This window comes from Onychostoma macrolepis, chromosome 14 (assembly GCF_012432095.1).
Source record: "Onychostoma macrolepis isolate SWU-2019 chromosome 14, ASM1243209v1, whole genome shotgun sequence".
Classification (NCBI taxonomy): domain Eukaryota; kingdom Metazoa; phylum Chordata; class Actinopteri; order Cypriniformes; family Cyprinidae; genus Onychostoma; species Onychostoma macrolepis.
Genome location: NC_081168.1, coordinates 3,997,576 through 4,285,547, shown reverse-complemented (window position 1 = coordinate 4,285,547; position 287,972 = coordinate 3,997,576). Strand labels below are relative to the sequence as shown.

Here is a 287,972-nt window from a genome sequence, read left to right as displayed (position 1 = left end):
AGACCAAAGTGTAAAGAGCATGTGTGCCAATAAAGACTGTTTACATCGCCTTTTACTAGTCAAGCTTTGTGATGTCCCAGATATCTGCAAGAAAACAAGGGAAAGCAAAAATAAGAATCAAAGGAACAGAAGCTCACACAAAAAGTCAACTGTCTGTGCATGCCGTCATTCTTCTTCACTTTTGTGTTTTTCCATGTAAGTTGCTGTATGCATATTTATTTCAGGCACTGAACAACAAATGCAAATGCAGCTAATGTGATTTATTTTACTCTCAAATACTACAGGTTTAGATGCAGAAACAGAAAAGCATCCTGATTTATATTGCTAAGCTAATGGCAATACTCTAAGCATAAAAAATATAGCAAAAGAAAATATTTGGTAAAACAGAAGATTTTTAACTTAGTGTTGTTTTTATTGATGCTTTTCTTTTGAATGAGTATTGATATTACTGTACATACAGTATAGTTAGCAAAATCAACTTTTTTTTTTTTTTAAATATAAATGTAATTTTTTTTCACATTGCATTCTGGAACTGCCTTTTCCACAAGGAATATGTGCAATACTTAATAATTACCAAGAAAGCATCTTGGAACAGCCTCTATTGTCAATCTATTGTGTGCATAATTCAAATCATTTTACTGTATGTATTATATGATCTACAATTGAAGTGTACCTTTCTCCTTGTCTCTTTTTCCTCTTTCCCTTTTTTTTTGTTATTTGAATTAATACTAGGGTGACTGGCGTGGCATCGTCATTTATTTATTATTCCTCTGAGGGGATCCAAGGACAGCGTTCATTCGGCCAAGTCCTGTGATATTGAAGACTGCCAAGTTCTCCACACCATGCAACCTCGGTGACTTGGAATGTTTGCATTCATTATCTATCTTATCTATCCTGACTAAATCAACCTAGTGATAAGTGTTGAGGCATTGAGGAAACGCTGCATAAATCACAAAGAGAAAAAAAAAAGAGTCATAAAACCCTGTTGGTTATTGTCTACAAAAGAAAGTGGAGCGCATGAAATGATTCCAAGATGCTGCTCTAATTCCTTTTATCTGCAGATCATTATTCACTAATGCTTTACTGCTTTATGGATGAATACCTCAGAGAGTATCTGATTAAGAAATCATTTCACATAGAAGTCTGGAGCTTACGGACACCTGTGAAGGTACTGACAGGAAATGTGCATTGTTTGAAACTCTGTTGACCTCTGAGCTCTGTTCCAGATGAGGGATTGGTCTCACAGTAACTGCACTCGCATTTTTTACGGCAGCTCCAAATCACAACTGTCAGATTCTCTCAGTTCAAATTGAGATTTAAGAAAGCGCTTGTTGGTTTTTGTTCATTTAGTAATCCGCCCTGGCTGAGGTAGGTCAAAGGTCAGCCTGCTTGGTCCTACGGCACATGAAAAAAGCATCTGTCAGCAACCCAAGCTCAAAACACTTTCATTACTCAAGGACAACTGCCACAAGTAGAAGGTTAGTTCCGCACGAATGGCCCAACATTCCTGAGGTGTCGCTCCATGTCTCAGAGTCAGCTGCTCGGAAAGGGTGACCTCCAAGCATCATTTACATTAGAGTGCTGCCTGCTTCCTGGGTCACATGTGGCTGTCCCATTTCAGCAGCGTCTTGAATCAGGATTTCTGTTCGGAACAGCCCTCTCCTTTCCTGAAGTGGCTCCTCTGTTCCTCCTCAGGGAAAGCACTGAGAGAGACTCTCGTTTAGGTCAATGGAGCAGCAGCCCACAGATCAATGGCTGTGCGCAGTCACGTGGCAAGTGGTATACCGGTGGAGATGATAAGCTTCCATCTAATTACATGGCAAGGCCGTTTCAAGGCCGCTCAGACCCTTATTCGGCGCACCTCTGAAGCAATCATTATGCATTCCAATGCACTAAAGCAGGTGATTTATAAAAGCAGTACTTTAAGCAGTGTAAACATTGGAGAATCAAAACTAAGAGCACAGAACATGAGAACTAGACTTTTTAATTATGAAACATGTTGCTCGGCCATTTTCGAAAGTGCATACCCATAAAGTTTCAGCGACATAATTGTGAAACTACGCATTTTTTGGTAAGGTTTGTTAACATTATTTAATGCATTATCATAAGCAACAGAAAAAACAATGAACAATACATTCACATCTTTTATTAATCTAGGTTACGTATTACATGCTCATACATTTTTATTTATCATATAAATATAAATTAAGGGTAACACTGTCATTGTTACACATGTTACATGTACTTACTATTATAATAACAATAAATTATGCATAATTACATGCAAGTAACCCTAAACCAAACCCTAATCCTAAAACTCACCATATAGCAAGTACATAGTTGATTAATATTACTCAGTATTTAAATGTATAATTACACTGTAACAAGGACACCTTAAAATTAAGTGTAACCAAATTAAGTTTTGTGTTATTTTTAACATTAGGCCACACTTTATTCTAAATATATACTATTAACTAACGATTATCTATGCCTTTTGCCTCAATAATCACCTTATTTGTTTGTTATTAATAGTAAGGTATTTGTTAAGTTTAGGTATGGGGCAGGATTAAGGAATCTAAAACATGGTCATGCAGAATAAGGCATTAATATTGTGCTTTATTCATACTAATAAACAGCCAATATGTTAGTAATATGCATGCTAGTTAATAGTGAGAATTGGACCTTAAAATATAATGTTACCGTTATATATTATTGTCTGGATTATTGGTAGCACCTTATTTCAATATGTCCTTGTTATGCATTACATGTATTTACGTACAAATTAATTGCAAGCAACCAAACTCTATCCCTATACTAGTAGGTTATTTATATTAATCATTACTAATTTGTGTAATTACACTGTAAAAAGGGAATATTAAAGGAAATGTGACAGAATTATGGTTCATTTGACCTTTCTTCTTATATTTCTGAATTTGTTCAAATAGTTTATTTGTTTTTCTGAATTCTGCAGCGTTTTAGTTCTGTTTCTGTGTGTTATACAAATTAATTTTGACTTGACCAATGAAAAATAATATATTTATAAATGTAACATGCAAATAATATTTAACATTAGCCTAGATTAGTAAATGCTGTTTAAAAATATGTGTGACCCTGGACCATAAAATGATCTATTTTTCTTTTATGTCAAAAATCATTAGGATATTAAGTAAAGATCATGTTCCATGAAGATATTTTGTAAATTTCCTACCGTAAATATATAAAAACTTTATTTTTGATTAGTAATATGCATTGCTAAGAACTTAATTTGGACAAATTTAAAGGCGATTTTCTCAATATTTGTTTATTTTTTTGCACCCTCAGATTCCAGATTTTCAAATAGTTGTATCTTGGCCAAATATTGTCCGATCCTAACAAACATGCATCGATGGAAAGCTTATTTATCCAGCTTTATTTAAAGAAATTGACCCTTGTGACTGGTTTTGTGGTCCAGGGTCACATATCTTTGTTGTTAGTTCATGATACCTAATGCATTAACAAATGTTAACAAACCTTACTCGTAAAGTGTCACCAGTTTTTTTAAACAGTTAGATCTTTATGAAATCTGAAATTCTATATTTCCACTGCCCCACAGCGGTACATTTCCTACCAATCACGTGACTAACCAGAACCATTCGCCAACTTCCCGGGATATTTGGACAGTTGGATCAGAGGAATTCAAAACAAGAGCGTAGTGTCCTCACGCTGAGGCTCTGTGGCCACACCCCCCAGCCACTCCCCCTCCACTCTCGCTTGTTATCACAACGGCATTTAAAGGTTAAATCCAGTATTGTTTGTTTAAAATATACACATGGATGATGGAGCGGAAAACAGACCTCACATGATCTTTAACCCTTTGCAGGTGTAACAAACCCATGCTGGTGTGCGGGCAAAGCCTGTCTGAAGCAGCTGTGCTTGTGTTGGGTTGACACAAGGACCTCATCTTGGTGCAAAGATGAAGCAGTGCATCACATGATCCGACACGGACAGTTCAACTCACGCCGAGCATGCCAGAGATTTCAGTTGTTTACTTTCACCCGTCTCTCTCGCCTGTGAACCGAGAAGAACAAAAAACAGAGAACATGGAAAACACATGGAGTTGCACACACATGCACACAGCAGGTGTAACCAACAGATGCAGCTCTATTATATTAGCTCATAAATCTACATGCTGCTGGTAATGTGAGGAGCTCCGAGAGTTAATGCGACTCATGCATCTCTCTCTTGATCACACGCATGTGGAGGGTGGAAAACACTCTGTGCATTTAACACATCAAGAATAGAGTGGTCCGAGCAGCAGGGTGTTTTGGTGAGTGTGCACGTCTTGTGCTTCAGGTTCTGTTTAAAGTTTAAACACTCAAGTGCATGCAATTTGGCTCCAGTCTGGCTGTTAGTACACAGAGAGCAAAATGGGGGTGGTGTCAGCAGGGATGTGCATGCGTGCCTATTGTCATGTCATGTGATCTGCTCTGGAAATAGCTGCCTGTCACAAAGGAGGAATGGATCCGTGTGCCCTCTCCGGTATGGCAGAAATACAACTCTCAAAGGTGAACCTCAGTTCCAGAAATAACCCATGTAATATCAATGTCCCACAAACAGTGCAACAGAGAAAGGGAAAGGAGCGAGTGAGTGATGTGCCGGGAATAAGAGCAGGAGAGCTGATTGTGTGAGAGCGAGAGAGATGAGAGCGGGGGACGACGGCGGATTCAGGCCTTGAATCATTCAGTACTGCAGATCAGGGTTCGCTGCATCTCTACTGCATGTATGTTTGCAGTACAGCCCTGTAAACGTGTGTGCAGCCGTGAATGTTTAGTGATGAGAGCAAAACACAAGAGACAGCCAGAGCATAACACGGGCTACATTCACACCGCAAACCAGTGTGCAATTCCAATTTGATCCCTTAGTAGTTGTTCACATTGCCTTTTAAATGAGGTTGATATCACATACTGGTTGGAAAGTAGAAATATAACATTTGATGAGTCTTTGACATGATCTATTCCTGCTTTCTGTTGACACTGTTAAAAGGCCCAAATGTGCACCAAAATATAAAACAAACATATTTTTGCACCTTTCTGTGTAATACTTTGTTGTGCAATTCATGATTTACTTTACAATTATTACTAAAGGTGAATCAAGTGTCCTAAGACAAAATCTCAAATTCAGTCTCAAACCTTTGCTCTTCCTTCCATGTATTTTTATGTGAATTATTTTAGCAATATTTATATACTATTATAGTATTATATATTCATTATATATATATATATATATATATATATATATATATATTAGTTTATGTTTTAGTAATTTCACTTGCTTTTGTCATTTTTATTGTTTTTTAGATTTATTTTTTATCTGTTTTAGTAATTTAGGTAATTTACCTTAAACTTGTTTTATTTTAATTAGTTGCCAAGGCAACATTTCTCATTTTTATTTATGTTTAACTTTGTGTTTTTTATCCAATATATTTTATTTCATTTGTTTTTCAAATAAAAAAAAAACTTTAATAGTTTTATGATATATTGCATAAAAATACTGGATGAAAAAAACTAAGAAATGAATTTTCATGCCATAAACAAACAAGCAAACAAAAACTTGCTTGCTTAAGATCCAAATTCACAGATTAAAAAAAATCATGACTGAAATCGCCCAGAGATCATCGCACAATTGCACTTCTGACATCTAAAAAACATAGCAAATGAACCCAAAGTCTATAGATATTTCTCACAAGTGATAAATTCATTCAGGTATGGCTCACTGCAAGAGTCTAGCTGCTGAAAAAAACTCAAAGGCAGCATCTTGTTAACACTCCTCCAGGTTTTCAACCTGCTAGATTCAATACTTTGACTTTGCTGGCGAACAGCAGGAGCGATGATGAGCCAGACAGACTGTGGGTGAAATGTATATTTTAGAAGACTGAGTGAGAGAGGGAGGCAGCGTCTCCATCTTTTCCCTTGGCCTCCCTGTGGAACTGTTCCTGTCGGAACACAGTGTCCCTGCATTAGCTCAGCGCTCGACGCTTCCAGCTAGCTCAGCGAGATGCACAGCGTAGCCCAGGCAACCCCAGTCACCTCAACACCTGGCTGAAGGCTTCTCATTAGACACAGCGCACGCCATGCACCTGTAAATCAGGAGGGAACGCTTGCTGAAGGGCCATTCTGATTGCATACACACAGAAACCCACTTCGACAGAGGTTTGATTAACACTTCAACCGTGTCACAAGAATCACTGAAGCAAAGAAATGAACTAAGGCACATGTTCTTTTAGCCTATTTATATATATGCTGTTCAGATGTTTGAGGTCAGTAAGATTTTTTCTTTTTGAAAACTTCAGCAAGGATGCATTAAATTAGTCAAAAAGAGACAGTAAAGACAATGTTACAAACTATTTCTGTTTCAAATAAATGATTTTCTGTTTAACTTTATATGTTCAACAAAGAATCTTTCATCTTTTTTTTTTTAAATCACAGGTTTCCACAAAAATATTATGCAGCACAGCTGTCTTTAACATTGATAATAAAAATAAATATTACTTGATCATTTTTTTTTTTAATGTAATAAAAAAATCAAAAAGGTAATTGAATTGTATCTCACAATTCTGTTTTTTCCTCACAATTCTGAGAGAAAAAAAAAGAAAATATATAAACTTCAAATATATATAAACTGAATTGTGAGATAAAAAGTCACAATTGCTTACTTATTTTTTTATTTAGTGGTGGAAAAACATCAGTGGAAGATGTAAAGGTGTAAGAAACAAAAAAACCCCCCCAAAAAATACAAAAGATTTGCTCAGAATTGTGAGATAAAAAGTAGCAATTGCTTTTATTATTTTATTCCAAGGAGGATACAGGCTTCCATACTGAAGACTGGAATAATGGCTGAAAAATTCAGCTTTGCATCACAGAAATAATATATATTGTTTAAAAAGAGTTATTTTAAATTGTAATAATATTTCACAGTGTTGCTATTTTTACTGCTTTGTTTTGAACAAATAAATGCAGCATTGCTGAGTATAACATACTTATTTCAAAAACATTTAAAATGTTTCCAACCACAAACTTTTTATTATCAGTACTGATATTAACTGTATTAATCTGACTGCAAGTTGTCCTTGGACGTTTCTCTCTCTCTCTCTCTCTCTCTCTCTCTCTATCTCTTTCTATAATAAAAAAAAAACAGCTTATATACAGTATGGCACTCAGACACGTCATATCTCAGTAGTAACGTACGTTTTTACACATTTACACACACATTGCTTCCTTCTAAGTGAGTGACGCAAAATCCAACATAACTGGAAAATCTGTTATGTTAGTTTGTTAGTTTGTAGTATGAATGATTTGTATGAAGACAAACATTTCAGGTGTATCTAATGGTTTTTATGGTGAATTATGCAACTATATCAAATAAAGGAGCGACTATTTCTTTGCCTTTATCCTCTGTAGTGATTAAACGCGGATATGTACGTGAATGTGTGTGTGTTTTTGCGGCATGTGGGTGGTACGGCTAGTACTGACTCACTTTAGCTGAGACCAAAACGCTGATGACTAATGGAGGGAGAAGCTTGAGGGCCTTAAAAAAAGCAGCAAAGAAACAGAAGAAGAGGTGGGCTTTGAAAAATGCATGCACCCCAAACCCAACACTACCGGGTTTACCTCAACTGCTGCATTTCTCATAAGAACATGCTGATGTATTATTGAGCAGCACAGTTCCGGTCCAGGACACAGAGGTCACTGCATCAATGCAGTCAGCTGAAATAGCCAGCAGTCAGAGCGCACAAACATGCACATGTGCAGCAAACACTTCATTAGCACAGCCCTAAAGAGCAGTAAAACCTGTCCTCTAAATAAAACCAGCATTATGCCATTACATATGTCCTGTCTGGGATTTTTTAAGAATGTGAAATTGAAATGTAAACAGGAACAGCGTCGTGTTCACACACTGATCAGGCGTATGGGTGGGGCACGCTAGTGCTATCAAAGCTGTGTAGACATCGTTTATGACAGGGGCGTTTCCTATTACAGTCAAAGAGGGATTTTTATTTTACGTAAGCTCATTGTAGTAAAAGGGTTTGGCTGTGTTTGTCAATCTTCTGCAGAACTTTGGAACAACGTTACAGTATGGATAAAGGACACTAGGACTAGTTGTCACACACATTTTACTCGAGCGAATGTTTTTCGGTGGGTTTATTTTTCATTTCTGTGCAGGTACTTACCTTTAAGTCTAAAAGGAAAAGCAGCTGAATATTGTCACCACTGTTAAAAAAAAAATAAAATAAAAAAAGAGAGAGAGAAAGATGTCTGTGACCTTTTTCTTCAGTAAAACAGTAAAGATGTTGTTTAACGGTGACTCATTAGTCAATGTTGTATCACCACAATCATTAAAACATTTCCTTTTTAACTACTAGATAATTTACACAACACAAAACATCATATTCACTAGTAGGCCTACATCACACTACACATCCGTGACTAAGGCAATAATTATCTAGGATTATTCATTTATCACTATTATACAGTTTAAATAAACAATCAGCAACTCCATCAATTGACTTTAAATAGTATAACAGTGGAAAATACAATAATTAGAAACATCAGAAATACATCGTCATAAGCAATTATGGTTTTTACACTGTAAATACTCAAGATTTATTATATAACATCTTAAAGATGAATTCGACCAATTATAGTACATTAAAGAAAAACAGAAAGTTCTAGTTCTTCATTCATGCCATTTGGCGTCAGTGATTTAAGTTTATGAATCCAAAATGCTTCCCGTTTCAATAGTTCTTTATTTATATTACCTCCTCGACGCGACCCAAAAACCTCTTCTGTTAGAGGTGATTCATGAAATGCAAGTCAGCGGCTGCCCATATTTGAAAATTTAAAAAAAACATATCAAGGAACACAAAATTAATACCCGTGGCTCTTGACAGTATATTGAGGTCTTATGAAGCAAAATGATCAGTCTGTGCAAGAACCTGAACATTATTCAGAGCCGCAGGTAAACGGGAAAATCGGATCTTCTGGTTCTTTCAGACAGTTCGTTTCACTAGTTATTTTACGCAATCACACAGTAACACTATTATATTATTAATAATACACGTCTAAAGCATATAAAGTAAATAAACTTGTCTTCATCATCTGACATTTTACATAATGAGAAACCAATTAAAACCTTAGTGTCACTCTTTCATTCTAGTGTTCGTTTCAGTTCGTTTTTCATTAGTTTGCTGCAAACTGTTTCAGACGCTTCAGTCCGGTTTGGTGAACTGGTTCAACTATTTCCCCAAAAAGGACCAGTTCAAAAGAAAGATCACTGTTGCCTGAGTCTATGGATTACAGGTCATAATGTTGTAAATAATGTTCAGTTTCTTTTTAAATCCATTACAGCGTAAAACAATTGTTCTGGCAGCAGGACGAACACTTCAACAGTATTACCACAGACCTACTATTAAACTATATGAATGAAACTATAAACTGGCCTCAATTACCCGGATGAGTGTGTTTTGATGGTTGTTATTGGGGAATAACACACCTCAAAAAAAAACCACTGACCAGTCAGAAGTATCCACTGAACTGTGTAATAGATTTAGTTTAGGCTTGTATTCACGTACAAACACTGATCAACACACATACAAGTTAATAGAAGCTCAATGCGAGAACAAATCTCACTGGTTCTTACACATCTGAGTTTATGCTTATCATATTTGATGTGCTCTATGTCTGTGCATTGATCAGTGTTTATAACATTTTGGAGAAATCACTCAGTTTTTATTAAAATACATTTATTTTTGTTTTGAAAATCAACAGCCAGATTGGAAAGACACGAGGGTGTGTAAATGATGACAGAATATTCATTTTTGGATGAACTATCCATTTAAACCAATAGCAGTGCACAATGACACACTATTTGGGGTAAGTTGTCACAATATAACTTGTCTACACCCTATATGCTTTTCAGCAAATTTCAGCATATGTATAAAATTACATGCGACAACTTTAATTTATAGGACAGAATTTATTCTAATTTAAGACCCAGGTGTTTGAAACCAGCATCATTTGAATTTGTGAAATTGGACTTTTGACACCAAATCTTACAGTTTCTGTTATACATGCCCTAATCTCCCCTATACTTCTACAAGAAGTGAAAAATAGCATATTTACATGTTAATGCTTGTGATTTTGATTTTAATATGCAGAGGTCACATCATTCTTATCTGGGAGATAATCATTTACAGATTGCGCTGGCAGCTATACGAGCTCACCTTTATCCTGATAACAGCATTCACTGTTTTGTTAATAGTTTGCTTTGAATTAACTACGTGATCCGCTGGTTGACTTTAGCATGAAGGGCAAGAGGGTGATAAACAGGTCGTGGAAGTGAAAGAGGCCGAAAAAACAGGACCTGTACACATTAACTCCGGCCCTTCCTGGAATTGCAAGCGACCAAGCAAACGCTCTGTTGCTGGAGGCTGTGCTGTCATAACAACGTTACGAGCTACGCTAGCTCACGGGACGGGAAAAAAAATCATCCTTGCTTTATCCTTGCACACAGCACATGACGTGAGCCGGTATCTGATGTCACGGCGGGATACGCTCTGTGGGATTACACCGTGCATCAGCTGGGAGGATGAATTAGGCAGGATAAACATCTGCCTGCTTGCTTATCAGATTAGGGGACAGAGATGGAGGTTTGGAAATATGGAAAAGGAGTATTGCATTTTGATTACAGTCAACTTACTACATTTAAAAAGCATTCAGCTGATTTGAATTCAACCATAACACATCATGCAAAGCACAGGACATCGGTGCACCAAGGAGCTGATTTGCACAGTCAGGGTTTTCCCTAGCTGTGACCTGTGAGCTTGGAAAGCACAGGAAGACAGTCCTGTCCTGCCTTTGCTGAGCTGTGGATTGCTGGTCCGCTGAAGCGGGCATCCATTATTCAGCTCGTGGGGATGGGCAGCTCCATCTCCTGGGATTAAGAACTCGGCTCTGATGAGCACATCACGCTCTCCACTGACACACACACACACACAGCACGCCAGGGAAACGGAAAACACACCTCCTCCGCACGAGTGCATCAGTTCTGGAGTGAAAGCCTGGATATCTGGATCGGGGCATCTAAACCATGACTGTATCTTGAAGGCTGCTCTCTATGCAGTATTGAATGCATGTAATTCACAACACGTACATGCAAAGCAGACATGAAAGCATGAGCAACGTGTAGTGCAAAGTCCCAAGGTACATACTTAAAGTCCGCACGAAATGGATATATTCTATACCCGTTTTCTAAATGCATATTATAGATCTTATTGTAGACAGTTCATCTGTGCATGCATTTCATTTTCTAAATGTTCAGACCACGTAATGTTTAATCACAATGTCATGACTGGACCTTCCAGTGAAATGACAGACTTCTCTCTGGTGATGTATGCAGGATTTATTTAATTTGAAGTGATTTATTTAATCACTTTAACTTTAACATCTTAATTCAGATTTGAGCGCAACGCCCACATCACAAAAATCAAATCAACAACTGATGCATAGAACCAAGTCCCACCCAACTTTTTCTTTTCTGATTAACCATTTCACTGGGATGCATGTCACAATATGGAAGAAAATATCAATTTTAAAGGGATAGTTCACCCAAAAATTCAGTCATTCCAAACTTGTACAACTTTACTCTGTGAAACATGAAGGACAAATTTGAAAGGGTTAGTTCACCCAAAAATGAAAATTAGTAAAATGCAATTTTCATTCTTAAAAAGGTATTTTTAAAGATATTTTCTTAAATCATGACAGAATTTACATTACAGAATTTACAGTACATCACTTGCTCACCAATGGATGCTCTGCAGTGAATGGGTGCCGTCAGAATGAGTCCAAACAGCTGATAAAAACATCACAGTAATCCTCAAGTAATCCACACCGCTCCACTCCATCAATTAACATATGGTGAAGTGAAAAGTTGTTTGTTCGGAATATAAAATCCATAATTTCCATCGTTTTAACTTTAAATCGTCACTTCTGGACAAAATTTTCATTTCTGAGTTAACTATTGCTTTAACATGCATTCTTGTATTACTGGACACTTGTATTGAGGATTGAGAACCTTCGAAGATAGATGCCATTCATTAGCACTTTCAAATTAACACGCTAATTAAGGTTAATTAAAAAAAAATTAATACAATCATGTCCCCTTTAATTACTAGCTGATTTTCCTATCAGAAGAATTCAAGCTTGACATATACCACCTTCTTTGTGAGCCTGCAGTCAGAACAAAAGCTAGACAAAATGCTCAAAAGAGATGAACAATTGTGCAGATGAACAAGGATGAGTCCAATGTGAACGGCCTCTAATTGTACCTCAGACAGACTTACAGTGGGAAAAAAATTCTTTGATCCCCCGCTGTTTTTGTACGTTTGCCCACTGACAAAGAAATGATCAGTCTATAATTTTAATGGTAGGTTTATTTGAACAGTGAGAGACAGAACAACAACAACAACAAAAAAAATCCAGAAAAACGCATTTCAAAAGAGTTATAAATTGATTTTGAGCATTGAGCATTTTGATGAGTCACATAAGTGTTTGACCCCTTCGCAAAACATGACTTAGTACTTGGTGGCAAAACCCTAGCTGGCAATCACAGAGGTCAGAAGTTTCTTGCAGTTGGCCACCAGGTTTGCACACATCTCTGAAGGGATTTTGTTCCACTCCTCTTTGCAGATCCTCTCCAAATCATTAAGGTTTTAAGGCTGACGTTTGGCAACTCAAACCTTCAGCTCTCTCCACAGATGTTCTATGGGATTAAGCTCTGGAGACTGGCTAGGTCACTCCAGGGTTTTAATGTGCTTCTTCTTGAACCACTCCTTTGTTTCCTTGGCCGTGTGTTTTGGGTCATTGTCATGCTGGAATATCCACAACCCATTTTCAATGCCCTGGCCCTGACGGTACATGGCCCCGTCCATTGTCCCTTTGATGCGGTGCAGCTGTTCCGTCCCCTCAGCAGAAAAACACCCCCAAAGCATAATGTTTCCACCTCCATGTTTGACGGTGGGGATGGTGTTCTTGGGGTCATAGGCAGCATTCCTACTCCTCTAAACACTGCGAGTTGAGTTGATGCCAAAGAGCTGGATTTTGGTCTCATCTGACCACAACACTTTCACGCAGTTCTCCTCTGAATCACTGGCAAGCTTCAGACGGGCTGTACATGTGCTGCAGGATTTCAGTTCTTCACGGCGTAGTGTGTTACCGATTGTTTTCTTAGTGACTACGGTCCCAGCTGCCTTAAGATCATTGACAAGATCCTCCCGTGTAGTTCTGGGCTGATTCCTCACCGTTCTCATGATCATTGAATCTCCACGAGGTGAGATCTTGCATGGAGCCCCAGACCGAGGGAGACTGACAGCTATTTTGTGTTTCTTCCATTTGCGAATAATGTACCAACTGTTGTCACCTTCCCACCAAGCTGCTTGGCGATGGTCTTGTAGCCCATTCCAGCCTTGTGTAGGTCTACAATCTTGTCCCTGACATCCTTGGACAGCTCTTTAGTCTTGGTCATGGTGGAGAGTTTACTTTTTTTTTAACTTTACTTTTCTGCCACAACTATGTAATGTCAAATAAACTAATTTTTTACACTTTTGTGTATAATGATGGATATAACTGAGCATTGTGCCTGACTCTCCAAATCAGTATGTCGTGTCCATTAATTTTCTTTAAGTAACTGTGTCATAAGAAAGAATGTGGCCGTTGTCATCCAAAAATAAACCTGAAAGAAAAGTCCTGCCCGCGTGTCTAGATAGATTTTTTTGATGATGACAGCTGACTCTGTATTATGCTTAACTTTCTTGACTCCTCCTGTGTGAGGGGGAGGTTTTGAGCATCATGTTACCACCAGGAAGAGTTTCAGGAAGCAGTACAAATACTTTTTTTTTTGCATCAGCATATCAACATTGTTCCACCTTAAATATAGTTTAATGACGGCTGGGAGTGTGAGCAATCGATTGACGTTAACAAACAATCTCGAACAGATAGTGTTGCACGATCAATAGTAAAAGCACGAATCGCAAATGCCAAAACATCTTTGGGAAAACATCCAGCAGTTGCTTTAACCTAAAGAAGCGTTAAATCTGTAGTGTATTCAACAGCAGTGCTGATCAGAAGAGCCATCTGTTAGATTAGAGCCCAGCCTACAGGTGTTCCAGGAAGGTATGCTATTCATGGCGTCTCCTCATCACTCATCACATACACAGATGTGGAGAGGGCTTTTAGAGATCCCAGACAGCAGCTTATGTTAAATTACGTCTATATTAAATTTAGATTGTTAGTTCGTCATTGAGGTTTTGGAATGACGAAAAGCTTTGGTTTGCACCAAATGGATATCATCTTTGGCTATGTTCGGAAAGAATGTTAACATACTGTTCACTGCATATCACACTTTATAAAGTACATACAGCAAACAATCTTATTTTAAAAGCAATATGTGTAACAGTATATGCTGAATAAATATTTCAAAACATTGTATACTAGGCCTAGGCCTGTATATTGTTGTTACATGACCCTCTGCTTGTTTAATTCATCTAGAGAGTACTCTAGTTCTTTTACAGTCCTTTTGTATTTGTACTGTTATTTTGTGTAAATAAAGTACTTTTGGCAGTTTCAATAAATAATGAACTAACAAGATTAAAATAGCTTATGGATACTTTGTGACACTGGTCAGATGCATGGCATTGTGGTACGTGGTCTGCATATTTGGGCAAATTCAAATATTAGGGTAATTCATCATTCAGTGTAATTTACGCACAAGAAAATTTGCATTAATATTTGTATGCATACTGCAAAAATAGGACAGTCACAGTAAAAACACACACACACAAACAAGCAACTGTATTCAACATTAAAAATAATAAGAAATGCTTCTTGAGCAGCAAATCAGCATATTAGATTGATAGACCTATCTGAAGGATCACGTGACACTGAAGACTGGAGTAATGATGCTGAAAATTCAGCTTTGATCACAGGAAGAAATTACATTTTAAAATTTATTCAATTAGTAAATAGTTATTTTAAATTATAATACTATTTCTCACAATATTTCAGCTTTTACTGTATTTTGATTAAATAAATGCAGCCTTGGTGAGCATAAGAGACTGACATTTAAATAAAAAATCTCATCAACTCAGGCTTTTGAATGGTAGTGTGTATTTTATAAATTAATTCCTTCATTATTATTATTGATTATTTTATTTTGCATTTTTTTCTCCAACATTGTCTGAAAAAAGGTCTTAATGTTTTAAGTAAATAATGAATCCACAAGATTTCATTTGTCACACTAGAATTAAAGAGTAAAGTCCATTGCATTGCATCACGGGACACAGCACGTCATATCCAGTTCTGGGTGTACGGAACATTTTGGAAAAGTGTAAAAAAAAAAAAAAAATTAAAAAGTAATAAAGATAGTAAATATAAAATTATTTAAAAAAAAATAAAAATCAATAAATGTATAAAAATAGAAGAGTATGGGCAAATACATGGCCAAGAGAAAGTAATGCTACATGGGAAGCTGCTAAAATATTTGTGTGACATTTGGACAGGTGATGTATACAGTCACAGGATCTTAGTGTTGACAAATCTACATTTCATCATCCTTTTTCCACTGTGTCAATGTTTCACTGGACTGGTTAAAGCTGAGGATGGAAAAATCTCATCCGGTACTCTGTCGGACATGACTGCTGTCGATCATGATGTAATCAAATCAGGCTTAAGACTCTTACCGGAGGCTTTATAAGAGGGCTGGGTTTGCCACTGACAGAGCAAACCTGGGCAGCTGCATGCATCTGCTGCAGCACAGCGCAAACAGAGAGGGAGAAATGGAAAGCGGTTTCCTTGCAAGCCATAATCTGACGCAAATCCCAGCAGGCCAGCAGGGAACAGAGGTCAAGCGACTGCGGGCACCGAAATGACCCTGTCTCAGTTTATGAAAAATCGCCAGCTGACCTGCCCCTCTGTTTCCATATTGACAGCAATAACAGTAAACCGAAGCCGAGTGCCGCTTGATGTCATTTCACGCTGATAAAATGACTTCTTTCCTGAAGTTCTTGGGTTTTAGTGACACTGTGCTCCACAAAACGGAATTCTGCTCACGGATATCAACTCTGATTTTTCATTTCTTTGCCTCGTCATTTTTTCCCATTTAATATCAAAGAGCTGTTGGGAAAATGACTGGTTAATTTAAATCTCTATTCGCCACAGGCAGGAAGTCGAGGACACCTTAACCTTCAGATATGGCGCGCTGCCTCAGCAAGTGTGCGGAGCGTTTTATTACTGCCGCGATGGAAAAGCATTATCTGCTTGTTGTGATTTGCAGGCAGATTAATACAGATGAGACGCATAAAAAGCGGTTTATTTATTTGTTTTGCTGCATGGCAAAGAGAACGGCACAAAACTCCCCCTAGTGGTTGCATTTCACAATAGTAGTACATAAATATAGCTCCAGACAGCAATAGCAATCATTCACATGATGGAGGATGAGAACGTCACCTGAGGGGATCCACAATTCCTGCTTTAGCTCAAAGGCCAGGCAGTTATTACAGAAACGGCACATTTTAATATACTACTATTTTATATTCAAGCACGATAGGATTTACACCTTTGCTCTGCTTGATTAGGTTTATGAAAATTCATAAAGTTAAAACGAGAACAAGGACTTGGGAGTATTTTAGAGAGAAAGTCGATTTTCCTTCTTGGCTTCTGGGGTTAGTTTATGTTTTAATCAACAGCGGTTTAGACGGTGTTTTCATTTCCAGTTGTCTCCTGCAGATTATTTACACTGTAAACAGGGTTTTGTTGCGGGCTGTGTTTACACATAAAGCATATTGCAGTAGGGGCAAAACAATAAGTCCTGTGTTTGCAGAACGCTGTGCATTTGTCCAGAGGGGCCGGTTTCAAAAACGGCAGTAAATGCCGAGATTAGACTCTGAAATCCCTTCATCTGCATTGAAGACTATGTTGGCGTTATTGAAACAGGTGTTTCCAGCAACTGCGATTACTAGATGACGAGCCAAAGGTGACCCCATAGGCGCATAAACAGAGATGAGAGCTGCATGGGTAGATTACTTACAAATTGTAATCCTTTACTGAGTCCAAATTACATGACAAAAATTTATGTAAATTACACTACACATTTATGGTAGACTACTTTTTGATTACTTTTAGATTACTACTAACTCGCTTATCACATTGATTTAAATAGGTTAATCTTGTACCACACTGATATAAAAATGCAAAGAAAAAGACGTTATATTCTCTTTGTTGTTATTGACAACATGAGGTGCATTAAACATTACATTATGTCAAGGTTTCCCGAACTGGGGTTCGTAAAGGAACTGTAGGGTGTTTGTGAGTTTAATGAAAAGTAAATAATTAATTCAATCATAAAAATGTAAAATTAAAATAACATCAATCAAAATAAAACCCTAACAAATTTGTTTACCTGCATTTAATGTGACCATTAACCAACGTCAGAGAACCACGAACATGCAAATGTGATACTTATTAAAATATTTATTTTAAAATCTCAGGGTACTTCAAGTAAATATATTAGGTGAAAAAGGTTTGGCTGACAACAACAACAACAAAAAAAATTGGCATTACATGCAAATAAGAAATAATGCGAATTTGTGCATTTTGTTTGAAAGACAAAAGCCTTCTTCCAAAAGACAAATGAATACATGATTAAATAACCTTCTGCGTGTTCATCAGTAGTTGATGTAATATTGAAATGCTCTTTAAACTGAAATTATTTTTGTAAATCCAGTGGTCAAATGCTGTGTGACCTCTCAATTTTCTCTGTAATTATATCCACCTGACTTTTTGTGAATGTCTGCAACACTAGAAAACTTTCTGACTGTATATAAGTGGTAGGCTATTTTAGGAAAATTTAATAGAGGAAAAGAAGAATTAGGGAAAAATCAAGAAATTATGAATATTTATTGCTACTGAGAGAATAATATGTAATCATGTAATCAATAAAAAAAGTGACTGTGTCTGATTCGGAGTATTTTAAAATGGATTTAATTTTTGTAATCTGATTACATAATCCAGATTACATGTAATCAATCACTACCCCTGCTCTGACAGAGAGGGCTAAAAGAGCTCCATTGCAGGGGTTTGCGTTTATCGCATGAGGAGCCGTAATTTCTCTGGGTTGCAGTCTGCACAGAGCTCTGCCCTCACGCCTGTGACCAACGACATTTTTAAAGCAGTAGCATTCCCGGACTGTCAGCGCTATTGCGAATCTGACCTTGAGCTCCTGAGCAACCTTGACCGAGAGTCAGCGGGGCAGCTGGTACAGCGGGCGTAAAAATGAAAGGTTACTTAAAGAGATGAACAGATAAGAGTAACGGAAGACAGAAACCAGACCTACAGGGGGAAATGAGATGATTAAATGGTTTAACAAATGTGTGAAATGAGGAAACTGCTCTTGAAATGAAGAATGATTGGAGGTGCTTGCTAAGACATGCTTTACTATTATTACTTGCTCATGCTTAAGGATTTAATCTTCACTGTGTAACTCGTCCCGCTCCATTTATGCCACGAATGTGAATGATACCTCAAATCGTGTAGCTGGTTAGGAGGAAGTATTTGCGGTATTCAGCAAGTGGAGAGAAAAAAAACCCCTCAGACTTGCACTGATGAAGAAGCCAAGGCACATATAGAGGACTCTTTTGACTTGGACTAGCAAGCAACCACCTAAGGACTAGCAACATCCCAGCATCCACCAGAACACACTAGCAATCACCTAAACACGTTAGCATCCACCTATCAAAGGATTAACAACCTTGAATACAGCAGCAGTAACCAGAACACCATAGCAACCAGATATCAATGCACTAGCAAGGACCTAAAAGTGCCGTAGCAACCTCATAGCAAAACATAAACAACCACCAGAATGTGTTAACCACAAGCACACATTTAGAAACCACCAATCAACCGGCCATCAGTGCCAGTTCAGAGCATTTTAACAAAATCACATTGCAGTGCATTTGCATCCCCCCCCCAAACACTGCAGTAGTAAACATCATTTATGCTTTCCTCACAAAACGTAAAAACCTAGTTTACATTTATAATGCATCATGTATATCAATAATGCTAAACAAGACAGTGCTGTTAATCTGGATTACGTAATCAGATTCCAAAAATGTTGAATTTGTAATTAGATTACATTGCATTTTAAAATGCTCAATCAGATTACAGTTACTTTTTATGGATTACATTATTACAAATTATTCACACCAAAGCTGTAAATGATAATTCACTGATTTCTCCCTAGTACCTCCTTTTTCTTTTAAAATTTCCTTGCTAAAAATTCTACTGTGTCATTGTTTAGCTTTGAATATTCATATAAAACGGCCATGTAAATGTAATATAAATTCATTTGCGATCCATGCTTCGGAACTTGAGAACAAAAGCACCTCTCAGTCAGTTATACCATGTTAATATTTTAATAATTTAACAACACATTCACATGTTCACTGCAGTTCTCTGATGTCGGTTAATGGTCACACTGACATGCAGGTAAACAAATAAAATCTTTAAAATGTAAAAAATTTAACCGTTTAAATTTTACATTTTATTTTACAAACCCTCTGCAGTTCTTTCATTTACTTGGGGAAACCCTGGCGAAATGTAATGTTTAATGCATTTCATGAGGTTGATAATGAAGAATGGAATATATTTTATTCTCTTTGTTTTTTATAACAGTAATCCCATTCAAAGTTAGTTCAAAAGTAATAATACATTACATAAAATGAGTAATCTAGATTACATTACTGACTACAATATTTATCATGTAATCTGTAATCATTAACAGACCACAATGTGTAAACAGAGCTGATCCTCCCTATACGCAAAATACGCACACTGCGTAGGGCCCCTGAAACACCAGGGGGCCCCCTTGCTCTCAAAGATGATGAAACATTTTAGTTTCGTTTTTGAATTTGGCCAGCAGTTATGAAAACATGAATGATCTTTTTTTTTTAAATGCGGTGCGCTGTTGCCCTTTCTACGTAAAAATCAGTCAAATAATGTAACGTGAATGAACGAGTTGAAAGCGTACCGAGCCACTGAGACTGTTTCTCAAGCGTTTTCCGCGAGCGTGATTCGAGACGGAGTGAAACACGGACAAATACTTTCTATTCATTCGTTCATAACCACTCATACCCCACTCAACACCCCCCTCCCCCACCCCCCCCGGACACAGTTTTGCATAGGGCCCCCAAAAGTCTAGGATCGGCACTGTGTGCAAGTAATCTATGCAGCACTGTAAACGGATGCTTGAGGACGGACAGGTTTACTGATGCTCGAGAGCTGTTTAATGAAAGCGTGTTAGCAGCAGCTCTGTGCAGATCCATGGCAGACAGTTAAGTGTTTACACTCTGCTCTTTGTTAATCTCCTCTGCCGCTCCGCAGAACATTCTCAAAGTTCTTCCACGCAAGTTCTCAAAACATCGCTATGTGTGTCTCTAAACAAAACACACCGTCTACCATCAACAGCTGAGCTCAAACAATGTCTAGTCGTTTTCCCAGCAGGCCTATTAAGGTGAGGATGGGAAAAGCTGCTAACTCAAGAACAAGGAGATGATGGATTTGGGAAGACAGGAGTTGGTCACATGATCACCGTGTCTCAAAACAAACACACCGTGAGACCGGACTAGGGCTGGGTAAAGATATGGGATCCGCAGCAGCAGCATTCCCTCCCCTCTCGCATCTCCCGCCTGGATGCTTTCCCAGCCAGCTGCCTTTGGGAAGGTGAACGACAGGGCTATTTTCCTCACACTTGTATGAAAAGATTGCGCGTGTCAGTTTTCAAAGAATGATGGGCTGCTGGTATTCAAACTGCCAGCAATAACAGCTCTCCACCAGCACTGAGGGGAACAGTCATTAAAACAACAGAAATAAGCAGCATGCAACCAATATTATGAGCGTTCCTAATTAATATGCAGTGTAAATACCTCGGAATTAATTAGAGGATTCTAGTTGAGTAAGTAATGAATTGACAAATATATAGAACTATAAAAGGAATATTCTGGGTTCAGTTTAGCTTGGTTGATATCATTTGTGGTGTAATGATGACCACAAAAATAAATAAATAATAAAAATCCACTTGTCCCTCCTTTTCTTAAAAAAGCAAAAATCTGGGTTACAGTGAAGCACAGTGAAGCGTGAACATGGCCAGTGATTTTTAGTATGGATAAATAAATAAGGTTTAAAAGTTTGGGGGTCAGTTAGATTTTTTGCAATAAATTAATACTTACTTCAATTATATTTAAATCAAAATCAAACATGACCATAAAAGACATTTATATAATGTTGCAAAGGCTTTCTATTAAAAAAATAATATATATATATATATATATATATATATATATATATATATATATATATATATATATATATATATATATATATATATATAGAAATTCATCAAAGTATGCTATAATATAAGTATCAGGGTTTCCAGAAATAAATAAGTGAATTAATTAAATTAATAAAAAATTAAATAAATGAATAAATAAATAATATAAAAGACAAATTAAAATCAATAAAAATCTATGAACAATACACCTGTTAAATATGCAAGCTTTAACAGATTAATTTATGAAAGTGCTTTTATAAACTTACAAGCTTCACATTTCTATTTTTCTATTTCTGCAAACATTTTCCCCATTCACTTCCATTATAAATGCCTCATCATTATCTCCACAGGCATCTAAAACACATCGACCCAATGAATGGGATGTATAAGAGCACTTTCTTCCCAAGGGTACATCATAAGTCCTTATGACGATCAGAGGAAGGACAGGTTTCCATATAACATGACAACCGCAGGAACATTGGATACGAGGGCGTGAAATGGACTCTGAAAGGTCAGCAGATCTTACCTGCGTGGGCGAGCGGATGGGTCACTTCATTCCCACCGCCATTAAGATCTCCATTTGTGGCTATGGCTTCCTTTATGGCTATAATCTGCCTGGTGTGTTATCAAATAGTTAGGACAGGGTCTCTATCCAAACTGCATTATCATGCAGGACAGATAGCATCTGCAAAGCTGAGTGGCTCCTTCAATCAATGCTATTGGCCGCTAAGATCCGTCGAGCCTTGCCAAGTGTTCTCACAGCTTGACAGCGCAAAAATATGACACACTATAAAAGTTTTAAGAATATTGCAATCAGAAAACAACCTTGAGTGGGATCTAATGCAGATTTTTCTAATAAAAATTGCGGTTTTCACTTAAAATGTATCACTACAAAAAGCAGCTACAGGTTTGCCGTGCTTGCTGTGTGCCTGAACCTATTTTGATTATATAGCTATAAAATTCTATTTATATGTCTATATTTATGCTCATATAATCATAACATTTTTCTGAAATATAAACGTGTGTGTGTATTTATATATAAACAATAAATATAAACTTTTATCTTGGATGCGATTAATCGTGATTAATCGTTTGACAGCACTAATTATTCTTATTATAATTATGTTACGGCAATTACTACTAATTATTACATTACTTAATAAAAATATGAAAAATTAAGACATTACTGTTGTCATATTTATATACTACATATTTAAGTATAATAAAGTATAATATTTATTTTATTTTACAGCACAAGGGGAAGATAGTTCGATAGTTTGGAAGATATGTTGCATTGCCAAATGTATGTTAAAAGCAACCCAAACTAACAGCACATGCACATGCACATGCACATGCACGTGGAGCTGCATTTACTATGAACCAAGCTGCTCTGACAGACTGAAAACACCAGATCATGAGATTAATCATGCAGCCCAATCTGACATAGAGTAAAACCAAAAACAGCAACACTGGCTGAGGTCAGTTTAAGTGTGAGAGCTTCTCAGATCAAAGCATTCAGATGCAATACAGTTGAACTTCACAGTTAAAAATAAGTAACAGCCTGTAAATTGAGTATCGGACAAGAAAGATAAAGTATCCTATCAAATTTCCAAAGGAGACACGCGCTGCAAACTAGAGCACTCATCAACATGACCCTAAACATACATGACACACTTTACTCCAAAGCTCAAAGTCCTCCACCGGCCCTTTGACGCCTGACATCATTGACATTCAGGGCCAGCACCGTTTACAAGAGCCTGAAAGAAAAGAGCGAGGGGAGGTGGAGAGATCTGAGAGAGACACAGGAGCCTATAGAGGAGGGTTACGTATGCATGCTTTCAAAACAAGTCTCGAGCCGCACGCCGTTCCTCTCCAGAACTCACACCATCAAGGGAAACCACACTCATGTGCTACATTTCGCAGTGTGTTTTTCGGTATCTAGAGAAAACATCACGCAACCTCTCGGGGAAAATCAGCCAAGATGTTTGGATCTCCATCGCAGCCTCATTGAGCTGATTTATTGAATCTGCTTGTGCTGGACGGGATTCACGACTACCTAGTCACACACTCAAAGGCCAACAGGATTTATGAAAGCGAAAGTTCAACAGCCCAGCGTTTATGAAGGTCAACGTGTAAACAGTCCACGATGACCCAGAAAATACACGATTTGTAATTCATCTCCATGTAAAAATGCCAAGACTTTCACGTTGTATGCTCTATAAATACACGAGCCTCTAATGTCAGATAGGCATGTTCGTCTGGACAAGAAATCCTAAACGCTGACCTATGAACTTCATAAGCTTATAATTCAGTCCTATAAACAGCTGCGTGATCTGTTGAGTCTACATTCTCTCACACACAGAGGTCACTCAAGGAGTACTGCTGTATTTCTCATGGGAAAAACAGCTCACGTGCATCTTCGCACCATTAACTGTGCGCTATCTTTATTCGTTTGTGATGAGGAGCTTCAGCCAGGCCTGAGGTCCAGCCAAGATGAGCTTCGGTTAAGGTTAAAGTTGGTTGTGCCACAGATCAGCTGACAGCCCTAACACAATCATGACTCCAGTGCCAAAAAAGTTACTAAATACAGTCCCTTCACTAAGCCAGACAAGGCCACGGTGTCTATTTCTACACAACAGCTTTTGACAGGCCAACTTACACGAGCTGTTCTATGATGACCTTCCGTAGCAAGAGCATTCCTGATTGTGCCGAAAAATAATATCCTTCCTGGATATTGAATAAGGATCTGTTTCCAATCATTCACCCCCATTCAAAAAAAATAAATTAATTAAAAAATTTAAAATAAATCAAACAAAATTAAATAAAAAAAAATAGTAATTATATATTTATTTTTGTCTTGCCTTACAGTAAACCATTTTTAAAAACATTATCTTTCAAAAAATATTATTTTTGAGAAATTAATCAAATTGCCTCAATTCCTAATATTTACATTAATATATTAATATCTTAAATCAACATTATTTGATGAGGATATTCAGCCTATTTTTAGTGAATATAAATCTATCATTTCATTCTCTTAAACCACAGGCATTTTTGTTTGTGTTTTAACCATAAATCCCTCAACATTTTGTTAAGTTTTATGCTTAAAACAACCAACCACCCAAAAATAAATAATTGTAAAAATGAATGAATGAATATTCCAGTGAGGTAAGAAGAATAAACTCTAAAAACATCTTAATGTCAAATAATTTAATCTTGTTTAAAGCATGTTCAGATATTACTGAAAAAAAAAAAAAAAGACATTTTTTTTTGCAGTGCCACCAAAATAGACAATAAATTAAATTGTGGAAATTAGGTTTACTGCAGACTTCTAAAACCCCTACTGCATGGCTCATCCTCTCTTCTCTCTCTAATATGAACACAAACAGACATCTAATGCAGGGTGCTGGAACAGAGGTGTTGGGTTTGCTTGCTCTCCCACAAGGAAATGCTTCATAGTATGTAATGCTGTGAGGGATACATAATATATCTAATTACCGTAGCATTTCCCCACGGCTCTTCAGCTGAGACGGAGAGTAAGGCCAGGGCACGATTCGATGTAATGTGAGAGACGCACCTCCCATAGGAGAAAGAGAAAGAGAGAGAGAGAGAGAGAGAGAGAGAGAGAGAGAGAGACCGAGACCGAGACAGAGAGGAACGGCAGCCGAGGTCCCCAGCTGCTCCAACAGGGGGAGCCATAGAGGGATCCTGCCGACAAGCAGGCTATTTTTAGACTATTGAATAGAGAAATTTATTTATAGAGCTTTGAGTTCTGTCGCATAGAGGAAGTGGTAGCTGTGGGGGTTCAGTGCATCAAAGCTCTGCTGACAAGCAGCTCTTAACGGAAGCAGGAGCGATTGACAGGCGGCGCTCTCTCGGACGTCGAGCCGCAGCATCTCTGCTCTGCCTGCAGCGTGACAAAACACAGTCATCATCAGCCCTGCTGTGACATTTGCACATTCTCAGAGGAATAGCTGCACTCGGGCTAAAAGCGGCCTCAAACCCAATGCACATCTCCAAAATAAAGCTCTGCAGCAGACGGAGGCGGAAATGCGTCAGTGTTTTAATCTGCTGGGCATAAATAGAGCACTCAGAGGTCAGGCAGAAACCTTCAGCCGAAGCTGCCTGCTTGCTGCTTTTGATGAATAATTTCTGGTCACGCGTCTCAGAATAACAGAAGTGTGAAAATATGAGATGGACTGCAGTGGGTCTGATGGGTTAATTCAAGACGGAGTCGATTTAATGACATTTGGAATAAATAAAATCAAAATCTCTTCAAAGCGACATGTACAGATGATGCCATATTCAGGGGCTGGCTGAACTGCCTCTCACTGGATCCCTGTTAAGGCGATTGTGAGGATCAGATGAATAATATATGACTGTTTGGAGGATTAGCCCAGCACTGAGTAAGGCAGCAATGCCAGTCTTCACAGAGGATGCTCTGGCGCCTCTGGTGGACAGCAGATGCAACTGCAGGCAGATTCATGACGGACACTGCAGCAAATCATCTGCACTCTTGAATCTTTCGACATGGCTTGAGTTCTTCATCGCAGAGGTTATTATGAGGTCACAATACAAGCACAGTGCAGCAGCCATAACTGAATCTGCATGCAATCAATAAGAATAGCTTAATAATTCAGCATCGTTACAGTGTGTTCGACATCCACCCACACAGCGGCTCCAAAGAGTACCTGGACACTTAAGACACCATTAAATATGTATGAATGCCATTGCATAAATAAGTAAATATCAATCCAAAAAGCATCTGCAAACAAATCATAACCATAGGTGTATTTCATCACATTAACTATGAACTACTAACGTTTGACAACCAGAAAGTATTAAAGATTTTTATTTATTTTTTTTAGTGTTCAACTGATATTGATTTTCTCAAAGCTGATATCTTTGAGAGCAATTAAATATATATTTATTTTAGGTAATAATAACAAAATTAGAAAAAAAGGAATCAATATGAAAAATTCAACATGATTAATCCTAAAAAAAATATCTGTAAAATAACAGATTTTTACTTCATATATTCTGTAACTGAATTACAGTACTTAATTTGTTTAAAAAAACAACAACAGTGCACTCGGTAATCTTGTAAGTGTGTGAACACTGGGAAACATATTTTCTCAAATAAAGACCAGCTAATACTAATTTCAAATATAGTACACAATAATTATAACATGAATATGACATAGCAGCCAACTGGATATAAATCAATCAGTTTATATACAAATCAAGAATTTAAAAGTTTATGCGTTTCCAATTTGAAGAATAGGAGCTTTTATGTGTTGCATTTTCATCACTGTCAAAATAAAAGTATTTTAACACTTATTAAATCAACATAAAAATTGCCAAATATCAGGTGATATTGGCATTATATTGCATCAAACTACATTTTATTTGCTTTAATTTTAAGCAGTACATCTATTGCTTAATCATTTTTAATTTAACAAGCTTTTTATTGTGAGAAGTTCTGCTTAAAAAGATTTATTGGATAAGTTTTTTAAATAAACATCACTTGGATTGATATTTCGTCATCTACGCATTAATGGCATACATTAAGCATACCCCAAGTGTCCAAATATTTTTTTGATCCACAGTGCAAATTTAAATAACTAAAAACTGTCTATCAAGTATTATTAAAACAGTGCACAAACAAGCATTTTGTAAAAATGTTTTGTAAGATCTTGTCTTCAAGTCTGCATGTTAGTCATCTCCAGTGGGCTGGAAACCAATGCAACAGAGGTCTGACTCATAAAATGAGATCAATTCTCAGCAGTAAAAACCTAAATATTCTCCATTTCAATAGCAAAGTAGTACCAGGTCCGCCAAACGCGTCATTCCAATGGACAGTTGAGGTGTAGATCCAAGTGGTAACTATAGGAAACAGCACACTCCACCAGCAGCCATGTGCTACAACAGCATGTCTGCTGCACCCGCAGCTCATCTCTCATTGGATAAAACGATCTCCACCGGTAACAGCCCCGGGGCAAAGCGGAGATCAAGTATATGGACGAGCAGGGCCCAAGCGGCACTCCAGTACATACACCAGTCAAATGATGCACCAAACAGCAGCCATCCGCCCCCTCACGCATGAAGGGCCCTTCAGGGAAAGTGTTTCTCATGGTCTGTGTGTGTTTGGACACTGGCTAGATGAGTTGTATCAGCAGCAGATGACGAGGATATTCTAGCGATAAGGGAAGGTGGGTGAGGAGATCACAGAGGGGAGGATGGCGAGGTAGTTGGAGGGGACGTAGCCTCTCTGGCCACGCGCCTCCACCAGACTCCATTCCTTGTTTCCACGCTTATCGTGAGGCTCCACCACCCGCACCGGCTCGCCGGCCCTCAGAGAAAGCTCGTGGGCACTCCTCGCAGTGAAGTCATAGCCCGCGTACACCTGCAGATGGAGAACGGAGAGTTTCAGTGTGGTTGGTAATGGGAAAAGTTGACTTCTGTTAGATTTTGCCTCTTATAAAAGCTAGAAGAAAACATCGACAATTAGTCAATGCCAAAACCCACACAAACAGTGAAACTGAGACGTTAAAATCTGTCTAGACGAGGACGAACGTGCTTTTTGAGTGCTCTGTTGAGTATGTACTTTTTAGATTTGAAAGGTAAATGGTATTCAGTGTGCTTGAGACATTTTCAAGCGTTAGGAGTGGGCTGTTAGTTATAGCTCATAAGGAAATTAAAGTTGTCAATGGGTGTTTGAGACCAAAAAAAAAAGAGCTGTGAAGAAAATCTGAAATGATAAATTAGTTGAAGTTCTCCCCCTTGTGGTTAATATCAGTAATGTGTCGTGAATCATGTTCATTAGTGGCATTTTTTAAGGCAAACATCACTTATTGATCATATTTGCTCATAGGGTTTTAAACAAACCCCTAACCCAAAATGTTAGTCATGGAAAAATAAAAATTGCAATGAAACAGAAGTAGCACCAGATATTTTCTTCTGTATTGTGGCATGCATTTGAGTGTAATGTATTCTCAAAAAAAAAAAAAAAAAGTATGATGGAATTGGTTGTGAAACAGTTGAATGGAAGAATAATTGGTAACACTTTAACTAATGTTAACAAATGACACCTTATTGTAATGTATTAACTAACATGAACAAACAATGAACAAAGCATTTATTACACCATTTCTTAATCTTTGTTAATGTTAGTTAATGAAAATACAGTTGTTCATTGTTAGTTCACAGTGCATTAACTAATGTTAACAAACACAACTTGTGATTTTAATAATGCATTAGATTAGTAAATGCTGAAATTAACATAGACTAAGAAAAATTATATAGGGTGAACTTCCATTTCATGCTGATTTTATACATCAGTGCAGTGATATAATTGTTGACCAAAAAAAAAAAACAGACTAAAATACATTCTCTAAAATTTGAATTTTTTTTTTTTTTTTTTTTAAAGTTGATGCCTAGTAAACAAAAATGATGAAATTACAACAAAAAAAATCTCTTCAAAAGGGACCTGAATCATATTTATTAAGATTATTATTTTTTTGGACTTGAGCCAGTATGCAGCCACTTAGCAATATGCTGAAAGCGACACCTTGCAATCACTCACATCGTGCTAGCATCATGGTGGCGAGTTTTGCATGGGCAAACACCAGTCACATCTTCTTAAGAAAATATTGGTTTTGAAAAACAATGCCTTGCAAACGCAAAGTTATATAATTTCCACTCGAGGCAACAAAACCGGGATATCTAATTCATCTAGGAGTCATAATGCTAGCCAGTCTGTTTATCATTTGCACTCTCACAATGATAAACAACCCGTGAAGATTGTTTACAAAGAATGTGTCATATTTTTAGCCACAACAGCCATGTATCTCCCACTCTCACAGTCAAAAGCTACCTCTGACATTTCTTTCTTAAACATAAAGTCACGATGATAGGGAAGCATTTGACAGGCAGATCATGCAGATGAATGAGTCAGTGTGTGTGTGTGTGGGTGCCGTGTGCTTGTGTAGGTGGCCGCGATAGAGTATGTCACTTCTACTGACAAGGAGCGGCAGTTCATTTCTGTTCCTCCGATACTGAATTTACAAATGCTGAAGTGTGTGTGATTGATGATTATGAGATACTGCAGACCTGCCATCAATCTCCAGAGGTCTCGTTCTATTTGACACACGAATTAGGCCGAGTAATGCAGCGGTCTTATGAGCCGTCAGTCAAACACATGTCTGTGGTTATGTGTGTCAGTCACCTGAAAACAGGGAGTGGTCATGGTGGTCAGCAGCGGCTGGGCTCCGGGGGTGTAGGAGTGTCTTCTCGGTCCTGGACCACTGGGTGTGACGTTCAGATGAGGAGACTGCGGCGGGTCAACGGTTAGCTGGTGGTAGCGTGTCAGTTTTGAGGCAGGCACATATCCCCTCGGGCCTGAAGAAAATAGAAATAGAAAAAAAAAAAAATTAATAGAAAACCTACAAAGATACTCAAATCTGCACATTTCAGAGTTTCTGTTCTGCATATTGGTAAGAGCAGATTTGATGTGCTTCAACTGTATTTGACCAGCAGATGTCACTCACAGCACTATCAAAAGACTTTCAACAGCAGTGAATGCGCGCGCACACACACACGCACGCACGCACACACACGCACACACACACACACATACACAAACCTAATGAATAAACATAAAAAAAGAATTTAAAAAACTTTGTCCAGTCAGTCTTTGAATGTTTGCTTGATTAAGCATTAAGCTTTGCCTATAAATTTAAAACTGTTTTTGAAGGTTAGATTGAAGATTAACAGATTATCAATAATTAGAGAGAGAAACAGATGAAAAAATTACCTCTAAAAAAAAAAAAAAAAAACCTTAATTCAGCTGCAATAAAATAAAAAAAAATAAAATAAACTAATTAAATTAAATTAATAAAATATTATATTTGTTTCTGAAACTGCATGGCTGCTAAAAGATCTGGTATTTGAGTCTCTGAGTACAAGGAACATATAACAGTCAAAACAGTAGCTACCAAGCTACCAAAAGAAGTGATATGAAAGTTGTAGATAAAATGTGATTGTTTAAAATACATTTACACTATATGCACTCTATTCCAACAGATGCACTATTATTACAAATATCACTGAAATATAATAAATGTCATTTGTATTATCAAACGGTTTATATTTTTCTTTAAAGGGGTCATGAATTTAGAAACCAAAATTCCCTTGATCTTTTGACATAGGCGGTTATTGTGCTATAAAATCATCCTGTAAGTTTTAGACCTCAAAACTTTCTTGTTAATCTAAAAACAGCTTATACTGAGGCCAATCTGCCAAAACGACAGCTTGTGGAATCTACCACTCTGTGATGTAATAGTGTGGCTAAACACTGTTTCGGCAGAAGAAGATCAACACCTGCTTCTTGATGAGATTATGAATGGACCTCAGAGAACAGTACAAAATAGTTCAGTTCATGACCCCTTTAAAGCAAGTGAAATCAGTTTGATCAGATGGATTTTGTTGCATTAGAGCAAGTGTTATCTGTATTTTCTGATGAGTTTTATTGAGCATTAATGTGAGTGTAAACTATTATCAAATGGTTTGCTTTTTGAAATGCAGAATGTGAATGAGTTCTTTACATTTTAAAGATCAATTTTTACCAGTATATTCTTCGTGCAAACAGGAATTTAGGTCCATTTGTGACCCAGGACCACAAAACCAGTCTTAAGTCGCTGGGGTATATTTGTAGCAATAGCCAAAAATACATTGTATGGGTCAAAATTATCCATTTTTATTTTATGCCAAAAATCATTAGGATATTAAGTAAAGATGATGTTCCATGAAGATATTTTGTTAATTTCTTACCGTAAATATATAAAAACTTAATTTTTGATTAGTAATATGCATTGCTAAGAACTTCATTTGGACAACTTTAAAGACTTTTTGCACCCTCAGATTCCAGATTTTCAAATAGTTGTATCTCGGCCAAATATTGTCCAATCCTAACAAACCATACCTCAATTTCGAAAAATTGACACTTAAGACACTTGTTGTCCAGGGTCACATTTGTATGCATTATATGAGACAATTTTATGGATCAGTCTTGATCATACAATAAAACCAGCTTAGTTGTTTTTAACTGGATTATGACTTATTTCTCCACTGTTTTCCACATGCCTGTTTTACCTCCTGCATCAACCAACCAGCGGCGACGGTCTCCTCGCGTGTCCATCTCACTGACGACAGCTACCAGCTCTCCCTTGTTAAGGGTCAGGTCAAGGTCACGGGTGCCCACCACAGGGCCTGTCAGCTGGTAGATCTTCTCCGAGCCGTGCTTGGCAGTCAGAGCCTTGAGACGCCGTTCACAAATGGGATTGAGCACCTGAGACGACACAGACATGAAAAAAACATGATTTCCTACCCACTCATACTTAATGTGAAATTACATACAGCAGCATAAATTCCATTTAGAATGCAAATGTACATGCAATGAGTAGAAGTGCAGTAATTACAGTGCTGGATCGCTTTGAACTAAAAAACTGAGATGGGAAGTGAACATGAGAGCAAGACACTAAGGATTTACATCCGTGATCTACATTCTGATCCCTGTCAGCAAACACGCAGCACTTCTGAAGATTACAGAGCAGATTTGATCCTTCAGGACTGATGTCTTTATGATGGCAGACATGATATTGATTAGACTCTGGATAAAGAAATCTGGCTGTCATTAGCTGTAGTGATGGCCTAATGCCCATGACATGACATCAAGACAAAGTAGTAATACCAACACAAAATATTGATATTGCTTTGAAATATAAAACATGACAATGGTGCCGTCTCTGCTTATGCTGTCAAAAGAAGAATAGATTAAAATATCTACATCATAACTGACACCATTTTACCTACTAAATGCTCCTGGATTTAATATGCATTATTCATCATCAGTGCAAATTACTGTAAGGTTGCTTTCATAATCTGTTTTCACAATCTCCTCTCAAACAGCTTTTATTTTCTGATAATTAATTTTAAACCATTTAATTTGTCCAATGCCTGATATTACTTTTTTCTCCAAATCTTAGAATAGGCCAATATTTTCACTTTGTCCAGTTGGTTGCATGAATGAATGAATGAATGAATGAAAATGAAAAATAACATCACAAACCAATCAATTCCTGATGCATAAAATCATGCCCTGTGCCAAATAATTTTTGGTAACATATATTACACTACCATTGAAAAGTTTGGGGTTTTGAGGATCAAATCAGCATATTAGACTGATTTCTGAAGGATCATGTGACACTGAAGACTGGAGTAAAGATGCTGAAAATTCAGCTTTGCATCAGAGAAATAAATGACAAATAAACAGTTATTTCGAGTTGTAATAATATTTCATAATATTAACATTTTTACTGTATATTTGATCAAACAAATGCAGGCTTTGTGACTTATTTCAAAATCAATACAAAATCTCTAAAGACCTCTAGCGTTTGAACGGTAGTGTATTTCCCGTAATTACATTTTTAATAATATTGGACAGTTTAATTACTTTGCTATTATTCTAAAATGTAGGTAATATTAATAATAAAGAATGAGCAGATGTGTCTTTTTGACCGGTAGTATATTTACACTGTAATTTGCATTTGAATTTCACCAAATGAGAGGCAGCTGTTTAGGGCCACCCATAACACAGTAACCTCAGGACATAACATATTTTACTAAGGTATGTTTATAATTAATGGATAGACTGATGCAAAACACATGAGGGCTAAACTATATCAAGATGAATGAATGGCTGTGGTTTTATTCTAGCACTGTCCACAGGCAGCATTAAACTGCAGTAAGGGGAAACAAACTGTCCCGTAGGAAGACGTCTCCACCCAACGACAGACAATAGTGTGTCTCTGTGTTGGAACTGACCTGCACAATGGGAGCATTGAGCTCATGCTGAACACTCTGACACAGGCTCTCCATCCTCCTCGAACCCTCCAGCACCGAAGTCTCTGCCCACTTCCAGAACTCACCATCTTCCAAATAACTGTGTGGGAGCTGCCGGGAGACAGAGAGCAATTCATAAACACTGCCAGCCTGCAAAGAGCTAAATTTAATAACACTTTTCCAACCACATGCTTGCGGTGTCGTTCAATGGTGGATTATTGCACAGAATGTCCAACAGTTTCTGAAATTGATGGGTATTCAAGTGTAACTAAAATCACGAGGATGAGAACTACATGACTGTGAAGGTGAATCTCACAAAGAACAAAAATAAATAAATATACAATAATAATATTTTGCATGAAAAGGAATATAATGAAAATTGTTTTGTACTATTGTTTGTAAATATTTATTAAATTGCAAATTTATATTTTTATTGTGATTAATTTGTGACAATATATATATATATATATATATATATATATATATATATATATATATATATATATATATATATATATATATATATATATATATATATATATATATATATATATATATATATATATATATATATATATATATACACACACACACACACACATATATATATATATAATCAAAAGAATAAAAACAGGATATGATTGAAAGTAGTATGATCATTTATGCATTGCCTGGCCAAAAAAAAAAAAAAAAAAATCACAATTTGGATTAAAATAAGCAAATACTTGAGAGTTTAGGATTGGGTCATTATTGCAGTGATTAATACGTTTCTGGCATGTTATGTCATATGATTGGCAAAAATTATTTTAACCCTAACTGGGAGTGTAGCTTACCATTTCTTAAACAACCATGTAGATATTGTTATGTCCATATTCCAGGATAACAATGTCAAGATTCGTTGGACCCAAACTGTGAAATAGTGGTTCAGTGAGCACGAGGAATCATTTTCATGTTTGAATTGGTCACCACAGAATCCTGAGCTTAACTTATGCTGGAGTGGAGTTTACAGAGTGGTTTGACTCTCCCATTGTCAATAAAAGATCTCAGCCAAAAATTAATGCAGCTCTTGATTTGTTGTGACACTGCATGACATTGTGGAAACAATGCCACAAGGAATGCATAATGTTATCAATACTAAAGGGCCTCCAATAAAATATTAAAGTGTGCGACCTTTTTTGGCAGGCAGTCGTCTCCAGCACGTCCCAAAGACTTTTAATAGGGCCAGTACTTTGTGGTGGCCAATCTTTCACAATTTGAGCCTGATTAATCTTGACATTGTCATCCTGGAATATGGACATGGGTACGTCTTCTGACGTGGTTGTTTGAGAAATAAAAAGCTATGCACTGCATCAGTTAGGGTTAAAAGTATTGTTGCCAAGCATATACTGTAACATGCAAAAATGATTAAATTCTAAAACTTAAGTATTTGCTTATTTAAATCCAGATGGCGACATTTTTGGCTAGGCAGCGTACAGTGCAGGCCAAAATAATTAGAACACTAGTATTTTCAGCAGCTAAAAATGGTTGTAAGTCAGTTATTTTTTGCTGTAGTGTGTCAGTAGGAAATATCAGTTTACATTTCCAAACGTTCATTTTGCCATTAATTGTAATAATCCAGTGAGGTTTTTGACTGACAACAGCCAGTGCTACACACAGAGATCTGATCTGATCATCATCAGTCTGTCTGGAGTGACATGAAGAAACATCCAGAAGAACTGTGACAACGTCTCCAAGACACTTCGAGAAACCTACCTGCAAAGCTCCCTGAAAAACTATGCGCAAGTGCACGCAGGGCAAAAGCTGCTTTAAACGCAGAGGATGCTCACACCAAATGTTGATTTAATTTAGTTATTAGAAGTTAATTGATAAAGCAAATTTTACAGCATTTTTACACAAGTGCCTAAAACTTTGAACAGTACTGTAGCTTTGCAGGAAGGTCTCTTGAAGTGTCTTGGAGACGTCACAGTTCTTCTGGATTGAGTCTGGCTCAGTTTGTTCTGTTTCTTCATGTCACTCCAGACAGACTGATGATGATCAGATCAGATCTCTGTGTGGAGCACTGGCTGTTGGCAGACAAAAACCTCACTGAATTATTACAATTAATGGCAAAATGAATGTTTGGAAATGTAAACTGATATTTCCTACCGACACACTACAGCAAAAGATAGAAATAACTGATTTTAGCTGCTGAAAATACTAGTGTTCTGATCATTTTGACAACCACTGTATATTCTGATTCTTTATAGAACTAGGCACTACAGAAATTAAATATTCACCTGGTTATCTCTAAACCTCAATATTTCTGTTTCTTCTGTAAAAAGTACCTGATGGGTGAAGCTGGTGGCCAGCTGCTCCATATCAGCAGCCAGGTCTCTCTGCAGGCAGCTGAAGGCCTCTAGCGTGGCCCACAGGAGCTGCAGGGCTTTGCTGTTGAACTGCGGCAGCTCGGTCAGCAGGAGAGTGTTCATGGTCTTGTAGGTGTTCGCTATGGCTTGCTCCTCAAAGCTCAGGTTACTCTTCTCCTCGATCAGCTCATAGTCCAGAAGCTTGTCCTGGCGTTTGCGGATGAGGTTACGTGGTCCTGCCATCAGTTCCCGCAAGGAGCTCAAGGGCTTAAAGACTAAAGTCTTCAAACGCTCCTCCTATAAGTGGCAGCAAAGGAGATTTACAAAGCAAGTTCAGAAAATAAGATGTAGATGGTTAATAATTTAATCAACTACTGATAATTCATTGACAATATAAAAAAACAAGTCACATATGGCGCGCTATAATGCATAAACCACTGCTGTCTTTTCCAATATGAAGCATATCACTAAAATGGGTCCTATGTGCAACCATTTCAACCATAATTTCAATGGCTTGTAAACAGTTAAAAGATCTTGGCAAAATTTGCACCCTTACATGATATTTGCAGCAGTATTGGTTCTAGCAGGATTAGACACTGATGAATGGAGAAATACTAACGTGGTGAATAGAAGGACCACAGTGAAGAAATACTGTGGCAAAGGTTGCTGTTCCAGACTTCAGTCAGAGATGCCATATTTAATCTGACATGTACAAAAATGAGGCTACAGAGTGCTGCAGGAATGAGTACTACAGCCTGGAAATGAGTTTTGCACTTCCAGTTCCATGGCCCTTAAGTGGTTAAATGTCTTGAATAAGGTCTGTAACACAGGCTCAAAATAATTTCACACCGTATTCTACAAGAAAATAAATCAATATGACCCAAGTCATGATTTTTTGAGGTTTTGTGTGTCTTGAAAAGGTGGCTGCTAACAAGAGGCTTAATTGGACTACGGAGGTTGTTGGGGACATTAAATGTCATCACAGCAAACATGTAAACTCAGCTACTCAGTCTGTTTTTACATCCTCATGGTGATCACACAAAACATGTACGTATCACAAATGTTTGTTGGTCACAGAGCTTATTTTCTGCAATAATACAAAAACCATAGGGAAAATCCTATTGCCTTTTTGTTGAGGGAACCAGGTTTCATTCTAATTCACAAAAAGACGATCTGACCAATCATAATGCCAAATCTGGCATTTTGTCCAACAAACAGGAGAGCAGATTAACATCAGTGGACTTGAACTTGAAAAATGGTGTGTACAGACATCTTTCCGCGTTAAAACAAGATACCTTCTGATGCTCATTCATGTTTATTTAATGCTATAACTAGTAAAGAGGAAGAGATAATCGGTTCACATGCCGCTTGAAATTAAGAACTACAGCATTCTGCTGCAAAATGGTACTTATTGTTTGAATTTCTTAAGAAAAAAAATGACAAAACTTGACAGCTGAGACTTTGTTTCATACCAAAAGTAACCTGGTCTGTCTTGTCTGTCGGCATATTGTCAGTGTCCTCTTTGCTCTTCACTGCCTGAGAACACGTAAGGCGTGAGAGCATCTTAGCTTAACTAAGGGGGCAGGTCTTCACGAAGGGTTGGCTGTAATTCTGTCACTCACAGCCTTGTTTCATTCACACCAAATAAAATGGCTAAAGTCTTATTCTCATTTTTGTTGCAAAAGCTGTGAAGCCTGGAGCTGAAGATTTTAAGTTTTTCCCAAGAAAACACAAAAATGCAGTAATTGATTTTTGAGAAATGGTGCTGTTATTTGAAATCAACAAACCAAACACGGCCTTACCCAAAAGGATAACACCCCTACCTTGATAGCCCCCAAATTCACAAACATGCTATGCAACACAGGCACTGCCCCCATCACGACTGGACATGGCCGTTATTGGTGATTGGCTACAAGTGTGTTTTGGTGCTCGTCCAATCCACTTTCAGTGGCATTTCTCAGAAATCACATACTGCACCTTTAACTGGCCAAAAGAACTGTATCTTTATCAGTACCAATAGTGAATGGGAACTGCAATCTGCTTAAGGTCTTACATATGAGGGGTAGATCCACTGTCTGAGTGCCACTGTGATTTCTTTAGAGAACAAGGCGGTTTTCTCTCCTTCCAGATCAACATCTGCTTCCTCTGGTCTGCAGCGGAGGAACCTCTGTACACAGAAACACAGCTCAGATGGTTAAATAAATCTTTACAAACACTTCAAGTGCACAGCCATCCTCTGAACCTCACAATCTTGAGTAACCCCATCCATCTGCCCTGGGATCAACCCTCCTACAGATTTTCCTTTCATTCAGCAGCTGGAATAACAATGGAAAATGTTTAAGAGGTTGATCCATGGGCGTACTGGCTTCACAATGGGGGAACACCAAAACAAATGAGAGGATCAGCTCTTTTTGAGTTTTTAACTACACTCGTTAAGATTAAGGATGTTAAATCCAAACCTGCAGATGGTGGAGATAGGCCTCCAGGTTATCATGAAGCTCTGATACGCCCCTCTCCAGGACAAAGAAGAAGCCAGCAAGGGCATCAAATTCTTCATCTTTCAACTACAATATAAAAGTATAAATTAAGAAATGATCGTAAAAATAACTCATGTGGTAATAGGCTTTATGGAAACAATGTGGTTCTTTCAACATGCCAAACATTTCTGTTCCTTTGTTTACACTAAGCATTGTTCTTAGGCAGTTACCTTTGGTACCATTCCAGTCTCGTGCTTTATGTACTGGCTGAACCGGGCTGTCTTCTTGGCAATGCTGTGGCCACTCAGCCGATTGATTTTGTCCTTGATGGTCAAGTTCTCTGTCTTCTTGTATTTGTCAGCTGTGGCATTCAGAGAATGATAACAATGAAGCAAACCTCAAGCACTTTGTGCATGTTTCTGAGCGGATGCGGAAAATGCGGACGGAATGTTACTGTTTAACACGGAATGTCATGGAATAAAAAAAAAATAGGTCAGTACATTTAAATCAAATGGCAATTTGGACTAGTGTCTGAGTATTAAACAGCAAAAATACTATTTAAATATAAATCATGCGTGTTCTGAAAAAAACTAGCAAAAATCTTTTTTTTTTTTTATAAATGTGTTTAAACTTTTAACAAATTGCTGTAACTTGTATAAGTTTCATGATTTCAATTAATTAGACATGCTTTTTGATGAACAAAATTTAATTTAACCAATAAAACAGTAAAAAATAATAATAATAAAAACAGATTTCATAGGGCTCTACTGATGTTCCCAATGGACTGGCATACTTTGGTTCAGTAAACTTAGCTTTCTAAATTGTAAGCATGTTCTCACCGACTTCACGGAAGCGTTTGTATTCATTGATCCTGCAGTTGATCTGGACCGCAGTGTGAGCAGCGTGCTCCAGTATGGGGTAGGCAGGGTGCCCGGGGTCTGTGTGTTTCTGGATGGTCTGGAGCAGCAGCGGGTAACGGGCGATTCTCTGAACCGGCATCACCAGGAAGAAGCTCAGAGTGGATGCATTCACATCAGGACTGAAGACGGACAAGACCAGGGGTCAAAAATGACTGGAATGTTGGGTAATACACTGGCGTATTTGTCTAGGAAGTCATTCTGCTCTCAACAGTGTTCAATTTATACACAACCTCAGTAGGTTGTTGTTTACGAACTTACGCAGATGACTTGATGATTCGGACCATTTCCATCCACAGCGCCTCTTTCTGTTTGTAGCTGTTCTCTAGAGCTGTTATGTTGTTGTAGTTGGCAAGATACTCTTTATAAGCCATCTCTATGTCTTGAGACAGACTCAGGAAAGAATCACCTGAGAGAAAGAATAAGATCATTTATAATATACAACATATTTTCCATACAAAATACGCTGCAGTTTGAGGTCAGAATAAAAATAAAATAAAATAAAATAAAATAAATAAAATAAAATAAAATAAAACACTTTATGCTTTAATCAGCAAAGACACATTAAATTGATCAAAAGTAACAGTAAAGACATTTATAATGTTACAATTTATTTCAAATAAACTTTGCAGCATAGGAATGAGTTCTTGTAATAATATTTCAAAATATTACTGTTTTTACTGTATATTTATCACATAAATGCAGCCTTGTTAAACATAAGAGACTTCTTTCAAAAACATTTTTTAAACCAATCCCAAACTTTTAAACAGTAGTGTAAGTGTATGGTTATTTAGATGTAATGCTCCAAAAAGGATGTAAAGAAATGTAAACATTCCATACATCATACACCCTCATTCCAATCTTGAAACTCAAGTTCTGAATTCTTGACTCATGATCTCAAGGGTAAAAATATTTTAATCTGTGGGTGGGCATGACACACAGAGAGTGCGACAGTAAACCAAAAGTGAACTGGAAATTCCAGTCGGTCCGGCTGTACTCACAGAGTGTTTCCAGGTATTTCGAGTCGCTGTGATGTATCTGTGCCTGGTCGAGGAGGCTCAGGAGTCTGCTGGAAACATCCATCACTTCATCTATGTGCAGAAACATGTTCTCCAGGTTTGGAGGAGGAGTCTGCAAGAGACCCAATAATATACGATATTATCAGCGGTTTGTCTCCTTTATGAGGTATACACTTGGTAATAATAATATTATTATTTATATTATTATTTTATGTCACATTCCTCTCAGCTGGATTGAAAAAAATTATATAAATTTTTTTTTTATTATTCTTGTTATATGTTATAATTTTTTATTTACATTTTTTCCCTTAAATATTGCTTTTTTGTATAATGTCTGATATACATGTTTGCTTGGTTTTTGATGATGTCTATTAATAGTTGTGGCCTGTAAATAATGCAAGAACAAAATGATTTGACGTTCATGTTTCTAAAAAGAAAATAAACACTGAATTTGAATGAACACACACACACACACACACACACACACACACACACACACACACACACACACACACACCTTCTGAAAATTAATATAAGTTATATATTATTAATATAAGAGTGATAGCAGAGTGCTTTGATGATATTTCAGTGGTGTTGGAAGCAACATAAAACACAGAAGGTTGTTGGTCTTATGAATAACAGATGCGTCCGGATAAGTTAAATTAGGACTTTTACTGCAATTTAATGGATGTGATGTGTGAAACGGCTGCTAGGGAGCTTGTCTACCTGAAGTTTCTGCAGGTTGCTGTGGATGGTGACCGTACAGAGCTGCAGATGTTTCAGGTAGTTCCTCTCAGTCTGCACCATCTCCTCTATCGTCATAAGCTGTCTCTGAGTGGCTCTCTCTCTGGCTGATGCCTCCTCTGCTGCGGCCCGTGCCTTCCTCTCCTCATCCTCATCCTCCTCCTCCTCCTCTGCAGGCTCATCCAAGGTATCATCCATTTCTTTAGCTCCCTCTTTCTCCTCTCTGATCTCCCCCTCTGCCATCAGTGCTACATTTACCTTCAGGGAATTCGCCATAGCAGGGCTGTTTAAAAAGAAAATAGAGGAGGTTAAACAGTTTTTACTTTTCTAATGAAATGTATTTAAAAGTGTGATGGTGATGCACAACGTATTTAACCCTTCAAATATGCAATTATGAGTCATATATACTTTGACAAAATTCTGTAGCTTGATTCAGCATTAAAATTAATATCATTTGTATACTATTATGGAATTAATATTATGTATTTTTTAAATATTTATTTTAATTTTAGATTTTAGTAATTATGATATGTGCTTTTGTCATTTTGTGAGTTTTTATTTCAGTTTTAGTAATTTTAATACTTCCAATTCAAATTTGAAAAAACAAAAATTATACATTTTGAATTTAAACCTAACTGGAAATATATATAGAGCAAGAGCTTTGTCAATTACTGAACACTTTTAAACAAATTAAAAATCTTAAATAATTTAAATAGATTTCATCAACAATAAAAATAATAGCTCAATTAGGCAAAAGCCCAAAAAAGCTCCATAACATACTAAAGAGTTTTCCCACTGAAAGTCAAAGAGAATTTGAAAAATGTGAACTCAAATAGCCAGGACTATGAACTCACCTTTTAAGCTCACTCATCACAAAGAAGTAAAAACTGATCATCAATCAAGCCTATTACACACATAAACCAGACTCTGTCCATCACACATTATAAGGACCACCCATAAAGGGCTGAGTGCTCTATTGTCACCTATCCAGAGGGGGTGAAACACCATGTGTCTAAAGGCTTAAAAAAAAAAAAAACATGCTACCAAAGACAGCTTTCGATTCCAATTCAGTTCAGTGATAAAATCCATTAAAATGTGCATGAAGACCCACAAAGAAGCAAACTCAATACAAGTGAGGTCAAAGTCTGGCTAAGCAAACTTTATGATATTTGTGCAGCCAGTGATAATTACAGGTCTAAATATTATCAACACCTTCGTTACAATTTCAGCTACATCCACATGCACACAAAACTGCAAGCACTTCTACACATAAACAAACACTCTTAAGCACAAACTTCACCACATCCGTAGCCATTAATAAGGAAACAACATACTTGTAGCAAGTGCTCAAGGCCAGCATGCTCAAAGCGAAAACCACAAACTCAGCATGTAGCACAGGAGCGTATGCTCACTCACTGAGAGCGCTCACAGTGCTGCACTGCAGTATGACAAACCCCTACTTAAGAAGGAGTAAAGAAATGACAGGCTTACTGCAAGAACAATCCCAAGAAAGCAACCAAATGCATCATTACCTTTACAGAATGGGAAAGCCTGACCCTGGGTGTCTCTTGCGCTGGCAAATTGAGGTGTGTGGACTGGGAAAGCCTGGCCCAGACTCTCAGACTGGTGTTAAGTTTGTCCACTGAGTCACACTGCAGGGCCTCATGTGGCACGGGTGTGTGGGAAGGGGGATGGGAGGGTCAGCTGGGAGGAGGTGGGATTTTAGCAGTGGGGATCCGGATAGGACCACTGCAGACAAACACGCTTTGATGAATACACAGATTGACTGCAGTAGCCATTGGGAAGGAAGTGATGCCTGTGCAGGATAAAGCTGATTGGACAGCAGGAGTTCAAGAGCTGGTGCACAACACACACTCACAGACACACCAGCAGTAAACAAAAGCCCCATGTGGCCAGGAAATTCTCCCCAACTTGATGGTCAGAGTCGTTAAAGCACAAAACCCATTAAACCAACCATTTCAGACACATCCTAACAACACTCTTAAAAAGAAGAGTGTCAATGGCATCAGTAAAAGTGGCATCAATGGTTCCAAAAAGAACCTTTACCACTTTTCATTCCACAAAAGGTTCTTTAGATTATTTATTTATTTATGATATAACGCCATGTCAGCAACAGTGGCTATATTCATGGCAAGAGGATATAACAATTTTGGTTCTTTAGATTATAAAACTGTTCTTCAAACTAAGAAAAAATTGTTGTTTTAAGAACTCTTCACTGAAAGGTTCTTTGGGGAACCAAAACTGGTTCTTCTATGGCATCGCTGTGAAAAAAACCCATGGTGTAAATGGACATGACGTGTTTTTAACATCGAGATTATAGGAGAAAATCGATATAAAGTGAGACCATAAACTTTGAAGCTTACACTCTTACATAAGTTTGAGACCAGTGCTGGTTAGTAACTTATTACATGTAATTTGGATTACGCAATCCTATTCCAAAAATTAAGTACTTGTGACCAGATTATATTATATTTTAAAACACTCGTAATCAGACTACAGTAACTTTTTTTTATTGATTACATATTATTCACACAATCCTTTATCTTTGGAAGGCTTTTGTATTTTAAACACATTAAAATGCACAAAATCATTCATATAATCAGTAGTCTGATTATATTACAAAAAATGTGTAATGTAATGGATTACGTTACTAATTATTATTTTTGTCATGTAATTTGGAATTAATAACAGACTACAATTTGTAAGTAATCTACCCATCACTGTTTGAGACCACACTGAAAACATTTAGACAAACAAAAATAAACAGGATTTCACAGAAATTTAAACAAAGAAAAAAAAAACTTTCTAGACATTAATCAAAACATTAGAGTGTGGAAAAAGTGGGTTAAAGCAAATACTGACAGGTCTTTTTAGCTACAATCACAACACTGTGTTAGTATCTCGTACCTCAAAAACCTAATTAAATCACTATTATGTCACATATCCTGATAAGAGCTGCATAGGTTTCTGGATGGCTAAATGCATGGAAATCATAAAGAATTAAATGATTCTGATTCAGAATTCTCCTCACGACTCAGTTCCATTAATGATTCGTTTGGTACTTCAAAGGAACAAAACTGGGTTAAAGTTCTTAATAACATCCCCCAGCAAAATGTTGGCAAATCTTTAGATTAGTTATTATTATACCAGTTAAAAAAGCAGGAATAATTGAATTCTTACAAATATGTTTACACAATCACGGTCTAATAATTTGTCCTACAACTGGAACTGTATATACAATAAAAAAATTATTGTGGTAAATAGACAGGGTGAATTTCCATTTTATGCCAACTTTAAACTAGTTTTTCAGAAGATGTATAGCACATTACACTAGAAGACGCTGCTGTCACTCCTTGAGGTTTCATATCAACCGCACAAATCCCCTCAGACTGCAGCTGTATAACGTGGAGGGGTTTTTTTCAGTTTATTTATTAATATAACACCAAGAAAAATACACACAACACTACACACTATGAGTATGGTTTTAACACATCCTAAGCGATAACACGCCTTCAGTGATAACACAAAACGTATAAGAAAAACTTCACTGCAAATCTATATTAGCCATGGATTTCTGCAGTGAGTTTTCATATGAGAATCTAACACAGAATGAACTGAATATGAAAAATAAACCTCTACATCAATCCATTTGCATTTATAACATGATACATAATTAGCCCTATAATAAAAATATATTAAGAAACTCCTATATTTACTTGCCATGAATATGAAAACAACACTGTTTAAATAAATAAATAAAATAAAAACAGCCTTTTTACTATTTCCTCACCCTCGTGTTGTTTCAAACCCTCAAGTTTCTTTCTAGGAACACAAATGATGAGATGATGCTATAGCCTTTCGTTTTTAATACATCTTTTTCCAGACAATAAAAGTAGTCTAAATGATGACTGAGACTGTCTAACACCTCGTATTCCACGTAAAAAAGAAAGCCAAGCAGGTTTGACAGAAAACGAGGGTGAGTAAATAATGACAGGACTTTCGTTTTGAGTGAATGTTATGTTTCAGCTACACGCTTGCATCTCACCTGCGTTCTTACCTGTGCGTGTTTACAGCGTTGTTTCCTTGGACGCAGAACGGTGAAACACCGCAACCACAAACATTTCAGCGCTCTGTGGAGTTTAACAACTGAACTCGAAAGCGACACTGACAGATGTTGCTTTCAAATCCTTCAATATCACCTGTTCTTACGGTCCTGGCGCGCGGAACAGGTTCACGCACAGGCCGCGTCACGCATTCCGATCATGCCGCGCAGGCGAGGTGCGCTTAGTCATGCGAAGTATGACATAATTGTTTTTGTTATTCGCATATTAACCCGAAATCATGCGGCAGAGTGGCATCTGAGAGATGTGGCGTTGATTTCCTAGATATATTATGAGCTATATCGATTAAGCGCACGCAGTAGGGCAATAATGCAGACTCAAAGGACAAATCGTTGCCAAGGTAAAAGAGCGCGCTTCACTCCGGTTATTTGGGAAACAGAGACATCGCGTGGTCGCCTGGGGTACAGCAGAGTGCTTATGAAATCTGCGTAGGCCACAGCTCAAATTAGGCTAGACCCTCATTTTATATACTGTTTTTGTAAAACCATACATGCATGGCAGTCAAAATTTGGGGCAAACGTTATTGTCTTATATGCCTAATATTGTAAATCTGGATTTTTTTTCCCCTATACAGTTAGATTCATAGACAAATACAGATTACTCAAGTGTTGTTGTTACCACATACCACACAGCATTGGCTGCCCACTGCTCCGGGTGTGTGTTCACAGTGTGTGTGTGTGCACTTGGCTGGGTTAAATGCAGAGCACAAATTCCAAGTAAGGGACACCATACTTGGCCACACGCCACGTCCTTTCCTTTCCTAATAGGAAACATGGACTTTTTTTTTTGAATGTCATTTTTGTCAAACAAGACTCTTGTTTAAATTTAGCCACTTTAATTCTTAGGGAGAAAAAATATATGTAATGATTCACCAACAAACAGATTTAAATCGAAACAGCGCATAAAATTGAAGACATACAAATATTGTACACATACATGAGGGCTAGCAATTAAAAAACTATAACACATTGTGATATTGTGTGTTAGTCATTTCTTAGTAGGTCACAATATTTATCATTTTTTTAAACATGCAAATGAAAGGCATGCGTGGATTAATTACATCCATTAACATGATCAAACATCAAATTATAAACGAGCTTTTTCTTTCCTCAATCATTATTTATTCATTCATTAATTCATTCTATGAGTCTTATCCTTCTAATTAGTTAAATGTGTGGTGTTTTTACCGACTCCCCAATACAGCCTTGTCTTGTCATTTACAGTAGGCTTACATACATACTTTTATATTAAAGCACAAAAAGCAATAAATAAATAAAGAGATAAATATATTGTACAAAATATATTGTACATATATATTGTGAAAAAACTACTACTATAGATTTAACAGTTTCAGAGCTACTTTTCTAATAACAGCATCACAAATCTTCTTAAATTGTTCTTAGAAAGGTCTATTTTTTGTCAGAGTAGCAAGGATATTTAATGTAATTTTTGCACAAACAATTGAGAAAGTAAAAAATATGGTAAAGTTGAGACTGTGCACACATTTTATTTTGTGGCATTTAGTGTATTTAACACATAAATCTTCCATGAATGCATGCTTGATTCCAACTCCCTGCTGTGGTTTCCAGGTTATTGATGTTGGTGAGGTAAATAGCAGCTCCTTCCGAGAAAAAAAAAAAAAGCCATTCAATTCGACACAAGAGAACGGAGGCTGCACACGCATTATAGGTGAACTATACATTGCTATGGCAACAGATAACAGCCCAACCTTATAAAACAAACTACGGCACACAGAAACAGCAACCTGTTATTCTCTCCTCTAACCACAACTACACTAAACAGGAGTAGGGTGTTAAGAAATTGCATTTTTAAATGAACATAATGTTTTCATCCTGACAGAAAAACAGTAATCAAAAGGCTTATGGTATATAATCATAATAATTAATATGTTCCAGGCCCAAACAACAGGCCTGTGAGAAATTACTGTTTTCTTTCAGTAATGAAATCACTACTCTCCACCTACATACTGTATATATTTAGTGGAAACATCTGTCTTTGGACAAAGTTGAGCAGAAATCCCTTCAGAGTGGATATTTTCTTTCATTTAGAATCATTCATTTAAAATGAGTGCAGCTGAATCACTCACTAGGAGGCCAGAAAAGGCTAATTTAGTCCCTTGTCTCCTGATCCCCATCATTTGCAGTGTGATAGTCAACAGCATGAGTCACCTTTGTCATTTAAGTTGAGTGCTGACCATTATGTCCTTTGAGGACTGGGAAATTAGTTTCTCATCAGGGGGTCAATTTAGGTAAGAAGTGACTCTCACAGCCAATGAATGACAATAAACATTCTGTGTTCCTGTATTGGCCAGGAGGGGGCAGTATGAGCAAAGAAAAGCGTTTGGAAATGACAACAAGCCTAATTGACTGAACTTTTTTTTTTTTTTTTTTTTTGATCAGTTAGCTGTTTTTGTTCATGAAAACGTTTCAGGAATATGATTGTCCTTTGCTTTTCATATGCTCCATTGATTTTCATACTGTGCAGCAGCAAATAGACAGGAATGTACTTCTTTTTTTCATGTATTTCTCTTTCTGTTTGAGGATACGCCAGGTCCAGTGAGTCAAGAAAAAGACTCAGCTACCTTTGAAGTTCAACTTAGAAAAACGAGAGAACCTGGAGTAATGCGCTTCAGGGCATGTTCCAGCTCTCCCACATGTTTTGCCCTGTATTTCACTATAGATTGTATAAACACACAGACACACTCATACATATGCATTTGCGATACATAAAGTCCCACCAAAAACCATCCATAGAGCGAGACCATCATATTGAGCGGGTCTCAGGGGCATGAAATGCAATGGGGTTGACGTATACCAAACTAAGAGTCATTTTCTCTGATAATATTTCAGCCAAGGGTGTAGGTTTGATTTTGGCATTGGTGGGGATATAACAGCAGACAGCCCCATAGCATCCCTACTAAATTTTATGTGTAAATCTTTATGTTATGAAATCACACAGCCAAGAATCTGAGATCGGCTTGATTTGAGAAAGGGGTTTCGGATTTATCAAGATAAAAAAAAAAAAAAATACACTGGGTGGATTTTTGTCATTATAGGGTGGTTGTGTACACACACTGCCAACACACATTTCAGTTCAAACAACATGTAAAAGTGAATTTTGCATCCGATGACCCCTTTAAACACTTCAGCTACCTTATATGTTATTACTCCGCACATGTATTAAATATGTGTCGTTGAAAGTGCATTTATAGCGTTTTCTAGCATATTTACTTGAACATCTCAGGTAGGCTATCGATGGAATGATGAACTGTTTTTGCGGTAGCTCTGTATTTCTGTTATTAAGAGTAATTAGCTGGTGAAGTGGATTTACTTACTGCAGAGTTAACAAAAGTTGTCATGAGCATTGTAATGTTTGTAATGCACTGGAAAGCGGTGGGGATTCATAAGGTCTATACAACAATTTGTTTTGGTCCTCAAATCTGATTGGCTGAGAGACCTTCCAGGATGGTTGCTGCGTGTCTGCTCGTGTGATATTGGCCAAACCACCATAGGAAATAAGACTTGCAAATGTCTTATTGTTTGTCAAAGATGAAGCAGCTATTTATTGCGTGTGTAGCTTGTAAATGATTCTGTACCGCAAGTAAAGGCGATTTATATCCACTTATATGTCCAAAATAGTATAAAAAAAATTGCCACAGGCTGGAAAACTCCCCTGGTTGTTGTTAATATGAATATTTCCACTTTCTATTTGCTTCTGTCAGTTTTTGTCATATTATGTGCCCAAATACATAAATAGTGTACGAGAAGCAACCAGCACTAAGTGAGTAAACAGTGAGCTCATTCCTCCAAAGGCTGGGCGTTCAGATTGATTGGCACTGCAGTATCGGAACATACATCACGGCGGGCTTTTATTCGCCTGCCAGACAGAGGCACGGTCCACAACCTCCTCCTGGCTGTTTCGATTCCTGTGCAGATGTGCTTGAAGATTGGTAGAATGTCCCTGGCTCACAGTTTCCTTACCTGAGTGATTTCTCTGTGAGTAAGACTCGGTCAGATTGGAAATAGGTCATAAGTGAAAGAGAGAATTGGAGCAGGAAGAGTTAGGGGTTGTTGGGTTTGAGAGTAAGGCTCCATTTCATTTTACCACAAGCAAAAATAATCTCTTGGCTGGCAGAGACGTGCAGGGCTTCACCCAGAGCCCATTAAAACATGTCAACTGTGTCATTGATTTTAGTTCAGTCCACCATTGATTGGCATCTAAGCCCAGTCAGGCCGCATTTGCATAGCTGCGTCCCATAAGCTGCTAATTGGTAGTTTGCCAGCAATCATGGCTGAACGATGAGAACGAACAGTCTGGGTTGATGTGAGGCAATTGTGGTTTGTTTGCAGCAAAGGGGTATCCATGTCAAATAAAATATTGCTGGTGTGCTGCCCATGGTTTTTGCTTATATAAGTCACACGTTTATTGCCTTGTCTAATTGTATAATCGAGATTCAGCACAACACTCTGTCTCTAAGTCCAAATTTAGGTTTGTAGGGAAACGCGGTCGTGCATATCGTGGCTCACATTGGTTTGGCAGCGCTAACAAACATGTTCTCTCTAATAAAATCAGGGAACGCAAGATAGAGGAGAGAAAAGAATGAACAAATAAATAAAGTGGAGTTCAACAGTCTGAGTACTGGTGTTATTTATTATGATTATGCATCTTAAATATGCAAAGGATAATATGCAGTCAGTCGGTAATTGTAACAAAATAAACTCTGAGACGATCAGGACCTAATTGATATATTTTCGTTTAATAATACTTGTCTTCAGCAAAGATGCATTGAATCGAAAGGGACAATAGAGATATTTATTGCAGAAGACAAATAAATCCTGTTCTTTTGAACTTTCTATTCATCAGAAACCACAAAAATATTAAGAAGCACAGCCATTTTCATCATTGATAATAATATGAAATGTTTCTTAAGCAGCAAATCAGCAAACTAGAATGATTACAGACACTGAAGACTTTAGTAATGATGATGAATACTCAGCTTTTCATCACAAGAATGAATTACATTTCACAATATGTTCAAAAAGAAAACAATTTTAAATTATAACATATTTCGCAATATTTACTGTAGATTCCACTAAGAAATAATATTCCATGTACAAAACAATTGGCCTAGTAATAAGACGAACATAGCAACAATATAATATCTGATCGCTGGATGCCAGGATTGACCGATCAGAATCACATATTTATATTAGAAAAAGTTTCTTTGTTTTCTTTAACATTGTTATTGCTTTAAAGGTTTCAAGATTAGAGTGACATATTGAATCCCAGATTTGAATGTGGCCTCAGTCTTTTGAATCCCACTGCATGATAAAATGATTTTTTCAGAAGAACGGTTAAATCAAAAATGTTTAAACCAATCCTACTAATGGGCTTCAGTTTTGAATTTCAATGTAAATCTGAGCTATTCTAATTGTGTTTAAAGACACGGTGGTCAGTTGCTATGCAATATATTCATTTAAAGGTGGAAATGGATGTCCTGCAGTGTAAGAAACAAGGCATGCACAAGCCAAGCCACTATTGCGTAATGGTGCAGGCAAGAACGAATGTAGGCATTTATGAAAGAATTCAGTAATTTCTGCTGTGGTTTGAGCTTTTTCCTTTTACAGGATTTTTAGGGCACAAATAACCGAAAGCGGCTGGCAATACAATTTCCAGGTCCCTTTTAAGGAGTTTCTTAGCGAGTACATTTGACCTCAGCCTCTCAGAGAAGCAGTACAGAGAATGCAGAATGAGAATAGATAAAGAAGACTCGTTCTCAGTCAGCCATAGTGCTCTTCTTCCTGCACATCTGGATCTGAGCTGGATAAAACCAGGTACCTAGAGAACCGGCCCTGCCAGGTAAGGGGGGCTTGTTGAGGAAAGGGGAGAGATTTACCATGAGCTGGGGAAATAAACCTGTATCAAAATGTAATGGGCCAGGTTGTAAAAGCATTAAATTTTGCTCAACATAGCTGGAGGGTACCTTGGCCGACCCAGAAATGACTACATGCAGCCACGCCGAGTTAACAAACTCAATGAGCATTCATACACACCGTAATCACAACCGTGTGGGTTTCTTAGTCACCGCTCAAACACCGTGCCACATGTATCTCTCACTTTGACCATGCTCCAGTTTTACACAATGGTCAACTGTTGGACACTCCATGTATCCACGTGTCATTGTTTAGCTCATTAAAATGTTGCTTGCTCGTGCATTTGTGCGTGTCTCCATTTGTAGGTGTGATTGAACTCGCTTAGAAAAGACTTGTAGTCAGATTTTCCAGATTATGACATCTTACCAAACACCCCCCATGGTGACAGTTGCTGATGCTTGTCTACTGATTTTATAGTTTCTGCCTCAGAAAGAGCATTGCACTCCATTTATTGGGTACTGTGATTATTGAGTCTGATTCCTACATGATTTATGGTTTTCTTTCTGCTGCGTATTAAAACAAAATGAGTTTTGTAATTACATACTTGAGGTGCCATGGGTAAAAAATCTATGCACCCTGCAATGTACAAAGTTGGCACTACATGATTTTTTTAAAATGTGGAAATAAGAGGGAGAAAATGTGCAGAAAGTTTTCAAAATCATTTGTATTCCCTTCATTTTTAAACACATAAAATGAATGTTTTTGAGAAACAACACCCATTGTACTCTCTCAGAATAAAAGGTACCCTATAAGGTATTTGAGAAAAAAAGGTCTAAAAATGTTTTGAATACAAAGAAAAACTGATAAATTCTCTATTTGTGATGCAGCAGCAACTATAATTCCAGAGTTCTCACCTCAAGTCTTTGTTAGAGGTTGAATTCAAATCAAATACTGCCATACTGTCCATAATACTTCTGAATATGATATCTACTTCATATTTTGGAAAAGTATGTAAAAGATGCGTTTCAAATTACTCAAACCAAATATGGAAATTAAGTTTTGTGGTCATCTAGCGGAAAAGTTTTGTGCTGCACCCAAATAAAATCTTTCTGAAAGCTAATTTTTTAACATATCAACCTCAAATTTGGAACGTTTTTTTTTATTTTAGCTTTGATTTTCTAGCAGTTTTAGAGACCAACATGTTTTGAAAAATAGATATTTTATATAAAATATTAACATTTAAATTTTTAATTTTATGTTTTCACAAATGTAAACTTCTATAACTTTTTTGTAATTTAATTTTTAATTTGGAAATGTCATTTTCAGGTCTATGCTCAAAAAGTGGAACTGACCGTAAACAGTGTAAAGGTACATGTTAGTAGTTTAATAGTGCATAATAATACTTTAAAAAGTACATAAATTGAAACCAGTGACAATTTACTTGACCTGTTTTTATGAAAATGTTTGTATTTCTGAGAAACAGCTCTCACTGTATTTACCAAAATTTGTTGAGGTTAGTGGCATCAATCCTGAAAACATATTTAGAGATGTGTAGAAGTAGCAAGTAAACAGATAGAGAATTGTTCTGTTTCTATTTAGTTTCTGAAATGTACTTATGGTTTCCCAGAAAGGCTATTTATACTATATTCTATTTATGGTATTTTTAATTGGTGTATTCCCCCTCGCCACCTGCTGACTGACACTGCTGTGCAATTATTTGAATGATTTTTTACCTTGGCCTATTTCTGTGGTATCAGCTAGATAACCCACCCCTAAATAGCATGTAAAAACACAAAAAAGTAACGTTATGTGTCAGTCGGCCTCACAGTATAATTGGGTGGTTCTTGGCCATTATAAGCAGCAATGTGGAACAGATTTTATGCTACAGTTCAAAACTCTGCTTATTTGAGACTACTGATCTTACATTAAAGACATCTTTTTTTGTTACTTTGACGTCCTATCCTTTATGTTTCCTACGAGAATAATACTCACAAACGTGTATCATAGGCAATGAGATGCTTCATTACTTTGATTTGAGAGATTCCCTCTAGTTGTCTCCAAACAAAACCATTATGCCAGCCTACACCAAGCGCTGAGGTCACTCAAACTGACCGGCCTGTTTTATGAGTGCTGAAAGATACTCTAACGTCAAGGTTATGACTTCATACTCTACACTTTTCCAGTTCAATCCTTCTTCACTGGGCCTGCCAGGATGTGTCAGAACATTTCTGCCACCGCACTCGTAAAGATCATGTTTACCGCAACACTCCACACAAGTGAGCGTACAGTTCATTAATTATACGAACACACATACCCGCCGCTTAAGCATTTGCAGTAAAAATGGAAAATACAAAAATAACAAACCAGTGAAATATTTCGAGTCAAACTGCAAAGGGCTGGCAGTGTTTGGTGAGCAGCGGTCGCAAGATCATTGCCGAGAGGTCGGATTGAAGATTTATAGCCGCTCTGTTCCTCAGTCACACCCATTAAGCTGGTACAATGCATGCTGCAGCATTTATGGAGGAAATGAAAGCTTAACACAAACACTATTCCTGCCACAAGGTGACAAACACCATGCAGCATTATCAGAATTATTATAACTACTATTTCTCATTTTCTCCAGCCTGATGGTCCGTCTTAGAGGAGAAAAACTGAATTGAATGTCAGAGAGAGAAAAAACAGCGACTCTTTTCTCCATATGCGTTCCATGTTGCGTTAGGTTTGCCTACCTGTAAATCATCTGTCACGATCCATACTTATCAACAGTGTTTCCAGCATGAAAAATGTATTAGGTTTGCACACAGCAAAAGCATTCCACACCGATGTCGTTTCTATGAATTATAAAGCGCACAAATTTAAAGTGCTTTATTTTCCTATATGTCTAGTGTGCTGATTTAAAGCGCTCGTTTTTTTGCGCCCCTTTATGTGAGATTACTTTCCTCGTCTTTTAATCTTTTATAGGCTCATTTCTGCAAAGAGCTCTCGCTCTCAGTATATAATATCCACTCTCTCACCTGGAATTACCAATGATTAAACCTTTGGCCAGGCGGTTACCTCAGCCAGTGTTGTTGCACATAAACTTGGATGGAGTGTGTGTTTTGTGTTTGTTTTACTATATCTCTAACACCCTGGGTTTTCCTGAAAACAGATAGGAGACAAAAGTGCTTTTTGTAAGGGAGCACTAAAGACTGCAGCGAGGCACGTTTCCTCTATCACCAAAGATAATCGGGGAGGGAAGGTGACTATCACCGCCAGCGTTCCGGCTCTTTCCTCTTCCTTTCCCTTTTCAGGATATCAGCCCAGTTCCTCCTGGCTGAACTACACAGGACTCTGCGTGACGGGGCCCGATGTCGATCCCGCCGCTGGATAACGCGCTCGCTTGTGGTCAGATCTCCAGCGTTGACAGGAGTCAGCAAAAGGGCATTTCTTTGCACAACACCTCCCACAATTATCGCTTTTTTCAATGACGACTGTTGCTAAAGAACAAGCAGAGAAAACGCACCTTTGAAGTGCTCGCAGGTGACGAGTATAATCTACCTGCTGATGGAAGAGATTCAGGAGAGGGGAAGATAAGTTCTGGGAGAGCCCCCAGACCAGCTGATAACACACTCGACTGTATGTTTTCTGGTGTTGCCATGCGCCTCCGTCTTTGATCCGCTGTGGTCTGTGTCTCTGCTCGAAGGCCATTCATCTATGTTGTCACACAGTCGCTGCTGTTTACCCTGTTGCTATTGCTGCCAATGTTGTTGTTGTGGCCCTGCATTTTAAGAGCTCTGTAATGAGAAGGAGGGAATGCTATGTGAGATTTTTCAGAGATTACCAGTCCTGGCATGAATCACTGCAGCATTTCACACTGATTCATAGAATCCAGGCCCTATTATTATTACAGCTTTGGACTCACCGTGGGCTCTCTGTGAGCAGCCTACACTATGGGACTGCCCACATTAATCCAATGATGAGCAACTTTTGTACCTTTGGGCCCATGCAGGTTTTGTGTAGGCAGCCCTGTAATGCAACTAGGAGAATACTCACATAGACTGGCCATTCTTTAGTCACTCAACTGAACTGGAATGGTTCAAACCAAAAGACACATTATCACAGCGGTTCCCAATCCCAGTCCTCATTAGAAGAGAGCTACGTGCATAAACTGTGTTCCGATTGCTCCCTACTCCCTGAGCAGGGGAAATCCATTGAAGTTTACTTCACTTCGGAACATTCATTCACGGATTTGGGCTGCGCCGCTGCCTGCAGCATCTTCACACACAGACGAGTGGACATCATATACCTCTGTAAATAAATACAATCGAAATTCATGTCTCACACACTTTAATGCTCTTTGAATGGAACATATACACTGGAACTGGAAACATGGCGGAATATCCTGTGATGTCCACTTCATAGGGCACTTACGGTCGAATAGAACAAACATCATACGTAGGGGCACAAGGACTGGGATTGGGAACCACTGCCTTATCAGAACCTGTTGTTTTATATAGGTCCACTTGTTATCACAAGATCCACTTTTCTGCAGAGTTTAGCTCTAACCCTAATCAAACACACCTGAGCATGCTAATCAGTGTCTCCAGGATCATTAGAAAATCACAGCTGGTGAGTTTGATCAAAGTTGGAGCTAAACTCTGCAGGAAAGTTTCATGAGCCAGATTTGAGGAGCCCTGATATAGGCTGATTTGCTTTTCAGAGGCTGACTGAAAATGCACCTTTCAGCCAAGTCCTCCTGATTCTGAAGTTGAGAGTGAGACCAGGCCTGGTTCTACGGGGGGTGCTTGAGGCTAAGCACCCTTGAACGAAATCAAAAGCACCCTCAGTTAAAGCTGTAATAATGGCATTTTATTGCAGATTTGGCAAACTATCCAGCGTGTTATGGTTTGCACTCTGGAGATCGGTTTCTATTTCAACGTGTTTTTGCAGCGTTGAGCATTGTATCCAATCACAGACATATCTGTTGATTTCTTGAGCCTCACGGCAAATCAGAGGCGTTTAAGATAGAATCCACTTAGGAGTTTTTGTTCAGGTGTTATGTTCTGTACAAATAATCTTATTAAGTGTAGACGCGATGTAAATAAGAGATTCACTGTGCAGCGTAGAAAACTTCATTAATTATAACGTAAGTTTGTGAGATCACGATGAATTAAGATGAATGACAACCTTTTAGTGATTAGAAAGGCAGCCTATATATATATATATGTGTGTGTGTGTGTGTGTGTGTGTGTGTGTGTGTGTGACCCGTGCTGGCAAATGAGTCGGTAATGAGCAATTTTGACTGCAAAAATGACTGAAGTCGATAGTGTGGGACCATTTTGGGTACACCAAGAATGACCAGGGCGTGATTTAAATATTACCGTAAAAATTGCTGTTAAAGAGTAGGCTATACATAAGGGATAATGCACGGCTAGCCAACCAGTTCTCCCTGTGCAATAAACGATTTTAATGCACAACGTGAAGGCAAGGGCAACCTGACGCAAAGTTCGTTAGCTCTAGCATTCTGCCCGCTTCAGACAGAGATGAAATAGTGCTGTGAGAGAGACAGAGGTGACATTTGCGTGTGTGAAGAATTAGCCTACCTGCACCTGCTGCACCACAAACAATGAAGATTTGAGTTTAGTTATTTAAACAGACATTTTACCCCCTCTTTGCTGATTAATATAATGTAGCGATCCAGTATATAAGCTATTTTATTAATGAAAGACGCTGGGCAGCGTTGACAAGTTTCTGTCCTCCTAAATGTTTGTGTGGGCATCTCGATCTCACAAACCAAAATAATAGACATGATTTTTTTCAGGCCATATGTAAAATCAGATGAATTAAGATTATTAAAATGAATAGGTATGGATGACAGTTGATTACAATAATAGTTTAGTTTATTCCCCTAATTACTAACAGTGTCCTCTGTGGCATAAATAAAGTTAATATTAGTCTTATATTAATAATACTTAATTAACATTGTGATTTATCATCCCTGTTATAGTATTATTCATAAGTCAATTTTTTTTCACCATCTTTTCAAGTTCTGTAGCCTACCTCAGGTCCAAAAGAAATGTAGAAAGAATATACAAAATGAAAACACCAAATACATTTGTGATCTATTCCCATTTGTTATTTTCAAAAGGGAAATACTGACATGGATGTTTACAGAGCAGAGGTCACCTTTTTTAATTTCCGATAGGAGAGATGGACTTTTTTTCTTTAGTATTATTATTTTGTGCTGTATTATTGGTTACTGTGTTATTTCTGTTTCAAAAGGCAGCAATAAATAACACTTTAATATCTAAAGAATGTTTATGTGATTTTATGTTGTGAAATGAATAAATGCATGATAATCGTAATAATCGTGAAACCGTGATTATTCCTCAGACTATAATCGTACCAACAAAATCTATAATCGTTGCATCCCTAGTTAGCATCCGATAATTTCAACTGTTGGAGAAAACTGGTTTATTTCAAGTTTTTTTGCGCTATTTTCATCTTCGGGGTTTAAAATCTACATCGTGGTGACGTCACAGCGGCAATGGAGTGTTACATCCATCTGTGTCTGTTAAATTATTCATGAGACTCTGTGTTCTTATCCAATGAGAAGACACTTCGCTTAATTATTCATGACAGCATCTGTTGATTTGCTGTGACAGATGCTTCAGACTGTGAGATCGCCTGCATTAACTGAGAGAAACGTTCATGGATGGAAGGAGAGCGTTTGTTTGTTTTGTAATAAGAGTTCGGCACAAACACAATTCATTCACTTAGTGAGTGTAACCGTTTTTACAACTCCTTGACACAACCCATCAAAAGGCTTATATGAACGCAGCAGAATAAGCCTTAAAAGTTATCAGAGGTGCAACAGCACGTCCATATGTGTTCGATGCAGAGTGCAAATGGCTGTGCATTTATTTGTGTTTTTAACTCGATGGGAGCAAAATGAAACGGTCTGAACCCGAAACTGTGTGTGTTGTCTGTCTCCCTTCTTCCCCCTCAGCTCCGCAGCTCACCACGCCCACTTTCTTAGCATTTTTTAAAACTGTGGTGAGAACTAACCAGTGCTGAAATGGGGGTTTCATGATCCTTTAAACCAAATCAGTCTCACTAGGCCTGCCGTTTTAACTCTCACCGCAGTGTGACGTCACATTTCGGAGGGCCGGGCCACTGGGGTTGATTGACAGCCCTGCATTGCTATGGTTTCCGCCCTCAGCTAGCGGTTACCTGTCCTTCATTTTCTCTGAGCTGGAGCAGATGTAACGTCAACAATGTCTCCTAGCAATCCCGGTGCTCTGTGCTTGCATGTAAGAATTAACATAAGAGCCTTCATTTTCTCCTAACATCTGAGCTGCTGAGGACGCTGTGGATTACTTTCATTTTTCAAGGTAATGCGCCTCAAAATCTACCTAAATACGTGTATCAGTCCAGACTCCTTTGTGAATGTCATATGATTAGTACTTGGCGTTTTAACCGTATTTGTGAGCGTACATTAAGTATTTTTTAACTGATCAGCACTGTGCTTGTGAGATTACTTCGTGCCATTACTAGCGCGAGATTCGGTCGGTAGCGCGGCTCGGTCCATTGATCCGCGCGCGAGCTCTGTAACATTGCGCTGTTTCGTCCCACTTTCAGTGCATTTGACTTCACATATGTACAGCTGAACACCGGTTCGCTCGCTCTCAGTTACGTTGCTTCTACCGGCTGTTTTTATTGCTGCAGATATTCAATCAATGCATGGAGAGACGTATACGCGACGCCCTCTTCTGCAGCTCATTTGCATTAAAGCTATACACTCCAAATCAGCTCGTTTTTAGACACACCCCAAAAATGACATTCTCCAGGGGTTATAATAAATGATCTGTGGGGAATTTTGGGCTGAAACTTCACAGACACATTCTGGGGACACCCAAGGCCAGTATTACATCTTGTAAAAAGGGGCATAATAGTAGCTGAAAGTACTGAAATAGGCTTTCTGGGGGCTAAGTGAGGGCTGCAATGGTGAAATGGTGGTTTCAGAGCTGCATACTACTCTATAGGCTATAAATAGATATATTGAAGAGATGCAACAATACAGTTAGCCCACGGTTAAGTTCCTCACATCAGAGTGTATTTTGCGATTTACGATTCAAAATGCGATTTCTAAAACAATAAAACAAAACAAAAAGATATGTCTACTTTAAATTTCGATCCTAATTTTACGAAAACAGGATCTGTTGGCCATTATTAATGAAGCTATAAACGCATTGTAATGTAATGTGTTTCATTCATAATAAATAAATTCACAAGCGCCTACTGAACCATAAATGTTATACCGAATGGTTCAGTATTATATTGAAAATTGTGGCATGCTGAATTGCTATTATATATATATATATATATATATATATATATATACTGTAGAATATAAAGCTATTCTGTTCTGAAATCGGCCCGGTTTTTAAACAGGTTTTCTGAACAATCTGATTGCATCCCAAATTAATAAAATGAATAAGTAATTACTTGCAGTCATTAAAAATGTATGATCTATCCACCTTATTTTTAACAAGTATAACTTGACTGTGCAACTTGTTTGTTGCACAAATTATTTGACCATTTACTACACTTTGTTATTTTCTAATTATTTAACTGAAGCAGAGGTCTTGCACATTCACAGAAAATAACTTGGGCTACTTCCACGTTGCAAAATAAGGTATACAGTAGTGTGAATGTGTGTAGTATGAATGTAATCCAGATGCATTACATTCGTCATATTGTCATTGTAATGTGACCTACCAGTGAGATTCACAACTCCTCTCCTGTGGCCTCATGGGATAGTAAAGTGTCCACTGGATGCGCACTTCAGAATCTTGCCAGAAGTAGTAGGTTGTCTGGTATGTTTCATTATGAATATTATGAATTTGAACATACTCTTTTCACCCTTATTTTTGCGCCTACTCTTTGTGCATACTGTTATCACCTGTTTTGTGCCTACTGTATAATAGGAAATTATGTATATTTGGATACAGCTGCCTTCTTTCCACCACTGATTTAACAAACAATGTTTTCATAATGTTTTGAAAGCATAGCCTGACAATATTTACACTCTTTGGCGAAATCAACTTACAAATGACTTATTTATAATCTCTGCATATTAAATTGCAAGGAAAAAGTATTTTAACATCCCAAAAATTACACATTTCAGCTTTAATAAAAAGAGCCTAGTATCTTTATTAGCCTGTTCTTTCAGATGTGCTTCTGAGGATCATAATGTTCAGCAGATGTTCATTTCTCCATTATATGGTCCAACCCTCTGTTTTGTCTGATTTCTTATCAGTCTGAACCACCATCAGTCCTCTCAAGAAAAACACAACTCCTTTTCTCCCTAATTTAGATGTTTTCCAGACAACCTCGTAATGCTGTAGCACTAAATGCCTCTACCTCACCCAAAACCTCAATTTATTTAGACCAGCCGGTGACAGAGCAGCGCAATCAAGCTGTTCAGCATGATTTAAACCATGAGATAATGAAAAATAATGCATTTGTTAACCAGAAACCCCAATAAATGTATCGATCCCATTCACCAGTTTGTGAATTCATGTGTCTGTATGCAGTGTTTCTGGTATATAAGAGGCTATTCACACAAATCTAACCTGTGCAAAGCGAAATAAAAAATGATTGTAATACAGAAGCTATATCTGCTGTTGATGTTACATACCATCATCTCTGTCATAAATATTATATTCATTTAAGGTTTTTGCAGTTTTAATAACACAAACATATTAAGTCACTATGTAAAGTTATTACTTTAAGATCTGGCTTTTAAAAATGATGATCAGAATGATTTTAAATCCATTTTATTTTGCCTACATAAACATATGATAGAGAATAGTCTTGTTCTAAACTAGTGTCGGCCCCTTTAATCAACAGGCCATATGAAGTGTAATTTCTCAACCTGGTTTCCTTTGCAGTCAACTGAAAACTATAGCAAATGGAATCATTTTTTCGACACAGTTTGCAAATATTATGACAAGCGTGTAATTTTCCACGTTTAATTCCTAAAATATTCAGTAATCGGCTTTCGCAGAGATAAAAATTGGTTTGAGTTTCGTGTTTGATTACGTGCCAAATGTACATTTCACTCTGGCATCCGCAGAAATAATACGCCAATTATTTTTCCCAGGAATCTCGGTAGTTATTCCAGCCATGGAATAGGAATCTTTGAGAAATGTAGCCACACAGGAAGAAATGTTTCACGTCATATAAACTTCAGAAACATGTTATATTTTAACTTGATCAATCTCAGGAAAAGACTAAATGTTTGGAGGGGCCGCATTCCATAAAGTACTCGAAAAACCATTGAGGAACGATTATAGCCATAACAGCTTTCCGGTTTTTCTAGCTGAGAAATGTTTCTGGTAATAAGCAATTCCTTAATAGCCGAGACTATTGCAGCCAGCAAAATAGCTTGCATTCTTTGAGTTATGCCAATCAATTATGCTTTATGTTTCAAGTAGTTAATTAAATCCAGTCTGTGTCCTCATTTAATCTGACAGATGTAATGATATCATAGAATGTAATTCTCTTTATGAAGATCCAACAAAAATCTCTCAAACCATGCTCTTACGGGAATTCCTGATGAGTTTTTATTGCTTGATTAATTCTGATTGATTTATATATGTGTGTGACAAGCAATAACACATGCAATAAATCAAAACCAAAATTTATACAGGAGTGGTGGAATTACGCAAAACCAAAATAGCTTTGTCGAGCTCCTTAACAAACCGAGGCTCCATTCCAGAGTGGTGTGAGAGATTGATGACCAGGCTTCGCATGGGGGGTGTATGGTTGGGGGCTTCAGAATGCTCAGAATTATTGGGCTGCTGGGAAGGTGCTGAGGAAACAGATTGTGGCCTAATGGCAAACTCCATGAGTCCGTGGCCTATAAAAGGGCTGACATGTCACTTTTTTTTCCACAGTGAGCAGTGTGAGTAGGAGTAGGGGGTTGGGAGAGGTGACATCCTGGTCCCCATGTGTCCCTCCTGCAGTCTAGATTACCGTTTCCACAGTCTTTATCTTTATTTCACTTCTGCCCATTGTGATTTAAGGGAAGCACTTTCAGCAGAACTGAGCTGCCTTAACAAAACAACTATGTGGTAAATGGCAAGTGTCTGGGCATGACAGCGAAAGCGTTCTAGACTGTGGCGCCCCATGAGGTCGTGATTTATCCCTGAGCAAACAATGTTAACGTCTGCCTGCGTGCCTCAAAAATATCTGCTTGCTTGCCAAATTAAATGCCATGACCTAGGCGAAGATCATTATTATAGTCCACAAGGGGGCAGTGTGTGCAAAAAAAGGCAACACAGATGCCACGCATGGGGCAAACAAGATTTTTTTTTTTTTTGTCATGCTTTGGCTCGAATTGGGTTATGTAAAGAGCCTTCCTAATTGCCTTTATAATTACAGTTTAAAAAGAGTATCACCCGGCTGAGCACAGAAGAGTTTCAGTACTGTTTTGAGAATTCATTATAAATTTTAAATCAATTCCTAAATTTGAATTAAGATAGCAAACAGGATTGAAGAAAAGAAAAAACGGCAAGTTTAATTTGTAGCTATAGGACAGACATAGATAGATAGATAGATAGATAGATTCCTTTGAAATAAAGCTCCCAACAACATGGCTCTTTTGTTTATAACAAATCCATCCACATATTATGTCCATATTATGAGACTGGGATGAATAAAATTACAAGCAGTAGTGAAGTTAAAATATGCTTTAATCACAGAGTTAGATTGGATTTCTACAGTCTAAGCGTTCTTCTGAAATTCAAGCCTCGAATCACCAACATGGGCAAACAAATCACGGCCAGAGGATCACACACTAAGACAAATAAACGCTGTTTACAAAATAGCAATTTGATCCAAAGATATTTGGAGGATCCAAAAATGACAAAATCATGTCAGCTACTCTTTAAGTGAATTTATAGCGATGGCTTTCATTGCAAGTCATGCTGTATCATTATGTGGTTAGTGGTTACATTTATGCCTCCGAGCAACTGCGCCAACCCCATTTTGTTTAAACAAAAGCCTAATTTTCTCAGAATCTGCAGCTCTAGACCTGCTGCTTCCCTGAGATGAGCAACGGGAGAGGCCGGAGTTTAGGGGAGCAAAGCCTGAACAATGAAAGCGTGTCCTACTGAAGGCCCTTAACATAAGCCACATTTCTTTATCCATTCATCTCCGCTATGGCCAGTTCAGCACCTCCTGATTTTGGGATGAGGATCTTGGCAGAGCTGTGCAAAACAACAGCCTTAGGGTAAACCTGAATGACATGTTTTTCATATAACTATTGAAACCTTTTTGGTCTCTCTCTGGCTATTTTTTTTCTCTTACACTACACTAATCTCTCATCCTTGACAAGGTCCAGATGTTGCCTTGAGAGGTGCTAGAGTGAGATTCACTTTCCCTCTGCCTAATAAAATGTCTGATATCTTTTGACCAGGTTAGTGTGTCTCCATTGATCATTTATTGCTAAAGGTTTTCTACACCATGTTGAAAGAAAACTAGCCATGCGGGAGTGCTGTGTTATATATTGCAGCACATATAGTTCTATAAGAGTAAGACTGTACTGGTCAGTGCACGTACACATAAGAACACTGCTGCTTAAATTAAGGTGTACAGTATTTGAAATGACACGCAGGATCACAACTGAATAGAGATAAATAGGTGTAGTCTTTCTTCCCATTTGCACTGCTGACCTGTATTTCTTCTCTCCACAGTCAGTTGTGTTTTGGCCATGTGATCCATCACTCAAGTTATGTTATCTGCAGTGTTATTTTAAAGAGACAACAGCTGTCTCAGTCTGTACCAGAATGGGATAATTCTCAAAATGCCAAACCAAATATTACAGTCATTATGTCTTTGTCATTCTACCTCACTCACTCACTAGCTCACAAATAAATAAATAAATAAATAGGTTGCATTTTTAGCGAGTTTAGTAACTTCAATAACATGCATTTTTACAGTTCTAAGATTATTATTTTACGTGAAATACATTTTAATAAAAAATTATTCACCTTAATTTATTTGTTCAATTGCGTTTCTGGGACAGTTTAGGAGCCGCCGTCGCTTCACAGTTTACCACTTCATATGAGCGCACTTTTTATATCTCACCAAATCAAAGCAATGTGGGTTTTTAAACACTTTGCATGGTTGTTGTGTAGAAACGGACAGTGCGACGCATGTGCTCAAAAGTTAAGGGAATATCCCCGCCTTTAGTTTGACGGAAACCAGAGGAGGTTTCATGACAGGGGCCTGTACCAGAAGCCAGATTAGCTGGCTAGCCAGGTAAGTTTCAGTTTATTTTGCACCAATCCTGGGTTTTAGGTACCATGAAAGTTTCTTGGCTTTTAGCTGCGTTCATTGCCATAGTAACTTACACTCCACGGCTAACCTGCAGGTTATGTTCTGAGTTAGAGATCGCAAACTGAAATTGGATCAGTCAGATGTGAGTAAAGTGACATGTCTGACACAAAAAAGTCACTCCACCAGACAGTTTATCTTGCTCCACAAAGGTCACTGGTACTAAAAAAAAATTGTCTGGCTTTAATGATAATTAGTTATTTTATATGATTTATATAATTGTATGATTTATATTATTATTAATCCATTACAGACAAGCAATTTTAGTTTAACAGTTATTATAAATCATTTATTTTAAATGAATGTTAGATCGTATGTAATATAAACAAGTTGTAGAATCAATAGATAATGCTTTAAAAATGACTAGATGTGGCCTTACATGTTTGAGTCTCTATCGCTGTATATTTCCAACTGCACTGAACAAAATTATAAACGCAACACTTTTGTGTTTGCCCCCATTTTTCATGAGTTGAACTCAAAGATCTAAGACTTTTTTCTATGTACACAAAAAGCCTATTTCTCTCAAATATTGTTCACAAATCTGTCTAAATCTGTGTTAGTGAGCACATATCAAGATGCTGATTAGACAGCATGATTATTGCACAGGTGTGCCTTAAGCTGGCCACAATAAAAGGCCACTCTAAAGTGTGCAGTTTTATCACACAGCACAATGCCACAGATGTCGCAAGTTTTGAGGGAGCGTGCAATTGGCATGCTGACTGCAGGAATGTCCACCAGAGCTGTTGCCCGTGAATTGAATGTTCATTTCTCTACCATAAGCCGTCTCCAAAGGCGTTTCAGAGAATTTGGCAGTACATCCAACCACAGACTCACAACCGCAGACCACGTGTAACCACACCAGCCCAGGACCTCCACATCCAGCATCTTCACCTCCAAGATCGTCCGAGACCAGCCACCCGGACAGCTGCTGCAACAATCGGTTTGCATAACCAAAGAATTTCTGTACAAACTCTCAGAAAGCGTCTCAGGGAAGCTCATCTGCATGCTCGTCGTCCTCATCGGGGTCTTGACCTGACTGCAGTTCGTCATCGTAACCGACTTGAGTGGGCAAATGCTCACATTCGATGGCGTCTGGCACTTTGGAGAGGTGTTCTCTTCATGGATGAATCCCGGTTTTCACTGTACGGGGCAGATGGCAGACAGCGTGTATGGCGTCGTGTGGGTGAGCGGTTTGCTGATGTCAACGTTGTGGATCGAGTGGCCCATGGTGGCGGTGGGGTTATGGTATGGACAGGCGTATGTTATGGACAACGAACACAGATTTTAGATACCGTGACGAGATCCTGAGGCCCATTGTTGTGCCATTCATCCACGACCATCACCTCATGTTGCAGCATGATAATGCACGGCCCCATGTTACAAGGATCTGTACACAATTCCTTGAAGCTGAAAATATCCCAGTTCTTGCACTGGATCGGCGTATACGACAGCGTGTTCCAGTTCCTACCAATATCCAGCAACTTCGCACAGCCATTGAAGAGGAGTGGACCAACATTTCACAGGCCACAATCAACAACCTGATCAACTCTATGCAAAAGAGATGTGTTGCACTGTGTGAGGCAAATGGTGGTCACACCATACTGACTGGTTTTCTGACCCCCCGGACCCCTCCAATACAGTAAAACTGCACATTTTAGAGTGGCCTTTTATTGTGGCCAGCCTAAGGCACACCTGTGCAATAATCATGCTGTCTAATCAGCATCTTGATATGCCACACCTGTGAGGTGGATGGAGTATCTCGGCAAAGGAGAAGTGCTCACTTACACAGATTTAGACAAATTTGTGAACAATATTTGAGAGAAATAGGCCTTTTGTGTACATAGAAAAAGTCTTAGATCTTTGAGTTCAGCTCATGAAAAATGGCGGCAAAAACAAAAGTGTTGTGTTTATAATTTTGTTCAGTGTATATAAACTAATTTAACAAGTTTCATTTGTGACTGCACTGATAAAGCAAGATCATTTCTTTTATTTGTCCTCTTTCATGAACAAGTACTTTTTTCATTGTGAATGCATTTAAAATAATTATATTCTTCAATCTCTTAACATTTAGCAAAATCTTTAACCTTTAACCTTTAACCAAGGCTCGTGATTGGTTGACAAAGAAAGTTGATGATCAGCATCATGGTACCAACAAAGCTGGATTGGAGTGGTTTGGTTTTGTCAACTCGAAACTAATCCGGTAACTCTGAATTTGTTCATCTACCATCATGGTACAGGCTCCAGGTACCTCACACGCATGCACATAGAGACTCTAATGTCAAACAGACAAACAAACAGATTTTACTGTCGAAGCTACTTGAACTGTCACTTGCCCTTTTGGGCTAGTGCTACATTTTCAAATGAATATTTTACATTCATTCGTCTTGTACGCCCCTTTTTATGGCTTGCAACTTAAGCATTTGGTTTTCTGTTGTTTTCTATGTTGTTGTTGCCAATTCTTCTGATTTGTTTCCATGGAAGAATTATCTGGTTAATGTGGGTGATTTTTTTGCAAGGATGGTGATCATTTTGAAATCATCATGTGTTAAACTACATACCAGTCAGTAATGTTTTGCATTGTATGTCATAATTTGTTCAGCAAAATTGTGTTTATGATTTTATGGAAATACATTACAGTCAAAATAAAGCTGAAAAGGAGAAACTGATGAGTCCTCAGGTGACCCCTTAGTATAGTTTTGTACTTTGTAGGGGTATTAGAAAATATTGTGAAAGTAACACTGTGATTTAATTTTTTTAATATAAATAATCAGATACTATTACTGTACCATGGTGCATAGTAGTACTTTTTGTTCCTTACCCTATGTGTACCTGTGTAGTTTTCAGATTGTGTTGAATTATCTTGTTTTGTCGTACTCTAAAAAATGAATAGAGAAATTCAGTGTGAAATTTGGTTTGAGGCATGCAGCTATTTGCTGACTAGAGGATCTCATAAGGTAGTGCATTCATTTAAAATGAACATTAGCAGAAGGCCACTGAGGAAGGGAACCATTGCTCTGTTCTGCCTTACAGGCCATAAGCATTGTGGCATCCACGCCTGTTTAATTGCGTGAGGAAGCAGCATGCGTTTGTTTTTCATGCTACTTTTTCCCTAACTTTAACCAGTCAATATCTGTTGCCAAAAAGCCTTTTTGTGGGGCTGCTTATTGCCCTTTGGACCCAAAGAGCTGGCACTTGTGGATACTAGAGGAAAGGAAGTCAAAAATGGTCCTCAGGAGCATCTTAAAAAAATTTTATTGTCATTTTAGAGTGTGTGTTTTGCACTGCCAAATGTGTTTTGGCAAACTGTGTTTCTGCAACACTGTTTGGCAGTAAAATGTGTAAAAGAATCATCTTTGGGCTGTTGTGCTAGGCAGGAGTTGTAGAGGAGAGAATTTCGACTGCTTGAATTCCTACTTAACAACAGTAAACAAATAAAGCAGCACCCCAAGCAGCTTCTATTCTTAGCTCTTTTTAATTGTGAACAATTTCTTCAAAGAGCTCGGCAGATTAAAAGCCTGTTTCTAAATGCATGCTTGTTAAATATGAAGCCAAATATGCATCCAATACGAACGCTTGGATTTATCAGAAGCTGAAATTGCATCCAGTCTCACTTGAAAACTTGCTATTAGATGGATTTAATGCTGGCCGCATGCAGAGGGGCTTCTGGGAAAGCTCAGCAGGTGTGGTGCTGATTATAATCTGACACCCCAGTTTTGGATAACAAGAATACCATACACCTATAGCCATTTCAACTAACATGCTGTTAGTACTCCTTTTCTTTCCATATACTTTGACTTTCTGCAGTTGTTCTTGACAGGTGGTACTGTATGAAGGTATTTATCGTAGTTTTAGTCACAGATGTCAGGCCTCTTATTTGTGGTTCTTTTGTTGTTGTTTTTTTGCCAATATGAAGTTTCACATTCGCAAGTGTAATAAGCTTTATCAAAAGTTAAAAAAGAAAAAGAGATAAGTCACATTTAACTGTTAAACCGAGATTAACCTCCCCTACCGCACCGGCTCTTGATTATCTTCCAGTTGTTAATCTTTGGATAAGGTGGTGCAGTAAAACCCACTCTATGGTAACATGGTAGGAGCCTTTCATCCACAATGTAGTTTTCCCCACTTTGAAATCTTGAAAAGGGTAAAGCAAGATGGATATCTCATCATGCCTCTATGGGCATGCAGTGAGCTTTCTGTAGTTTGATGTCCTGGTGTTTCAGACCCCCACGTCAGTTGTATTTCCACTGAAATACTGTTTACAAATATCAACAAACGAGATGTTATCCGCCTCCCCACCCCCATTGGATCCATCAATAATAAAGTGGGTAGAATGGCCCTAAAATTGGCTTTATCTTTAACGCAGACCAGATGAATGAGGTAAAGCGCTGCGAGTGGTTCAGTCTGATGGTTTTGGGACTCGTGATAAAGCCTGCTGTTTGAAGAAAAGCTCAAATCAAATCCGTACGTCTTATCTGCAGTTTTCATTGCCTCTTTGATCAGACTAAAGCAGCAGTGGGACAATGCAAAGGTCTTCTCCCCAGAACCGATATGTTGAACCCAGATGCACTGAAGAGCACTGGCCCAGTCCTAAACCACGCTAGGTACACTGGCATCCCCCTCTCTCGAACCCGATCTTCACATCTGAAAGCAATTCTAGGTCTGTGTGTGGGGGCTGCCGGATTCCAGCAGGACCCCCTCACCGGCAGAAAGGAGGGAGGTAAAGCGTTGGGAAAAACAGGGATGGCAATTAAACAATCGCTGGCCTTTTGATGGAATTCCCGGCGGAGTTAGTCAAAGCAGGATTAATCACGAGACTGATCCTGGTTATCCCACCACATATCTTTTTTACAAGCTTGTGCCATTTCCTCATTATTATTATCCTGGGAAAGGAAATCTATGACAGGTCATGAAAACTGAAACATTATGAAAGTATAAATGGGTTTTTAACATCCCCTTGTGTTAAAACTGAAGGCATATGATACCACTTGGATTATGATTCAATAAACTGACCTGAAATTACTGTGCAAAGCATCTTAATTAAAATCTTGAAATGAAATTAAGTGCAAAATCTAGTATTAAGAACCACAACAGGAAAACTTGCAGCTTAGCCTCCCCAGTTATCAGCTCATGTCAAGCATTGTATTACAACTAGCAATTTAGTTTACATTCAACCCAGGCAACTGGATAATTACATGGATTTATATTCAAAATGACTACTTTCTCTTTGTAAAATCAAGATAAATGCATTTTCTCTCTCCATGTCACACAAATTTTGCTAACTGTTCATTTGAACATATAATTTTACCCTAACAGTTCCCTACTTAATGTAACTTCAGCGCAATCTTATAAACTTGGTCAAAGTTTCCTGCTCTTCAAATGCAGCATCGTTTATCAACCCGTTAAGATGGCGTGTGCATAATTGTCAGATGTGTTTTCGGTAACACACAGACAGACACATATGGCTGTGATCACGTGTGTGTGTGTTTCCTCCATGGCCTTATGCGGCTATGAGTCAGACAACAGCATTGATGTTTTATGGTACAGCTCACCCAGCCTTGGCAGGAGTAGATACATAGCGATACGCAGGATGAATGTTTTACATCATGTGCTTTACGGCCTCATTTGGAGACAACAGCTTGTACCGTGACCTCAAGACAAACACCACTCCAGAGGCACCCCATCTTTAGAGGAAGGGAGGGAGAGAACATTTGAGAGAGAAGAAAAGGAGGAGGCCCCAATAACAGAACGTCACACCTGGAGCTGAGACACCCGACACTAGCCTCTGCTTCCCCTGTCGGCAAGTTCGAAGTTCTCTCAGTGGCCAGACGTCTGCTGTAACTTGAAGCAGGTGGTGAGATGCAGTAGCCCAGTGCTGGGACTTTTTGCTGTCATGGAAAGGGACGGTTTCATTTGATAAAAGGGGTTGGAGATTAAAGCGACCTGAATGGAGATCCTCCAATGGCAGGCCATGATTTATGATGCTAGCAGGCGGAGGTGGCAGCATGACAAATAACCTGCGGAGGAATTGGAATGTCATTTCTCTTCTCGAGTTTGGATGCATTCGAAATAAGATGCTATGCTCTCAGATGTAGGACTGCAGTGATAAGGTCTGGCGGACACCATTGCTGTAAAGTTGACCTCTTCGACTCGTATTCTGAGCTTCATTAACAAGGAACCTGTGTGCGTGCATGTGTGGATTTGCAAGGGTGTTAAAGATGGAACAAAGCTTGATCGAGATCCAGCAAGTCTTTCCAGATAACCCTCGCTTCCAGGGTTGCAGTGCTGCTGGGGCCAGGACTATTGCAGGTGCTCCATACTCGATCCCACCCAACATCACATGTTCAATATCAGTCCAGTCAGTCAAGTGTTTATCTTAAAGCCCACTTGACACGGTGCATTAGAGTCAGCTGAACGGTCCACATGCATTTCTCATCATTCCCTACAGCCCTAGAATTTGGTGCAAGGTCCCATTTGACGGTTTGATTTACTTGAGTTTCTGTATCATTCAAAAAGTTTGTCTCCAACGTTTGCATCGGCTCCTTGAGAGTGTGTATTAGGGGCCCCTAACTCCAGGGAGTGGGTTACAGCGAGACATCTGGCAGGTTGTGCCAGTTACATTCTTTCCAATCTGATAGAGGCTCTTATCGGTCTGAGATGGAGGTGCTGAGTAGGAGATGCGTGTTGGGCTTTACAGTAACATCAACACATTCCTGCTCACATTCCTCACGGCCAGTGAAAACACTGCCGGTGCGATAACAGAAAGGGCAATCAAAACAGCGATAAATCGTGCCGGATATAAAGAGCAGCTAACCAAAACGTAAAGGCTTCAAACAAATACTTTCCCTGGCAGCGCTAAATGCCTGTAATACCCTCGACTGGGGCCATTTCAGCTTCACTGACTGTGTTTTCTCGCGTCTTTGTCTCTGTTCCCTAGATCAACCCGGTGTTGTTTCCAAAACCCGGATGTAAATGAGAAGACAAGGGAGTACCTTACAACTAAATGACTGATAAAGGAACCGTTAATGTGAGCATGCTTTACAGGACCACATTGCGCTAGACCAAGCAGTTGGCTTCCTAGAGCACCAGTACCGAACACAACCTCATGAACTCTTTTTGAGATCGTCCACATGGCCTCCATAACGGATGCTTTATTCAAAATTGATAAAGAAATGATTTGTCATTGTTCAACAGATGCATTTTCATTCTGCACAGACTTTTTTTCCTGGATACAAAGTTCTATCCATCAGCATGGAGGGGTCTTAATGGCAAGCAGCAGGCCCATGCTGGGCCCGGGGCACGGCAGTAATGGGAATCATTGGGAATAGGTCCATGGCAGGAGAACGGAGGCTTATCATTGATCCACCATCTCCCCTCCCGCGCCACTCCCACTTCAAAGCCACATAATGAGAATCACCTGTGCCAGCCAGCCAGGGAAGTCTTTAGTAAGGAGTGCAGATTGAGATAAAGGAGAGGAAATGCAGAGAAGCAGGAGCTTTAAATGAGCTCAGCGGTGATCAAGAAGCTTGGAAGATGCACTGTGAAAGACCAGGAAGACGTGTTGGCTTGGCAGCGGCTCAGTGGAGGTCTGGCAGAGACCTTGCTCAAAGCCCTTCCCTTACATTTATATTAGCCTAGTTCAGACACCCACTGAGCCCCTCTCGTAGACCCCCTGCTCAACCCCCAGTAAGGGGTGTTTGTTATTAGCCACAGACCTTCATCCATTCACTCTTCCTGAGTCTCTGCTCCTGCCTTGAGATCTGTCACACTAATCAAAAGCAACTCGGCCTCTCAATCCTGACGTTTTCTTTTCTTCAGACAGGTATTATGAGGTGGACCCTAAATAATGTGGGGGGTTTCAGAAGGATATTGATAATAATTTCATAATAGCACAAGCATTAAATAGGATAAACATCATTCCTGACCTCAATTCAAAATGTCAATGCGCACCTAAAATGATGGGATTGAGGATTTACATATGAAGATTACTGTATATGGACTTCAATTTGTTATTTGCTATTCTAGAGGAAAATGAGTACATGTGAAATAGAAAGAGAATGATTAAATGATTTTTTTTTTCTTTTTCCTAATTATTATATAGATGTGTTTTGAATCAACTTGTACTATTCAAAGCTGTTTTTTGGGGAGTAGGTTGCCTTAGATAACCCAGCTAACATGTTATTTGTCCTTTAACACCTATAATTTAGACATATGCACTTTCTCTTCTTTTTTTCAACTTTTTTTGTAATTTGTAGTTTATTTGTTACTTTGCAATAAATGTTATGTTACCTTTTTACATTATTATGCACACACACAGTATATGATGCAACAAAACAACAACTGAACAAAGTTTTCCACATTTTTCAAATTTTGAACAAAATGCTTGCAAGTCAAACATGCTACCGTTCTGGAAGACACTTCTAAAAAACGTAGCAACTTGATGAATTTACATTTTAGTTAAGTAAAAATCGGTAACACTTTACGGTAAGGGTACATGAATTACCATGAATTCATGCATAAATTAATGTGTGAATTATGCATTACTTCATGCATTAATATGTCATGAATTATCAGATACTAACATGAGTTCAAAGTCTTTAATTCATGACTTCATGGATGAACAACACCTTAATTAAGACATTAACTAAGGTGAGTACATCATCATGATTTATGATTTATTACGCATTATCATGATGTTTTCTTTGTTTACAAAAAAAACAAAAACAAGGTCTTTACTATCCATTGTGAATAAAGCTATGCTTATGGTACATGATTCAAAAATACATTATTTTGTGCGTGTAAGACTACTTGAATTATTAAAGGAATATACAAAAATCCACATTACCTCATGCATGTATACAGGCTAGAACAGTATATCAATTAATGTGAGAACTAATTTTCATTAAATATGATATGATATATCAAGCATGTTCATATCTTCTTCATAGTAGCCTGCAGGTAAATGTACAGACCCCAACATTGGCCAATCAGAGCACATAGTATGTTTCACAAACAGCTTGGTCTTTTTTTAAAGTAAGAAGACACCTTTTAGAGACTCCTCATTAAATATTTAATGTTGAATAAAAATAAAAATAAACTGATCAAATAAATGGCACAAACATGGCAGTACATATACAAACTTGTCCTTTATATGGTATAGAGTGCAGAAAATGGAATTATATGTTAGCTGCAGGGGTTTTTGTGAGCAGGAGCCTGCAGCTTCAGCTATCGTAAAGAAAAAAGAAAAACATGTATGGTTTTGTAAAGTTTTCAGATATAAAGGCACTTAAAGTTCATGGTATATGAAGTCACCACTTTAGTTGAGGGGAAGTCATGAGAAGTTAATGCTTAGCTGGTGATGACTTCCAGCCCGATCTCACAGCAATTCGTACATATTTTACGAGGTGGCTAATTCGTACGACCTCACTCGTACAAATTCATACGATTTTTGCCAAATTATACATATTTTATGAGTTGCCAATTCGTATGAATTAGTACGAATGACCTACACTCAACCCCGCCCCTAAACCTACCCATCACTGGGGTTTAGACAAATCGTACAAAATTGTACGAGTGAGGTTGTACGAATTTGCCACCTCGTAAAATACGTACGAATTGGTCGAGAGATAGCGTTGTGACTACTGTATTTGGATGTCAACAGAATTCACATACTATGTGCTGTGATTGGCCAATGTACATTTACCTGCAGGCTACTATGAAGAAGATATGAACATGCTTGATAATTCATATCATATTTAATGAAAAACATTAGTTCTCACATTAATTGATATACTGTTCTAGCCTGTATGCATGCATGAGGTAATGTGGATTTTTGTATATTCCTTTAATAATTCAAGTAGTCTTACATGCACAAAATAATGTATTTTTGAATCATGTACCATAAGCATAGCTTTATCCACAACGGATAGTAAAGACCTTGTTTTTTTGCGAACAAAGAAAACATCATGATCATGCGTAATAAATCATAAATCATGATTAATGTCTTAATTAAGGTGTTGTTCATCCATGAAGTCATGAATGAAAGACTTTGAACTCATGTTAGTTCCTGATAATTCATGATATATTAATGCATGAAGTAATGCATAATTCACATATTAATTTATGCATGAATTCATGGTAATTCATGTACCCTTACCATAAAGTGTTACCTAAAAATCTAACATTTAATTATGTTATCAAGGATGCAATAATGTAACACATTTTAAGTAATGTTTCCTAACACTGGTCCTGAATCTTTTTAAATCTATAGAAATCTGACATCTTGCCACACCTTTTACAGCACCTCACAAAACTATATCTAAATCTATATATCTATATCTATATCTATCTGCATCGTTGAGAAACTAAATAAGTTGTTCACAGTTAACCTCAGTCATTAGATCATTATTCATCATGCCATTCTGCAGCAAATAAAGTTTTTTTATTTATTTATTTATTTTTTCAAAATTTGTAAGCACACTGTCTTGCTGTGCAGCTGTCTCTGGATTTGTCACTGATTTATCCTTTACAGGATTTGGAGTGATGGTGGACCCCAGAAACAGTCATTGCCTCTGACTCTATTTTATGATTTTATGGGCAGTATCCCATTTACAGACCACACTCGCAGTGGTTGGGCCAAGTGCAATTAACATGACTGTAACCTTGACCAGACTGCAACTCTAAATCACTGATGTCATCATGTGGGGGATCCGGTATTTATTAAAAATCTGAGATGCGATGGCCAAGAGCTCCTGAGCAGTTAAAGAGTCATATTGTTGTAGTTCTCTACAATGTAAAAAAATAATAAAATTCAGTGGTTTAATAAAATTCATCTTACCATATATGTTCGAAAAACTATAAATGGTGTAATGTTGCTTTATACATAATTCTATCAGGATTTGTTTTTGTACAGTGTAGGTTTAGTGTCGCATATCACTAACATTTGAATTGTGGATTTTGGGTATTGCTCAGTGGATTGCAAACGGGAAATTCCACTTGAATATGTTGGATGATTCCCTGAGGTGAATTTAGTTTGACTGTACAAGTTACTGAAGGAGTTTGCATTAATTCAGTCAGACCACTGTCTTGAAATTAACATCTCTTTATTAACTGAAGCAATTATGGTAATGTTAGTCATATAATTATCCTCTGAGCAAACTTTCTGCCAGTCATGCATGCGGAATACAGTGAATCAAATCTCTAGAGGTAACAGAACAGGTCCAGTATACTTAAAGAAACATTAACAATACAATAATTAATGTGTTGAAAGTCAAAAACAAGGTGCAAAAAACATAGTAGATGGATTAAACAGATGTCCAGACTGCAATCCCTGAGTGCAAGTTAAACAACAGGGAACAGAGCTAGAGGCTAAGACGTGTCAGACAATAGGTGGAGTTGAGGATGGTGGAAGGTGATAAAGTATGTTGCAGCCATGTGAAGGAAAGGCAGTTAACTGAATGGAGGACATAAAACGACAGCTTTTATGTGTGTATGTTATATTGATAGGTGTCATGGACAACTATGTTTCACATGGTTGTATTGCTAGAATATCAGCCTCTAGATGTCAGATTACTTTTAATTTAATATAAGGAATTGCATAATTGAATTCCATTTCCATGCTGGTTTTGGTTTGTTAAGCTGGGCACACTGGAGTACCATTACAACGGTGTAGTTCAGCAGATAGCCAGTTTTGCTTAAGAAGCCAGGTAGGGTTACTAGGCCAGTATTTGTGGCATGGGTATTCGTGGCCTCCTTGGTAAGTGTAGGAGGCTAATTGCAGTGGTTTGACAGCAGTTAGTTCATTTGAGAGTAGGTGGGCTAGTTTCACTCCTTGGTATGTGTGTTATAGCTATAGTCCTACACTGCATCATTGCCCCACTACACAGGCTAGCATTGCGGGTTTAGTGGAGAGTGCTCGGTAACATGGAGCCATGCAACAGCAACTCCTGGAATAGTTTTCCATCCTGCACTTGGGGTCAAGATACAGCTGTGACTCTTTAGTATTAAATGACCGTGGACTTGATACACTGTCCTTGTCCAGTCAACGCTTTGACCGGGACAGTGAACCACGTCACCTCGAGTCTGTCATAGATTTAACTCATTTTTCGTTGGAGCTTTTACGCAAGTTCTGAGAAATGTTTGTAATTGTTTTTGTACATGACTGATATCTAGACTAATATTTTAATTTGCATGGAAGTGAAAGCATTTCTTCTTCTGGCCAGTCACATCCATCACTCAAAGCAATGCATTTGGGGATATCACACTTATTAGGGCCACTCTGCAGAAAAGATAGGATACTCTTACTTCAGGAACTAGTAAATGACAGCTGGGTTTTACACAAGGGGCTCTCGTCTCTGGAAGCTCCATATTCCTCTGTGGTTCTGCGATCAGTCTACAGAGAACCTGAGTGGAACTGGCAGTTCAAACAAGGAAAGAGCAATTTTGTGCTGGCCCCTCTTTCGACTTAGACAAAGTGACATGTGGAAATGTGTTTGTAAGGCCTCTGTTTTTACTGTGGCTATTTCCCTCTACATTGAAAAAGGGATCAAAGATCACTGGAAGTTAGTGCCCATGCTCTGACACATTGAAGTGTGGTGCTGATAGTGCAAGTTCAGACCTGGCCTGCAACATTTCCTGATCTTATTCCTCCTCTTTCCCTAGCATTCCCTGTCATCACTTTACTCGAGGCTAAATAGAAATGGCAGAAAGCTAGATACAGAGACCCAATGTAGGACATGCAGTTCATGGTTGTCATGTTTAAGATTGGCCCTTCAAACCTGAGCCTGTTTCCTAGCATCACTTGCCAATCCAAGTTAAACAAAACCAGTCCAAGAACTTTAAGATTATTTATTTTTATTATGAATCATCTTGATGGTTGACAGCGGTTATTTATACTCTCTTTGGACTAGCTGAAGCCTGGGATGGGCATGGCAAGGCAGGGAGGGCGTCCCCTCTCAAAGTGATGATACAAAGTGGTGATATAGTTTAAATCCAGCTATAACACATTCTGACAAGTTGAGTCTGCCATTGATAATCACTTCCTTCACCTCAGCGCCACATCCAGAATCCACACAAGCCCTCATTCGAGAAAGAAAAAGACGAGGAGAGAGAGTAGGAGAGAAAGGCAAAGGCATTGCATCGGACCCAAGCAGTAGCAGCACACAGCTTACTGCATATATTTAGTCAGGTGGAATAAATTAATGAAATCAGTCCTGTAGATCACACCAACAATAATCAAAAGCACATAACCCATTCAGACCAATGGGGTTCCTTTTATAAGCCACACTTAAAGCACCCACCGTGAATTGGCACATTTAACTTCCTATGGAATCCTGTCAAATTCCTGTTTCCACATATGCCTTGCAACACTAGTGCCATTGTTAAAGTGCCTCATTCGGTGGTAATCGCTGTCGAAGTTTCCAAAGAAAGTTGCAAAAGCACTGCGATCCCCACACTGTGTCCCGAAGTAGGCCAACTGATCTAGTTCAATCAGCCTCAAGTCTATTGCTTCAATGGCACACAATTGCGGTTTTATGGACTGGAGTCCTTCCCTACTCATTTTAGTCACCACACAGTGTTGCGTTTGCTCAGCTCAGCCTTTTTCTCTCATCTGTTTTCTCCTCCTTTGTACAGTGGAGCCGCTGTAAACATAATATCAGGCTGATAGAGCCAGAGCCTCGGTGCCCATGTCAGACTGCGGCCCGCTTGCTTGCTGAGGGATTGAGTTCCCACTGCCAGTTCAGCACTGAACATTGTTTTCTTTGGGCCCAGGCCACTCGAGGCATTTCCAGCCCATTCAAAGTAAACAGCAACACAGCTGCTAAACTCTCCTGTCAATGAAAAAGGGGTTGGCATTCGACCTCCACCTTCCAGGGTTCTCCTAATAATGCGTAGCATTTCTAATTTTCTCATGTTGACAAAAGTCTGAGTGAGAAAAGGAGGTCATTGTTTAGCCTTGTTGAGTCTTTGTGTGACTTCACCCTCTCTGAACCGTGAGGCTTTCTTAACCAACCTCTCGCTGTTACCAACAGAGACCCCTTAGCCCTCAGTCCTGTTACCATTCTCTCATGGACAAAATTCGCTTTTTCAAGTCGGGTTAATTAAAATGCCTTGCTGGGGATTTCAAACCTTGCTGTTTTTCAATAGCTTGTCCTGCACACCCCCGTTCCGCTCCCCCAAAACTTTGTTTCTTTGATTTAAATCCGTGAAACCCTCAAAAGGTCTACTTGTGTTGCATTTGGCTTCATTTCGGTTCCCTGAAAAACAAAACAAAACAAAACAAAACAAAACAAAAAAAGCCAATGGGGGGAAACTGTGTGGCCAGCCAAGCCAGAAAGTGATAGACTTAGCAAAGTTTTGATAATTAATAACAATTTCTGGTCAGACAGAATTTCAGGAGAGAATCAAAAACAGACCGTCAGGCAATCACAGTGCTGTGAGAGATGGATGCTGGCCAGCACAGGGTCAGCTCTGTCAACCGCAGTCCCGTGAAGACCGAAGGCTGCAGTGTCTACAGGCCTGGCTGTGATGTCTACAAATAGCTCTCCGATGGCCAATCGCTAACGGTTGCTCCTGGCTAAAAAGTACAAGTTCAGCCCAAAATTTCTTAAAGCCTCCCAAAAGAGAGTCTGATGAATTCTAGTAGGACGTCACTATGTAAACAGCTCTTGAGCAGCAGACTGAAAGAGGCAGAGGTCAGTGCATGTGGCCTGCATATGCTGGACTCAATCAGGATGCTGATCTCAGAGGTTGGTGTTAATTACAGATTATTACTGAACCACAAATGTAGTCCGGGCAGGACCGTTTGGTCGGGGAGAATCTTAATAATGAGTGACGGCTTTGCTGTATGTTTGAGACTGCCTATGAGGTCACAGTTGGAGATGTCAATGCGAAAATTTGATTTGTGTTTTTGTGGGGTGTTGTTTTTGGTTTCTTGTTTGATTAGATTAAAGCACGCTGAGATGAGCAAGAACATTAGACTCTTGCTAAGACCTCTACGCAAGCAACCTATAATCATCCAGTCACAAAAAACCTTATTCCCTTGGATGGAGATTGGTCTAGCCCCTGAGTGAGTCTCTGGGAACAGTCAGGGGAGGAGTGTAAAGTTTATCAACTGCACTGAGAGACTTGCATCTGACCACACGAACATTACTTCTCCATTTCCCTGTATGCAGATTAAATTCCGGTCGAAGGAAAAATTGAGGCAGAAGAGCCAACAGCTGGCCGCTCCTCTTAGTTCTTTTGAGCATTCGGGTCCATGATAACTCCCTAGTAAATTGGATCATCAATCTTCCAGTCATACCGGTGGAAAAAGTCTTACATTGTAGCGTCAGGGTTAGCCCCACATATGGAACTGTTTATAGGCTAATCCTGATAGAGGCACGAGGAGCGGAAGGGCACCAGATAGATCCCACCTCCCACCCATCCAGTCCTCATCCCATTCTCTGAAAAAGATCAACCATATTAACCACTTCCACATTACAAAACCTTTCTGATTGTAGCAATGAGCCCATCTAATTGTGCACTTCCTACAACTGGAAAGAAAAGGCTTGGATGTTGTTGTTGTTTTTGTTGGAGTTTCTCCGTTCAGTTTCATTCCCATTGTTCCTATTACGTAGGACGCACATCGTTTTAAACATTCTTTTGCCTGCCAGCCGTGAGTAATTGAACAGGCGCGAGTGGGAAATTCTGCAGGAATGCTTGCGTCCCAGGGTTCAACATCAAATGTTGCAAATTCTGACATCAGAGCCAGGTCAAAGGTCAACTTCGTTTAAAAAAACACCTCAGGTTTGGCATAACCAATGATGTCTGCAGGGCTCGAGCAGTTCTCAAGGAATGTGAGCTTGTAGAATTACAAACAAATCATTCTGCAAGGCAACATCTGGCCATAGTTTCCCCATGTGTTTGTTTGCTAAAACTGAAGGACAAGAATCAAAAAGAGCGTATGCCATTCTGTGGATTAGCACACAACTTGAGCCGAGCCTTTCTGGCTGTCTGAAACTCACGAGGCCCAGGCCCCGACAGCGTGTGTGTCCGAGGGACCCCAGGATGTTGTTCCTGGCAGGCCCCTGTCACAACTCTCCACCTCCCGATACTCTCCCCTCTCCGCCTCCTGCCCGCCCCTGTTCGTACAAGCTAGGACAATGTGCATGTAATTAGCAGTTCTATGTGGCAGCAGCAGCAGCTGAGGTCTTGCTGCCTCATGGGCACACGCAGAGTTGGCTCTGGAGACTCGCACACAGGAAGCTTGGGCCTCTGGTTGAAGTGGCCACTGTGCAGACAGCAGGATGCTACAGAGGGAGGCTGTCTTTCCAATTATCACCCAGCAGCAGTTCGCAGAGGTGCCAGACAACAATGCAAACTGATGCCTGAGAGAAATAAGCAACTTCCCATTCGTGCTCCGTTTGCTTGTGGGAAAGAATTAAGATCCATAATGTGGGTTAACAGCCGTTGGCTGGGATACAAACGGGACAAAAGTGGAAATCTATGAGCCATAAAGTAAATTTTGCTGTGGAATTAAATGTTTGACTGTTTTTCTCAGTTCTGTGTTAGCTAAAGGGAGGAAATTTCCACCCAGGAAGATGAGAAATCCTTCCCTGCTCTTCTCAGTTACAAAGCTACAGAGCAGAACGACAATGTAAAATGCATACAAACTGACAAAGAAAGGGAATATATGGAGTGAGGGAAAATCTATATGAGGCAAACCAACCCCCTTCCCCCTCACGGCAAACGGATAGGCTGAGAGATTTACGTAATTGCTGAAAAGTTTGGATTTCTTTTTATGTTCAAGTGTTCCATTTAAAAGCAGTCTCATGTCTCATGGTATGCTAATGGCTTTTTTCCTCAGACAGGTCTTTGGCTAGCCCTTTCCTTTTCCTTCCCTGCCAGAAGTGCTGGTCTACACCATCCATGCCAAGATTTTCCATAATCTGGCCACTCGCTTTCCATTGGGTGCAATACATAAAATGGAAAGGTCAGTTTAATGTCAACTGTCCGGCCTTAACTCACAAAACTTGTATCACTTTACAAATAAGATCCTTTGTTTTGACATTTATAGTGCATATTTCATTGCTATGTGTAGTTCAATGAAACCGTAGGTCAATTCAATTTGATGACTAACCTTTTAACTTATTTCAGCTTTTTTCAGAACAGCCAAGTTATGATTAAAAGATAAGTCACAATTTATTTTCTTGTTCAATTTGTCTTATTTGTAATGTCATGTGCTCGGTTTTTAAACACATTATGACTGTGTATGTTTTTCTGAAAATGTTCTGCCTGAGGGCAGCTGTTATTTTTCTCAGCCTCTCAACGCGCACAAGCATCCTGTCTGCAGTCCAGCTCCTTGAGAATTACAAAGAAAATGACACTCTTCCTTAATAAAGACATATATTTGAGTGCGTAAGACAGAAATGCTTCTGCTGCTGTACAGCCCGATCGTGCTTAAGTGTGCAACATGGCTGTTTGAGGGTCACTCCGTGGGTAAGAGTTTTTCACATGAAAGTCTGACCTTTGAGAAGCTGATAGACAGCTCAGACACATGTAGAGTATTGCTCTCCCTATCACGCTCATTCTCCACAGCGTTCCACAGGTGGAAGCTCTCTGGACATTCCTCACTCCTGACGTGAACAAGTGAATAGAATAAAGCAGTCTGTAAATCTGGCACATCACACTTATTGACACAAATCACAGATTTATGGACTCGCGGCCATGTGTGTGTGCATTAAAGGAAGTGTAAAGCACATGTTTTGCAGCTTAACTTCACGCACATACCTGCAGTCTTCAGCAGACGCTTAATGCACCTCACTTTGCTTTCGGAAGGAATAATGGAAGTAAATGAATCTGGCATATGGGCGTTGATTCAATTGATTCAGTGTGTTGAACTAAGATTCTATGCTACTCGTTTAGGGTCTGAACACAGCATTAAAATGTTTAAATTATTGAGTGATTCTTTAACCTATCTAGACATCTGTAGTCTTTTACTGACTGGAGTGAACACTTTCTGTGAAGCACTTACTTTTAATCTATTATTAAAAGTAAATTGCTCTGACAAACTTTTTAATGTCGTTAACTTAACTTTTTTTTCATGCATATAAGGCCTGCAACCTGCATATTTCAGGTGAATATGCAAAGACAGTGTCTGGAATGAATAACAAAATTAAAAAATCTCCATAACCATTGTAAACTTCTCAATATGGTGAAACCGGTGGTTTCTCAAAGTGAGGAAGGAATTTGAGTTTAGATGTAGTTTCTCACCAGACGGGGGCACTACGACAGCAAAATGTGGACCAAAAATCATGAGAAAAGAAAGAATCATGTGAAACTATTTCAAGAGTGATGGGACTCAAATTATCTGCACAAAAATATTTTGAATATATCTGAATCACTGCATGATATAGTTAAATAGAATTGCCTTCATAAGTCTCCATATATAGTGCATAATACAACTAAACTTTTAGTAATAACTGTACTTTCTCAGTTAAAACAGTCATTTATTGGTTGTGTATTTATTAATTTAATTTATTATATATTTATTTAGCATATATATTCTAAATAAATATATAATAAAATAAATATATATATTCTTAAATAATCCCTTCTGTAATCTCTGTAATCATATCAGTCTTGTTTTATTGCGATTTTTATCTTTGTGATTTATAAAAACGTAGATGACACAAGTGCCTTTTCTTTTCGCACGGCGCTTTCTAATTCATAACTTCGTGTTCGTCCCTCAAAGTTACCGAGCGTTTAGAGCGGGCTGAGTTATTTGAAGCTGTCCCAACAACTTCTCGAGTCGAGACCCCAAATATCCCTGAATGACATCACGCAGATTAGCCAGTAGGAGTGTGGAGCGCAGAGTTTGGGGGCTGGAAATCCAATAGGTACGAGCTCCGCTGAAGTTTCTCAATCACTATCAATGAGGATTTGCATGCTGGACCCAAAAAAAGCGCAATTGGTGAAGAATGAGAACAAATCGTTTTGGACATTTTGAATGATTTTGCAGACTTTTCAAAGGGCTTTTTTCCCCCCTAGTTCGCGATGTGCTTTTCTAACTTTTGTTGCGCATCTGTATGTTTCAGTGGTGTGGAGAGACAGATGCAACTTCGCGTTTGAATGAGCAAAGCTTTTTCTGATGCATTTCGAGAAGTTTTCAAAGTTGGAAGTATTTTATGCTGGTATTATAGCTCATCTTTAAGTTTTTTTTCACCCCTTGTGCTACCTGTATTTTTTTTTTTTTTTTTGCGCGCGCGGGATTTAATTGGCTGTGGACAAGACGCGGATACATTTTTGTTTTTCATATAGGCTACGCATTAATTTATTTAGTTGTTTTTGCATATTTTTTTCTTTCTTTTGTTATTGGGCTGCTATCAGCCTCAGAGGATTTATGATGCGGTGGGTGAAGTATTGGGGGACAGTGGCTGTGCTGTGCGGGCTGCTGTGCTCTGCTGTGAATGGATGCCCGCATAAGTGCAGTTGTTCGGGCTCACATGTGGATTGTCAGGGTCAAGGCTTCAGGACGGTGCCCAGGGGAATCCCGAGGAATGCCGAGAGACTGTAAGTACGCCTATTATCGCGTTATTTGAATACCGATAATGTAATGACAGCAGCGCGTATCTCTGTTCAGACTGGCATCGTCGCGATTTCATGCATTGTGAGCGGGAGATGCAATGAAAGTTTTTTTTTCTTCGTTTTACAGCTGTTGTTGGCTTGTAACATATACAGTAGTGTCCATGTTGCAAGTATTGAATGGTATTAAACACTGAAATATTTAAATAAAAAGAAAAAAAAAAGTTGATTTGAAGATAAACCTATTTTGGATACCAGTGAAGCTGCATGCCTTTTACTAAAAGGAATAAAAAATAAGTAAAAAAGCGCAGTTGCAAGGATAAAGGTTTCAATATGTATTTATCTACCTAATAAACAAGCAACTGTGCTGAAAATAGAATGCTAATTTATTTTACTTGCAATTATGCTTTAATATCTACAATTTTATAATAAGAATGAATCCATCACAGTGGTGCTCTGGGTTTCCCATTGGTCAATAATATGATTACATATACTGTAAATATTTGAGAGAGAGCAGATTTAATAATGCAGCAATAATACGCTCTTTAAAAGACATCATCTCTCAGATCTCTCTCAAATTGGAATGAATCAGCTTTGGTCTTGTAGCATGTAAAAAATGTTCAGATGAAATCAAGACAGTCTGAATCCCATTTATAGTTGCACAACTCGCTTCACATCAGTAACTCAACAGATCATTAAGTGAATGCAGGTCACAAATGTTACCACTGGGATTAAATGGGCTTTAATACAGTAATAGTATTTTGTGTAATATGGACTATTGTGAAACATTACTAATAAGATGTGTTAAGTTGATAGAAGAAAATTGCATGTTACCGTGGCTCAGTTGATCAGGTTTCCTCTTTAAACAGTGTTATTGCAGTTGTTAAAGCAGGTCAGTTTTCGTCTTGAGGTGAAATACAGATTTAAAGCATAGGTTCAGTTTTTAACAAAATATTTATGTTAATATCAGTATGGGATATACTCAGTGTCATGTTTTTCTGTAGAGGATATAAATCAATTTAAGTACAGCAAGTTTTAAGTTTTTTTTTGTTTAAACTTACATCAATTCTATGTAGCCTGTTATAAACTGTCTAATGCACGAGGAGTTTCAGTGCAGAGTTTTGTATTGAGAGTTTGAAAAGTTTGGACTTGAGTAAAATCACATTTCATTGATTATATCCAGAATGTTGTAAATGAGGCTTGAGATATTACCTTCTTTTCATATGTGTCCACATCTGAATGCTGAACAGTGTTGCAGCTGATTCTTTCATCCAGTATAATGAGTTTACACAAACATTAACATGATTAATGGACATATGGTGTGAGTGTGTGTATGTACCTTGGCTGTATTCGTTGGGGAAGTTGGGGAACCACAAGTCCGTTGAGGGGCGCAGTGCAGCTGAAGACCGACTCTCTTATGTGTTTAGATTACTTCTAACCACTGGTGAATTTCACTGTGAAAATATCCTTAATTTCCTTGTTTCCACCTGCGGCACTTCTGTCGTGATAAGCCATGACAGTTCATTAAGCATCACAACCATCTGGTATAATATAATATTTTTTTTAGGGGATCTGATAGGAAAGGCTTCCAGTCTGTTCAGTGGCCAGAGGTCTGGTTGAACTGTCCAACCTTTAACCCCTAAAGGGCTTTTCAGTGGAATTTTTCATGTGGAGAGTAAAATAAATAAGGGTCATGACCCTCGGTATATTGGATTTGTTTTCAAATATACCGTCTGGTTGAGTCTTGCTTAAACTAGAGACAGCTGCAAGTCTTTCATTTTGTTAATGACTTTGCATATTCTTATACCCAATTTTATTCATCGAAAACCAAGCAATTCATCCAATGTTTTGCACCGAGCTTCTGCATCTGCAAAGTAGCAGCTTCAAGACCGCTCAGAGGTCCAGAGGCACCCGTCTCCACGTCTCCTGGGTACGATTAACACGCCACCAGGTTTCCCAGAGCACCCTGGAGTGTTGATTTAACTGTAATGACTGCACCTCTGCCCTAAGCAAGGCCTAGTTACCCACAATTCCAGAGTTCAGGCACATTTCCCTCTAATAAATGTGCATTTATTTGAAAGGCTTTTCTTTCTTTGACAGCTCATATGATTTTGCGCTCATTAGTAGCTCCTGTCGCAACTGTAATATCCCCTTTCAGTCACTCACACACGCTCTTTCATCTCCCTCGCTCTAATTTGCACCAGTTACGCACACACTTTGTAGCATTTAATAGCAAATTCTCTCCGCCGGAGTCTTAGGCCCTCTCGCAGTTAACACTTCAGGAACAATGTGGCACTTTGTGGCTGGCGTAGCGTGTTTGGTCTGCCGGATCAGCAGAGAGAATGGCAGCATTCCCTTCCTCTCATCACACTCTGGGTGTCTTAATGAAGTTTCGGTGTGAAACCGCCAACTCCTGCTTTCCCAACTGGAAGCTCCACCCTCGATTGCATATCCGTTTGTCAGCGTTTGCTCACGCCTCATGTCAGTTTTTTATTATCGCAAAGAGTCAGTCAGCGGGATAGTGTGTGTGTTTGTTGTGTTGGTGTTGGAGCGAATCAGGAGGTGGGTTTGTGGTCTCCGGTGCCCTGCTGACCTCAGTGGGCATATGAGGAGCATATGTGAAGTCTCTCGCTCGGTGAGCGTCCGCACACTGCAGTCTGCCAGACAGCTGCTGGCACTGCTTGTGGGCAAAGACTTCGGGGAAAGCTTCACCACCCAACTTTAGAAAAAAAAAAAGTTTTCGTGCACGGAAAATATTTAATGTGCCTCATTTTAGGCAGTACATCAAAGCTTAGCGCTGTCTTTGGTGAGTCTGGGAGCCAGCAGGTCTCTCGTCACAAAAGTTTCGAAGAGGTCACTCCGAATGTCAGGGACCCAGAAGTCTGTGAATCTTCCAAGCTTGTGTCGTACTTTAATGGAAGGCTGGATTCGATAATGCGCACGCCTCTGGGCCGTTTCAGGTTTACGAGGGCTCTTGTTTTGCGGGCTTTGTCACCAGAGCAACACATCAAGGGCTTCGTTATTCTCATCAGTACGTCTTATTAGTTGTGGCTGTGTGTAGCTAGAAGTGACAGTGTTTATCCTAAGCTAACAAATATGAATAGAACCGTGTGTGGTTTTATGATTTCGTTACTGTGATGTAAGGATCACGGACTCAAACACTCGGTTGCAGCTAGCAACCAGTAAACAAAAGAATCAAACCAGAGTTTATGAATGATTAGATGAGGGTTTTTCTAGGCTTTCAGTAGGCAGAAAGAAAGAGGGCTCTAATGAAGTGTTGGGGAGTATAGAAGTAGTTCATTTTTTTCAGACGTCACACTTAGTGATGTAGTGTGACAAAACACTTCAGTACATCAGCCATGAGAAAATGTGCTCTCTGACTGTTCTTTTTTGTGATGTTTGATTCGTTCAGTGAATCATTTTGCTTAGATGGTTCATGTAAGTGTTTAAAAATGATTCACTGATTCATTTGAGTCACTACACAACATTTTACGCCCCATTTAGTTAAATGCTGACGTTTGTTGTGTACCCATGTATATAATTTATGATTCTTCGAGTTCACTGCTTTTATTCAGGTTAAATGTACGTTTAACTGAAATATTTGAAAAAGATAGCATCTTCTCACATATTCAGAGTTGTTTGCTACATAATGTAGCTAACTAACTTTTCAAATAGTAGCTTGACGACAAGTTTAGCCTAGGAGGTAATGACTTCAAAGTAATCGCTCCCCTGCTTAACATCAGTTACTTACGATACAAGAAAAAACAATCTTTTTTGGAGAAGTTTATACAGGAAACTTAGTGGAATCAGAGAGCCACAAAGCCAAATAAATAAACCCATGGTGGCCTGGTACAGAGGCTGTTGTTCGATATGGTCAGCCGGGACACTCATTTTTGACCGTTCTTCCCGGTAATGACATCTGCTGGAAGTTGGTGGGAGGGTATCCTTGGTTACCCCTGGAGTCCAAGATGAGACTTGTGTTATTGATGAGCCTTTTGTAGCCTGCCTGTCATATTGACTTTCACACAGACGTGTTGAAGATGCCCTTGTCACCTCTCAGCCAAGCGTTACTCTAGTAATTTAAGAAGTCATATACTGTGCAAGAACACCAGGCCGTCTGCGCTATTAGCTGTCAGGGTTTGAAAATAAACCATCCAGGGGGTAAACGCTCAAAAAAGTAAATATGAAATAATTCATTTTTGTCTGCTCTGCTTAGTGTGAAGTGAGAGTCCTTCGCATCCAGACATGGCCGTAATGAAAATATTTACTAAATGAAACTCTCCCTGAGATGGAAACTGCCAACATTGCTCATAAACAATGAAGAGGAACTCAATGGCTGCGTCATTTTCACTGCCTTCATTGTGAAACTCCCAGTGATGAGTTGGCCTTTATCCCTATGCAAACTCCAATCCAATCTGTTCTAACAGTAAAACCAGATGATTTTATGTTTTTATCACAAATGGCATTTACCAAAGAAAATAAACAATCATCACCAGCCATGCCAGGTAATCAGAAATAGAAGATTGCATTTTTGTGGTTTTGGCTATTAACATGACGGCAAAACAAAGTTTTGTATGGAACCCTGTGACGATTTCAAGGAATATGGTATTGTTAAGAGCTTTTGAGGTGGTGGTAATATGTTGGGAGGTACACCTCAGGAATTCTGGGACAGGACTGCTTGTGTCCAGAGATGTGTGGTAGCCACATGGCTGCTGGCTGCATGGCTCATGGGAGATGAAAGAGCGGTAATAAACCCCACTATTTGATCTCGCACAAGTGCAAATGAACAAGCGTTCCGGCAGCGAACTTCCAGAAAACAGAAAAGGAAAGAGCTCTGTTATGGGAGAGCGAGGAGGACGCAATGAGGCATCTATCCGTGTGTAATGCACAAAATAATTGCACCTTGTTCGCATTAAAGTTATTAAAATATCCCTATCTGTGTCTTGCGTTTAGCATCTGCCTTATTATTTTCAGTGGCATACGGATGCCTCTGTGAATTACCTCAGTGAAGGAGAAATGATAATTAATGCAGACATTTAATGAAGAGATAATAGGTGGCAGAAATGACATTGACAGTTATGACAGCGAACTTGTTCATTTAAATGCACAGGACAAGCATAATCTCATGTATCTGCGCTTATCTCAAAGGCGTTTAGTTGTGATTAATCAGTTGACATGAGAACAAAATTAGTTCTTATTGCTGTATGTTCTGATAATAACCTGCACATCTTATAAGGAGAATATTAATGTGTTGGTATTGTTGGACACACGTAATAAAAAACAGCCTTCTAAGGCGTCCAAACCCAAGGAAGAACTCATTTAAGATTCCAAACAGCGATGAGAAGCTTTCAAGAGGAAATGGAGCATACCTATCAGCTTTTGAGGACTAGACTAGCGTGGCTTTGAGGAAAATAACAGAAGATTATGACAGGAAGCGCACTGAGAGGCAGGGTATCGTATGGGAACAGAAAAAGCAGCTCTTTTGTTTTCATGCACATTTTTCTCGAGGTCTTAGGGCACTTCAGTCGCCTGCCGTGTTGCAATTGCGGCACGACACAGTCAAAATAACCTCCAGCCAAAATCGCAGAGATTCTTCTCTTTGTCCGGTGCCATCCTGAGAATTTTACCAGAGTGTTCTGCCGGCTTATGACCTGGATGAGTCGGGCTGAGCGGTCTAACGGCGTGCATGGGTGGGGTGGACCCCAGAGGTGGTGCATTGTTAGTGTGGAACACCTGCCGTTTGAATGGGCACCTTATCCCCTCAACAAATTAAAACAAACAATAGCCAGTAGGGGGCTGCCATATCTGTGAACTCCACCTTGTCAGTGTGACCGGAGGTTTGATTGAGTTTCTAGAGGAAGCAGGACTTAGTTAGCTCCCTGGGCTGTTAACACATACTGTAAAAAACTGACACGGTGAGGATTGAAGTGAAGGATAGTGAGAGAGAGGGGAGGAAATGTGTGGTGTTATTAGTGGGATTACATTGCAAGCAGGTGAGAGGATACGAGACGAGAAAACTACAGAAGAGGGAACTACTGGGAGATTAGGGCATGTAAAAACGGAAAGAGAGTGACGTGGAGAGACTGGGAGAGTGAGAATTTGTGGGAACGCTGTGTGTATATATAGAATTGTGGAGAAGTTAAAAGATCAAGGGAACATGATGCATTAAGATTTTTGAGTTCAATGCAGGAGAAACTTTGTACTGGTTATTTTTTAATGCAATTACAAGTAATGGGAACTGAAACTTTGAAGCTTCATAAAGGCTGTTGACTGCTTTAATTAAACCAGTGAGACTTCATCAGAACCAACCAGTACTAATAGCTGTATATGCAATTAAATCTCAACTCTTAAAACACACTGCCATAGTCTCTTATGCTCACCAAAGCTGCATTTATTGATTACAAAACACAGAAAAACTAATATTATGAAATATTTTTACAATTTAAAATACATTTTTATTTAAATATGTTTTAAAATGTAATTTATTCATGTGATGCAAAGCTGAATTTTCTTCAGTCTTCAGTGTCACATGATCCTTCAGAAATCATTCTAATATGCTGATTTGCTGCTTGAGAAATTTTTTAATTTGACTGAGAACAGTTGAAAACAGTTGTTCTACTTAATATGTTTGTGGAAACCATACATCCTTTTCAGGATTTTATGAATAAAAAATTCAAACAAACAGTTTTTATTTGAAATATGAATCTTTTTATAACATTTAAAATTGTGTTTACTGTGACTTTTGATCAATTTAATGCATCCTTGCCTAAAAACAAAAAAAAAACCCCCCCAAAAAACTGAACTATGGAACAATAGTGTACCTCAATAAAGATGATGATCAACAAACCCTTTTAAGTGAAATAAGCTCTTTACATTACCACACAACCAATAAGTGACAATAAAAACAATAACAAAAACAACACCGTAAATGAAGTCAGCAAAAAGTAAAGCAATTATAACAGTAATCTCTTAATTTATTCATGCTGCAGTGCATGGTGGGAGCTCTTAAACTCTTAACATGCTTCATCAGCAGTTGTTCAGACAACTCTAGGCCAGTTGGGACAACATTTTTGGGAATATTTTTGTTTAACATTTTTGTCGATTCAGGTAATTCACATTTTCTTTATCTGTATGCCAAAAGGTGGGTGTGAGAGATACTGGCATGGTTGGTTTTCATAGCAGGTAATAGCTGCGTCTCAAAACCAAGTGGGCTACCTACATAGACATCATCATCTTTCTACATGCAAAAATGCTGCCTAGGTTTTGAAACACAGCCGACGTCTGGGAGAGGATCATGTTATGGGATCCAGGGTCTGTAAATGGCCTGTCCCCTGTAATATGTTTCCTATATGGCTCATATTAGTCTGCTTGATGTGCGTTTTGTGGTTCTGGGGAAATCTTTTGAAATCCAATATGCCTTTAAATCAGATTTATAAATGTTTATGTATATTATGAGAAACACACTGAGACGGCCTGATGTTAGTGCGTAAGTGTATGCGTGTGTCATTATATGTCACTGTATATTTCTCAACGTTAATCTTTTCAGTGTGGCGGAGCTCCAGTAAACAGCGCCCACAGAGGAAGTCCATAGGCATGTATACTCATTTCGGTGAATGTATACAATTTGAGACACGCTTGAAACAACTGATAAAACAGTCTGGGAAAAGGATAAAGTATTGACTAGAGTGGAAAAATACTTAGTTTGGTAATATATAATTCATTCAGATGCAAGAGGAGACGTTTTCCAAACACAAATGTTTCCATGCAGTCTGTCTTTCTCAAGCAGTTTATTCCCATTTTCTCATTCGCTTTGCTTACATATAGTGCAAAATATCATCCCTCAGACATTTTTTGAGGCTTTAGCTGTCTTGTTTTTGTATGGAAAAGAAAAGAAACATACCAAAGACTTTAACAAAGACTTTAGAAATACCAAGACTCATCGTTTTGCTATGAATGGGAGAAAGTGCAACACGCACTATGGCGGATTAGTCCTGCCTTCTAAATAAAAGAGCCAATGTTGTTACTTTAACTCCAGTTGCAATGTGAAAAATGTTGCTGCAGTTGGTTATACCAATTTATAATGTGTTGAGATAACTTAAATCTTAACTAAATTAAAGTTAACGTACCCCCAGTTTCACAGACCAGGCTTAAGCCTAGTCCCAGACTAAAGTGTAAGTCTCAGCTGTTTTAACTGAAAGAAACTTGCAGTGCCTTTGTTTTGTCTCAAGATGCACACCAGTAATGTTTTTTTCTAAGGCATGTTAATAAAAATTACTTACATTTCCTAATTGTTCCTAATTGAACAATGGCCTGATCCTGGTTTAGTCTAAGCCCTGTCTGTGAAACTGGGCCTAAATGTATCATTTTAAATTAAGCATGAAACAACACATTATTACTTATTTTAATGTTGAATTAATGTTGAATTAAACTAATCGCAGCAACTTTTCTATTTATTTTTTTTTTACAGTGTAGAAACCAAGTGTGTCGTACACATTTTGAAAAGTGAAGTCAAAAAATTTTGATTGCCATCTGGTGGCTGGCTGTAGTATACTCAAGGTCATAAATCCCCCCTCTTCATGTAAACGAATGGGACGTAAGCCGAACTAAAAAAATCTAATTACGATACATTTTAAAGAAATCTTTCCACTACTGCGCAGACCAAATGAATCACTACTGCGATGACTGGCTCTAAAGGAATCACTAATGCACTGACTCGGGCTGTAAATGAATCACTACTGCAGTGACTCGGACTCTAAATGAATCACTACTTCGATGACTCGGGCTGTAAATGAATCACTACTGCAGTGACTCGGGCTCCAAATGAATCACTATTGCGCCAACTTGGGCTCTAATTGAATCACTACTGCACTGACTCGGGCTCCAAACGAATCACTACCGTGCAGTTTCGGGCTCCAAATGACGTTACTGGCACAAGATGATAGTGGCCATACTGGGATGTTTTGGCTTTACGTTTCTATAGTGGAGGGAAGTGGAGAGATGCATCGTAAATCTTTTTTTACAGTCTACGATTGAAGCAGTTAGTTATGTGCTTAGGACTGCGCAAGCGCATTGGCCAGACCAGCCTGAAATATAAGCTTTTTTTAACACTATTTAAACATAGGAAAAAACATTTATGTAGTGCTGGGCGGTATGACCAAAAATTTATATCAAAATTTCAAAATTATACCGGTTTCACGGGATATGACGTTTTTTTTTTCCATGCATGACCGGGTGTTAACCACATTTTTACTGATTGAGGGAGGAAAAACTGCAGTAGGTTGACTAATAGTAACAAACTAAAAAATAAACAAAAAAAAAAGTGCATAATATTAACAGACGAACTATGCTCATATTTATAATCCCAAACAGTCAGTTAGCGGCAAGTGCTTGGAAACGCTGTTTTGTATTCATTTATTGATGAATCTGCTGCGGTACGACTGCTAAATGTGGTGCTTCTCAGCCGCTCGCTGCACAGAACAGACGCCGAGAGAGGTGACACTGCGCCGGGAGTCAGATCTCGCGCTCGCGGGGCAGTACTGGCGACATCTTCCAACTGAACCATAGCTAAGGTTTATCCAGAAATGTCGCTAGGTTTGTCAGTTTGTATATTCTATGGAAAAAAGCAGCTAAAAGGGTCTGAAAGTTGCTAAATATAGTGCTAAAGTCGCGCTCGTGCGTGTGAGACGCGAGAGCTGATGGCAGCGGGCGCTGGATGAGTTCTTCTGTGTCATCATCACGTTCTACTAGTTCTACAGCTTCAGAACTCTCACGCTTAGTAACACACACAGCTGTGTCCTTGCCACAATGCAACAGTGAAAAGAGACCCCTCTCAAACAGTGTCGTGTTCCGAACGTTATTTAAATAACACCGGTATTGCGGTATTTTAAAAATTCATATCATAAGAAAAATAAACACCGGTATTTGGTATGAACCGGTATACCGCCCAGCACTACATTTATGGCACAATTCACGTCAAATTTTGTTCCTGGTTTGAAATATGGTATTCAAATGTGAGTGCAGCTAGCAGTTTTTGAGTTTTCAGGATTTCCCCATTCAAGTAGATCGGACTCAGTGTTGCATGCCCGAAATAACTGCCTGGAGGCGTTGCAAATTATGGCTGTTGAGTAAACAGACTTTCCTTGAAAGGGACTTTGACCCAGTTAAACATATTAAGAAAAGAATTGCATTGTATAGAGTTATTGTACATGCAGAACAGAAAAGGGCAGGTGTACGCTGACGTGACCCCGAGCCGTGCACGAGAGCGTGTGTATGGGAACATTTAGAGTGGAGGCAGCTCAATAGCAGCGTGCTGAATGGGAGTCGCCTCCAGCACAGTGAATGCGAGGCAAGGTCGGCTTCTCAGACTCCGTATTCCACAGCATGGCACTAATGCTCCCTGGCAGACGCCAGCTTTGAACAGCGTTGCCCCGCGGGCATCTGGTGCGAGTCGGGGCCGTCGAGGCACTGCCAGGGAGCCTCTGTATTTAAATTCTCTGTTTACTGACTCTGCTGTGAGCTGAGATTTGAAAAATCATGTTTGAAAGCATAAGTGAAATGAAAAGCTTTTAACTTTTCTCTCAATCCCTCTCCCTTTTTTTTCTTTCCAGGGATCTGGACCGGAATAACATCACCCGGATCACCAAAGTGGACTTCTCTGGCCTCAAGAACCTGCGCGTGCTGTAAGATGTCACTCTGTATCTCTCGCTCTTACAGTTAATCCTTCCTTTAACTCCCAAGTTCCCCTCCTCTTCCGTGTTGTCTTTACAGTCAAAGCCATCAAAGGGTTCGAGGCTGAAAGCTGGGAGGATTACGGCACAAGTCATAATAAAACAAACTGACATTTAAGCTGAGTAAATCCGACACATTTAACATGACCCTGTGACTGAACCTCGCATGAAGTCATTGCCTTAGATGCAGTCAATCTTCAAGCTTGTTCTTAAGTTTGAAGAATATGTAACAATATATTCCATTCTAGAAACTTGAAACTTTAGAATAAGTAAATAACGGACGGTTGCTCGGAGAGGCGAAGGGCAGCAGTGATCTCCTCTGGAGAAAGTGTTCTTTCAGCTTAATAACTGTAATCATGCATTTCTCCGTGCTGTTTTCTTCCTGAACGAGAGCCCGTAAAGAGAGTGGAATGGAGATAAAAATAAACAAGTGAAAAAAGAGGAGTAAAATAAACGCCCAAGAGAGCAGTCGTGAGCAGAGGCAGTGGCTGGCGGGCAGCACCGAGGCAGTTTAAGGTGGTTTATGATTAATGGTCATGGCATGCACCAAAAGCAGCCTCTCCCTGGGCCCTGCGAACAGCCTCGGCACCCTCTTATCTCTCTGGAAGGCTTGCGCTGTGATCCCCTCCGTCATGATTTTTCCCATGCTAAAAGAAGTGAGAAGTGTAAGCTGCACTGCGTTTTATTATTTTTTAAATAATAACGTTAATAATTAATATTATTAATAATTAATCATTTATTATTTTTAAATGTAGGTTTTTGGGGAGTCACATCATAAAACATTTTTCAACCTGAACTTACCTTGCTTCGTCATAACAGACAAATAATCTTACATTAAGGAATTTTTAATGACTTTAAGATGCGGTTATCAGGTTCTGCAGGGTTTCGCTCTATGAAATCACTTCATTTTTTTTTTCTGCATGCATCTACATGTTGGTTGCACCACATGACTTTGAAATGCACAACAATTATTCAAACTATTATTATCATTATTATTAGTAGTAGTAGTAGTATTAATATTATCATTATTATATTTTGTGGAGATATTTTTCCTAAGAAATATACGATAATTACTTGGGACAAAAGATTTGAATAGTCTTGGAACAAAGATCTTTCCCACCCAAAAGTCCTCAGAGAAGTGGATCAATCAATCAATCAATCAATTAAATAAATGAATATCAGAATTATTCATTCATAAATATTAAAACATGTTTGGAGAGTCGCACCACATGACATTTTATAACCTGAATTAACCTTGCCTTGTCATAACTTGTCATAACAAAAAATTTATTAGATTTTTTAAAAAGCTTTTTAATGACTTTGACTCACAATTATGAGGGTTTTCCCCCCCTAGCATGTGTCTGCATTTTGGTTGCACCAAGTGACTTTTGATTGACAAATATTTTTTAAACATTCATAGGCACTGAGCAGTTTTGTTAATAATAATAATAATAATAATAATTTTTTTATTATTAGTAGTATTATTATATTTTTTGTTTCCTAATACATAAACAACAATTAGATATTAAAAATAAAGATTGACCTTACTTTGGGACATAAAACTTTCTCATTCAAAAGTCCTCTGGGAAGTGCCGTCTGTACTGACCTGGGACCTTCCTATAAATCAGCACTTGGTTAATGCTTAAGGCAAGAATAACAAAGACTGTTCCAGCAATACCATGTGTGTTGCCTCACCTTTTCATCAATTGAGAGGTCTTCTGCTCTCCTTGTCAGCCCCTGTGAAAGCATAGGTGTTTGCCTGTGTCCCATATGTTTCCATGCAAAACTTCAAAACATTTCTATGAAGACGAGAAAGACAAAGAACAGAAAGAGGGAGAAATGCTGAAAAATGAAGAAAAAGAACTGTTATTATTCTTCAGCACACACCAAAACCCATCTGGTCGGGATCGAAAGGGATTACGTTTAATGCGAATACATAAACCACGGAGGGGTTGATCCCCCATTTGTAAGAATGAGCCAGATAGTTACTCAGGCTCAGATTTATGTTAGATGCATACTCTATGATATGTTTGTTATCAGCGAAGAATGCAATTATTATGAGCAAATCAATTTAGGCTCGCCCTGTGGGATGGCTTGTGTTTTTGGTCTGCCATGCTGGATTGTGCCTTAAAGCTGCGGCATTCATAAAAAAGCCTTTGGCTTAGCCAAGTGTCTCATCTCTTCCTGACAGAACGATATGACAAAACATGGATTATGGCTGTAAAAACAGTTGCGTGTCTAAACATTTGCTTTAAAAACATCATTCATAACCCCAGAAAGCGGAAGTCCACTTTACAGGCACTTTTCTTCAGAACTGTCTCTCTTTTTGGAGGATTGCTTGTATTATCCGGTGCCGAATGTAATTTAGTGGCTGTGTGCGTCCTATGCGTGTCACTGCGCGTTCGCCCTGATTCAAAGAGACTCAAATATAAACAAGAAATAGCCATGGAGATGTGCTGTCTCTGTAATGCATCTGGAAAATTTTAAGGGCCCTGAAATATGACAGAGTCTTCAGAATAGAGGAGAGCTCTGAAAATAACCTCCGGTACATCGTCACAAGCATGCTGGACACGAACGAGGGTCTGCTGAGGCAACCGCACACTTCATAAAATCAGAGAGAAATCTGCTCTGGTTTTCATGAGGAAAGCCTGCATGCTTATCATTCGCTGTTGTGACAAAGCGAAGTCACGAGGTCCTCTAGTTCCCTTTCTACTGTCATTTCAATCATTCAAGAGACCTAATCAATGTCAGTTGAGGAGTTGCTTGGATAATGAAGTTCTTTTCCCCCCCCCCACAGACATCTGGAGAACAATCAAATAAGTGTGATCGAAAGAGGAGCATTTCAGGATCTCAAACAGCTTGAGAGAATGTAAGTATCAAATTGAGGGACTGATTGAACTCGCATGCTGTCCTGATACATATTGCACGTTTCTCTATGTGTGTTTTGGACAAAAAGAATGTGTAGCTGTTTATGAGCACCACATTGACCTTGTCAGTTTTAATCTAAAACATCTCCACAAAAGCGAAAGGAACTTTGAAAATTTGAAGGTGACCTCCATAACTTTCGTTTCAAGTCCAGCGGGTTTACGTGCTCGTTTGCCCCCTGACATCTGGAGCGCAGCCATTTGGTCTTTTCTGGTGAGAATCTTAACACTTCCCAGTGAAATTGACCATTGGGTCAGACCAAACATGCTAGCTATTACTGCCGTTGGACAAGGTCAAAGAATGTCTGGACTGTGGTTTGCATCCTTGAGTTTGTTTATGTGTGAATGTCTCATTCCTTGTAAATATTTGCACGGTTCTGTCGGTGTTTAACAGAGTCTGTTGGAAGCTGCCGCCGCGCGTTAGTGACGAATGTTCATCAAAATCAGCAGCCGTCATGCAGAGAACCCAAGTTTGTCAGTCTGTTTACCGCCTCTGAAGAATCTGTCTCTGTGGTGGTTTTGTGGGGCTGGTTTATCTGGGTCTTAAGATCTACATTCCTCATTGTGTCACTCGTATTTGGAATTTCACAGCGTTTAACTCAATGACCCTCTCCCTCGATGGCGAGACGGCCAGTGTTGCCACTTGCATTCCCTCCATCTGACACCTGAGTGTGACTTTTTGTTGTTGTTGTAACCCAGCAGACACATAAATAGCTTGACCCCATCATGAGAGCAAGTGCTCTAATTAATGATACAGAAATAGAAAGAACAGAAATGTTTTCATGCTACTCATTGTGGCTAACATGGTGCTTAAAAATAGATTATAAACCATGGTTCAACAATCAAAGGGGTCAAATTTGAGGTAACATCAGAGCATTTGAACTGAGGTCAATAATGACAAATAAGAATGTCTACGATAAAGAAAATATTGGTCACAGTTTATTTTAAGGTCCAATTCTCACTATTAATTAACTATTAACTATTAACTATTAACTACGACTTTTGCTGCAATAAACTCCTAAATACTGCTTAGTAAGGTATTAAGTTAAATTATGTTAATGCAGAACGTGTGCTTTATAAGTGCTAATAAATAGCCAATACACTAGTAATATGCATGCTAATAAGCAACTAGTTAATAATGAGAACTGGTCCCTATACTCTTTTTTTATTAACACTTTTTTTATTTCATATAATATTTATATCTTGATTTTTTTTTTTTGTGGTGTAAAAACTTAATTTAAGAAAAGTTTACATTTAAAAACATTAATATTATGATATATTATTACCATTTAAAATAACAACTTTCTATTTGAATATATTTTAACATTTTAATAAAATATATTTTATTCCTGTGCATTTTCAGCAGCAGAGTTTAGTGTCAAATTCAGAAATTTAAGACATGCTTATTATAGAACAGGCAAGGAACTGGGTTATAAACGCTGTAGGTCCTCAAAACAAAACGCTAGTGATGTTCCTCCTCCACATACCTTTGGTTTGCTCTGTGACCCTGCATCCTATCATCAAAACCCACACTCCCGTGATAAGGGTCATCCTACCAAAGCCCACAGTCAGTCTGGCCAGGCTCATGTGAGTGATAATAGCCTTTAAAGAGCACTGCTGGAGATAACCTAGGCCATCTTCAGAGGAAGTTCATTTATTTCCCATCAGCCCCAGCACAGCTGTGACTCCTGACCCCAGGATGTAGCTATTGGCCAGTCCTGATGCTGCTGATCCTGATAACAATGGCTTGTTTCTTTAATCAGAAAGACGGATTGGTCTGTCCGTGTGTCGTTTGTGTTTGCCTTGTTGTCTCATCCATCTAGGTATTCAGATGCCTGCGTGTCACTGTGCAAGTCAAACAACCTTTCCATCATTGTTTCCCTAGTTTTCACTCTCTCTTTCTGTCTCGGATAATCTAACTACCCAAACGCATACCCACTGATTTGTGCACTGCGTAAGGTCATTCTCACGGTGTCTTACGTTTCGTTTCTTCCCTCCTGACTCTAGATGTTTTGACCGCACTAACTCTTGCCCTTCCCCTGTCCTCTCTTCCTCACAGCCGCCTGAACCGGAACCGGCTGCAGGTCCTGCCGGAGCTGCTGTTCCAATCCACACCCAAGCTGGGCCGCCTGTAAGTCATCGCTTCCCTTTGATATCCGTGCCTGGAAAAGCTTGCGGTCGAACTTCCCACTGTTTTAATTTTGATCATTGTACTGGAAAGGATCTTGCTTAAATATTTGACTTTCCCAAACGCTGTTTAAAGGACGCTGTCAGTGCAGGCATGTTCTCGGTGTTATTCCTTCAGCCCATCCAGATGTGATTCTTTTAGACGGACCGGGAATCCGGGCCAAAATGAATGTGACACGACCTTTCCCCATGCTCTTGATGGAGAGGAGAAGGTGTGCTGGAGGGAATATTTTCCTTGGATAAACGACATTCTTGTATTCTGAATATTTTCCTGCTCTGCTTTGAATCAGGGACATTTTTTGGCCTAGCAGTCGGGGGATACTTCATTTATGAATTTACAATCGCCAGTATATCTAGCGCGATCAGGTCTGGTCTGTGCCGGAGCAAAGGTTAAGCTGTACAAGTGTTTATTTGAAGCCGACTCTAGACCACCATTAAGTTCTGTGAGCAGCTTTGTGTTTCTGAAACGTTTCCATGAAGCAACAGGGATTAGATTAACTGGATCTGATATTGGCATTTGAAGCTTTTTATATAATAGTTTCCTTGGTTTGAAAGATTTCTAGACATGAGCTCGTCATTCATAAGCTACTACTATTGCATTGCACTAAAATACTGTATGACACATAGTTGGTCACAGCAGTCAGGACTGCAAATCTCATAGAACATGCTTTTCTAGCTTGATATTAATGGCATTATATAGACTACAATTTCATTTGAATCTCATTTTCAAGCCGATATGGATAACCGATAATGATAACTGATACAGATAACCCGATAATTTTCTGATAGAATTTCATAATGATAATATGAAAATATAAATAAATAAAAAATAAATAAAACGCTAAAAATCTCAAATTAATAAATGCTGCAAGTGAATGTGGGCATCACATTATAATGTACCACATGAAAAATCGATTTAAAAAAACTGGTCATTATTTGGCTGTTATAATATATATTAAAAAATAGATTGTGATTGTGCATCCTTAATTTCATGAAGACAGGGCCAGCGATAGATGCTATTTATACTAAGTGTAAATGGCAATTAGATGCTATTTGCACTATGTAAAAATAGCAGCATTTTCTTTGCAATAAGTGTAAATAGTAGATGCTGTTTATACTTAAGTGCAAAAAATGGCAGATATTTGGCCATCATTATTATAGTACATTATAAAACAGCATGTGGTAATAACACATTGAGTGTAAATTGTCATATTTCTTAAAATTACTAAATGGATGCCACCTTATATTGGGACAATAAAGCGTTCCCTACACCTACCCCTAAAACTACCCGATAAACACTTTATTATTAAATACCCGTGAGGCACTTTATTTCCATTTTTTTACATATTTCCTTCATTTTTTTTTTCTTTCCAAACTGATATGTTATGAGAAATGATCGTCGATTGTGACGAAAAATGCCGCCATGCACTTTACGCCCCACTGAATACAACACTCGTCTTTTGTAATGTTGTCTACGCCAACCAGACATTGCTGGGCGGAGCTAGTGTAAATAGCCTCTGCCAACAAGTTGGGACAAGTTGTCCATATTTATCTATTATAAATATATATTTGATACTTGTCTAGTTTTTGATATTTGTCTATTGCAGGGAGAGAATGAGCAGGCTGAGGTGGAAGTCCAAATGTTTACTATAAATGTCTCTTCTTTTCTTTTCCAATGGCAAATTTAAAGTACAGTTTATTTGTTCCATCTCATTTGAACATTTTCTAAATGTAAACCGGAGTACGCCTAATGAAGATTGTCCAGGGCGGGAGCGGTTTATGACAGGGTTTGTAACCTTGCCTTGTCAGGGTTCGTTACACTGGTTGACGTTAGTGCGATATGAACTGCCTCACCCGTAACCTTCCAATTAAAAACCTCAAGCCCGGCCAGCTGGGGAAAGCAAGCCGACCGTGTCGCACACGGGAAGGGTTAGGCGGAGCGAGGCTGGGGCCGTCTGTGGCCAGCAGGACTGGAAACACTGACAGGGGTCAGGGAAAGGTAAAGAGCACGTTTTAACGCTGAGTAAGGCCGAGAAAGGATTGGAATGAAATGGGAGCAGAGGGCGTTGTGGATGAATAATGAAGAAAAGAGAGAGGATGGTACCCTTTGGGCTACGGAAACTGAGAAAGACAGGTCTGTGGGTCGTGGGGGAAAAGCCCTGCAGAGACGTGTGCGGTAACGACTGCCGGAGGCCATTTGTGGTCAGCACTCTCTGCAGCCTGGAAAGACTGTGGTTACAGTTACAGATTTCAATGTGTGGGCTCAGAAATGCACCTCATACACTTACACACTTTATCCATGGGATGGGTCAGGCTTCTAGAAGTTCTTCCACCCTTGTCCTGTTCTTAGAAGGCTGGATCTTTCTGTCTAGCCGGTGAAACCGAATAATGAAAAGCGAATGACGAATTGGAAAGCAGTCTTGACCATGCCTGCTCCAATTTATTAACGGTGCAGCTAAACGAGCCCTTATATTAACTTCAGTTCCTGTTCGGAGAAGGGCCCCTGCGCTGGTAGTGTAGGATATTTCGGTCAGTGATACCCATGAGACCCAGCCACTCCCTGCCATTACCCCGAGCTCAGGTTGCATGTGATTGGTGCATTAAGAGGAATAGGAAAGCAGAATGCATCATCTTGTCTCATGTCCCCTTCCCCTCAGCCAATTTTAAACTTTCCCTCTTTAATCTTCTGGGTGCAATTATCCTGGCAGTTTGGTTGGCATGGAATGACCACCGGACAGCGGCGAGTTTTCTTCCTTCTGAGAGCACGTATTTGTTTGCCATCACGAAGGATGTCTTTTGTTTCTCTCGTTCTATCCATGACAAGTTTATTTTCCTTCCAAACGTTTGTTTTCTTTTGTTTATCAGAAACAAATCGCTCTCCCACACATTGAGTTTTCTCCCCTCGTGTTCTGCCCCGCTCCTGTTGGCCCGAAGCGGTGGAGTTCAGCTCGACAGATGGGCGGGGGGTCTGGCTCTCAGCCTTGCAAACACAAACCATCTCTCAGCTCCAGCCTGGATCTCAAACATGACTCCAGAAGTCTGCAGCCTCTCTGAACCCATTTAGCTCATTGGTTCCCTTAATGAGCTCTCCATAGCGTGCTTCAAAACGATTGCTGTTTTACCAAGAGTGCTGTGCTTTTAAAGTCTTGTAATGACTTCTTATGGCGCAGTTAAGCGATTGGTTAATGGCTTATTAACCCTTCACCTTGGAATATCGTTCCAAACCCGTGTGATTTTCTTTGTTTTGTTGATCACAAAAATTTGGAAGAATATGCAGGTCGTGCTTTTAAAAAGAATGTGGACTAGAGCTTGCATACCATAAAAGTCCCCAGAACAGTGGTTCAAAATGTGGTTCATACAAAAGTTGTGCTTTGTTCAGACTTGGCTAAAGTCAGCTTTGTGTGAAAAACCAATCGAAAGTTAAGTGGATATCTTTCAATCCAGTGGCCTCTTAATTGCTGAGACCCAAAATTAATTTATTGACAATTCTGACTAATTTAAACTTTTTTGCAGCCAAAATATATTTGAAATATACGTATAAATAATATAATGCTAAAGCTCAATTAAATGTATTTCTGAAGCAGAGAATATATTCATTTCAACCTTATATATTTATATAGTTTCAACCAAAATATATATTTCTAAATGTATTTCAGGGGCAAGAAAATTTAGGTTAAATACAAACGGCCTATATACTGCAATATTGCATTTTTTGGATAATTTTAAATTATGTTCCTGGCTGAACTTTATTAAAATGTGTTATGTTTAAACTTATTATAAACAACAAATCAATTTTTTTCTTCAAACGTGACATGCTGTATGTGAATGCATTTTCTTAGACTGAAATATATGGAGGGCAAAATGCTTTAAAAATATATTTCTACATTAAAATACATTTTCAAAAATATACAAAAAATGGCCAAAAATATATTAGTAGAACATATATGTACGTAAGTATTTTTTTTAACATTTTACCATTTTTTGTATATTTTGAAATCTATTTAAAAATATATTTGAAAATATATATATTTTTTGTTGTATGGGAAAGGATAAAAAGATGTCAATTAAATGTTCACAAATCACTACCTCTTTCAAGAAGTCTCATGAATGCTCATAGAGAGCTAGGGTGGATTTCCAGTCTGTTCCTCTCACATAACCATTGTATGTCTTCAGAACACTGGGAATATAGTGCATGATTCATATGAACTACTTTTACAGTGGTTTTTCATAATTTTGGAGCTTGACAGTCCCAGTCCTAATTCACTTTCATTATAATGACTGACCGGGACTGACATGAGGGTGTGTAAATAATGACAGAATGTTCATTTTTGGGTGAACTACTCCTTGAAATATTTGGATCCCGAAAAGCTATAATAAAAACAAAAAGTTGTTGCTCTGCTGCCGTATAAATGGTGATTATCAAGTAATAAGGGATAATACTTTAACTCTGTCATTCAATCGCTGTGTAAAGTGATGCAGTGTTTGTCTACCCACAATAGCTGGCTAATAATTCATCATGCCCCAAGCGCATAAACCATAGAGCTCTGGCTCAGGCCTTTCAGAAGTGGCCTACTGATTGTTTTCAGAGAAATGAACCCTCTCTGAATCCAGCCAAGCGTCTTCCAAAATAGGGCTGCACTCAGCCGGTTTCAAAAAGCTAGACAGCTTTGTGATTTACTCCAAAGACATATTTAGATAAATACAAGCTACAAAGACGTTGGAGTCCTGACAGAGAGCCAACTATACACAGAAAGCTCGAAGACTTAACTTTTTCTTTTTTTCTTGAATTGTGCTGCTTCCCAGGGTTGTGAGCTGATTGATGTACACTAAGGGACTTTGAAATTCACAGTTTGGACCTGGTGGTGGGATATGGGTGAGCTGACCCCCCAAAGGCAGATCAGTCAGAGGAAGCTAATATTCTCCTACCAGAGAAATGTTAATGACCTGCTGTGCTGTTCTTAGATGGAGGCAGTGGCATTTGCCGGTAGCTTCTTAACCTTGTCAGACTTGAGGAAACCAAGTACATGTGGGTCAGGCTGAAACCAAAGCAGACATCTGCCCGAGTCACTGCCCACGCAGCACTTTTTGTTTCCGCTGACAGAGGAATGAATAAATAAACCTGTTTACACTGTTTTGGTGAAGGAGTGAAGTAGCATAGCTTTGTTTCATAAAACTGCTACAGAGAGATTGCCAAGTATGGAAAGTGTGAAATAAACGGTTAGATGGTCAGCAAAGAGTTTTGAATATACAGTGTCGTTCAAAAGTTAGGGATCAGTACGATTTTTAAAGAGGTTTCTTATGCTCATGAAGTCTACATTTATTTGATCAAAAATACAGAAAAACAGTGTAATTTTGTGAAATATTATTGTAATTTAAAATATCAGTTTCCTTTTTTAATATGCTTTAAAATATAATTGATTCCTGTGAAGCAAAGATGAATTTCCAGCATCATTACTCCGGTCTTCAGTGTCACATGATCCTTCAGAATCATATGATGGTTTATAATGAATGCTGGAAACAGTTGAGCTGCTTAATATTTTTTGATACTTTTTTTCAGGATTCTTTGATAAATAAAAAGTACAAAAATAACAGTTTTTATTCAAAATTAAAATTTTGTGGTATACACTACTAATCAAAAGTTTGGGGTTAATTTTTTTTTTTTGTTAAGAAATTAACATTTTTATTCAGCAAGGATGTGTTAAATGGATAAAAAGTGCTAGTAAAGATTTCTATTTTTAATAAATGCTGTTCTTTTTAACTTTCAACGCTGATAATAAATCAGCATATTAGAATGCTTTCTGAAAGATCATGTGACACTGAAGACTGGAGAAATGGCTGATGAAAATTCAGCGCTGCGTCAAAGAAATCAATTATATTTTAAAGTATATTAAAATTGTAAACCAATATTAGAAATTGCAATAATATTTCACAATATTACAGTTTTTTTTTTGATCAAATAAATGCAGCCTTGATGAGCATAAGAGACTCCATTAAAAACATAAAAAATCTTACTGATTCCAAACTTTTGAATGGCAGTGTATATATTTACAGTGAAGAAAAGAAAAAAAGGTTTAACCTGCCAAAGCTGAATAGTGCCCAAATCCTGTCTAAAACCAGCCAACAGACCAGCAAACCAGCTTAGGGTGTTTATTTTCATCAGGAATGCGTTTTAAATATGCTTGCATTTACGTTTAGATCAAAAATGTGCCCAGTTGCTGACATGCAACTGTTCAAATATGAAAGCGCACAATTTCAGATCAAATGCACACCTGCCTATAAATTGCTACCAGTAAGTAAACTTTTTCTGAACTATTGAAAGATGTGAGCGTGAATATCTTCTGTATGCAGATGTTCAGGTTCAGTCAGCAGCCAGATTCTCTCCTATACCACAGTGCATAGTTTGCAGCTGTAGGCAAAATCTAAAATGCTGGCTACATATTTTATTGGACAAGAGGTTTTTATGTATGTTGTGTGCACCGAAATATCCCATTACATGTGTAAGCAATTTAGCATCCAAATAAAGGAAAATATGCACGATAGGGGGAACGTTTAGTTAGTAAATTTAGATACACTTAAGGCCTCTTTTTCACATTGTTGGCACGAGATTGTGAATAAGTTTGTTTAGTTTCCTCTGTGGTTTATAAAAAGTACGATCCGTGAAGGCCGTGCAAAGTGCAGTGGCTGTATGTTTGCAGTTGTTCAAGCATGGTTTGCATGGCTGAATCCGAGAGGTAAAAAAAAAAGGCATGTGTTTTCACCGAAGGATGTTGACTTATAGCCTTGTTATACATTTCCTACTTTCACAGCATGTAGTGGAATCAAATCCTCTCCCTGGACGCTGTTTGTGCCTCATTCAGACGCTTGAGATCAGGTGGATCTGGATGACAGGTTGACTCAGAGAAATGGTGGCCTGTGGGAACACAGTTGCTGTATTTATGGGGGAGATGGGGTAGGTCTGTAGCGTTAATAAATCTCCTGCATGCTGTGGGGCCTGCAGAGCCACCCAGTGTTCCTAAAGCTGCACTGCTGTGACTGTGGGACTGCTGTGATTCTGCCAGCGTCTTATGCTGTTGACGTAGCGCACTCACGCATGCCTCCACAGACCCACCAGAGGGAATCTTGGGTCAGTCTGTAATGCAGAGTAAACTATTGATTTATTTTGTTTTAGTAAGGCCTGATTGTTAAAAATTAACCTAACGGTCTGTGCTGTGTCGTAATAGCAGTGCCAGATGTTTTCAATATTAAGTATGATAAGATAAATCTACATGGCGTCAGAGAAAGTGGTTTTGTACTGCGGTATTCATGTTTAAAGATTTTCGGACTTCTTCGCATTTGCTATTCTAGCTCCACTGATTATCTGACATTGAATCCTCGTGACTCTATTAATCAGCTTAGCTAGAGGCAGGATTAATTAGCACTGTTTCGTTATTGATTACATGTTGCCCTGAGTAAATGATGTTGATAAAATGTCTTACAAGTCTGTTGATAATAATGAGAGGAAACCTGCAGGGAAATGTATGTAAAGTTGATAGATTTAAAAGCTCAGTAACATCTCAATTTGTTAGAGAGTCAATATGAAATTACTTTTTTTTAATATGTTACTGATCTTTTTATGTATATTTCATTGATTTAAGCCATCTAATTTTTTCAACCTACCAACTACTGTCTCGATTCTGGAAACTGCAATTTTCTAATCTAATCCAGCTCAAGTTTTGTTATTTTATTTTATTTTATTTTATTTTATTTTATTTTATTTTATTTTATTTTATTTTATTTTATTTTATTTTATTTTATTTTATTTTATTTTATTTTATTATTTATTTATTGTTTTTTATTTTATTTTATTTCTTATTTTATTTTGTTTTATTTTAAATATTGTTTCACAATAAAATGTTCCAAATAACAGAAGTAAAACGAATTGCTAATGTCTTTTCATGTTGACTTTTTAAAATAATAGCTGCAAGCCAAAGTTCTATTGCATGCTGTTTAAAGGTATTTTGTGTCTCTTTTGGAAACAGCAAAGGAAGACATTCTGTTTAAACATGCAATCTGGATTTTAGTTTACATCACCTGTAATTGCTAACATGCAAAATGTGAAATGTGTGCATTGGTACTTTGTTCGAGTTTTTACAATGATCTGCACTCTGGACTCACTCAGCCAAGATGTGTCTCAGGAGAAAGAGCGCTCAGATAGAGTATCCCGCTCTACAGAAGCAGAGAGAGGGGAAAAGGCCTAATTCGTTGTGTTGATTGAGGGCGCCTATAATTTGGGAAATAGTTTGGGGCCATTATGTGCTGGGGTGTTTATCACAGGTGGTTCCCATGACGACTGGTTGAGAAGGTAATTGGATTTAAATGGGCAGAACTGCTTGCACATGTTTGAAAGAGCAAGAACGAATGCACTGCAGTGACCACGCACTCTGAGTTTCCTTCTTTAGCAGCACAGCCTCCAAATGAACCTTTAGCCTCTTCCTGAGTTTGAAAAATTGAAGAGCTGCCACTCTATCATCACTATAGTCCCATTAACATCACCCAGACACAAACCAGCACACTTTCACTGTGTAGATTTAATCTGTTTGGTAAAGTTCACTAATGCTACTCCACTTATTAAAAGCCCAGGGTTAGAGCTACATGATTTGTGTGTGTGTGTGTGTGTGTGTGTGTACTGGTAACAAAAGAAGAAAAAAAAAAGTTGTGTATTTCAGTGAAAATTCAGTAAACAAAAGAACCTTCTTTAATAATAATAATAATAATAACAACATTTTTTAACTTTTAAAAACTTGTACATAATAATGTATTATCTGTTATAATCTGTATTATATTTATAATATGATGTAAATGTAAGTTTATTTATTTTTTATATTTTTTTGTAGACAGAGGTCTGTGCTTACAAAGGCTGCACTTATTTGATTAAAAATACAGTAAAAAACATTAATATTGTGAAATATTACAATTTGAAATAATTTTTTAAATATGTTGTAAAATGTCATTTCTGTGATGCAACGCTGAATTTTCAGCATCTTTACTAGTCTTCAATGTCACATGATCCTTCAGAAAACATTTTAATATGATGATTTGCTACTCAGGAAAAAACATTTTTAAATAAGAAATTATTATTATTATCAATGTTGAAAATGGTTGTGCTGCTTAACATTTTTTGTGTAAACTTTGTTTCAGGATTCTTTGACTAGAAGTTCAAAAAGCAGCATTTATTTGTAATAGAATGTTTGTAACAATGCAAAGGACTTTAATATCACTGTGTATCACTTTGATGCATCCCTGCTGCTAAATGATAAATATAGTATATATTAATTTTACATGGCGATTAGTGTTCTTGAGTATAGACAAGATTGAAGAGGATGAAACCTAACTTTGAAATCTTAAGCCAGTGTTAAACTTGGTATCGTGCATCTCAGTGCATTTCGAGGCATTAGAGTAATTGTATACATTAGACGTCACGGTTTTATTTAGGTTTAGAGTTTCCTCAGGGTTGTTAAACTGTTGAACCCATCTTGATACCCTTGTTACTGGAAGTTTTAACCGTGCCGTTTATTTTTGCAAGTGTGAACAAAGCACAAAACGAGTCCGAGGAATGTTTTCCTACAGAAGTGTGCATCTCGGAAAATCCAGGGTGAGTAAAACAACAAACAAAGCCCCATTAGAGCAGCGGAGCTCATCCCGACTGGATTCCTCCCACTGGCAGCGATGCTGTTTTGCCCTTCACAAAAGGCAAGGAAAGCATTCCGACAGGCCAGCACTTTTGCGCCGCGCTGCTGTATTTACAAGAACATCTGAATCAACAGCGAGTCAAGTCTAGATTCTGTGCTTGGCTCTCGCATAGAAGCACTTGTCTTGCGGATGTCAAGATGCTGGAAATCCCAACGAAAACGCTCTGGTCAAATGTCAGAGCTTTTTTTGACATGCCTGAGGTGGCACAAAGCGGCAAAGTCAGCATGCCAGATGTGCCAACTGAGTGGAGAGAACAGGCGATTCAGGGCAAGTTAGTCACCGACCCGGCCATCCATCCAGAACTGGACGTCTGGCTTGCCAGCTCACCCACACACACACACACACACGCTCCAGGGCTGGTTTACAGTGAGAGCGGCACGCTAAACAAAACGCTCTGGTCAGTTTATGAGAGTGAAAGAAAGCTAACAGTTCGGGTTCACTTCCAGGCTGCCCTTCTTTTATTACGGACTCAATTGTCACTTAGCTAATTACAGCTTCTTTTTTATGATCTGAGGCCACGCTCGCAGCCAGCTTCCTTCAGGCAACAATGGGAAGGTTTGTGGCGCGCGGGGGACCTAAGTGAAAACAGACGCTTCTCCTCAACTTTCTCGTTGTTGTTTTTCTCTTTTATCTTCCTGTGCGACTCCACAAAGCGAGTTCAGATATTCAAACCTCCATTAGTCATTCTGGCCACCACATTGCGAAGAGGTACTTGGCTGAACTCGAACGCCGAGCGGTTGGTCATTACGCACCCAAAATGCACACTTAGGCAAGCCACTGGCTGAATATGCATGCCTCATTGCTATCTATACAGCATGCTTGGGAACTCTGCAATAGAGTCTTTGGACATCATAAATATAATAGATAAATTGTTACATTATGTCGTGTCTCTCCCCCTGCTTTGTCTCTGTTGGCTCTGTTTAACTCGGCACGCAAACATAAACTAGGCCCCAGAAGGAGTTCATCTTAGATTGCCGTGTGTATGTGTTTGCAAGTGTGGTTTGCTTTGTGTTGTTTCTGGCACGGGTTTGGATGACGCTTTTCAGTGCATGTGTATGAGATGAGTTGTAATGTTTACTCATAGCTGGACAGGTACTTGTCTATGAAAATAAAACAGCATAGAGGGGAAGTCCAGGGTGCATCTGTGTTGAATTGTGCACCCACTTATGATCTTAGACTGTATTTTGTATCATGGGAATAGTTTATAAATATTAAAACATCCCCTACAAACCATTGTTAAAATGCGAAAATTCATCGGAAAAAAGGTCCATTGTCTGTTGTCAATAGTGTAGCGATATATGAATCCTAACTCACACAGATGTCACTTTTAAACCAATACATTTTGGTGAGTTGGCACTGTGGGGAAATTCATGTGGATTCCTATTGAAATGAATGGATTTTATCAGCGAAAAAGAGTATTTTTAGAATTTCTGTTTACTAAGACTAAACGGAAAATGCATTTTATGACAATAATTAAGTAAACTATAATGTACTGTTAACGAAAAAATAAGATTAGACAAATATATGAACAACATAAACATAATATTACAACTGTATCTGCACAAAATGATGCAAATGCATGAGTGAACCTGGACTAAGTTATGTCCTAGTCAGAATGTATGTCACATTGTGAATATAGAATAAAATAGAATAGATCTTTATTGTCATTATTTAAAAAAGAAAAAGAAAAAAAATAAGTAAAGAAAAACTGTTTTGAAGCACACAAAGATTGGCAGACTAGAAATAGACAAAAATATAGATATAAACAACGAAGAGAGAGGTATTATAACAAAAAAGAGCATGTATTATATGCACCAGTATATGCTTTAAATGCACTAGTATATGTAGTATATGCACTAGTATATGTAGTATATGCACTAGTATATGAACTGCTATACAGTATGTAGCATATGCACTAGTGTATATGAAGTAGGCTATATGCACTAGTATATGAAGTATATGCACTAGTAAACTGTATGCATTAGTATATGCACTAGTGTACTGTATGCACTAGTATATGTAGAATATGCACTAGTATATGTAGTATATACACTAGTATATGTAGTATATATGTAGTATATGTTTAAAAAACAAAACAGTTGATAGTTGATGTTTTTTTTCCATACCATGGAAGTCAATGGCTACCGCCAACCGTATATTTGGGTGCACTATCCCTTTATATTGTGTTTGCATGTTTTTCCATTTCCATTTAAAGGATGCTTCTGTCAAAAACATAACACTTTTACACAGCTATATCATTTCAATAACCAAATAATTACTGTAAAGTAACACCCAAGGCGTGTGGGAGAATGAGCTGTCCACCCAGCCTTCTCTAGTGACCTTCAACACACTGCAGATGTTGCCTAGAAAAACAAAACAAGATTTTTCTTCCTATGATCAGGACTCTGGAGGGTTGTATGTGATTCACTGATTTCCTACACACTTGGCGCACAAACAATGCAAGGCGCACTATGGGGTGACAGCCACGTGCCCCGAGAGGGTCTATAATCATAGGTAGATCATTATGCCATGTGTCGCAGAAGCGGCTAACTGCATGTGCTTTCAAAGATGAAAATAACAGAGCCAGAAAAGCCTGGGTCCCTATTAGCCTTGGGAATCTTTGTTAACAGTGGCTTGAAGCGATATACAAACAACCTGAACAAGAAACACACAAACTAAATGAAAATAAATAGAGGCTGCGCTCAAGTAGCCTTTTCCCACTGAAAGGGAAAAGAAGATTGTGTTTCTTACAAAGACGTCTGTGCAAGCGTGCAGCATTGAGAAAAGATGACAGTGGTTTCCTCAAGGAGCTGGAGGCAGAGATGAATGTGAAACACGACACAATGTGATCAGCGCCAGCGCCACGTCCAATAAACTATATGTCTTATTTACAAAGAGCAAAAAAATGACTTCATCTTACATGGGAAAAACACAAACACACGTTTAAGACGAGGTTGTGGGCGATACTTTTGCACCCAAAGGGTGTGCTGGGGTGAGGGTTTTTGGCGTAGCCAAAGGGAGATGATTTTAGAACAACATGTCTCTTGTTTGACTCGGGCACACATCACCACATTACTTTCCCTCTATCTGTTTTCTCAATTTCAGAAAAAAAAAATATTTACTTGCACCTATTAATCATGGAGAAGAAGGGGTAATGCGAAGTGAAAACTGAGATCCCTAATTCCCAGGGTCTTGATGACAGTGTTGCAATGCTATAAACCAAAGAAAATAAAAGTTGAAGTCTTTTTCGTTCTGCTGTAAACCACAGCAAAAGTATCTGGCTGTGAGCTCTCTGCCACAGATTTGACACTTTTTTTGAGGATTCTGGGTGATTGGATGAGCAGTGCTCATGTGACTTACACTGAAGGTCAACTGAGAGAGGTAATTAATAATTAAATAATTTATGCATGTATAAAGAAAACATAAATTAATAAGTTATCTAAAATTCTTTATAGTCCAATTTTAAAGCTGGACGTGTTACGGTAAGGAGAAATGAAGCTGCAAATTCTTTAAAAATTTGAAATAAATCAGAAAATTACTTGTAATATTTATTTCCATGTATAATACTACTTAAATATTGAGGTCATTAAGTTTTTTTTAGTTTTGTTTTATACTTTTTTACTGCAAGGATGCATTACATTGATAAAAAAAAATACAGTAAAGACTTTTACATTGTTGCAAAAGATTTCTATTTCACTTAAATGCTATTGTTTTGTACTTTCTGATCATCAAAGAATCCTGAAAAAATGTATCTTGGTTTCTTTAAAATATTAAGCAGAACAACTGTTTACAACACTGATGATAAAATAAATGATAATAATTCATAAATGTTTCTTGAGCAGTAAATCAGCATATTAGAATGATTTCTGAAGCATCGTGTGACACAAAGACTGGAGTAATGATGCTGAAAATTCAGCTTTGCATCACAGAAATAAATTACATTTGAAACATATTCATATAGAAAACAGTTATTTTAAATTGTAATAATATTTCACAATATAATTTTTGATCAAATAAATGCAGCCTTGTTCAGCATAAAATACTTTTATATCTACTGTGATCAATTTATTAACTTCTCAAGGCCACATGAAAGAAATTAAGCAAGCAAAACAAGAGGGACGACTTGTGAATGAAGAAAAGTGGTAGTATATGTCACAGATTACAGCTACGTTGATCTTATCTCTCTCTTAAGTCCCTTCCCATGCACCATGAGGAGTACGTATGTCAGGCTTTTATTAGGTGTGTCCTAATGTTGATTAGCTGTTGGCTGAGGAGACATTGGGGAGTTTGCTGGGCCTGCTCTGTTGTTAGGGTGTCCTTTGACTGAACATCATATGTGTCACTAGGCCGATCCACCTACATATTTACAATGTGAGACAAACAAGGAGGTAAATCTTAATGTCCGTTAACTCTCTACTCCTTTATCCAAGCCAGGGATGCACTTGACGTGAGGGATTTGCAGTCATCTGGTGCGTACGTGATGACCTCAGAGAGCATATTTTGCATTTCTCCCATTTTTTCCAAGCGACACATCAACACTTACCATTTTAAAAGCATGTGAGATTGATTAAAGGTCCTTTTGTAGGCCTGAAAGCCGCCGTGCACAAGGTGCTGCAGACGTTACTCCCTCATATGGTCATACTGTTTTATGAAAGGTGTCTGGGCACTATCATGTTGGTGAATGTGTGCATGCCTCTCAGAAATGGAAGGAGCCTGGAGAGCACAGTCCATGTGGCTTTAATGGTCCGTGGAGAGGGTACATGTCTAGGCTGCAGGCTCAGTAATCACCGCTGACCCTGACCGGCAAAGTGTTTTTCTTCATGTGGTTCGGCCGACCTCTTCTATCTGTACAGAAACAAATCTCAACGTCTCATTAGGCTTCATGCGTTTGTTTCTGTAAGGCTTAGTAATTGTGGGTGATTAGCGCGAGCCGTGAGCCATTTGTGGATGTACTGCGCTCCGAGACTCTTATCGCGATGCATGGCCGCTAAAGTCTTCGCCATTTCCTCTGGCCCCAACAATTAACCCCCAAGATTCTCGACACGCTAATTGAGGCCATGTTCCACCTATAACGCTCTTTTAACGAAGCCTAATCAAGGCGCCTGAGAGGCCGCTAATGCACGTGTGTCTGATTCGCCTCCAGACTGGCCCGCTTTTTCATGTGACGGGAGAGAGTTGTGGCGGCCTCGCAAAGTGGCAGACGCTGTTTTTTACGACGTGTCAACGGAGCAGTTGACAGACCTGTGGTTTGGGGCCTCCCTTGGAAGTCAGAAGAACATTTCTAATCCTGGATTGAAATCCTTCCAGACTGAACATTTCCTGATAATTTACTCACCCCAGTGCCATCCAAGATGTTTGTCTTTCTTCAGAAAAAAAAATAAAAAATTTTTTTTGAGGAAAACATTCCAGGAATTTTCTTCATATAATGGACTTCAATGGTGGCCAACGGGTTGAAGGTCCAAATTGCAGTTTCAATGCAGCTTTACACAATCTCAGCAGAGGAATAAGGGTCTTATCTAGTGAAACGATTGGTCATTTTCTACAAAAAAAAAAAAATGTATATACTTTTTAACCACAAATGCTGGTCTTGCGCTAGCTCTGCGATGTGCATGCACGTCTTCACGCATTGTGTAATCACTTTGGAAAAGTCATGCACAGTTAGTTCTTCATCTGTGTACTCCAGTTCAAAAAGGCAAGGTAGGGCTAAAAACTTTCTCATTTTCTCCTCCAACTTCAAAATTGTCCGACATCTTTTTTTTTTTTTTACTTTTTATTTGTAAAGGGCATTTGACTTTCTTTGCACATTTGCTTTGTAATACTGGGTCAGTAATTCTGCCTACGTCACACGAGCATGATTACGTAATGCGTGAGTTCGAGCTGAGCATTTGTGGTTAAAAAGTATATAAATTTGTATTTTTCGTAGAAAATGACTGATGGTTTCATATATAAGGATAAGACCCTTATTCCTTGGCTGGGATCGTGTAGAGCTCTTTAAAGCTGCATTGGCTGCAATTTGAACCTTCAACCCATTGGCCACCATTGAAGTCCATTATATGGAGAAAAATCCTGGAATGTTTTGCTCAAAAACCTTCATTTCTTTTCGACTGAAGACAGAAAGACATAAACATCTTGGATGACATGGGGATGAGTAAATTATCAGAAAATTTTAATTCTGGAAGTTAACTTCCCCTTTAATCTTGCTTATTTTCAGCCTGGATTCATTAGGGGACATCACAGATAGGCCTGGTTTAGGGTTATCAAGCCCATTGTCCTGTTTTCTCCTGTGAACAGAAATGAGGAGGAGAGAGCGGAATGTGCCGTTGTGATGTCACAACAGCGATGGTCACAAAGGAAGAAGGCATCCCGCTCCGTTGACTCACTGCAGTGGAAGCCACTATGGGCAGCTGCCAGGCGTCTTCGGGATAAATAAGTCAAATTACATGGTGTAATGCCTGGGACTGTGAACCTCACTGAGCAAAGGCTCTCTGATTCTAATTATGACATTCATTAACGCCGAGATTCCTGGAACAAAGACTTTAATCCTAACATGGCCCCCCAAAGCTGCTTTAATTCTGTGGGCTGGTCTGGAATGGGGAGCCCGGTCTTGGTAGACTAGTGTGGTTCCTGCTGAATCATTACTCTGTCAGTGATTAAATGACATTTAGAGACAGCCTCCATTTGCAGTGTATAGATTTTTCATTCACATAATTTGGAACAGACATTCAAATCAATCATTTTTCTGTGATTGATTGCATGCAATAAACAGCGAATTCAGTAACTTGCAATGGTTGCGACTTCATTTTCGTTCCCAAGTCTTTTTTGGGTAAATTGCGTTAATTTGCACAGACATTATGTTCTTTAACAGCCCTCATGTAATTACCCCCAATGCACTCTGACAAAACCGTTGTCTACAACAAAAACAAAAACAGTTTCATAAATCTCAAGAGGATTTTTTTTATTACTATAAATCTGTCACACCCAACTCAATCCCTTAAGAATCTCCCTTGGCTCTAGGATACCCAAACACGGTTGTTAAGGAAACGCTGCCGAATGCTTGACATTGGCTCCAGTGGCAAAACTGTCGCCTTGTTTTATGATGATTCACATGTGTGATGATTTGCTGTAACATTCCATTGGCAGACAGGCGGCTCTAGGAAGGTTCAGTGAGTGGCATTCTTTACCATCTTTGAGGGAACATCCATAAAATGGGAACAAGCTCTGGTTTAGAGAATTATTTCACCCAATTTCTTTAAACCTCATGTCGTTTTAAACTTGACTTTAAGTCATCTGTGGAATGCAAAAGGGGAAATCTTGAAAAAATGTACTGGTCAGTTTTGTCCATTAAATTACAATGAATGGGGAATGAAGCTTTCATGCTTCAAAAGGCCAAAATAACCATTGAAGAGTCTACAAAGTGGTTCATACAAATTTTCTAAAAGCCTACTGATGACTTTATGAGGAACAGACTAAAACTGCTTCGTTTGGACCGTTGAATCAGTGAGTTGAGAACCAAATCAGCCCAAATTAATGAATCAGTTGTTTCTCTGAAAAGGTTTGTCTCAAAAGTAGAGTTATAATTTTGGTCCATTTCTCACACAAGTTCAGCTTCAGGTGTCTTATAGTATACTTGAAGTGCAAGTCATGTGCACTATGACCTTTGCCATTTTGTTACATTGGATCTTGACAGTCCCAGTCATCATTCACTTTCATTTTATTTAAAATCATATCCAGGGTATTCCTCAAAAAATCCTCTTTCCATGGAAGAAATTTTGGCACTGTATGTTGAGAATACATACTTTTATATTTGAGCGGCTTTGACATCTAGATCAAATGTTTATTTATCCTTGCCTGATGTGTTATTCTATCATTTGTTTGAATGATTTAATACTCAGGGTGTGAAAGCTGAATCTGTGCCATGTTATTGTTACTTTGGATGTTTTCACAGCTTTGAAGGGAATACTTTACATATTTGTCCCGGAGGGTTTCCTCATAATGAGATAAAGCACAGTGTATGGCTGTTTGATTGGCACGCATGCTTTCTGTATGTAAGCGGTTAGCTCTGTAATGTAGCGTCATTTGTTTTTTAAAGCGGCAAGCCTGGATTCAGGCCGCAAGGCTTCATTGCCTTCAATTAGCCTTGAGAGTGTCCTGACCTACAGTGTCCCCTCGCACAAGACACATCATAGCACTTAAACACAATCCCATCAGAGCGGCAACGATTTCTCACTTTCAGAGTGCATTAGCTTACATAGACCGACTGCAGTTATAAGTACTTATTCCGAGAATTATGCTCTCTGATGCAGTCACTCGCTCCCACAGTGACACACACACACATTAATCACCCGAAAAATGCCCTGGGTTCCAGTAATAACCGAACACCATCCTTAAGTAGCACAGCCCGCTTCTCAATAAATGAGCCCACTCAGTCCGGAAGAGCTTGTGACTGTGGAGATGAAAGGCTCTTTGGGGAGCCCGTATTAATGAAATTTGCTGAGTGAAAACTGAGCCGCCTGGCTGGGCCCCGCCAGGCCCTCACCTGGTTACACTCGCTCCTGGCCCAAGGTCACGGAACTGGAGCCCTGACAACACTTCCTCCCGTCCTCACAGCGCACACACATTCATGAAAGGGTAATCCAATTCCTGTCTTCCAGACAGACTAGAAAAAGTGCATCCGCTTTTTTTGTTGCACGATGATATTTTCACCTAATATTGATATAATAAGCCTTATATCACAGGAGATTATGCTTAACTGCTACACGCCGCTCTGGTATACTTGATTTTGATTGGTCAATCACAAAATTCTGTGGTCAAATAAATATGCTAAATTATAATTAACCGACGTAGTTGTTCTTACTGAGCATAGCGATGCTGGTTTATGTCCCCGTTATCCCTCCACAGTCTAAAAATACCTGTTTAATCCAGCCTCAGCTGGTTTTGCTTGGTTTAAGATGCAACCTTTCAGTCTGGGAAAGTTGGTGTTTGGCTGGTTTGGCTGAAACTCCTCTAAAACCAGCCTTAGACCATATATTATTTTATCAGGGATGTTCTTGCATAGTGAATTAATCTAAACTAAATTCTATATTTCACATTCACTCACATTCATTTCTGTGTAATGTACATTATCGCAAAACAAATCAGGGTTTTACATTATGCTACATTATATGTATATCTTTCAAAAGAAAATATGGTAACACTTAAGTATAGGGACCAATTCCCACTATTAACTAGTTGCTTATTAGCATGCCTATTATTAATAAAGTGGCTGTTTATTATTACTTATAAAGCACATATTGTGCATGACCATATTCTACATCCCTAATCCTACCCAATACCTAAACTTAACAACTACCTTACCAACTATTAATAAGCAGCAAATTAGGAGTTTATTGAGGCAAAAGTAATAGTTAATGGTTTGTTAATGGCAGGAATTGGACCATAAAATAAAGTGTGACTGAAAAAACTAAGCAAAATTAGCTTTCTGGAGCAAAAACTAGATAAGTCACTCCACACTAGTAGTGTGAGGTTGTAAAGGCAGTCATTGCATTTGGTTATAAATAAATCCTATAATCAGAAAGGCCGATTACCCTGGAAACCTAATTATCCAAATCACAACTTGCAGTTTGTTGTCGTGACAGTTGCTACAGTCGTTAAGTGTCGTGCGGCCCCAGCTGCTGCAATGCTAATTTTGTTTATTTATTATTTATTCATTTAATGAGAGACGCAAAATACCCTGATCTGTTTTGAAACCTACTGACGGCTCCCTCTTCGTGCCATGCACGATTCATGAACGCCTTTTTACACCAAAACTCTCTAATGTGAGAATTTTACCGCAAAGGTCAACGTATGCTTAGCGTGTCCTCGTGCCGCTTGGCAGGTACTGCGGTTTATTCTCAGCAGACCAGCAGTGCCTAATGTCATACAAATGTGTGAGTAATAATACACACTCCAAAGAGACTGCCAGGACGGAAACTCACTCCAGACTTCAACAGTATGAGACTCTCGCCCTTTTGCTGCTCCAAATTGCTCCGTGTGAATAACGATTAGCTACGATCACAACACTGTTAGTACCTTGTACCTCAAAATTAGATTACTACAACAGCACACATCCTGAAAGAGCGGTGTAGGTTTCTGGATGGCTAAAGGCATGGAAATCGTAAAGAATTTAATGATTCTGATTCAGAATCCTCCTAACGTTTCAGCTCTTTAATTATTCCATTAACGATTCTTTTAGTACTTTAGGAAGAAATATTTGCTAAAAGGAATGCAGCTCTTGCTCTCTGTAGTCGGTTGCCAAGTGTTCAGATCAGTTATCATATCAGTTAGCAAATCAGAATTTAATTGAATTCTTGCAAATATGTTTACACAAATATTTTAGGGGCAATAAACATGCAGTCTAATAGTTTGGGTTACACTTTATTTTAAGGTGTCCTTGTTACAGTGTAATTACTATATATATTTAAGTACTGAGTAATATAAAAAATGTCATTGACTATTGTCAGTAGTATATAAATGTATGAAGCACAGCTCACACAAAGGTCAACGTGGCAACTCCACATAACTAACCAAAATCATGCAAAATTCAGATTGCATTGATTCCATTCCATTGAAAAGACAGGATTTCACCCACAAAAATTCGCCAAACAACATTAAATGTGACAGCACCTTGAAAGCCATTCCCTGAGGAATTAGACTACACTGGTTTCACCGCAAATCACAGAGGTTATGCCTCAAACAATACACACCACAACATAACGTATGTAGCTCACAATTGAACATGAAGTGTGTTAAGCGCTGTCTTCGACGGAGAGATACCGAACCCTGCTCTGGGTATGTTACTCAACACAGGGATGACAAAACATCTCTTCCTCTCTTGCTAGAAGCGTGACCGTTCCGCCACACTGGCTGACAAGCTGGCAGCGTTGAAAGCCAAGGGGGTCCCGGGAAGTGGAGAACCAGGCGACAAACTTTACCTCTCAAAGTTCCTTTACTAGTAACAACAAGAGTTTCTGAACGGTCTGAGGCGGTGGATTTTTAGGAGAGCGAGGGTCCTGCGGGTCAGTCATGCGGAAAGGCTTGAGTGCTGTTTTAGGAGCGAGGTCAAGCACGGGAGGTGGGGGATTTGACAGGAAGTAAAATAGGAGCCCCATCAAGCTCTCTGCCTGACGTGACCTGTGGAGACATTTGTCTGTGAGTGTTAAGTAGAAAAAGAGGCTACCTGTGGGTGTTTGTGCAAGGAATCACTGCTTTATTCTAAGGCTCAGTGCATTTCAGAAGATGAGTGTTAATATCGTGTGCTTGTTGATTTAGTAGGTTAATTTTCAAAAAAACACCTCACAGAGGTGTGTCTAACAAAGACACGCACACATTTATTTCAGATAGTGCCTCTGGTTGCAAGAGAACCCAACCTCTTCCTCGCCAAGCCCATCTCCCCTGACATTTGTTTCCAATCAAAACTCCAATTCTCCTTTTTTTCCAGTTCAGAAACCTGCAATAATAGAGTTAACCTTTTGCACCGTACTCCCCTCACTCTGAGGCAGTGGCTTTAAGCTGAACCGTACCCAACACCAGCCTCTGGTAACCAATTTACTCAACTCGAAGCTGTGAGTTATTACCGTTGAAGGGCATTCCTCTGGTCCTCTCGTCTGCTTTGTAGCTTTCTTTAACAAGTGACATTATTGTCCTCCAATTACGCCTTTCAAATCACAAACGCAATCCCAGAGGAGTCACGTAGACGGATGTGCTTTGTTAGATTTGGAAATTTTCCAACCATTTTCACCAATTCGAATAAAATGAAAGATATCTTTTTTTTCCGAAGCAAAACATGTGGACTTGTGAATATAAATTCAGCCAAGCGAAAATCGAACCTATTTGATTCCTCCTTCTGGAGTCTAACAAAAAAAGACGATTAATCTGATGCTCCGTTGTCGCCAAATGCTGACTTCATTGCTCACTTTAAGTGTCGCAGCTTATTTTCACGAATGCATGTCCGCCAGAATAGCAAGCCTGCCTTTAAAGAGCCGAATCCTGTGTCGATTGTGTCCTTGTTTTGTTATTGAGCCTGAAGAACAGGGTCTTGTTTTGTTTTTGGGCCTCCGAGGGCATGAGGTGGCGGCGGTCCAGAGAAGGACAAAGACCTGAGGCGCTAAACAAGGCTTGGTAGGAGGCCTGCCTCTCTCCTCCCCATTTCACAATCAGCATGTGGGCTTCAGGGTGGCTGACAGCCCAGCAAGCACTAGCCACTGATATATGGAGCCTTGTGGCTTTGAAGAGAGACAAAGTCCTCTGTCTGGAAGCTCCAGACGAAAACGCAGTATGTTTACCACTAAGACACCACCGTCTGTCCTTGTTTGGCTCTGCTTGTGTGAACTTGAACTCTAAATTGCATGTGAAACCGTGCAAATGGATTTAATCATGATTCATAGACAGAACCAGAGTAGGTTTGGTACTGTATTACATACACTACATGGCCGTCATTCATTTAATCTCGGAGAACATGTATGTGAGTGTGTGTACGTGCGCTGGCTGCTCCACTGGCCCACATAGAGAGCATTAGTTAACCCTCTGCAGTCTGGGCTTCCCTCTCAGGCTTTAAACAGCTGTCTGTGTTTGCCAGCACATCCTCCTTGGCTCATTTCTGCTCCCCCTCTCTTGCAGTAATCACAGCTCTGCGCAGGGCTAAATGGAAGGGTTTGGAGAGAGCACGCAAGCCTGTGGTCCCTCGCTGGACTCCTCAGCTGGCCTCGTAATGCTCACTTAGGCCTGCAAGCTCCATATGCATCTAAACACAAACACAAGCCCTGGCAGAGACACGCTGTCAACCAGACACACACATACAATGAGAGTTCACAAACACACACGGCTTATTTAGACAAATAAACATGTACGTGTAATATTCATAGAATAGAAGCATCTTTCCCATGAATGTGTATCCAGTATATAATAAACAATGGTACATGTATGTATAATCAGTAGAGTGTCTTTTCTGCTCACCAAGGCTGTATTTATTTGATCAAAAATACAGTAAAAACAGTAATATCGTGAAATATTATTAACATTTGAAATAACTTTTTTTTTTTAATCAATTTTAAAATGTAATTTATTTCTGATGCAAAGCTGAATTTATTATTATTTATTATTATAAATATTATTCCAGAATTTCGTGTCACATGATCCTTCAGAAATCATTCTAATATGTTGATTAGTTGCTCAAGAAACATTTCTGATTTTTATCCATTTTGAAAACAGTTGGTTGAAAATGTTTATGCCGATATATCTACGGTGAATACATTTGGCTACAGAAAAAAAAAAGTTTTGGGAAAGTGTAAAGAAGTCTCTTATGCTCACCAAGGCGGCATTAATTTGATCAAAATACAGTAAAATAGTGAAATAATATTGTGAAATGTTATTACTATTTAAAATAACTGTTTAAAATGTAATGTATTACTGCGATCAAAGCTGAAGTTTCAGCATCATTCCTCCAGTCTTCAGTGTCACATGATCCTTCAGAAATCATTCTAATAATGTTGCTTGAGAAACGTTTCTGATTATTATCACTGTTGAAGACATTTGTGCTGTTTTTCGTGATTCTTTAATATTTAAAAATTTTCAAAAGAACAGCTTTTATTTGAAATAGAAACTAATCTTAAAATAGTCTTTGCTGCCATTTTTGATCAATGTATTTCTTGCTTAAAGTATTAATGTCTTTTTAAAAAATGTTGCGGACCCAAAATGTTGCACGTGCAAGTATGTGCATGTATACTTTTTTTCCCTTTTCGACCGATTTTAACGTCTCTGCTCAGGATAGTTGCTTGTGAAGGGTTTGGCACTGTGTGTGTTCTTGTGGTGCCATACTATATCTTTTCTTTGGTATACTATCTCTGACAGAGACAGAAAACAGACAACAGCCAAACAAGAGGAAAAACAGAGTCACAGGGTGACTGCTGAGTGGGCCTTAACTCGAAATCGATCCTTCCAGACATTAATGATTACCAGAAAACACTACAGAGAGTTTATATAAAGGCACTTTGTGAGGGCAGAAATTGGTATAAATGAGTACATTACAGTGCATTACGCTGAAATCATCACTAATGCACATTAACCGAATAGTGCAGTGTGTCAGAATGCATTTCTGTGGAGAACGAGGTCTCTTGATTTGACTTAAGCACCAGCAATCTAATTCCGTCTCTTTTTATGTGTGCATTTGGAAGAGGTGAAGCGGTACTGTCGGACTGTCACGTGTGCGCCCTGAGCTGCCATGGTAACTTGGACAGGCCTGCTTGTGATTCACCCAGCTGGGTTTGAAATCGGTCAGTATGACTGCATCTCCACCTGGTCCCAATCAGTGAAATCTATTAGCGAGTGGCCATCCGATGTCTTAGATGCCACATGACCGTGGGATTTAAATAGATGCAGTCGTCCTACATCAAACAAATTTGAAATGGAAAATCAGCTCCAGAGAATGGAAAGTGAGATGGTTTTGTCTTGGGAGGTGACGAGGGTTATAAAAACCAGCGGTTCTTGTTTCCAAACCCTGGAATGTTAATACCCGTTTGGGTTTTACCTGCGTCCTGCGGATCGTGTGCAGTGCTAAAGACCAGAGCATGAGAGATCAGCATGCGAGCGGCCAATAACACCACCTTCCATGCTGTGAAGCAGAGTTATTGGATCCTTACAAAGGCGTTCAATTTAACTTTGCCCTTAAAACCCTTTTGTTTGAACCCCTCCCATGACAGTAGGGTGCTAGAACAAATCTGCACACGAGAGGACGGCCCGCACATCTTCGCAGCTGTGTCCGCAGTGAGAGCAGATTGGGACTTCTGTCTCCTCTACAGAGGGAAAAAAAACTGCTTGTCAAACGACTGAGTGGCTTTTTTTTGTTTTTTCTTGTTCTTTTCTTGCTGCTTGTTTGTTTTTGGGCTCTAGGGCTGTGGAGGCCCTGGCAGGGGGTGTTTGAGTTTTCCCAACTCTAATGAGCAGGAAAGGAGGCTGTTTCTGTGTAGAAGAGGGAGATTTGTTCACCTTGCTGCTCAACCCCTGCAAAAATCTCCATTGTTCCTGTTTGCTCTGAAAGCACGGAGCTCTCAATGGCTGACGGTTTTCAATATGTGAGCAAACTTCCTCCAGCAAATGATTTTCCAGCGGCGGGAAAGAGACAGAGAGATAGCACACCCTTGTTTGCTGGGCCACTGGACTGTTAAGCCTCATTTGGGTGGGCATGTTTCAACAGTGGCTGTCCCGGGCCTCATAAATACTGATTGTTTTGGACCAGGGCAGCCCAGGTGCGTTCATTGTGCCGTAAGCCTTTGCGGTAAGAGCCTGTTGTTATGCGCTAGTATCGTTTGCTTCCCACAAAAGCACGTTGCTCGGTGCGGTTAGGTCACAAAAAAAACGAAGCACGACGATGGCACGAAGTGCTCATCTGACACATGATCTGTTCAGCGTGTAGTGCATTACTGTGCACAACACCCTCACTTTTATACGTCCTAATGTGGGAAGGAAAATAAGGGCAGCTGTCTTCGTGTTTCAGTATTCATTTACTTTCACTCAGGCAATCACATCACATGGAGGTCTTTAACAAGGTATCCAAGGGTCTTCACATGAACCGTTGAAAGTAGAGCCTGGTAGACAAGACTAGTATTTAGTATCAAAATTAGCACTCGCCAAGCAGCAAATGCAAAAGAAAAAATACACATTGGCGATAATAAAGAACACCCTGCAAGTTATATGACGCTTTTGTACATGCTGTTCAAAAGTTTGGGGTTAGTGCAAATTTTTATATATATTTTATTATTTTTTGGAAATAAATAAAGAAAATGAAATTAATGCTTTTATTCAGCTAGGGTAAATTAGATTAATGCATTAAACTTAACAGTAACAGCAAAGATATTTCGAATTTTACAAATGATTTCTAGTTCAAATGAATGCTGTTCTTTTGAGCTTTCTATTCATCAGAGAATGCTGAAAAAATGCATTATGATTTCCACAATATTTGAATGTTTTTCAACATTAATAATAATAGTAGTAGTAGTAGTTTCCTCAAATCAGCATGATTTCTGAAGGATCGTGTGACACTAAAGACAAATGATGCTGAAAATTCAGCTTTGATCACATTTTAACATATTTAAATAGTTATTTTAAAATAAATTCTTGGCCAATTCTTGCTATTAACTATTAACTCCAACTTTTGCCTCAGTAAACTTTTAATAGTTAGTAAGGCAGTTGTTAATTTAGATATGGAGTATGATTAAGGAATCTAGAAAATGGTCATGCAGAATAGGGCAAGAAACTTAGTACTATTAAGCAAAATATGCATGCTAATAATCAGCTAGTTAATAATGAGAATTGGTCCCTATATATTTCACAGTGTTTACAGTACTGTACTTATTTCAAAAACATTAAAAAAAATCTTACATTAAAAAACTGCAAACTTTTGAATGGTTATGTATGCATGTGTCAGATGGATCCTGTTGGTTTCACTTCGTGGTTCAGTTGGAAGCACATTCTCGCTCACACTCACGGCATTGCTGGAGCGGTGACGCACTTCAGTCTGCTTTCTGCTGTCAAAACAGCACTTTGTAAAGGATAGAATGTTATTTTAATATAGTATGGTAGAGACATTTCCAAAATAAATTAAAAATGACACTTCATATCAAAAAGGTTGCCGACCCCGGTTTAAAGTTACTTGTAAGTATAGCAAATCTTCAAAAACCAGGATGTGATGAGAAAACCTGACAGTGTGGTTTCTCTGTCCTGCAGATCATATTGAGCAGATGCGCCGCTGTGGAAAAAATATTAACGAGGTCATGAGTAATGACACAGGTTAACTAGCTGGTGCACCCCACCCTACAGAGGCTAACAGTGGTCACTTAAAAGGATTTGTGAAATGTAGTGAGATATTGATCTGGCCAGCATTTCTACATGTATTTGAATTCAAAATCCATATCAAAGAATTAAAACATGATTGGCATTCGATTTCATCCATTGGTATTTTGATATATTAATTGATGTATCTGCAGTCCAGTCACCAAGAAGTTCTAAACTCAGTCTGAAAGGCTTTTCACAGTGCTGTTGTGAGTTTTGATAGACTCTGGGATCTATGGAGGATTTGGAGGTAGAGCTTGTGTCGATCCCGGTTCCTGTGTCCAGTGATGCATGGTGAAGGCAGCTGACCCCAGGTGCCCTGCAGGTGCGCCGGGGACGAGTTGACTGGAATGTGGCCTCACGCTGAGAGATTCCCATCAGCCCAGCATTCCTGAGATGGGGAGGAGACAAAGGGGCTCTTCTGTGATGGCAGAGCTCGACAAAGCCCCCAACTCACCTTGACTGACTGTATATTATTGGTCTGCATGCAGGAAGATGCGTTTCCAAATGTTTCCAAAACAGATCAAGTGGAAACAGGTGTCGGTTTTCAGTGTTTAAACGGTGCAGTGTGTCATCTGTAGTGTAGCGTTCTGTCCAAATGGATTTGCTGTTTTGGCCGGGGAAGTTACTGCGCAAGAGAAAATGATTATATCTAGGTGGAGAAGAAACCTCAACCTCAAAATTAAAGGCATAGTTCACCAAACAATGAAAATTCTGTCATCATTTACATACTCTCAAGTTGTTCCAAATCTGTATGAGTTTCTTTCTTCTGCTGAACACAAAAATGATTTTTGAAGATGTATGGAAAGAAAATACTATGGAAGTCAATGGGGAGCAGCAACTGTTACCTACATTCTTCAAAATAACTTCTATTTTCGGGTGAACTATCCCTTTAAGAAACAATTTAAGGAAGTCCTTAAGTTCAAATTATGAGGAGTTTATAAGAATGCCAAGTGCAATTCTTATCAATTCTTAAATTCACAAATATTTTCTTAAGAGCATGTGTAAATCTTACTAATAACTGTACATTTTTGTTAGTTTTCGAGTGTAAAGTGTTAGGTTATCAACATTAGGAGAAGTCATTTTCAGGTAACCATTTAGCTCATTTGTTTCAGTAAAGTTTTTTCTAGTATTATAAGACTAAAGTATTATAATAATCCAACTAAATTAATTAAAATGAGATTTTAGATCAGTAAGATGTTTATTTGTGACCCTGGACCACAAAACCAGTCTTAAGTCTCAGGTATATTGCCAAAAATACATTGTATGGGTCAAAATGATCCATTTTTCTTTTAAGCCAAAAATCATTAGGATATTAAGTAAAGATCATGTTCCATGAAGATATTTTGTAAATTTCTTACCGTGAATGTATCAAAACTTAATTTTTGATTAGTAATATGCATTGCTAAGAACATCATTTGTAAAATTTTAAAGGCGATTTTCTCAATATTTTGATTTTTTTGCACCCTCAGATTCCAGATTTTCAAATAGTTGTATCTCGGCCAAATATTGTCCGATCATAACAAACCATACATTAATGGAAAGCTTATTTATTCAGCTTTCAGATCATGTATAAATCTAAATTTTGAAAAATTGACACTTAAGACTGCTTTTGTCGTCCAGGGTCACATTTATTTCTCTCTATATATATATATATATATATATATATATATTTTATATTCTTCTTCAGAACAACATAAGGAAAAAGATAAGAATATTCTTTTTTTATATGTACACTACTGTGCAAAAGTCTTAGGCCATTACTATTTTCACCAACAAAAAATGGTAATAATCAAGTGGGATTTTTGTCTGATAACAGCCGGTGCTCCACACAGAGATCTGATCTGATCATCATCAGTCTGTCTGGAGTGACATGAAGAAACAGAACAAACTGAGCCAGACTCAATCCAGAAGAACTGTGTCTCCAAGACGCTTCGAGAAGCCTACCTGCAAAGAAAATATGGTAGTAAAGAAGATTTTTATTTTAAAGAATGTTTGGTGAATCTGACCTCTGATAACAAGGTCAGTAGGTCAAGAAGGGAACCCAGTTGATTTATGTATTGGTCTGTCCAGGTGTCCTCTTGTGAATTATAGGCTGCAATGTTTCCAAAGAGAACATTTTCCCTCAAGAACATTCACTTCTCTTCAACTATTTGAGAGATATTAGATTAACTGCCACAATATCTCTGGCGTTGGATTAGCCTGTGACCTAATCTTCCACGGCCATTATTCACTTCCTCTGCCCAGTTCCCTCAGAGGTCAGAAGTCTTCAGTCCAGGGTTTTGCTTGTCCATGAGTGACGGCATCGTAAAACCACACGTCTAATTAACTTAAATTTTGTTCTATCAAGCCGATGTGCTATTAACAGAACAGAAATAATTGGTTCATGCTTTCAGAATGCAGGCCACGTCTGTGCTTGACTGTTTGGATTTCGAACAGTTTGATGTCAAGTTGAACCACACTGTCCAACATCTCTTTGTCTTGTACTTAAGCGCTGATGTATTGAAGGAAGGCTTGTTAAAATTAGCCCCGAGCAGTTCGATTACCTGCTGTGACACCAAAAACACATCACCTCCAACAACAAAAGAGCTCGAAGGAATGCCAGCAATGTGGGTTATGCCGCTCTTTACGGCCTTTCTGCCTCAATTCCCCATTGTTGTGGAAAAAGCGGTGATGTAGTTGAAAGGAACGAAAACAGCCACGCATTCATTAAGTTAATGAATAAACCATCACATATTTGTGAAACACTTTCACGATCATGAAGGCGACCATAAATAATAAATAGACCTCACTCGGTCTCTCAAAGCAGATGTGGCGTCGTAAAACTGACAGTTGGACTGTGTAAAAAAAAAACATTTTTTCCTCCAGCGAGGAGGCTGACAGTCACTCACGAGAAACCGCAGCATTGCATCGCCAGATCTGCTTGTTTTGGTGGAAATCTAAACATTTAACAGTGAGAATGTATTTGTGTGTGGTATGTAAGAGATACAGTATAACCGCATGATGTACATCCCGCTTATTTCTCAGAGGAATTCATTTAAATATTAGCTTTGGGCAAAAACAAACAGCATCTTGCAGAGATGGGCCCCCTGTTGACTGCGGAGATGGGCGGCTCTGCAAAGACACAAATATTTTCGCCAATGGTTTATTTTCCTGTGAGAAAACAAACACTGTGCGGTGTTGCTACGGTGAATGGTCCTGGGTAAAGAGCGCTGGCAGTCGAAGGAATTGGGAGAAAAACGCTACAAGAGATTTTCATTACTTCAGGGGTAGGAGGACGAGCATGAGACTCTGGCTTGAACGGATCACCGCGTCAGCTTTTTTTTTAATGCTGATGGTCAACAGAAACCCATTAATGTGTCGTAGAATTTTGTATCTATAAGGATTATTTTCTTCTTTTTATACCTAATTTATATCTACATTTCAATGGGATTTGACCTTGCTCAAAGGCATAATAGTGATACAGTTTGATGTGATATCTGAACCTGTTGGTCCAGTTTTCTCTTATAAAAATAATGATAATAATAATAATAATAATAATACATTTATTTATTTTTTTATTTTTTTATTTACACTGGGATTTCACCTTGCTCAAGGGCACAACAGTGATACTTTTGAAGCTGTAACCTTTTGTCCAGTAGAAAGAAAGAAAGAAATATAATGTCCTATAAATAATAATAATAATAATAATAGTTATTGTTGTTGGTAGTAGTGGTATTTAAGTAATAACTCTGACTAAAATATACATTTTGCTGAAATATTTGTAGTTGAAAATAAACTACTTGAAAAATAAACTACTTTGACGTATGTAGAAGTAAGTGTATTTGTATGATAGCACTAACTGTAAAGTGTAATGGGGTAATCAAAACAGCCTTTTTACTCAATTAGTCTGTGCTTTTTTATTATTTTCAATTTTAGTTTAGTAAATTTAACTTCTGCTTTAAAAGCATTATTTTTGTTTTTAGATTGCAATGTTACAATGTTAGAATGTAATGTGATTTTAACCCTTTTTGCACATAATATATGCCTTCATGCTTACATTCACTTTATTTGTTTAATCCAAATACAAAATACCGAGATATATACCGTAATACCGCACATCAGCCAAAAAATACAGAGTTATGAATTTCTGCTCATATCGCCCAGCCCTAATTCCAAGTGTTTTGAAGTTATGCAAAAGATTTGTGTGGGGAACAAACACAAATTTATATCGTTGATTAGTGATAATCTTTCCCTTTGCTGAAATCTCATTCACGTTTGGATTGCATACAGGTTTTAATCAGCATATAGGTTTAGAACGAGTGTTTCTGGTTGAACTGTTCCTTTAAGTTGTCACGATGTATGCCAGAATATTGCCAGCATTTGTTGTTATTCAGCCTCATTGTCTAGCAGTGACTATTATATTTGTTTTCTTGGCTATGCTCAGATTCAGCACATTTATATTCTTCTGTGGTGAGATAGCAGTCTAGTGTCTGTGCTGGAAGGGTTTTCTGCGCTCTTGATGAGACTAGATGCACAGATGTAACTCCTTCACAGAAGTATGCTGGGCCATAGTCAAGTGGTCTCATTTACTCCCAATCTGGAGAGTGAGTCACATCAAAACATCGATTCCAAATGCACTTCCCTATTTCAGGACACTAAACTGAGTTTTTTACGGTCTCTTTCACAAACACAAATGTGTATTCACATTGTCTGTCTCAACAGATTGTCTTTTTCACTGGCTCGGCGTGTTTCCACGGCACTTTGGTCTTGGAGAGACATGCTACAAATACATCACTTAATTACATCAGAACTCTAAATCAGAGAGATGTGATAATATCTCCATCTGGAACGAATAAATGATAAATACATGTGATAAATGTTTGATTTGTCCGGGATAACCTTTAAAGGGAGCCAATGCGATGAGACAAATAGTAAAGAACTTCCTCTTGTTATTCTTCTGGAAGTTTGGTTTTGGGAGATGTTGAATTCCTGCTGTTGACCAGGGATAGCAGTCAATCATTAGCCAGCTGTATTATCTTCGGCTTTATTAAGGACATAAAGCATGTATGTGAGCGTCAGTCTTTTGAACTTCACAATAGAGTGCAGATGTTCTACAGATCTGTATGAATCGGCTGATATCTTCAGAGATGAGATCAACAGTTCTGTAAAATCCTTGAGTGTAAAACTTGGCTGATGAGAAAGCCTTTCTCGTATCCAGCTTGCTTTATTACCAGTAAAAGACAGCTGATTCATTCATAATAGAATGCCAGAGGTTGCGTAGTTTGACAACAGGCTGTGTTTTCCGGACAATACATGTCTTTAGACATTTTGTAAAGCTTTTTGATGGAATTATGTCTCCCAGGCTCATGCTTGCATGGTTTTGTGTAATCTAGTAATCAAGTTTTGCTGTGATCTCTGGAGGCTTTGTGTGGAGGATTGGCAGGATTGTTCTTTGTTTAGGTGCTGGCATGCACACTAGATACTTTCTCATTGACACCTGCCTGATCAGTTCTTTCTCACACTCATTGGCAGATGGATGCGTTGGCTTTGACTCAGGGTCAGGAATGATCACCATTTTTAAGATACTGAATACCGCTGGCAAATAAAATAAAAAAAAGGTTGCATATATTTAATGCACAAGCTAAAGTTTTTATATATATTTAAATATATGAGATTTGAGTATGACTTTCGTTTAATTAATTATGCAGTTTGTAAGTGAATAAATCTCACATAAAATTTCAAGAACATCTCCAGGTCAAAATTAAACTCAAATTAAAAGAGAGAAATTGAAAATTATATATTTATATTTCTAAAACAAAAGGAAAGTTTATGCCCATTTTCCAATTTTTGCCCCCAATTTAATACCATTATGATTTTTATGTATTATGACATTTGTTTTTATATGAAATTCATCCCCCCCTTCACCCTAATACAAAATTTGTATTTTATTTTATTTTATTTCATTTCATTTCATTTTATTTTTGATCCAGACGTATTTTCATAAGATTCATTAAGTTATCAGACTTGAATCGGTTCACTATGATCTGATGTTTATTTTGGAGTTTCCTTTTGTTTCCCCAGCAGGTTCGTATCTGTGTTTGAGCACCCAGCATGAGTTCAGACTATAAGCAGAGATAAATTGGTTTCTCTGTTTTTATACCATGAGTAAATCAGCTCCTTGGCTTAATGGGAACTGCTGAAGCTGACACTTGACTGACACAGGGAGATAATCAGGCAGGAGGAGCTTTGAAGCTCTGCTGACGGCTGCCTGACGAACGTCTGTGAGTCAGCCGGGTGCCCTTTGACCTCTCAGCCCAAACGCAGGCATAGCTGAGCGTCACCGGGCGACCTGTCACTAGCGACTCGCTCTGGTATTTGCACCCACGAGAACAAACATAGCTGGACGCCGCTAATGGTCTGTTCTTGGTGCCTCTCTAGAATAGTTTATTCTGATTGGTCAAATATTTTGTATAATGGCCTGTAAACTATATAATAGATCAATGAAAAAAGAGCTATATAGTGCCCTATGAATCAGTTTTATTTTTTATTTTTCCAAATAATTTTTTCCCAATTCCGTTTTTTCCATATTCATTTTCTGCATTCCGTTTTCATTTTTCTAGACTCTGTTTTAATGGTTAAATTAAAATGTATTTATTAAAAAGCATGTCTAATGAATTGAAATCTTGGAACTTACACAATTTAACATCGATTTATTAAAACTTAAGGAAATAAGAATAATATGAAATAAGTTTTTTTCCCCAAAAATTTTTATATTCATTTTCTGGATTCCATTTGAATGGTTTCATTAAATTTTAATAATCAAAAGCATCTCTAAATAATTGATTTTTATATATATATATATATATATATATATATATATATATATATATATATAAATATTCCTTAAAAATAATGTTTTAATAATAATTTTATTAGTAGTAGCAGTATTATCATTACATTATCTCTATATATATCTCTGTCACAGTCTCTTCAAGTTAAACCAAACTTTTATTTTGACCAGTTGTTGTAAAGACCTTTAATTTCTCTGTTTATATGATATGACGATAGTTTTCTCAAAAGAAACAGTAAAATGCTCATGAAGTGACTCTCAGGGCAGTTCTAGAGATTGTTTATGTGTCCATGTACACATATATTGAGGCAGCAGAGGCTGAAAACACCACGAGCATTGCACTATGTGTGTAATAAATGAAACTGCACGTCTGCGCCATTCATTCACACAGAGTCATGCAGAAAATGCAGAATTCATATTTTGACACTAGTTGATTTAAGTCTACTGACCTAGTCTTGATTTATTCATCTAAAATTTGGCAAATTCCGTGGCATTCCTTGGTATGCAGTAAATTCCATTTTTATGACGGGATTCTGTGATTCTGTCCACATTTTCTGCATCGCGGAAATCACAGGGTCCTATGTATATTTCTGCTATAGCTTGTTCAGTGTGACAAAAATGCAATTTAAAAAAGTATCAGCTGGGGCTCTGTAGCGAACTGCTTATATGACTGTTTTAGCTTTAGCATTGCAGCTTTACAGGCTGATAAATGGAGCGCCTCTGTCATCTGCCTCTGCTGCTCATGTGCAGGCAGACAGATTATGAGATGTGTTGAAATTGTTTGACATTGCGGTGACACATACAGCTTAGATAGTTTGTGGATTCCGCCACATAGCAGCTGCCGACTAGCTGACAGTTAACAGCCACATCCCATCAGCGACCTCGGTTACATCCCGTTCCCCTATTTTGCCTCTGGAACAACAATTTACTTCCCATGTCCCCTGTTTCTGCTGCTTGCTTCTCCAGGTGACCACCGCTTAGATGTTTTGGAGCCAACTCGACTACAGCTCCGTGTGTCAGTGCACCTCAGAGACCTGCTGATCACCCGTTTTTGACAAGCAAGCACGCGTTTAATGACAGCTCGGTTTAAATAATTAGCTTTCCAGATGCAGGGGAACAGGAAGTGCTTTTTTAAGCCCGTCTTCCCCATGTCGCCCAACACGCCACAGCTTGGTGAACCCATCAAAACACGGTCTAAAGAGAATCAACCGGAATCGTCCTGTGTGGCTACATCCCCCTCTTAATTAGAATTTTAATGACCTTAATCAGTTGTTCTTGGAAGTATGTGGTTCCCTTACTCTTCCCGGCTCCCATTAAATCCCTCCTAATCACTCCGGCCCAGCTTGTACATGGCTAATGCTTCCTGCATCTTTTATCTCTTAATAAGGAGATAAGACATGGAAATTGATTCATCTCCTTTCACTGTGTGGAGTATTAAGCAGATTATTATTGTTGTGATAATTACTTGGCTGTGCCACTTGCCACTTTTATTCTGCATGGTGAGTGGGTTTTTAATAGATCAGAACCCGCTTTTTACCCCGGCCAGGCTTTAATGAGACTGAGACGAATCCCGAGAGTAATTTAATAAAAGATACTAGCAAATTTAATTGCCAGGTGTTTGCACAAGCAGCTCTCGCTGTTGCATTTTATCTGTAATTAAACATATTGATCTTTCAAGAGGAGTTTTCGTAGGAAAAAGCAAAAACGCTCCAAATTCCTTTTCCACTTTTTCCATGCTGCACATACCATGGACATGATACTGTAAAAATGAACAAAATCTGTGACTTATTTTGACACATAAACTATGGTTGCTCAATTATGTGGTGTTTATTTCTATTCCTGTAAACATGCCAGGTGTTTTTCTTGTTTTTATGGGGGGATCAGTTGGATCTTTCACACAAACCAGATTGAACATATTTGTCTGTCAGTCTGTATGTTGTACAGTATGTATCAAATGGAGACAGCGTCTACCTTACCCAAAGTCCTGAAATCCCCTTGCAGCACAGCGAGCACGTGGCTGAATGTTTCTTTCGCAGACGTTGTGTGTGCGAGCAGGCGACGTCGAGTCTTAAACACCTTGTCCAGAAGCTCCCGGCATCACTCACGTCGCAGCAGCTGCCGCTTGTTCACACCGTGCTGCGGCTGAGTGTCTGACCTCCCTAAATCCTGCCCACGACGCCACATCTGAACAGCGGTCAGGAGAGAACTGGGATAAACCTCCAAGAGCGGCTGATTTGTTAGGTGTGAGAGTAAAGACAGAGACAGTCCATTTCCGCGAGCGATACAGAGCCCCATTCTCCAGAAACGGCGCTCGCCTGAATGGCCCTCCGGTAATCCTAGCGGGACCACTCTTGGTAGAATGGATATGTAATTCAAAATTTTCAACGGATGGTTCCATTTTTCTTTCTTTCCCGCTCCTTTGGGCTCTGTGTGTTTTGTGAGGTTTTCTCTGGTATGCTGACATTAGTCACTGTTCCAGGTCTGTTGCAAAACATGCCAGGTTCGTGATGAAATATTTGTGTTGAGACTTTTTTTTTAATGTTGAAATGCTCTTGAGTGTGTATCAATGAATGAGAAACATATGGCCCCTAAAATGTAGTCGAAAACAAATGTTCGCTTTCAGCTGTCACTGGGTACCTACTTTTATGGGGTAATAATTTACAAAATAATGGGAGCTGGGTGCTAATATCTGGCATTTCTTACTAAAATAACTCACTATAGCACCTGAGGCAACAGCAATGGAATTTAGGTGAAGTAGAGGACCACCCAAAGCTAGCGCCCCACCTGTATTAAGGTACTTGCACTGGCCAGATTGTAGCGTACAGATCGGAGCCACTTTGTCTTGTCAAACACCTCCTTTGACCCCCGTTTAATCGATCCGGACACAAACCCCACCGTGTTTCCTGCAATCCCATGCCACCTAATTCCCTCCAGACAGGCTTGATTGAACGTGCCAAAGCGAGACTCCCGCAAACGGAGACTGGCGTTGATTGCTTGAAAGTGCCGTTGACCCCTGACCTCGAGGGTGAAGGTTTTAGACGCTCTTCCAGGAGGCATCTCATTCCCAGATCGGATAGATGAGTCACTTGTCAGCGTAGACGGGTCAGGCCTGAACGCTCAGGGTTAAGGAAACTCACAGCTGCTCTTCTGTGGCCTTTGATCTGAATGTGTTGTGTTAAAAGCAGGGCCTTGTCCGGGCTTCTCACTTCTTCACACAACAGTAGGAAGGGATGGTACACTTTGAATTTTATTTGCTTTTTATAAGCACCTGTGTCGGTGTTGCCTCTGAGTCTGGTTGACGACGTATCAAAGAAGTACACAATTTTAAAATATGAGGGATGTTTATGACACTTTTTGCAGTTGACGCATATGGTGGTGTTTAAAGCCTGCATCTGTGAGGCGGACATCAAAAGAATGAGTATTACTTAGATTTTACGATTTTGGATTTGCCATAAAAGAGCTATTCTTCCAAGCAGCTTGATTATCGATAAAGACGCCAACTTTAGATTAGATATTCTCATCTGTTTTTTTCACCTTAAATTCATCAATTTTGAGTTTCTGAATTCCAGAGTTAATCCAGAAGAAAGGTCTTAATGCTTAACCAAACACTTAGGTGTTGATTTTATTGGAAACAGCTGCATTGTACAGTACGTGTTGAAAGAAACCATGCATACTATTTCTTTAGTGGTTGTGAAATTCTACTAGATGTATATTCGAAGTGAATTGCAGTTGAAATATTTGTCCTGCAGGATCTTCGCTCCCTTAAGTATTATACTTGAACATTGATCAGACCCTACAGAAATTGACCTTTCCTCACCTAGAGCACTCAACTGTTGTGTTTCACAGGAGCCCATGGATTATCATGAGTATATTATGAGTGCGGATAGCTTTAGAGCATGAGAAGCTCTTTGTTACCCCTTAATAGAAAAGTTTAAGGCGCTTAACATGTATGGTGAGTAACGTGTGCTTGGGAACTCTGCCTAAAACAACACATTCCCAAATGATGTGGTGCCCCAAGGGTCACGTTAAAGGGACTGTGATGAAGGTGGTAAACTAAAGCCTTCGTTCACAGCTTTGTTCCTTTTCACCCTGCAGTACGAAGAGCAGTTACATTGCCTTTCACTAACTTTATCATTTATTATCCTAACACTCAGGAAGAGGGTTTTCACATGCTGCGTTTCACAGGGGCCCTACTCACTGATGTTCACTTCACTTGACAAAATGTAATTAGTTATAATCAAGACTTCCAAATTAAGTGATGCAGTAAATGTCTCAATAGATACTTCTGTATCTGTCTGCTACACTGGCTACTGTACGCTCTTATCTCCCTGATCCAGTGCCCAGAGAGAGAAACTGAGAGCTCTGATCCCGCCTCATGCTTAACTGAGAGAGCTTGGAGGTTTGCTGGCCCTGTCACTTCTGATAACTCAAGCCAGCCAATCCCAGACTCTGCAGCCCTGCCCATCTCTCTTTCTCCACCTCAGGGGGTGTTCTTTGGTGTAGGCACACTCAATAGGACCCATATATGGTCTTCGACAGCTGGGGTCCAGATGTTCCCTAGCTAAATGCGTATGACAGGTCCTATCAGTCCTGTTTTTGATGCATGCTGCATCTTTCCGTACCCCTTTAACCTTTCCTGTTGGTACCTTGATCCAAGGCCAATTAATTCTATCTTCGTTTGTTGCACTTAAAAAGCAATCAAGCCCCAATTTATCCAACTTCATGCTGAATTGCTCCAAATTACTTTGTAGGTAAACAGCTCTTGTTGAATTGGACTGCCGCTTCCTACCCGGATCCTCCCTTTCTGATTCTGTGATGCTCATCAGAGGTAGCCTGCCGTGGATAATGCACCGCGATCGTTTCAAAATGACTGGAACTAATGCAGGCCAGGTTGATCAGCAATCCGTTTCTTGACTAAAAGAGACGTACTTTAAGAACCACCAGAAAGTGATGTGTTTTTCTCGCTGCTTTATTTTAGACATAAAAGAAATTATCCAGATATTTCAAGGGGGTATTGAAAAGCAAAGCACTCGTGCGTTTTGATTGAGCAGGTGGTTCTCATTTCTTGTACAATACAGAACATCTGTGGGTTAGGTTTAAGCACATTCGAACACCGCCTAAACTAATCCTCCACCAGCCCTCCTTCCCTCCCGCCAAGACCACCACCCTTTCGTTTAATCTCTTGTACATCATCATGATTAAACAATGGCATGTGATGCATGGAATTAAAAAAGATAGCAGATTTTGGACACGCTGAGGCCTTGTGGAAACATTGAGCAGAAACAATGACGTTGCTCATTACAGACCTCTCAGTGGAAAAGACTTTGATATGATAGGGTGGAGCCCCAGATCTGTTTCCTTTGGAGGATTTGTTATTTTGCAGTGCCCTCTCAAATTTTAATGTAGCTTTTCAATGTGTTGCAAAATAATTAAATCCTGCTTTGGCGGTCTGTCCGACTATGTCCGAAATAGTGTATTGCTAGATATCCGAAGGAGAGGGGGAAAAAAAACTAACTCTTATTGCATTTCATTCAGTTTAGTGTCGCAATAGTTCAAAGTGCTGCACTGAGTGGTGGGTTTATAGGTTTGCATATTCCCCCAAATGCCTTAATTTATCCCTTCTTGATGTCCTTTTGATGGTTTTGATGCAAACCTCACCATTCACCAATCTTAATTGCTTTCCTTGTTGTTATTCGTTTCAAATCCTGTCATTCCTGATTGGCTTGTCCATCTCACTGTAAGAAGGATCAAAGATGAAGGTTTGAGAATGAGACCAGTTCTCTGCTTTCACTTGGTAAAGTGTAACTGATGAATTCATCAAGATCCATCACATACCCTTTTCCCAACCCGTCTGCTGTGAGACGGAGTGCTGTATTACTAAATATTAACACGTCGCCACGTCTAAGTTATTCTTTTGATGGTGATTAGGAGCAGGTGTCGGGGAGCAGCTTGACAAAACAGAGAGCCCGACACTGTAGCTCTGAGTACATGATGGAAGCCTGTTAAAGTGATTTATGGGCTGGAGACCCCTATGTTTGCACAATACACACGTTCTTTACTGGATAATCTATATCAAAGCTGAATGGAGCCAAATACATGACAAGGGCATGAGTGTATCAGAATAACAGGTCCAGCTATTTAACATATAACTTGATTAGAATCTGGGTGGGTTGAACTTTGCAAGACTACAAAACACAGCCTTGATAACGGTAGACTGCTTAGGCAGATGGGCCATTGAAACACAGCAACCATGTGTTCAGGAGTTTTTCTGAGAGGTGATTACCAGTGGAGTTTAAAAGCTGGGGCTTATTACATTTCATCAGTGAACAAACTACTCCCTGCCAACCTCTCTACCGCCCTTCTGAAAGCCCTGAATCTGATTTATTAATTGCTAGATAGGCCTTGTGCAAACATCGAGTGGCTCTGTGTAAACAGCTTTAAATTAATAACGGACTATGTTCATTCAAACCCTGCTATTACAAGCTCCTCACCTCTCGTTGTGATTCAGCTTCCTCTTGACTGGAGCACTAGATTGCCACTGCAAAACTCTGTCAGGACTGATTTACTGTTCTGGCGAAATTGCCCATATCCTGCTGTGTTTACAGCAGCCACTTGCATTGTAGGTGAGCGTCCTGCAACAAGCAGTGATATTCATGTCACGCAGATGTCAACAAAAGGAATTGTGCATCGATTCCATTGCGCAATCCCATCATTCAAATACAACCCTGACGTTTTCTCAAAGGAAGTAAGCGAACGCCGATGATTAAAGCGCTAGATCGTGTCATTCACACGTCGATCTCTCGAATTTGCCTGCCGCTTCATGTTCGCCCAATGCCTAGCTGTGGTTTCAAAGCCCAGAGGGCCTCTCATCAAAACCAGTCTCCATCCACTGGCAATGTTTCCGGCAGCTGTCACAGGGGCTTTTCCAATTCTTCCTCTGTCACTTCCAGCTTTATGAAAACCTCCCGTTCTGGTCTGTAAGACAATCAGACAGCCGATCAGCGATTTGTTACTTCTGATGAGTTCCCCAGTGGTAGAACATTCCTAAACTTCAGTTCTCAAACACAAAGCAGGCGCTGAACCCTGATGTGAGAGCTCTAAACAAATGAAGAAAACAAAACAAAACACGAGGTCAGGATGATAAATAATTATTCCTTGGGCTTGTGCTCATTAATTATCATTGAAGCAATATTATTGTGCTTGTTTGGGTGGCAAGACTTGAGGTGCTGGCTCTGACTAATCAGGGGTTAGACTTTGGCTGATGAACTGAAGGCACCTTTCTCTTATAAATGGATGTATTTACCTTTAGCACTGGCCTAATGAGCAGGAGAAGAGCCCAGAGATGTGCTGACGTCAGCTCTAATTCAAACAGCATGGAAGGAAGGGAAAGCAGCCACACGCTCCTGAAGGGAGTTCAGAGAAAGTCTCAACAGGAGTTCAGTTCAGCGTGAGGAGCAGGAAACTCGGGCAAGCTATGAAGCTGATTTGCACTCCACCGCTCAGATTTAACTAAAACTTTTACATCAATTGTGCATCTTCAGATAAATCCCCAGTTGCGCCATCAAAGGAATGATTTTGACGAAAAAATCAATCTGGCGCTCCACTTCTACTCCTTACTCAAAGACAAATAAGATTTCTATGGAGTAAAGGCATGGAAATTTCCATTTGGGACAATTAGCTGTGCTAATGAGGCTCTCCATTTGTTTGCTACTATGTTTGCATAATTTACAGGTCATTAATACTGCACTATGTGCATCAGATTGTGCAGCAAATGTGGCTCTTTGATGTCAGCATCTTGATAAAGTCTTGCCACTTGGCTTGTTTGGAATGGAAATTTCGAATTATCACGTTTCACACACTTGTTTTCCTGGCAGATGGTTGTAGTCACCATATTGGTTAGTTCACAGTTGCATACATCTTGCTCCATATCAACCAAACTGCATGCAAGCTTAATGAGCGTGATGCATTTGAGAGCGTGTAAATACAATATCCTCAATGTGGTTACTGATCCTAACCGCCTTGTTCGTTGAGTTAGTGGTCTCAGTGTGCAGTCTTAATTGCCAGACCGCTCTCAGTGCTGTATGCCAAAGAGACAGGCCTTTCCTGCCAGCTCATCACATCCTTCCGGCATTAAAAAAGCATGGCATTGGAAGTTCCACCGAACGTACGTGCATAGGAAAATATCCAGGAAGGAGAAGCAGAAGTAGTCAACTGATGTGTTTCATGCGTTAGACCTCCGTGTCTGCCTGCCTCTCCAGGCTCCAATTTGCTAAGAAACACTTCCGCTCTCTCTCACACTGAAATCAGACCAATCAAAGCTTGTTTTATAATCAGACTCCATCAGATTGACAGGCTTTGCCTTGCAATGTTGTGCTCTGAAAGGACTAATGTATTCCTTTAATGAGCCTTGACTAGCGTGCTCCCGTACTCCCAGGTGCTTACAGAGCACTTCGCTTGGATTGGACAGCTTGTTTTGCTACTCAGTTTTCTGCCCCCTGGGGTGACTGCCACGAGCCGAGGAACGGTGCCAGACCTCCGCCAGGTAGTCCTCGGAGAGAAGAGATTGAGACTTGGCGTCTGAGCCTTTCTGATAAACAGGGGTTGGGGGAGGCTGGTGTAATCTCTGCACTTCTGTCAAATTTATAAAGATTACTTGAGTAAATCTAATCCAGGACCTCTGTGCTGTTAGTGGAGACCAGGGCAAGGTGCCAAGGTACATACTACACCACAGGCTGTTGCTCTGTTGGCCACCCACTATCATGTCAAGGGCTCCTGCAGATAGCTTCTTATAATCCAGTGCTTTAAAGACTACACAAATCCCTACAGCCTCATCCAATTCGTTTGGATCAAAGCGCTTAAGGACCAACAGTCCACCATCTCCCAATTTAAGCATTTTCCCATAAATTTTCCATTTTTACCTTTTAACTTTTAAAATGAAATATTAATGCAAATTTTTATTAACTCTTTCCCTGCCTGTGTTTTTTTTTTATTTTATTTATTTTTTTTTTTTTTAAGTTGCCAGCCACTGCCAACATTTATTGTTTTCACAAAAATGTCATGTCCCCCAGAATATTTTGTTGTATGAATATCGGAACATGCAATATGTCAAAAGAAAGAACACACCTTCTGCTTTATTCTAGCTTCATGCATTCCGTTTTTAGTAATTGAAAAAGCGACATTTTGAAGAAAAAGCTGAGAAAATCATTTTTTGTCAAGCACTAAGTCTGGATCAGATTCAAAACAATGATCAAAACATAAATGGAGGAGATTGCTTCGATCAGCACCCCCAAAGCTTGCATAGTCTTATAGCACTTCCTGGGTTGACATTTCAATTTGTAATGTTAGGCACTTTTGATTTATATGCTATTTAAATTTTGATTATCGCGTTATTTTACACATGCATATATATGCATACTGCTTACACATGTGATCACTTGTTTCTGCTTCTTCTTTGCCTGTGTTTGATCCGGATGTTCAGTACTCTTTCAGAAGATGCGTTATAGCGCCCCCTACCATATAACAGTGGAAACATGGAAAGGCAGAAAATTCCGTCAATAGAGGGGAAAGAGTTAATATAAAATATAATACATAAAATTAACAATAGTAGTCTACTTTCAGTATTACTTTATATTATATTATATTATATTGTATAATATCATATTATATTATAGCCAGCTATTGCTACTTTTATTATTATTGACTCTTACTGAAGGACCAGTATTTTTGCTACTGTATCTATGAATAAAATTTGGCGTAGAGGCCAATATATATATATATATATATATATATATATATATATATGTATATCAATAATAAGAAAAACATTAATATCCTTTTGGTTTCAGCTCTGTAGTCTTGGCACCAAATATCTGTGCTGGAAAATAGTATTATTACATTTTTGTGGGGTCAAATATATAGCTGCTCCTGTAATTTAACGGCGTACTCTTTCTTTTGTTTCATATTTTCCCCACAATGTATTGAATGGCATTGAGAATTCCTGAATTTGACATCAGCATTACCATTCACCCCTCTCCTCACCTGCTAATCGGAACCCTTTCAGTCAGATGTGTGCCTCTGGGTCACTGCGTATTCAAATGTGCTGTCAGCATAAATCTTTTGGGAGCATGGGCACAGATGCCATTGAATTTCTATTCAGAGTGTTGATTGTGAGTGAGCCAAGTGGCCACGGGGGATGACTCACAGATGCATGCGTGCTTTCTCCCTGCCACGGTTCTGCCATCTTAGCACCTGCAACATTCCATCCCATAATGTCACCGTTTACATTTTGTGTGAAGCCAATGTGGTGATGTGCACACATGATATTTAGGTTCAACTCATTGCCTGATTTTGCAAACAATTGATCTCTTTGAAAGATGGAGGCCTAGTAGTGTAAGACCAGATCGGGCAGCTTTAATTGGCTTCCGGCAGCTTGATTACCTGTCGCATCTTAATTAACCTGCCTGCTGGACTGGGCAGATGTAATTGCTCACAGATGTTGCACGAGCTCCAGTTGACGCCAAAGACTGTCCCTTCCTCGAAAGGAGAACAAACATATGGTGAAGAGCTTCAATTATATGAAGATATACATTGTCAGTACAAGCCCCCTATTGACGATCAGCAGTGGAGCAGGGACTCGTTTCAAGGCTATAAAAAGACGTAATTATTCAGGCATGATCCTGTTTCAGGGCTTTTGATGTTCTGGCAAGTCAAAAGTCGGCTCCGACACATCAGAGGCCATGGAGGAGGCGTTGTCAGTGCCACAAAGCAGCCATGTTGTTGATGTTATTGAAAACAAACTTGACTGAAACATGCAGTCTGAGTAAAAGCAGAAACGCTTTCCTGTGTTTCTTGGTGTTTGGGAGCTATAACTCACGCAGGACGTTTTGATGAGCCAAACATAAAGCAGAGTCCAGCGTTTGAGTCCTCGGTGTGGGATGCATTTTAATATGCTGTGGTGCCAAATTACAAAGGATGAGCCATAGTGCGATGATTTATTTCGCCTTACACCCTGTCCAGTTCAAAGCTACCAGGTCCAAAAAAAGGAGACGGTTATAAAACATATTTTACTACTGGGCATGGCTTTCCCATCATCCTCCAGGTTTTCCAATAATCTTACTGTCAGGTGCTTCTTTCCCATAAGGAGGCTGAAGCTTCACTTGTCTCAGCCAATTTATTAAGATCATACACGAATGAAAAGCAGTAGGAGCTCCTCTGAGAGCCTGTTAGCAAAGACCACTGGTCATGATCCAGAGCTTTAGAGAAGTCCTTATGCTAAACCTCAGAAGAATAATTACAATTACAGTGGTCCCGTCCGGACAGGGGGTCGTACCTTTAGAACGTCAAAGTGTATTAGCAGAACTATATCTGCGTTTCTTTACCATTTTTGAAGCTCGTCAGTCTTTAACTCACAGAAGAAGCTGTAGTAGCCGACTGCTTTTCTCATATCAGGTTTTTCAGATTTTCCAGTCATTCTGCTCTCAGATTGGTCTTTTGTTCAGCATTTGCACAGCAGTCTTCAATGACTCGTCTCTGGCAGAGCTCAAGAGCATATAACGGGGTTTCCTTAAACGTAATGGAGCAATATGATCTGTGCAAACTGTATTGTTTTGTTAGTTTATCAGTGTGGAATTACTTGTGAGTTTTGCAGTCCAGGGGTTGAGAAGAGTCTGAAAAATGGAGATGATTGGCAAATTGCTGATCTAGTGTGGCTAGGCTTGTTTCCTCTCATAAAGAGCAGTAATGGAAGTCATTCCTAGCCCTAGTGTCTAATTGGCAGATACCGAAACATCCCGTTACACGGGGTACACATAGCGTGCACATTTGCAAATCCTCCGTCTTATTGTAATCACTAATCTTTGGTTCTAATTTGGCAGCGGCAAGCTTAGTGAGGATAATTGTTGATGAAATGTTATTTTGGACAGAAAGCTGAACATAACCCCCAGCCACTTAGTTGTGCTAAAGGGGGATTTTATAAACAATAGCTAAACAAAAGAACGCAAAAGATTTCCCGACAAATAGACAAAGACATCTATTTATTATATTTTTAAATATGTTTTTAAATATATGTTTCAAGGTAACTTTTTTTATATCATACATTCTTAGTTCATAAATATATATAAACATTTCGGCATTCCAGTTGCACTACATGACTTTGATGACTTTGACTTTGAAAAAAAAAAAAAAGTGTGTGTGTGTGTGTGTATATATGCAGTATAAATATATATATAATTATTTTTAAATTAAAAGCAACAGAGGTCAAAGATTTTTCTTCACTATAATATCAGAACAGTTGTTTCACCCTGACTTAATAAAATATAAAAATAGAATTAAAAAACAGAATATGAAAGTGAATATAAAAATGCAGTTTAATTCTGAAATTAAAAACTAAAATTAAGAAATGCATTTAAGTTACTGCATATAAATTGGATTTTAAATGAAGTTTTAAAACGTATTAATAGATCCAGACTAAGTAACTAACTAACTAACTAACTAACTAAATAAATAAAGTGAAAGTTTCATCACTGAACCATGAATTTAATTAAAGACAAAAAAAAATATGTTAAAAGGGAGGATGTGAGGAGCTTTCATGTTTTTCAAAGTGCATCACGTCCTGTCAGTTGACATCATTTCTTCACACTGCTCTGTCTGCGTGCGGGATGGGGTCCTGTGGGAAGGTGTTGGACAGGTCAAGATGAGAAGCTCCGTTGGGACATCAGCGCTGATGAGATCCAGGTGGCTTCAGACAAACATTTTCATCCTGCATGTCAAGGCCACCAGGGCACTCACACACAGGGCACAGGGTGCACATCTGGGAAATAAACTAGAGCAGGATGGGGCATTTTAAGTGTGTCTTACTTCTACATGAAGAAACGAGATGTCTTGTCCTAGATCTTAAGTCAGTGTGCATTTCAGGATATTTGTATTGTCGGTAGATCTCATTTCACATGAGCCGCATGAAACTTTAATGTCTGCTCAATGTCTAATCGTACGGGGTGCAGGGATTCTTGCCACATGCAGTTGTTGCAGATCTCTTGGCATGAAACAATACTGAAATAACTGCATGGAAGCTCACATTGTTTTTGCTTTCTCTTTCTGGAGCCAAAAAAATAAATGTGTCTCTAAATCTGGGTAATATGGACCCCTAGAGCAGCAGTAAAGATGGAAAATAATGCTGTAGACTAATACCACAGCAGTTAATTAAGCAAATGTGCTTGTGCAATGCAGCCAAAGGCCTGCTGAAGCTACATGTTTAATGTTATACAGACCCAGCGTGCCTCACAAAGCATGTTGAGAAAGAGCTTATTTGGTTTGGTAATTGTTGAATACATCTTTGCAGCATATTTGTGGCTCTCAAGCTGTCTTCGTTCTACTTCTCATTCCTTTTCCCCCTCCCTCCGTCTACTTTTTTAAGCCGCATTTCTTTAAAATGCATGGCAAATTGCGTCCGGCTTGACATTGAAATCTGTCTCTCATGAATTTCATATTTTGTTGCAGATGCCTTTGCAAGCCCGACGATATATATGTATATGTATGTATATATATATATATATATATATATATATAATTTATTTATTTATTTTCATCTCTTTTTGTTATAAGGCTTCAATCATTCCTATCTAAGGACCTCTGAGAAAAGCATATCCTCAGAACCAGCGGGCCGGGGATACTGCAGCTTTCTGTCATGCCCTCAGAAGCGCACCGTGGATCCCTTTTTTATATTAAATGTTTAAAGCAAGGCATGCTGATTGAATCAATATGAAATTGACCAGTCACAGATGGTGGAGCTGATATTAAACTGGGCAGAACCTCCCCTAATCCAGTATGTGTGTCCCTTTTCTTTTCCCTTGTGAGAGTATTAAAGCATCTCCGCAGTAGATAAATTTGCAGCCAAAGGCAGGCCACTTTCTTCTTGTTCCTCATCGCCAAAATATTGTTTGGCATTGCAAAGCCACTGTGCAAATGGTCTGCGTAAGGTGAAACAGTGAAACAGTGCCATGCTGCAGATACAAGACATCTCAAATCAGCATGTTTAGGAGTGGTTAATTTGAATATTGCTTTAAGATTCCCTATTGCACACTATCAGTGTATTATAGCAACTTTATTTCTTGAAATGGCATCTGTATGTCTATTAATTGTGACTTTATGTCTCACAATTGTGGCATTATTTTCCTCATTTTGACTCAAAATGGCAATTTACTTATTTATAATTTTATGACTGTACTAAAGCATAAAACACCATAATACATTTTCAGATATTCAGGAAACATGTTAAGTTCACATACCTGTTTATTCCGAAAATCAGTGCTACAGCCAGTTATTCTATTTTGAAATGTGTGTTTTGTGTCGGAATGCGTGTTTTTGTTTTGGTCTGTGTGACTCCGCCCACTGCCAGTTTACCCAATAGTATTTTGACATCCCGGGTTGCCAGTTGGCGGAAAACACAGCATATTGCAGCAATGGAAGCCAGCAAACAAACTAAGTAAGAGACTGTAGATTCTACCCAACCTAAAAAACCTTGGCATCCATCTAAAAAGCTCTGTGACCAGAGGAATATTAAAACTGATAAATCAACTTACGGTTGAAGGCTTGTCGTCTTCCATTGTCATTTGTGCTCGTTCCTGTTGCGTGTCCTCAATCTGGCAACCCGCATGAGCGTCAAGACTGAAGAGGAGGGGGTATCACCCTACCCCAAATCAGCCTTGTTGTTCAGAAATTAACAATTGTTAATTAAAAAAAAAAGTCTCGTTGCTTCAGATGTTGCGAACAATAGCCAGAAACCTCACCCTCCCTTTTTAATATCCTTTGTCATAAAGTGGGCATTTTCATGGGCCCAGAGTTCAACAGAACACATCACAGAAGGCTTTCAAAATCACACATAATAAAGATGCTGTGAGTTGAGATGCAGCGTTGCCAGAAGTGTTTGAAAAAGCTCTTTCCAGCCAGCCTGAACTGAACACACAGTTTCAGATGACATCTGACAAGAGCAACGCTATTTTAGGCATCTGAGCCTTTTCTGGCCTTTGGAGCCCCGCTGAGCTCAGACTATGGCATTCTGTCAAGCGTTAGTATTATCATCTGCTCTGAACCACAATCAGCAGTGTTAGCTTTCACAGCGAGACCAATCCCATCACACACATTGTCATATAGAAACGTGGATGCATAGGACATACAGCTGGCAGATGTCAGGATTTCAATCAGGTGTTGGGCAGTAATGTGCAGAAATTAGGCTTAATACCCAGAAGTCATATGTTCAACAGTGTTCAACAGAATTTGTTACATGGTCATCAAATACATAAGAAAGAGTAGGCATGTTTATTTTTTACTTGCCATTCTTAGTTTTATTAATTAAGCAAAAGACTTCAAGTTAAAGGGTTAGTTCACCCAAAAATGAAAATTAGTCCATGTTTTACTCACCCTCAAGGAATCCTAAGTGTAGGGAAGGGGACTCCTTCTTTCAGATGAATCCAATTGGAGTTATATTCAAAATTGTCCTGGCTCTTTCAAGCTCTATAAAGACATGGGCGGGTGGTAGTATTCAACAGGTCAGAAATAGTCAAATAAAGTGTGTGCATCCATATTACAATGCGCATCACATGGCTCCACATGGGGTGAATAAAGGCCTCCTGTAGCGAGTCATTGTGTTTTTGTAAGACAAATATCCATATTGAAAACGATATAAACACCTTTTTCTTGCTTCTGCTAACTGTCTTAGGCCGAAGGGTTCCGGCGGATGACGTAGGACGTATGTGTCGCGAGATTCATGGCGAAGCGTGACGGAGAGAACAAAACGAAATGTCGGTCACAAATAAGAAGCACAAAACGAGGATTTGTAAAGAAAAATGTCGGAGGATTTCGATATAAGCCAAGAGGAGACTGGTTTTCCTTTGGTAAAGTAAGGAAACTTTGCTTCCTTTGCTCCTACAGTATAAACAAACGTTGGTTTTTGCGAGACTCGCACGCGAGTCCTACGTCATCCGCCGGAAAGGCACAAAACTGTTTATATCATTTTAAATATGGATTTTTTTTTTTACAAAAGTGCATCGATTCGCTACAGGAGGCCTTTATTCAACCCCCGGAGCCGTGTGATGCATGTTTTAATATGAATGCGTGCACTTTATTTGACCTGTTGAACACTACCACCTGCCCATGTCATTATAGAGCTTGAAAGAGCCAGGACAATTTTGAATATAACTCTGATTGGATGCATCTAAAAAAATAAAGTCATATACACCTAGGATGCCTTGAGGGTGAGTAAAACATGGACTAATTTTTGGGCAAACTAACCCTTTAAGGGATTACTATTATATACTAAATTAGATACTATATTAGTACTGGTATTTTATTTATTTTATTCTATATAGAAATATATATACATTTAATTCTATAATGATAGAGGCGTGTATATATAAAGGTCGATGAAGGATAACAGAGTTCAGAGTCTCTCACACCCACTGTCTTGTGCGTCAGTCTAACCACAGTGGCTGGGAGCTTTCCTGTGCACTTCAAACAAGAACGTAGGAAAATAGTCACAGGATGTGTTTATGTGTGTTACGCCGAGCAGCTGTGCTATACACAAATATCACCTATGGAAATAAAGGAGACACAGCGGTTCATTGGGACAGAGAAGCTCTGCTATTTAGACTCTTAACAGTCTTTGGGTCCTTTTTAGGGGAAAAGAAGTGTGGGAGGCAAAATCTCTGAAAAATGTTGAGATTTGGTTTCAATATATTTTTTTAAATGTACATTTTGCTTCCTTTTAACCATTGGTGGGACCATATAAAATGTGATTGGCTCTTTTAACTTTTAGACAGGACTCCAGCTGCCACACTGAGCATTCAAATTCTCTTTTACAGTTATTTGTTCAAAGGATTTGAGATTGAGTTTAATAAAGCTTTGTTCCAGACACAGTTCCTAAGTATTCTAGCCCATTTGACGCTGCAGATAAATCGAGATCTCTGGATTTCATTACAGCTGTGCCGTGGTATCCTTACCTGCAGGGTCTGATCTATTGAAAAGCGTGCCCCTTTGCCCAGATCTGGCTCCATGCGTAACCATGGGTTCAGAGCTCCCATGTGTTTCTTTGTGGGTGTCTTATTGCCTGAGGGACGTTTGTTGCTCATTGTAAGCCGGTTTGTTCAGTGAATCGGAGGAATTACGCAGAGCGCTCTGTCTTTTTGGTATTGTCCTTAGATGCTCAAATCATTGGATGCGCTTGAACGCCGTTAGCCAGTTTCTTTATGCCACGTCTAGACCCAGGGCCTGAGTTAGCACATAACTACAGATCTCGATCAGCTCTCCAGTTGTCAGGGGCCAGAGGTTACCCTGATTTCACACCCTCGCACAGCTCACTAACCCCAGCTATTGATTCCCGGATGCCTGCAGGTCAGGATCCCAGATAGCTTCATGCCACACTAACCCCACCTTCCACCACTGTTAAGTCGAACCAGCTTTTACTGTCCATTAAGAGAGATTGAAGAAGTTAGGATAAGAGTTGGGAGCAGACTACGTGCCTATAGGGAGGAGACCAGGGCGCCACCATCTCCAACAGACGCAACCACAGAACAACCTTCCAGCCGTCTGGAATGTAAACACCTTGACTGGTTTTTGCTGGGGGAAACAGTGTCTGAAACCGAAAGCTGAAGCGTCCCTTTGTATTCGAATTGTGCAGCCACTGATTTTGTTGTGTGAGGTGTTTTGTTTCAGTCCCAGGCACTGATAGCATCATTTGGAGCCGTTCCAGCTCCAATACTGCCTTCCTTGCCTCAACCATTTGCGTATCTTGAAAATGTTGCGGGTGACCCCTCTCATTCTGCCACTTCTCTTTCCTCAACCCTTTAATGTGTCCAGAGAAAGACTAATGACCAGGCCTTTATGTACAATCGCCATCATTTACCAAAGTCATATCCACTGGGGATGCTGCCTCGTGGAATGCTGTGCTATTCTTACCGGTGCCATCCATCAAACGGCTTGGCAGCTTTTGGCTTATTGCTCTCCACATTACTCTGGGACTGCAGGGTCCCTGGGAAAGGCTAAATGACAGGAGCAGAAGCTCTGACTGGGGCTTGAGGTCTCAGTGCTCATGGGGAAGCCCTTGGAATGTGGGGCTTTAATGGCTTAAGAGGCACTTCGCCGAGGTCTGAAAGACTTTTGCTGAACAGGTTAAGTGGAAGTGTCGCCACCAACCAGTATTAGGGTACCGCTAACACGTTCACTTGAGGTCTGTTTTACACACGCACACACACGCCAGAGCTCGTTAAAATGTTTGTCCGGAGCTCCTAGCAGGGGCGCTTTCCTCTGGCCAGTGGCGCCGCAGCCACAAAAACCTCCTGCTTTTGCATTCAAGCGGCCCTGCGCCACAGCACTGACCCGGTCGAGGTCACCAGACTCCACAGTGAATTGTGGGCAGTGTTAATCTTTACCCAGCCTTTTGTTTTAGTCATAGCTTTTGTCTTTTCATATAAATAGACTTTAAATTTTACTTGCATTTTTGTTGACAAGAAAGTGCCATATTCAATTACACCGTAAAAGTTTTGTTTTTATTTTTAATGTTTCTTTATGAAGTTTGACATGCTGATTATTAAAATCAAATGTGTATCATTTTTGTGTACCAAAAGTGAGTCGTCCAAAACTTTAGAAGTGTACGTTGGATGATTTTTGTCTTTTATGACTGGAATGTTCCAGAAAGTACTAGAATATTACAGAATGTTCCAGAAACTTCTAGAATGTTCCCATCCTTGCAAAAGCAAAATATCTTCTTAAAAAACATGCAAGATTAGTACAAAAACTTCTCTGTACTAAACCAATGTTTCATTAATTAAGGATAGAAGGTCTTTAATTGACCTGACCTAAATATTTACCAAAATGCTACATGTTAATAGTAATAATTAGCACCACAGAATTACAGAAGAAACATAAAAAAATGAAGTGAAAATCAATTTTGTTACATTGTGTTATTGAATTAATTTATATATTAATTTAAACATGTATTTACAGAGAACCGCACATGATGAGGAAATAAAAATAGATATTGTACCCATAATAATTCATGGCCATTACTTAATAATTTTTATGACCTCATTTTATTAACATGTTCCTTTATTATTGTTAAATCACGACTAAGTTATACTGATTTGTTCCCTCATTTTAATGTAAATAAATCATAGCCACAAAGGAACAAATTAGTACTACATGTTTGTACATATTTACAAAAAGAGCATATTTGCAATGTGCTGTAGACATCCTGACTAGCTCACTTGCATTTGCATTATTACATTTATAGCATGAATGGCTCAACCCCTGACATTATTGATTTTGTTTTTTTTTAAACAATCATATTCTCTCTAGATTTTTCTTCTTCTAAAACATTATTGCATAAAGTGTTAGTATTTTCTGCTCATCATATATTCATCATTAGTATGTGATAATTAAAATCACTTAACTGGCATCATGATCCACATTTTATTATTGTTGTCAAAATCAAAAAACTACTTTTTTTTTAACTTTTTTTTAATTAATGACAATATTGTCATTTTTGTCAGTATATTGTCTGCCCATGGGCAGAGTCTCATATGCTGCTTTTAGAAGACGCTATAAATCCCATTGCAGTAATGGGAAACCCTCAGCACCTGCACACTCCACCAAACTGCACCACCCACCTCTGGAAACCTGTTGCCCAGTGCCACGCTGCAGCCGTGCAGAACCAACTGGACTTCTGCAGCCTCCAGGCACAGCTGCAGTGGTGGAGTTCAACTAACAGGGCACAGATTTATTTATTTCGATTTCCAGTAAAAGCCTTTTGTGATGTTTTGCTTGGCACCCCTAGCTCTCAGGTTTGTGTCCAGGCCTGATTACTCATCATCTGGAGCAGGAACCGACCTGTGGATGTCTATTCTAGGAGAGGAGTGCGGACAGACTGACAGGGTGTGTGATTGATGGGGTGGAGAGAACTGGACAATGGAGGCGGTGGTAAGCTTGAGGTTTCATCTGTGGCCGGGAGGTGTTGAGAGACTCAGCAGCATAATGGCAGCGCCACGGGCGGCTGCTGACCCCCCACGCCCACAGCCAACCCGTATTTTTCTTAGCTTGTTCTGCTCCGTAAAATAATCGGCCCACTGTCAGGGTATGTAATTTGGCTAATGTGTACCTCAAGGGCAGAGGTGACCTCGCAACCAGGAGGTTAAATCAGTTTGGGTGCAAAAGCATGTCTTTGGCGTTATCGGTAGGGGAATTGTTGTATAAACAGTAGAAATTGTAGTACGTCGAAAAGCTGGGTACTATGCATACTTTCAAACACACACACACACACACACACACGTGTGTCAAACAGAAGGCACCTTATAGCACAAATCATCCCAATCATTGGAGACCCACTGACTCTAATCTCTCTCCTAATGAGACAGGGCAGAATGGCTCAATTTTCCAATGGCCTGGAAAGCCTCCGAAAATGAGCCGAGTGTTTCCTTGGCACAGACTCTCATTATGTCTGCTCGGAGCGAGAGGAGAGAGAGCGAAAGGACAGTAATGTGAAAGAGCCACGCTGCCTTCCAGGGGCAGCCCAACAGCGAGCCTGTTAGCATGCTGGTATTTTAATCACATCCTGTCATGCTTCATTTCTCCTTGAATATAATGTCCCCAACAAAAAAACAGACACACTTTCATAATTGATACGGCCGTAAGCATAAGGCGGCTATAATCAGCGCATTGTCCACTTCAGCCATATTCAGACATGGCCTTATTAGTGCGGTCTGTGGCTATAGAGAAACATAAGGGTCGAGGGAAGTCTTTTCATCATAACTGGCCTAAACGAGCTGTCAAACATCCGGATGTTGCTTCTTAACGGAAGGAGCTCTGATTTGGAGAGTGGCGTCTAATAATGTTTGTACATTTTGGATTTTGATTTTAAGCCCAGTGAACTGCCGACTTCTAAACATTCGAAAATGCATCATCATCTATTTGGCAACTGGTTTGCATGGAGCACGAGTTGATTTAATGGTCTGGAGGTTGTTTAATAAACCTCAGCCTCATGCTGTCGAGTTTCTGCAGGACTGCTGCGCATTAGGCACAAAGGGAAAGCTTTGCTTTATGCCACCACATGCTATAGATCGTGTTATACAAAGCACAAGCAGACCTCCGTGAGAGTGACACACAATGAATATCCATGCAGTACGTGTGCTGATACTGAAATATCAAGTTTACATTAATTTAGCATTACGTGCTAATCGCCTTCACATTCTGCAGATTCACGATCCTGTGGAGGCATCTGAAGTGCAGCATGAATGAAAATGACTGAGATGGCTCCAGCCAGGACAGAAGCTCCTTTGGAGGAGATTCACTCTTTTGAGGAATTAGCAGCGTTAATCCTTTGGTCTGGCTAAATCTGCAGTCTCTGTGGCTCCGCTAGGAGTCATTACACATCATCTCCCGCCTTCCAGCCGGAGCTTAGTTCTGTGAATTGATCAAGAGTCACGATTTACATCCACTAATACTCATTCTCACCTTTATAAAAGAAAAACGGCAGCCCTAAAGTTGTCTAGAACGTGGTTTTTGGGGTTGCAACATGATAAATATCATAGTATTTGAATTTGGTAATCATTCAGTAGCTTAAAATACATCAAAATGTGCCTTTTTGTAAGTATAATCTACATGCCAGTGTTTTTTTCACAAACCAGTCAAGCACAAAAAGATTTCATTGATCAGTCACAGTGCTGATTGCCTTCACAATGCTGAAACAATATTAACAACAATAACAAACTATACTAACCTTTAAACCTTAACCGTATACAGTTGGTAATGCATCCTCATAGACAGTACTGTTTATCACGATTAGATCCATCCATGATTTCTCTGAAGTCTGAACTTTTGACTCTGTGATTAATTTGATTAATAAAATCAGCTTCAAGCTGGGGTTTGCACTTAACTGGTTTGGGGGGGAAATTATGCATCTGCACGACTTGTTTCTGGCATTAGCGCTGTGGTAGTGCCATTCTTGTGTCTTGTGTTTTGTTGCTCATCTTGGTTGGTTCTTGGGTTTCAAACCTATGGGCTAATGTGCAGTTTGTTATACATTTTTTTAAGCATCTGATGAGAACCAAACTGCTTCATGGTTTTCAAAGAACTGAGTAAAATGAGCAGTGATAGTGGAGGCCTTTTGAGAAGCCGTTTTGTACATCTGTCTGTCAGATGGCTGTTAGCTATGAGAAAGTCTCCTCCATCCAGTTTCATGACATTGTGATTTAAAGGTGGACATTATTTACAGCGTAGACAGAGTCTCATAGTCGACTATAGCCCCCCTGATCCAAAGAGACTCACTCAAACCTTTGCATGCTTGAGTACAGTGGGGGTTTACTTATGAAAATGCTTATTAATGCAAAATTTAAATGACTTATTGTTGCTATAACAATCTAAGTGAAAAATGTTCAAATGTACATGAATTTCAAAAGGTTTTAGTGTCCACATGTTCTCAGTCTTTTGCCCCACTGTAACACTGACACACACACGTACTGTACATAGACTTACACAGGATATCAGTTCCCCTTCATGCAAAACCAATTAAATAATCACAAGACCACTATTATAACAGCTGATGAAAGCTTATCATGCTGAAGTCCCATGGCACTTGTCATGTAGATGCTTTTGCAGCAGAAAAGATGTACGCTTCAGCAGCTCATCATTTCCAACATATCTAGAAATTTCATTATTCCGGTTTTGTCAAACATCCTTAAGTCTTGTGAGGACGTTTGAGATTTCCCTTCATCCTCAGAGCAGAAAAGAATTCCCAGTTTTATCCTCTCGGATTTCCAAGATAGCCTTCAGAAATTATTGAAAATAAATTGAGGGTTTATGGGTATTTTTAGGATATGGAACTCATCAGAAGGCCGGAAGAAGTGCACCCTGCTGGGTTTGCACAAGGGAAGGAGTTGCTTAACACTAAGCAGATGCCCGAAATCCATATCTTGGAAAAGTGCAACCATGTGATGAGGATGAGGGACAAGGGAGAGCAGGAAGGGTCATTTCAAAGTAGCGTTATTATAAGTGAAAGAGGGTTGAGCTGGCATAATAGGTGCCTCAAGGAGATCCAACATGATAAAGAGCACTGTGTTCAGGTCTTCAGCATGACAGCACACTTCTCAGATGGAAAGTAAGGTGGTGGAAGCCATTATAATGCGTTTAAAGCGTCTCCCACCGCGGTTAGCGTAGCGCGGCGGACTTAAAGGATTCTGCGCCGTTGTGATGAAGTTGAAGGCTAAGTGCATTGGGCAGAGCTTTGGTTTGGGGGGCCATTATGGGTGCGATTCCCTTACGGAGCTATCTTTAACCGATTAAGGGTGTCAAAAACATTTGAGCCAAGGAGATTTCACCGCTCCCATGGAGTCTCCACATCTTGCAGCGATCTGCGGTTTTATTTGTGCCCCTGTTATCATGTATGCCCTTGTACATCAGACTGAGATAAAAGAGCTAGCAAAAGCGAGGGTTAGTAACCCAATAGATTGCAGTTTAAACAGCACCTATTGTTCCCACAAGAGTTTTATCCACTGGTGATGAGGAACACATGGCCTAGAGGCGACATGGCGCAACTTACATGGATCAGCTTCATTATACCAGCCATGCGGCTTTAGCTCAAACAAGAGAATGTGTCTTTTCCTATGCTTACCTCACAGATTTATTAGCCAGCTAGCCTGTAATTTCCTATAAATATGTCCAGTCTTCTGAGGGAAAAGCAAGAGTCATTTTGGACTATTATGATTCGTGTAAGTCCTAATGGTTAGCATTGATGTTTGGGCAGGCTTATGCATTACTGTTTGTCTCCAGCAACAAGAAAACGATCTCTCTCATTGACCACATCAATGAACCACCGCAGCGCATAATCCCTCCATACATCTTGCGCATTTCATTATCATTTCAAAGGTGTTTGAAAAATGACGCCTCCGGCCCAATCCTGCCGCCAAGTGGGAGCGGAGTTAAACGATCCGGCGACCTCAATTACCGCGAGTTAAGCAGCTGATATTGTAATTATTGGCTGCCAAACAAAATCCCACATGCGCTCATGTGCAGGTTGGCTCGGCAGCAATAAGGCACCAACCGGGAGGGCAGAAAGCAGACCTGGAGAGTTTATTTATATCATCAGTTCAATTACCGCTGGTGAATCAGAGCCTCCAGCTAACGGTTAGCGCGGCCATAAAAAAAACAACAAAAACAAACGTATTTATGCATGTGAATTAAAAATGAGAACCGAAAAGGACTCGAAGGAAAACGGGACGCTCTATAAAAATTATATCAAACTCTAAGTTTTGTTCTTTTATTTATAAGCGTCAGCTGCTTCGCATTTCCTAAATTGAATGGCTTGAACACATGAGTATCTGAAATTAAAAACAGACCCATTTTTCTGGGTGGAGCACTGGGATCCTTTAGGAGACAATCGAAAAGAGGATCTCAAGGTCTCTGTGTCTGTTTCGAATCTGCCACAGTTAACTTGCTGGAAAGTGTTCTTAACAAATTTTGTGGTGTGAGAGCACTACAAAGACAAAGCCAACCAGAACGCCATTGCCTGACTAAAGCAAACTTCCTGATTATGTTTCTGGTTGTGAGAGTGTCACATCCAGAGATGATTTTCTTGAAATGGCGCTATGGCGTGCCATTACCTTGCTTTGCGTCAACACTCTTCTGGGCTTTTTATTTTTTATTTTTTTCATTTGCTACATAATATAGATGTTTACAGGATATTCTTAGGTAGGGTAGGAATCATAAAGAATTGAAAAATTCTGAATTCCTCTTAATGATTTCAGTTCCTTAATGAATCTTTTACCACTTCTAAGGAAAGTATTTTTGGGAAAAGAAATACAATTTCATTGCGTAAAGGATGATATTGATTGCCAATAATTTGTCTTAACTACATATTAAATACAGTAATAATACTAAACAAACAAAAAAAAGTGGTGACACACATCATTCTTTTTTTTTTTAATGAAGTACTGAGTAACTTGTCGTAGCCCCAAAGAGTTGTGTAAGTGCAAACCAGACAATGGGGTTTTATGCAAGCTCTTGTTTTTAATTGCATAACTTCACTGATGTGGTAATATGATTAAAAACTTTGCCCAACGTTAACTATTTATTGTTTTGTTGGTGGTCTTGATGAAAGCGTTTGAAAATAGTGTTGTTTTTGAGGCTTGCAATTTAAGAACAGGAAGAACTTCCAGTGGATTGGTTTAATTACATTCATCAGTCACTCAGATCAAGGGAAGGGACGGTTGACTCATATTAGAGTTCATGTTTCGTCACAAGTAAATGGGTCCTCACTTTATTTTGCACGAGTACGGTAGTTATTGAGCAGCAGGGTTTGGGGGAATTGGTCAAGCGGCGAGAAATCCTCTTGGCTGAAATTGACATGAGCTTGCAGGGATGTGGTTAAGTGGGGGACAGAGAGAGAAAGCCCCTCTCTTTTTCACTTTGGTCATCAGACATGGGTACGCTCTGGTTTCTGCCTGTCTGTCATTTCTCTAAGTGCAAACAGATCCCTGTTTGGCTTCCAAAAAGGACCAAGACAGCAATACCGATTCCAGGGACTGTGCAAGGGTCCTCTCTTCAGCGATTAGTCATCTCAGATTGAATGGGGGTGTGTGGACAGTTGTACGTGTGTGAGGTTTGGACTGCTGGGAGATTTGTCTTGGATGAAATTTAAATTAAATGAGGCGTTTTAATGACTTTGTTAGCAAAACTCTGCAAAGCCATCTGGCAAAGGGCACCAGGCCCTGGAGGCAGTACTGAGGAGGCTTGTCCCACTGCTTCAGTGGAGATTCAGAGAAACGTCTAGACACACTAAAATCACTGTACTTGTACACAACAAAGAAAATGTGTAAAGTCTTAGGAACTGGCTTATGATCATACTCAGCGTGGCACATACTGTATGTAAGTTAATGCTGTTGTACAGAGAGCAGATTTGTTGTCATGTGCTCAGCCAAACTTTTTTGGCTCTTTCATCATTGTCATTGACTGTAGTAGTAGAGAAAAGACAGGAAACGATGATGAGAAGAGGTGGGAATGCGATCAAGAGCTCACATTGCCTGCATGAGCACCACAGCTTGGTGTGTTGGAGCCTGTGAGCCATTTGGTGACGTATAATTGGGAAATTTAAATTCAGACATATGCAGAAAGGAACGATTATAGCAGTTGTGTCAGGGAAGGGCTGTTAACCTTGTGGGTTACTAGTCTGATGTAGCAGGGAAATTTATGGATGGCCAGGTGGGGCCCTAGAGGTCTTCAGCTGGAAGAGAAAGCCTGTGACCTGTGAAAACAGCAGGAGGGTGGATGCTGGTGTTGTGATCATGGATAACCTTGACTTTTGACTTTAGCCACCAAAAGTGCTGAGAGCAAGTCAAATTTTTCCAGCTGCTGCATTACCCAAGTCTGACCAAAGCGCTCAGAATTTAACCTGTAGCGTTTAGCTCCGTCTGTTCCAGGGATATTGTAGCTTTGGAAAGCTCATTTTGTTTTTAATTTTGTGTTTTGAGTATCAATTTTAATTTTGTTTATATTTTGACAGATTGCTCATTTTTGTTTCAATTTTTTTATTTGTAGTTTTCATTTTTATGTTTGTGTCTTATAATTTTGACTCATATGATGCCACATGACAATTCATCAAAGTGAACTGTGAGTTTGGGTCAATCAGACTGCCTCTCGTTTATTGTTTTGTTTGAATATACCTTACCTTATATATTTTAAAGTCAGGCTTAGAGGTTAATTAAATATGACCCAGCACTGTTAAAACTAAAAAGTAAAATTAATATTAAAATCAAAATTACAATTAAATTTAAAATAACAATTAAAATTAATATAAAATAAATAAATACACATTTTTAGTAATTTATTTATAGGTTTTAGTTTGTATTTTAATGCACATTTTACAGTTTTTATTTATTTGTTATTATATAGACAATATTTTTCTCACTTTTTTGTCTTCATCTTTTTATTCATGATAACAACCTTTTAAATTTAACAGTCATTGCACAAACACTTCTCATTAAACCTGGTCTTTGATCTCACGCTTGTGTTTCCCTGAATAAAAACACAAGCATATGCTATTCATCCTAATGCACATACACACACACACACACATGCTCACGTATTCCCTCTGCCCTTTCATTATGCACACACACAAACGCTCCTCCCACCTCTGTCATTATTTATCCACACACACAGACACACATACACACCTTCACAAACACACTATATTCCCCTCAGGTTCATTATTCAAATACAATAGCGGCCTTCTGCAGCTCGATTGCAGGTGAGCAAGTCCGTTCCCTCAGCGCTCGCAGCTCAATTCCCTGAGCGGTGTAATCACTGGCCCTTGCTCCCTCCTCTGTATATGTCTGGCCCCGAAGCTATGATTAACTTAATTCCCATATTCGCTCACCGTGAGAAAGCTTATATAAAAGCTCATGCTCGTAGCGGTCAAAGCACAGAAGCACCCACAGCATGACCAGATGGAACTGCTATAAAATGCAGTCCGAGGTGGGCTGCATGAACGTGGCGGCTTGAGGGACACTTGTTGTGGCGTTCCTGTGGTCCGTCGCGGAAAGCAGAATATGTAGGAGCTAATGGGGTCTAAGGAAGGTGGAAATGTGGCCTGAGGGGCTGCAGCCGGCGTGAGGGGCCCTGATTTATGATCCAGCACATAAAATGCTCAGTAATGCCACGCCACAGCTGAACTCAATTTCAGCCCGGGCTCGGGTGTTAACAAGGGTAGACAAGCTATTTAGCAGAGGTTTAACACCACCACGGGCTGTTGTTCTTACAGTAATCTGCATAGACCATTCCAGAGTATCCCAGTGCACCTGGTCGAGATTGTCACGGGGCGCGTAAGTTTGAACGGGGGCAAAGTGTTAAAGTCATCGACTCAAACGAATCGCCTCGACTTCCTTCTTAACCCAAACCCCCCCCAGCCAGGCCATGTGTAGGCCCTCGGGGGAACCATATCTTTAACTCTGGAAGGGATGCTGATGTTTATTTAAATACGGCCTCATCAACGGGCCTTAATAAATCAACCTGCCTTCATGATGTTATAATCAGTGAGATCATCCTCTATAGAGGTGAAATACACCATCTATGGAACATTCCACAGGGGGGCTTGACTTACGGCCCTTGGGAGCCACACACACTGATCAAACCGGATAATGGGGAAAAATAAACCACCGCAGTCAGATGTCATATTAACCAGCCGCTGTGGATGGAAGGGCACAGGCTGTGTGGGCAAGGCTGTTTTTGGCTGCACATGACCTCATTGTGCCAACGTATTCCCTGTAGGCACAACAAAGTGTTCTTAGCTTCGTGATTAGTTTATAGTCCAACGATTTCCACTTTCCAAAGCACGAAACAAAGACTTTTCATCGGTTGTTTTTCAACTCTAAATGACCATTTATTTTTCTCTGAATGATTAGAGCTCAATTTCTTGCTCATCAGGGCTGTAATGGAAGGAGGACGAGAGGAACTGGGCCTCAACGTCTGAGGCTCTGGCTGAAGTTCAAGATTCACAAGGGAAATAATCATCGCACTGCCTTATATTTGATCAGCGCTAAAGGGCCCAAGGTTTCATGTGTAATTTCTTACGGTTTATACATTTAGCAGCTGGAAGGCTCATGGGTAGGATCTAACCATCCTTTAGACTTCACATTCTTGGCTCGCAGAGAGACAGAAACCAAAGCCTGCCGGTTATTGCTGGAATGTGTAGCATTGAAAAGCGATAGCGCTGGCCCTTGAGTGACGCTTAGAAAACAAACAATTACCAATGAGCGACGGATGATAGCGTATCTCCAGGACCGGAGAGACAAGAGCTAACAGCCGGTAAAAGAGGAAGCCAGCCTGGCAGCGCAGGAAATGTTGTGTTTATGCAGAAGGTGTTTTAGCTAAATTGGGGGGTAGTTACAGCAGACTCTTCAGGATAGCAGTTACATCAGAGGGAATGTGGGCAGCACAATAATTGTCAGTGATACAGTACCCTCAAAGATACACTTTTGTGTGTTATCTACCCCTAAAAGGTGTATTTTAGTACATATTAGGTACTAATGTGCACCCTTCAGGGGTACAAAGTTGTCCCTATGAGGGAAAGGCCCCAGCAAAACCTTTCTTGTACGTTTGTTCCATATGTTAATCAATCTGCTGCTTTTTTAACTATGTGGTTATTTTTGACAGAATATTTACATTTAGTCATTTAGTGGATGCTTTTATTCAAAGCGACTTACAAATGAGGACAATAGAAGCAATCAAAACCAACAAAAGAGCAATAATATGTATGTGACAAGTCTCAGTTAGTCTAATGCAGTACACGTAGTAAATAAAAAGAAAACAAGTAGATAGAATAGAAATAGAATAGAGAGTGAAAGTGTTAGAGGGAAGTTTAAAAAAATAATAATAATTAAAGAAAGAAAACAAGTACATAAAATAGAAAAAGAATTGAGTGCTAGTGTAAGAATATACCAATAGGTGAAAAACCAGGGGAAAAAATAAATAAACCGTACACTGTTACATTTTCTACATAATTTTGTTTTTATTCATGGTTTAGTGTACATTTATCATTTAAATGTACAATAAATAATTTAAGTTTACCTTTTCTTATTTTTATTCATCTAGGCCTATTTTAGTGGATTCATTTTATTTTTCTATTTTATTTTTATTTTTTAGATTTTTAATTTTATTTAATTTTTAATATTTTCACGTGTCATTATTTCATATATAAAATGTGTACAATTCATAGAGTCATATTTGAAGCCCAAATAGTCAGTGGCAGGGAGTGAATTTGATGGGGGTGAGTGAGGTGGCATCGGGCCATGGTAGAGATGTTTGGTGTCACAGAACATCCAGCTACGAAAGGGCCGGTCGACATGCGGCGGCGTGGCTGATTTGATTAGGAAGTCGGATAAACAGAGTTTCGACACTAATCTCAGGAAGCAGTTTACACACAGCGGCCAGCGACTGAGGCAGCTCACTGTCTCAATAATGGCAACGCTATTGACAAAAGCCATTTCTGTCACCCATTCCCCCAATGCACATTTGTCCTGCTGTGAATCAAATGAGAGTTCTTCTAATGGCGCACGGCCATCTCGGGTTGGTTCTTTTATGAAATGCCTGTGTCTCATAATGGCCCGTGGCGTCTCACATGGGCAGCCCGTGCTAAAGACACCACTGTGTAGGTGGGCAGCAATCTGCTCACCCCTGCTGGTTTCTTGTTTTTAGTGGCCGATAGTGAACAGAGCGCTGAGACTTTGTTTATCGGCAAATTGGTGGGAAAATGAGAGGGAACGCTTTATGCTCATCCTCCACTGCCAGGACAAATGAAGCACAGACAGTTGAGTAACTGAATGTAAATACAGTATTAAACTACAGCTCCCTTTGAACTGCAGCATCTGCATAATCATCCGTCTCTTTAGTCGAGTTCATGTCCGTTTGGTCGTTTCCCATGCAGAAATTTATATTTAGAAAAGTGTTTTCTTTGTTTGTTCCACATTAACACATTTTTTTGCTATAGTGAAGCACAGTATATCACTACCATATTGGTTATTGCCGAAAAGCATATTAAATTTTTACTTATTATATTTACTTATTTTTCAGTATTGAATCATATATGCTTGTTTCCTCTGTTGACCTTTGCCATCCTCTTCTGATCACTTTAAGTTAATATTTGACAATCCTGGGTAACACTTTAGTACAGGGACCAATTCTCACGGGTATCTAGTTGCTTATTAGCATGCCTATTATTGATATATTGGCTGTTTATTAGTACTTATAAAGCACATATTCTGCATGACCATATTCTACATCCCTAATCCTACCCAATACCGAAATTTACCTTACCTAGGTTTGAGGCAAAAGTCATAGTTAAAGGTTTGTTAACGACGAGAATTGTACCTTAAAATAAAGTGTGGCCAATCCCTGATTATTTAATAACACAATTGAGTTGCAGTCTTTAGCAAATCTCAAAATAATACCCATTTTCATACTGTGCATTCTAATGTTCTGATGCTTAAATTCACTTGTAGCATTTAAAAAGCTTTTAGCGTTTTCTTTTTACAGTAACTTATTTAAACAAAATAGTATTGAATTTTATTATCATGGTCACACTTTATTTTAAGGTCCAATTCTCACTATTATTTAACTATTAACTATGACTTTGCCTCAATAAACTCCTAATTTGCTACTTATTAATAGATGGTAAGTTTGTTGTTAAGTTTAGTAGAATTTAAGTATCTAAAATATGGTCATGCAGAATGAGGCATTAATATGTGCTTTATGAGTACTGATAAACAGCCAATATGCTAGTAATATGCATGCACTAGTTACCAGTGAGAAATGGACCCTAAACTAAATTGTTACCTCATTTATTTATTGTTTACTGACCATAACATGAAATTAATTATCGACCTGTTGGTATCAGACAGAATTTGAATCATTGCATCAGTATTTTTTTGTCCTGTCTGCAGAAGCCAGTGCTGCATATCCTGGTTTTTCCCAGCTTCTGTGGTTAGTGAAACAGTCCCAGCATCTCTCCCTGCAGATACCGACTGCCACTGTCTGGCTGAACCTTCAGTGTGTTAATGTGGTCACGTCTAAGCTTGTGGGTAAAGGTGGAGGCTTCCAAGGCACCATACAGCCTCCTACATCTCTCCACCAGAGATTAATTTATTGATTGGTTGGTTCAATGGTGGAGAGAAGCCTGGGGGCTCCATCTTGTGGTCAGGGATGCATCTGCATCTTTTGTTCTCTCTCTCTCTCTCTCTCTCTCTCTCTCTCGCTCTCTCGCTCTCTTTGTCTATCCCATTAGCCTTCCTCCCTGTTCTCTGTCTTTTATTGTTCGCACACACATTCTCATGTTACCATAAATGAGCCGGAGAGTAATAATAGACACATTCAGAGATACTCGGAGATCATGACAAATGTAATTCTGATGTGTAAAACTAAACCTTTAAGAAAAAAGTAAACTGGAAATGATTTAACATTAAGCACGTTCATTAAGCACTTAAGTCATGATCTGGATCTTTTCACCCACTTTGGTGATTATTCATATAGGGAAACCTTTGTTTATCCTTATCTGCTGGGTGGCATTTGTTGGAAAGCGGAACAATATTTTTTAACATGTTAAAAGAAACTCGTGCTGATTGGGGCCCCGCGGGGCCCGGCCTCATGTACTAACCTCTAAGTTGTTCTCTCTACCTCTCTTCCTCTCTCTGGACGCAATTACACTTTTCTCAGGTTGGGTTACATGTTAATTAGCGTGCTATGTTGACCTTCTTAGACTCATATGTTGAGTAATTACAGAGCATGAAAACCTATTTTGACAATGTCGCTTTTTTCCCTCACAGATCTGTATCCAGATTTCTGTGAAACATGGAGGTTTTTGCAAGGCGCCCACGGTCTCATGCTTGCCCTCATAACCTCTCAGAAATATTCCACCCTTTTCCACTTCCACGTTTCCCATTATTAGATTTAGAATAAAACCTCCTGGGCCCAATAGACTTAACAGCCCCCATTTATACCACATAATCATTCAGTCCAGCCTGCAGCTACAATTGGCCGGGTACATGATTTGTGATGTTGTGTTGCTGCGTATGCGTATTCTGTGCATTTCTCTAATTGAATACTGCTGAATGTCATCCCTCTGTATATATTGACACAGCCCTCAGTATGTCACAGGTGTGCGGTCACGCCTCATGATCGAACGCTTCCGACCCACCAATCAGCTGTAGGAATTACGCTGCAACGAGGTCTTGCATTCATCATCGGTCTTTGCAGACAATGCGGAGGATGGCAGGTTGAGCTTGGCCAGATATGGCAGACTAAACCAGTTTTGCCTCTAATTCAATTAGCTGGACATTAGCCCTTTACCCACACTAACTGGATTACTCTCACTTTAAATAGCTTAGACTTATTAGCTCGCCGAAAGCCAGCAGCCACCCTTGCTATCTATTCAGCTTCCTACCTAACGCATTCTGGAAAGCTGACAAGCAAATCTGATCTGATTCCTTTGTTTTGAGGTTACTTGAGGGGGGTTTGAGCTTAAGGATTAGAGTTTGGATTTTAGTTTGTTGTCCTGTGTGGTTCTTGTTGTCTTTATAGAACACTGGCTTGCTTGATTTACACTTTTGTTCAGAGCATTTTTACATTTACATTTACATTTAATCATTTAGCAGACGCTTTTATCCAAAGCGACATACAATATGAGAACAATAGAAGCAATGAGACCATCGAGAGTGCAGCAGTATACAAGTGCCATGACAAGTTTCAGTTAGCCCAGCACAGTACACGTAGCTAGGTTTTTTTTTTTTTTTTAATTGATAGAATAGGTAAGTGTTAGTATTAGTTGGTCAGGTGCTGGCGAAAAAGATGCGTCTTTAGATGTTTCTTGAAAATGGATAAAGATTCAGCTGTTCGAATTGTGATTGGGAGGTCATTCCACTAGCTGGGCACAGTCCAGGAAAAGGTCCGTGAGAGGGATTTGGTACCTCTTTGTGAAGGCACCACAAGGCGTCGTTCACTTGCAGAACGCAAGCTTCTGGAGGGTGCATACGTTTTTTACCTGAATGGATGAACAGACAGATGGAGATTTAGATGGATGGAGAGATAGATAGATGATAGATGATAGATAGATAGATGATAGATAGATAGATAGATAGATAGATATAGATAGATAGATGGATAAATAGATGAATAGGTAGATATGCAGATGGATGGATGCAGAGATAGATGATAGATAGATAGATAGATAGATAGATGAATAGGTAGATATGCGGATGGATGGATGGAGAGGTGGACTAGATGGATGGATGGATGGGTGGAAACATGGACAGATGGATGAATACACAGATAGAATAGAGAGATACAGATACTTAGCAGGATGGATGGATAGAGAGATACATAGATGGAGAAATAGACAGGTAAATGGCAGGACTGATAGATAGATGATGTAGATGGATGGATGGATGAATGGAGAGAGATGATAGTTAGATGGATGGACGGATGGACTGGATTGACAGATGGGGGATGGATGATGAATGGTAACACGGAGAGATGGATGAATACATAAATGAACAGAATAAAGAGATAGACAGTTAGATAGCAGGATGGATGGATGGATGAATGGATGATGGATAGAGAGATACATGGAGAAATAGACAGGTAAATGGATAGATGGATGATGGATGAACAGATGGATGGATAGATAGATAGATGGATGGATGAAAAGATAGATAGAAAGACGGATAGTTAGATGGCAGGATGGATGGATGCAGGGAGGGATGAAGAGGTAGATGGATGGATGGATGGATGGATGAATGAACAGATAGACGAGTAGATAAATGGATGGATGGATGGTGGATGGATAAAGAGATAGGTAGATAAATGGATGGAGAGATGGATGCATGATGGAGCGATAGATGAATAGTAAGATGGTAGAATGAATGATGAGAGATAGATGGGGAGATAAATAGATGGATGAACAGATGTACGATGGATAGATGAATGAAGAGATAGATAGATAGATAGATTGATAGATAGATAGATAGATAGATAGATAGATAGATGAATGGTTAGATTGATTCCTTTTATATTATTATATAATTTATATCCTTCTATAGTGCATGATGTGATGTAGGTTGTTTTGGAAACACACACACACACACACACTCAGAGCACTCAGAGCACTCGCACCTGTCTCTTCATCTCAAAGACAGTGGTGTATTGCTGTTTGGTAATTACACTGTCTCTCCTCATCCTTCCACTCCCAGAGTGACTTATATTTCACCACTAAAGGTGCTGCTTCAGTGTGGAGCATGTTCCGTGCTCTCCTGTATTCATAAAGACACAAACACACAAAGCCCTGCTCTCGATGACCCTTACCGCCACCACCAAACCACCTGCACTGCTGGCTGTGGACTTAATTGGCCAGCGTGGCTCCTGGTCTCCGTGGCAACCGTGACCTGCCGCAAGACGGATGGAAACTTCTGCCACCGAACCCCCAGAACCACACCCACCCCCAGCCAATCTCCTAATCTCCCAGGTTTATTTATGAGTGCCAGGAGGCCCCTTGCCGTGGACGGAGCGCGACTCAGCTGTTGCCTCCAACCCACTCACTTTAAAAGCTCTTAAATCCTATTGTCTGATTAGCAGCCTCATCCTTTCTTCAACATCTCCCCTCGTTTCGGACGGCTTTGCTCTTGAGTTTGTGAGGACCGGGAAAAGGACATTGCGGTGTCGTTCTGCGTCCAAAAGCCATCCCATCTCGAAATCAGACATGCACTCTCCTCATCTCTTATAACTGATGTTTTATTGTGACTATAAATGATCCTAAAAGCTTGTCGTACGTCTCGGTCCCGTTCCAAGGCAAGACGACGCAGAAGAAAGAAAATTAAACCAAATGGCACACAAAGAATAAAAGTGAATTAACCAATAACAAATCACCCTCTGCGCCCAGCCTCTCTCCTTTTTTCTTCACTAACTCATCTAAATTTGTTCGACATCTTTTGGGCTGGGAGCCAAAAAGGCTTTTAGAGCCATAAAGCGTATGGATCAGGATAAATCACATTAAGCTATCCAATTTAATTAAAGCATTGACAAAACATAATAGATACTAATGCAGGGGGGGAAACCTTTTCTATTTATAATATCCATACGCAGACTCTTTCTTGGAGGCAGCGGAGGAATGTAGAAGCTTTAGCAGAAAGCTTTAGACACCCAAGGGAGCATTTGAGCTCATTTACTTTGATTTAGAAGCTGCCTTCACCTCCCTCCATAGCGACTCCGACCCTCGCCTCCTCCCTTGCCATCAGAAAGAAAAAAAAGCGAGTAAGGACGGCGTAATGAAGCGAGCGCTGTACCGGTTTAGCCTGCGTCAGCTCTTGGGATGATCAATAGTGAAATATTTTTATTCATAAAGCACTGAGTTAATTAAATCAAGGAGTCTTTGGGCTACATGTAAGACACTAAGCAAGGGCAGTTAAACGACTGTGGCGGAATACAAAGCTGCCAGATGCTGATCAGTGAACAAGGACTCTGCATCTACGTCCTTCATCTTTCTCTTTCATTTCATTTCCATACCCACTTGCTTTAGTGGCGTCCTGGTGTTCACTAACTTTTTAAAGAGTTTAAAGAGACGGCGATGGGTTTCAGATCAGTCAGTCTTACTCTGTGTTTAACCGTCTTAACGTTTATGAAAAATCGTAATAGACAATTATTTCCCTTAACATTGTAGATGCTATTTATTCCATCTAATACAACATACATTAAAATACTTATTTTCATGATCCCATCTTATTTTATTTCTGATTTAATAATATAAGTTGCATGTACAGTATATTGAGTGTTATGCCAAGTACTGCCAACAATTGTGACTTTTTCAGACGCTGAAAACAATCCGTTTTTTTGTTTCATGTTGTAAACTACTCTTCAAAAGTTTTGTGTCAGTAAGATTTGTATTACTTTTATTCATCAAGGATGCATTTAATTGATCAAAAGTGACAGTTAAGACATTTATAATGTTATAAAAGATTTGTTTCAAATAAATATTGTTCTTTTGAACTTTCTATGCATCAAAGAATCCTGAAAATAACAAAAATATTAAGCAGCACAACTGTTTTGACAATGATAGTAAGAACTGGTTCTTGAGCAGCAAATTATCTATATTTATATCTTAAAACTACATCAGTAATATTTTTATGCATGGTTTTAAAGTGAATATGAAGGGTGATCTTAGTAATTCATCATATCATATTGTAGATTTCTAACACAGAACTTTTCAAATTTGATTTGGTGTCCAATGCATTATTTATTTATTTATTTTTAATTTATTTATTTATTTATTTTATTGTTTATTTTTACAGAGACAATGTACAATTAGAAGTAATTGAACCAGAGTTAGCTAATAGCTAGTTTACATCTGCTGTCCCTGGGCAGGTAAACAAATAAAATAACATACAATATTACATATACACCACATAAACATCACAATACATATATCCAAAATATAAAATAAATAAAAACAGTATATGAAAAAACACAGAACTTACAACACCGTCATTAGTGGTTACAGATTTGTTCAGATAGTAGCCAATGCTTAAGATTAGTTTTAAAAACTGTGAAACTGTCAATACTTCGGATATTTGTAGGTAAGGAATTCCATAACCTCACTACTCTAACCGAGAACGCTGTTTGCCCAAAGACTGTTTTTCTATACTGCGTTACTAAATCTCCCCTAGCAGATGCTCTTGTCCTACCGGCACTGCCGTTATGGGCCAGGCATCCCCTAAGAGGAGGGGGATTTTGAGTTTTTATCTTTAGTTATCTGGTTTTGACCACTGTTAAAATAAAATAAATAAACAGGATCAGACCTATGATCAGCATATTTTGTGATTACTTAACAGTAAAAGCCTTAATCGTAATCACGATTTTTTTAGATTAATTATACAGTCCTGCTTCAGACAAGAATGCATTATTTGATTTAACTGGCAGACGTGTGTTAACCTTTTTTGGTTTGCCTTTATCATCCTATATATGCAGCTCTGCAGGTGAAACCTCCGTCTAAAGATCAGCACTGTAACCGAAAGATCCGGCACGCTTTCACGTTTTCAGCCAGAGTGTGATTCGTTGCTGGTTCTGTGCCACATGCCAGAACGTAATATTTACATCCACTTTTCTCCGTTTGAGAGATAGATTTCAGCAGAGAAACCGCAATCATAACTTCTAATAACCGAAGGGAAGCAGAGGATCTACTGGCTGGTGATTCACGCAGAATGAGACGGGAGAGAGATAGAGCGAGCGGCCTGGGTCCAATGAAAAGCTCCTATACTCAGTGTAATTAAGAACTACTGTCATCCTTAAGGCCAATTACACTATACAGTCCTTCAGGGCCAGAAATCCATAGTGTTTTAATTTGCCTACATTTTTAAAAGTGGCCATAAATTAGAACGCAGATTCCAGCCATCAGCGAGAGAGAGAAAGGGCCGCCCATCACAACCATAACCGGGGCTGTAAAAGAGTGATATACAAGGCTGCAAAGGGGGTCACTATTTATTATGCACATTTCTATATATCTTTATCGAATAAGTGTTATGTGAATTGCCGTTCCGGTGGGAAAAGGTGGAGGAAGGGGAAAGAGTGCATGTTTTACAGTAGATGCAGCTCGTCACGTTAAACCGCCGCTTGAATGGATATGGACTTGAACACGTCTCGGGTTTCATAAAACAAAATGCTTATGGAGTGCCCCAGGGGGTCTGCTGTTTTCTCTGTGTTCTGGCTGTGTCTTTAATGAAAGAAATCAGAAATGTGCATCTCATAACACACGCGAACGGCATCCGGCCCAGCCAGCTTGCTGTCTTTACCTGTCAGCTCAGGGAGTCACAGTTACGGCCTGATTTCTCATGACACCCAGATGAAAAACAAATATGCCTCCAGACTCCGAATCCTCAAGCCAAAGGGTGTTTCCTTTTGTTTATAGGGCTGGTTTTACTTCAGAACAGTCGCCCGCAATGCTTAACACACACATTTTAACTGGTCATCCCCGAAGCAGTCAGGTCAGATGTGATATGAAAGCATCACGGTTGGCCCCAGTTATGAGTGCTTGCTAAATGAATAATGTAATGTAATATATCTGGCGAGAGTTGCTGGAGGGTTTTAATAACCTTTCACCTGATCAGGTGCGTACGCTTAGACGTGTTCGACCCATCTGTGCGTGATCGTACCAGCGTGTCCGGGGTCGATCTGTCGGCGCTGGCAAGACTTAACAGGAGCGTGTAGGAACCCACTGACAGGCATCAGGGCCTCTGCGAGAATCTCGGACTCTAGATTCAATTTGGCATGCAGATAACAGCCCTGCCAAGAGCAAGAGTGAAAGCAAGCCAGCGCTTGATAGATACTGAGAGAGGCACGGGCATGGTGGGAGACGTATCAACGGTCCAGTCACCCAGCTGGGCCGCGGTTTGTGCTTGATAAGCTAGATGGAAGGAGACAGATGTCTGTTTTGACTTTACTTTTAAATATGTGAAAGAAATAAGGAAGGAATAGCCCATGCGCTCTGAATCCATGCGTCACGAGACCTATTGAAATTAGACTTGTGTGATATACTGTATCAACAAGCAGTCCAATCCAGACGGGGATAAGATTTCTCAGAGGGCTGAGTTAGCCCAAACATAGTAAGTAGTTTGCTCTGTAATTTATACAGAGGTTTCGAGAAGGGAAAAAATGCCATGTTTGATTTTAGAAAAGATTAACATCAACAAAGTGCTGTGAAACACAAATTTACTTGACCTCCTCAGAGAAAACCAGTCCTGTCCGACAGTCGATCTCATGTGTGAGAGGGAGTGTAGCACTTAGATTCATAAAATCTTTGTGCAAATGCATGTCTCATTGTCACATTTTTCACTTTTTTTACTTGTTTATTTATTGCATATACATCTGTTCAAATGTTGAAGAAATTCAACTTTTATTCAGCAAGGACAAATTAAATTGATCAAAAGTAAAAGTAAAAACATTTATAATGTCACAAAAGATTTGTATTTCAATGAATGCTGTTCTTGTGAACTTTCTATTCATCAGAGAATCCTGAAAAAAGTATCATGGTTTCCAAAAAAAAAAAACATTAAGCAACACAACTGTTTTCAACATTGACATTTTTCAATCAAATCATCATATTAGAATAATTTCTGAAGGATCACGTGACACTGAAGACCGGCTGGTGAAAATTCAGCTTTGCATCACTACATTTTCAAATATTTTAAAATAGAAAGATTTAAAAATTTGATATTGTTTTAATTGTATTTAATGAACAAAAAAATTTACTTTTGATCTACAATATAATATAATATAAATTACTATAAACTAATCTGAAACTAATTGAATAACTAAGTCTTATTTAATGATTTATTTAATAGTTTATGCATAATTCAGTATAGTCTATGTCTCTTGTGTTTTTGAGAAAGGCACATTTTGCTTTACTCTTGCTGTGGGTTCTGTTAGGTAAGATTGCATCTTTAGATGCTGTATGTTTGCAGAGACTAATGAATGGCTGTTCAGAAGACTCTTATATGGAGATGTCTGGGCATGCTTTATGATAATTACTATAACTGCATGAACATGCTTCCTCATTAAAAATTATCCAGATTCATCAACATTAGAATGAGGGTAAGAAGAAAACTGCATATGCACCTGAGAAGCTTTTGTGTGTGTGTGTGAGTCATTGCTGAATGAGACCCTGTCTCAGACATCCTGCATTATTTGCATTACTGTAAAGTGATTTTTAAGTTTCCGCTACTTCTTTAGACAATCACTCTTTTCCTTTGTGGTTCAAACAGAGCGAGAAAACAACAAAAGTGAAGCAAATAACCGTCTTGTAAAACCGCAGCATTCCATTTTTCAGTGGAGAGATAAGAGTGACATTCGTAAAGCGTGATAAGAAAGAGAATTGACCGACACTCCCTCAATGCTTTTTACTGCATTCGGAAGGCAGCGGTGTATTGATATTCCTCAAACATTCTGCTTAGGACCTTACATATGACTCTGCTTAGGATTCGTTCTAAACCAATAACCCCTAAGTAGTAAACGTCTGTACTTTAATTCAGCCAAACGCACTTTCAAAAGATGAAACTTCTTAAGCAATTGTTAAAGATTCAAGTCTGAAAATCTCCCATTGATTTATATTGACAAAATATTGAGCTTTTGAAATGTGACAGATGTGTATATTGAGCTATTAGTGGTCTTCTCTTCCTTGCATATGTTTAACTGTTTATCATTGATTCTTGTGTGCATTCGATTGAAAACACCCAGCAGGCACCAGACGTCTATGTAACGTCAGGTTGACGTTGGACATGACGTTGGACAGATGTTGCATTTTGGTTGAAAATGAAAATCGGGTTGACATTGACTTAACGTTGGATTTTGGTTGCACAACCTAAAAACAACAAAATCTCAATGTCAGCTGACGTCGTATTGGACATCAATTTAACATTGACATTAAACATTGAATTTACATTGAATTTTGGTCACCCGACGTCGCAACCAAAATTTAACCAAATATCAACGTCTTATGACGTTGTGTGCCTGTTTTGTGCCTGCTGGCAAGATGTTTGTTGAGTGGCATCACAACAGCAAGAAGTATATAGCGTTTCGCTTTGTCTGACCTTTGTGTGTGAGGGAGTCTGTGCGTGTGTAAGGATAGATCCTCCTTGCAGCTCGGCTCTCATATCCTTGCGTGTTGCTGAGCGTTTATCTGTAATATGTTTTGGCGTTGCCAGGTTGTCTGGACATGGGAGCCGTAATGGAATCAAAGGGAGATTTATGGCAGGCATCCTGACAGTCAGAGAGACCAGGGCCAAAGCCAAATGAAATTAATGAAATTTGCAAGCAGATTGCTAGAGGAGGGGGACCGATGCAGCTCTCGTCCTTTAGCAAACACTGTATGGTGTATGCCTGCTTTGAATCTGTGTCTTTTACCTTAAAGCGTTCGTTCTAGCATCTTTTAAGACGCCCAATTTGTAGATATGTGAAAAATCTATTTATATTTGCAAACTATATTTTTATAAAAAAAATTAAGAAGTGTTTTTGAAAAATAGACTTAATTCAGGTTATATTCTCTAAAAAACAAGATGTGTGTGAGTCTTTTGTAATTTTGCTTCGAACTATTTTTACAGTTTACGCTAAGAATTGCATTACTACAGTTGACTAATGAACCTGTGTTTTAAAGATTCTTTGGAGAGCTTGTATTCATTCTGAAGTCACACAGATTGTTTCATTATCCATGTGTAATTAATATAGCATCAAAACAGATGAAATATGTACATTGCTACATTTTTCCTGCCAGTATAATTCTCATATCTCATAAACTTCTATTGTCTCTTTATAGTTTCAAGTAATTCTTCATTAGAAATCATCTCATTCAACCCAAAGCCCACGGGACTTTTTTTTTTTTTTTCTTCTTCTGACATGAGTTTCTCTCTGTCACTCCTCGGCGAGAGCACTGCTGAGACTGATTGGGTTTCATAAGTGCCGTTATTTGGCTGGGACAATTTGCCTTTTTGTAGAAATAATGAAAAAGGTTCCACTGAGTAAACAAAGCAATAAAACATTTATTAGCAGTGGAAGTGCTGTAAAGCACTATGCTGCGCTCGCGGCTCGCCGAGGACGTACGAGGCCGTTGCTTCGCCATTCATAAAGAATTAAAAAGCCAAAGCGAAGAGAAGTTGCCTCTGTGCTCCATACCATCTCTGCACTTTATCTGTTTCGCATTTAGACCATCAGAGAGGCAGCGCTGATATACATTCGCTCTTGTCCAGCGTGATGATGGTATAAACAGCGGCCCTGTTTTCCCACACTGTGGCATACGATCATGGGATGTTATGAGTTTTTACTCAGGGTATGTTTGCCCTCCTGCATAGTTCGACTTGAAGGATACACAAAGGAAACATGATGTTCACATCAAGCCAGCCAAGAGTGCTGTGAAGAAAAAAAGCAAAGCAGGATTGTGGAACATGTCAAAAGCCATCAGAAACAGTTCGATGAAATACCATAGCCTCTTATTGCAAAGCATAACATAGTTATTAAGATTTTTGCCATAATAAAACTTGATTGGTTCGAGGGGGAAAAAAACCAAAAAAACACACGTATCCAGTTCTGGCGGGGGGCTGAAGGAGGGGAGAGCCCAATAACTCCAGTTTTAAATGCTCCTAAGAGGAAATTGCTGGCAGTGCTGTACTTGATACATCATTACGTCCCACGCACGAGCTCTGGCAGGATTCCTTGCTGCGTTTGGATCTGCGCCTGATTGTTTATCAGTGAAATTGGTTGTAGCAAGGTCAGGTGGGTTAACCCACGTGGTGGTCTGTTCGTGTTATGTGTAGCAGGCATGACTCCAAAGCAGACGCTTTGATTAGCTGGGCAGATATTCCATATCTCATTTGTTTCCTTCTTGGCCCGTAATTGCATTCTGGTTTTCAAATTATGTTTTGCCAGCGTGAGTCTACAAACAAACAAGCTTAATAAAGTTAAGCACAACCATTGTGACATGTCAAAAATCATTTGGCTCATAAGCAAGCATTAAAAATGCCAGGCATTAATTTTGATGTAGAGCCGCTTTTGTCTGTTTTCTTTCTCGGGTTACTCAAAGTGCATGTGATTGCTTCATTTTCTGCAGGATTGTGGGACGTACCGCTATGAGACCTTTCATTACAAAGTACTGCTTTAGAAATGTTTTTCATTAGACGCACACACAGACGGAGTGATAAAAGGCCAGACGAATAAAGGAGGATGTGACATTTATGGTCAGTAGAACAATTTGGTCTCAGACTTCAAAGCTGAGGCGAGTCGTTCCAGCGAACCGTCCATCTTCCTCAAGACACGAAATGTGAAGTGGCTTCAAACAAATCCTAATATCTCTCTCTTTCTCTTTCTCATCTCTTTCTCTCCAGGGACCTGAGCGAGAATCAGATTCAGGCTATTCCTCGTAAGGCTTTCCGAGGGATCACCGCCGTCAAGAACCTGTAAGTGTTCCTTCCCTCATCCCTTCACTGGCATCGCGAGATTCATTTGCATGAGGCCAAAAAAGCCATTGATAAACTGTACTTTCCCCTGAAGTAGCAAGGCGTGGTGCGGTACTCCGTCAAACCGCAAACGAGGCCGTCGTCCGCTGCATTTAACGAGTCTTGAGTCTTATTTCAAAGACAGATAACTGAAATGAAAGATAATAATCTCTCTGGCTGGAAGAAGAAAATGTTCAAAAGCAATGTGCTAGGTGGCTTACATGTACGCCCCTCGAATCATTTGTCATAACAGTTAATAAGCTTAGCGCTGATGAAAATTCAATTAATCAGTATGGTTCAATAAGATGGATATCTTCAGGATATTGCCAGTGAGTAATGTTCCACAGCCATTTGCAATTACAGTAATGGCTTCTGATAAATCTCTGTAACAGTTTCAGAAGCCGATCTCGCTGCTGTGGAGTATGGCAGAAGGACTTGTTAACAGTGATTTTTAATGAATGAATATGATTTTTTTTTAAAGCATAAACAAGGCCCTACAAATCTAAAAAACCTTTATGAACAGATCAAGCACAGGGAGCTGGTAGCTCTAACAAGCCTGCGACAATAAACATGGCCTTCAAAGAGGGCTGGATGATTTCAGCAATTAAATCTGTCCTCTAATGAATAAAGGACGCCAAGTTGAGGTCATCATTAATGGGGCGCTTTGTTTGCAGTCAGAGATCGGTTGTGGTATGCAGACGATCCCAGGCTCGAGCGTGTGTGAAGTTCTGGGCAGTTTTGTCGCAGTATCTGATACCGGCTTTGTTACAAAGACCGTTTTCAGATGAAGTCTTTCCCACAGTGGGCTGAGAACCGCGGGTCACGTCATGCTAGATATCTCTGAGAGGTATGGAAATATAGTTGGCTATTGTTTGAAGATATAGTCATGCTTTTCAGCCGAAAAGAAAGGGAAAAGTGTGAAGAGGTGGGAGAGTTTGAGAAGCCCAACTATATATATACTCTAAGCGAGTAGTCATTTAACAGATATATTTATCCAAAGCAGCTTTAAGAATATTTACAACAGCACAATGGTGGTAGCTCATGAGATTGAACGCTCAACCATTAACTGACAAGCCCATCTTGCCACGCCTCATCGGTTTCATTTTCAGTGTATTCAGGGGCAGGGTGGTCTTCTGGTTCACTGTATTTCAGAACGACGCGTGTGCATGAATGTTGACTACCACCCGCCCTGGTCAGATTGAGTTAACTGAATGTCAATACTAACTCTGACCTCACTGACCCCTGTCAAATGAGTCCCAGCCTGTAGGAGGGGCGTCAATCAACTCTCTGCAAACACGTAATATGTAGAACAGCGTCGGGGGTAACATTGCATATGCAGCAATGTGTGTCGTCAGATGACCTGGCGGTAGTACGCTGATTGTAAAATTTTCTCTGTAATATTTATGCAATATAATATTTTTATTTTAATATTTTTAATATAATTACGTTTTTGTTATTATTTAGTTGTTCAGTTGTAACTTAAAATAAATCAGAATGCCACAGTAAATTCACTTGTAGCATGTAAGATGCCAATTTTTGCATAACGTCGGCCATAACGTTGAAATAGTTTTTTGTCTGAATATTTATTGAAATTTGAGTGGTCAGAAATGTAACAGTTCAGTGCATGATACATTTTGAGTACTGTATATGCAGTATATACAAAATAAATCGAGCACGTTATTAGTCCCATTTTATAGCCATTGTAATGCATTACTTTAAAATGTAACATTCCCCAACAGTTGCGAGCTTTCAAATCCCTTACACACATACAGCATTTTTGTTCAGCTTGTTTTCCCCTGACGTTCTTACAGTGATGTCTGTGATGTTTGGCAGTGTTTGAGCGCTCATCACATCACTGTCATGTGCACCGTCACACTCTGATGGATGAATGATAGGTACAGGTAGGCAACACTCATTTCTTCAGGTAGGGCTTTTTAGAGGAAAACAGGGCTAACGAGGATTGAGGGAGAAGGATGGATTTGTACGTCAGCAGCGCTGCCTGTTTCTCTCCCACCGACCTGCCTCTGCAACGCGTGGCAAGGTGACTCTTGATTTAATTGCTAAAATCATCCAGCCCTCGGTTTTTTAACGGGAAGGAGTGGAAAAAAATGGAAAGGCAGCGGTCCAGGAATGAATTGATTTTCTCATATGCTTTTCTACCTTAATGTCCTCTGTTTGAAAATGGCTATGCACGCTTTGAGGGCACGTTGAATCTCTGTCTCTTATATCGTCCTCGCATCTCCACTGTTTTACAGGCTACAGCATGCTGGAGTCAGCATCCGCCTTCAGCCAGAATCCTTTATAGAGGGGCCATCTGGATAATATGGTCAAGATGGTTCCTCCAGCTAACGAGAGTCTATGTTGCACCCTATTAAACTAGACACAATATCTCTGTCCGCGGTTATGCCTGTAGATGTGCCCTCCTACTGTTCACCAAACATGCTATGTCAGCCATGTTAACCTCGAGAAGCATCGAGTGCGGGTGATGTTGTAGATTCCCTCATCATGTGCACTGCGAGTCTGAAAACATGCCTGATGAGCTCTATATCAACATGACGTGCTTGTGTCAGCGGGGTACGGATCCCATTTGAACGGGTGCTGTATGAGCAGTGGATTCATGGGCTTACACGCAGACGTTCTGTTGACATTTGTTATTCACCGCGGCTCGAGAGGCCAAATGGTGTCGGCACATGCAAGGTACACAATACTACATCACCTGAAGCCTAGGTGTAATTGAGAGAGCAGTGTGTCTGTATGATTAGATACGTAGACACTTTGATTTTTGTCCCCTTGTGGGAGGCTCTCATCTGGGTGCTAATAAAAGCCTTTCTACTTCATGCTCCTGTACCCAGAATGTCACTCTAACTGCGCGTGGGTTTGAATTATGGCCGAGAGGACAAGGTGCGGTCGCTGTCTGCTTTACAAGCTTCTGCGCCCAGCAGACGGGACTCTGCAGACGGCAGATCTCGTCTTTTGATGTGCACTGCTGGTGCTGAAACACACACCTCACACTCCGTGCGAGATGGGCTGTGAATGGCACTGATGCCAAGATAGCCAATCAAAAGTTTTCCAGCTCTGGGAAACACTTTCTCAGGACACCCATCCTCACTGAGACTGCTCTTCTGATCGATTAGGACAATAGACTAGACAAAATTAGACAATAGGAGACGAGATGAAATGAGACAATGTGAGACCAGACAAAATGAGATAATGAGGACAGATGAATTGAGAAAATAGGAGACACGATGAAATGAGACAATATGAGATCAGACGAAAAATAAACAAAATGAGATGATGAGAACAGATTAATTGAAAAAATGAGACAATATGAGACCAGACTAAATGAAATGATACAAGACTAGATGAAATGAAAAATGAGACAAGAGGAAATTGGACAATATGAGACCAGATGAATTGAGATAATATGAGACAACGTGAGTTCAAACTAAATGAAATATAAGGCCAGATGAATTGAGACAATATGAGACAAAAAGAAATGAAACAATATGAGACAATACGACGAAACATTATGACTCAAGACAAAATAAGACCAGATGTAATATGTGACCCTGGACCACAAAACCAGTCTTAAGTCGCTGGGGTATATTTGTAGCAATAGCCAAAAATACATGATTATAGATACAAAATTATCGATTTTTCTTTTATGCCAAAAATCATTAGGATATTAAGTAAAGATCATGTTACATGAAGATATTTTGTGAATTTCTTGCCATAAATGTATCAAAACTTAATTTTTGATTGGAGATTTTTTTTTTTTTTTTGCACCCTCAGATTCCAGATTTTCAAATAGTTGTATCTCAGCCAAATATTGTCCCATCCTAACAAACCAAACATCAACAGAAAGCTTATTTATTCAGCTTTCAGATGATGTATAAATATAAATTTTGAAAAATTGACACTTAAGACTGGTTTTGTCGTCCATGGTCACATATGAGACAAGATGAATTGAGAAAATAAGACAAGACTGGGAAAGAAAAGACAAGATGCGCCTAGAAGAGAGAGGAAGAAAACGGGAAAAAATGAGAAAAAAATACATACGTAAGAGAAGTGACAGTAAGACAAGATGAAAAGATAGAATAAACTGAAGACGAAATAGGACTCATGACCTAATGGTTAGAGAGTCGGACTCCTAATCCAAAGGTCATGGGTTCGAGTCTCAGGTCCCGCAGGAATCGTAGAATGTCCAGCGCTCTCTGCTCCCTCAATACCATGACTGAGGTGAGACCCTTCAGCAAGGCACCGAAGCATAAATGGCTGCCCACTGTTCCGTGTGTGTGTGTTCACGGTGTGTGTGTGTTCACTGCTGTGTGTGTGCACTTTGGATGGGTTAAATGCAGAGCACTAATTCCGAGTATGGGTCACCATACTTGGCCGTATGTCACTTTCACTTTCACTTTTTCACTTAGATGAGAAGAGACTAAAATGATGAGATTAGGTGAGAAGAAAAGAATAGATTCAGTGAGGTGAAGCAGAGAAAAGACGAGACTAAATTATGAGATGAGAGATAAAACTAGAAGAGATTACTTATGATGAGAAGCAAGCGGAAAAGAGAAGAGACAAACATGAGATGGAAACAATATTAGAGGAGAAGATACAAAGTGAGATGAGAGAAAAGATGAGAGCCTACCAGAGGCAAAATGAGATGAGAAGAAACGAGATGAGACACAAAGTGAGACCAGACCGGAAGAGAAGTAGGAAAAAGAGACAAGACTGAATGAGACGAGATGAATCAAAGCGAAACAAAACCAGAAAAGACAAGAAGATGCGAGGCATCAGTGGTGTGATACAGACACAAATCCTGAAACCACACTTAATTTGGTGGCCATGAAAGGTCACATACTGTATATATCTGTTACGACTATAGACCGAGTATGAGATTCATATTTTGCAGCTTTGATCAAGCATCATCCTGGCTGTACTGACGGTCAGTTCTGAGTCATTTGCTGTGTTACCTATCGAGCGTGAATGAAATACGGCCGTGCGGCTGCTGGTTAGCATCACCGACTCTGACAGATTAATAGTCTAGTGAAGGGAAGGAAGACCCATATCTGTTTCTCTCTCTCGTTCTCTCCAGATGGGACACTGGCAGGACGGGAGCTCTAAAGTGCCAATACGGCTCATGACTGAGATGATTAAAGGCCAATGTAATTAGAGCAGGAAAATTAAAACTGGGATGTTCATTACCCACCACTACCACGTCCCACCTCTCCAAACAATCACCAAACACGCAGATATTCGCACACACCACACGCTCACATATGTGCATTCAAGACAGCAATTCGCCCTTGACTATGCTCAGTGTTACCTTTGTTAAAAGTCTCTTGCGCATGATCACGATGACATCCTCTAGAGATCAACTTTATGTGTTCAAATGCAGACAATTATGGCTCTGAAATCTGATTGAATGAGCTACAGTACGTTTGAATTCTAAATATAACATCACCTGCTGTTTGGCAAATTAAATACATTGTTGTGGAATTTTCTATATTGAGATTATTATTAACAAGGTTTTGTAGAAAATCTATAAGGTTTCAATCACCTTTATGTATAGAAAAATGCGTTGCTGTAGCTCAAGCAGTAAAGCATGCTGCTAGCAACGTCAAGGTAATGGTTTCAGTTCCTAAGGAATGCATGAACTGATTGAATGCAGTGTTAGTTGCTTTGGATAAATGCATCTGCCAAATGCTTAAATGTAAATGTAAAAATGAAAGTTCAAGGCACTTCTTATGATATGAATTCTAAAAAGCCATATAAGCATTTACATCAAAATATGTGCTTTGTGAAATAAAAAGACTGCGTCCCATGAATTAATGATAAAAAGTATTTCTGCTGAGTTGTCCTCACAGGCTATATGCGAGAACAAGCAGGCCAGACTACCCTGATTCTTGAGCAAACGTGTATTATGGTATTATGAACCGCTTCTTTTTAGTGTAGCCTAAACAAATGAGCCGATACTGTTTATGAATTGTTCAGTTGAGTCAGTTTGACAAATCCTTTACTGAATTGAATTGATTAAAGTGGTTAATGAATCAACATCCGACTCTCTTAATGAACTGTAATTTTCAGTGATCTCCATATATCAAAATGAAGCAAGTTTTGTGTAAGTATCAGCGTTTGTAAATAAAAACGCACACTTGCTTCATTTTGTAACAAATGAATAGATATAAGAGTGTTTGTAGATTTGTTTGTTGTTGCCATTTTATAAAAGCACATAAAAGTCTTAATTTATTTTGGATGAAAAAAAAATCCATCGTAAAAGACAAACATTTTACTTTTGCTCATAAAGGTTATTTAATTTTCACAGTGATGGTTAATGCATCTGCAGTGGGTGGCTGCCGTATAGTCTGTCCCATCAGCAATTATGGAGACAGATGCATGTCTTTTAGAAAGAAGGGATGGAGTGAAAGGCACGCCAGAGATGCTCCGTTCTTCTTTATTATCCGTCTCTAAAGACACGAAGGCACCGTGTCTGTCATGGGTCAGATGTCACCGCAGCTCTGTTTGCCGAACAAATGACTTAAGGAAAGCGCTTAGATTCCTTGTTCTTTATTCAAGCCTCTTTCAAATCCATCTCAAAGAGGGAGGGGTAAATAGAGAGAAGGAGGGGAGGATGGCAAAGTCTGCAAATTAAAGTAAAAGGAAAAAGAAGCAAAAAGGAAGAAGTGCCCCTCGCGTCTGCTCGTCCAGCATCGTGACCCCAGCTGATTTACGAACCCCTTCCTTTAATGAAATTGTTTCTGTGACAGAGCCGGTAAAAGCTTGTAATGGATTGGCTGCTCTAATGTAATGAAATTACTCCCTTTCTGACTTCAAAAAAAAAAAAAAGAAGAAGAAGAGGGGGGTGGATGAGTGTGCTGGGTGGCGGGGGGAGAAAATGCAATTAATATTTACAGAGAACTGACAGACGGGGTGGGCTGTGCACTATAGCCAGCCTCCTGTTCTCTCTCTCTCTCTTTTACCTCTCTTTGCCCCCACACTCAGCAGTGTGGCTAGAGAGAGAGAGCGGACGAGATAGGAGGAGGTTATAGCCAGACAGGCCACTTTTAGCCAGCTGGTCCTTTATCCCGACTGCGGTGAGGAGAGGAGAGTAGATATGAGTGTGTGTGTTAGTGTGTCTACCTCCCTCCCGCAGCCCCCACCTCTCCTCCTCCTCCTCCTCCTCCCTCCCTCCTTCCCCTCAGCCCCCACCCGCTCGTCTGCAGACCTGCCGCTGACTTCTGTCTCTCATCTGCAGGCAACTGGACAGCAACCACATCAGCTGCATCGAAGATGGAGCCTTCCGAGCCCTGCGCGATTTGGAGATACTGTGAGTCCCCCTCCCGCCTCCTCTGCGGGGTTCTCTCCTCTCTCTTCACCTCTGCTGTCCTTTCCTCTAACTCTGTCTGTATGTTTCTTGATTGCTCTCGAAGGGCGAACTGTGTTGCGTTATGGACCTGTGGCGCATAGTCCGGTGTCACCCCGTCCGGTCCGACACCGTGGCGCTTAGCATGCGATCATCCGTGCAACAGCTAAAGTTGCTCGTTTGTCATCCTGTGCTGCATTGTTGCTGCTTGAAAAAGTGTCCTGACTTTTCCGGGTGCACCTTAGCGTTAAAAGCACAGTGTTTTCTGATTAGAACGTCTGTAGGTTTGCACTTCCTACTTTAAAGCAGGTGTTAGACTCAGTTAGATGCTCAGATCTCTGTTCTGTTGCCTGCTGGGAAAACTTATTTTTTTGGTTTAGTCGCACGTTTAGTCAGAGTTCATAGATTTGATGTGTTTGTGAGTGAGTTAATTTTTTTCCTTGGGTATCCCCTGGATTGTCCCGGAGATGGTGAGAGGCTGGAAGCGGGATATATGGAGGAGGGGGGGGCTAACCGCCGCATCTCCATCAAGCCAATTGGCAGGGCGCTAAGTGCCAAACTCATCCTCCGAATGAGCACCGCTCACTGGGGACCCGGAGCCAAGCCACCCCCTCTATTAATTCCTGGCTCCATAGGACACAGCAGCACGGCGTTACATCATTGTTAGGCAGGTTCTCTGGGAGTGTTAGCTAGAGGTGCAGGTAGAATCAAAGAATATATTTCGTATTCTCTGTCCTCTCCTCGTGACCAGAGCGTAAAATGACCTTATAAAACAGGAGCTCGGGAGCAGGAAAGTGTGAGTAAGTCGGGAATCAATTTTCATTAATAATACAGAACCTCCCTAGATTCTGCCAAAGACCTTTGGGACCCCGGCGAGCCAAGGAGAGCAGCGGCACATGAATACACATCACTTTCCTGCTGATTGAGCCATCTCTCCACCCCTCTGGAGAGGCTGCAACACACAGGTCTGCAAATGACACTGTATCATGGCTAAATAACCCCATGCGCAGTGATCAAGCTTAAATCCATGTTCTTCAGCAGCAGATTCAACATACGGCTGAACATTAAGGCTGTGCTACAGAGCCAGCTTGTGAGAATATGACACCTCTAGGTAACTGATGGTGAAATTAAGGTTTAGGTGTAGCGATTTCGCCGCAGGTGTGAGGATAATGATTTCCAACATGAGTTATATTATAGTCCAGACTAACTTTTGTCTTAAGACTGATCTTTCTGAATGGCAGCGCAGCAGATGGAGGTCCATCTCTTGTATCGCCAAAGAGTATGATGACTCAGTGTGATGTCATAGTGATGAAAGCAGGAGTAGTGAAGTTTTAAGGGTTCATTTATGCTTTTACAAATGTCCAGGGATTGTAGATTGTAGACATCATTAACGCATTCAACCACAACAGTGCTGGATTATGGGAATTCAGTGCAAGCGTGTGTGTTTTTTCAATGTAGATCAGTGTAATTTGACATCTGATGATAAGCATTCTAAAAATGTAATGTTAATGTGTGTTTTTGCAATTCAGAGCGCACTTGTGGTGTGATTTAGGGGTCGTATTAAATGCATTGTTTGAGTGCGGTGTGTTAAGCATAACTCCAGAGGCTAACTGAATCTTTTAATTTCAATGATCATTAAAGGCCTATTAAAATAGATGGTGCACTGCGACATAATTGAGAGATTTGAGCATCCTTTCCCATCATGCACTGTTGGGTTTTCGTGATCACTGTAAAATTTTGGTGATCACCATAAACAGCGACTAACAAAATTCCAAAGCGGGGAGCTATTTAAACACTTCCATCGGGTTTAGAGATGGTGATCAGAGCGGAGATTAGACAGAGCGGTTCGTGGCTAACCCTCCTCCACAACTAAATGACTGCTAGTGATTTAACGCCTGCCAAACTACACAGAATTAATGATCGGCCCTTTCTGCTGATGAATTGTAATTTATATTTAACATAACTGCGCTAATGACTGAACTAATGACTTCAAAGCTATCTCGGACATTTTCTCACATAGGACGTGACTTGCATCCCAATGAGCTGAAGGAAGTGTAGGTAGGCAGCACATTGATGTGTTCTTCATCTGCAGAGCACCTAAACCTGCCTAACAAGGAGCACCCCTTGATTATTTTTTATTTAATACTTAGGTACTTCTTGCACTTCCTCTCATTTTTCATTCTGATCGTTTTTTTTTTTTTAAATATACACCAAATCAGGCCCTTTTATCTTTCCATTCGTGCTTTAAATGTAGATGGACTGTGCACTATAAGGTGTCCTCCTTATCTTTATTATATTCATGAAATTCAAGTTGGTGCTTTTAATAACTATGAACGTTGGTAGCGCTTCTCATTTCTAATTTCCAAAGACAAATCAAATCAAATTCCATATATAATATAAATGAGATTCCATGTGCTGTAAGAATAACTGAATATTTTTCATGGGTATATGCCTGAAACTCAATTTCCATGCATACACCATTGTCAATATACAGAACATTTTTTTATTTTATTTGGTTAAGCATGTTAAAAAAAAAATGTAGTTAATAGGATTCCTTAGCCAAGTAAAATGAAAAATCGCTGTTTAAAAATAATAAAGTGGGTGTTTGGAAGGCATGGTCTAAGCGTTTTTAAGCTTTCTTATAGTAAGGAGAGCAAAAAAAATTAAAACTATACTTCAGAATATGTATATTCAGCATGAGTTTGGCCAGTTATTTATTAAAAAAATTCATAAAGCCAATGAAAGCATGAAGAATGTCCAACTGGTCTTATTCAAGGGGATTTGTTTTTCAGCAGGGTTACGGTAAGCACATTTTGTTCTGATGTATGTTCTTATCGTGTTAAGAACACAATGAAGAGACAATGAGAAAGTCTCACACAATCTGTTTCAAATTATGCTAAGCGCAATATATGTGCACTTTATGTTTGTTGCTGTCTTTAAACACTTGGGTGTTTTGTAGAATCGCTTACAAATGTCATAATCATCCTTCAGGGCTATTTTATAAAATGTGGTTTAAATGCGAGAAGGGAATTTATAGTATTGTGAGAAAGAGCATTTTGGAAATTCCCCATATACCCCACTCAGCTTTGTCTATACACAGCACTCTCGCAAGCGCTGGAGCCTCTGCATATTTTATAACCACTTTTGTACAGAAGATTCTGGCTCTGAATCAAATGTCAAATCATGTGAAATTTTTTGCCCTGCTGTGTCATTTTTTATGAGCAGGAGAGTGCCGAGACATTTCCGTGCCATCTCCTGAAGGTGACTTTCCCTCCCACCATGCATTGATAAGAAGGCCCAAATTTTCACATTACCACCGTCCTCTCCTCCTGCCAAATGCTGTCATTTGTCAATGTGTGCACGGCACATTTTTCTCGACAGCTTGGCACAGACCTCGCTGATCGAAGTAAAGTGAGTTTAGCATGATAGCATGGGCAGCGTGCCCCAAAGGGACGTCTTTGCGGTTCACCAGGCCTTGTCAATATGCACCACTCTGTACTACAGCCTCTTCTCCTTTTGAATCCACAGATGTGCTCGCTTAATGAGGTTTTCACATTTTCATTTAAAGAAACTCACTTGTTGTACAATACCAACCAGGGTAAATCTGAATATTTGCAGTGTGTTGTCAGATTAATCTTGGTTACAAAACGCCATAGCGTCAGACTCAAGAACTTGGAAAAATGCTGAATGGAAGAAGCTATCACATTTCTGTGGTTACGTAGACGTTCTGGGATTGTATTGGGGGGCATTTGATCGAAACCTAAATGTATTACGAATGAAATACCGTGTATTTCATATGGAAGGTTCGAGAAATATAATTTTCTTCTTCTCGGGGCTTATGGTTTGGCAGTTTTCTACCTTCATAATGTCATTTTCTCAATGCAAGACCTTTTGAATGTTCCTCTTGGCAACGATAACCCTTAGCTTTGCTCCTTTTCGGCCCCTGCCGCCCCTTATCCTAATCATTTCTAACCCCTGTGCTCCCGTAAAAAACATTAGCTCTTTTCAGATTGAACAATTGTCCTCTAGACTGATAGCTAGGTGCCGACGGTCCCGCTTTGGGAACTCGAGAGCACAGATTCCCTTGAATCAGATATTCCATGCATCTTTAATTTCTAACACGGGTTGGCCTCCCTCTGGACAAATCAGTCTTACTTCTGCAAGGCCTGATTGAAAGGTTGTCTTTAGTCAATAGATGAGTCTTTATGTGACAGACAACAGGCAGGCGGAGGGAGAAAGGGCAAGCTGATGGCTAAATGAGAGGTTGGATTAGGGGAGTGGAGGGGGAGAGAGCTGTCATTAGCTCACAAACAGCACTTTCAAGCACAGGAAATTGCCTTGCCACCAGACATGGCCCCATTGCGTTATCTTCGTGTGGTCTACGCCAAGGCTCGGGGAGATGGGGAGGGGGCGGGCTGGAAATCATGCCTTTCAGCAGTCGGACCCTTGCGCACAATTAATCATTCGCTCCTGGATGGCCAGAGAGAGGAGGGAGGCCGACGGAACAGCTTAGATTCAATCTGTCCTCATTTGCGCTATAATGGCCTCATCAATGGCAGTGGAAGCGTGTCTGTTTTCGCTGTAGTACCTGTTCTTTTCGCCTCTCCTCCCGTCCCCTGCATCATCGAGGGATGGAGAGCCTTTTTTCTCTTTTCAGAGGAGGCAAAGGGTAGGTTTATGCAGCCATAGTTACAAATACTAAGCACTAGTGTTTCTTTTTTTTAATAAACCCACACTTGGACACAAACCACATGGATGGGATTATGCACGGCAGATCGTGTTATTTCTGTGTTTATCCTCACTGGGTTTATTTGAATTAGCGGAAAAACATCTGATTGCGGCTTTGTGCTGTAGCTGAACTTGCGATGCTAAGCAAAACAATGGCAAGATTTCCATCCCGCTCACATGAATTCCATCACACTGCAACAAGTGGAGTCTCGTAATGAAATTGCTCTCCATCTGGAGACACTTTACTCATTTGTTTTGACTCGAGGGCCCGACGCAGGGATGCCCTGTAAATGGTTGCTCGGATGGACGCTTGCATTGCAAACTCACCATTGCGCTGTAGTAGCGATAATAGTTTCCCATGGAACCATGACAACATCACAGACACGTTGGCTCGCTCGAGTTTGCAAGAGAGTAAGTGAACGGTCGTATGTAGACAAGGTTGTGTATATTCCCTACTTTCTAAAGTTAGGCCCTCTGCAAATGCACTTGATTTTACACCATATGAAGGAGACAAAGGATTGAGAAGACAAAAAAGTTGAGCAGAAAACCCTCATCCTTTACATTTATATAAATGAACGCAAGTCTTCTTACCAAAGCGATTTAGAACAAGGGTCAGTTACCAGGACAGTTATACACTCAGAGGAAAAGTATTGACTTTCCTCAAGCCTGTCATGTCAAATAACATATCTTTGCCTCAAGATTTCTCAGTTGTGCAAGTGAATGGTACTAAGTCAGATGAGGGAGCACTTCAGTTATTTCCCTTCAGCCCCCTGCGTCCACCAAAACAACCTCGCTCTTATTTCGAAATGTCCTGGCTCCGAAAACCCAGCCGTCTTTTAGGAGTGAAGTATCCAGAGACCCTCTCCAAGTCCCTCTAATGAGGGCCTGAAGAAAGCCTAAGAGCACTCAAGACCCCACTGTCGAGCTTTTTGCGACTGTGGGAAAGCTTTCTTGACATAGCCGAGAAAAGAAAAGGGAAGTAAAAAGAAAACGTGCCCTTCTGAGACGGTCTGAAGACTAAGCGTTGTGCGCAATTAACAGCTGCCCGCTTTTATTGACGCCTGCATCAATAGAGCTTTAAATAAAATCATAAAGTTACACAGTCAAGCCGTACAGCGTGGTATTTGTCAGGATCCGGCATTGATTTCATTTCGTTTCAGCTTGGATGCACTTTCTCAGGAGACACTGTGGATGCGGTCCTTCCCTGCAGCAGTTGATTTTGGTTAACACATTTTTGATTTATGGTCAACTACAAGGCGAAACAGGCGGAATGACTTAATGTTGCCGGTGATGAAGACAAAGGAATTTTAAAGACTCAAGGTGATCTTCAATTATCACAAGTGGCTTTAGCAAGAGCCGCTCATGCTGCGTTGTTATTTGCTGAGATCCCACGCTGCAGCAGTGGGCGGCCCTCTGCAGTGCGGAGGGCTGGATAATGGGAAGACTGACAGTCTTGCGTAAGACAGCGTCTCTCCAGTGGGCTCTTCTTTAAGACCCTTGGTCCGGTGCTCAATGTTTCTTGTAGCAAAGCTTAACTCATGCCAGAGAAGTCCATATTAACAGGTGCAGTCTGACACCAAAGGTCATCGCTCTCGGCATGAACATGTCAGGTTTAAGCCGACTTAACGTACCTGTGACGCCCCGTCCGGCTCCAGCTTTTTCAAATTACGACTGCATGAATGAAATCTATATGAGATTTATTTTTACTCAGAGCTTCTAATCCTGGAAACCGGATGGCTGAAATATGAATGAGCGAGAGAGCACTACCACAGCAAGCACGAGCTGTTCGCCGCTCTCTGTGGATCCTGTTCTCTCTTTAGCAGTCCTTCTTCAGTTCTCAGTCCTGTATTCATGTTCTGTTCTTTTCTTCTCTTACATCACCTGACTTTGGAGGATGCTCCCAAGGTTTCATAGATGGGAGATAGTCCTTCCTGAGCAAATTGCATTTTCCCTTTGGTGATGGTTTGGTATTACAGGCTTTTACCAGGGCGTTCCTCCCTCCGGCTTGCCCAGAGCTTCTTCTATTTACATCTCTATAGAGCGGCAGAGCACAGCAATGAAACCTCTGAGCCGCAGCGGCCTTGACAAGAGGATCGCTTTCTGGTGCGGATTTGGTCAACTCCTCGTGAGGGTGATTCCTTCACCCTGTGTGTAATTTGTGTGGAATTTTCTGTGTCTATGTGTAGAATAACAATAATTTTCCATTCCATTTAGTTAGTTTTCTTCTTTCCCTCACTCATAATAAAGTGTTCCACCACGGATACAAGCCAAAATCAATATTCAGATATCATTTAAAGTCCCGCAAGAATGTTATATTTTAGAGGGATTAGTTTTCCTCTGATTTGTGCAATTTTATAGTACCAAGAATTGGACTGGGGCTGGGAAATTTCCATTGGTCAGAATTGTAAATCTGATCACTCCAATAGTGTAAATAGCTTGTTTGTGTTGAGACTGAATTAACTGGCCTTGAATAAAGAGCAAGACCAGCAGCTGGTCTGATCAGGCTCTGGGATCAATACCAAAATCTATGTGACTGTTTGTCTTCCTGTAACTTAAGCAGTAGGTCATGGGTTCAGTTCCCAAAAAAAGTGTTTAACTTGAATGCATTCTAATTCACTATCTTCCAAATCCATAAATGTAAATCATGGATGCACTGTACTCAAGAAGTACCGTTGCAGGATTCATTAAAAGGAACGCTCAGACCCCAAACCCAAGCTGTAAACTGAATTGGCGAAGTCAGAGAGATCAGCAGTTTTCCCTCACCAAACAGGAACTATTAAAATCCTAAATTGAGAAATTCCAGACCCTTTTCCAAGAGGTGGAGGTACAGACGGCTGTGTGTTCTGCATGTGTGTGATAGGTTTGGGGGTATGGGGTGGGATGGATTGATTACAAGATTAGGTCAGCTAAGTAGCGCTAATCAGAACTGTGGCTGGTATGACAGGAAGCAGAGAGGTCTGCCATCCATAATTACAAGTGTGCACATCATCGATGATATCATTCTTTCGCAGACCATAACACACACTACTTCCAGTGACTATTTCTTATTTAAAAACCTAAGTAAACAGGTTTGCATATGGATATTGTTCAGTGAATTGAGAAAAACACTGGTCTGGTCTTCATTGTCAAATGTTATCTGGATTCACTCGCTGTCTGTTTACTAAGTAAATGCCTTTTTCTAATATTTGTTCTCTCTTCTTTTCCTTCTAGCACTCTCAACAACAACAACATCACCCTCATCCCACTGTCAAGCTTCAACCACATGCCCAAACTGCGGACACTGTAAGTACTGAGGAGCTTCTTCATCCACTTCATGGCAATGCTATACAATCAGATATTCATATATCTACATTTAGTGACGTTCATACTAAGTCTTGACTCTTTTTGAAAGGATTTGCTGCCTAACTAGAGGCTCTGTGGTGACGCCGTGCCAGTTTTCAGAGCTGCGGTGTGTTTGCGAGCAGACATTGTCGTAGCTGAAGATGTCGAGATGGTTTTCTTACACAGATGCCTGTGTCGCTCCTCTACGTTTGCACTGTCAGACCCAAACCACAATTGATATGAATAATTACACAGTCCCCAAGCCTCGTTCCAATCTGTGGCTGACCTGCACTATTAACAGGACTCAGAGATGTTTTTGTTATTATTCGAGTGTGGTCGTTCTTCTCAGAGCTTTGGCTCTAATAGAGGGATAAATAAAGAAATATGTCAGGAGTAAACGCTAGTTTGATTTCGGGGCTTCTGGGAATTTGAATCTCCGTCTGAAACACAAGGCTTTAGGGTTATCGTGACCCTGGTGCACATGTTCGGAGCTTCCTCCTTCAATCAGTCATTTCTTTTTCCATCTATCTCTCCTCCTCTTTCCGTCACGGCGTTCTCCCTGGAGTCATCCATAGCTGGAGCTCCACAGCCGAGCGGTCTGGCCTCCCTCCCATCAGTCAGCCCATCAGACAGGCCAGCCCCCTCATGCGGGATTGAATTTGCTGATGCTCGGATGGCCGGGCGCGTTGCTCCCTGGGCAGTATTGAATTATCCACAGCGAGGCTTCGGTTGCTACCCAGTTCCTTTGGATTGAATTTTCTGTCTCTAATATCCCTGATATATCTGTATTGAATTTGTTGCTCGTAAAAACAACTTATTAAATCAAATGTTTAGAGATGCTGGTAATCCATTTAGTAGGATGGTGGTTTGGCTGCAGGTTTCTGATGAAATAGTCCAGTTTGCCTCACCTTTCCCCCACCTTCTACAGACATACTATCTTTGTGCATTCAATTAGATCAAATGATATCACCCCATGATGCTTGCCATTCAATAGCTCAGACAAATCAAAAGCAGTCCCACAGCTAGACAAGTAGTCATTTTCCGTGCATAACGGTCGATAGGGTGTGCTTGCACGTGGAGCTGCCCCATTGTGCCCGTCCTCGGCTCATCCCATGCGCACCTGAGGCAGCCGAGGCTTCTTCTCCCCATGTCATCCATCTCTGTAATCCCACTCATCTGTAATTAATCCGCAAAGACAGGGGGCCAGATACTGGATTTGTAATGGGAAAAGCTCTATTAAAACCGTTGCTCCCTGCTGAAATTGTCAATGGCGGGTTTTTGTCCACCTAACTGGATTCTGCCTGTTATTTCATTTACAGACAGTGTTGACCGGTATAGCTGTGCCTTTTGATTCGCTGACAACACTTTTTCTTTGAACTGTGTCTCTCGTACCCTTCGTGTAATGGCCCTTGAGAGATTTATATTAAGGTGTTATTGGGAATTGTGCCATTTGTTGAAGACCTTGATGAAATGAGGGTGCATGCTCTGGGGATTTGTGAGCAGTTTACTATGGACTCAGAGGAGATGTCACTATCATCCGTACAATAGAATGACCCAGTCACACTCGTGTTGTCACTAATACAGATGTGTTATTCCGTGTCTGCATTACCGAAGCTGTATAGAGATTCTCCCTATGAATATTTACTTGATCTCGGCAGTGATTTTCTTCCTCCTTTGCATTTAAATGCCATATCACAGATGGAATATGACATTGAATGTGTGGTAAACATTGCTCTTCTGATTCAGTCTTCAGAGAGCTCTGTTTCCCGACATTTCTCAGGGATCATCCACTCCAGCATGCTAGACATATAAACCTCCTCTGACCTTTATCCGATAGTGTCTCACTATCTGTCCCTCATTATTCTCCCTCTCTCTCTCTCTCTCTCTCTCTCTCTCCAGTCGCCTGCACTCCAACAACCTGCACTGCGACTGCCACCTGTCCTGGCTCTCCGATTGGCTGCGGCAGAGGAGAGGGCTGGCCCCTTTCACACAGTGCATGGCCCCCGCCCATATGAGAGGTCTCAATGTTCCTGATGTTCAAAAGAGAGAATTTGTCTGCACAGGTATGGCACAGTGTTTACTTTCTCTGTCAGAATGTCCTTCTCCTGTCTGTTAGCTAAAAAAAGAAAAATGTGTATTATTAGAAATTACATTTAGCATATTTTGCAAGAAAATTAAGCTTGCATTTAGCACCTTATTTATTTGTTTGTGTGTTTATGCATTCATGCATTTGACATTATTTACACTGATGTTAATAACTAAACATTTATTTATTTATACTATTACTATTTATTATTTAATATTTATTTATTTACTTGTTTATATCTTTATTCAATTAATTACTTTTTTATTCATTCATTCACTCACTCACTCACTCCAACAAATTCTACCATGACACATACTCTTCTGACATATTTATTTTTTTTGTTTAATTTTTTTACACATTATGGCATTGAAAATGATTGGAGGAGTGTTTAAATACATTTGTCATGAGAATAATTTCACAGTGGAAAAATCTTAAAGGTCTGTACATAGGGTCTGTATTTAATTGTATTATTTTATTATATATATATATTAATTAATATTAATTAATTATATATAATCTTTCTTCTTTCTTTCCTTCTCCTGCCAGTCTCTTTTCTCAACTTTGTAATTAATTTGCAAATGTTGGCTATTACAAGTAAACACTTAGGGCCTTTTTATTGTGTTGTTTTATAAAGCCACTCCATACTTTGTATTTCTTAATGGACCTTTGGGTTTCATTGGTGAAAAAGTTCACGTTCAGCTCTTGTTAATTAAGCCCCCTTTCCCTCCCCCTCTGATTAATCAACTGATGAATATACTCCAACACAAACACATAACACGCTGCAAGAAAAAGCGTTTCTTAATTAAGCTGCAAAGCAAGACAATAAAACAACAGGGAGTCTGTTCGTGCTGATTATGTACTGTATTAAAAGCTATTTTCACCCGTCTTCATTTGTGCTGTTATTGGAACTAATATTAATTATCACACTTCTGTACAGAAGCGACATGACAGTTATAACTACTATCAGAAGGAATGCTATTCTATTCATATTTGACTCAAAATGGTGTTAATATTCCCTGTGTTCTCCATTTGCTTTCTCGTGTCATTAAATCATGTTGTCTTTAGTCAATTTTCCTCCTGATCTGTTATTTTTCCATCTTTTCCTCCTCCCCAGGTCCTACTCAGACGGAGCCAAGGTCATGCGCTCCCCAGGCGTCCATCTGCCCTGCCGCCTGCACCTGCAACAACAACATTGTAGACTGCCGTAGAAAAGGCCTGACGGAGATTCCTGCCAACCTGCCTGAGGGAATCGTAGAAATGTATGGATTTCACTCCTCAAAATCATTTCCATTCTCTATTTGTGTAAAATCTGCCTGTGTGATAAGTGCTTACCGCTGATATCGCCTGTGCGGTGATCTGCCTTCTTCCGCCTGTCATGTAACAAAGGCCATTAGTGGTGCGGTGTAGCAGCCTCATTAGCGAGTGCGTTAACGCCGTGCCGCAGTTGCAGATAGATCTTGCTCAGTGCTGCTGGAGGTCTACCATCCCGTCTGCACGGTTTAGGTAATTAGACAACCAGTCAAGGATCAAAATGAGGCAGGTTATACTGAGCCCGATCTAACGTCCAGGAAAGCCGAGTGTTTGAAGTTGTCTTTAATATGTTGTGAGATGGTAGACCTTTTAAATACTAAGTATATAGTTCATATAAGTACTAATTTTAGTATAAGTACATTACCAAAAACCAAAATTGTAGTAATTGATACCGATGTCTGTGACATTTCATCATAGCATACAACAGCTGTTCCAATACCATTCAAGTAAACGGTCAGAAAAAAAATAAAGAGCAAAGAAATACAGTAAATTAGGAGCAGTGAGTGTTTTTCTTTCTTTCTTGTTAATAGCAGGGCTGGCAAAATTAACATGTTAATTGCAGTGCGATTCTTTTCTCTTTTTTTTTTTTCTTTCAGTTTAATGCTTTAAAAAGTATTTGATAATTAAGAGAGCACCTATTTTTTTCCTGGCATTCTTGGGCTAGCGTTACAGGAGACTATATTAGTATGCTATCAAGCATGATGAAATATAAAAGAGACGTAATTAATTTGGTAGACATCATACATATACATCAGACACATGCACGCGCACAGAAAGCGGCTTCAGACAGCGCGCCAGTAGCGCATTGAGTTCTTTTTCGATTTTACTGATGTAAATCAAAGAACAAAAGAGAAACCACTCACTGCTCTTCGCTGATTAACATTTGTAGCCTGATTAATATATAATCAGTTTATAGTTTATGCATATACAATTTAGTTACTTTTCAAAGCCTATTAGATGTTAAAAACAATGTCTTTCAATTATACTGTAGTGTTGAATGGCTGTAATTAATGGCTAAAACTGAGAGAAAAATGCATTTACAGTAATAGAGTAATCTCTACAGTAATCAGATGCAGTATTGGTATCAGTGATAATATCAGTTAATTATAGGCTACTTTGTAAAAATATGCCATTAAACTATAAAATATTTTAATTACAGACAAGAGTGCAATTAATTAGGTAATTTTTTAATCGATTGACAGCACTAGTTAATAGTGATTTTAAAGGGGTCCTATTATGCTTTTTCACTTTTTAATTTTAGTCAGTGTGTAGTGTGTATGTTTGGGCATAAAAAGATCTACAAAGTTACAAGTCCACTCCAAAGGGAGATATTTTGTTTAAAAAAAATCCCTTTTCAAGAACTACAATGAACGGCTCGTTTGGACTACAAAGTTGTTTTCCTGTATTTGTGACATCACAAAGCGGTCCATTAGAATATCATTAAAATAAGTCCCGCCTACAGAAATTCAAATGGGTGGCGGGTGGGGAGAACGCTTGGTTGAGCACTGCACGTTTCAAATTTGAAACCCGGTGCATGTGTTTTTATATCACTGTATTTCTGAAGGAAACCGACTGTCTTCAGAAAAGTCATTTTCATTTCATCTTGCATGTAATGTGTGATAAAGCAGCGTTTGTAAGCAGAGCTGTGCTTTGTGTACAGCGTTACCGGGGAAACCTCGCTCTGTACCACTCCCAACAGCACCTCCTGCTGGCAGAGAATTAATTTGCATATATATGCCGCCACATAGTGGGACTATGGTATAAATAAATTCAACTGTAAATTCAACTAATTAACTGCAATTCATGTTATAATGTTAGAATTTAAGAACAATAAACATAATACATATTACCGTTGCACTTATCTGTACATAGTAAATGCAGTTATTTTTAAGCTGTTGTTGACATCTTATCTAAAACTTGATTTAGCCAAAAAAAAAAAACAATAACATTACCACTTTAGTATGTCTATCCATGCGTGCAAAGGTTTTGCGCGATCCTCTTGTTCAACATTCTTTGGGTCTGAATTGATATGGCAATATTGATGAACTTGCTGCTTTGGCAAGGGGCGGGGCAGTACTGAAACACCAAGTTGTTCGCCAATCACAACACACTGGGACAGCTAACCAATCACAACACATTCCGTTTTTCGGAAGGCGGCCTTCATCAAACCCGAAACTAATCAAGCCGTTTGTGCCAGGCTGGGGAGAGAGGTGTTGTAATAATGTAAATTATGTGAAAAATAATGCGATTTTCGAACCACCAAACATGAGAGCATGTTCTAGTACACCCCCAAAACAAAATCAAGACTTTGTAAAAGAGCATTTTTTAAAATAGGACCCCTTTAAGAAAACGTCACTTTTGTGAATGTCCATTTCAAACTCGTTTTTGAGGATATTCTCTAAAACCTTGGTTGTCTTTGATGACTGTGGCTTTTTTGTTCGTTTCAGTTATATTTTTATGAGAAAGCCGCAGTTTTTAAAGCAACCATTAGATTAATGCTGTTGTCAATTTTTCTGCCTATTAACTTTTTTATATGACCTTTGCTTCATTGTGCCGGGCATGTTAGCTTGCGTAATGCTAATGTTAGCATATTAACTTTAGCATTCCTATTAAAAAGCAATCTAATTAATGTAATTCATACAGTGCCGCCGCTTAAAACATCTGACCTTGTTGTTGTTCCAGCCACTTCTGTATTCGGTGTCCTTCAAATGAAAGAGAACGTCCAAAAGAGGTTTTGCGGTATCCTCCAATAAACAAGGACGTTTTGGTTGCGCATGGGAAATTTGCAAGGCCAACATTTCCATTGTGCGCATAGGCTGGGACGTCGTGTTTAATGATCACATAGCAGTGCAGCGGTGCGCTCACACACATGCATACTGTTACAAAGAAAACACTCGAGTTTTTCAATGTTTTTTGGCTGTCTTGCCTCAGGCTGATTGAATGTTCTCGTGCTTTGGAGAACGTCCATATCGTCTTGGTCAGGGTATTTGGTATCCATATTGATTCAGAGATCCTTGTTTGCACTAAAGGACAGGTAGGTAACGTTAATTGCCCTGATATGTGCTGTTCCTCGCTGTTGTTGTTATGTCAATAGTGTATGACCTTTGCATAATAAATGGATATGCAGGCTAGGACACATTAGCCCAACCGAGCCCATGGCCAAAAACAAATTGGGCTAATGAAATGATGAATAACCTGGAGCATGCAGAGAGTTGTGCTTATTTCTCAGGGACTTGTTTTCCGTGCCCTCTTATCCCAGTGAGCCAAAACACAAATTGAACACTCAATGTACAGGCTGCCATATGGCTTTCTCTGTAGCCCTCCTGAAGGAGCATTAAGTACCGGCCAGACTCTCAAAAACAAAAGGTTCTTCAGCGAAAGACTCTTTTGAGCACTTTAGGTTCGACAGAGCACCCTCGTTTCATCAAGAACATTTTATTCACTCTTGCTCTATTGTTCTGTTTGCAATAAGTAAAAAATAGTAAATAAAAGTCATTCTAAATATTTTTTTTTTTAAATGGATTAGGTTATTCAGATCAGAATAATGTTTGTTTTTTTAAGCACAAGTGTATAGATGGTTACATAAAGAGCTAAAGAACAATGTTATTTGTGGAACTTAAAATCAGGCCTTTCGGTTTTAATTGAAACATTTATTTTTTAAGCGTGGGCCCGTAAAACACACCTACACATGCTTTCAGACTCTGAGAAATGAAATCACCAGCAGATCTGTGTTGCGAGTGGAATAAATGTGATATGGTGCATGTACATTTGCGAAACACCTACAGGAATATTACATTGTTTTCTTTTCTCTGCCGTGCCATATTTGTTTCGTAATTTTATTTTATACAATTACTAGCGTAATGGAAAAGTCAGCGTTGTGTAACAAAACATATCCATCTGTTCCCATGTAGACGTCTGGAGCAGAACATGATCAAGAGCATCCCAGCAGGAGCATTTTCCACGTACAAGAAACTGAAGAGAATGTAAGAAATTCCACACACAACAACACGAACTGATGATCTTACTATTTACACTATACTGATCAAAAGGTTGGGGTCAGACTTTTTTCTTTTCATCAGAAAAACCTGGAAAAAAATAAGAAGCACAACTGTTTCCAACATTAGTGATAAGAAATGTTTCTTAAGCAGCAAATCTGCATATTAGAATGATTTCTGAAGGATAATGTGACACTGAAGACATGCTGAAAATTCAGATTTGCATCACAGGAATAAATTGCATTTTAAATATATTAAAATAGATAACAGGTATTTTAAATTGTAATAATATTTAACTATTTTACTGTTATTATGCAGCCTTGGTGAGCATAAGAGATTTCTTTTAAAAATCTTACTGACCTTTTGAACGATAGTTTACGTATATCCAAAAAGCACTTTAAAATCAAGGCAAGGCAAGGCAAGTTTATTTATATAGCACATTTCATACACAGTGGTAATTCAAAGTGCTTTACATAAAAGGAAGTGAAATAGTCATAAAAAAAAAAAAATCACAACAATAAAAACAAAGAATTAAAAAATAATAATAACAATAAAAACAAGGAAATTATATAAAAATTGATTTAAAATGAATTTAAAACTGTTAAGTTTTGAATTTAAAACTGTTTACAATAGTCCACCCTGCTGGTGATAAAGGCATGAACAAGTTTCTCCAAGTCTTGACTGGAAACAAAACATCTAATTCTTGCAATGTTTTCGAGATGATAGTATGCTGATTTAGTTACTGCTTTGATATGACTACTAAATATGATATGACTACTTCTGGATTCTGGAGACAGAATCACCCCAAGATTTTTGACTTGATTTTTAGTTGATTGACTCCTAGAGTCAAGGTATGCATTCACCTTGAGAACTTCGTCTTTGTTTCCAAATGCAATGACTTCAGTTTTCTCCTTGTTTAACTGAAGAAAGTTCTGGCACATCCAACTGTTAATTTCATCAATGCATTGGCAGAGTCAATGGGGCTGTAGTCATTTGGAGATAAGGCTAGGTAAATCTGGGTATCATCAGCATAGCTGTTATAGGCAATTTGGTTCTTTCTCATTATTTGACTTAGTGGGAGCATATACAGGCAAAACAAGAGCGGTGCAAGAATTGAGCCTTGTGGGACTCCGCATGTCATGGACGTCCACTTAGACTTATGCTCTCCTATACTCACATAATAACCTCTCCCTTCTAAGTATGACCTGAACCATTCAAGTACCATCCCAGAAAGCCCGACCCAGTTTTCCAGTCCCTCTAGAAGTATGTTATGATCGACAGTGTCAAACGCAGCACTAAGATCTAGTAGTACCAGCACTGATATTTTGCCAGAATCAGAATTAAAGCGAATATAATTTATTATCTTAATGAGCGCGGTCTCTGTGCTGTGACGCTCTCCGAAACCAGATTGAAAATTGTCCAGGTATCCATTTGAGTTTAAGTAGTTGTTCAGCTGATTAAAACTACCTTTTTAATAATCTTACCTATGAAAGGAAGATTTGATATTGGTCTATAGTTGCTCAACATGGTGTTATCAAGATTGCGCTTTTTCAGAAGGGGCTTAACAACTGCAGTTTTCAGAGAGTTTGGAAACGTCCTAGAAAGAAGTGAGGCGTTCACCACTTCTAAGAGATCTGCTTCTAAACGGTTAAGCATACTTTTGAAAAAAGATGTGGCAAGTGTGCCAAGATAGCAGATTGACGATTTAAGGTGCTGTACCATTTCTTCCAAAATGTTGCTATCAATTGCTTCAAAAACAGACATAGTCACTTCTTAGCGGTCGAATCTGTGTGACCTCTACATAACTTGAGGATGTGCCAATCTCCTTTCTGATATTATTGATCTTCTCACAAAAGAAGGAAGCAAACTCATTGCATTTGCTGTTGGAGAGCATTTCACTTGGAATCTGACTTGGAGGGGAGGGTTGTCAGTCTCTCAACAGTAGCAAAAAGAGTGCGAGTGTTGTTTAAGTTACTGTTTATAAGGTTTGAGAAGAAGGTCTGTCTAGCTGTGGCTAGTTCCACATTGAAAGCATGAAGGCTGTCTTTATAAATGCTATAGGGAATTTCGAGTTTCGTCTTCCGCCACATCCGCTCAGCTTTTCTGCATCGTCTTTTCATACTCTGAAATCAGCTAAACATTCCTCAATTTTGACACATCTAGAAATATACACACTTTCTTTTTATACTTTTTCAGCCTATGCATGAACTCTATACCTGCTGCAAGTGATCTCCTGTCAAGCATTTGAAAAAATAGTAGAAGGGTTCATAACACGCACCGCAGTTTCTAGAGGCATGTCACCCTGCACAAGAAAATCTATATTTTAGACACAAATTCAGATATTTAATAAGATCTTCTCACCTCCGCTTTGGCAGTGATGCCTTGACGTGAAGAGCTCAGTATTTTGAAGAATATTCTCAAACAAATCTGGGCTTCCTGAGAGAAACACACCTTAGGGAAAAAAATGAATTTGTGTACAGTCCACTTCTCACCGAATCGTTGCAGAGTTTATTTCCACCCCAACAACCCAAAATGGAGAAAATCTAGCTTACATGACATTAGAGTTTAAATTCATTGAATATTCATATTGAAATATTATTAAATTCATTGAATATTCAAAGAAACAAGTCATTATTTATTCATCCTCATGGCATTGCAAAATTTAATTGCTAAAAACTGGTCCGCGCCAGTTCAAGTCATGTGATAGCTTAATGTGAGAAGTAGTAAATGGTTTAAAGATTAGATGCTAATGATGATCAGCAGGCAGTTTCTTATGTTCTTTTTTCCTCAGTATCGAGTTCGTTGGGTATTTATGGAGTATCGGCGTCCTGTCAGACAAATGTGCAAACCATCCCTTTGTTGGTCTAACAGTCGGCCGTATTATCTCTATTTATGTCATTACAGAGACCTGAGCAAGAATCAGATATCCGAGATTGCAGAAGATGCGTTTAGTGGCCTGCGCTCGCTCACTTCACTGTAAGTGTTTTTCACACACACACATGCAAACATTCATACACCTGAGCTGCATAGTAATGCATGTACAAAGATAATAGGCGTTTGTAAATGTAAACAGTCAGGTGAAAGGACAGGTGTCAAATAAATCAGCTGACAGAACAGAGACGAGACAGCCTACTGTCTGCCTGAGTGTGTGTCTTTCTCTGTGTGTGTGTGTGTGTGTGTGTGTGTGTGTGTTTGCTGACATCTGCAGCAGCGTGAACACAAGGGAGAACTTTCATTTAAATCACCTCTACTAGTCAGAGAGAGACAGAAGCCTCAGCGTGTGCATATTAATTTGGTCAGATCTATCTCCCTGCGTCCGGCCCACACAGCTGTACACGAGACAGAGCTCATTTACACATGCCGCGTGATTAAAGAGACGCTGAGGGGTGGAAGATGGGCTGCAGTCTCTCAGGGAATAGGAATAAAGCAAAGAGGACGCGCGAGATGACATAAACACACAACCACACATTTGCTCGGAAATTAGAGTGTGTTGAAGGAATGGTTCAGCAGAAAGTGAACGGCGCTCAAAACTCATATAAACTCATTCTTTCTTCTGTGAACACAAAACACATTTACTATGAATGGAGAACTTCAAAAGGAAACAAAACACCATAAATTGTCATAAAAATGGTCATGCACTTTATTTCATGTCTTCTGAAGCCATACGATAGCTTTGTAGCAGGAACAGACTGAAATGTAAGTCATTATTGACTGAAAACGTTGACAGCTGCCCTAACTCTCCACGTCTTGTTGATAAGAGAAGAATTTAGATCTGATTGTTTTAAACTGTTTAATAATTAAATCATTTTGATTCATTCTTTTGATTCAACTTACTCTTACAACATTATCAGTAACTTTTCTGTTTCTTACAGTATATACAGCTATATTGTATCGTATGACTTCAGAGGACTAGTTTTATGTACCACTTTCATGATTCTTTTATGATTTTGACTGCTTTTTTGAAAAACTTGAAAGCCCCTCTAAGAAAGACACATCCATGCTTGATGTGTTGCACATGGGCTAGACATATTGAGACGTTGTGGGCTGATTCATTGCGCTCTGTTTACATTGTATCTGTGTGTGTCTACAGGGTCCTGTATGGAAATAAAATCGCAGAGATCCCAAAGGGACTGTTTGATGGTCTGGTCTCCCTGCAGCTGCTGTGAGTGCTGCATTTATGACTCAGTAACCTTTAATGTCAAGAAGATAATGATTTCTGTGTGTGTGAATGTACACTTTTTCTTTTTACACTACCACTCAACGAAATGAATTTATTCAGCAAGGATGCATTAAATTGATCAAAAGGGACGGTAAAGATATTTAAAATGTTACAAAAGATTTTTATTTCAAATAAATGCTGTTTGGAATACTGAAAAATGTATCATGATTTCCACAAATTTTTTTCAAAATTGATAATAATAAGACAAATCAGCATATTAGAATGATTTCTGAAGGAGCATGTGACACTGAATTTGCATTTTATTTATATTAAAATAGAAAACGTATTAACTGAAATTGTAATATTTCAAAACATTACTGTTTGTAAATAAATGCAGCCTTTAAAGAGAATTAAAAAAATATATAATACATTTAAGATTTGTTATAATATTTTATCATAGTTTCATAATAATTTTGCTGAGAATTTTTTTCTGAATTTCTGTATTTTATATTTTTTGTATTTGCTTTAATGACGGTAGAACTTGATCTCTACAAATTTGTGCAAAGCCTGTGCATGTTATTTAGCATGATTTGATAACGTCTGATTAGTGACCTAAATATTATTATTCTTATCATGTTTTAAAATTGGTTTTTGTTTTAGGACCCCACTGTATATATGCATATGCTTCACAATGAGAGAAAAAAAATGGACTTGTTTGATTAGAGGAGGTAAAACCATTCTGCCTTTTCTCTCATGAAAGGAAGAAAAGCACTAAAAGAAGTGAAGAGCGCATGTAGTGTTTTGGCTGAAAGGAGCATCAAGTTTTATTCTCGTTTCCTCTGGGGGAACACTCTCGACATCATTAGCATGTAAATTGGTCTTGATTGCTAAACATGTCCCTCACACCTACTTATATTTGTGTAGACATGGAAACATTGCTCAGACATAATTTCTGCATTTAATGGTCCAAATTGAGGTGAATCTGTCGGCTCTAATGGGCCTGTTTCAGCTTATTCTAATGATTTGGGGAAATTCTGTTGGCTTCCGCTTTTCTTAACCTACACACTGCTGCCGCGGGCACAAAAATAAGCTCACATCACCTGTTATTATGCTTCTAAAACGCCATAGATTTACTGGAGCGGCCCGGCCCATGTTTTCACTGTCAACTGCCATAATGACACAAATTATCTGTGTTTTCAGCAATTAGAGTTCTTCATCCTTAATGGATTTTCTTAATAAGACCCTTTCAAAGGTACACCTCAGGGCATTCCAGCAATTTCGCAAAGCTATTTTGGCGTTTCTGTGTTTCTTTCTGTTTTTTATGGTTTTATTCACTCTTTTTTCTTTTGTTTTTCTTTTTGTTTTTCTTCATTTTTGAGATACTCAAACCTAATTAGTTCACCCTGTGAGTAGACTAACGATGCATGCGTTTGCTCCAAGACAAAACCTCATTACAATGGCTTTCAGTAATTAAGCACATGACTGCTTTAGTCAATTGTCAGGCGGCCTGAACGGGAGAGACGCGAGGGCGGCTGGAAGTGCGTGACATGACAGGAGTGATGGGTGCAACTCAGAAGCTGAATACTCCAGCAGTTCATCGACAACACATTCACTCCGGTTTTGTTAAAATTAGTGATCTGTGAACCGAGTAAATTACATCTATAGATCTGAATATGTTTCTGATACTTACATCAAGTCACACAGCTTTGAGCACTTTGTGGATCCCACACTGTGAATTTTTTCCCCAGTGAAATCTACACACTGCTCGTCTTTACTGATACAGTGCAAAAAACTAATTTTACTGCAACCATCATGCTCTCCACTAGAGGCTTTAAAGCAAAGCATAAAATCATTCAGAGAGAGCAGCGCTTTCCACTCAAGCAAATTGAAAATAAAAAGTCCTTATTGTCTCTTAAGTCTTTGGCAAAGTACCCGTAAGAAACATGCACTTGAAATAACAAAACTGCACTGAAAGAGGCTTCTATAGGGTAACTGATGCCGCACATGCTCAACAGAGCACACTAATAAGAGCATACAGACTTCTGTAATGCAATAAATAATCATCAGTCATCAAGAACAGCATACATGCCACAATGACACATTGACAGCAATAAAAGTATTTACATTGTTTTGTTTGCTTTGCTTTACGTTGCTTGTTTTTGTTTTGGTTCACTTTTCTTTGGTTTGCTTGTTTCGTTTGTTTTACTTGTTTTTGTTTTGTTTTGTTTTACTTTGCTGTTTTGTTTTGTTTGCTTTGCCTTTTTAGCTTTTTGTTCATTCTTTTTTTTTTTATTTATATGTTTATTTTTTTATTATTTTAGCAATACATCATTTTGACATTGTTAGTATTTATTTTAACAGTATTTTTGGGGGTTAGCCACTTAGGCGTTATGTGCTCTGTGCCATAATTCAAATGGTAAGACAGTGCCTATTATACACGTAAATTAAACATAAATATAAAAGCTTTTTTGTTTGTTTGTTATCGTATGTTTATACTGATGAGAAAAAACATCTAATGAAACTTCTGTTTACTCTTCCAGACTGCTGAACGCCAACAAAATCAACTGTCTCCGAGTGAACACTTTCAAAGACCTGCAGAACCTCAACCTGCTGTCTCTCTATGACAACAAGCTTCAGACCATCAGCAAAGGCCTGTTCACCCCTCTGCGCTCCATCAAAACACTGTGAGTTACACACACACATAGACACTCCATCCTTCACACCCACACTCAGTCCAGGAGACTCCAGTCTCTAAGCAACTGTTGAGCAGGACTGCCTTCACCCCGCAATTAATTAGCTGCAAGTAGACTGCAAAACAACAACATTAACAGCAGTGAGATAAATGTAAACTAAACAAATGAAAACCTTACACTGAAAAAAAAATAGTTCATGTTTATGAATCGTATTTTTATCACAGGATATTACTGTTTGATTATGCAGACTCCCTTGACTCTAATTAAGCGTCTTGATTTATCATTATGTCCGCCCTCCGCAGACACCTCGCTCAGAATCCCTTCATGTGTGACTGTCATCTGAAGTGGCTGGCCGACTATCTGTTTGACAATCCAATTGAGACCAGCGGAGCTCGATGCAGCCACCCGCGCCGCCTCGCCAACAAACGCATCAGCCAGGTTAAGGGCAAGAAGTTTCGCTGCACAGGTAGAGCTACACACATGCACACTGTTTAAAGAAGACTTTTATGCCTTTTTGAGTTAATTTGAGTTGCATTGTGAGTTAACTGGAACAATATACTAGAGTATGTAGACATTAACATTCACAAGGCTTCTTCATCAGTCCACCCAGAATATGTATTCACATTAAGATGCAAAAATGGGTCCTTTAGAAATCAAAATGTTATGATTGCCCACTTTACAGTCAGTATTCAGCAGCTTGGTAGCTGCCTGCTGATTTCAAATGTGAAAACGTTGTCAAAATACACTACCGTTCAAAAGTTTGTAGATAAAGAAGTATATATAATGTTTTTAAATAGGCTACAATTTATTTTGGTAGTCCACTTTAATCATTCTACTAAATTTAAGTAACTTTGTAGCTACATACATGTCAACTAACTCTCATTAATTTGCATCTATGCATCAACCAACTCCCATTAAAGTAATAGTGGACTGTTAGATTAGGGTTGCCAAGTTGACATGCGCTTGCAAAGTTACTTATAGTTAGTAGAATACCTGTTAATGGACCATGAAAATAAAGTGTTAGCAGATATTAAAGCAGTCTACTAACACTCTGATCAATGTTAGTTGACATGTGGTTACAAAGTTACTTATAGTTATTAGAATGTCTAAAGTGGACTATCAAAAACGTTTCACAGTGTTAACATTGAAAAAAATCTATGTTGTTGTTGTTTAGGATTCTTTGAAGAGTCGACAGCTCAACAGAACAGCATTTATTTGAAACGGAATTTTTTGTAACAATGTAAAAGCCTTTACTGTCACTTTTGATCAATTTAATGCATCCTTGCTGAATACAAATAGTATAATACGCAAAACCATTAGTGCAACTGTTTAAATTCAATGAGAAGGTGGAAAATGGTAGTGTACAACTAAATTATGGTTGGTTTTTGGTCCAAGATAACATTATAAAAGGACTTACACCTTATGAAACACGGCTCATGCAGTGAATCTACTAACTACGCTGTGCACAGTGACTTATTGATGGCTTGGAGTTCTGGCCCACCGATTGCTGCTCACATGCTTCTTCACACTGAGACTCCTCACATTCAGTGACGTCCCTTTCCTTTTCCTATGTGTGAGTTTGTGTGTGGCATACTCTGGCCTGGAGCAGTTCTTCTCACACACTGCCAGGTTTCAGAGTGCTAATAGGACAATGCTGGCTGTTCTGAAGCAGAATGAAGATGCCTTCTTAGAAGATGTTTTTACGAGTCGGAACTGGCCCCCACACGCAGCCAAAAGCACGGGCCCCTGAGGGAACTGATTTGGTGGGAGAAGTGCAGCCGCTGTTTGCTTTGATATTAAGCCACAGGTTTTTCTCATTAAACTTCTGTCAGTATATCAGCACAATAACAAGTGCAACGCCAGAGCACACAAACCCGCTACTGGCCCCTAGCGTGTGTTTGCACATGAAAATCTGTGTTTTATGTGTGTGTGTGTGTGTGTGTGTGTGTGTGTATATGTGTGTATGCAGGCCCGTAGCCAGCTATAAGATTACCGAGGTCCAGACCTCAGTAAATTTTGCATGTTCAAAAATAAAATTTATTCTCTGAATGACTAATTTGTCGTTTAAAACTCCTCATATGAATGTCTGCATGTATAATTCCGTTTAGATAGTTTGCAAGAATGTTTAGCATCTGTGGTATGAAAATTGTGTTGTGAGTGAGGGCGCGGGCGCAGCCTCCATGTTGCCAGATCCAGTTATTATATGTGGTTTTGGACTTGTCTTTTCCACTTAATTTGACACTCTAGAAAGTTAATAAAGAGGGAAGTTGCAGTGTAGGGTCAGCGATATATATAAAATATTTTGGTTTATTTTTATTCATATTTTGTGTTTTTTATTTGTTTTTATAGCAATATTTGGCAACACTGCATCGCCAGCACTTGAACTGACAGTGATCAAAAAAGCCCACGGACAGGTTATTGCTGTCAGGATAGCACATTCAGCAAGAGAAACGCAAAAAAAAAAATATCATGAAATGTCAAAAACAGTAGCATTTAACACCAGTACACAGATCTGTAGAACAAGCAGGTTACAGAATGAAATTAAATAGCCTATACGCAAACACTAGCCGTGAAGAAGTCTACGCTATGTCATTCAGTAGCTATAGTAGTTAAATTTTCACAAATCATGCTAAAAACATTCGTAAGAGCACCATCTATAAAGCAATTGCTATTAATGAATACCCCTAACCTATAGTAAAATAGGTTTTGATGCAATAAATATGTTCACCCCTCCAAAACAGAGGAAACATCTTTCACGAACATCTACATCATCTCTTGTCTGTTTTAAAGTGTTAGTGTATATAATGAGTTGTATTTGGACCTCACTAATTTTCAAACCCTGGCTACGGTCGTGTGTGTATGTGTGGTTGCAGAGGGCTTTGCTCCATTCCTTTCTCCTCTGTGATGTCTTTATGTGTGTCTTTCTAGTCCCTGTCTGTCTGTCTGTCTGTCTGTCTGTCTGTCTTTTCGGGCTTGTAATTCCCAGTGGGCTATTGTCCATGCTGGGATGAGGGAAAGGGGCCGGCCCGCCTGTGTGCATGGTGGCCCAGAGTTCTGGGCGGCTTCCTGGCTGCTGTGTCCTGGCTGCTCCTTCCTCCTCCTCCTCCTCCCCACCTCTCCGTCCCGCTCCGCTCCTCCACTCTGGCCTCTGGTGCAGCTGTCTCTTGTGCTTGATCTAACCATGTGCCGCCGCCTACACAAGCCTCACATGGTTCCGTCAAGCACCAGGGACCGCTGGACACACTCGCACACAGCATGGCATTCTGGGATATGTGCGGTGGCAGCTGTCTTTGCCGCCGTGAGGAGTGAAGGTGGTGTTCTTTAACCCAGGAACAACGGATCGCTTATGAGGAGCTCTAGCCGTGTTCTGCGTCTGCGTTTTTGCTTTAAGGTCGCTCTCGTAGACGTTTGGCTGGAAGCATCAGGGCAGCCGAACGGAGATGGTGGGAATAAGATAAACAGTGGCAGGCGAGTGATGGCTGATGGGAAGCAGACTTATCGCGGGCGGCCAGAAGCTCGTGTTACGCAGAAACTGCCTGTGTTTTCCTGTCAAAACACTTCGTAGTGCCAGACCTCCAATACCTGACCTCTTGCTCAATGACGCTGTTATCTGAAAAAAAAAAGAATGCAGATGATGAGGTTGTGTTTGCAAACAAGTGCCTGCGACTGTTTGTGGACGTGTTTGTAGGTGTAAAGAAAAAAGACATAAAACCAAAATATTAATTCTTATTTATTATGTGGGTAAATCTCATTAAAAATATGTCCCAGGTCATGTTTTGCCCCACAATCAAAAGAAAATGTAAGAATGAATTTTTTTTTTATTTGCATGATATCTACAGATCTTATGTAGAAAAATAAGTAAAATTTGAAATCTGAACCGTATTACAGCTCTTTTTAATATAAATATTACAACATTTGAATGACAAGTACAAATTTACATTTTAAATAGAAAAATATGTAAAATTGCGTTCATATATTTCCCCCAATTTTACTTAAAAATGTTATTTTAAGATTTTTTTACCTAATTCCCATTATTTGAAATTCGAACTGTTCTATTTAATATAAATATTACATTTTTATGACAAGTTCAAATTACATTTTATTACAACGGTTACAAAGTCATTAAGCCGTTATTAACTGTATTACAGACACTTTTATATAAATATTTGCATGAAATAACAAATTATATAGAAAAATAAGTAAAATTGTGTTCATGTATTTCACATATTTTTTATTAAAAAGGGTTACAAAGCCATTAAGAAAATTTACTTTGAGATTTTATTTTGTATTACTATTTAAAAAACACTTTTATTTAAATTAGTATGTAGTTGGTGCAACAAAAATCTTGATTTATAAATACCATTTATTATTGTATTTAATTTCATTTCATTTTAATGTGGAAGTGCTTAATTAATTGTCCTGAAAATGATGTCACAGTGCAAAAAGGCTTCATTTTTGTGCAAATACATTTCTTTTTTTTTTTTTCTTTTTTTTTTAGGTGACCTGGACATGTGGTTGACAGATTTTGTGAGGTTTAACCACGAGCGTGATGAGTTGAATAAGCTGTTTGAATGTCTGTCTCTCTGTTTGTGTCTGTTGTGTTTGTTAGGTGCGGAGGACTACCGCAGTCGTCTCAGTGGCGAGTGTTTCCAGGACCTGGTTTGTCCCGAGCGCTGTCGGTGTGAGGGAACAGTGGTGGACTGCTCCAACCTCAAACTCACCAAAATCCCCCCTCACCTGCCGGAGCACACCACCGACCTGTAAGAGTCACACATTTGAGCTTACAAACGCACCTGGCGACCCCATCAGTCATTCACGGGATCATTGGCCATTTACAATCTCACCTCGCTAATTCTTTCGGTGTCCCTCTGTCTCCGAGGCCTCGTTCCTCTCTCCTGTCCTCTGATTACGGGGGTCTCGTCCACAACTGAGTTGTGTGAATGAATGTCCAGGGCCTCTCTCAGGCCATTAGCCTCTCAGCCGTGTTTTCCCTGGGCAGCGCTAGTCAGGGTGACAATGCGTTTGCCCTTGTGTTGGTGTGTAGAGGACACATCAGGGTTTTCCCTCTGCAGTCCCATCAACTCGAGTCATCTGTCACACTCTCTCTTTCTCTCTCTCTGTCTTTCTGCGGCTCAGTGACTACAGCTTGCACCCGCTAGCGCGGCTGCTTATTTATAGAGCTCTTGCGGGAATGCTAGCAACCAGGAACCAGCACTTTATGTCTGATGTGCTTTCCCATGGCAGGCCCCGCTGGGGAAAGCAGCCCTGGGGGAAGCAAAAAGACAGACGTGGTGCATTTACTAGACTCTACTTTTACTAATGTTTGGAAAGTCTCTCTCAACCTTGCCTAGACCTTCTCTGCAGCAGCCTGTCTCGCTCTGTGTTTGCAAAGGAACACTAGCATACTGCTAACTGCTAATTTCTTGTCATTTCTTGGTTATACATTTGGTGCATTGAAGTCCTCCTGGGAAGTTCTTGTAAGTCCTTTTATAAGTTGGGAAATCGTAATTGCAATGTCAGGTGCATTCAGATGACTTCGGTTAGAGTAAGATGCACTGTAAAAAATAATTTTTCAAAGTTGTAAATAAAACAAAAATTGCTCGAGTAGATTTGACAGACAAAAAACATTTTTTTTGTCTTTCCACTTCAATATTTCACAGTTAATTCAGTGTGTTGCTTGTTGTTTCTTTGTAAATATTTGTAAACATTTACTTGCAGTTAAAATCAATCCCAGTTCAGTGTGGCAATGGATATTTTCTACATACATTTCAACAAGATTTTTATTAATCTACTAAATTATTAATAAAAAAAGCACATTGGGTTTGAAGGTGCTGTAAATTAAATTATGTATTCTATAGTAATTGTACAATATTATTACTTTTAAATGCAAAGTAACTATTCTTAATGCTTTAGATTAGTTTTATTGTAAATAAACATTAATAATCATTCCATTAATTTGAACAAATTTAACATTAAAAAAGACTGGTGATGTTCATGTGCCTTTAACTCGTAAATAACTAGATTTTTCTGACATGACTTGAATGCACCGGTTTTTGGAATATATCTTGTGTAATACATGCATAGAATAGGGGTTTTCAAATTATTTATTTCTGAATAAAGGCCCAATTATACTGTGTTTAAACTTTATCTGAAAATATTTGCAATCAAATTTTTTTTCCCTTAAGATGCTGTCAAATCAGTAACATTTTATGGACAAAAAAAGGTCCTATTTTCAGCGTGGAAATGTGTTAATCACTTTCACACTCGTGCAGAATTCCTGATTGCATAAATTCCTATCACAATTACTGGATTTTGCCCACAGATATTTGCAGAACAACTGTAAATGTGACCGAATTTTTCCAAATGTGATTAATTTTAGGATTTTCAACCAGTGTTTAAAACAAAATTAAATAGTAATTAATGTCAATTGGGTCCATATTTTATTCTTTTCTTTTTTCTTTTATTTATTTTCCTCCTTCCTTGCAGCTCCAGTTTGAAAGCCCTGCATAATGTAGCATGCCATTCCAAAATACACCATCTGTTTCCAGATGTCTCCATTTATCTGCATCGCCCATTAGCCCATCTTCCACGTCCACTGTTATTATTTGCAAAAATATCAGAGTGTGTCCTTCATGTTGTCCTCACTGGTGTTGAGGGACAGATGAATGTGTATGAGAGTCACATACCCAACGCTCACACCAGAGAGAGCGGTACTGATTTTTCATCACAATGACATCACAGTCCCAATTACACAGCGTCTCCCACATAAGAGACTTGAAGACTGAGACAGAGACAGAGTCTGAATGATAATCACTTCCCATCACTCCTACATGCTCCAGTGAGGTTTACAAGTGCTTTTTGCTCTGAGACTTTATCTTATTATTATATAGTAGCTTGTGAGTACTCTGTTTACTGTTGAACTATTAACCTCTCTCTCTCTCTCTCTCTCTCTCTCTCTCCACCAGACGGCTGAACGACAATGAAATCTCCGTCCTAGAGGCTACAGGGGCCTTCAAGAAGCTGCCAAACCTGCGCAAGATGTACGAACGGGTTTATTTCTCTTTTTCTGTTTGACTGCTGAATGACATTGGTGTATTTGGGAAATTCAGCTTCACTGTGGACAGCAGGACAAGAAAAGCTTCTGGAATATTCCAACCTAATGGGAAAACGCATGCAGTGATTTACTGTCAGGCAATATTTGCGGCCCTCTCCAAAAAGCGGTATTCGCTCAGGAAGAGGACTGGTGATTTATCATGCATGAAATTGCTTACTATCTAGCACAGTTATAAATTGGGCAGATCTAAAAAAGCCCGACCTTACATTTTACTGAAGCACGGTTTAAAATTAAGCAGTGAATCATCATAAACGTGTGTTTAGGATACAACCACAACCTATTCATATGATGAAACAAAGAAATTTGCAGTGTACCGTTGCAACCTGTGCTTTCTGCCATTTGCCAGAGTAATAAATAGCGCGTTTAAAAGAAAAGCTTGCGTCAGAGCGCACAGGAGTTAATGTTTTCCTCAATTCTGTGTTTGCAGAAACTTAAGTAATAATAAACTCCGGGACATCCGTGAGGGGGCGTTTGATGGGGCCGGAGGTGTTTTGGAGCTACTGTTGACCGGAAACAAGCTGCAGTCGGTCAGCGGACGGATGTTCAAGGGTTTGGGCGGCCTCAAAACGCTGTAAGTATCGCTACCGTTTAAGCTCATTTTTCATTTCTCCACTGTTGTCCTGCTCAATAAAATGAAGACATGTCTCCGAGCCACGTTTACATTCATATATTCACACGGTTTTGAATATAAATGCACAAACGTCAGAGTTACAGCATTGGAAATGCGCTCCAGGAATTGCTCATGTAGGCTATTTTAGAAACAAATTTTCAAGAAAAATTGCCTGTTCTCAGCAAAAACGGTGATCGCCAGGTCTAATCAAGATGCTGAGCGCGAGAAGGCATAGACGTCCTCTATGCTGGCGCGCTATCGGGAACAAAGATGCTAATACAATGCATATTCTGAAGCCTGGTGGTTAGAAAAAGCCTTCCTAAGGCCTGCTGTCGCTCTAATTAGCTTAATTGGAGAGAGAGGAGTGCATAGGAGCAAATGAATGGAATCATGGTCCTGCAATATTGGATTTAGTGGCTTTCAAATCCCAGGAGTATGTGTCCAAATTGAGTTTGCTCGTCTCAGATCCCTGTTTGTCAGAGTTTAATGCCGAATTTGCTGCTTTCGGGTTTTCATCACGGCAGACTCTGGTTTGCATTTAGCCCGTTTGTGCTGCTGAGGGCCTTTAGGAGAACCTGATTGTTTTGGGCAGCTCAGCCCTCCCCAACCGCACACGCACAAACTCATCTTGTCCCGTGTCAAGCGGCGAGCTGCCTCAGCGGCCTGTGTCTGCTGCACAGACAGAATCTCTGAGAGCAGACGCAGACACGTTTACCTGGCCATCTCAAAGGCCAGAACACCAGAGACTGGACCACAGACTTCTGTTGTTCAAATACCTAAACTCTGCACCTAAAACAAAACTGCTTTGCATTTTCAGAATAAAAAAAATGTCATTCATGGACTTATTAGACTCAAGTCAAGTTCTATTATATATAATGTTTCATATTATTTTACATGATAAGTCTGTTTTTTTCTAGGAGAGGGCACAAAAGATATTTCAGATCTTTGCATATAATTTTTGTGTTATTTATAATAATGTGTAACAAGGATGTGTTAAATTGATTTAAAAAGTGATAAAGACTTGTACTGTTAGAAGAGATTTCTATTTTGAATAAATGTTGTTCTTTTGAACTTTTTATTCATCAAAGAATCCAGAAAGAAGTATCACAGGTTCCAAAAAAGTATTAAGCATCAAAAACAGTTTTCAACACTGATAATAAATCAGCATATTAGAATTATTTCTGAAGGATCATGTGACACTGAAGACTGGAGTAATGATGCTGAAAATTCAGCTTTGATCACAGAAATAAATTATATTTAAAACCATTATTTTAATATAATAATATTTCATATTTGTTTTCTGTATTTTTGATCAAGTAAATGCAGCCTTGACAAGCATAAGAAACTTCTTAAAAAAAAAAAAAAAAAAAGCATTCACAATTTTACTGATCCCAAACTTTTATTTTATAATAATAATAATTATTATTATTATTGTGTGTGTATCTGTGACAGACTTTATTGTGTCTGTGCTGGCACATTAAAAAAAATATATATACATACATACACACACACACACTTTTTAACCCTATTGAACCCAGCAAATCAGTTAAATAGTGTGTGTATGTGTATATATGCAGTTATATAACTGGCTTGCTGGGTTACATAAAGGTTAATAACATTGCCAGTTTAGCAATGTTTCATTTGAATGGTCTGATACACAGTAAGTGCCATCTGCTGAAGCCCCATCATTCAGATTTCCTTCCTGTAAATTATTTCACAACCAACAAATTGCTGCAGACTCGTACCAGACTCATGTCTCGATATGCACTTACTTTCCTCCCTTACACCAGTTTGTGTGTTTACCCACCCACTGCATGCATGCCACATTCACAAACTAATGTTTCTGAAGTGACGTGTTAGCAGTCGTACCATATAACCGCCACTGACTGAATGCATTACAGCGGTCGTAGAGTCTCATAAACTCTCCGTTCCTCCCTTCCCGTGAGTCTGTCAGACTCAATGTGATCCTACCTGCCTCTGTGTTCCCGTCAGGATGCTGAGGAGCAATCAGATCAGCTGTGTGGATAACGCCACCTTCACCGGCCTGAGCTCCGTGCGCCTGCTTTCCCTCTACGATAACCGGATCTCCACTATCGCCCCTGGAGCTTTCAACACCCTGCATTCCCTCTCCACCATGTGAGTCCTCCGCCCTCTCACACACACACACACACACACACTCCCCTCTGTGTCATGGGTTCACACAATCAGTTATGCATCCGTAATCAACTGAAATTCTTTAGTGCAAAAAAAAAAAAAATTGAAAGAATTAGGCATTTTAAAGCGCAACTATCTCTGCTGCCTAATAAAAGTATTTGTTGAAGTTCCTGTATCCGTACCAAACCCACAAATGAGTTAGTTGAAAAATTCACAAAGACGCAGGAAGTCAAACACAGTCTATCGGGTCACGCACCACCACCAATCAAGCGCCTATTATATCTTCATATGCAAAGCGGATGAGGATGTGGTTCGAGCAAAGAATTCTTATTGTTTGCAGATGTTTTTCAAAATTATGAGGTTATGTTTTCTTGTCTTGGTTGTTCTTGAACCTCAGATGAGAAAATGTTGGCTTGCCCCGTGGGGCAGGGTGAATTATTCAAAAATGGCTAAAAGGGAAAATTGCTCTGCTGTCTAAAAATGGACTAAAAATTTTGTGCGATGATGTCCATACAAAGGCAAATATAGTGAATTCATTCTTCTACCATTTCATTTTTGCTTTTGATTGTATGCTGTAAAAAAATTGGGATCAGCTGGAGAAAATGATGTGCGGCGCATATTTAATGCAGATTAATATCTGCGTAGCTTTTTGCGGGGGAGGTAAACAAAGAACTGATCAACAAAAAAATGAACTCTCAGCCCTGAGGAAATGACAAGAAAGAGAAAGATCAACGGAGAAAACTGAAAGAGATCTCACAGATGTTCGTAGATAAACAGATGCTGTTAAGCATTCAAAATAACTTCTGGTGGAATCATAATTTAGAAAAAAAAAATGGAAATGATGACTGCCAACACAGCGAGCATCTGTAACCATTTGAATTATCATATCAGGCTGTATTCCTGGCACACATCACAACATGCAGCGATACACATGGTTCTCTTTTTCATTCGGTGAACTCGCTCTACTAGCTGAAATATGTGAGCAGAGAAACTCTCAGATCGTTCTGGTTTGCATGGGGTGTCATTCCTTCCATTCTGACCATCTAATCAAATTTAGCATGCATAAACAACAGGAAGAATTTACACAATGAAGTCATCCAATCAGTAACATATATTTTCCTTTTTTATCAAGGCATAAACAAGGCTAAAACTTCCTTGACAACCTTTTTCTAGCTTAGCACTATAGCATTTTTTTGTTTTGTTTTGTTTTTTGTGTTGTCTTTTTTTTCTTTGTTTTGTCATGTTTTGCTTTGCTTGGCTTTACTTTGCTGTGCTTTGTTTTATTTTTGTTTTGTTTGTGTTGTCATGTTTTGTTTTGCTCTTCCATTCTTAATAAAACCATACATATTTATTTATTTTTTTAAATAAAATATTGTATTCTAAAATATTCTTAAATATTCTCTTCTATATTAATGTTATTATTAATATTAAATATTTTTTATTAATAAATCCAATTATTTTAAAATATTGTATTATTAATTTCATAAATTAATTAATGTAATTATTATAAAATATTATATTTTTTTCTAAATATTCTCTGTGTGTGTGTGTGTGTGTGTGTGTGTGTGTGTGTGTATATATATATATAAGAGCAAAATGCTATATATATATATATATATATATATATATATGCTTAAAATTTTATATTTTTATTCTAAATATTCTCTGTGTGTGTGTGTGTGTGTGTGTGTGTGTGTGTGTGTGTAATATATAAGAGCAAAAAAAATGTAAAATGAAGGTAATGATAAAAACATGTATGTTTTGTTGATATAAACATACATTTTGTAAATGTTTACATTTTAAACATTTTATTTTCAAATATTGTTTTCTGTAATGGAATAAATTATTCTTAAATATTCTCTTCTATATTCCATTTTTATCTTTAAATATTATATTTTTTTCTTACATTCTATACATTGTATGGAATCTTCAAAACACGTTCAATTCTTTTTTCCTTCTTATTCCATAAGCCAACTTTTCCAATCAATCTGTTGTGCTTTTTCTTTCAGACTCGTTCTTTTTTTATTCTCTTTCCTTTTTTGCCAGCTCTCTAATTACCCAGCGGCTGACACAGCCATGTCCATTTCAGCACAGGGCAGCTAAAAATATCCAGAGAGAGAGAGAGAGAGAGCAAGGCCTCCCCAGCTATTCTCTTCCCACAGTAGTGCAGCAGACATGTTGGGCACACTTCCCTCCTGTTTCTCTCTCACTCCATCATTCATCCCTCCACCTCTGCCGAAATTAGAGCGGAGCGGGAGTGTGTTTCCGGTAGGAGAGTTTGGAGTGAGCAGTCAGGACAGAGGTTACTTTTGAGTGCTCGCATTTGTGATTATAACAGTAAAAATAGCCACGTGTTTTGTCAGTTATGTCCCATTTATTAAATTTAGCTGCATAAATATTCTCTCATGTCTAGTGTGTGATATCATTCCCAAAGCAAACGTCTGCCTGGCTTGTTCTCTCACAGCCGGTGTTTCTTTGCCCTTTGAAGCGTGTACAGACACGATGTAGGAATAATTAAAGGCAAACACATTGCAGGGTGGTGTTAACATGAGCACATCCCCTTAAGCTGCGAAGCATCTATTGGCGAAGCAGCGGAAGGTCAGCACACTCGATTAATTTATCCCGCAGGCTGCAGCACAGCAGATACTCTATGAAAGAGTTGCTCTGTGCCTGTGCTAGTGCTGCTGTGTGTTTCAGTAATGCATCCCGCCCGAGTGGGCCATCAGCCGGCTCCCTGGTGGGCCTTCTAGAGTCATTGCTGGTGACGCTTTCAACTCAAGGCTACAATTTTCTGATTTAGGTCTATGTGCCACCACCTGAACTTTCAGAACTCAGTGAGGACGCATGAAAAATGGGCCAATAAGTTGATTCTGAACCCTCTACTCCAGCGACCCTGTAGCCATTGGTTGACGGATCGTTCTGTACCCAAACTTGATGAAAATGCGTCTGTGTCTTATTCGTGAGCCGTCGTTTTAGTTTTGTTTTGTCGAAGAATTTTTATAACACTTTTACATTTTATAACATTCACATCCTACCCAACCCAATGATCCCAAACTAAAACAGAAGGACATATGAAAAAGGTTCAACTACATAATTAATAGGGCAAATAAATAAAAGAAAGAAAGAGAAAAGAAAAATAATAAATTAAAATATAATAACAATACAAAACTACTCCTTAAAGGAGAAAAAGAATTATATCTCCCCTCAGTCTACCTCCACAATACGTATAACATTAAAGTAATAAACTGTTGCCATTTTTCAAAAAATGCCTCTGATATTATACTTGACTTTTTCAAGTTTTAAAAGAAGATGAAATCTTTAAGCCACATTGATGGAGGTTGTGGGGAGGTCCAAGATAACAATATTCTGCGTCGATCAAGCAATGATGCAAATGCCACGGCACTACCTTGTTTATGGTTCAGAGGATAACACTGAGATGGAACACCAAAAATGGCAATTATAGGGCAAACGTCTTTGATTTTAAGAACATCGGAGACTGTTTTAAAGAAAGAGTTCCAAAAATGTTGCCGTTTGGGACAGTGAGGTTACAGGGTGAATGTTTGCATTTTTCACGTATGTCGGAAACGTTAGGATATATCTTCGATAGTTTAGTCTTAGAAAGATGAGCTCTATGGACCTCGTATTCGTTTTTAAAGCAGCTTACTCGTAGTGGCTGTTTTATAACAATGTAATAACACAGCAAAAGTTGCTATCGAACACTGTCAGCATTGCAGGTCACATCGCAGTCATAATATGTAATTGTATTGCTATTTAAATGCAAATTCAGTTCTCCTGCTGGGTTAAATGGGCTGGAGTTTAATCGTTTATGTGGTAATTTAACCCTGCTGATTGCTTTCCATTGTAATTATATCGTAATGGGGTTTGTGTTTTCTTTCTGTTTGTGTACAGTAACCTGCTGTCTAATCCCTACGTGTGTGACTGTCACTTAGCCTGGCTGGGACTGTGGCTTAAGAAGACCAGGGTGGTTAGTGGCAACCCACGCTGCCAGAAACCTGCCTTCCTGAAGGAGATCCCCATACAGGATGTAGCCACGCCTGATTTCTCCTGCGACGGTATAACTCTATTTTGGGCCACTTGCACAATATCGGCTGCTTGCCCTGTTGATGGATCAGTAACTCAGCAAATGCCTGTATCAAAGAATGTATATTGAGCAATAAATCCGTCGTGCATCATAGTGGTTTTACCACAGTAAAGGAACAAGCACCTTGTTAGCCTGACCACCTTAACTTTGGTGCAATCAGTGTAACCAGATTCCAAAATTAACTTTTACCACAACTGCCAATGGTTGGTGAGTGATTTATTGTCATTAATAGTTTATATGATATACTTTTATTATAAACATGTGATATATAATAAAATGATATTATGTTTATGATATAATTACCATAAATATTGCTTACTGGGCATTCAACTGTATTAACTATTAAAAAAACAATAATTCTATAAATAAAATAAGTAAATTAATTTCATTAATATATTAGACATTATAGAGACTATTGCTATTGTTATTAATAATAATAAAAATAATAAAAATAATTTAGTGACATATTTATAAATATTTACACACTGTATATATGGAGTTATCCTTTAACTGTTATATTGTACATTTACAGTTTTAAATATATATATTTATACAAATGTTTTATTATTTTTATGCCAATTTCTATACTCCCATGTCTCCATCTATACAATAATAAATAATTAATTTATAAAATAATAATAAAAATAATGTAGGGCTATATATATATATATATATATATATATATATACTGTATATATGGAGTTAATTACCCTGTAACTGTTATATTGTACATATATACAGGTTTATCACCTCTTTCACAACAACTTTGAATGTGGTTCATGCAATAAGAACTGTGTTTATATATATGTATGTGTGTGTGTGTACTTTATACATATATCTCTATATATACTGTATATCTATATATATATATATATATATGTATATACACAGTATATCTATATCTGTATGTATATCTATATACTGTATACTATTATACTATATAATATATCAACTATATATATATATATATATATATATATATATATATATATATATATATATATATATATATATATAGACAGCAGAAAGAAAGAAAGAACTACGGTAAATGTGAATATACCAGTCTATACTTCCATGTCTCCATCTATACAATGTTGATTCTCTTTCATACTCTTCAACTCCTTTATGTACACGCTGGCCTGTTTATATACTGTACACTCCTTTAAGCAGTTGAACCAGAGACGCACCGTCAGGACCCTGAATAAGGGTTTGCAGACCTCATCTAGTATTTGCCTTGTAGCCTGTGCCATCCACACCACATCCATCTCCAGTTCCCATGAAATCACGCTGCTTAGATCAGGCCACTGCGTCGCCCCCTTCCAGACCGAGGCTCTCTCTCCACTCCGTCTCCTCCGATTTCCCACACCTTCATCCCCCTCTCTCTGCTTCCCATCGTCAGTGTAAATCACACCCGGCCAGCTTCCCACAAGGCCGTACCAAGAGAGCAGCACGTGGACAAATTAAACGCCGAGCGTGGAGGCCTCAGCATTATCTTCTCCCGCTCAGGTTTTTATAGGGAAGAACTGGTGTCCATAAAGATGGGGGGAAAACAGAACCTCTCGAGACTGACATAAAGTTTAACGGAGAAAAAGAAACTGCGGTTTGGCTTCTGTCTGGCCGGGGTCCTGTGTTTCAGAAGGCCTCCCTGTCAAAGCCGGGGTGTTTGGGTTAGACACAGCTCTTTCGCAGCTTCGGGGAATATGGTGTTAAGAGAGCCCGCTCAGCTGTAGACGGCCGAAGCGCTTTGAAATAAAGAGGTTGAAAGTGAGAGAAATCGCCCTGGCTTGAGGTCCATTAGTTAGAAGAAGCTGTCTGTCAGGGCTCATGTGTTGTTATTCCGTTCGTTTCTTCCTCCTAGAGCGGGGCTCCAAAAAGCTTGCCACCACAACATCCAGCTATTTCAGTGCTCTGCAATTACAGTTAGAGTAACAAAGTCAAGCTAAATTGATTTACGGGAAGATATTTTTGGTCGTTTGAAAGAGTCCAGTCATTGTAATACTAGCCCACAGCCCCTTTGGCTCTTCTGCGTTTGCAGGCACGTCCAGATCCAGCGTTCTCCTTCCAGACTCGGTCTGTGTGTTATTGTTGGAGCATATCTCAGTCTCCATTACCTCCCATTAATGGCTTAATTCGCTGTTTCTTTTTAATCTGCAGGGTAATTCAGCCTTTTACAGATAGCATCTTACAGAGCTTGGATGAAAGCAGCTCGGGAGGAGGCTACAAGTATTGCTTGCAGGAAATGTGGAGCGAGCGAGGCCAAAAGCAATATTTAGCTGCTGATTTTAAACTCCTGTGCACTGTATCAGTTCGCAAGCGTGCGCTGTTATAATGAGACCCGTGTTTGGAGACCCACACGCTGGAGAATGAGCTATTTTCAATGCAATTCAGTGCACGCAGCACCTGTGCTCTTTCTTCCGTTCTCTCTCTCTTTTTCTCCATCCACCATTGCTTCCTTTTAAAGAATTGATGAGTTTCTATATTAGATCTGTTAGCAACACATATTACATTTTTCTCTTGCATGATGTAAAGCAGCATAAAATATGCATGTCTTTCTCTCTCAGGTACGGAAGAGAATGTCTGTCTGCCGTCGGCCCCTCGCTGTCCTGATTCCTGCACATGCTCGGACACGGTGGTGCGCTGTAGTAACCGCGGGCTGCGTTCGCTGCCTAAGGGTATCCCTAAAGATACAACTGAACTGTGAGTTTCTCCTTCCAGCTCCCTTTATTTGTCTTTCTTCCTGTCATGTTTTCATCTTTTTCCATTTAGGATAGACAGTTTATTTCCACAAAAAACAGGATTTTGTTTCTGTAAGGGTTGGCGCAGTGTCACATCCAGTTTTTGTTTTCTACTTGGCCAGTTTAGTTAATTAAAATAAGCAAACAAATAATTTAATTCATTTGACCATTGATCCAAAGGACCTTCGGGATGCAGATGGAGATTTGATTTAGTGTCGGACAGACTGATTGATTAATTGATTGGGAATGACAAAGCTCTAACAGAAACCGCACGATTGAATTTAAACAAAATATGAAAAAAAAAAAAAAACATTAATACAGCAGTACTATACATTTGTACAACAAGACAATGCGTTCACAGTAATTTTTTGTTGTTGTTGAGATAATTAATTTTCTTTCAAACAGATATGATATTTGATTTTCACTAGACATTTAGTTATTTGGCCAAAATAATTAATGATATCTGTATTATTGCAATATCTAAAGAAATTAAGACAAAAAAAATCTATATCTATCTATCTATCTATATATACTGTGTATATATATATATATATATATATATATATATATATATATTGGCCACTAACTATAAATGTTACTGAAAATATATATACTGAAAATCTTTTTCAGGTGATTTTGTGGTGCAGTAGTACTACCTACATACTGTCGTCTTCCTTTTTACATTTTAAGATCGATCGTTAAGGTGGAATACCTGTTATGATGGAGTGTCAACCCGTATCAACATGATATCAATATTTCATTTTTAAAATATCAAGGTTATCATCAATACTTATTTGGTATGTTGCAATACCCTTAGGAAACACTTCAGTTGCTAATATGTATCTTTAAGGTACTCACATGCAGCATTTTTAGGGGTAAATAAGGTACAAGATGTACCTTTTAGCTTTTGTATCTTAGGGTAACGCCCCAGTGATGGGGATTGATTCTGAGATGGGTCGCTCTGATTGTATGAGGGTCAGTGAGTTGTTGCTCTGTTAAGGTATTGGTCATTATCTAATGGACCAATCGGATGAAGAGTAAGCACAGTGCCTTCATAGAACCGCTGACACACAGGCCATTTAAGCTCGACAAGAGCCGCTCATACTCATACTTAGAGAAATGGGATAGATGGAGAGACAGGGAAGCAATAGAACAAGATGACAGTGACTAAGAGAAGGAAAGAAATCACAAGATTGCAAACAAGTGACAAGGAGAGACTGATATAACAAGCGGTTATATTAGCGAGTGTGGTGAACAGGAATATCCTGCCTTGTCGCTGTCGGTTTTTCAGCTGAAGGACAGTAATTGTTCTTGGGTTGTGCAGGAAAACTCCAGCAGGATTGACCTCTTCTCCTGTGTCGTAGTTGTGAAGACAATACACTTGCTCACTGACAGACCCCATTATAAAATCGCTTTGATAGCATGAGTTCCCTATCAAAGCCCCATCTATCTGTGTCCTGTCATCTTGCAGCACGTCACAAAGTGGTAAAATTAGGATGAAACTCACCCAAGAGTACATTTTGTACATAAGCAATCCCAGCAGCCACACTTCATGTTGGTTCTTTTCTGAAACCAAGCATGGACAGTAAGGCAGCTCAATGTAACTTCTCTACATCTAGAGCCACTTTGTGGTAATAAGGCTATTTCTTCCGCGGTAAAATTGATTTTTAAGCATGAAATGAAATTTTAAATGAATCTGGTTTTACTTTGTATCTTGTTTGAGTATTGTAAACTTGCCTGTTAACAGGATTTTTCTTACCGTTTCAGATATTTGGAAGGAAACCTCCTCACCTCTGTGTCCAAAGAGCTTGCTAATCTGAAACAACTGACACTGCTGTGTGTATTTCTTCACTTTTCATTGAATTTATTCATTTGGCACTCACTTTTACCTTTAAGGGACCTATTTGTGCATTAAATGCGTTCATTTGTATGTTTGTTTTAAGCATATATCATTATTTTTATTTCTGAAGCTGTAGGAATTTAACAATTTTAGTAAAAATGAAGCACATGTATACACACAAAAAAGTCTGTAATGTTTACAAAAAAAATTGACAGTGAAAACCTGTTAATTGTTTAACTCTAAGTTACTTTAGAATTTTAAATTTTAAACATTGCATTTTATGTAATTTAACTGTAAAATAGTCAAATTAATGACTTTTGCAAGTAAAAGCTATGTATGAATGTATAATTTACAGTGAAAAATATCACATTCAGTATTTTATTTAAATAATTTGGTTTCTTCTCATTTTTGTTTGTCGGCAGTGTACACAAGGGTGTTTTGTTCAATTTTATGCATTTAGCTCTTGTTTATTACATTTTCTCAGTACCATGTGTGTTACCCCGAAGCTGCTTTTTTCTTTGTTTGTATGACCATATGCTCCGTTTATAGAAATTGGCCATATTTTATGGACAAGCTACTTATGATGAACTCTGATTCATCGTGTGACTTTATATTGTGGCATGTGTACTTAGATGGTAATTATCTGCACATTTTTTAAGGTACAAAGCAAATTTTGGTGCTTTTTATATATCTTGGTATAACATTCAACAACTTATAATAAGTTGTAAAATATACAGTCACCAACATGCCATCCCATAATCCCTCAAACATTATAACTGAGTGAGTTTCTGGCAACCTCAACTGCCTTTTTTATTTATTTTTTGGCAGTTTGCAGTTTAGTTTTTATGCATGTTTGAAGTCATTAGTTAATAACCTTTATCTAACCAGGATGAAAGTATCTGCGATTAAATCTCTTTTCTAAGAGTAAATCGGCTTTGGAATGTGAAGGCATGTTGTAGACGTTGTTCTGAGGGTGTGTAACTGAATCTGCTGTGTGTTTGTGTGTGTTTCCTCTGCAGAGACCTCAGTAATAACAGCATCAGTCTTCTCGCCCCTCTCACCTTCAGCAACATGACTCAGCTCGCCACCCTGTAAGTAACACCATAATCCAACAATCAAACACAGTTTCTGTGTCAACATATGTGTTTGTCAGTGCAGGCATGTGAACGGGATTACTACTGCCAAAAAATTTGGCAGAAATGTTGACATTAAATGACTGTTTCTTTGTCTCTGAGTCTCACTCATATTCACTCTCTCTTTCTCTGCAGTATCCTGAGCTATAATCAAATTCGCTGTGTCCCGGTTCATGCATTTGATGGCTTGCGTTCTCTCCGCCTGCTGTAAGACTCCCTTTTGTTTTTTACCCGATGAACCAGCGATCTGCTGCACAGTCACATCAATCTCTCTCTCTCACACACACACACACACACACACTCCCCATGCACCATAACACCTCTGTGAGATCCTAATAACCTGCCTTATGAACTTAACTTCAGGAGATTACTGCCTGAACAAAGCTGCTTTAGAACAGCATGTTCACAGCATAAGCAAGTTCTGAAGGAACAAAGCAATAGATTTTAAGAGCGCTTAAAGTCCCATGGGTAAACTTTTTTCTTTTGGTTGTATGAAAGTCACATTAAAATGGTCTTGGAAACTTTTTAACATGCCTTCATCATTTATTTTTGTTACTTACCAGACTTCATCCAGACTCAAACTCAAAACTACATTTTTTGAAGTTGTAAATTAAAGCAAAGATTATTGGAATTCATTTTACAAAAAAATGTTTTTTTTTTTTGTAATTGTTTCTACATCTGTTTTTTCAGTGGAAGAAAATTCTTTACAATATTACTTTTGCTATGATAATTTAAAAGTATAATATTCTAAGCAGAGTGTAAAATAAGCATAAAGCATTTCAATATTTGTTATGCAAAAATTACCGTACCGTTCAAAAGTTTGGGAAGTTTTGTGGAAACCTTGATGTTTCTTAGAAAAATAAATATATATATATATATATATATATATATATATATATATATAATTTATTTGAAATAGAAGTCAGATTTGATCAATTTAATAAAAATGTTAATTTCTTAAAAAAAAAACTCTGATTCTAAACTTTTGAATTTGATTGTATGTTCATCAGCTGTTCCTTTTAGTTGACAAAATCAAGGTAAATATCACTTATGAACAAAATATTTTTTGATTGTGCTATAATTCTTTCAACTTTATCTTATGAAAAAAATGTGATAAAATATTGTTCATGTATTTATGATACTATAATATGAAATTAGCCACGTTTCTATTGAAAATATAATTTCCATCACATATTTATTTGGCATTTTGAGATGTGGTGGGGGGAAAAAAATTGTCCGTGGATAAAAAAATTCTGAGATGCACGTATATTCGCTCTTGTAAGTTATTAGGAGACAAATAAATGAGTGAGTTTGAAATGTGTGTAGTAATATATAAATAGTTTAAGAAATACCCTGTCTGCATTAAACTGGATGTTGTGCTCTGTGGCTCTGGGCAGGATAGGTTATCAACACCCTGTGTGCACAGATATGTTAAACAGCCCAAAGGACGCCCACCTTATTCCGGCCCTTTTAAACTTAGTCTGCCAGGCAGTCATCATTGTCACTTTTTAATTTCCCAGAATGCCCCAGGGCCAGCGCTGACGTGGCCTCAAGGGCCCGTAGCTGTCCAATCATGTTCTCAGGTTGCAGTCTGAGTGTATATGTGTGGGCTGAGCGCCCCGTAATACAACAGGAGGAATTATTAAACAGAACCGACACAGCATACAATGACATCTTAATGCAAATCTGCCGTTCCCACCGGTGTCTCACAAAACGGCAGCGGTTTTCTATAATCTGCACTAAATGCTGTGAATGACCGACCCTTTCTTTCTCTATCTCCATTTATAGTGTGGAAAACAATGGAACCAACTCCCAGAGCTCCAAGCTTTTTTTCATTTCCTTTTCATTCTTCTCTTTCAGAACCCTCCACGGAAATGACCTTTCAACTATTCCGGAGGGAGCCTTCAGCCACTTGACATCTCTGTCTCATCTGTAAGTGTGTGTGTGTGTGTGTGTCAGTGTAAAAGCGTGCTCTCTCTGCCTCTATTAATGATGGATTCCCAGTCTCAGCCTTAGAGACCAACTCAGGTCTTTAGACTCAATGTACGTTTTACCTCATTACCGGGTGCAACCTAGAGAGAGAGCAGCCTTGTGCTCCGCATTCGGAGACCGAGCCCCACAGGAAATCTTTGTAAATTTTATTACAGCTAAAAGGCATCTATTATGGAGGCTTATGGTGGTGCTGTTTTTTTTCCTCTCTGGCTGTAGTTCCTTTGCTGGTTTGGAGCAGGGCTACTGTAGCTCCTTGTTTCCTCATTGAAAAGAACTGTCAGAAAAAAAATCCCCATTGAGGAATAAAGGGCCTGTTGAATTGAAGGAAGTGCACTTGGGATGTCTGTAGTAACCGAAGAAGTTGGCTTTGTAATGAAGAGTTGAGCTCACAAGGAAAAACACACAACTAAACTAACGAATCATACTGACATTTCAATGCATTTATGCTTTCAAACAAAGTTTAACACCTGGTTCCTGTCATCCAGGGCTCTAGGTGCAAACCCCCTGTACTGTGACTGTGAGCTGCGCTGGTTGTCTCAGTGGGTGAAGGCTGGGTTTAAAGAGCCTGGCATCGCCCGCTGCACTGGACCTCCAGACATGGCGGACCGACTGCTGCTTACCACCCCTCTCAGTCAATTCCAGTGCAAAGGTGAGTCTGTCTTCTCTTCTGCTGGTTAACACATCTGCTGCAGACACATTGAGCCATGGTGCTCATGTGGGAGACGTAGATTTAAATTTGATCTGCGCAATTTCCGCTCTCTTTCTCTCCCTAAATAATATCCTGTCCTTTTTCTGTTGTTTCTATCAGTAAAAAGTCTCCAAAAAGTAAGCATACAAAAAAATAAGGTACAGGGCTGTCACTGGGGCCATATCCTAAGGTACAAAAGCTAAAAGTACATATTTGTACCTTATTTACCGCAAAATGGTACATATTGGTACCTTTTGAAAGGGTACCACCCCAGTTTAGTTCCTTTTTTTCTGAGAGTATGTAAGCTATGCATTTGCAATGCCATTGTTGTCATGATTAATTCATTATATTTTAGAATGAATCAAGATATTTGAGGAGAAAAAAAACTGTAGGTTACGTCTTGATTTTATTCAATCAGAACTGGTTGGATCATGAAAAGTGGACATTACGTACCAGAATGGAGTCAGGTTGAAAGAGACGGTTTGAAAAACATGTTATCCAAAAAGAGCAGTGTTGTTATCATTAGCTACTGCTTAAAACTGTTAAAAATAGTTGAAGTTATCAATTAAGTTATAAGTTTCATTAACTAAATTAAAATTATAATAAAATAAAATATAAAAATATAAATATTAGATTAAAAAAACTTTAAGAACAAGAATTAAAAATGTTGCCTTGAACTGAAAAAAAAGTATTAAAAACCTAAAATTTATATAAAATAAAGCTAAATAGAATTTTTATTTTTTTTAAAATCTGATACAATGACAAAAGCACTTAACAAAATTATTAAAACTTAAACTAAAATTAAATGAAAACTGGAAAATAAAAGCTAATTCAAAATAATAAATGCATACTATAACAGTACTGCAAAAATAACCTTTCTTTTTTCTAGTAATAACATGCACATATATATTGTTTCGCGAGTAAATATGACCAGGTTTGTTTCATGTTGACCTTAATGTCACCTCCATTCACCTCTCATCCACACATTTATACTTCACATTTGGTGTTGTGTGTTTCAGGTCCAGCAGATTTGAATCTGATGTCCAAGTGCGCCCCCTGTCTGGCGACTCCCTGTCAGAACAACGGCACATGTGTGAGTGATTTCACGGGCTCCTACCACTGCACCTGCCCTTTTGGCTACAAGGTGAGTGAACATCCACCACCCCACATACAGCACATCCTCAGCTAGCGTCTTTCCTGTCCTCCTGCACACGTGTACCAAATATTCCTATGAGTTATGTGCATCATTACATGCAAGAGAGCCTCATCATCCATCTTCCCGAGCTGAACTCGCTGTCTCTGAAGTTTCTTGATTAGTTCCTATTGTACTCAGGCAGCCGTTGTTTGTGTAGTGGATACATGCTCAGTAGTGCGACCTTGGCGGTGGGGTCTTGGGCTGTTGGCAAATGCATTGCAAGAGATGTGAAGAATGTGAGCTGCTCTTCGAAGGCAATTTATTCTGAGACAAGCTGCTATGAGAAATGATAAGTGTGACCAAGCGGGAGCGTACAAAAATGTAAATTATGCGGCATCAATAGCAGTTCACTTCTGTGAGTTAGAACAGATTGCTTTATAAACCAAACTTTAGAACATCATTTCAAGCAGAGAGGGTTGCAAATTGCTGATGCACATCCGAAAACCGCGAACCAAAGTTTGACATCAAACAGACTCGGTTTTACACAAAAAGTGCTTTGCGAATGTGTGTGTGTGTGTGTGTGTCCTGGATGCATCGTGCAATCATTACCCTTTTGTTTGGTTATGGGATTCCTGTCAGTGTTGTTCTGTTGAAGAACAGATAAGAGCTTAACCCTTTGCCCTCTACAAGACAGAACCAATGAGCTGTCTTTTAATTAAAACCCCAGCTCTCAAGGTCAGTTGCAGGTGCGCGTCTGTCCTCGAAGTAAGTGAAGATTAATTAGAATGTTCAAGAGTACTGAATTAAGTCAAACATGGGACAAGAAAAAGAAAAGAAAAAAAACAGAGGGGCTGAGAGAAAGAAAACAGACATATGGGCCCTTTGAGGAGAGCAGAGGAAACAGACATATCAGTGGCAAAAGCCTTTGTCTGAAATTGAAATGGAGAGTGTTAGTCACGGAGTTACAGCCCCAGAGTGTAAAAGGATCAGGACACGACATACATCTTCCATAAACCATGATATTAAAATAAACTCGGCTCTGGGCCTGGATATAGAAGTAGTAAACAAACAAGATTTTTACATTTGCTGAGGAAAATGTGAGTGGTGCTTGTCTGTGCAAAACTAGCCACCACAATGCTACTGGATAGACTATGCAGTTGATATGTTCTGAGTGTTTTTATTATGTTGCTGTGTGGTTGCTAGGGTGTTCAGGATGGCAGTTAAAGGTTAAGGGATTAAAACAGATTCCTAATTATAAGTATGAGCAACAATAATAACCATATAAAGCACCGCTAATCATTGCCTTTAATGTCCACTCCTTAACCCTGTTTGAAAGGTAAATTGCGGTTAACATTTAAGTTGACATTTTACTCAGAACTCATTATGTAATACTGTAGATGATGGCTTTTTATTCCTTTAACCTCTTCACCTTTGAAAGTATCCATCTGATTGTGACCTTTGTCCCAGTATGTAGGGTCAGGCATGTTAAAACCTGAGCTCTTTCTTTCCTCATCCGTGCTCACAGGCTTTCTCTTTCCTCAGGGTCGTAACTGCGAGATCCCCATTAACGCCTGCATCAGCCTGCCATGTGTTAATGGAGGCACGTGCCACCTCACACCTGGACTGGACGGACACTACAGGTACATCCAGCCTTGATATTCTGTTAGCCATCGAATAGCTGTGAAGTTGTTGGACCTGTGGCCTGAAATGTTGAGTTTTGATGCAACGTAAGTCTGAATGTAGCCTGCACAATGTTTCCACTATCGCTATGAATGCAAGTGTCAAAAAGGGTATAAATAAGATTTAAAAACTGAAATAATTTGTTAAAATGCACATCTGGACAAAATCTGTGTATTAAAAATTCAAAGCTTGTAACACGCCTGGACATTTGAAAGAAGCAAGAGACAGGCAGATTGGTGTAATGGAACAATAAATGTCCCCCATGTCTTATAAATCACCCAGCAACTTTGGTAATGTCACGTTAAGCCTCTATTCAATTCTTATAGGGCAGCCATTTCACATCCAGCAGGAACAGAGTTGCTCAATGACTTTAGAAAAAAACAGCAAATGAGCCCAGAGATTTGTGTGTTTTTATGTGTCTGAGGGTGGAATATATCGGTTGCTGGCGTAGCTCCTGAGAGTTGGCAGCCAGAGGGCAGGGACTGGGTGGAAGGGTACAGACGGGTGTGGGTTCTGCTAAACAGTGAGATAAGTTTTACTGCTGTTGCTCAACAAGTCACCATGGAGATGGAGGTTTATCAAACACTGAGCCTCAGTCACTGATGGATCTGACCTACAAGTCTTATGGATAGCAACAGAAAGCCAAATCAACAGAGAAAAATACAAGTATTAGGGGCTGCTTGGAATTTCAGCAGGTAATTTGCGGTGGTGTAATTGAAACCAGCTCATTTGAGTCCCAGTGAAGACTGAGACCAGAACAGGGTCGAGTTTGAGTCAAGAGTCGAAACCAGAAGAGATCAAGTCTGAGTCAAGACTGAGACCAGAAGAGGGTCGAGGCAGGGTCAAGACCGAGATCAGAAGAGGGTCGAGTCTGATTCAGGACCGAGACCAGAAAAAATCAAGTCTGAATCAAGACCGAGATCAAAAGAGGGTTACAACTGATTCAAGACCAGAAGAGGTCAAGTCTGAGTCAGGACTGAGACCAGAAAAGGATCAAATTCGAGTTAAGACTAAGATTAGAAGAGAGTTGAGTCTTAGTAAAGACCGAGACCAGAATAGATTTGAGTCTGATTTAAGACCGAGACCAGTAAAGGGTCAAGTCTGAGTCGAGACCAAGATCAAAAGGGGGTTGATTCTGAGTCAAGACTGAGATCAGAAAACGTTGAGTCTGAGTCAAGACTGGCACCGGACGAGGATCAAGTTTGAGTTAAGACTGAGATTAGAAGAGAGTCGAGTCTGAGTCAAAACCGAGACCAGAAGTGGGCTGATTCTGGTTAAAGACCAAGACAAGAAAAGGGTTGAGTCTGAATCAAGACAGAGTCCTCATACTCCCAGCAAGACAAGACCAATACAATGAAAATATGGTTTTGAACTCAGTTTTGAGGGCCAAGACCATCAAAATATAGTCTTGGACTTGAGACCAAGAAATTATGGGCACAGACTCAAGGACCAAAACAGTCATGGACTCCAGGAGCATTTTGACTCAGACTCAAATGACCTGGTTCTTCCATCATCTAGTCACTATTTTATTGCTTGCTTTTGGTGGAACAAAATGAGATGTTTAGCAGAATGTTCAGGCTGCTCTTTTCCTTCAAGAAAGTGGATGGTGACCAGTAACTGTCAAGCTTAACAGCTTAGAAAAGGACATAAAAGTGAGTCCAGGTTTACTCAGTGTCTGAAGATCTTCTTCCAAAATCCTAACATTCTCAGTAAACAAGAACTTATAGAGTGTTATAAACAAAGATCTTGTTTTGTGTTCATGCCAGCATTATCATTTGTGGCTGAGCTATTCCTGTAATGTGTTCAGTGCATGTTAAAACCAAAACTCAGTGTTCCTGTTGGCTGTGAGCAGTGCGCTAATGAAGGATGTTGGGTTGACATTTAAAGACCAAACAATGAGACATAAATGGCAACAAATGACACTGTTCTGGCTGCAGACTTGAAAAAATCAGTCTGGCACTATCAGGGTGTCACCCAACAGAGCTAAATCACTGAAACCCATGTGTTCCCTTTTGTTCTAACATTTGAAGTATTGATCACTGTCCTGTGTCTTCCCATTCCTCTAGCTGTGTGTGTCTGCCTGGGTATGAGGGCCAGCAGTGTGAGCTGAATCCTGATGACTGTGAAGACAACGACTGTGAGAATAACTCCACCTGTGTGGACGGCATCAATAACTACACCTGCGTCTGCCCTCCGAACTACAGAGGTACCAGTTAAAGCTCTTTAAACCAGTCTGCAAACGCATTCAGAATGTTTCAGACTCTTTGTTACCATTTTCTTAGTCATTTTGCCCTATTTGTCTGTCTCAGTCTTACCACAATGAGGCCATTTCACTGGCATGACTGTGCCAATTGCATTTATATCCTCCAGCCACAACTGAGGTGGCTAAGAAAACATTAAGAAACCAAAATAATATACATGTTAAGACTGGTAGTGGGCAGTTTTACTAAACAAACCAGCTTTTGACAGAAGTCCTGACTCGGCGGATTTAAAGTTCAGCTGTTGTTAAAACTGTCTGTTCATTTCCACTTCAGATCTGCCAAGTGCCGTCCAGTGGCACCACTGCTCTTGTTCTCTCTTCTTTTCCTCAAAATAGGAAGTGCAACTGCTCCTAGTGGGCCCTGTCATTATAACGGCATTCCTCTTTGCCACCTCCCTTGGAGCGGGTGCAGTTGGTAGAGAGTGTGTACTTGCTGCGGTATAAGCCTGGCCACATCCTTAAGCTCGTAGGGCACACACAGCTGTCCGGTTAAAGAGCAAGAAAAAAACTGTATTGCTCAGAGGTTGATCTTAATGGAGTTATCAGTTATGTTTCATGCAAGTATCAACTTTGGCTCAGGGGTTTCCCCTAAAAGAGAAATTAAAATAGGAATAGGAGCAAGAGGAGGTGCTTTTTTTACCAAAGTCTTTTAAAACTAGAGTCTCCGTTTGCTGTGATATTTCACAAAAATCTCATTTGCGGTTTTTCTTGCATGCAGGACATATGCAGTGCTCATCTTATTATCTCCAATTCACTGGCATCTGTATCAGAGACTATAGATCAGACGCTCTCAAGAATGTATTTTTCATTAGTTTTATATAAAGTATGTAATTATGTGAGTGAAAGGGGAGAAGGAAGGTTTGAAGATTTATTATACTGATGATGTTTTCTCTTGTTTTAACATTATGCCCAATGGGCATTGTGGGAAATGTTATGTTTTACAGTTGTATTGGGACTTTTCTTTTTAAAAGAAATTAATATACTACCATTAAAAAAAACTGAGGTCTTTAAGATTTTTATTTTCTTTTGATAGAAGTTAATACTTTTTATTCAACAAGGATGCATTAAATTGATCCAAATTATTTATAACATTTATAATGTTGCAAAAGATTTCTATTTAAAATAAATGCAGTTTTTTAGCATATTAGAAAGATTTCATAAGGATCATATGACACTGAAGACTGAAGGAATGGCTGCTGAAAATTCAGCTTTGCATCATAGAAATAAATAGAAATATTTTGTTATTTTAATTATTTGTGATAATATTTCACAACATTGTCATTTTATAGTATTTTGATCAAATAAATGCAGTCTTCTTTTAAAAACATTTTGAACAGTAGTGTAAATTACTAAAAATGTTCCAAAATGTCATTATGCCCCAAACAAGGCTAGGCAATTTGCTGTTTCAGGCCTTGTTTAATGTTGAATCTTCACACTTTGCCAAAGGTCAAGTCTTTTAAAGATTCATTCCTTCTCTATTTTCATTGTATTTCCATATCTGTATTTTGTACTGCATTAACGTCAGTCAGTACAAATCTTACCACCAACATCCAGATTTGATTTAAGAACCCACAGCTTGAGCTCTTTGCCAGACTCCAGCCTGTGTGGTGCATGCAGGAAACATCAGCTGTAGACTCCGACTGCACTGATTCCCTGAAGAACACGCACAGTTGCTGCAGAAAGGGTCTAGAGGAAATTGGCCTGGCAGCAGACCACCTAAACCCCGTCTCAAGGGCCTGAGCACAGAGAGGGTACATCTGTTTCGAGCTGCTGCTGTGCCATGCAACTAGCAACACCAGCGCAAGTGTGCTGGACAGGAAATGCTTGGAATCTGGGTGAACGAGTGCAGAGATGTGGAGGTTGGATTAGACCCAGTGTAGCCTGTTGCAGGGCCGGACGTCCTACAGCAGGTGGACGGGAACAGGGAATGTATTGAAGGTTCTGGTTGGCAGTGATTTAGTGCCTCCGAATGGAGCCTGCTGAGCTGTGTGCTCTAGAAAGACTTTGCCATCACACAAAGATGTTTTCAGTTGAGCCTGGAGGAGAAAAAGTCTCACACAGTCTAAATGCTGGCAGATGGTGTGAGGGGCGAAAACACCTCGAGGAGGGTCGTGACACACATGCTGTATATTCATTCAAAGAGTTCCTTTAGCCGCACAACTGTGCGCTTCACCCGTAGACAGCAGAGGCCCTGAGTGTTTCAGCATGTGATAAACCTCCGGACGCTGGAGAGAGCAACTGTTAAAGTCATTTGTTCCTTTTCTTTGTGTGTCTCTTAGGTGATCTGTGTGAGGAGGTGATTGACCCCTGTCTGCCTGGGTTTGACCTCTGCCAACACGACTCCAAGTGTGTTCCCCTCAGTAAGGGCTACAGGTGAGTGTGTGAGCTCCTCTGGTCAGAACTTCACACGAAAGACAACATGACTTGCCTGTGCTGCCTGTAATAGAGCAGCAGTCAGGTTCTGGAAAGTAGAAGCTCTATTCATTTTCTCCATTAGGAAAGTGATTTTTAACAATACAAGACAGACCTGTTGTGAGCTCTGAGGATGTATGCTTTTCTTCAACCCAACTGTTCACATGAGTTCAACTTATTTTAAAAATAATTGTTTAATAGCAGAATTTGTGTTGAAAAACACACAAACAGAATGCTGTACAGAACATTCCACCAATCAGTGGTCCCACTCCCATGAAGCACTGCGAATGATAACACAAGTAAACACAACATGCAGTTTTTAAATGAAGTTTTTTATTATGAAGGGAAAACAAAATCCAAACCCACATGGCCCTGTGTGAAAAACTGCTTGCCCCCTAAACCTAATAACTGGTTGTGCCACGCTTTGCAGCAACAACTGCAATCAAGCGTTTGTGATAACTGGCAATGAGTCTTTCACATCACTGTGGAGGAATTTTGGCCCACTCTTCTTTGCAGAATTGTTTTAATTCAGCCACATTGGAGGGTTTTCGAGCATGAATGGACTGTTTAAGGTCATGCCTCAGCATTTCAACTGGATTTAAGTCTGGACTTTGATTTGGCCACACCAAAACCTTAATTTAGTTTTTCTTGAGACATTCAGAGGTGGACTCTGCTGTGTTTGGAATCATTGTCCTGCTGCATAATCCAAGTGCGCATGAGCTTGAGCTCACAAACTGATGGCCGGACATTCTCCTTCAGGATTTTCTGATAGAGAGCAGAATTCATGGTTCCATCAATTATGGCGAGTCATCCAGGTTCTGAAGCTAAAGCAGCCTCAGACCATCACACTACCACCACCATGTTTGACTGTTGGTATGATGTTCTTTTTATGAAATGCTGTGTTGGTTTTATGCCAGATGTAACGGGACACACACCTTCCAAAAAGTTCAACTTTTGTCGCTTCAGTCCACAGAATATTTGCCCAAAAGTCTTTGGGGATAATTAAGATATTTTTTGGCAAATGTGAGACGAGCCTTTGTGTTCTTTTTGGTCAGCAATGGCTTTTGCCTTGGAACTCTCCCATGGATGCTGTTTTTGCCTGGTCTCTTTCTTATTGTTGAATCATGAACACTGAACTTAATTGAGGCAAGTGAGGCCTGCAGTTCTTTAGATGTTGTTCTGGGTTCTTTTATGACCTCCTGGATGAGTCGTCTTTGTGCTCTTGGAGTAATTTTGGTAGGCCGGCCACTCCTGGGAAGGTTCACTCTTCCAAGTTTTCTCCATTTGTGGATAATGGCTCTGACCATGGCTTGCTGGAGTCCCAAAACCTTAGAGATGGCTTTATAACCGTTTCCAGACTGATACATGTAAACTATTTTGTTTTTTATGAATCGCAGCGTGATGTGTTGCTCTTTAAACATGCTTCACTTTGTCAGACAGGTTCTATTTAAGTGATTTCTTGATTCAGCAGGTCTGGCAATAATCAGCCCTGGGTTTGGCTAGTGAAATTCAACTCAGCTTTCTAAAATAATGTGGTTAATCACAGTTCTTTCATGATTTAATAGGAGGGGGCAAGCACTTTTTCACACAGGGCCATGTGGGTTTGGATTTTGTTTTCCCTTCATAATAAAAAAACTTCATTTAAAAACTGCATGTTGTGTTTACTTGTTATCTTTGATTAATATTAAAATTTGTTTGATGATCTGAAACATTAAAGTGTGACAAACATGCAAAAAAATTTAAAATCAGGAAGGGGGCCAACACTTTTTCACACCACTGTATATATATATGTATTACTATGCAGACAACCAACAACTATAAATGAATAGTTTTTTATTTCAATTGGCAGTGTAGTTCTTTCACTCACTAAAACTGGAAAGTACATAGTCATGTAATTTGTCACTTTGTCTTTTTGTCCAATTTTCATATAGTTTTTTGCTTGGTTTGGTTCATGGCTTATAATGCTTGAACAAAGATCCTTTTTAAATGCTTAAAAAAGGGGAGTCTTTCGGAACCAATGTTGCTGAAAAAGTGGGTGGGCACTAATGCACTCTATGGTTGAAGTCTCATTATCAATTCACTACCAAGTAGATAGTGTTTTAAACTTACCTAGTGTCCCCCTTTTGCTAGTAATTTTTGTAGCATCTAAACTGTTGTTGTTGTTGTTGTTTTCCTTCAGGTGTGAATGTTTACCGGGTTATGTTGGCCAGCACTGTGAGCAGGATTACAACGACTGTCTGGAGAACAAATGCCAGCATGGAGCAGAGTGTAATGACGCCATCAACGGATACACGTGTGTGTGCAAAGAGGGGTTCAGGTGAGACTCGTTCATTATTTACACTCACACGCGTGCATTAGCTTATTTAAATAAGCACACACCATAGAATTCTGTTGTTTCTGTTGTAAGTGAATTACTGTTAAAACTAATCTGAACCTAATCCATACCTCTACTCCTAAACGAAAAACTGCATTTTGAGAGAGAGAAAAAAATACTTTATTTAGGAATCATTTAGAATTATATTTTATAATAATAATATTATCCTAATATTTTAATAGTAATATTACATAGTATATTAAATATTATTATAAAATGTATTCAAAATGTTAATATTTCAGTTTTATTATATTTCAAGTAATAATACTTAAATATAAAAACTGTTGACACACCAAGCTTCTGTTGGTCCTTTGTTATATGATAGTGTGTAGTTAAATCTGATGAATATCCATATGGCTAATTATAACATTGGCGTGTGTGTGTGTGCGTGTGAGTGTGTGGCATGGTGCAGAAGAACAATAGCTCTCTCCCCAGCATCCCTCACTCCACTACGGCTACTAATTAAGGGCCTGATGGTGCCTTGAGCCCCACATTAATCTGGCTTACCACCCATCCTGACACTCCATCAATATTCTAACACTGTCTTCATCTCTTGTGTGAATTAGATTTAAGAAAGAAAGAAAGAAAGTTAAAAGTGCTTGAAAAATGGCTTATATTGTTTTCAATAATATACTAGGCATATGATGGTATAAAAGCTTTTATCATGGTATATTATCACGATATTGAAATAAGTTAACAGGTATAATAAACAAAACTATACATTTTTGTGTGTTGCTTTATTGTTTATAAATGTTCAAAGTAAACAAGAATTATAAAGTGCAATAGGTAAAAATGTATTAGTAAATGTTAGTCAATGCATTAACAATGAGAAATAGCTACATTTGTTACACTAGGCATCTGTTAATGTTACAGAACAATGATCACATTAGTTAATAAAACATACAACTGAATTTTCTTAGTATTCTTAGAATGCATTCGAAAAATCTGAGTAATTAATAATAATTTACAGTTTTTTTGAAGTGCCCATGATAACAGTATCATGCATTTTCATTATTGTGATATATCTTATTACTGTACATCTGCCCATGTCTATAAAATACTTAATATTCAAGAAGGTTTTCTGAAGGATTGTGTGGCATCAAAGACTGGAGTAATAATGCTGAAAATTCAGCTTTGCATTACAGGAATAAATTACATTTTAACACATGTGACCCTGGACCACAAAACCAGTCTTAAGTCGCTGGGGTATATTTGTAGCAATAGCCAAAAATAAATTGTATGGGTCAAAATGATTGATTTCTCTTTTATTCCAAAAATCATTAGGATATTAAGTAAAGATCATGTTCCATGAAGATATTTTGTAAATTTCTTACCGTAAATGTATCAAAACTTAATTTTTGATCAGTAATATGCATTGCTAAGAACTTCAAACTTTAAAGGCGATTTTCTCAATATTTAGATTTTTTTGCACCCTCAGATTCCAGATTTTCAAATAGTTGTATCTCGGCCAAATATTGTCCAATCCTAACAAACCATACATCAATGGAAAGCTTATTTATTCAATTTCGAAAAATTGACACTTAAGACTGGTTTTGTCATCCAGGGTCACATTCGAACAGAAAATTGTCACTTTAAACTAAAAATATTTCACAATATTATTTTTACTGTATTTTTCATCAAATAAATGCAGCCCTGGTGAGCATAAACAGTAAAAAATAATCCTAATTCTTCCAAACTTTTGACCCTCACCCTGTCTCTTTCCTTAGTGGGCTGTTCTGTGAGACTCCTCCACCGATGATATTACTCCAGAAGACGAGTCCATGTGATCAATCTTACTGTCAGAATGGAGCGCAGTGTCTGGTCGTGGAGGGAGAGCCCGTGTGCCGGTGTCCACCTGGCTCCAAGTGTCATAAGATGGTCACAGTGCACTTACTCGGCAAAGATACCTATCTGGAGCTCTCAGGCGCCAAGATCCGACCACCCATGCACATATCCCTCCAGGTATGCCTGTAACCACTTCCTGTAATGCTAAACAAAGGGTCCCAGATCAGTTTCTGGAATACAGACCTCACATATCACTAGCCTCAGGATAGTCTGCGTATCACCCGAACTCACATCTGCAGCCATGAGAAGCAATCTGCGTCTCTGTCTAGGTCTTTTTTCATCCGCAGTGCCTTGTCTAAGCCAGCTTTGGCCTCTTTGACATTATGAGAATGTCACCTCTTGTCCACCTGCGTGAATAATTCTTCTCCTGAGGACATATATTATGGTAATAGAGGTTGAGCCGGCTGTTATCCGTTGCAATCAGGGGCCCTGCATAACCGCTAGATCTGCTACAAATGAGCCTATCTTCTCACCGTCGAGAGGGCACACTAATGTTAATTAAAGTAGGAGAAATTAATAAGAGCTCAGTAGCTGTTTATCTCCTAGTGGACGTCAGCATCTCTCCGTTTCGGTTTCTTTTAGTGCATCTGCAGATCGAGAGGCCTTTGTGAGTTAAGTAATGGTGCTTTCTAAACCAAGTCATAATTTTGGGCAAGAAGAGAACATGGACAATGAGGATTTAAAATGAAACTGCAATGCTACGTGTTTGTTTATTCAAAAACTGGGTCAGTTTTTTCATTCAACACAAGTCTAAAATTCATAGGCCGTTCAGATAAGTGATGTCCAATTTAAAAGGTTTTAAAATGAAAAAAATAAATTAAAATGTGTGAAGGAATCCAAATACCATATTCATAAAATATACTCTTTTAACAAAAAACCTTTGCTCTAAATATTTCCTCTAAATATTTAATTGCATGCATGTTTACTATTAATTTAATTTACCTTTAAATATCATTAAATCCCTAGTAAAAAAGTTATATATTTGAAATACATTTATTTCATACAAAGTATGGTTCAAATCTATTAACACGTTTACCGACACATCGCTCGAGACTTGCTGATATAAAAAAATAAAATTAACATTTATTTGGAGTACTACTTGTGCACAATGCACATTTCTTAAAATGCACATTCTCCTAAAATGTGTCACTACTTAACGTCACTGTTGATGAGGATAGTATGATTTTTGAATAATATCAGTCTTTAAATGCAAGATATTTAAAGCGTACCTGAAGTAGCAATAGATCCACTTTAGCACAATCAAATATACTTCAATATATCTTTCGTTGGAATTCAGCACTACTTCTTCACAATTAAAGTGCATTAAGTACAAAATTAGTTGTTCCAATTTAGCAGACTTTAAGTATAGCAGTACAACCGCAGGGTTTTTAATTCAATACATACTGTATGTAAATGTATTTGAAGTACATTAAGCACAAAATACATTTATTTCAAATACATTTTAGTATATTTATTTTTCACTAACTTTTTGTCCAGTTGTTGACCATTATTGTATGAATTTTAGGACATTTACTTTTTACATTAAGTCATGTGTAAGAGTGTGACATTTCATCATTGCACTTCATCACAGCTTTCGCTCTGTTCGTGTTAACAGGCCCTAAAAGACAACACGCTCGGGAACTGCAAATATAGAAAAGCAATCAAATTAGGTTGCTTTTTTTTTCTTTTTTTTTCAGCGTTCTTAGTAAAACTGTGCTAAACAGCGTTAATGACTTTGTCCTCCTGTGACATATCCACTGACAGAAACCCAATACAGGGACACATTAACGGCCCATATGCCTGCAGGATATGAATGTAAGAAGTCCACTTGGTCTCAACTGATGTGTAGAGGGGCTTCCACACTCCATAAGCCATCAACTGCTCTTTTTTTCCTCTCGTCCTAGTGCTTATATATAAACGTGAGCTGTTTTCCATCACAGCTTGCTCGCAGGCGTTCTGTTTGATGCCCTCGACTAAACAAAGAGTTAAGTGTCAGGCCTGCGGCGGTTCTCTCTCGGTGTGCATGTTGTATTAAAATAGTGTGCTTATCATGCACTCTTGGTTGTTCTGTACATCCTTCTTTTACCCTTCCACCTCAATCTTCAGAAGTCTTTCTGCCATTTTCCTTCACTGATCTTTTGCTGTCTCTTTCCCATTACCCCTCTCTTTCTTTGTAGGTAGCCACAGATAAGGACAATGGCATTCTGTTGTATAAAGAGGACCACGACCCACTCGCCCTAGAGCTGTACCAGGGACACATACGTTTAATCTATGATGTTGCCAAGTACCCTCCAACCACAGTGTACAGGTGAGGATACGGCGCATACACACACACACACTTTGTAAGCGATATTTTAAAGATATAGCCACTATCATTAAAAAAATCTTAATCAAAAATCTTACCTTTATGTGCACAACACCTGTAGGGGCAGTAGAAAGAGGCATCTTAGTTTGTACTAGAGGTGTGCAATATTGACAAAAAATGTTATCTTGATATTTTGGGGATTTTTTCGATAATGATAATTAAACAATATGTTGTTACCTTGGCTGGTTTAGGCCTGTCATGGATAAATAAATATGACACTAAAACCGCCAGTAGGTGGCGACAATTCCCTGTCTGTACAAGTGATTCATTGAATCATCCATTCAAATGATTCATTCAAAACGGCTGATTCATTTAGAAATTAAGAGGTGGCTGTCTATATGAATGGATGTTTGAATCATTCAAACGATTCATTCAAAACAGATGATTCTTTCAAAAGAGCTGATTCAAGCTACTGTCATTATGAATGGATCATTGACTCAAAAGGTGTTCAAAAACAGATTCGTTCAGGAATGAAACAACACAGTGTTTCTTTGAGATGCACAAATGTTCTGCTCCAGCTTTGTTTGGAACTATTTTCATTGGTAAAACAGAAAAAAAAAACAGACATTATTGTGTGTAAAATGTAACTCGCTCGATATTAACATCTTATTTGTTGAACTCTTGTCAAAAATGATCACACTTGTGAACGCGCTCACTATTGCTGCACTACTGCACTATTGCTTGTGTGATATTACATAAACGTAATATCTTTTATTGGGGCATTTTAACTGCATTCTAATAGGCATCATCACACAGTGAATGCTTTTGGGCTTTCAGGATGTTTTTTATGTGTTTTTGTATGTACTCATACGTACTCTATCATGTCAGCTTGCATATTGTTTAAACAACAATTACAATATTATCACAGATGATAAATATCGCACACCCTTACTTTTGTACCTTATTTACCCCTAAAAAAGGGGTTACTCTAAGCGGTACTGCTATGAACCTTTTAGGGGTAGGTGAACTACAGAGTTGTCCCTTTAAGGGTAATTCACCACTGACAAGATGGGCTTTCAATAAAACTTGGCTGTCTATCAGTAGAAAAGCAATTTTTTAAATCGGTGCTACATGAGCAAACAGAGAAAAAGTGCTCTCGCCAATAAGGTAGGAAAACACCCATAAAGCACGGCTCAATCCGACTTAAATTTAATTAATAAATATTTTAATATAATTGAAAATGGTTTTACCCATGTGTACTATGTATATTTATTAGAGCATTGCATTGTGAATCAGTCGCAGGTCTCCAGTGCGCCTCACATGAGGAATGTTATTTGTGGCTTCCTATGTAGAACATTCCAAATTAGTCGCCTAAGAGGTTCCATTTTAGTTACGAAGTTCTCTTAGAAGTCAGCTGCCTCTGTAGCTCACCAGGTTTTGTAATAGACCCACAAACACAATCACACTTCTGTTCTACACAGTAAATAAACCCATACAGCCAGATGTTTTTGCAGCACCATAATCTAAATAGACATATACCACCCTAAATTATTTCAAAACATCAAACATACACACTCATTCATCTTCCATAAAAAATGACTGCGTTTCAAAGGAGGCCCCCCTGCTCTTGTCCAGAATAGTGCAGGGTGAAAAAGCCGCGTTTGCGGGTAAGTTTGCTCGCCGTTCTCAGGGAGGTTTAATCCCTGTAAGCTCGTGGCACATCATAAAACCATATAGGAGCTCCGGGTTTACATGACCTGCTTGAATATGCCTCAGGCGAGAGCTTGCTTCTCTCGCCCGGTTCCCATGTGAACGCTTCTGTGCTGCAGTGCCACGATTTCTATGCTCATTGGAGCCCCCATAAACACAGAGCTCTTAGCCCTCACCTCCTGCCCTTTCAGCAGACAACAGACTTGTTGAGTCTGGCGCAGATGGTGCCTGACTCCGGCCTGGTGGGTCACTGCGGATGTCATTAAGCGAGCACAGGCTCTTTAATGGGTTTCAAAAGCCCAGATTCAAGCTTTTAAATCCAGTCTGCACACAAACCTAATGACAGCGTACAGTTTCAAAGCGTTTCGAGATAGAAATCAGTGTCCTTTTCTGTTAAGAATGGGTATGTGGCGTAAATCAGGGTCTCTGGCATCTTTTTCATCTGTGTCTGATGTAGAAGTAGAGCGTGATCGTTTGTGACTGGCAGCTGTTTTAGCAGGCAGTAGACGTGAACAGCGGTGAGCCGGGTGCTCAGGCCGTGCCTGCCTGCTTGATGACTTTGTATTGATCCAGTGCCTCCCATTGCTGCTGCAGAGGGCCATTCTTCCCTTCTGCCTGCAGCAAGGGCTGAATCGATTGCTCTGTGAGGGAGTCACAGCATGAAAAATAACGTTTCAATCAGATTCCTTGTCTTTGCGGACTGAGAATACATGCACTTAATTCCAGTGTTTCTAGTAGTAATTGCAAGCATGCATTTAAAGCACTTGCACACTTTTTTGGCCTTTTGTTTAGAAGAAGATAAAGAGAAAAGGAATAGACTGTTGTTTCAAGTTGCATCCATCTTGGAATACTCCAGGCAGCTACTTTCTATGTAGTTAGCAGTACAAGTACAGCTTCTATCTCCTTGAATGGGGAATGACCAAAATCTCCAATGGTATCATTAATTTAGCTAAACCCTGCTAAGAGTTGTATTTTTCAGGCTGGTACGGGCAGAATGAGCGCTATATGAGCACCACAGTTTAATGTGATGTAGCAGCACATGTACTAACCACTTGGCTGGGACACAGTTGTGAACATGAACAGTTAAAGTAGACATAACACACATAGTTTGACAATCTCATGTTAATCTTGAGTACCTATAGGGTAGTATTGCATCCTTCATATCTCCGAAGAATCTTTAGTTGTATCAGATTTATAAAAGACAGATACAGTTTTACAGCTGTCGAGCTCCTGGAGGCGTGCCGTGGGCGGAGCTAAAGAGTCACAAGCATGCAAAGCCTTTGCGTAGCGATCATCGACATAAATAAAACAGGAACAAAAACTTATATATAGACATATAGACAAACCCAGCAATTGGGTTGTTTTCAACCAACAGTTGGGTTAAATGTTTAACCCAACCTTCTAGGCAGTAACCCAACTGCTGGGTCTAAACAACCCAATAGCTGGGTTAGTCCATATTTTACCCAGCACTGGGTTGTATTTAACCCAGCATTTTTTAGAGTGTATGTAATTAAAGCATCATGTAAATGAGTGCAGAAATGAAGATATTACAGTAGCCAGTTTTTACAATTTACATGATCTGGATCTTTATTATTGTTATTTTTTATTTCTTTGCCGTAAGAGCGTCTATGGTAATTAACGTTGGGCAAAACACACAAGGAAATGCGTTGTGAAAAAAATATTGTTGGCAAACACAGACATTCGCATTCGGACATGATTCGTTTTCTCAGAGGATCACTGAGTTTGCCGAAAAACAGTAGGTAATTATTACAGAGGTTGTGTGAGAAAAACACCGGCGTGGCAGATGCGGACTCGTACGTCTGTGAAACACAAATTTCTCTAACGACCCCCTGTAAAACTTAAATTAACTATAGCTAACATATTAACGAATTAAGCACGTTGATGGTTGTTGATGTGTGCGCGCTTTTTTCCGGAAAATAATGAATTCTGCCCTTTATGATGTCACACAGGGTCATACTCGAGAAAAAAAAAAAAAACAACTTTACGAAACTTATACGAACCCTGAAAGAGTGTCTTTGGCACAGAAATACTCCGTCATATTTCCAACTCGTTTTTGAGTCATGTTTAGCATGAGAATCCAAGTCAGAATGCATGAAATAGCATTAGACATCCCGTTTAAATTAATATGCAGTGGTGTGACTAAATGAAGTAAGTTTTGTTGCCAGGTCCCTGCTAAGTCCAAGATGTATCATGGCACCCACAGTTAATCACAGATCCATGCTCACCCTCTAATTATCTTGTTTTTCCCCAAGCGACATTGTGCAGTGTGGCTTTGGCATATCTGCACCCCATTGTGTTGGGGTAAAGAATGAGGTTCACATGTGAGGAGAGGAGGTGCAAGGAGAGAACATGTCCTTCCGTCTCAATTTAGATTATTTGGCAATGGTACACGTGTTCCAGAGTTCTCCATGTCATAGTTAGCGTTAACAATGTGTAACCAGAGCTAACAGAGCCAGCTGCTCAATTTGTAACCCGTCCTACGCCGCAGCGCTTGGACGTGGGTGCAGCGTTCGGGCAGCTCCCTTGCTTTGGTTTTCCCACCGTGGAAGCTGGAGTTTTGAGGCTGTGGTTGGAGCATTCCTGAGCCGAGTCTGGTTCAGTGGCTCTCTGCGGGTGCTTGACTTCAAATGTGGAACTGGGTCATAAAGACTCTGTGGGGCGAAGATCAGAGCAAAATTCCCATACCATCTACAGGTCTCGCTCAGCTCTTCTTACACCTCGTCCCTGCTGAACTTCAGCAAGAGATCCCCGACAGTAAAAACAAGGAATGCTGATGAAGAAAAGTGAAATGGTGAGAGGGAAAGGGCGGTGGAAAGAAGACAGATCGGACCCCAGAGACATGAAGAGCGACTGAGAGCCGACGAAGAGTGAAGGACACTTATCTCTGCAATGTGATCCTGCCTTGACGGAAGGTGTGGGTGAGGGGAGGGATGGAGAGACTGATAAATGCACTGGGGAGGAGAGCGACGGAGGCTGTTAACTAGCAGTAATGCCTCATTACCATGAGATGAATGCTCGGGCCCATGCAGCGTGTTAATGCGCTGCCCTTTACTAAATGTCACGCTAATATGAGTATTAGTTTAAGCAGCGGCGTGGGCAGTTCCTCAGCAGAAGCAGCGGTTTGTGGAAACATCGCAGGAAATTGAACGAGAATGTTAGAATTGCAGCACTCCCTGCCCCCAGCTCCTCAGCGTGGGCTCGCCATCCTGCGCCACGCCTAACCACAGCTCTCCAAATGCAGCTAATGTTTGGCATGTCAACCGGGTTTAACACTGAGCAGCACTAGGGTGAACAAGGAGGGGTCAGGGTATGTTTTTACGGCCTGTTTTCATTTCGCCCCAGATCAGCACTAAGTTCCTGTGTGAGCAGAATGTTTGAATGGGGGGGAAAGTATAGTGGTAATTCAGCCTGAACTGTGACTGGACATGAAGTAAGTTCGTTGGGTTTGAGAAGATTAAATGGTCGTGGTGTGCTAAGTCCGACAGCAGAAAGCACAGTCAAAGCTGAGGGATGCTAATGCTAACGGTCCACACACAAAGTTTTATTGTGCCTACATTTACCTTTAATGTAATTAAAGCTTAAATGTTTGTGAAATTGCACAGCTTTTTTAAACATCAGTCAGTCAAGCATTATAATATGATTATGAAAATCAAGCATTATTTAATGATAGAATTTTAGTAATTAAAATTAAAACTTGGTAACCATGTATGCATGAATGCATATTTGTCATTTTAACTGAACTTAGGACTGGTGGTGGTGCTTAAAATATTGTTGGTCATTCAGTGGTTCTGTAAAAAAAAAAAAAAGAATAATAGTGATAATATGAATTCTACTACTAATAACAATATAAAATGCACTAAGGATTAATGAGCTGCTGGGTTCATGAATATTAATGACGTTGTCTGCCTTCGCTCAAACTGATTTGCTGAAATCAAATCAATAATAGGTGAGCGCCAGCCAATGAGATTGTCGTTTGCTCATTAGTTCCGCCCACTACTGGAGAAACCGGTAAGTATCCATAAGTAGGCTATCAATATGGTTGTTCTTAAAATTTTTGTTTGGTGTGGTTCGCTTTCACACTGCCCTTTTTGCAATTGAACCAGAAACTGTAAACATTGTGGACTGAGACCACCTCTTCAGCTGGGTCTCGGTACGGTTGTTTGGTCCGCACCCGAGTGCGATTGCTGTATTCACACCTGCCCAAAAGATCTGCACCAAGAGGGGAAACGAACTTGAGTTCGATTCAATCGAACCAAACAAGACAGGTGTGAACACACCCTAAGACTCTCTCGCTCTTGTGTGAGTAGTGAGCCTTCACACTAGAGTTTAGCCTCGCTCAGAGTGTTCGGCGAGTGAAAATATATCTGTTTTAAGCCTCCAACTCACACTGGCGAGTAAAATCTAAGAATTTATTAGCCATTGGCTAGTCACCCAGAGTGAAGATTTAGTCGCATATGTGAGTGATTTACTCATCGCGCATTGTAAAGGGATTTATGCACACAGTTTATCAGTTCTGGTTTTCCTCAAGAATCAAACCAAGACCTTAACGTTGCTAGCGCTATGCTCTACTGTTTGAGCTTCAGGAAAGCTACATATTCTCATCCCAAGGATGAGACCTTGTTCCTTGCTACTTACAAGTGTTTTGATGCTACCTGTTAACTTCAGTCCATCTGTAGAGTAAAGCTAACGTTACTTGGTTACACCTCATGATATATCAAACGCTACATAAGCTTGTTTAGCAATTCACGTTCCAGAAGGGCATAATTGACTTCACAGCTCGTGTAAGCAAATGATAGTGCCGCGTAATTGAATCTGGAAAATGTAAATATGTCTACAGCTTTTCTGATCTAGATAACTCTCCAAGATGAAGGAGCCGGTAATAGTTCCTAACTTTGTGTATGTGTCATTTATAATGCGGTTTCGCTCAAGGAAAAACAGAGTATTTTATTTTCAGCTGACAGGAAATTGACTTCCCCTCGTGCGAGAGGGGTGACACGAGGTTGCTGAAATCTTCCACGGATTTCTGTTTGTTTTTATTGAGCTCCATAATGGGCTGCTTGAAGCTAATATGTAGGCTAGCCGCACATCAAAGACACTCCACCTTCTCAACCCCCTGTTCTAAAAATATTACGGCCTCGGGATATTTTCTGTCTGTCAGAATATGAACAAAAGGCCGATAGTTGCAAGCGCTAGGCTACATCTTGATCTCTGGTGCCCCCTAGTGGTGCTAGAGCTTCACTGCATACATTTTGTTAGCTCCAAATGATGACCTCTGTCCCCCATGGTGAGATTTATGTACCTGATTAAGAATGTTTTCATTCTCTTAATAGAATTTTCTTTGTTGTTCTGTTATATTCCCACTCTCACCACTCTCTTTTCCACAAAATACTCTTCCCGTTTCCTTTCCCAGCTGGCGTGTAGGCTCTCTTAATGAAAGACGGCTGTCAAAACCAGAGACAGTGGATGAAAATGTCCTTATATTATAATAAAGCCGTTCATCTATGGTGGTACTGATGTATCAGATGGACGGGCTTGAGATGTTTGGGGGGTCTCAGCCCGCGGACTGTAGTGTTTGTTGCAAAAGCCTATTTTGAAACAGGAATTGAATTATGGGCCTGTAATGCAAACCACACGTGCGCCTGTGTTGGGTCTTTGTTCAGCCAAGACCTCCGTGAACCGTACCCCCCTATATCTGGGGACACTGATCTCTATCCGCACCTATGGCCTCAGCATTTCAGCAATGGAAAATAGCATTGCGGGCCAGCGCAAATACTAGCTGCCTGCCCGCAAAAATGAGCTCATTTTAATGCTAGCTTGATTGTTTGCTTAATGTATTTATGCTGGCAGTGCTCTGTTGTTGTTGTTTTTTTGTTTAATACATGTGAATATATATAATACAAACAGTATGAAGAGCTTATTTGCAAAAACAGATAACATTTCAATTTTCAAAAATCTTTTTTTTATTATGCTATTTTATTATGTGATTGTATTATTTAATTGTGTTAGATAGCTAGTATGTTTTTGTTTGTTATTTTTTACCTGATCAAAATAACCCAAGTGCAGATTGAGATTAATTGGAATGCACAATGAAAAATCTGTTATCTGTTTTTGCAAATGAACTGATGAACTCTCTCTCTCTCTATATATATATATATATATATATATATATATATATATATATATGTTTTTTTTTATATTTTTTTTTTTTTATATTTGCCAAAGACAGAAAAAGAGGAAAACCTTGTTTTAAGTTGAGGTGAGGATTAAGATATACTGTACTCGCCACAATATCATTTTTCGCACCCCCTTCTCCTCTCTCTGTTGGTCTCTGGGCTTCTTTGCCAAACCACTGTCTCTAGCTGTCTGTAACTGCTTGTGTTCCATCCAGCAATAACTACTACAATACAAAACTGGGCTTTCTGTAGCCTGAGCAGACTGCTTTCTCATAGTTCAGGGGCAACTGATAAGTTCATAACCTTAAATCTCACCTTTAAGCAAAATACAGTCCTAGAAGTCAGCAGAATCTGGGCCAAACAGAGCGCTACATGCACCGCATCGTAAGAAACTAAGGAGGAAACAGGCGAAAATCCAGCTGCGCCGGTCAGAGCACACTCTATGAGTCTATGAGATGTTTCATGGAGGTTTTGTGGAACCCGGGAACAAACGGCACTCTTCAATGGTTAAAAAATGAGCGTGTGAAACAGAATCGCTCTCAGGAGTTCACGCAGTCACAGTGCCAAACTCAGCAGGATGTGATTTGAGCGTGCTAACTCAAAGAAAGAGTGAACTCATGGCCAACACAAGCTCTCCTTTTCCCACAACATAAGCACTCCCCACATCAGTGCCAAATTCACTGGAAATACACCTGACGGAGTCTAATGTGGAAACCATGGCATTTTCAGACGGCGGGGAGATATTCTGTATTGCACATTCAGGCTTTTAATTTGGGCTTAAAATGTTACTTTCAAAAGTTAATTTACCCCAGTGGTGACATGATACGCTCAGTTAAAACAGTCATTAAGGCTAAAACAGTCCTTTTATAGCTAGAATTTTGTGTATCCAAAATGCACAAATTTAAATAATATTTTCACACTGAAATAAAAGCTTAATTGGAAATGACACAAAAATAAGGATATTTAGCTCACGAGTGATATTTACACTGCCATTCAAAGTTTGGTGTTAGTAAGCTATTTTTAAGAAAGGTTTTTTGTGACACTGAAGACTGGAGTAATGAAAATTCAGCTTCGATCACAGGCATACATTATATTTTAAAATCTCTTCAAACAGAAAACAGTTATTTGAAATTGGAACAATATTTTACTAAATGCACTGTATTTTGATCAGATAAATGGAGTCTGAATGAGCATAACAAGAGGCTTCTTTCCTTAAACAAATATTACGACCCCAAGCTCATGACTATTTTCTTGTTTTCTTTCATTTATTTGTCTCATATTTAATCTCAAGTGTGCTCTTGACTAACACTGCTTCCTTGGAAAAAAACAAATAAAATAATTTTCATGTAATGAATATTGAAATGGTTTATTTCACACTCATTTTGGATAATTATCATTTAAAAATACAGCAAATGTATATATTTTTATCTATCTCCTGCTTTCTTGCAGTGTGGAGTCGGTGAATGATGGTCTTTTCCACACGGTGGAGGTGCTGATCCAGAATCAGACGCTGAGTTTGGTGGTGGATAAAGGTGCACCGAAAAGCCTGGGCAAACTCCCACGTCCTCCGGCTGTGGACCACAACACACAGCTCTATATAGGCGGTAAGCTTCAAAAACACCTCGTTGTTCATCAAAATCACAAGGTTTCAAAGTATTAAATATGGTTTGTTTTGAGATGCTGTCCAAGCGTTTGAATGCATAATGATTGTAACGTAAGCACAGTGTTGGGAAGGTTTCTTTGGAAGTGTAATAGTTACCCCAATAAGTAGTGTAACTATTCCAAGTACTTTATTAAAGGAATGTAACTAATTACATTTGATTACTTCTTGATTACTTTTCTTAATTTCTAACAAATGTTTTCAAATCATTTTGAAACATTAATAAAAATAAAGCATAGGCTTATACATAAACCTAAACAGGAAATAAAACAGTTATCGAATAAGCATGTGTCCTATTTTGCGTCCTAAACTCCTGAAACATTGGTGTCTCATATTTTAGAGCAGTCAATGCAATTTGGGAAAGAAATCAATCATATCTGTATGTGTGTGAAAATATTCAGATGTAATCGTTAACATTTTCATAAGAAACTGTAATTTAATTACACATTTTTGTCAGTAACTGTAACAGATTACAGATACTTTTTAATGATGTAATTCTGTTACATGATGTAACTAGTTACTCCTCAACACTGCATAAGCATGTGTGCTAATATTTGCCTGTTGTTGGTATTTTAGGTGTGCCCTCTCTGATTGACACAGCAGGCCTGCGACCGGGTCCAGATCGTCCATTCCAGTCCTTTAACGGCTGCATTCATGACGTACGGCTCAACGGGGAGCTCCAGGACCTCGGCGGTGGGCTGGCAGGGGTGGAGGGCATCTTGCCGGGCTGTCACTCCTGCGGCGTCTGTGCTCACGGGGCCTGCAGACAGAGAGGAGAGGCAGGCGTGAGCTGCGAGTGTCCCGGCAGCCACAGCGGCCCGCTGTGTGAAGAGACCACCTCCCAGAGCCCCTGTCAGAGCAGCAGGTACAGAAACCCGCAGGTGCACAGACACTCACAGTTAGGGCTGGCCGATAAATCGTTAACGATAATTATTGCGATATAATTTGAAAACGATAAAAGGATATGAAGAGATCAAAGTTTAAACGAGCTCACTAGAGCAGATGAGTCTCAGTCACGTGAGCACTAAACAGCGCTGCACTGAAAAAAAATATATATTCTTTGAATTTACTCAATTGTTTTAAGGTAAGTGGTTGCAATCCAAAATTTATTTTAGCTACATTTAAATGAACAAATTTAGTTGACTAAGTTTTTTTTTAAATGTACAGTAGCTAAAATAAATTGTTTGCAACCACTTACCTTAAAAAAAAAAAAGCATAATTTTTTTCAGTGTGTGAGATCCAGTGTGACTCACTGGTGACTCAAATGACTAAAACCACATGAAACAGCGCTGACAAACAGGAGAAACACTGTGCGCAATAATACAGTCAAAAGCCTTTTCAATCTACAAATCGCCATCATTTACCATGGACTTACTGTAGTAACACTAACTGCAGTATGGTATTGTGTCAGAAATGTGGGATATTCATATTGAACTTTATTATATGTGTTACGGGGTGAACGAGACGTGAGACGTGCAGATCCATTTGCAAGCTTTATTCCAAGACGTGGTCACAAAAAGGCAAGAGTCAAACAATGGCAAACAGGTATAACACAGGCAATACAAAGAGTAATCCTAGGGCTAGCGTGGGTCTACGATCGGCGAACTATATCCAGAGGGCTTGACATGAGAGGTAATCCAATAACACGAGCAATAGTCCAGGCGAGGAGTAAACAGAGTCTGAAACAGCAGGCAGAGGGTTAATCCAAGATACACAGGCAGAAGATCAGGAAACAGACAACAAGGCAACACGAAATGACCAGACTGGACTAGAACTGGAACTAGAAACTAGGAATGGCTCCGTAGAGTAGCTATCCAAGGCTTATAAAACGTGTCTGATTGGATTCAGCTGTATGTGTGTGTGTAATCAGTGCAATGGATGGTGGGAACTGTAGTCCGGACCCGGAGTGACGTGTAACTGTCTGTGTAGTGTGAGAGTCAATATGATGGAGAGGCGACCTCTTGTGGCTGTCGGACGGAAGCCACGAACCGGTGACAATATGATTAATTTAGACATGTATTAAGCATATTAAAGGAGTAATGGAATATAATGACAGTATTTTGACTAAGCTATAGCATGTGTGCATTTATATTAAATGTCTTTAGACTACTGTTTTTCATACAAATACCTAAAAACCATATAGTTATATTTTTACCATGGTATTGAGGTGCTATATGTGTGGTTTTAACTGTGATTATCATGATTTAAATGTATGCTTCTATGGAAGACCAATGATTGATAAAAAAAAAAAATTAAAATAATAAGAATAGTTAGAATAATTAAATTTCACCATATAAAAATGAGGTTGCTACAATTCTTACAGATGTTACTGATTTTGATAATGAACAAAAATTTGCATCTGCATCCTAACTCAAGCTACTACTACTATGTGCATTTCTAAGAGACAAAAAAGTAATATTATTATTAATATTATCAGGCAACACAAACCCGTTTCTCGATTTGAAACAATAACACTCAGTAGAACATGCAGAAAATATATGTTAAGATATTTATTTTGTTAAGGAAAATTAACAGTCTGGTTTCAACAACTTTCACTTTGGAGCAAAAATCTGGCTTTAAACTTGAAATAAATAAAGATTTGACATTTATCTTGAAAATTATCGATATCGACTGATATGGAAAAATATTGTGATAATTTTTTGGCCATATCTCCCAGCCCTACTCACGGTTGTGTTGGTATCAGGCAGTTATCTCCTCCCTCTCTCCTCCTGTGCAGGTGTATGCACGGTGTGTGTGTGCCGAAGGGCTCCTCGTACAGCTGCTCTTGTGCAGATGGATACTCGGGTCAGTTCTGTGACAGGAGGGAAGAGTCTGCTGTCTGCAAGGGGCTGCGCTGTGTGCACGGAGAGTGCAGGGTGACGGAGAGCGGAGAGCCGGTTTGTCACTGCCAGTCTGGGTACAGCGGGCCGTCCTGTGAAACAGGTGAGACACAGCACTGCAGGAGACATCCATTATTCATGATAGGAAATTATAGATTTTTATTTACATATAGAATAGAACATAAAAACAAGATTTTAAAAAACAATTTGTAGTGAGGTTGCTTTAACCCCTTGCTCTATCACCCATTCTTTTGTTATATTGTTTTAGGTATGTATATCCATTTACTAATTGTAATTGAATAAGTTGCAGATCCGCATTCAAATACTTTATTGCTGTTTTGATAATCTTTCATTAAAATTTAATACATTTTTCTTCTGCAGATGTAACCAAACTTCATTGGGTGGGGAAGAATTATACAATGATGTCTCAATAATATTTTGATACTGGCAATAATATCTCATTTCAATAGAGCACAACCGTAATAACAGTCAGTCTTTCATTTTTTTCACAAGATCTCCACGAGATTTCATAAAGTAAAAACACAATGTTTTATATTTATCAAAAAATACATAACCATTGCATATGCAACACAGTTCAAAATCAGTATTTTTAGAAATATATATTTGTACTTTTATTTAGAAAGAATGCAGGCTTTACATTGTTACAAAAAAAAAAAGTTTTTATTCATAAAAATATATATATATCAAATGTTTCACAAAAAACACTAAACAGCACAACTGTTTTCAACATAATTCATGATAATAAGAAGAAATGTTTCTTGAGCAGCAAATATATTGCTTATGATCATGTGACACCGAAGACTGGAGTAATGATGCAGAAAATGCAGCTTTGCTTACAGGAATAAATTACATTTTAACATGTATTAAAACAGAAAACAGATAATAACATTTCACAATATTACAAGATTATCACAATATTATTAATATTTACTATATTTTGATCAAATAAATGCAGTCTTTGTGAGCATAAGAGACTTCTGTGAAAAACAAAATTTTGACATTAGAGTACCTAATATCTGTTATTAAAAATCAATTTCTTTGTATCAAAAATGAATGGGACTGCAAATCCTGATGAATACAATTCCCACATACTTTATTTCCTGCAAAATGATGTTTCCACTCAAAAATATGTTGCGTTAAAGCAATTCGATTCACTACAAATGCTGTCTCGCGTAATCTTTAGCTTGCCTTATATCTTATATCTGACGTGAAAGTCCTTATGTTTATTAATCTCTTGTATAAATGCTTTATCTGATGGCCTGTCCTCCGTCCCTTCCTCCACGCAGAGCCGACATGCCAAGGAGAGATGGTCCGTGAGCTGCTCAAGCGTAATATGGGCCATAAAAACTGCACCTCCACCAGTAAAATCGCTCGGTGTCCAAGCGCCTGCCGCTCGGGCCTGTGCTGCGCCCCCACCAAGAGCCGGAGACGGAAGGTCAGCTTCAAGTGCTCCGACGGATCCTCCTTTTCCGAGGAGATGGAGACCACCGTGGAGTGCGGCTGCACAAAGTGCCCATTGTAATATTAGCCAACCTTCCCCCCTCGTCCCAAACCTGGAAGAAGATGGAGCGGAAAAGAAAATATATTGTAAAATAAACAAAACACAAATAGAACTTATTTTTATTAAGGGATGTTTTTTTAAAGAAAGAGACTGCTTTTATGATGTTGCTTATATGTGTCATATGAAAAGTAATTTTGTATCGTCGAACAAAAACACACAGATTAACATTCCTGAAAATATATGAATTATATAAATATGTATAAATCTATATAAATGTACAACCTAACCTGAGAATTAATTTGGTCTGCGTATTGCATGTCTGTCGTGAAGTGTGAGAGCGGAGAGATATTGTAATGGAGCTGAAATGTGCCCGATCAGGCGAGGACTCTCTAGACTCTCTAACACAGGAAGTGGTGAGCCAACTTCCTGTGCTCTGGTGGCGGCAACAAATGAACTGCTTCCTAACGGACCTCAGAGAGCTCACCTGCGGATTTCGAGTGGGATGGGCCGATATTTTGTACTTTGGATGTTGCTTTGCGAAGCTCATCGGCGTGGCTCTGGTTTACAAGCTGCAACTCATCGGAGTGAATTTTTTTGCATGACTGCATGGAAAAGTTAAATGTGAACTTGTCAGGCAGTAAAGCTATTGTAGTAACTATGATAGTTAAACGCTCTCTACCTGTTTTACCTTGTACAGTTGAAATCCAAATGCGTCGGCAGGTGATACAGGTGACCGCGTCTCTGGTGCAAAGCACTTCATACTGACGTAGTATTCCGTCATAACCGTCCTTTACTAAAATATTAAATGCAAATATATTACACCCATTACTACTGTATTGATTCATGTGTACCCTTTTTGTTTTTGTTTTGTTACACTCATTGTCTTACTCGGAGAGAGCGAGGTCTATAGATATTCCCAAGGAAAAGCTAATCAGTGTTAAAGAATCCCTGTTCACCACATACTGTTGTATAAGGTAGGAATCCCCAGTGAACAATGTCATGTTAGCACCTCTAATCAGAAGACTGGTTGTTATACGGTGCGTTTTCTAATAATGTTTTGTTAAATATGAATTAGAGAGTGATGATTAACTTACAGTGAATGTTGAATTAAACTTGTAATGAAATACACAGTTGGATTTTTTGTGATTTTTTTTTTTTTCTTGTAAATTTGTCAAACGTACAGTAATGTTCATATGCACCTGAAACCAGTATCCAGATAATGCGAAACCCAGGGACATATTGTCAGTTTGTCAAAGGTGTAATGTGTGTATTTTTTTTTTTTTTTTTTTTATATATTAAAATGACTTTCCCAGTTCTATATCCCAGTTTTATATTCAGAGATAATGCTGGTTTACTTCCTTTTTTTTTTTTTTTTTTTTTATATTTCTCTATTTTTCATTAAGTAATCTGACATTTCAATGTCATATTTCAGATCACCAATTATGAACAGTAATTATATTATGTGTATACTGTATATTTGTTCCTATATCCAGTAATATAATAATTATATAAATTTCAAATTTTCAAATTAAAATTTAATTTGTCACATACATTACCATACCATACACAGTATGACATGCAGTGAAAGGCTTTTTTTGACCACTCCATTACAAAAAAATAAAAAAATAAAGTTATAAATTAAAAAGAAGAAGGGTATAAACTAGAACGTACAGATAGACGAATATCAACATATGTATGGATTATTATAAATGGATTCAGCCCAATGATAGTAAAAGTATGTCATGAGTTGTGTTTTTCTTATTTCCCATTATATGTATATTTGGGTATCTCTGGAATGTTTTTGCATACTACGACTGCCATTTAGATGAATGTGAATGCTAACAGATAGCTTTTTAGCCCTTAAGGCACAACAGACAGCTTTAATCTTTAAAAAAACGTTTTGTGTAATGGAAAGGCTCTATGGATGTTCTTCGTGGAACCATGCATTTAGAAGGTTTGTTGTTAAGAGTGTGTGTGTGTGTGAAGAGAGGGTGTATTTAGGAGTTTTGTCCACTAGATGGAGGTTTACACCAATTTGCTGTGAGTCTGAATGTCTCTCGCAGGCATTGAGGGGGTTAGTGCCAGGATAGAGTTGATCATTTTGGTTAAGATGAGGATGATTTTTCCTTCACCAATCAGGACACAAAGGAAACCTCTGACTACAGCCGTGTTCTTGACCCACAGCAGGCAGATTGTTCTGTAGGGCCATTTTATTTCCAATTAGTCTGAACTCTGATATTTTTGTTGAACTTTTGATTATGTTTTTCCCGCAGTGTGTAGACCACAAAACCTGTGTGACCTGTTGTCTTTGAATAACTGGATCTTGATCGTTTTTCCCTTTAGGGTGCACTCAGTAAGTTTTTGCTCACCCAGTGATCTTGCACTTTATATTGATACGGATGCATTAAGTTTCAGATCTCATAGTACATTGCACGACAGCCTACCATTTCTCAAATCTGGTCATTTACAGAAATGGCAGAAATAGTAAAAATTACCATGGTATGCTACTCTAAATTAAACTATACAGTCCAAATGCACTGGGTCATTTCACCATTTATATCACACCGTTGTGTTTTTTCATTCCAGACAGACTGTCAACCTGTGCTTTAGTGGTGGGGATTTTTCAGTGAGTCTTTCTGCAGGTCACAACGTTATGCCAGTATGTGGCGACCAGCGACTATCTTTATGAGTCAGTGAACCACTCAGTTGAATCGTTTGCAACACTGATTCATTCACAGCATGGCTGGCAGCATTTGAATATGCACACAACTAGCTACAGTGGAGGCCAAAATGATCAGAACACTAGTATTTTCAGCAGCTAAAAAATGGTTTTAAGTCAGTTATTTCTATCTTTTGCTGTAGTGTGTCGGTAGGAAATATCACGTTACATTTCCAAACATTCATTTTGCCATTAATTGTAATAATTCAGTGAGGTTTTTGTCTGCCAACAGCCAGTGCTCCACACAGAGATCTGATCTGATCATCATCAGTCTGTCTGGAGTGACATGAAGAAACAGAACAAACTGAGCCAGACTCAATCCAGAAGAACTGTGACGTCTCCAAGACGCTTCGAGAAACCTTCCTGCAAAGCTACAGTACTGTTCAAAGTTTTAGGCACTTGTGTAAAAATGCTGTAATATGAGGATGCTGTCATAAATAGATTGGTAACACTGTATTTTGATGGTCCCTTTTGAACATTCTGTTGACACTAAGTAATGTTGTAACTACATGTCAACAAACTCTCATAAGAGTATTATTAGACGGACTGCTTCATATCTACTAACTCCTTATTGTGTTGGTCTCCCAACAGATATTCTACTGACTATAAGTAACTTTGCAAGAACGTGTCAACTTAATCTAACCCTAACCCTACCAGTCAACTAATACACTACTAACACTCTAATGACATTACTTATAGTTAATAGAATGTGTTAAAGGGACCATCAAAATAAAGTGAAACCATAGATTGTCTTTATCAATTAACTTCTAATAACTAAATTAAATCAACATTTGCGTTTAAAGCAGCTTTTGCCCTCGGTGCACTTAGTTAGTTTTTCAGGTAGCTTTGCAGGTAGGTTTCTTGAAGCATCTTGGAGACGTTGCCACAGTTCTAGTGGATTTTATTTATTTATGTGTTTTTGCCACTTTAAAGCCCCCTACAGTTACGTGAGTGGAATTCACTGTCGTAAATATACTCTCATCATTCTGTGGATGGCTGTACATGCATTTGTTGACAATCTAAAGGCTTTCAAAAGCCAAGAGGAACCACGACGACCGATAAGGTGAGATATTACAACCACAAAAAAAAAAAAAAAAAGAATAACATGGGAATGACAGAAACTATTACTTTTGCTGAAATACTGCTAATGTATTTATTTGTCTGCTAAGCGAACGAGTGAATGTGTATGTAATTAAATGTTGGTGACACAACAGACCACGCTGCACAGGCTAACATACATTTGACGAGGTAGAAACAGTGGATCGATCAGAATGATTTTGAATCTGATAAAAACCTTACATAGTTGTAACTCCACTACTATTCTGTTTAGACATTGTTTAAAACTATTTCTGTTGGATCAGGGAAGCAAGAAATACACAAACTGACAATATTGTGTATAATATCATACAAGTTATTCAATACTGACTTCTTGTTTATTGTATACAGCAACATCACACTCACATCGGTCTGAATATTAGCGCAGCTGTGATTACCTGCGTCTGAGCAACAGAAGTCTTGCTTGTGTGATATTGCTCAAATTAAACTGACGTTTTGTGGTTCAGTTCAAACAGGTTCATTTATACTGCACTGCTTGCTTGTTTGGGCATTTTATTTTTCTGTTCATACCCTGTTGAAGAAAACAGCATCTGCTGGTTAGGTATGTTTTGAAGCATGGCTGCTGGTTTCAGCTGGTCCTGAGCAGGAGCTAGTTGCTTAGGACCAGCTTAAACCAGCTCAAACCAGCAGCCATGCTTCAAAACATACCTAACCAGCAGATGCTGTTTTTTTCAACAGGGTAATTATTCGAGTTTGCGACCTGCTTTTTATATGCCAATTGGCTGGAGTCTTCATAAAATGTGAGTATATCATACTTTTATTTCTCATACGTAGGCTACCATTCATTTGTTCGTTTTTACCATTCATTTGCTCTATTCTTTTTCTATTCTATCTGTTTTCTTTTTATTTATTATGTAATTAAAAACATTTAAAAATTTACTTTTGCTGTTGCTAGTAGAAAGTAGCTGGTGTCAAGTGGAGGGTCAATGACAAATTAAATCAATGCAAAATGAGTAATCAATCAGTATCTTTAGACTGTTTCCCAGAAAAGAAAGACTATACATTTTAAATATGCATAATGTGAATTTTGTCAACTTTTGCAGCACACTATAGATGACCTCAAAGCTAACAGACGAGGAATAAAAGCCACCAACTCCAATTTCGATTTCATGGGATCTTAGGGCTTCTGAAAATGTGAAGACTTGAAGACACTCAGTGCAGCGCTGGGGGATTCGCAGTTAACGTGAAGGTCAGGACGACCTACTAGCTCTATTATCTCTCTTAGTAATCCACAGGAAAAGAGAGATTTTAATAGCATTCAGATTAAATGGCAAGCATCCCAGATTACCCGGGACAATGGCACAGTAATGCCCAGCTGCGCCGGGTTTGCAGCTTGATACATCCACTTGTTTATTGAAGGGGCTAATCTCTCCATAAGTCTAGTCCCCGTGAGAATCTGTGTTTACAAAAGGACGGATCTGTGCCTCTTTCATGCCATTCAAATCCTTTCAAGTGCTCAGTCATTATGTTCAGTAGCTTGCCTCTTAACCCTGGTTCCCTAACATGTGGCTCTTCCTCCTACAAGAGAAGATGGAGAGGTAAAACTGCTGGGGCATGTCAAGTGATTGAGGCACTATTATACTTCCAATTCCTCAGAATTAGCCACACATTGTGGTCATGTGAGAAAGGGCTCCTGAGGAAGAAGGCAGGAGGAAATTGCCACAGAATTCGAACACAGATGCAGGAAATGAATGGAAATACTTCAAGGAATGGTTCTGCCAAAAATGACAATACTGTCATCATTTACTCACTCTCATATCCTTTCAAACCTGTATGACTTTCTCTTTTCTGTGGAATACGTTCATTGATTCAACTCGCATGAATGAATCAGATATCAGTTTATTTTGAACTCCGTGACCTTGAAAAGGATAGCAAGGGTGGATTTCAAAAATTAAAGTGAATAATGGATACAATTTGGGTTTGCGTTTCATATAAAACTATTGTATAGCTTCGGAAGACTTGAAATACAATGCACAATCCTATGGATTACTTTTCTGATACTTCCAAGGTGATTTTGTGAGCTTTTGATGTCTTAAAAGAGTGACAGGTACATTCATAACATCTTTCTTCTCCTGTTGTGTTTTCCACAGAATAATGTAAGACATAAAGGTATAGAACAGCATTAGAGTGAAAAAGTTTTTTTTTTTTTTCACTTTTAAATGCATCCAGAAACTCCTGTCTATTTTATTTCTGGTACTCCATTCACAAGTTGGATTTTTGAGTTAGATTTCAAATCAATGACATGTCTCCAGACATGTTTTCCCGAGATTATAAGGATTATGATTCATAAGGAGATGGTATCTTGACAGTATTGGATGTGATGGTGAAATATGGCATCGACAGAGAGCGTGACACTGTGTGAAAGAAAGTTCCCACCACACAGCTGGTTATAATCAGGCTGAGATAGCAAACAGATGGTACCCAACTGGCAGGGCAGCCGCACACCAGAACGTTGTGCAATATGTCAAAAAGAACATATTTGAGACACAAGCATTTTTGTACCTATTGCTTTATTTTGACAGGAACTTTGTGCATCAGGAAATGTATCATTCTTGTCCAGCATTATTGGGTCATTCCGTGTCAACTCAACCAGAGGTCACCAGCTCAAATTTTGGATTTTGTAAAATTTTATTTTATTTTTTTTTTGGTGAAAGAAATACCTAAATTAAGAAGAAAGACAAAATATTAAATGTCATCAATGTATATTTACTGAATAATCCACTATTTTGTCAATGGGGATCAAAACAACAATTTTCACATGAGATTCAGAGCCAAATTACTGGGAGGGAAGATGACTTCAGAAAAATAGCAGGATTATTATGTTATTTTTACACAGAGATTTGTAGGTCTGTCTGTTGACATTATCAATCTTTGTTGCATTACTTGTCAATGGTGATCATTCAAAAATGAGGAAATAGCACTTTTCAAGTTTTTTCTCCAAAGTTTGCATTGCATCCAAAATTGCATTTTCATCCAAAGTTGAACTCAAGAAGTATTAAAGACATCTTAATGCCCTTTTAGATAGTGGGTCTTAACAAACGTTCCTTATGGCATCTTCTGTTTGGTTCATTTCCAGAGATATGCTTTTGGCAAACACAGCCCAGAACATCTTAGCATCAGTGGCGGCGAGTTTTCCATGGGTAAGCACTCATATTGATTCTTTAGAAAACATCAAAATCTGGTTTCTATTTTACTATTTGTTTTTTTTTGTTTTGTTTTTTTTGGTAAAGCATGTTGTCAAATCTCTAATTCAAATTCAATTTAGTCAATAGAACTACAAATAGTGTTTACTCATGTCTGTTTCTAAGAAGAATTTTGTTTTGGAAAAAATGCCCACACCTCAAGGTCCTGCAACAGCTTGACTACATGACTTGCATGTTTTCAGGATGTTTGTGGTTTTTATTTAAGACCACCACTGAGGACACTTATTTCATTACTGGGGTTAATGAGCAAAACATGAAAGTGAGCCGCAAAGTCTCAGAACAAATGTAGTCTGTTTTGCTAAGGACACCTTTTCATTTTGATTTTTTTTTTTAATAGAAAATGCAACTATAAGACTTAAATGAGCACGTTAAAAAAAAAATCTAAATACAGATAATGCAGATTGACAAAACCAGGATAAAAAAACTCTTGGATGAGGTTAATTTTTCCTTTAGCAGTCAATGGCTGGTTGTTCAGTGGTCATCTGAGATGTTTGGTATTTGAGTGTTTCTTGGAGAGTGACGGTGGAGGGGTGGCAGCCTGGCCTGGCATGGGGGCGAGACTAACTGCTGCTCTGCCCTCAGATCACTGACAGCTGTCCGCTTTCCAGTCCGATAATTCCTTCCAGCATGGGATGGAAATCCAGCTAATGTGGGCCGAGCTGCCCTCTTTCCCCAGCAGACTTTCTATCAACATCTAAAACATGCTGTCTGCAAGTTTACCTGGACAGAGCTAAACATGTCAGTTTTTTGTAATTAACTCTTTCTCCACCATTGACGGAATTTTCCATCTTTCCATGTACGGTAACACTTTATTTTAAGGTCTCTTAACTAGTTGCTAATTAGCATGCATATTAATAGAATATTAGCCATTTATTAGGCACATATTAATGCCTTATTCTACATCCCTAATCCTATACCCAATACCTAAACTTAACAACTACCTTACTAGCTATTAATAAGCAGCAAATTAGGAATTTATTGAGGGAAAAGTCGTAGTTAATAGTTAATAAGTGTTCCCTGTTCTAAAGTGTTACCCCATGTTTTCATGCAGGAGCGCTATTACAGATCTCTGAAAAAGTACTGAACGTCCGAATCAAACACAGGCGAAGAAGAAGCAGAAACAAGTGATTGCATGCTGTATGTAAGCAGATGCATATGTAAAATAATGCAATCATCAAGTATTAAACAGCATATAAATCAAAACTGCCTAACATTACCGAACGAAATGTCGGTCCAGGAAGTAGTTTAGGACTGTGAAGCTTTTGGAGGAGTTGATGAACTTGATCGACTCCATGTATGTTTTGATCATCGTTCTGAATCCCATCCAGACGTGGTCTTTGAAAAAAAAAAAAGTGATTTGTCCCAGCTTTTTATCCAAAATGTTGTTTGTTTGTTTTTTTGTTTTTGTTTTTAGGAAACTTGATTTAAAATATCAATGCATGAAGCTAGAATACTTTTTGTTTGCTTGCTTAAACGCAAAAGACCGGTTCTTTCTTTTGACACATTTTATGTTCAGATATTCATACAAAAATACCTAAATATTTTGGGAGCCATAAATGTTGTCTGAAAATGATCACAAATGCTGGACGTGGCTGGCAAAAACAAATAATTAAAAATGCTGGCGGAGAAAGAGTTAACACCCAATCTGCTCAACAAGTGAGTGGCTTAATTAGATTACTCCCATTATAATCAGTCAAGCTATATATATATATATATATATATATATATATAATTTTATACAGTATTTCAATTGTTCTTTCTATCTCCAAGGGGGTCCATGGCCTCAATAAGTTTGAAGACCCCTGTTGTAGACAACCTTAAAACAGCTTTAGGAGCTTTGTACTGAAGCGACTGAGTGGCCCTGATGAACATGGACATAAAGTGGCCTCAAAGTTTTCTAATTGTAACAGCCGAGCGAGACTGAGCCTTCCCAGCGGGGTTAAACTCACCTGCCTGCAGACAGTTTGCTGTGAACTCACCTAATCATGTCCCAACAGACCACCATCTGCCCGTTTCTGCTCTTCAGTCACCCACCCACCCGCTGCCCGTCAATCTCACAGTCCAGCACACAACGCCTGGGCATCTCAGTGCCATGCAAGCTTCATTTATCTGCAGATTTGGGTCTGGGAAGAGGCAACGTCCTTGACTGTAAAGTAAACATGTCGGCAGAGAGTACTTTTCAACAGTCCGATTGTGTTGGACGACAGCACTTTGTTCTGAGGCAATTCATCATTCATTCACAGCTCCCTGTCAGAGATGAAACACTTGAGTTGGTGTTCAAAGGCGCTGAGAGGTCATGGGGAGAATGCTTTGTTAAAGGAGGAAATCCCACAGTGATATAATAGACAATTTGAGCATGTGGTCTATGGGGTCTTTTGATGCAACTGCAAACAGCCAGTCCTTCTCACAACCTGTAATGAACTAAGGAAAAAAACACCAGCAAGTCTGGGCAATTTCTGTCCAAGTCCTTTCTTCTGTGCACACCAGTCACAACATTAGTTTTTTTTTTTTTCTCGAGATACTTTGGGCTGAATGAATTTGTCTGAAGAGCTTGAGCTTGGATGCGTCATTCTCAGGAAACGTTTTAATTTGTTTGTTATGTGTGTGTTGCTAATGATGTATTAGTCACTGTATAGATTTAAACCACTTTAGTGCATAATGCTGTTCTAAAATATAACAGTCTTTATTTCTGTTCCAGTCTTTATCAATACTTGCCTTTGCTTTTCTATTGAAAAGCTCAGTAGTTACGAGTTAAAATCCTAGTGATCTTTTATCTTTTTTTTAACAAAAAAACTAAGCCTAATAAAACTGACTCTACATATTGTCCAATGATTTGCACTGACACAAAGCCCTTGAAAATGTAATTCTAAAACATACTCAATCTAAGAAGTTGGCCCAAAACATGCCTTGAAACAGAAATGTTACATGTTATTAATATTGTTTGTGCATTTATTAGTATTATTATTGTGTGTGTGTGTGTGTGTTTAATTAACTTAAGGAACACAGACAGAGATCAATACCACCAGAATGTTACATTATTTTTTTAATCTAGACTAACTGAATTCAACTCGAGTAGAATTCCAAATTGACTATGATGTGCAATATACACATGCAAATTTATTGGTATTCATCGATATGGGATATTTTATTGTGCATGAAATAGGCTTAATGTTTTATTTTGAACTTATTTATACAAAATAAGGTGAATATATCAGCTGTTTATCGGCTATCAGACATAACATGAAAATATGGAAATAATGTGGTGCTTTAGGGTTACTTTAGTGCTTTAGTAACTAGAGCTGCCACCTTGTACTCTCTGCCGACAAGATCATTCCCCCTTTTGAAACTCGTTTGTTGCTTGACCTACATACTTTGCTGTATGGTCACAGCACAATTCAAAACAGAGGTATTTCAAGGCAGCGTGTACATGTGAGGCTTTAAAATCTAAGTCCAAATATAGAAACTCATTCATACAATGCCAAGCAGACTCATCGATCAACATTAGGTGCTCATACGTCAACACAACACCTGTCTGTTCCTACCCGCAGACACATATTCCCAACAGGCTGATGATGAGTCCTAATGCCAGATTATTGTTTGCTGACAGAAAAACAGCTCCCTTGTCTTTCATTAGCTCTATTAATTGTCTAGTTGTGAGTGAAAGATGTGCATAAATCACATGCTTAAAGGTGCTGTATGTCTTTTTTTTTTTTTTACTCTATTAGCATAAAATACCATAATATGTTTGCAAATATTTAGAAATCATGCAAAGTTCACATAATTGTTTCTGAAAAAAAACAATGCTACAGCCAGTTATTCGACTTTGAAATGTGTGTTCCGTGTCGGAATGTCTGTTTTTGTTTTGGCCTGTGTGACTCCGCCCACTGCTAGTTTAGCCAATAATATTTCCACGCCTCGGGTTGCCAGTTGGTGAAAAACACAGTGTATTTGCATGGGTCAGTGATTGGAGATTCTACCCGACCTAAAAAGCCTTGGTATCCATCTAAAAAGCTATATAACCAGAGGAATATTAAAATGCCGATAAATCATTTTTAATTGCGCTCGTTCCTGTTGCGTATCCTCAATCTGGCAACCCGTGTGAGGAGGGGCAGGTGAAACAACTCTCTGCTGTATTTTGAATTTGGACTGCAGTACCAATTTTAACTGCTAGCTGTCAATATTGCATACTGCACCTTCAATTGTAAATATAAAAATTCTTTGAAAGCTGCACAGGTGATGGTTTTAACACCATGGAGACGTGGTGTTAAAGTCATGGAGTGTCACATCACACACGGCATAAAGCATCCAGATGTAATTACAGGAGTTCTGGCTCTCGATTGTATGTCTTAATGACAACCGCACGATGGAGATCTGGCCCATTCCCATCAATACCTCCACAGTTCACCACTCATGGGCGTCAGCAGGCAATTCTAGAGGATTTTATGACTTTTGACTATAATTGAAGTTCTAGTATTGCTCCCACGGTCCCTCCCCATCATACCTCTCCCTGCCATCATCCTCTTCTCTGTCTCTTTTCATTCATCACGTGTTGTTTTTTTCCAACTGCTTCGTCCAAAGGATTTTGCCATGGTCTTTTGTCTTGGACATGTTGTACAGAACAGTGTGAGAACCTGTTTTTCTGCTTAAAACTGAATTTCAGAAACATGTTTGTGTAGGGAAAAAGGTGTCTCGTTTCCTCTAATGAGTGTTCTTCAACCCTTCGTGACCTTTTACTGACATTTTCATTTCAACTGAGCCGTGGGGTGCTGGCTGTCAGCGTGAGGAGGAGATCTGATGCTGTGTGAGAGTCGGGGAACAGGTATGACCCTTCCTCAAGGACACAATGCCCTCTCTTTGTGCATGACCTCTAGGTACATGCCCCTTCGCTGATTATCTGTTAGCCCTCGTCGTCTCGCTGATTGATCGTCTAATCCCTTCAGCTGGCCGTCTGCCTTCCGTCCAGCTGCTCCCACAAAGCGAGGAAAGAGGTTGTCACGGCTCATTGTAGGGAAATAAAAGACATTTTTTCTCAGTGGAGAAGCAGAATTGCTCACACACTTCCTTGATTATCACTTTTACTGGAAGCTAAACTTTTTTAATTCAGGAGTTTTTCTTCAGGACATCAAAATATTGCACACATTATTATGTGATCAAGAAAAGAATTAAATTGAGCTATTTTTGTTGTATTTGTACATTACAGGGGGGAAACATTATGCTTTCTGTGTGTAGTATTGCTGTTTGAGCATGAAAAAGACATGCAAGGTTACAAACCTCAAAGTCCACTCTAAAAGGAGATATTCTCTTTAACGGAAAATGCTTTTTAAGAACTATAACAACCAGATTGTTTGAACTACATGAACACTTCTTCCAGGTATTGTGAAGTCACAGTAGCTGTGTTTCCATTAAAATTGAGGAAATTTAAATTGTGAATTGAAAATACGCCCAATGGTAACATGTCAATTTCACAAAAACTCCCTTATATTGCAAAAATGTTTTTATGCTCGCACGGGGTGGTTTTTCAGGGGGAAAAAAAATCGTTTCGAAAAAGGAATATTTCACAAAACTGTAATGGAAACAGTTTTTCTACATTTACAGGTCACCTGGTGTATGTAAAAATCACAAGATCAATCTTTAATGTATTATAATCTCCAAGAAACACCTCATACTGTACATGGGCGCTCTTAAGTTTAAGGGGATTTCCTTGCCATTAATGCTTTGATAACCCCTTATTTACATGGCACATGTCTGTGCAATATGGCGGAATAGTCCCAACTTCTAAATAAAAGAGCCATCACCAGTTGGTAAACTAAAGTCACTAAAAGCTAGAAGTCCCGATTGCTGTAGAAACAGTCAGCATTCATGCGCATTGGCTGGTCTAGCCTGAAAAATAAGCTTTTTTAACACTATTTGAGCATAAAAAAAAAAAAAAACATTTATGAGACAGCTGTTGTCAGATTTCACTGGTGATTTCCAATGTGAAATTTAATTGTAAGCTTGGTGAACAGTTTTAGAGAATCTGATGTTTCACCATTCAAAGTGATAGGAGCTGTACTTGCCTGACAGAAATAGCTGCCCGAGAGGCGTTTCAAAGATGCCCAGCAAGTGAAAAGACTTGTCTTAAAGGGACTTTGACTGAAAAAAAAAAAATTCTCTGAAACATCTTGTAAAATCCATGTTTTCAATGGTTCTGCTCGATCCTGTTGTCCGTAAATATTCTCAGGGTCTGAATTGAGCTCGAATTGGTATGGCAAAATTTACGCCAAAACTACCAAATTTTGCTATAACTTTGATCGCAACTTAAAATTATTGCTGTTAATAGTGTTCACCGTCTGTTTGATTACATGTCATTAACTAACTGCATGATTTTTACTGTACATTTCTGCCATATGGACATTAACTTGACGTAGTTGCCACTGATAAGCTACTACACTGTAAAAAAAAAAAAAAAAAAAAGTTGAGCCAACTTAAAATTTTAAGGCAACCAGCTTCAGCAGATTTCTGAGTTTTCTCAACTTGTTGTTTTAAGTTTATACAACAAAAATTTGAGAATCTCCCACAAAAATAAGTTGAGTAAACTCAAAATCTGCTGAAGCTGGTTGCCTTAAAATTTTAAGTTGACTCAACTTTTTTTTTTTTTTCTTACAGTGTACTAAATGTAGCTAATTAAAATTTTCTGTAAAACTGCTTTGCAAAGATTTGTATCATGAAAAGCGCAATACAAAAAAATTTGAATTGAACTGAATTATTTACAGCTGAGCAGATGCAACTCGCGGTTATGGTAAGGGGCGTGTCATTTCCGGAACATGGACTAAGTGGTTCACCAATCACAACATACTGGGGCATGCAGCTAACCAATCAGAGCATATTTTACATTTTGGATGGAGGGGCTTCATTGAAACAGGAACTAACCGGGTCGTTTGAAACAGACTGGGAAGAGAGGTGCTGCAATAATCTAAAATATGTGAAAAAAAGCCTATTCTAGTATACACCAAAAACCAAATAAAGCCTAAATCAGGACTTTAAAATGAACTATTTCAATGATAATATTGATCATTTGGCATTGGATAAATCTAGATAAAATGATTCCACCACTGCTACATGTAGAGTCAGGTTCTTCACTTTGCGTTTCGTGCTAGTTATGAATGAGCGTTTTGAGATTTCGAATATCTTTTAAATAAACATTGCTGATTGTGATTCAGTAAGTCTTTTAGGGCTGCCATTTAGTGTAGTTTCTATGGCAAGCGTTAAACGATACAACCACAAAACAACTTGACAGTTTGAACATCTGAGATACAGTTTGGGCTGTCAGGTTCAAATGACCTCCGCAGGGCTCTGCTCGGTTTGATTTGTTGGCCTGCTTTCACTTTTTCTCTTAGGGGCTTGGCACAGAGAGGAGACCTGTTTTAAAACTCCATCAAATGTGTCTGGAAAAAAAGTGTATTATGAAGTATAAAGTATAGACTAACAGGAGGACAATTTGCTCTTTGTGCTTGTTCAGATTCGAGCAGGTGACATGCTGTGCCTGTCATAGTGAGTACTAGTCATAGTGAGTAATGTACTAGTCATAGTGAGTAATGTATCCCACAACATTATGAAGTCTAAGCTGTCATATCTTATAGAATGGTTGCCTGGTTTCTGCCATGTATTTGTATGGAAAATCTTTGAGGAAGTGGTTTGATGAAACCATGTTAAACTAAATACCCTTTTAAACCTTTAAAGGAGCATATATATAACTGACAAAACTAGCATATATTACTGACAAAACAAGACTTGTCATTCTGCCCTCGGGATCCCTGCATCACAACCAGCTTGTTTTGGAGGTGTCAATGGAAAATTCCACCCAGTTCCTTTCTAACTGATTTATGTAACCTATATATGATGCAAGTGTGAAATGTGTTTGTCTGCCTTGCCTTTAAAGTCATTTAAAGGGACAGTTCACCCCAAAATGAATATTCTGTCATTATTTACTTACCCACATTTCATTACAAATCTGTATGACTTTCTTTTTTTCTGTAGAACATAAAAGAAGATATTTTGAAGAATTTCTTGGATTTTTTTCTCCATACAATCAAAGTCAAACAACATTTAACACCATGGGGAGTACATGATTGACAGATTTGTCATTTTTGAGTCAACTATCCTTTAATTTCTCTGTATGTTTACATGAATTATGGCAAGTTGTTTATGACCTCTATTCACACCTGTTTTACCTCATAAATAATTAGCTTGATGTTTGTAGGCAAATGGGTGGAGTATCTTTGAACATGGGAGCGTCATTGTTGGTTAAATGAATTTAATTATGTATACCAAGTAGCTTTAGTCTAATTCTAGATTTGGCTGAAAATTTATAACAACTAAGTAACCACAAATATTAATTATAAGTTGTAAGCATGTACTTTACCTGACGCCAAATTGACGCTTGTGTACAAAAAAAATCACACCTAAACAGAGTGACATACTGTATAAATATGTGCCGACCGTTCACTTTCTGTCAGGATCATTATTGGATGGTATATTTGTAGGCTTACTCTTTAATTATCTCTCAATTCATGTTGTATATTTAAAAATAAATAAATTTAAAAAAATTTAAATTAAGAATAAATACTTTTTAAATGTCCATAATATGTATATAACAAAATACATTTTGGTTAAGCAGTTTTTTCTGTAGCTGTGCAAGAAAAAACTCTACAAATCCAAAACAGTCCCAAAAATTACCATAATATATTTAAAATGAAATATTTAGTGTATATTATTAGATTTGTATTATTTAAACTGTATTTATATTTTGAATATAGGTGGATGTATAAAAGGCAAAAGTGTTGTTTTTACAGACTACCAATCCATTCTTGGTGGGAATGCCGTTGATCAGCCAAATCTTTCTCCAGTCGTTTTGATATGAAACATTTCCAGACATGCTCAATATCTGTTGATGCTCTCACGCTTTTCACATGCCAATAAATCTGCAGTAGTGTTCCAAGCGTTCATTAAAATCCTCACAATGATAGGCTTAAAAGAAAGTGAGTCCTGCTTTCACAACAGGTGTTGAAAGGAACGAGGTTATGTGCATGTTTGCGTGTGTATCTTTGTGCCGTAGTTGGATTTGCAGGGGCACCGCGATCCCGCATTGCCTTCCAGGCATAGCCATCTGGCTCTGCCACTGAAACCGACTCCAGTGCATTTATCAGGCAAGCACAAAGCACCTAATAAACTCCATACTATGGGATAATTAGCCAAGCGAGAACTCCGAATGAGAGCAAATTAATGTTAAAGAACTTCCATTGGTGGTACAGACGCAGCAGGAGCGGGCTGCTTGTTAGGACGTTGGCCGCGGCGGAGGCAGGAATGCTGCTGGAATGGAGGAAGGCAGAGTGGGCGATGGCTTTAGCAGACGGGGACTGCACAGCATGTCGCCTCTGTGTGTTAGTTTTGATGTATATACATTCACTTCTCACTTTTTCAGCATTTTACATCAGCACATGGTATTCCGAGTGCTGTCTGTGATCGATGCCATCTGTCTTGCACATGCTGTCTTATTGTCATATCCGCAAGGATTTCCATCAGAATCATCTTTGTTTACTCTGTTAAAACTCAAGAGTACAAAAAAATTCCCTCTCCATCCATTCTTCACCCTGACCTCTTTCTCCCCTGGCAGATGGCATTTATTTAGGGGGTATTTATCAGGGTGTAAATGTATTAATGAGTTTTCCATGTCCATTGCTTCAGGCTTTGATGAGTTGCCTCATCCTTTACTAAAAGAGCCATGCTTCGGTCCAGCAACACAACATTACTTACTGTATTTTATACAATTACTGATACAATGGCTGTTTTGTTCTCTTTCTGTCCCCTTAGTGGAAAGTTAGACTCTGGTGTGGGTCTGGAAGAGATTGAGGTTATGAGGAATTACTGATAAAAGCAGCTGTTTAAGATTAACATCAGCTGTCCTTCATACTCTGCTTATCTACTCTTTGAAATCTGAAATGATTCAAAGAAGGCAAAAACAACCAGTGAACAACACAAAATCAAAATTGCATGAATGTTATGGCAGTAAAATGGATTGTAAACTGGGTTTCATGTTACTGTAACATCTGAACATCTACTAGACAGAAAATGGAAAGTACAATCGCTACTGGCGTTCCGAGTTGGAATCCCGGCTCGAGGACCTTTCCCGATCCCACCCTCTCTCTCTCTCTCTCTCTCTCTCCCACTTCGCTTTCTGCCAGCTCTAAACTATCCTATCACCATAAAGGCAAAATGCCCCCCCCCCCCAAATGTAAAAGATAATATGATGCTGTCAAAGAATACTGTATGTCTTGGAGTAAGTTTAATTTTCTTACCACTTGGTTTTTAGTTTTTTTCCCCCATATATATGAAGGTTGATGATTAAAACAAAACAAAAAATTCCAATTGTTTCAAAGCAAAAAAAAAAAAGATTTTCTAGTTGTTGTTGCTTAAAACAAGACAAAATATCTACAAGGGTGTAAAAAATAGCCTTGTTTTCCCTTTTGAATTACGATGACTTTTTTACCCCACTGGCAGATATTTTTTCTTGTTTTAAGCAAAATTTCGATACATTTCTCAGGAAACAAGACTTAATATCTTAAGTATTTTGCTTCTCAAATAAATGTGTCTTGATTCAAGAATGTTTAGATATTTATACTAGAAAACAAGACAAAAATATTAAGAATCTTTTATGCAGTGTTGCAAACAGCATGTTGTTCTCAGGTACTGAAAAGTATAAATTAACGGTTTCATACCACTTTAAATGTAAAAACATATTGTTATTTTGTATATACAACTATACAACTCTCCTAGATTCGGTAACACTTTATACTGTACTCTGACATTGATCACATGATTGCACATGATGTTTTTTTTTTTTTATTGATCTAAAGTCGAATGCTTAAATGGCTGAAATGAGTTTTGAAGACAAATATAAATAGTCAACATGAATTTCTTTACACAAAATACAACTTTATTTTTAAGTGAATGAGTTGAATAAAATGTGAAGTGAAAGGTGAAGTAAATGCAGTCAACAAATGCCCGGAACAGGAGTGTGAACTCCTTTTTTTATTGTATATTGAAAGTGAATTGTATTCTTACACAAGCACTAATTTACTTGACAAAGTAAATGATTCTGGTTCAGCTTCCTGGTCATTTTTAACACCATGAAGCTATCAGTTATGTTTGTAGTGCTGAGCTTGAGGACACAGTGGCTGATGATGGCTTTGGGAGAGTATAACAGCTGGTTTGGATATTTTCCATGCTTTTATCATCATAGAGTCAGATTGCATAACTCTCTGATCTCCTCCTGCGGCTCCTCGTTTGCCCTACATTCCACCAGAGCTTTAAGGCGCTACACGTTTTTGTTTTTTAAAAGACAAATCATTTTATTTTTGGATAATCCATGTCCAGCAAACCTGCCAGACTTTTGACGGTAAAGCACTGAAAATAGTCAGGTGGTGTGACAGACTACTGCTAATTTCATTAGCATACAGCACCGAAGCATTTCTCCACAACAGCCTCGGGGAGAAGCGGACGCGGATCACAGTCACGGGTGAATCTGCAGTGACAGATCGCATGAAGGAGAGGAGACAGGAGACGGGACCAAAACATTAAAAGGAAATGTAGCCAACATTACGCTGTGTTTGCTTCTGGGTGGTCTTTGATACAGGATATTCCAGATAAAATAAGACATGATAACTCTTTAACGGCTGACATGTTTGTCTTGGAATACCTCTGTTGATATTGAATGCCTTGAAACGCATTGCCACATTCCACCTCTCCTTTCTATTGTGCCGCTCTGCCTGCGTCGTTGAAACAGGCACTGAATGTTTTCAAGCGAGGAAGGAATGCATTGAGTTTGATAGTACACCAGAAACCTGAAGAATAACAGAAGCTTGAAATGGAAGCATCTGTTTTCTAAATGCATGTTTATAGATCTTATTGTAGATCTTAACTCCACTGCGAGCTCACATTCATCTGCCTCCACTTCTGAGAAAAACACCCACATATCAAAATCTAATCAACAGCTGATACATAGACCAGTGTTTCCCAACCCTGTTCCTGGAGGCACACCAACACTACACATTTTTTAACTTTTCCCAATCAAACACAACGTTAGTAGAGACTCCAAGACCTAAAACATATGGGTCAGATAAGGGAGATATCCAAAATGTGTGCTGCTGGTGTGCCTCCTGGAACAGGGTTGGGAAACACTGGCATAGAACCGAGTCCACCCTACATTTTTGTTTTTTGATAAAGCAATACTCTAATAGATCTGTTTCTACTTCCACCGCGACTTTAAAAACATATTTACTGACAGCTTGCATCATCCCAAATTCTCTTTTGCCGTTAAAAAACTACTGTCAGGAAAATGTTTCTTCTACAGTCGTAAAAATTACGGTTTAAATACATTATTTCTATATAGTTTTTCATGTGAAGAACATTTGAAAAAAATAAATAAATAAGTAAAAATCTTTCCACTATAAAGATCCTTTTTGTTGAAAGATTCCATTGATCTTAAAGGTTCTTCGTGGAACCATTGATGCCTATAAAGAAAACATGATTTAAAGAACTAGTCAAAAACATGCATTTAAAGAACTAGTGATAAAAAGGCATGGACACAGCTGACCTTTTTGCATATGCATTTATAGGAATTTCCCTTTAAGATGCAAAATTTATGGGAGGAAAGTATTTAAATAATTCATGCAATGTGATTTACTGGTATTTGTGCCTTTATTTAACGCCCAAAAAAGCATGTCTTAACCCATTTTGCCCATGATAGTTGATTACATTGGTCATTACGGAAATTATCTGGCTATGTGTGTGTTCTTTCATTTGTGCATTGTCAGTAGATCACCTGCAGAACTTTCCACTCCCATCAGTGCTTTTATCGGATCGCAGTCTCACGCTGACCCCTAGACTTTTCAATGAAACCTAGGTTTGTATGGATGCTTGCAACCTTGTCCTTGATCCATTTAAATGGACAGTCCCTAACCCACACATATGTTGGGGGAGTATTGCAGCCATGATAAGGTGCTGCAGTAAATGTCACTCTTTCCTGCGAGAGACTGGCCTCAGACGCTAATGATGTGGAACAAATCTAAGTTCATGGGTAGGGCAGACATGCTAACCGTTCTTCTCATTACACCCACCCGAGAGATGCTAGCAGAGATTATGAGAGTAAAGCAGTAATTAACTAGTCACCCTCAAGCTGTTTTATAATCCTGAGGTATTATTTTAACCTACACCATTACATTTGTTCTATTTAGGATTTCCTCTCAAATGTGAGGCTGTGATAAACTCCTACAGTAAACAATAACATATCAAGGGTTTAATCAAGATATAAATGGGGTTAAATAACACATTTGGGTGGAATGGTTGACATGTTGGAGACGTGACCTGTTGGGTAGTGCACATGCTCCAACATGCTGTTTAGTGATGCTCATGCAGGTCATTTAGGTTCAAATATGCATTGAGTAGTTTTCCCAATTTTTCCTTTTACTCCCTCATGAAAATTGTCATCAGGCCAAAAGTAATAAAAAGCACATTTGCATTTTCTAAAGAGAAAATCATGACAGTGTCTTGTTTTGACACTAAATGCAACTCCACCCACCACGGTTCACTTATATTTTACCTTTGGTACAAACAGCATATTAATTTATTTTACACTTAAAGGCATGTATCACTATTTGCCCTTAGTGTGAACAAGATGTGGTTTGTTTCTATTTATACACTACTGATAAAAAAAAAAAAATCTATCTATAAGATTTTTTAATGTTTTTCAAAAGAAGTGTCTTTTGGGGGCCGTTCAAGTGCAGAATGGCTCCTCCGCCATGTTGCTGTCAATAAAACAGTTCCCATTGCCAACTTGCTACTGTAAACAAAAGCTCACACAGCTCGCCCCATCTCCAGGGTCTTCTGATTGGTCCACTGTTTTGAAACTGACGCTGATTAAGCGCGCTGCGTGTAAAAGTTGACGCGGCGTCTGAAAAATGCAACGTTCATGTGCAAGAAGCATGCAGCAAAAGTCGTGAAACGCGATGGTCATACACGTCTGTCTAGTGCCTTTACATAGAAAAAAAATGAAAAAGTAGCGCACTGGAATGGAGCACGTTCTCTGTGAACGGCCCATTATGCTCACCAAGGCTGCATTTATTTGATCAAAAACAGTAATATTTTGAAATATTATTACACTAACTCCTTTTTCTATTTGAATATAATTTAAAATGTAATTCATTCCTGTGATGGCAAAGCTGAATTTTCAGTAGTCATTACTTCCAGTCGGAAGTTGCTGACACTGGGTGTTGTTATGCAGTTACTAACATGTTCTGGGTGGTGTTTGCATACTGGCATAAGTGACACATGAGCCCACTCCAAAATCTGGTCCCTAGATATGAGCAATGATATCCCATTTTCAGTGCAATGATTTTTTTAGCTCGATCGTTATTTGCCATAAGTCTGAACACTTATAGCAACAGTAATAGCACACCTCTCCTGAACAAGCTGAATGGTTTGAGCTATCATTTATGTCTATAGAGCAAATGGTGTGGGACGAGTTCCTAAGTTTAAACCTAGGATTAGAGGTTTGCTCAAATTGCTAACCCTGAGCAATAGTTATAGTGGTTGCTAAATATTGTCTCCTGTTAACGAATACCTGCATTTACAGCCCCTGAAAGCAGACGCGGAGTGACTCGCAGGATGCTGATACTGCTGAGCTCCAGTTGGTGGGGGCGTTGTCTCAGGGTACACAACAGCCTAACCAGTGTTTATCATACAGCATTTAAAACACCATTCACAGAAAAACGAATGTTCCAACCACTCATTGACAGCTGGCCCAAACACTCTCTGAAACATCGTTCTGACTCACTGTCTCTTTTTCATGATATATTGTGCAACAGTTTCACTGCACAACACTTTCAAATCACATAGCAACAGCAGTGACACCAGCTTTTAATTTTATGTGGCAGAAATGATACAGAAATGATACAGAAATGAATGATGTTGAAGAAAGTGGGGTGTGTAAGTTTCACCTGACTGACAATAAAAACCCAAACATAGAGCCATATTCATATAGCTCTCATATTCAGGTCTTTTTCAAGCAAATTTTGAAATTGGTGCCTAAATCCTGAATGGAAACCCTATATGAAACTAATTTGCATAAATGTCTATTATAATGTAGCAATGTGTGGAAAAACCTTTTCCTCCACACAAAATTCCTGATCGCAATAATTCCTATTGAAATGGATGGATTTCATCCTTGAAAATTCTCAAAACGATGGTCAATGTGACCACACCTTGAGGCTTAAGTGGATTTGGAGATTAACGTGAAAGGACAGTTCATCTAAAAATGAAAAATCTGTCATAATATTCTCATCTTCACTTCATTCCAAACCTGTATGACTTTCTTTTTATGTTCAAGAGACCTTTTTTCTTCTTTTATGTTCTACAGAAGAAAGTCATACAGGTTTTGAACAACATGAGTGAATAATGACAGAGTTTTAATTTTTGGGTGAACTATCCCTGAATGAAGACAAAAACAGTTTTTCAGAAATGCTTGCTAGAAAGCATCCACCTAGCAACCACACAGCAATGATGTAACAACCACCCAGAACACCCTAGAAAGTGCATTGCAACCTGCCATGAATCATATTTCAGGTGTGGTATGAAAGCCTGACTGTACAGATTTGTTCACATGTCATTCATGTTCACCTACAGAACCAGAGGTACTTACTTCTTAAAGGGATAGTTCAACCAAAAATGAAAATTTGCTGTTAATTTACTCACCCTGAGGCCATCCAAGATGTAAGTGACTTTTTTCTTCAGTAGAACAGTAAAGATTTTAGCTGAAACTGTGATCCTTGGTGATTAATTGCTGCTAACAGCTGCACATTTTTGAGAATAGAAAAACCATATCAAGGAAACCAAAATAATGCCCATGGCTCCCGACGATATATAGGTGCATCTCAATAAATTAGAATGTCGTGGAAATGTTCATTTATTTCAGTAATTCAACTCAAATTGTGAAACTCGTGTATTAAATAAATTCAATGCACACAGATTGAAGTAGTTTAAGTCTTTGGTTCTTTTAATTGTGATGATTTTGGCTCACATTTAACAAAAACCCACCAATTCACTATCTCAACAAATTAGAATATGGTGACATGCCAATCAGCTAATCAACTCAAAACACCTGCAAAGGTTTCCTGAGCCTTCAAAATGGTCTCTCAGTTTGGTTCACTAGGCTACACAATCATGGGGAAGACGGCTGATCTGACAGTTGTCCAGAAGACAATCATTGACACCCTTCACAAGGAGGATAAGCCACAAACATTCATTGCCAAAGAAGCTGGCTGTTCACAGAGTGCTGTATGCAAGCATGTTAACAGAAAGTTGAGTGGAAGGAAAAAGTGTGGAAGAAAAAGATGCACAACCAGCCGAGAGAACCGCAGCCTTATGAGGATTGTCAAGCAAAATCGATTCAAGAATTTGGGTGAACTTCACAAGGAATGGACTGAGGCTGGGGTCAAGGCATCAAGAGCCACCACACACAGACGTGTCGAGGAATTTGGCTACAGTTGTCGTATTCCTCTTGTTAAGCCACTCCTGAACCACAGACAACGTCAGAGGCGTCTTACCTGAGCTAAGGAGAAGAAGAACTGGACTGTTGCCCAGTGGTCCAAAGTCCTCTTTTCAGATGAGAGCAAGTTTTGTATTTCATTTGGAAACCAAGGTCCTAGAGTCTGGAGGAAGGCTCGAGAAGCTCATAGCCCAAGTTGCTTGAAGTCCAGTGTTAAGTTTCCACAGTCTGTGATGATTTGGGGTGCAATGTCATCTGCTGGTGTTGGTCCATTGTGTTTTTTGAAAACCAAAGTCACTGCACCCGTTTACCAAGAAATTTTGGAGCACTTCATGCTTCCTTCTGCTGACCAGCTTTTTAAAGATGCTGATTTCATTTTCCAGCAGGATCTGGCACCTGCCCACACTGCCAAAAGCACCAAAAGTTGGTTAAATGACCATAGTGTTGGTGTGCTTGACTGGCCAGCAAACTCACCAGACCTGAACCCCATAGAGAATCTATGGAGTATTGTCAAGAGGAAAATGAGAAACAAGAGACCAAAAAATGCAGAAGGCCACTGTCAAAGAAACATGGGCTTCCATACCACCTCAGCAGTGCCACAAACTCACCTCCATGCCACGCCGAATTGAGGCAGTAATTAAAGCAAAAGGAGCCCCTACCAAGTATTGAGTACATATACAGTAAATGAACAAACTTTCCAGAAGGCCAACAATTCACTAAAAATGTTTTTTTTTATTGGTCTTATGAAGTATTCTAATTTGTTGAGATAGTGAATTGGTGGGTTTTTGTTAAATGTGAGCCAAAATCATCACAATTAAAAGAACCAAAGACTTAAACTACTTCAGTCTGTTTGCATTGAATTTAATACATGAGTTTCACAATTCGAGTTGAATTACTGAAATAAATTATTTCTTTTCCACGACATTCTAATTTATTGAGATGCACCTGTATTGAGGTCTTATGAAGTGAAACGATCAGTCTGTGCAAGAAACTGAACATAATTTACAACATTATTCCAGAGCAAGAGAAACTTGAACTTGTTCAATTCACTAGTTAGTTTACATGATCACACAATGACGCAACGTATACATGCAGTAATTATTAAAGCACCCAGCTATGATGTGAAAAGTGGATGTTTTGCATTTCTAAAGCATATTAAGTATCAGCTCACCTTTTTACATAAACCATGAGAAACCATAAAAACGCTAATTTCTCAGCTTCATTCTAGTGTTCGTTTCACACATGTGCATATCAGTGGCTCATCGGTCTTTGGTCCGAGTAAAACTGTTTCCTCACTTCAGTGACTGTTGGAGGAACTGGAGCGCTGCATGAGTTTATTCTTCATAGGATCAGATACTCAGCCGCTAATCAGCTGCTATTTTGGCTCATTTCAAGTTGGATCCAGAATACTGAGGAAAAGCTTATCAGAATCATCTGCTTTCCCCCCAGCTGAGATGTTGCACAAGGGTGCAATCAGTGGAAATTAAAGCAGAGTGATATGAGGAGCTGTAGGAGGCTGCGCGTGGTTGCGAACGACAGACCTCCACGGGACCTCCAGATTGAAGTGAGACCCATGCGTGTGCACGTGAATCGGGTCCCCGTGCATGAGAGGGCTGCCGCTCAACTTTGCGCAGTGCCTCTGGAGTCGCGCACCACGCTTTCACACCCCCTGCCATGCACACGGGGCGAGGAGACAGTAATTAGCTTCCTGCTGAGGTTGGCAGCTTTGAGCGGGACCCTCCTGCTGTGTGCGAGAGGGTATGGACACCCTCACCCAACACACATAGTCAGATGGATGAACTGTACAGTAGTAATTTCATTGAAGAGTAAACAAAACATCCTGTTTCGAGAGTCGAGAGATGAAATTTGAGGCAGAAGTGCTATATTGTTCTGGCTTGTAATAGCGTTGCTAATCCAAAGGGCTCGGTTACATAACATTCCAGAGGATTCCTGACGACGCTTATTGTCCTGGGAGGCTCTTGTGAGCATTATCATGTATGATTCATCAGTAAAAGGACACCGATGCACAAGGCCTCTCTCTGTCTTGAGTCTTCGGCAGAGGGATGGGGGAAGCTTTCTGCGTTTAAAAAACTCACCTTGTCATCTGTGACTCTTCCACCTGTTCTTTTCGTACCTGCTGATGGAAATGTTTGCGTTATTTGCCAAAGAAACAGGGAACAATGCCCTTCCCTGCTACTGTAATATAATCTCAATGAGGGAGGGATGTGGTCCGCTCTGTTTGCGTTGTGATGATGAGTGGAAACGTGGCTTGTTCTGGAAAGAAAGCGTGGTTTGTGTGGCTTTAAATGAAAGGATGAGCCTTTCCTGTGCATTACAGGTGTGGTGGGTTTTTAGCGTCAGAGTGATTTACTGCATATATGCCAGATACCTTTGTTAAAAAAAAAAAGTGCACACTTAAGCATACTTTTAAAGAGAGTACTTATGTAAAAATATGCTTTACAAGAATATACTGAATGCAATGTTTTCGAACACTTAATTTTAAGTGTTAATCACTTTACTTGAAAATGTATTATAGTTCAAATTTATTTGGAATGGAATTAGCTTGTTGTCTTTAAAATATGGTTAAAACTAAAATATACGTCAATGTAATTTCTGTTGAAATTTTTGTTATGTATTTAAATATATTTGTATTTACAAATTTGTGATGATGAAGTTGCAATTTAGTACATTTAAAATATGTAAATTTTTGTAGATAAAAAAATATTTGTAATATTGAATAAGATAAGTACTTTACATGTGCATTAGTTTGTCAGTCAACACATCAAAATAAGTGTAATTCTTTAAAGCATGGCAAAAGATGGTTTAAAACAGGATTTACATGATTTAAGTAACAATTTGTCATTATAACAAAGTGCACTAATGTGCATTAAGAAACATTAATGTAAGTTTACTTTCTTGGTGTTTTTAGTTTATTAATAATATATTATCTGCAAATACAGTTTTTACAAACACTTTTAAGTTTTGACATACATATTAAGTACACACTTCTTTTTCACTTTTGCTTCATTTATGCTCTTTCTTTTGACTTTTTCCTAACTACTTTACTTTAAGCCCTACAGATCCACTATCAGTCGAAATTCAGTGACTCATGTATTCCCTGATGATGACACAATAAAAGATATTTTTGCATTCAAATTGCCATTATGTTACATCAGTATATACGATATGTGGGTTGACGTGGTTAAATGTTTCCGGCAAGCGATGACGCATTTCTCAGTAGAACAATGAAGTTTAAAGTGACTCACGAAATATCTCCATTTCGCATTGTTCTCCCCGGAGACATACAGATTAGGGCCAGATCTTCCAAACCAGAAGAAATCTCTACAGTCTATCTATTGTGCGGCTTGACTGTGATCTCTCCCCCTCACAGTCTTGCATTTCAGTCACCCAGCTGTGTTGAGTCCTATTTGCTTATTTGCCATTCTTGATCCAAAGAATAACAACCTCTGCACATTTCCTATAATTCTCAGCACATGGATCCTGATGTAATCGCTAAGAAGATTTTGTTAAGTTACAATAATTAGCTGCTTATTTGATCGCTTTTGGAGCGTGCTGTATGTAGCAGAACTCATCTTTTGTTGAAAATAAAGCTTCAGGAGTTCAGGAGTTTGAGTTTCCAGTGTCACTATTCAAATGTGTTGTTATTATTCATATTGTAAGCATGTCATGCGCCTCTGTACGTAATAACGAGGATGTTTTGTGACTCACTATATGCCACTGCCTCCTTCTCCATCACAACAATAGGACCATTGTCTTGCTTTTATCAACTTTTCGCTCATAATCGCACAGAGGAGTGGGTCGGTTTGTCAGTCGGATGTTGAACAGCGTCTGCTGGTGTTTTAACAGACACCCCATGATGGGTGCCATTCATAACCAGAGCAAAGGCTAAGTAGGGTTAACTTTTTTAAACTGGCCCACATGTTTTTATTTACGCAGAGGAATATGGCTCTCAGAGGGGGGAAAAAGCATCTTGCCCATTTCCTCCATTACACAACAGTTCTGGTGCACTACGGTATGCCACTGTTGGTGCAATTACACCAGCGGGCATCTGCTTTGTCTCTCGTGCTTCTCATCCCAAGTAGGGTCCTCCAGGCCTGCAGATAATGTGCGCACAAAGCCACTATTATGGCCCATGAAAAAAATGGCCCTATACCCTGGGTGCAAACTTGTCTCAGGACTTGTGCCTCATTCACACATAGTTTCCGCAGCAGGTCAATGGCAGTTGCTAAGATGCTGGGTTGGCTGCCCATTACCAGTTCAACTTCCAGCCAAGGTTGAGCCCTGAGCTTAAAGGAAGGTGCCTGCTTCTTCTTCCCGAGCAAAATGCACTCCTCTGGGTTCTCAGACTTGGAGATTTTTTACCTGCAGCTGTTCTATCCTAATAACGATGACTATGGAGTGTTCATCAGATGAAACACAGAATGAAGTTGAGACACGTTGGAAAACCAATAAATATTGTTGTCTTAGAACAGAACCCTGTGTTGTCAGAAACATCTCGAGGGAGGACCAAGACGAGTGGAAGATTTTAAATATTCACCATCCACGTCAATACCCCATAGCAATGAATTGGTGCACAGCCAAGAGCAATTTATTTGGATGGCAGCACATTCTCTTTGGGTTGTATACCTTACATAGGCTATCTTCAGGCTGTGTTAGATATCCATTTACATGTCACTTTAACTATTTAACACTTTAGTCACGTGACTCTTTTGTTGTCTTATACTGGCTTTAAAACAAAATGTCAGAGTGACCCATATTCTATTTACAGCTTATGGCTCACGAAAGTATCAGCATGTTGTATCCTCAGTATCTTTGTTTTCCAGACATAAACACATATGTGTGTGTGTGCGTGTGTGTGTGTGTGTGTGTGTGTGTGTGTTTTCATAATTGTAAAATATGAAAACCCAAATGGTTGGTGTTAATAATTCATAAATTATTTAATTATTATTTAAACTATTTTCATTTAGTAGAAAAAAAAGAAGAAAAGGGATCCTGCACACTACAGCTTGCATATAAAAATATCTATTAAATGCAAGTTAAAGTTTGTAGTTAATAAAACTTCTAATGACTATTTTAATTAAAATTATTTAATTAAACAAAAGAAATAAATGTTAATTTTCTTAACATTTATTTTATTAAGATTCAAATATCTGAGAGCTGTGTGTGTGTGTGTGTGTGGTTCAGGCATTACCTATCTCCTTTATATATATGTAAAGTTTGCACAGTAAAAAAATATATACAATTCTGTACCCAGAATTGAGCTAAACCTCACAAAATCTCACAAAACCTCCTTTGAGCATCCTCATAAAATTTCATAAAAATAAAATTTCATAAAAGATAAAGTTGTTTTCTTTTCTTTCTCTCTCTCTCTTTCTGTGTGTGTGTGTGTGCGTGTTTTTGTGACATATGAGGACACAAATTTGTATAATGACATGGGTCACACATGGGTAATACATAGGTATTACAAGGAGAAGGTGATTTATGAGGACATTACCCCATGTCCCCATATTTCAAACGGCTTATAAATCATACAGAATGAGTTTTTTTGACAAAGTTTCCTGTAAGGGGTAGGGTTAGGTGTAGGGTTGGTGTAGGGCGATAGAAAATATGGTCTGTACAGTATGAAAACCATTACGCCTATGGAATACAATTCACAAAAACAAACGTGTGTGTGTGTTTAATTGTAGATATTTTTTAGGCTTAGTGTATGAGTTAGAGTTAGGTTATAGTTATATTTATAACTAGCTGTGTAAAAAAACAAAAAATCTATGCAATGTCCCCATTAATTGTGTGTGTGTGTGTGTGTGTGAGAGAGAGAGAGAGAGAGAGAGAGTGAGAGCGCGTGAGAGAGTGGTAGGCCTTGTGGGATTAATCAGGTTATTTAACTGCTGTTTATTTACACTGTAGTGGGATGATTTTCTGGACCGCACTCTCTGACAGCTAAAATCAGCCAGGCTTTATTTTCCCAGGAACTATACTAAGCTCATGACACATGCAATCTGGATTAAACACCAGCTCTGTGCTGGTACTCCTGCCTCTGGCCAGGGCCTTCAAATATGTTCCCTGCTTTGGCAGGTTTGATGAGTATGGCATGTGATGTTTGGACAGAAGGTTTTTAAAATACATGAGTTTATCACAGGGTGCTGGTGTATTACATCAGTCACACCCAGTCAAATAAACCTCCTGGCTAACAGAGCAATCACGCTTGGAAAAACATCAGAAAGGTCTTGGGGAGTGCGGTTGACTTCATTTTTGAGCCAGATTTGGACAAAACACATTTCTCTCTCTTACACCATTCGCCTGTTATGTGCTCTGTCTAATGGACTGTGTTGTTGGAGAGGTCCATTAATGAAAGAGAAAGAATAGAAGAGAAAGAATTGAAGAACAGAAATTTCTAGAAAATAATTTTGACTGCCAGTCAAAAAATATCATTGAATCTACCAAAGCTGGCCAGTGACGTAATGTTGACTCCAAAGGTACTTTTGTAACATTTCAAATATTTAATTTCAATTTTCAGCCATCTCAAGCAAGCGCTGCTTTATTTTATTTTTGTAGTACTTCACCTTTAAATATAGAGCATTTTCTGTTAGGACTGGAAATTTCTCTTCTACTTTGGTATCTATCACCTTCGGGGTTCCCCAGGGTTCTGTATTGGGCACTTTTTTTAATCTTTATAAATGTATTCATTTATATACTTATATTTGGTCAATATGTATTTATTTAGAATGCCTAATTTGTTTCAAAAAGTTTTTTCTTTGTTACTATTAAACATTGCAAGGCTAAAATCTTTCTACAGCTAAATGAGAGGAAGACAAAAACTGTAGTTGGGCTCTCTAGGTCTTAAAATATAACTAATAAATGATGTTGTGAAATCCTTTTCTACCACAGGGCTACTGCTAAATTAAAACCTTTCATTTAATAATCTCTGTACAGTAAATGAGAATCTGTTATTCATCTCAATTTCCCCTGCAGATGAAACAACACGCAGTCGCTAGGCTCCTTTCTGGCACCAGTAATAGGAAAACTATTTCCCGAAAACTGGCCTTTATTTACTAGTATCAGTTCATTAAAGAATTTGTTTATTTGTTGCTTTGAAGCTTTAAAAGGATTTGTGCCCCTTGATTTCCAATATTTTCCATCACTACTCCTCTGGCTGTCATAAATCTTCAAAGCAATTACTTCTGTCCACCTCACAGTCCTGATTAAAGTTTAAAGGTGATCATGATTTCTTTGTTGCTTCCAGAGGCAATAGATATACCACTATGCATTTGATACTCCTGTACTATTATATATTCAAATTCTGTCTGACTATAGCATTTCGAGTTTTTTTGTAGTGCTAGTGTAGTGCTTTGTCTTATTGTAATATTATGTTTATATTATGAGTTGATTTATTTCATTGTGCAGTACACGTCAAATATTCCCTATAAATTAATATGACTTGACTAGTGTGCGGCATCAAGAAATATCGCGCTATTAATGGAACTGGACTGACTTGTATTATAATACATTGTGTGTATTGTCAAAGGACTATTGGAATTTAGAAAAGGTTGGTTTTATGAACAACAAATGATATTAAAGGGATCTCAAACACTGTTTGTCCAGTCTCTGATGATCATGCAGATCCGTTTTTAGATTTGGTCTATAATGAAGAAACTTATAAGCAAACCTGCTCTGAATAATATGAAAATGTCTCAAGAAGATGTCAAATCCACCACAGATGTGTGATGAATAGATCAGCAGCTCCAAAGACGGTGTTATGTAACATTATCAGCGA

General features: G+C 38.9%; 2 protein-coding genes and 1 long non-coding RNA gene across 7 annotated transcripts; 1 reads left to right on the top strand and 2 right to left on the bottom strand.

Annotated features, from left to right (window-relative positions):
* Positions 1-24,574: 24,574 nt before the first annotated feature.
* Positions 24,575-45,323, bottom strand: arhgef37 (Rho guanine nucleotide exchange factor (GEF) 37). Of its 5 annotated transcripts, none has more exons than XM_058798667.1 (13): positions 44,881-45,323; positions 40,797-41,097; positions 40,053-40,182; positions 39,313-39,460; positions 38,974-39,173; positions 38,365-38,495; positions 38,117-38,221; positions 37,711-37,824; positions 35,637-35,954; positions 33,295-33,423; positions 31,555-31,759; positions 29,639-29,811; positions 24,575-27,817 (listed from the first exon to the last, which is right to left on the bottom strand). In XM_058798667.1, exons 2-13 carry the CDS (start codon positions 41,088-41,090, stop codon positions 27,608-27,610), a joined length of 2,157 nt encoding a protein of 718 aa, XP_058654650.1. In that variant the 5' UTR covers positions 41,091-41,097; positions 44,881-45,323; the 3' UTR covers positions 24,575-27,607. The 5 variants fall into 5 exon arrangements, with proteins under 5 accessions (XP_058654650.1, XP_058654651.1, XP_058654652.1 ...); XM_058798668.1 differs by having other exon boundaries at positions 40,797-41,101; positions 44,893-45,323; XM_058798669.1 differs by lacking the exon at positions 44,881-45,323 and adding an exon at positions 42,347-42,886.
* A 37,789-nt stretch (positions 45,324-83,112) lies between these two features.
* slit3 (slit homolog 3 (Drosophila)) lies at positions 83,113-257,867 on the top strand. Its single transcript, XM_058798199.1, has 36 exons — positions 83,113-83,784; positions 94,404-94,475; positions 97,321-97,392; positions 99,507-99,578; positions 176,489-176,560; positions 183,855-183,926; positions 191,901-191,972; positions 193,911-194,074; positions 195,212-195,356; positions 199,320-199,391; positions 202,308-202,379; positions 203,494-203,565; positions 206,103-206,246; positions 206,558-206,721; positions 210,865-211,015; positions 213,221-213,295; positions 213,797-213,940; positions 215,972-216,115; positions 220,043-220,206; positions 222,797-222,932; positions 224,738-224,806; positions 225,830-225,901; positions 226,079-226,150; positions 227,804-227,875; positions 228,421-228,584; positions 229,643-229,767; positions 231,301-231,398; positions 233,505-233,644; positions 235,978-236,071; positions 238,290-238,427; positions 240,212-240,446; positions 242,507-242,637; positions 251,988-252,142; positions 252,775-253,063; positions 254,936-255,141; positions 256,346-257,867. The coding sequence occupies exons 1-36, from the start codon at positions 83,615-83,617 to the stop codon at positions 256,579-256,581; spliced, it is 4,545 nt and encodes a 1,514-aa protein (XP_058654182.1). The 5' UTR covers positions 83,113-83,614; the 3' UTR covers positions 256,582-257,867.
* On the bottom strand, positions 208,590-211,692 carry LOC131553491 (uncharacterized). Its single transcript, XR_009274193.1, has 3 exons — positions 211,100-211,692; positions 210,879-211,013; positions 208,590-209,865 (listed from the first exon to the last, which is right to left on the bottom strand). It is a non-coding gene; the product is annotated as an uncharacterized LOC131553491 (long non-coding RNA).
* Positions 257,868-287,972: the final 30,105 nt, after the last annotated feature.

Bases quoted from the DNA above. Each gene is read 5' to 3' on its own strand.
- arhgef37 (XM_058798667.1), bottom strand. From the start codon at position 41,090: ATGGCGAATTCCCTGAAGGTAAATGTAGCACTGATGGCAGAGGGGGAG. The intron at 38,496-38,973 runs GTGAGAACATGC...TGAATGCCACAG, and splicing joins CAAACGCTTCCGTGAAGTCG to CTGACAAATACAAGAAGACA. The intron at 37,825-38,116 runs GTTTGGATTTAA...TTCTGTGTACAG, and splicing joins CCTATCTCCACCATCTGCAG to AGGTTCCTCCGCTGCAGACC.
- slit3 (XM_058798199.1), top strand. From the start codon at position 83,615: ATGATGCGGTGGGTGAAGTATTGGGGGACAGTGGCTGTGCTGTGCGGG. The intron at 176,561-183,854 runs GTAAGTGTTCCT...TCTCATCTGCAG, and splicing joins ATCACCGCCGTCAAGAACCT to GCAACTGGACAGCAACCACA. The intron at 253,064-254,935 runs GTACAGAAACCC...CCTCCTGTGCAG, and splicing joins AGCCCCTGTCAGAGCAGCAG to GTGTATGCACGGTGTGTGTG.